This window comes from Syngnathus scovelli, chromosome 11, assembly GCF_024217435.2.
Source record: "Syngnathus scovelli strain Florida chromosome 11, RoL_Ssco_1.2, whole genome shotgun sequence".
Classification (NCBI taxonomy): Eukaryota; Metazoa; Chordata; class Actinopteri; order Syngnathiformes; family Syngnathidae; genus Syngnathus; species Syngnathus scovelli.
The window spans coordinates 6,020,270-6,248,466 of NC_090857.1; the positions used below are offsets into that span (position 1 = coordinate 6,020,270).

General features: G+C 42.2%; 22 protein-coding genes, 1 long non-coding RNA gene and 1 other non-coding gene across 62 annotated transcripts; 9 read left to right on the forward strand and 15 right to left on the reverse strand.

The window, feature by feature from the left end:
* Nucleotides 1-37,950: 37,950 nt before the first annotated feature.
* celf4 (CUGBP, Elav-like family member 4) lies at nt 37,951-95,537 on the forward strand. 5 transcript variants are annotated; one of them, XM_049734976.2, is made up of 14 exons: nt 37,951-38,750; nt 53,718-53,800; nt 80,090-80,138; nt 82,432-82,560; nt 83,316-83,395; nt 83,752-83,892; nt 84,223-84,361; nt 84,712-84,864; nt 85,868-85,978; nt 86,543-86,608; nt 86,950-87,030; nt 87,976-88,059; nt 88,935-89,129; nt 90,257-95,537. In XM_049734976.2, the coding sequence occupies exons 1-13, from the start codon at nt 38,468-38,470 to the stop codon at nt 89,060-89,062; spliced, it is 1,527 nt and encodes a 508-aa protein (XP_049590933.1). In that variant the 5' UTR covers nt 37,951-38,467; the 3' UTR covers nt 89,063-89,129; nt 90,257-95,537. The 5 variants fall into 5 exon arrangements, with proteins under 5 accessions (XP_049590933.1, XP_049590928.1, XP_049590931.1 ...); XM_049734971.2 differs by having other exon boundaries at nt 37,952-38,750; nt 87,976-88,119; XM_049734974.2 differs by having other exon boundaries at nt 37,952-38,750; nt 86,953-87,030; nt 87,976-88,119.
* Nucleotides 52,449-77,147, reverse strand: LOC125977924 (uncharacterized). Its single transcript, XR_007484778.2, has 3 exons — nt 77,063-77,147; nt 53,937-54,043; nt 52,449-53,791 (listed from the first exon to the last, which is right to left on the reverse strand). It is a non-coding gene; the product is annotated as an uncharacterized lncRNA (long non-coding RNA).
* Nucleotides 95,538-96,113: 576 nt separating the features above from the next.
* kiaa1328 (KIAA1328 ortholog) lies at nt 96,114-107,047 on the reverse strand. Of its 4 annotated transcripts, none has more exons than XM_049734969.1 (11): nt 106,933-107,047; nt 105,803-106,026; nt 105,634-105,734; nt 105,368-105,483; nt 101,975-102,099; nt 100,958-101,283; nt 100,641-100,796; nt 100,184-100,279; nt 99,984-100,063; nt 99,432-99,540; nt 96,114-96,470 (listed from the first exon to the last, which is right to left on the reverse strand). In XM_049734969.1, the coding sequence occupies exons 1-11, from the start codon at nt 106,985-106,987 to the stop codon at nt 96,251-96,253; spliced, it is 1,608 nt and encodes a 535-aa protein (XP_049590926.1). In that variant the 5' UTR covers nt 106,988-107,047; the 3' UTR covers nt 96,114-96,250. The 4 variants fall into 4 exon arrangements, with proteins under 4 accessions (XP_049590926.1, XP_049590925.1, XP_049590924.1 ...); XM_049734968.1 differs by having other exon boundaries at nt 100,641-100,859; XM_049734967.1 differs by having other exon boundaries at nt 100,641-100,871.
* Nucleotides 107,048-107,179: 132 nt separating this feature from the next.
* tpgs2 (tubulin polyglutamylase complex subunit 2) lies at nt 107,180-109,371 on the forward strand. 3 transcript variants are annotated; one of them, XM_049734982.2, is made up of 7 exons: nt 107,180-107,535; nt 107,638-107,717; nt 107,795-107,882; nt 108,127-108,267; nt 108,342-108,455; nt 108,531-108,694; nt 108,949-109,371. In XM_049734982.2, the coding sequence occupies exons 1-7, from the start codon at nt 107,460-107,462 to the stop codon at nt 109,162-109,164; spliced, it is 879 nt and encodes a 292-aa protein (XP_049590939.1). In that variant the 5' UTR covers nt 107,180-107,459; the 3' UTR covers nt 109,165-109,371. The 3 variants fall into 3 exon arrangements, with proteins under 3 accessions (XP_049590939.1, XP_049590936.1, XP_049590937.1); XM_049734979.2 differs by having other exon boundaries at nt 107,184-107,535; nt 108,946-109,371; XM_049734980.2 differs by having other exon boundaries at nt 107,185-107,535; nt 108,127-108,264; nt 108,946-109,371.
* aqp7 (aquaporin 7) lies at nt 108,762-112,316 on the reverse strand. Its single transcript, XM_049734978.2, has 6 exons — nt 111,890-112,316; nt 111,124-111,250; nt 110,909-111,046; nt 110,698-110,816; nt 110,405-110,622; nt 108,762-110,282 (listed from the first exon to the last, which is right to left on the reverse strand). The coding sequence occupies exons 1-6, from the start codon at nt 112,055-112,057 to the stop codon at nt 110,087-110,089; spliced, it is 966 nt and encodes a 321-aa protein (XP_049590935.1). The 5' UTR covers nt 112,058-112,316; the 3' UTR covers nt 108,762-110,086.
* A 755-nt stretch (nt 112,317-113,071) lies between these two features.
* zgc:64106 (uncharacterized protein LOC393348 homolog) lies at nt 113,072-116,589 on the forward strand. Its single transcript, XM_049734977.2, has 6 exons — nt 113,072-113,466; nt 114,022-114,261; nt 114,435-114,524; nt 114,657-114,845; nt 114,931-115,040; nt 115,127-116,589. The coding sequence occupies exons 1-6, from the start codon at nt 113,310-113,312 to the stop codon at nt 115,304-115,306; spliced, it is 966 nt and encodes a 321-aa protein (XP_049590934.1). The 5' UTR covers nt 113,072-113,309; the 3' UTR covers nt 115,307-116,589.
* mlnl (motilin-like) lies at nt 115,692-116,442 on the reverse strand. Its single transcript, XM_049734983.2, has 4 exons — nt 116,318-116,442; nt 116,117-116,218; nt 115,952-116,046; nt 115,692-115,820 (listed from the first exon to the last, which is right to left on the reverse strand). Exons 1-3 carry the CDS (start codon nt 116,429-116,431, stop codon nt 115,957-115,959), a joined length of 306 nt encoding a protein of 101 aa, XP_049590940.1. The 5' UTR covers nt 116,432-116,442; the 3' UTR covers nt 115,692-115,820; nt 115,952-115,956.
* A 1,326-nt stretch (nt 116,590-117,915) lies between the features above and the next one.
* On the forward strand, nt 117,916-123,052 carry nop56 (NOP56 ribonucleoprotein homolog). The gene is made up of 12 exons (XM_049734970.2): nt 117,916-118,036; nt 118,718-118,807; nt 118,881-118,995; nt 119,682-119,846; nt 120,060-120,258; nt 120,401-120,588; nt 120,840-120,991; nt 121,176-121,276; nt 121,619-121,767; nt 121,958-122,079; nt 122,251-122,355; nt 122,605-123,052. Exons 1-12 carry the CDS (start codon nt 118,034-118,036, stop codon nt 122,893-122,895), a joined length of 1,680 nt encoding a protein of 559 aa, XP_049590927.1. The 5' UTR covers nt 117,916-118,033; the 3' UTR covers nt 122,896-123,052.
* On the forward strand, nt 122,117-122,183 carry LOC125977937 (small nucleolar RNA SNORD57). Its single transcript, XR_007484783.1, has one exon. It is a non-coding gene; the product is annotated as a small nucleolar RNA SNORD57 (small nucleolar RNA).
* Nucleotides 123,053-124,925: 1,873 nt separating the features above from the next.
* On the reverse strand, nt 124,926-133,835 carry ubap2a (ubiquitin associated protein 2a). 4 transcript variants are annotated; one of them, XM_049734489.2, is made up of 27 exons: nt 133,707-133,835; nt 132,158-132,295; nt 131,878-131,955; nt 131,646-131,756; nt 131,358-131,520; nt 131,191-131,277; nt 131,057-131,120; nt 130,833-130,930; nt 130,658-130,710; nt 130,481-130,551; nt 130,105-130,291; nt 129,765-130,032; nt 129,385-129,686; nt 129,068-129,294; nt 128,706-128,985; nt 128,577-128,616; nt 128,315-128,492; nt 128,163-128,208; nt 127,764-128,058; nt 127,600-127,691; nt 127,318-127,365; nt 127,144-127,237; nt 126,635-127,042; nt 126,388-126,492; nt 126,229-126,296; nt 125,885-126,076; nt 124,926-125,728 (listed from the first exon to the last, which is right to left on the reverse strand). In XM_049734489.2, exons 2-27 carry the CDS (start codon nt 132,251-132,253, stop codon nt 125,633-125,635), a joined length of 3,747 nt encoding a protein of 1,248 aa, XP_049590446.1. In that variant the 5' UTR covers nt 132,254-132,295; nt 133,707-133,835; the 3' UTR covers nt 124,926-125,632. The 4 variants fall into 4 exon arrangements, with proteins under 4 accessions (XP_049590446.1, XP_049590445.1, XP_049590444.1 ...); XM_049734488.1 differs by having other exon boundaries at nt 127,318-127,368; nt 133,707-133,834; XM_049734487.1 differs by having other exon boundaries at nt 130,652-130,710; nt 133,707-133,834.
* An 89-nt stretch (nt 133,836-133,924) lies between these two features.
* Nucleotides 133,925-139,149, reverse strand: dcaf12 (DDB1 and CUL4 associated factor 12). The gene is made up of 9 exons (XM_049734493.1): nt 138,699-139,149; nt 137,505-137,792; nt 137,028-137,294; nt 136,847-136,907; nt 136,496-136,689; nt 136,329-136,394; nt 135,954-136,116; nt 135,705-135,883; nt 133,925-135,618 (listed from the first exon to the last, which is right to left on the reverse strand). Exons 1-9 carry the CDS (start codon nt 138,756-138,758, stop codon nt 135,460-135,462), a joined length of 1,437 nt encoding a protein of 478 aa, XP_049590450.1. The 5' UTR covers nt 138,759-139,149; the 3' UTR covers nt 133,925-135,459.
* Nucleotides 139,150-139,307: 158 nt separating this feature from the next.
* ubap1 (ubiquitin associated protein 1) lies at nt 139,308-146,523 on the reverse strand. Its single transcript, XM_049734495.2, has 7 exons — nt 146,335-146,523; nt 144,774-144,820; nt 144,576-144,700; nt 143,158-143,973; nt 142,915-143,073; nt 140,699-140,800; nt 139,308-140,584 (listed from the first exon to the last, which is right to left on the reverse strand). The coding sequence occupies exons 2-7, from the start codon at nt 144,811-144,813 to the stop codon at nt 140,444-140,446; spliced, it is 1,383 nt and encodes a 460-aa protein (XP_049590452.1). The 5' UTR covers nt 144,814-144,820; nt 146,335-146,523; the 3' UTR covers nt 139,308-140,443.
* Nucleotides 146,524-147,239: 716 nt separating this feature from the next.
* ube2r2 (ubiquitin-conjugating enzyme E2R 2) lies at nt 147,240-152,206 on the forward strand. 2 transcript variants are annotated; one of them, XM_068652445.1, is made up of 6 exons: nt 147,240-147,716; nt 148,230-148,419; nt 148,667-148,753; nt 148,821-148,918; nt 149,014-149,148; nt 149,237-152,206. In XM_068652445.1, exons 2-6 carry the CDS (start codon nt 148,243-148,245, stop codon nt 149,520-149,522), a joined length of 783 nt encoding a protein of 260 aa, XP_068508546.1. In that variant the 5' UTR covers nt 147,240-147,716; nt 148,230-148,242; the 3' UTR covers nt 149,523-152,206. The 2 variants fall into 2 exon arrangements, with proteins under 2 accessions (XP_068508546.1, XP_049590453.1); XM_049734496.2 differs by having other exon boundaries at nt 147,241-147,843.
* Nucleotides 152,207-152,535: 329 nt separating this feature from the next.
* On the reverse strand, nt 152,536-154,013 carry nudt2 (nudix (nucleoside diphosphate linked moiety X)-type motif 2). Of its 4 annotated transcripts, none has more exons than XM_049734500.1 (3): nt 153,907-154,013; nt 153,288-153,414; nt 152,536-153,105 (listed from the first exon to the last, which is right to left on the reverse strand). In XM_049734500.1, exons 2-3 carry the CDS (start codon nt 153,412-153,414, stop codon nt 152,798-152,800), a joined length of 435 nt encoding a protein of 144 aa, XP_049590457.1. In that variant the 5' UTR covers nt 153,907-154,013; the 3' UTR covers nt 152,536-152,797. The 4 variants fall into 4 exon arrangements, with proteins under 4 accessions (XP_049590457.1, XP_049590455.1, XP_049590458.1 ...); XM_049734498.1 differs by having other exon boundaries at nt 152,536-153,120; nt 153,907-154,012; XM_049734501.1 differs by having other exon boundaries at nt 153,897-153,988.
* A 218-nt stretch (nt 154,014-154,231) lies between these two features.
* Nucleotides 154,232-156,304, forward strand: rfesd (Rieske (Fe-S) domain containing). Its single transcript, XM_049734497.2, has 4 exons — nt 154,232-154,669; nt 155,403-155,560; nt 155,739-155,773; nt 155,877-156,304. The coding sequence occupies exons 2-4, from the start codon at nt 155,407-155,409 to the stop codon at nt 156,171-156,173; spliced, it is 486 nt and encodes a 161-aa protein (XP_049590454.1). The 5' UTR covers nt 154,232-154,669; nt 155,403-155,406; the 3' UTR covers nt 156,174-156,304.
* A 285-nt stretch (nt 156,305-156,589) lies between these two features.
* On the forward strand, nt 156,590-170,307 carry rhobtb3 (Rho related BTB domain containing 3). Of its 3 annotated transcripts, none has more exons than XR_007484710.2 (12): nt 156,591-157,000; nt 157,907-158,138; nt 158,725-158,917; nt 159,966-160,123; nt 160,285-160,393; nt 161,227-161,422; nt 161,513-161,709; nt 164,236-164,345; nt 165,112-165,217; nt 165,825-165,998; nt 167,542-167,704; nt 167,822-170,307. XR_007484710.2 is itself a non-coding variant. In XM_049734491.2 (12 exons), coding segments are annotated over exons 1-12 (1,746 nt in total). In that variant the 5' UTR covers nt 156,592-156,998; the 3' UTR covers nt 167,924-170,307. The 3 variants fall into 3 exon arrangements, 2 of the variants coding, with proteins under 2 accessions (XP_049590449.1, XP_049590448.1); XM_049734491.2 differs by having other exon boundaries at nt 156,592-157,000; nt 167,538-167,704; XM_049734492.2 differs by lacking the exon at nt 167,822-170,307 and having other exon boundaries at nt 156,590-157,000; nt 167,542-167,740.
* On the reverse strand, nt 168,302-171,557 carry glrx (glutaredoxin (thioltransferase)). 2 transcript variants are annotated; one of them, XM_049734504.2, is made up of 3 exons: nt 171,303-171,557; nt 170,125-170,244; nt 168,302-168,649 (listed from the first exon to the last, which is right to left on the reverse strand). In XM_049734504.2, the coding sequence occupies exons 1-2, from the start codon at nt 171,507-171,509 to the stop codon at nt 170,131-170,133; spliced, it is 321 nt and encodes a 106-aa protein (XP_049590461.1). In that variant the 5' UTR covers nt 171,510-171,557; the 3' UTR covers nt 168,302-168,649; nt 170,125-170,130. The 2 variants fall into 2 exon arrangements, with proteins under 2 accessions (XP_049590461.1, XP_049590459.1); XM_049734502.2 differs by having other exon boundaries at nt 170,113-170,244; nt 171,303-171,556.
* Nucleotides 171,558-171,720: 163 nt separating this feature from the next.
* ell2 (elongation factor for RNA polymerase II 2) lies at nt 171,721-181,171 on the reverse strand. Its single transcript, XM_049734490.1, has 12 exons — nt 180,983-181,171; nt 178,740-178,787; nt 178,299-178,420; nt 178,044-178,207; nt 176,243-176,502; nt 175,966-176,090; nt 175,779-175,851; nt 175,065-175,707; nt 174,413-174,476; nt 174,171-174,342; nt 174,021-174,065; nt 171,721-173,911 (listed from the first exon to the last, which is right to left on the reverse strand). The coding sequence occupies exons 1-12, from the start codon at nt 181,154-181,156 to the stop codon at nt 173,795-173,797; spliced, it is 2,007 nt and encodes a 668-aa protein (XP_049590447.1). The 5' UTR covers nt 181,157-181,171; the 3' UTR covers nt 171,721-173,794.
* Nucleotides 181,172-182,082: 911 nt separating this feature from the next.
* LOC125977842 (globoside alpha-1,3-N-acetylgalactosaminyltransferase 1) lies at nt 182,083-185,883 on the reverse strand. The gene is made up of 3 exons (XM_049734820.1): nt 185,402-185,883; nt 184,784-184,846; nt 182,083-184,559 (listed from the first exon to the last, which is right to left on the reverse strand). The coding sequence occupies exons 1-3, from the start codon at nt 185,433-185,435 to the stop codon at nt 183,613-183,615; spliced, it is 1,044 nt and encodes a 347-aa protein (XP_049590777.1). The 5' UTR covers nt 185,436-185,883; the 3' UTR covers nt 182,083-183,612.
* Nucleotides 185,884-186,016: 133 nt separating this feature from the next.
* pcsk1 (proprotein convertase subtilisin/kexin type 1) lies at nt 186,017-195,403 on the reverse strand. Of its 2 annotated transcripts, none has more exons than XM_049734816.2 (14): nt 194,965-195,403; nt 193,998-194,102; nt 193,802-193,924; nt 192,729-192,875; nt 192,126-192,202; nt 191,943-192,031; nt 191,630-191,802; nt 191,192-191,404; nt 190,950-191,050; nt 190,636-190,869; nt 189,911-190,071; nt 189,697-189,830; nt 189,444-189,605; nt 186,017-187,467 (listed from the first exon to the last, which is right to left on the reverse strand). In XM_049734816.2, the coding sequence occupies exons 1-14, from the start codon at nt 195,151-195,153 to the stop codon at nt 187,069-187,071; spliced, it is 2,307 nt and encodes a 768-aa protein (XP_049590773.1). In that variant the 5' UTR covers nt 195,154-195,403; the 3' UTR covers nt 186,017-187,068. The 2 variants fall into 2 exon arrangements, with proteins under 2 accessions (XP_049590773.1, XP_049590775.1); XM_049734818.2 differs by lacking the exon at nt 186,017-187,467 and adding an exon at nt 188,071-188,797 and having other exon boundaries at nt 194,965-195,396.
* Nucleotides 195,404-198,089: 2,686 nt separating this feature from the next.
* Nucleotides 198,090-218,246, forward strand: cast (calpastatin). 19 transcript variants are annotated; one of them, XM_049734802.1, is made up of 33 exons: nt 198,090-198,254; nt 208,483-208,551; nt 209,380-209,502; nt 209,774-209,875; nt 210,000-210,116; nt 210,268-210,315; nt 210,396-210,497; nt 210,580-210,660; nt 210,884-210,922; nt 211,708-211,794; nt 211,865-211,927; nt 212,014-212,127; nt 212,279-212,374; nt 212,452-212,553; nt 212,637-212,753; nt 212,909-212,983; nt 213,048-213,113; nt 213,193-213,297; nt 213,371-213,487; nt 213,614-213,688; nt 213,798-213,893; nt 213,978-214,031; nt 214,128-214,232; nt 214,357-214,473; nt 214,643-214,753; nt 215,199-215,306; nt 215,397-215,504; nt 215,608-215,700; nt 215,867-215,911; nt 215,998-216,117; nt 216,438-216,467; nt 216,670-216,783; nt 217,087-218,246. In XM_049734802.1, exons 1-32 carry the CDS (start codon nt 198,198-198,200, stop codon nt 216,766-216,768), a joined length of 2,841 nt encoding a protein of 946 aa, XP_049590759.1. In that variant the 5' UTR covers nt 198,090-198,197; the 3' UTR covers nt 216,769-216,783; nt 217,087-218,246. The 19 variants fall into 19 exon arrangements, with proteins under 19 accessions (XP_049590759.1, XP_049590758.1, XP_049590769.1 ...); XM_049734801.2 differs by having other exon boundaries at nt 198,091-198,254; nt 209,377-209,502; XM_049734807.1 differs by lacking the exon at nt 198,090-198,254 and adding an exon at nt 198,587-198,843.
* cd8a (CD8a molecule) lies at nt 217,498-221,322 on the reverse strand. Its single transcript, XM_049734822.2, has 6 exons — nt 220,470-221,322; nt 220,076-220,399; nt 219,890-219,985; nt 219,679-219,777; nt 219,490-219,529; nt 217,498-219,049 (listed from the first exon to the last, which is right to left on the reverse strand). The coding sequence occupies exons 1-6, from the start codon at nt 220,516-220,518 to the stop codon at nt 219,016-219,018; spliced, it is 642 nt and encodes a 213-aa protein (XP_049590779.1). The 5' UTR covers nt 220,519-221,322; the 3' UTR covers nt 217,498-219,015.
* A 149-nt stretch (nt 221,323-221,471) lies between these two features.
* Nucleotides 221,472-226,180, reverse strand: zmat1 (zinc finger matrin-type 1). The gene is made up of 7 exons (XM_049734819.1): nt 226,009-226,180; nt 224,281-224,387; nt 224,128-224,211; nt 223,915-224,050; nt 223,522-223,779; nt 223,305-223,395; nt 221,472-223,073 (listed from the first exon to the last, which is right to left on the reverse strand). The coding sequence occupies exons 1-7, from the start codon at nt 226,145-226,147 to the stop codon at nt 222,149-222,151; spliced, it is 1,740 nt and encodes a 579-aa protein (XP_049590776.1). The 5' UTR covers nt 226,148-226,180; the 3' UTR covers nt 221,472-222,148.
* A 364-nt stretch (nt 226,181-226,544) lies between these two features.
* Nucleotides 226,545-227,454, reverse strand: gnrh2 (gonadotropin-releasing hormone 2). Its single transcript, XM_049733977.2, has 4 exons — nt 227,309-227,454; nt 227,018-227,161; nt 226,853-226,936; nt 226,545-226,721 (listed from the first exon to the last, which is right to left on the reverse strand). The coding sequence occupies exons 2-4, from the start codon at nt 227,150-227,152 to the stop codon at nt 226,683-226,685; spliced, it is 258 nt and encodes an 85-aa protein (XP_049589934.1). The 5' UTR covers nt 227,153-227,161; nt 227,309-227,454; the 3' UTR covers nt 226,545-226,682.
* Between the last annotated feature and the right edge of the window lie 743 nt (nt 227,455-228,197).

A 228,197-nucleotide genomic window follows, 5' to 3' on the forward strand; every position in this document is an offset into this window, starting at 1 on the left:
TTATGAGAGGAAAAAACTTTTTGTATACTTCTGTTTGCTGCTTTTCATTTGAACCGGGTTTAAACTTGTCATTGTGTTGTATTCATGCTAAATAATAATTTGAGAGGCTTTTCGAACTTGCAAATTCAGCAGAAATCTGTAAAAGTGCATTGTTTGAAGAAGTGATTTCAATCAGGGAGACCTTATGATGTGTTCAACCGTGGGCTTCCCGCTGGGCCTTTTCTCCACATCAAATAAGCACCACCCTTTGTGACGGTTTTTAATCCGGCACCTATTGTGTCACTTCACATGTGTACTATGGGATAGCTACGGACCAAACAATGATGACTTTTCTCTCCATTTATCTTTAATCTGCAGTAAGACGGCTGTCTTTAAGGTTCAAACCCATGTCTGCTCTTTTCAAACTTCCCTTATTAGGTAATTCCTAGATCAATCACGGTTGTGTGAAAAGGGGAGGGGCTTAAAATGAAACACAAGCAGTAGCTCATCTGATGGCGCTCACCCAGGGGCATTGAGGATATAGCTCAGGTAAAATTCCCATACTATGAGGAGTCACGATCAATAATGCATCAGTGTGGATGTGAGGGACGCCGCTCAAAGGCATTTGCTTATCTCAGATGCCAGTTACCGCTTCCATCCTGGGGACATGCTGTGTGTGTGTGCGTGTGTGTGTGTGTGTGTGTGTGTGTGTGTGTGTGTGTGTGTGTGTGTGTGTTGCATGGAGATTCAGTATTTACACAGTTCTCATTGGGTTATTTGTTTCACACCTTGATGTTTTCATCAATCTAGTCCTGCTATGAGAATCAGCACTCATAAAACAAGAATAGACAAAAACGCTTAGAGGTCACATGTGCAACTGTCTGGATCCTGGAAACAAAGATATGAACAGGTTGTAGCGTGTTTCATAACCATTAAGTTAATATGGAGGTCAAATAAGGAAATAAAGTTATTTCATCTTTATTTTTGATCACTATAAAATATGAGTCTATAACAATATGTAACCTTCAACATAACCGTTTTGATGAGGACATTTTTCTCATAAATTGAATCACAGTGAGCAGCATCATTTAATCTGCCCTCATTTTATGACCATAATTGTTTCTTGATCAACTTTCATGGTACATTTAAATAAATACCAGCAACTACCCATATTTTTGAAACCAAATTGTAATTAATGCAAAAAACGTTCTGAAACAACAATTTTGCTCACATTTATTTCATTCTCAATTTTTATCATGTATTTGAAGACACTGATAATCATTCATGACCTCTCGACTAACACGGTATGGACCGAATGATTTCATCCATATAAAAAACAACTTTAGCAAATAGAAAAACAGAGACGAAGGTTTACGACAAAACATCCCCCAGTCATCATGAACCTTAACAATTCTCACCTTTTTCACATTCTCTTAGGCTGGACCTAAAGCGATGATTTTAAAGTCGGGGGATCTTAGTCTTTTAGAGGAGGAACCCTCAAGGAACCTAAACTTCCTCCATGAAACAGTTTTCTCCCAATAGCCCCCAGAGAATCATTTTGTGCTTGATTGCTCAATTATTTTTCCGGTTTCGCAACCATACCATATTGTGCAGTACGGCGCTCACAGGATGACCCCTATAGCGCAAAATTGCCTATTCATACAGAGTTATTTTGCGTCAACTCTAAATGATGGTGTCATCCATTCTGCTTGAATTATGTGCATAACCAAAGGTGTTAAAGTGCCAGTTGAGAGGACCGCCGTCGAATACGTTCTGCAGTCATCCCATCCTGGGCTGAATCTGATTTCCACTCCATATATTCAACTGGCTGCTTTCCTATTCAACTCAATTTCCCCAAGACAGTTTCCCATCCAATTTTCTCTCCCATCGACTGCTTTTTAGCCAGCCCATGCCACCAGCATCACGGCAGCCGTCCGCGTTCAATTTAGATTCGGGGATGGAAAGCTTCATAAACAATTTTCTCGACTTGCTGTTGAGCCACTTTTGCCCAGGCACTGTGCGAACGAACGCCGTGCCAATTTCCTGAATCCATACTTCACAGCTACCAATTCAAGCCCCCGCTCGCCTACCCTTCTTTCATGCCTCCTCACTCCCTCTGTCCATCGAAACAATGTCCATGTCAGGACAATTATATCCACTTTCTGCCGCACACACTAACTTGCTGTGTTTACTACCGAAGGGCTTGTGGCAGCAAAGCAATTTCCTCCCGATGTGACTGCTGTATCTCTCTCTCTCTCTCTCTCTTTCTTTCTCGCCGTCAGTCTCTCATGGCTCCTCCAGCCCTGCAGACATCTGATCTCATAAGCGATATATCTGCTGTTATAGCCACTGGCACCTCCTTGCATCCGGCCACCAACTCTGCCAGCGCTAGTTATTTTTGCTAGGAGGTGGCGGAAACATGACAGCCGTAGCCGCGCAAAGCGACGGCGGCCAGCTCTGCACTCTGGGCCCCGTTGCATGTTGAGATTATTACCCAGCCGCGGGCGTGACCTGTTCCACTCTTTCACCGCTCTCCATCTCTTTCAACATGTGGCCATCTTTGGTTTCGCCAGTCACATACATTTGCTTTGTCCCTCCACTCCAGGCCTGGCTACAAATAAAGAAGCCTCAGTCACAACTTTATGACGCTGTCCATCATGCCTGTGTACTGTGTACTATCCTCTCTGGGTACAAGCTGCTCTGTTGCTACCATGCACTCTTCCAATAGCTGGAATAAGACAAGATTTAGCCCAATAAAAATGGGGGAGTATTAAAAAGTAAATAGATTAGATGCGCCAATGTCCCTTTGATGCAGAGAGGCAGTTGGTGGTTTATAGCAGGGGTGTCAAACTCATTTTTGTCATGGGCAGCATCGTAGTCATAGTTTCCTTTGGAGGGCCGTTATGACTGTCAACCCAAATAAATATATGAGCGTCTCATATTATATACAGTATAGGCTACACAACAAACTGATGAATAACAACTTTTGAAATCAGAGACGAGTAAGAATTTTTAAAAAGAAGACTAGTAATTGCTAGAAACATCTGTATTTTTTTAAAAGTGAGAACAATTTGCAATTTTAGTATTGACATGAAGTCAATGCTCAATTTGTCTTTGCGGGCCAAATATAATTACGCTGTGGGTTAAATTTGGCCCACGGGCCACAGTTTGACACTCCCGCTCATAGATTGAGAGGCCCCATACACGAAATATAATTCTTACCGTGGAGTAGACTTACTTTTTTGTCCTTGAAAAATATGTGCCCGCACCTTGTTGTGTGTGTCTATATATACCCGACAATAGGTCATTGTTGTTACAGCTAATGGGGTAGAGAAGGTGTGGCTCTAATGAACGTGGAGTCCATCTTAACAAATGCCAAATAGTCTGAGGCTTCCCCCCCCCCCTCCCCTTGCATTATACTTTGAATGTTCTTAATGAGGGCACAGGGACAGTGTGGCTGTGATAGCATGCTCCTAGAAAACAATAGAAAGTGGATTTGCAGAACTTCATGGATGCTATTTAGCTGTCTTTGTAATTCATTTCCAAATTCTTGCCATGTTACAAAGCGTGGTGGTGTGGGTGTGGGGGGGCGGGGGGGTGGGGGGGCAATTCCTGGCAATTTCTACATCTCATTCTCATGCTTCCTGAACTCATGCCACTCTGCAAAACATTCCTCTGAACAAGAAACAAACACAATCCCTCCCTTGATGGATATTTGTTCACGTCCATTCTGTTCTTGATTTGATACGCAGAGTTGTTGTTGCCGACAAGGCTGAATCGCGGATCTACACTGAGCCGCGCCGATAAGAGGAAGAGAGGCGGCAGTAACAATCCAATCTCAGCCACTGTGTTCATGTCAGCCGAGTGTTTGCACGCCAAACTTGTGGTCTGCAAATGAATTTGATCTCAGCAGACAGCTCCCCAGACTTCTTCATGCTTGGGTCACATGCATTTTCTTCAGGGCGGCACCGAGATGTGCTTGTGATTCACACTCTAATCTCCCCCTTTACACATGTCAATTGAACACCGTACTCAAACACGTACTTTTTTTTAGTACTGCTTTTCTTTCAACATGTACAAAAAGCTCTTAGCATAAAAGCAAGAAGCTTCAAATTGCCATCAGTGCTGCAAATTGGCCCATTTTTTTTCTCTCTCCTTTTTTTAACAAAGCTGATCTAATTTATTGTTGCAGTTTTGGGACCAAATCAGTTCATGGCAGATGTTTTATATCAGCTTTTTAGCCAAACAAAAACAAGGGAGGGAGTGTATTTCTTTTTTCACACAGGGCCAAGTAGCTTTGAATACTTTTTCTCTAAAAAGCAAAATCACTAGAAACTGCTTTTAATGTTTACTTGGGTTATCCTTCTGTTTCTTTTCTTTTTGTTCTTCAAAATTGATTTGAGTATCCTGATAGATTCATTCAGTTAATCATTCATTTACTGTAATTAAGGAATCCTTCATCACTTTGACTCTGGGCTCGTGAAAAATGTCTCCTGCACATCTTCAACAAAACCAAAAGCATCATGACTCAATTTAGGAAATGGGTCTACTGTTGATTAATGATTGGCTGCTCGCCATAATTGCTTTTCAGCCACACAAAGGTTTATACAAATGGTCAAAGAAACATCAACCATAGATTTTGTGATGAGGCAATGTAGATATTTATTGTGTCACATGAAATCAACCACAAAAATGTTTTGTAAATATTTTCCAATCGGAAGTTCTTTTTAACAGCAATGACAGATTTTGTTGTCTTAAGCAACTATCCACTTTGAGTTGTCATCAACTTCCTGTTCAAGAAGGTTGGCAATTTAAGTGAAGGCTGGCAGAGCCAAGTGGCTCTTTGACTGTCATTTTCAACTCACTCACTGCGACAACATTCCCAAAATGATGGTGGAGAAACCATCTCATCACTTTGTCATCGTGGAGATGGAGAGGGGACAGGGCTGGTGCCGTCTCCCTCCCCGAGTCCCCTGTGGAGAGGCAGCTTCTGATACACTTTGCTACAGCCCTGCTTTAATTGTGCAGAAAATGTGATTTGTGCCCCAGCCTCACTTTCCGAGTAAAGTGGTGTTCACAGTCGGGGGTGTTCCAGTCGCATGAATAGGTCTGCTGCGGAGCCATTCAGGAAGTGTATTCACTTGCCTTCACTTTGCCTTTTCACACAGACGCTGCAAATGGTGACTTATGGCAAGGTTATAATTTAGATATACATAATTCAACTAAATCTGCATGTCACAGACATATATTTAAGATACTGCAAACATTTATCTGCTTACAAAGCCCCTTTCTCAAACAAAATTTCAATGTTTTTAGTGGAAAAATAGCCATCGTTTTGTTTTTATTTGACTGGCAATTAGAAATTGTACAATGCCACTTCAATATTGGATTTAAATGAAATATGATTTACAGTCATGTTATTTCCTAAGCGAAGATAATGTGCGATAACCTTGAAATTAGAACTTGGAGGTCAACCCGCACGGGATTGTGTCAGACTATAGAATTGTATTTAGTTGTGCTTATTAGTAATGAGAATTAGTAAGATCAGTCAAATGTAGAAATATAAAGTTTACAATATCTTTGTGGCTGAAAAAAAAATGAGTAGAAAAGTATTGAAAACTGGTTGGAAAAAAAACTAGTATAACAAATAGGTCAAACTTTACTCAACTTCAATTCAACAACCTTACATAAATTGATTTTGCAGCAAATGAACGGATATTAAATGTGCTGCATAGTCAAAAACAAAAATCTTCAGAGTGAGTGAAGGAGTAAAATGAAGGAGAGACAGTGGCCAAGGATGAGAGGAAGCGTAAAGCCGGGGCAGGGAGAGCAAGAGGGGCGTATGAGGGAGGAGTGAACGATACTGATAGGGAAAAGAAAGAAATCCTCAATGTACAACCCTCACCTGGATGTGGTGCTTGGGAGCGTCACTAAAAAAGTGCTGATGTGACTTGAAGAGGGTGAGAAAAAGTGCTTACTGCTTCTTCTTGTAAGGGAAAAAGGCTTGAGGTACATGCTTCACATATCCTCTTTGTTTGGAGACTTTGCAGTGGCTAGCACTTTCCATCCCCCCTATCTCGCCTCCATTTCTTTTTTTTTTCCTCCACATTTTCTTCTTCATTCCGTTTGTTCTTTTGGTAACGCCTGGCGAGCTACTTTTGGATCAATTTGTTACAGAATAATCTCTGCCACTATAGCTTTGACGAACATTTCTTGAACCGGTAGTTGGGGATCACCGCACTAGAGGAAAAAGTGATCATATTCAGAAGACGTTAGGCTGGCAACGCTTTTTACATTTATTTCCGATTCCTGCATATCAAAAATAATGCTATATATCAAAAACTTTGTATCTTTTAGTTGTATGCTGTAATCTTTCCAAACAATCTCCAATGTGACCTTTAGCTGTATGAAATACACATTACACAAAGTAGATAAAAGTTTACTTTTGAGAATGACACTTTTTTTTTCCCTCTGAAAAATAATACATTCTTACTCCTTCTAGTTTAAATAATCCATATTTTGGATGTTTTTTTTTTTTATATGGGTTGGGGATAATTATGTTAATAATTAAATTTTGTCAATTTGATTTGGGGAACTCAGTTTTACTATCATACATTAATGTGTATATATAAATAAATTCATAAGAATACATTTAATGACTCAGTTTGAAAATGTAAAGAGCGTTTAATCTTCAGTGTGCCTTGGCGAACAAGCGTTCCTTTTACGTAATAGGCATCACACAAGATAAAAGTACAATGGATTTATACAATCTCAAGGTTTGTCTTTCCATTTCCAACCCCCTCTGGTATTATAATCAGTCTTTCTAAAGCGTTTTAATCTCTTAATTCACTTGCATCGCTCAAATGACCGGCTCTTTCTTTCCACCAGCAGCACTTTGTATCTTCTAATCCTCTAAACTGCAGGAGATTTCCTGACCGGTAGCAACCCCATCAGAACATTAAGAGACATAACCAAAATGTATGTTCAAGAGGATATCAGCTCCAGTTGGAGGGAACATTCAAATGGCTTTGTTTCAGCGGGCAGCATATCTCCCACGGTGATTCAGAGGGTGTTTAATCTCATTCTTTGTGAGACGACCAGTAATGTCTCTGTGGCGATAACTGGGCAGATTTTTCTCTCAGCTTGATGTGGGCAAAAAGGGGAATTTATTTTAGTGCAAATTTTACATTGAATCTAAGAAGTGATTCTATTTGATGAGGTTGTTGGAGTTAGTTTTTTTTTAAACATTATAATCCAAACCATATCAGAGGGATGACAATATTTAGAACAGTATTTGTGTCAGATGTTGTTCTGGTTCTTAATTGTTCCTCTAGTGACTTTAGAAATAATACTTTATTTCCTAAGAATAGATGCTCATTCAAAAGATATTCACATTGCTTACTGTGCTATTTTGGCATTGATGACTTTGGTGAAAGGATTTCATTGATGCTCTTTGTTTCATGATGACAGCGTGATGGTGACAAGTTTTAAGTTAGAACCTGCAAAAAACAATGAAATATCTTAATTCCGCTTCTAAACTTTCGTAATAGCCATCGTTTCTAATCCACGCAAGATGAACTCTCCAGATATCTTTTTAAGCGCCCCCAATTTTGTCACAAACAAGCAAAGAGCCACAGACATCTCCCATCTTCCATCTCACTCCCAAATAGCATCCCCCTTTTTATCTCAGCAAGAAAGGAGGAAAAACCGAAAATGTTTCATTGCCTCTGTCTGACAGGCAAAATAAATTGCACTTACAAGATCCAAATTACATTGTTTAACCTCAAAATGATTGGCCCAGGCCCCTCTCCCTGGGCGTGATCTGCTGGGTGATGTATTGCTTTAGTTTACTCCAGCACTGCAAATCCCACAGTACTCTGCAGGTCCCCCCACCCCCACCCCCCCAGGAGCACGGCTGAGCAGTGGGATGCGTACACCGTGATGGAGCTAGAGGCTCTTTAATGTTTTATAAGCCCCTTTTTCTGCACTCCACTTTAATTTGGAAATATGAAGCTGGCCCAGTTGAAAGAGGAGATTATTAGATGGCGCTAATCTCCTTGTATACAGCAGCCTTCCTCACCAACCTTCATTTTCAATCCCAAATACAATGAGGGGCAGGGAGTGGGAGACAGCAAAGAGGCAGAAATAGAGAGAGAGAGAAAAAACAAAATTGGTCTTCTTGTTTGTTATGCTGTGTTGTGAGCATGTAATAAGGCTCAAAATGTCACTGGTTCAAACAGTCGCCCTCTGGCATTGGGCATTGTGGGATTTCTATACTGGTTGACTGATGATGAGATGCGCTCATAATTTTGGGAAAGCGGAAAGTCCCTGAGGATTTGTTTGGTAAATAGCCATTTTTTTCTAATGGAGTAAACAACTGGAAACAACTGTCACTGTCAAATGCGCTGATGGCATTGCTTTGTTTTGTTAAAATGATTGCAGTTGAAAAAGAAATATCTTTCACATAGCATTTCAAACATAGGAAGGTTTGTAAATAGTTGGTCATAGAATCAATTGTTTCAAAGAAAGCGATGAGATGAAAAACAAAAGCATGTTTTATCTAAATATAGATACCCCCCCCCCCCCCACCCACCCCCCCACCCCACACACACACACACACAAAACAAAAGCCTGAGAACAGTCCATGAGAAAAATAACATCATATAGAAGTGTGGATGAGAAGACCGTTCACAAATATGTTCATGTCGGACTTGTGGTTTGAATGGTGGATGATTGTTGCTCTAAATTTTGTCTGGAGTGCTATGTTGAGATGTATCGAGCAGTTTTTGTGACTTCTCTCAAGATTAAAAATAGTGAAGATGTGTTAAATCTTTGTGTACTGTACCAGGCTTTAGCGGTGATAACTTCTGATTGTCTGTGGGGCTTTCCAGGAACTTGAGCTATGACTAGCAATCCCAGCATCCCTGCTTGCCTAATCAAACACATTTCACTTCTGTGTAGCTCCATGAGGAGTGTTGAGAAGTGTGATTGTGTGTGTGTGGCGAGGGAAGATGACGGTTGGTCGGCAGCATGTGTGCAAAAGCACAATTGAAGCTTTGAGAAGCAACTGAATACAAATGAAGGATTTGTCAAACTGCAACATTTTGGTCCCGAAAGATTACAATGCACTGAGGTAATTATACACGCGGATGATTGAACGCAATCGAAACGAGGCAAGTGTGTAAACTTGCAGCTTTTTATAGAATGCGAATGTCTAAATACTGAAATATATGTCGCAATGACAATGGTGATTTCTCAGTTTCTTGTGAACATGAAAAAACCTTGCAAGGTTGGAAGAGCTGCTGGGGTTCACCGAAGGTCAAAAGCGATTGTAGACGGCGCCGTGATTTATTCGGTGAAGCCTCAGTTAGGGGCTCAATCTTTCCCTGTGGGGGCCCAATAGCCCATTCTGTAGCTGTCTTTATTGTGTTCACACATTTTGATTGTTTCCTTTTATCATTATTCCTGCAGAATTAAACACAGCATGAAATAAATGCCAGTGGCACTTCTATTATGTGTTATTGTCACAATGCAGCGCACACCCATGCACGACTTCTGCAATCATCATAAAGACTTGTATTTTTCTTTTTGTTCAATTCCATTATCATTGTTTTTCATTTTTCTATAAGACTTTTAAGGGTTTTCAATATCCAGCAATGTATATTGTTCAATATCAAGCAAGACTTGTTTGCAATAAAAATAAAAATACAGCTGTAAAAGGGAATGTCAATAGAATTTCTGCGGGGTCTGTTTAAATAATATAAATTGTCTGGAATGTAGTCAGGTTTTAATATTTGTTCTCAAAAATATACAGTATATGTGTTGGAGCCAATTTAGTTTCCTTAGTTTAAATTCTTATTTTTGTTTAAGATTCGCTGGCCTTGGGCCATGGATTTTTATTTGACAAAGCCTTTGGTCACCTGATCAGTCACCTGATCAGGGAAATAGGCTGCTCCCACTTGGTAGTCAATCTCAGTTAGACAAAGAAGGAAGTAGTGACATAGTTTTTTATTTGCTAAAAGGCCGCTTCAAGCTACTTCAAGTCTGCTCCAAGCTTGTAATGGAACTTGAAACTTGGACTTTAGAAAACAAACTTTAGACTACTTCATGGAACCCTTATGTTGAAACCTTAGTTGGATTACAAACATTTTGGATTTGCATCTGTGTGCCACCTGTTTGCCTGCCTGCCATTCCCCCTCTCCCCTTTCCTTGCTTGGCCTACCACCTTTGCCTGCCTGCCATTGCCTCTCTACCTCTGCTGCCTGCTTGCATGTTGGACATTCTTCCTCCATCCTCAACAAGGTATGAGCAACACCTACACACAGTGTTTTAAGAAAATCGTGTGACAAGAACTATACAACATCTAACCTTTAAAATTTAGACTGAACTGAAACTGACACTCACAATATGTAATGTCAAGCAAGTTTTGACTATGTGAAAGTAAGAACTGTGTGGGGAGTTTTTGGTTCACTTGAGTGCACGCCCTTTATTCCAAGTTGGAGCTAAATCAGAAGTTCCCTAATGTATTCAAGTCTTATTTGAATGTCAGATCACATGTGACATTTCCCTTCCTATTCCTTCCAAACAAATCCCCATTATGCATGTTTTATCAGACTTACTTGTCGAAAATTGACTTGGTGTTACCCTTTACACAAGACTGTGTTAGGAGACCAGTCTAGTTTGACTTATATGGCGTGCAAGAACTTGTCGATTGCTAAAGTAGGCTAGACCCGGTACCAGTCAATTGCAAGGCACATACATTGAAAAGAATTAAACATTAAATGAAGATAGAAAAAATAAAATAAATATAAAACAAACTAATATTGTTAAATAAAATAATAAAAAAGAGATGACAGCTGCTGTATATTTTCTTCAGTGAAGCCATTCAGAATAAAAACTCTTGAATCTTGAATTCTCACTGTTTACTGGAGTCTTTAACTCATTCACCGCCAACCCAGTTAATATGGATCTTTGACGTCTGTAGCTGTCACTGGTAGTGAATGAGTTAAATACCTTAACATGCAAAAGGAAAAGATTCTCAGAGAAAACACATGTAAGCAAGGGCAGAAGATGAAAACTCCAAGGGTTAAACCCCAAAACTGTGAGGCAGACATCTAACCAGTCAGTTAGTCGAGAATCGAAAGTTAAAGAGCACTCAATTGCGACTCTTATTGCTCTCCCGAGTTTTACATTCTACACACATCTTCTGCACTTTAGATAATTTAAGTGCCGCAATTCACAAGTAATGAGACTTTCACAGTAAAGACACTTAGTATTTGAGTAAAATGTTAATTTGTTTTTTTTTTTCCGATAAGAAATACAATCCCCAAAAGTCTGATCACATCATTTTCTTAAGAAATCAAATTCTTCTGAAAACTTCTCATTGCACATTGCCATTACCATAATGATATAATTAGATGGAATTATCACAATTATAAAGTATCACGAGTGCAGCTCTTGGAATTATTGTAACGACAGTTTGGGTTAAACCTTCCTCGACCGTCCTCAGCCATCCAGGAGGAGTTGATGTGGTCAGACAGTTTCTGTGTCCTTGCTCGGGGAAGGTTATCTTGTTGATTCAGATAGGATGGTGGGTGGCAGTAAAGAATCACTTTTCTGGTTAGTGCATCACCCATGTACGCTGTGCCACCTGCTCCCAGAGGAGTGTGAGCGCGCGCTTGTGCACGTGCGCGCACAATTGGAGCAGGTGCTAGCCCCTCTATAGGAAACGTCCACAACAATCAGCAGACACCTCCTCAACCTTGGGATCCAGGGTCCCGCCCAAGCCTCAGTCACATTGTTTACAAAGTGAAAGAGACACACAGACAGAAGCTGTTATCCAGTCTTATTTACTCTCCAACTTAGCAACACACTCGGTTTGCTCGCCTTTCTTTATTTCTCCTTGTTTTTACGAAAAGTGCAAGGGGATTTATGGCTTATGACACGTTGACCTTGATTGATCTGCACTTCATTACAATTCTTGCAAGTACAGTATTTTATGTAGCGGATTATAAATCACACTCTTCCTCATAGTTTGACTGATCCTTATATTCAGTTGGAACTTGTTTATATTAAAATTGGAGCTCAGACTGGCACCATGTTCCCTAATCAGGTTGACCTCCTTTTGACAGTTGGCAAATGTTTTGGGCGCATTACTGCCAACGAAAAGAAGGTGGTAGTAATGCAGCCACAATATTTGCCTACTGGCAAAAGAAAGTAGAAGAAGTCAATGAATGCATGAATTTGACACTTCCTTACGCTACAAAAATTTGCAGCTCCAATAAAGAAGCTATCGTTGTAATTTTATTTTCACTGACCGCACTGTTTACTAGTTTAGGTTTTGTTGCAAGCAGCCTTTGATAATTAATCTTTTTTTGCGTTGGAATACTTTATTTTCTAAATATAAAAGCTCCCGACAGCTTTTCTTGTGTCCTTCACAGTGTATATAATAACTCTCTCCAGTGAGTTCCACTCCAGCCATGAAAGGATTTCCTCTTTCATGTTCTTTTTAAGTTGTTTTATTTCAGTGTTGTTTTTTTGGAGGTGGTCTACAAACAACCCTGTGCTCCTTTTTGCATCTTCTTTTGTCTTGTGTGGTTAAGCTTACATCGCACTTCCCTTCGCTTATCTTTGTTGTCCCTATGTGAACTCTATTTAGCTTGCTCCTCTTCCAAACAGTTTTTTGAAAACTTGGATTTCCAATTCTCAATAAGTCAATAAACAAGGATTTCATTCAATTTTTTTATTTTTAAATATTCATTTTTTTAACACTTCTTTTTTTAATTAATTTATTTATTATGAGTCTGAATAGTTGTCTATTTGCCATGCGATCAGCTACCGACGACGTACTTGTAGTTGAAGCATTCACAGTCGAGAAAAATAAAAAACAAAATTGCCATCCGACTTTGTTCTGTGTTCCCCGCAGTTGGTTCTACATTTTTTATTGTAACTGAAATCCCTGCCTCGTGATCATCATTTAAAAAAGTTAACACCCAAAGAAGATTTGCTTTTTGTAAAAAGACCTCTGTGTGGGATTTCAATTATGCCCTTTTCCCCACTACACTCTTGTTTCCTTAAAAGCTCTCTCCGATTAATTTCGGAGCGGTTTTCTCTAATTTTCTCTCAACATTCTCATTTTCATTAAATGCCCCAGTAGGAGACCAGCAGACTGCGAATTGCATTAGCTGGTTAGTCAGGGGAGCCGAGACGTTGGTCAACGTTTTATTACAACCCATGTTCTTTGTAATGCAATGTAAATCAGCAGGTCAAGGGGTCACCCAACACATTAATTCAGCACTGAGGATAAAAAGATGAAGAATCTGTGTCTCATTACGCCGTCCCTCATCACACACAATCATGTTTAATGCTGGACAAGGACTTTTGAAAGAAAGTAAAGTAAAATGCTTTGTCTTCTGAGCATTCACAATCAGAATTCTGCTCACTCACACTTCTTTTTCATGTCTTTTGGTAAGTTTGGGATAGATAACTCTCCAAGAAACACTTTGTTTCAAAAGTCTCTTCCCATAATATCAATTCTAACACAAACACAAGTGACATCGCTCAAACAAAAGCAGCACACATCCTCATAATCTCAACGCAAATTTCCCAAAAGCAGTTGCCAGTTCTCATTACTGATGAAGCCTGTCTACGTTAGCGCTCTGCTTTCTCCCACTTAATTTCCCTCTTCAGTCATATCATCCAATCTTTCTTTCAATATATACTGCAACACAAATGCATATTAGGTGTGAATGTATAATAAGGATGTAAGTGTCTTTTAGAGTTGTGTGTGCTTGTGTCGCACAGCAACGGCGAGGAGAAAGGTAAATAAATGCAAATATGGACTGTGCACAAATTGATGCTTTAGTGTGTGTGTGTGCGGGCAGGAAATGCACTTAGGTGTGCAGCCTAATCACCTGCCTCCGCAGTGAGTCCAGAAACCTCTCAGCAGACGCCCCCTTTGGGCCGCCTCCATCAGCCTCGGTTGGTTTTCCTCCGGGCGCACACTTTAATTAATAATCACGTTAATTGGATCCAGGTCCCCACTGTGGAGTGTGTGCGTGGAATGTACACGGCTACACATTTGTCTGCGTTGGGCAGCATGTATGTTTTGGTGTCTGTGGGTGGAGAAGGCCAGCGTTTGGCTCAAGTCTCACTTTCCTTGTGCATTTTAAAGATCACAGTAAAACTTGATGGCCCTCAAGAGCCAGCTCTCATTTAATATAAACAGCTTCCTTATAGGCTGTAAAATATGTGACTTGCCCAACACCCCTCCCCCATTCTGTAAAAATACAAGGTGTAATTACATTGCTCTTTTATTGCAGAAACACCTGAGAAAAAAATGATTTTTCTTCTCAAAGGTGTGGTGCAACACTAGTGTAAAAAAAAAAAAAAAAAATGCTTGGATGTGGGAGGAAAAACATTCAGCATTGTCACACTGGAGAAAAGTAATGGTACACTGCTTAATTTATGAAAGTTGAGGCCAGTTCCTGTGTCTTAAAAAAAGCCACAGAAATCAAAAGTAAAAACTAATCATATTGTATACAGCTAACATCTTTTATCATTATTTATTTTATTGTTCTTATTTTTTCTTATTTTTTTTAGTAAGAAGATTGTTTGTATTATTATTTTTTCTTATTTTTCTAGAGCAAAAAAAGAATAAATCTTGCGCTACTTCCTTAACCTTCACGCCATTTGCCTCATGAGTTGGCGCCCCTTGGAGACCTGTCGCCCCCGCTCTTTCCTCTTAATCTCGTCGGGGGCATTTGGCAGGAAAGGTGCTGCCTGCTCCAGGCCAGTTCTCTTTATTAGATGCCAGGCCTCAGATAGAGACCTCAAGGCCTGTGGGTAAACATTTTGACAGCTTTTACAGGGGATATTTTGTCTGTGGAATGGAGGAGAAAAGGGAAGGAAGAGAATCACGTGGTTATTTCACATTACTGCCTTCCTTGTGCTTTTAGAAATGGCAATTTGATTATTTTTCTGTATGTTTTTGTCACAGTGATAAAGTAAGTTAATCAGTAAGTCAATTTTGAAAAAATAGTGTTGACTAATTTTATGTGACGATACAATCCTACTGTATCATGAATTAAAAACGCCAACAGCGTAGAGCGCCAAAGCTACCGGCAATTTATGCTCCCATGCTTTCATAATATTAAAAATAAAAGAGTGAGCGAGGGCTGAGAGGGGAAGAAAAGAGGTGCAGAGAGGAAGATTTCTTGGATGCATGCGCTTTGGTATGGCAAATTAAATTTGAATGCAAATGCAGCGGTATTCCTTGACAGTGGGTGATAAAAACCCTATTATGTTTAATGATATGCTTTGTGAGTGTGCATGAGTGCAGAGTGGCCAGCAACTCTGGGCATCTTCTAAAAGGCTGCCGAGACTCTCTCTGCTGGATTTGAACGGTAGAAGAGTGTGAGGAGTCTTTTTTTTTTTTTAAATATATATACATATGAGACGAAATGGTTTGAAACGCTCCAACTTCTCTCAAAAGGAAGAAAGAGAAAGCGGCTACAGAAATGTTCGCTTTTAGTGGGGCTAATCCTAACCTCCAAAAAATCCTTTTGAAAATATTTTAAGAAAGATCCAGGTGGGGCTTTGATGTTTATGTGTGATTTTTTTTTTTTTTTTTTTTTTTTAAATCATCATGGTAATCTACTTTGGTGCTTTTCTGTAGGATTCACAAATTCTATCCTTCCAGAAACATACCAATGAAACATTCTTCACAGGGTGAGACATCCCATTTGTCACAGCTGTCCATCTTCTGAGGAAAGGTGGAAACATTTGGTGGCAGCTTTTGTATGGATTGTATGTTTCTTGCATCTGCAGTGTGGCCGGCCGTCCGTCTGTGTGTGTCCGGAATCTGAGTTTGGTGACTTAATGAGGGAAAGAGTGTTTAATGACCTGTCTATTCGAAGCCTATTGATTCAGTTTGATGTCTCTTTGTGGACATGCATTCTTGGCAGGGTGATGGAAACAAACTCATTAGTCATTGCGCTCATAGTCTTTATTTCGGATGTTCATACAAAGTTACAATCCTCCAAAATTTTAGACAATCTAAGCTGAAATTGCTCACAATTTTCAAAATTCATTAAAAAAAATCCAAAGAACCCTCGCTTAGCAACAAGGCAAGATTTAAAAAAAAAAAAAAAAAGCTGCTTTTGGAAGATGGCTGAGGACAGCTTCCAATTGTAAACGGACATATGCTGTCAAAGAGAGCAGGTGACGTGATAATCACTTTAATGTTTGAGTTCCGTTATGATATTTGAATGGCAGGCGTGCTTGAGAGCTGACTTTAATTCCTGTTTACAATCTCACCCCCACAAACATTTAACAATCCCCTTACGTCTTGTAAAGAAAATATTAAAATCACTTTTCTTTGACGAGTTTACAATGTACAGTTGAAAGAAAACATCCCAAAGTTTTAAAACGACCAACCTGGTATTTCCGTACTTCTTTCATTAAATGAGTTTAATTAATGTACGCCTGGATTTATTTAGGTGTATGTGTCCTCAGCTGTGTCATGTAGTGGAGCGTGGCCCGGGGGATGTCTCCAGCCAGGTGGAATGAGAACAAACAAGCTGTCAAATGTAATCTCATCTCACAGACTGTGGACATAAGAATGCACCGACATATCTGTCCATCAGCCCCACAAGATCCATTGTCTTGCTCCATCCGGAGCCACAAACAACACATCCAGACAGAAATGTTGGCTCTCATTCCGACTCGGTTTGTTTTATTGACTCAACTGGCCAAATAGACAGAAAGATCTACTGTTCTCAGTACTCTCACAATACAAGATACGAGGAAAAACAAGAGGTGAATCAACTGAATAAATCTACTTTTTATAGAGAGTGGAGAGAAAAAAAGACGACGATAAATGTATCTTAAATCCGAGCTGAGTTTCTGTAATGTTTCATGATTTAAAAAAAATGTCGGATGGTTTCCCTTAGACACTTGGTAATGATTTTGCTTTCTGTTCATTATTCTATTCCCTCAAAGATATTTAGCTTTCTTTCATGCAAGCCAAAATATAAAAAGGAACTTCAGGGGAAATGAAATGAAGTGGAATAAATAGGCTTCTCAGATAAAACCAACAGGGAATGTTCCAATCTCATGTTTACCTGCAAAAACACAAGCACTCATTCTAATTTTAATCCTCTTCTTCTGAATACATATATATTTTTATTTGATTTTTTTTAAAAGCAAAAAAACATTTGCGATAAGTCACTATCTCTTTTTCCATCATTCCAACTGCAGGTTATTGAATATCCCAGCAGACGGGAAAAACTAATTACGAAATGTGTCTGGCTAAGAGAGTTATCTAGCAGATAGCCCGCAGTGCAGCCGTGTTTCAGCCCTTTTGTTTTTTGTTGTGCAAACTAATTACTTTCTCATTTTTGATGGGGATTTGCTCAGCTGCTCCCCAAACTAGTAATGACCTTTCATTGGAATTATGACACCAGCAGATGTAAAGCATTTGATTAAGCCCGTTTACACACAGCCCAAGCTAGTTCAGACGTTCAGCTCTGGCGAGCCGGATTATAAATTATTTTTCTCTTTGCTTGAGGTGGTTTTACAAATTAGTTGCATGAGGAATGAGCTGATAGCTTACTGATCATTATACTCACGTTTATTTTACTTCACAAAATAGTTTACAAATGTTTATAAGCTTGAGATTGAAAAACTAGGTCCAGAGGTACATAAAATTGGTACATAAAGCAAGTAGAGAGCTGAAAACATGGCAAGAGCTCACTTTTAATTTAAAGAATTCCATATAACAGCACAACCTCAATATGCACTTTGATGCGAGGATTCGGAGCGCAGTACTGCTGCGTGCGAGAGGGCAGAGGGCACGACGTTGCTTTGAACTACAAGGCCAAAAGAAATGATCTGCGCGAGTCTCGGTGGTAACATAAAAACTCAGCACACAAAGAGTGTTTGTTTGTGCTTTAGGCCACGGAGAGGCAAAAAAAAAAAAAATAGAGAAAGGGAGGGTCGTGAACAGAAAAGTGTGCCACAGGACCTGACCTCAGGGACTTATCTCCTCCACCGCCGTGTCGCTGATCCGTTAATGGCTGGCATCATAACTCTCAGCGCGGAGCAGAGGCGGTTGGCTGCCACTTGTCTCACAGGTTCATCATTATCTGATAGCTTATCACTCTGCAAGGAAACAAAGTAGACTCCCACTGGAAGAGGATATCCATAGGACTGTTACAGCCCACTCAGCAGATTCAGGAAGGTACATAAATTTGGTAAATAGTACCAATTAATTTAGACAACGTAAAGGATGGCACCCAAAGATCAAAATGAGCCGTTGTGGTTTGATCAGTAGTCCAAAACCGGTGCAAAACTCTCTTCTAGTTTCATTTTTGTTAACGCTAAGATTTTCCAAAACAGCACCGTTCTCACTGTTTTATACTTGACCAACACAATCCGAGTCAGAAAGAGCTGAGATTTAAGGTGGTGGAAGATGCATTCCAAGGAATTCTATGCGCTGAGATTTAGTCCCGCTAATGTCGGACAGGAGTGACACCTCCATTGGGTCTGTGTTTAATTGCAGACGATAACTAGGAGATAACGACTGTTCTCGTGTGCAAATCACTGGTTAGAGAGCCCAGAGAGCAACCATGCTGCCAATGAACTCACAAAAGGTAACAAAGGGAAAGATTTTGGAACAGCTCAACCTCACCTAACACCTGTCATCGTTTCGAAGAATAGCACTTTGAGAAGAAAAATTGTGCTGAATAACCCCTTGGGTCAAATATCGTTCCTTTTCTTTCTGAACTTCAGGCTCTTTGATAAATCAGGTGGCTCTGCAGATCAATAATATCCCCCCCTACCATTCTTTCATAAAATGCTTGAAAAAGAAACTTTGCTCACAAAACCTCTGAAAACTATGAAAGCCATTTTGATCCATGTTTTAATATTCCATATGCAGTATGATATCTTATTTCAACTGTGTTTTAGTATACCGAGTTGAGAAGTAGATCATTTTCCAATATTCCTCTATGTGTTGCCTGAATTGTTTCTCTGGCAGAAATGATTGGTCTGACAGACTGGTCGGCACGCTCCGAAACATAAAGTTGAAGGCTGTAAAATCAAACCATTGAGATGAATGGCAGTGAAGCACTCTGTAGGTTTGTGGGAAACCACAAGTCAGGTTAAGATTCCCTCTGCGTCCATCAATCCTCGAATCTGGGTCACATTTTCAACCTCTCAAATAGAAATCAAATTTCACTATGGGAAAAACGGACGTTAGAGTAGCTCTTGACCAAGTTGTGTTTTATGGAAACTCCACCATTAATAATATGACAATCGCGGTTATAGTTTGAAGAATATTATTTTTATTATGCTCTGTTGTCTATATTTTGGACTGGTCTAAAACAATATCCACACTACAGAAGCTGCCGCTTGACATGTTCTGATCAAATCTTCATCAAGAAACTTCAGAGAAGACAAAGAGAAAACCAAATTGGTTGCACAGTTAAGGGGAAGAAATTAGCAGGTTGAAATCACAATGGAAATATGTCTCAGGAAGAAACGCTATCAAGTGTATGTGCATGCAGCCAGCAATTATGTCCATTTCTGTTAACACTGTCGCATGAAGTCAAGAAAAAACACACACCTCCATCTTGTCATTTGCTTTTCCATAAGCTCAACAGTTCAACTTCTGGCATGCTAATGGTTGAGAGTCTTAATTAAAATGTCAAGGTGGCGTGATGTCCCATTTAAGTCTCCCCCTCCCGCCCCCATCCTCCCACCCTCCCTGTGCCTTTTCTGCTTCTGATCCTCCCCGGGGACCTATTAAGCCCCGGCCAAAATGATTGAAGTTCAAAGAGGTGAGCCCAAAGGTTGGACGCTCAGCGCTTCGCAATTCGCTGTCGTCCCAGCATCCACCAACCCTGACCTTTAGCAAGACAGCCGTCCCCGCTAATGTGCGCGCATATCTAATGAGAGAGGGCTTTAGACTCAGACCTTCCTGTCAGCCTTGAAGACGATAATGCCACAGACCGTTTCCAAATCTTCTCTTCCGGCCCTCTTCTACCCTGATGAAAATCTTCTGATTCTTTTCCACTATGAACAAACAGGACGGCATCTGCTTTTTATAACCTGGTACCGTCACAGAGTGGCAGGTCCATTAATGGCGCTTCGATCATATTAATTCGATGGTGAGGCAGCAACAATAATATAAGATAGTTTGAACTCCGAGGCAGGGACTTATGATCAAGTGGAAGGGACCAAGAACAGACCCTTGGGGAACACCGTGGGACATTACGGCCAATGGGGGATGTAAAGTTGTTGATATGGATGAATTGATATAAATGTAGGCCAACTCGTATGACTGTGACATATATTAAAAGATTAAATGGAGAAATGAGTGGGAATTGGTGCAAACGTAATCCTCACTTCGGTATACTCTTCAAGATTAGGATATTAAACCATGCTCTCAAAGTGAAACCTCACAATAATCTCCCAAATTCAATGCTTGCTGACAAAAATATAACTGAGCCATGTTTTTATCTGCCCACTCAATTTACGGTAAGAAGCTATTCTAATTTCTGTACAAAAATAAATAACAAAGCTACGTGTTTGTTAATTTGACCTTTTTGAACTTGAGTGGACAATAAATGTTATGTGATTCCTGCATACAGTATGGGACACACAACAAACAAGTACACACAGAACATGTACTTTTCTACACTATTCAGGTTGGTGGACTTATACACACACATACGGACACACACACACATTCGCATTCATTCGTGTGCAAAGGCGTCGAACAGCGTGGGCCCTCGCTCTGCTACGCTCCAGCAACCCTATCTTATTAAAGGCTGTCAGCATAGCTAGCACGATCATAAGCTTTTTATTATTGACTCGGAAAATATGATAATTTGGAAATCGCAGGCTGCCTCCCAAAGACTGCACCATCATTTTCAATTTTAGCTGCTCTCCCTTTTTTTTTTTTTTTAACAGGAATGATAAGAGCTTCATGAGCTTGACATTTTTCCAGTATAATAGGTTATTTACTCCTGTTTTTTTTTTATTATTAATACATTATAATTGAGTTCCATCACCTATCCTATCTTCAAAAGAAAGCTTCAACAAATTTAATTAAAAGCGATATTTCCTTTTATTGATAAAAGCAAATTACATGAGAACGAGGGCAGATACTCGAAATTGATTGATTGCATCTTTGCACCTTTTATTTTTTGGGAGGGGCCACTGAAACTAATCCCCTTGCAAAGTCATGTTTGACACCCTACCTCGAGCCAGTGCTTTTTGTAATGAAATTGTTTGCTAAATAAACTCGCCGCTATGTAAACCGAACCATCACTTATCTGATAGCGAACACATTGTGTCGTTAAAATACTTAAATGCGAGCAAGGTGTTCTCTTTACAGATCATTCAGTGATACTAAAAAGTACACCAAGCCAAGAGGCCAAACTCCTCATCCATCAACAGATTTTCCCTCCTTGTCCTATCAGCTTGCACCCCCCCCCCCCCCCCCCCCCCCATCTCCCCTCTCCCTCTCAGGGCTGTCAGCATTCTGGGATTACCTCGTTATCTTTTGTTGCATTCCCACAAGCTCACCGTGTGATCCATAATTCAACAGTGGCGCTATTTCGGGCTAAACTAGAATTTGAACTGGACCATAATCTCCATCTGGCACTTGGAGGCATAATCTCCGTAAACACTGTTGCTTCAATATTTTATTGACCCTCTATCTTGATAAGACATAATTGCCATTTCTAATCTGTCTGGAGGAATCAGCAACAGGACCACAGTGGAGATCAGTTGTGCATCGTGTAGGTGGTCAGCGGTGGAGGAGGACAGACGGGCCTTAACAGAAATATTGCGACAAGGTGTACTGTGAATTTTGCTCTCAGATGTAGACGAAAAAGCGCATAGCATTTGACTGTGGCCATTTTGCAGCAATGGGCAACTTAAATGTTGAAGGGAGCCACATTTTTTTTCATCCCTGCTCCTGTGGAACCACATGGGACTGCGCGTTTCCTAATGAGATAAAAATGCTGTTTTAAATATAATATATTTAAATAAAATATATTTGCTCTTAACAGGAAACCAACATTAAGTGGAGGAATTTATTTTGTAAATTTTTCACAAAAATAAACTAAGTCAACATTTTATTATTACTGCCGTACTGTGATATTCCAGCATATCGGTCCAAATCCACCCAAAAAATTATGAGGGCTTGTCAAATTGGAATAGCGGGAAGTATAAGACCATCTTGACCACCTGCCATCTTGTGGTGAATGGTGAAAATACAACTTAAAAACTACACACGAGCCCAGATTTGCAGCCAAAGTCCTCAGCAGATGATGCGGGTTGCCAGGTGCATCGCTCCAGCATTCCACACCACCTTTCAAGCTTTTTCCTTTCATCCTGCCTGACAGCCTCCAGGTTTATATTGGGCACCTTCTTGGCCTATCGCCCATGTCCAGTCACAAGCAGTGCTTAAAACTCCCGTAAAAGAAAAGACTCTCATCTTTTCTCTCCACAACTGCATGTAAGATCGGTTTGGGGGATGTCCAACAAGTATGTTTCCTTATGATAATAACAATGATAATAGATTCCATTAGGAGCAAAGGAATTTCTCCCTGGGGCGGATCCCGAGAATGATGGAAAATTGGCCAAGACGAGCAGCCGAGAGCTAATGGATCAAAATTACCCCTGTCACAAAGTTTGGATGAGGGCTGACTGAAATTGCTTTTTTCCCCCCACCCAGCCTTTTTCCCTCGCCCCTCCCGCCAACTTCTCTCTCACGCTACATCTCAATATGAGAAGCAGACAGAGAAATCCATCTGTAACGTAGACTTGCAATTTACACTCGTGCTTCTGTGCAGCTGTTCCTGTGCTTGATGGCGTGATAAATTAATCTTTTCCTGTGCCACTGCATCAATTCCTTTAAAAGAATACATTAAGAGTTTTTCTCCCCCCCCCCCCGAAGTAAACATTTTATTCCATCTCCTCTCTCAGTCACCATGACAAATCATATTCATCAGATGAACAGAGATGAGAAAAAGAAGAAAAAGCAGAATGATCAAATATAGTACGAAGCAAGTTTTCATACATATATGGTAATTTTCTTTAAGTGATTTTTTTTTTTTGGGCTTGCACATTTGGTGTGTAAAAAGAAAATTGTCCACAGCTTTGGTATGACAATGCACCAGCAGCCTTTTGTCTATGAGCTCAAGTAAATTATCGTTTAAATCAAATATGTCCTAGTCATAAAAACCAAAATCCCCTCAGCGGTTTCTAAAAAGTGCCAACCAGGATTTTCGTTCTGGACCACTATCTCACATTGATATTACTCGGTACGGACCATAAGAAGTGGAAAATGTGAAATATATTTTTATTGAATTTATGAATATGCTTTGGACTGTAATCTCGTGTCTGACAATAGAAACTCATACTATGCTAACTCCACAAAAAGAGCAACAGAGAACCACCTGTCCCCAGCAAAACTAGGGGGAAAAAAATTACAGATAGAGTTCTCATTTTCATCAAGCTTAAGAACGGCAAACAGAAACGGATTATGCCTTGGCGTGACAGTAATCGTATGGATATTTGCTTGTTCTAACGAGCTCCCAATGTATACACCACTGTCAGAAGCTACAATGACGGGATTAATTCTAATACGTTTTGATTGAGTTTGAGTTTGAGCTTGGATTCTTTAGCTTCTTATTGGGTCAATTTGAGGGAAAATGTTTGTGGTTATAAGACGAGTCAGTTTAGGTGGTTTTGACATGAATTATCGTATTTTCCAGACCATAAGCCGATACTTCATGCACAAGCTTTCAACCCTGTGACTTGTAGTCCATTGTGTCTTATCTATGAATGTTTTATGATTTTGTTGATATTGTATGATTTGTGCATATTCTTATATATGAAAATTAAACATTAAAACACCTGCGGTTTATAGTCCAGTGAGGCTTATTTATGAACAGAACAGGATTTTCCCTGGATTTTAGCTCGTGCGGCTCATAGTCCGGAAATTATAACGGTAGAGAAAGGCCTCTTGCAGAAAAACTAATCTTGTCTACTACTATTTTTAGACTCACCATTTGTATGAAAAGTCTTAAAGTGGAATTTTCACCTAACTTGTGTCAACACAATGCCAAACACATGCTTGGGTGTTGCACTAACCAGAAACCACTTTGCTTTCCACACAGTCGGGTAGATGCTTTGAATGAGCAAACCCATTGGCACGAGTGGAGATAGATGAGAGGGGATCAAGATCCTCCACAGACATTGAGACCTCCAACTCCCTGCTGAGTTTGGGCTCCTGCTGGGCAAGTGCTGTTTGCTCACATCATCTTGCCCCATTATCATTGTTAAAACATCCCAAAAGTCGGGTCATTTCAATTTCAGAAAAATGTGTATTCTTTTTACAATGTCACTAAACGGTGATTGAAAGATTAATTTCTCGCACTGGCATAATTCTGAAAATAATTGGTATTGAATAGCCCTGTTTGAGAGCAAAAGAAAATGACGCCGGTGTCTCCTGAAAAACTGGTGAAGGTTGCTGTGCAATGCCAAATGAGGTCACGCAACTTATTTGGGACGTTTAGAAGGAAATCACTTTTCTTAGCCGAATTTCTGAGATGCTGAGCATAGTGGAAGGCCCCTGTTGCGACCAAATTAAAGGATCTTCTTTTGTTTGACAAACTCGGCAGGGGAGATCAAGCATAAGCAGAAATCCTTTTTGCCACTGTCTCTAAGATTTCTCTCTTTCTTCCACGAAAGAAAGGGTGCGAGGCGGCGGCGCGGTTAAGACGACGCCCCCCCGCAAAGAAGCAATTAAATGCTCGGCCTTGTGAAGGTCTCTCAGCGGTGCAACCAGAAAAACAGCCATGTGGTCGGGCACCATAGTAAAAAAAAAAAAAAAAGCTTCCGACGATGGTTTGATGTTTCTCACAAGTTAACCAGCATAGCAATCGACTTCGGTAAAAAGCTCTCATGCATGAATATTTATAAAACAAATGCAAATCTTGGACATCACAAATGCTTTGCAAAATTGACTTCAGCTAGTAACACTTCATGCAACATGAAGAATAACTGTGCAATCCCATCACGTGAAATCCTTGTGCACCTTCTCGCAATCATTTTGGCGAGGGGAATCTTTTAAAAGTGGACGTGCCGCCGCCGCCCTGCTAGAATGTCAACCGTGCTTTGCCAGGTTTGCTTTTAGAGGACCTCTGCAGTTAAAGCTGCTGCTGATGCAATCCAGTGCAATGTTGGTGCGCAGTGCAATTGAGCTTGTCACCTCCTTCCTTCATGTAAACGTGCTCACCATAGGTGCCGCAGCTCTTGTTTGTTTACCATGTTAACACGTCATTAAGTGTCCCAGAAGAAAAAAAATACATGAATGAATGAATGAATGAGAAAAATTACAAAAAAATTGCAAAAAGAAATGAACAAAAATTAAGAAAGAATTTAAAAAAAATTAGAAACTTTCCGACAGATTGCTTAAAGGCTTGGGGATTACTGCAGTGTGGCGTATTTACTAGCTATTGTCTTGTCAGTTTTTAAATGCTTTTTATACATAATTAATGGCAATATTATTCATTGTTTTTATTTGTGTTAACCTCAGATCTTTATCAAAGTGCATGATGAAACTAAAGAAGCTCACTACACGCTTGCTTGTGCAAATGTTTCCAGACATGTTCCGGATTACTTGAGCCCAGTATTTTGACATTTAATACATTCAATATCATCTTTATAGCTTTCCTACACATAAACTCCAAATTGAAGTAGGCTAAACTTCAATCACATCATCTTCATTTTATCTCCAAATACACAATCATTCCATTCATCATAAGTTTCATCACTTTTATATGAACATTTTATAGAGTTGTATATAGTTGTAAATTCCATCACAATGGCTTATGGGCCATTGCAGGCTTTTTTTTTTCGTTTTCCTCTGCAGCTCTCATTCTATTCTCATCTGTCCTACACCATAATTTCCTATCGAATTCCCGCCTCAGTTACAACATACTGTATCATATGCCTCAAAGCAAATGCTACCGTGCAGGGAGCAACATCCATATTACTTTTTGCGTTGTGTGTGTCAAGTCGTTAATGGACGGTGAGTGGAAGTGAAAAGCGGGAGCATTTTCATCTCCCCTTCCTCTGTCTCTTTTACACTCGGCAAGGAAGCAAATGTAAATTGGCTATGAAAGGAGAGGTGGAAAACAATTATGGGAGCGACGCGCCTGAGAGAAATGAGTCTATTGCTTGACCTGTAATGAAGTGGAAAGTTGACAAGACGGCTTTGTGCGACTCGCAGATTTGAATGCAAGGAAATGACTCGTCTGTACTGTCAAGCAACAGGGAAAGATTGCCAATTATAAGTGCTGGCCTTCTAATGCAGCCGACCAGGCATACTGATGGCCAAGGATGGACATGAATATTCAGCATGTATGAATATTGATGCTAACATTTTATCAGAGTGGCACCAATGAGACCATAACAAACTATTGGTGATTGATTAAACATGAGAAATAAGCATTCATTATACAAAATATATCCCGTGAATTATTAATCATAATATATTGTGTGCATCGGTGAAATTCATTTACGTAACATTTAAGATTTTTTTTTTTCACATTGCACGGCATGTGGACTATAATATTTCTGTTTTCGTTTTAGCTGAGTGACACATATCTAAAAACCTGAAGTTATTGTTGACACCGTATTTTCCAGAGTAGGATGGAACTTATGAAGTATTAGTCGCTTGTTAACAGAGCAACTGAATATCCGTCAGCCATGCACAGATGCTGCCACTGCTGCTCATGGGATGAGGTGCCTGCCAAATTCAACATGAGGTCCCGTTTATATGCCAAATTCCCTTTCCGTGGAGCTCAAACTGAAGTTTAATGAATGAAATTAAGTTTCAGTTCCTAAGGATGTGAAGCTGAAAAGAGATGTCCATGACAGCTTTACATTCTTCATCAAACAGTGACCACTTTGTACCATGATGTTGATTTCGCATGCAGTGAGAGCTTTTCACGCTTGACAGAACGGCTTTTTCAGCATGATCGGAATGGCCTGACGCTGTGAGGGACACGAGAGTCCTCGCTGTTTGTACACCTCATCGCGTGTCCTCGGAAAAGTTGCCCTACAAGATGAAAGCCTTGTTGTTTTCCCGCCATAATGTGCTTACCTCTGCACAAGCGTTTGTTCAGCTGGAAGTCGTGTGCCTACTGCACACCCCTGAGTATATCCTGCCTCCGTCCGTCTGTGTGAGTGAGTGAGTGACTGACAAAAGGCCCCCGGCCGATGAAAGCATGACAACTGCTCACCCTTCCAGTGTCATTCAGCATAGCAGAGGAGCCATTAACTTTTAAAGCCAGGCCTGGCGAACAGCAAGCCCCATGCTGTTTAGCCTCCCTTCAAATGGCTGTGACGGGCAGGAGTCGAGGCACCCCTCCCATTTTTTGGGGGGTGGATGACTCACCGCGGCGCCGTCCCACACCGTTGGCACGCCGCTGTGTGTGCGTCCGTGTTGGAAAGTGAGGTCGACAGAATGCACCTTGATTGACAAGTCTCATCAGGGACAACTTAATGGCGCCACCATCAACCAATTAGAAGTCATCAAGGTCCCCAATTGAAAGGGGTTTATAAATAATGTATCGCCGGAGTAATACCACATAATCTGGATATCAGAAAGTCAAAGGTGGATGCATTATTAATGGGGCCAAATTGGACTTTAATAACTGTTCCAGCGAGTCCCACACCGCAGCAGAATTAACTTATGTTAATATGCCTTTATTATTAATGGCCAGCCTTTTTCTAAAATGTTAACTGACTGGGTTGCTCCAGAGGCAGTTGCCAAGATTGACGAGCCTCGGGTGGAAGAGGCCGGGAGGGGCGGCGGCGAGGGGTGAAGGGGGGTTGCTTATTTATTTATTCACCTACCTGTAGCATGTCAGCCCACATCATTGTGTCAATAATTCCCTGGTAAAGCCATTAGGCGTGATCACAGAGGCCCAATTAGCTCTCCAATGTGCAAGATGACAATCGTATATCATTAGCTCCGTAATGGCATGCGGGAGCAAAGCCTCTTTTAAAAACAAACAACAAGGCTATTACTGGGAATATATGCTGTCGTCAACATTGTTACCTCAACCATTCTGACTTGTGCTCCGATGCGCTTTTTATGCGCGTCAAGTGTAATGGGACATTAGAGCCAATGTTCCAATGAACTGCTTTGGGTTATTCACAATGAATGCGTCTTCATTTCGACATATTTGTGACGCTCGAGTGTCTCCTGGCCGTCACCAAATTTACGCAGATGATGTTATGGGTTACACAAATGTTGCTGTTTAGACTGAGACTTGGATGTGTTTGGAAAGTGGGGAAGGAGCAGTTAATGTCAAGAAGACTGCTATGTCACCCTGATTTATATTCACTCATCCCACAGCTCAGTGGCGGCTCACGCTGAGCCTCTGAGACAATTTGGTGGGCGCATCTCTGAGGGTAGCCGATAGACTAGCTAATATGTTCTCTTATGGTATTTGCATAATGTCCATGGTGCATCGCCAGAGAGCTGTTCTGCTCCAGTTCTCCTTGTAATATATCTGGCAGCGGTTCTAAAATGCAGATGTCGCTGGCACTGGCTCACAAATCTGACGGTGAGGATCCATCTGGAATATCAAAGGAAAAATACTTTGCAAGTAGTTTCTTTTGTTTACCAACTTGCCTTTCAACTTTGGTTGCTATTTCATGTGGAGTGCAAGTATGCTTGGAGAAACTTTTGGAAATTTTTCTTCCAAGATCTTGCCTTTGTTTTCAATTGGGAGGGAAGCTGTGTTTTTTTTTATTTTATAAATTTCCTTGGAGTCATTTGAGAATATTATTGGTTGATGATATACCAAAAGAGAAATACAACAAATCTTGTATTCTGTTTCGCTACGTGAAATCTGGCTGGATAATGTTTTTCAGGGTGCTAAACTTCATCTACGAAATAATTGAAGTAGCTCTCCGTCTCCTCCTCTGTCACTCCCTCTTCATTAGTCATCTTGCCTCGATGCTCAGTTGACTTTGTGCGTGCTGTCAGTTGAAGCGTCTAATCGTCTGAAGTGGATGTTTTCTGCCTCAGTAACAGAAATTTGCAGGCCTGTGAGGAAACAGCCGTGGAATTAAAGGCGCTGTCGAGATTATGGGTGACAAGGCTCGTGTAAGATAATGTGTTTTCCCACTTTTTGACATCCAGTCAATATATTGACAGTGTTTGTCACTACAGCGCTGCTTTGGTGCCATCCAAGCCAGGTGACCTGTCACGCTTCGATTGACTGTCACAGTGGATTTGGACGGGGTGAAAATCCCTAAGCCTGAAAGAAGAATACCAACGGTCGTCCTCTTAGCTGTTGCAAGCACTTTAAAATGTTCCTTTAAACCTGTCGGATGCTCTCAGATAAAATAGGCGCCTGGAAACTTGAATTACAGCTATAGCTGGGCCTAAAAAAAAAGATATATGAAAATATGCATTCTAAGAAGGAGGTTGTCAAATGAGTTTAAATTCTTCATTTACCGCAGTTTTTTTTTTTTTTTTTTTTTTTTTTACCAGCACATCCTCAATCTTGAGATACAGGAGCAGTGCCAGCAATGTCACTGCAGAAGAAAGGTTATCCTAGGCACGAGGATCTGTGTATAGAGTCAATCAGAGCTGTACAAACCCTTGATGCCATTGACATTTACTGGGGGCCCATTTCCAATTAATCTTCAAGGGCCTCCACCTCTTGACGCCTGATTACGACCCCCACCCTCCCCCCTCGACAAACTGGCTAATTTGTTTTGGGGCATGTGTCTAGCTGAGGAAGCGCTCCTTCAGTGCTGTGACATTAAGACATTGTGGGAAAGGATTTAAATAAAAAGGCAGCCATTCTGTAGCCTTCAACAATTAGAATACAATTAGCGTCATTATTATTATTATTATTATTATTATTATTATTAAGAGATGCAAAACCAGCCTCCAGAGTTTTTTTCACAAATCACAATGCATGCACTAAATTACTATATTTCTATGTTCTCCTCCCAAAAAATGCAAAATCAGCCACAGCAATTTTGCCAGTTGGGTGGATGCAATTTTGGTCAAACCTGGAGTGCATTGCCTCCCCCCTCCGATTTCTATTCAAGTTTTTTTACCCCCTCCTGTCTCGCTACCTCAGTCTCGCAATTGAAGCGAAATCACAAGAGTGGGACATGTTATTCCCAAACTGTCCCCTGGACCAGTTTGATAACGCCATTGCCACGCCGTCCCACCCTTCCATCTTTTCTCCAGCCACCTCCCTTTACTCCGCCCCTCTGCCCCAGGCCGGTGTGCGCTTGCAGACCATAGCCCACAGTGAAGCCACCCTGGAATCTTATCTTCTATGCAGGCTCTGTGCTGCTGTCTGCCTGTCCACTACCGCTGTATAAACCTTTCTGTGTTTATGTCTGTGTGTAAGATGTGTTTACAATTGTACTTATCAATCTTCTAACCAGTTACAGCACATTGAATTTTCCAACTTTTTGTTTCTGACATTTCAAAATATTGAAGACAGTAACCGTCGATTCTAATGTTACTTGCATTCCGTCATCATTATTGTCTTTCAAATGTGATACTTAAACACGTAAAAACTGCCATCGCAATTAGTCGCAAGTTTCATAAATCACATGACGTGCTCAATTGGTTTATTTGCATACAGTCCTTGCAGAACACGCAAAATGAACTGTGCGGCAGCTTTGCATATTTTGCAAACACAACTCTGGCTACGCCCACTAAGTCAATCAGCTTCCACTATTTGCATGTTCAATCATTCTCATGAGCAATTCAAGTATATTTTTATCAATTTCAAAAACATATATGGCAAATACTGACAAATACTCTCATTTTGCATGACACCGCTACATCATTCATTATTCAGACATCAACTACAACAAAAGACGTTGATCACCTTGAGACAAACAAAACGCCTAAAAGCATCTCAACACTTGACGTGCGTAATAATCACCATCTCCTCCGACACGCCATTTAAATCTCCCACCATTGACACCTTTGATGTTGCTTCCGGCGTTGTTGATTTTCGAGGACACACGTCCCTGCACACCGAGATGCGTACACTTTGCATGTCTCTCCAAGGGGCTGAAATGACTATTGACGTTTGGGTTTGGATTAGAAAAATGATGTCAGGGAGGTGGACATAAAACAGGCCAGTTACCCGGGCGGCCAGCCGGCGATGCCGCAACGGGATGATGTTTGTTCCCGTTTGTTGTGATTGTATTAATGTGGAGCACCTACAGTAAATCATCAGTTTGGCAAGAGAGCAGTTCTTCTGTAGTGATTTAGAAGCTTTTGTTTTCCGTCTCTGAGTGTTAAATTTGAAGATGCATTCATCATCATCTATTTCCTGTGTGTGTGCGGGATCACATAGGATGAGGACAGACAGGATTACCTTGTCCTTGTCTCATTTTGTCTGTTTACCTCCGCGATGAAGGTCAGTCACTTCATTTCTAAATAAAAGACGGAGATCCCTAATATCTCCGCTCGCCTAGTTTCACTTCATTTAGCAACGATGATTGAGATTAATATAAATACATCCACGCATTCCATGTGACAGCTTTTCACTTAGCTAATGATGTTTTGTTGACGACTGCATTAGCTTGCCTAATTTTACTTTCATTTGAAATATTCAAGCAAATGCAATGTTAATTTTCAACAGCTAATGAGCTCGGTCGGGGCATGTTCGTTAAATGATTCTTGTGACATGAGAAGGTGACATTAAGAGCCTCATTCTACAGTCGTTTCAGGTAAAAAAATTAAGAAAGTCCATCACCAAGTCAGTTCCACAGTTAAGATATTTTTATAATAGATATGAATTGTGGTCATGATGGCATGGTAAATTTACCATCAGCATATTTCCATCTTCACAAAACAAGATTTATGAGTTGAATTTCCACATGTATCTGCAAGAAATGGACCTTTTTTTTTCAGACGTGATATAAATGAATGGAAACAGAAGCATCAATTCCAGCACACGCTTCCGAGACATCTGTTCCCTGCAGGCTTTGTGTCAGAGCCCCACTTGCAGGCAGGTGTATTGTCTTTGTATTTGAGATGGGGGAGCCAAGTAGTGCAGTGTCGAGGAGATCGATGCACCCTGGGAAGTGTTGTCTCTGCTTCTGCATGACATGAGGTTCTACCATAAAGGGAGAGGTCGCCTGGCGAGAGTGGCCTGACACCTGTGTCCATTTGTGTGCAGCCGTGCGCAGACATGCACATGCATGCCTAGTAGTGGTCCTCATCTTCACAATCTGGACATATATATATATATATATATATATATATATATATATATATATAGGTGTCACAAATATCCAGATTTTATATATACAGGGTCCGGCAAAATGATCTGACACATTTGTAGGTTTCATAAAATACAAATAAATTGACGAAACAAAAAAGGTTTTATTTTCGAAAAGTACATATAATGGCATTTTGTTTCATTTCGTTTTATTTCATTTTCGTTTCATTTTCGAATGATGTTATTTTGGTCTTACCCCTGCTACTTTTTCTGGAGTTCTGGCGGTGCGAGGTCGGCCAATCGATTTTCGTTTCAATTCTGATCCACTGGTTCTGAAGTGAGTGACCCATAACAAGATCGTGTTTCGAGCAGGGATCATGTCGACCAAGTCTGAAGCGCAAACTGAACGCTCGTTGTTTTGCAGTTACAGATTCATTCTTGATAAACGTTTCCACAATGAAAGCGCGTTGCTCATGTTAGCAACTGAAACGAAACCATTTTTATTTCTACTACAGAATAATTTGCATCCATTTCGACTTTATTGAAAAGTCCACTTTAATATGAGAATCACAGATTCACATTCGTCTTGTAAATGAATGAGTTAGAAAGGAGGAGCGAGAAGGCAATAGTGAAGTCAGCTCCTTATGTGTCTTTCCCTTTGGGCTTACTATATCCAGATTAAAGGAGAGTTCACAGATAGGCGACAGGATCCAGCACCCTATCCAATCAAGTGGTTCCCTGAAGGCAACCATGTGGTGCACACATATGTGGTCACAACCACACAGCATAACACCCCTCCCCCAATGTCCTCCAGGAGTCCTCCAGAAGAATCTTGAGAAGTTATGAGCAAGCGTGCAGCATCTTGAAGGAACGATAATGTATTGGGAGACAAACTATAGCAAAAAAATATATATTTTATGAGTGCTACATGAGCACAAGTAGGAAAACAAAGGAAGGAGAGAAAGCAGTCGAATGGCTTTTGAACGCTCCCGCTTGTCAGTGATTCCCCTTCCTTCTGCTCAAATGCTTTTATGAAATGCTGTTTGTAACACTGCTTACTCCTTTTTATGTGACAATGCATTGGTGCTTTATTAGCAGAAAATATGTGGATGTATGTTTGTGAAATGTTCTGGGTGGCTTAAGAAATGTTGCATAGTCTCTGTAAGGCAACAGGCACATCTATCAATTTCAGAACAATTTTTTTCTCAACTCCATCAAAGAAAAGTGCACATTGAAGCACTGCGTCCGTTTGTTACATTTCATGACACCCTCACAGAGTGACACTGGGTCCCGGACAAGCAAATAACATAGTGGCACTTCCCATCAGCCATCACATTTGATCGGCGTGAGAATGAATCACACCGGGCGGCCATTTCCCTCTCGTCTACCTTCTTGCCGGCGACGGATGCCGAACCAAGCCGCGGCCCACAAAGGGGTGACAGTGAAGGGAAAGTGAAAAGGCTATAATAAATGCTACGAGGGGACGTACAAGAAAGAGGGTGCGGTGTTTGAAAACACTAACCTTTTTCAGATGCTGATTTGGTATTCATTATTAATGACCTTTCCGTACCTGAGCTAAGCTGTAGCCGGGAAGCCCCATTGTGTTCCAGCCTGCCAGAAGCTGGGGGGACAGGCGCTGCAGCCTTGTTCAGACTTGTTGCCTGATGGATTTCTTCACTCTGGATGTGTCTTTTTCAAACACGCAGTTTAATTTGTCCTGCTGAGTCCACATGCTGAGTAAAGAATAGTTGGAACATATGTGGCCACGGAGTTAAAGTTCAGAGAAGCACGCTGGGGTCAGACTGGAAAGATTGGTGTTGTGGTATTTACATTGTCTGTCGCTACCTGGCAGGGAGGAAGACTGGCAGACTGGCACATGTAGAACTCTCCCCTTCCTCATCCTCTTCCTCTCACTCATCTTGCATTCAACTCTGTCCCAATTTCATCAGGAAGGCATTCTCATGCTAATCGAACTCGAAGAGCAACCATGCATACGTTGCATTTTCACGCGTGTGTTTGTGAGTCGGAACAATCTCGCTAAAATGTGCTCATCCATGCTCACCGTTCTATTCACGCCGCTTACACATTGACATCGCCTGAACACAGTGAAAGACATCCTACCAAGAACATTGAAATTTCACTGCCAGTGAACAGATTGTATAATGGGCGGGGCTAACAATTTGTAACTTCTCGTCACTTTGTCTTGTGATCCCTTTTACTCTCTTTGATACTCTTTGATTTTGGATTGTTGTTTGGTCACATTAATGAGTTGTACATTTTTTTTCCTTCAGATGAGATGATGAATCATATGAGAACATGGTGGCGGTTGGAGCTGAGACTTCTGGCAAGCCAATGCCATCAGCATCACAGCAAATGAGGAAAACACAGTGGCACCGCAGAGAATCACAGGCAGCGGAATAGTACACGAGTCATTTCTTGCAGCGTGCCAGCAAAGATTGACTGCCGGAAGGGTTACCAGCAAAAGCAAAAGGTAGGGGACATTTTTTTTTTTTTTTAAACTCTACGTTCACAACTGCAATATGGCAATGAAACAAAGGCAAATACGTTTGTGAAACAATGTTTGCTGCCCATTCAGATGAAAGTTGTCCAGGGTGGTCTTTCAACATTTCAGACCTCTAAAAGCAGATAGCAGGTGTCATTCACAAAATGACTTTAAATGATATAAAAGTACAAAAAATGTACATCTTGAAAACGATTACTATGTATAACTATAGACCACACAAACTGTCACGTACGGCACGCTTCTTCCATACTCAAGACTTTTACTTTGCCCAAGGCATTATCTAGCCGAGAACCAGGTGTTCTCACGTTCCCTTGTGAGGCCCCCTTTCCACCCTGGAGCAATTAATGGCTCCTTGGAGTGAGACACTCTGGCCTCAAAATGGCTACCTATCTACAATGGAGGTGTCACATCACCTTGACAACCAGGTCAAGGCCTCAGAGTATCATCAGTGTGTGCCAACAAAGCCCAGAGTCAGAGGTCAACTCACCTTGTGATCTCTCTGTAGAATTGATCTGTTGTAGTGGAAATGGGTTTTTTGAGCTGCATGATTTAGACAACAGCCGGACACTTTTTTTTTCTCTCCCCTTGTCAGACCAGTGTGAGAGGCCGCATGGCTCATGACATAAAAGGCACAAGGAACAAAGTGCAGCCTAATTAAGGCAATTAGCTGTCTTCCTTCCTATTTGTGTACATGTGTCTCTTTCAGACACATGTTTGTTTATAAGACTTGCTGTCTGGGCAACGTTGTACAGAAGCTTGTGTTTGTCAAGAGGCCCGTGTTTTGGGGCCAGAGAGTCGATGAAGGAGAGGAGCTGTCAGCACAGCTGATCTGTACAGCCGGTGCTCGGCACAAGCGCAGACGCCCACCCATGTCAAATGTCAGCGCACTAATCGCTTTCCAATGCAGCCCTGCTGTAACCGCAGGGGCCAGAGACAGACACAGCTCACTGCTTCCTTCCGTACGTTTCCCAGGAAAGTCTGCCAACTAAAACCTACAAGCTCACCTTAAATAAGCTCCTTAACATTCATTCATCTTCCGAATCGCTTTGAAACATAGTTTTACTGCTATCATTTCCTGGGATTGTGTACCTAAAAAGTGTGTCGAGATGTTGCTCACAATTTTATGTTGGATAGTTGTCCTGCTGGGCTATTGAAAGTGTCAAATTGGCTGTATGTATTCAGCTAGACCTTGTTTACACAATGTCATTATCGCCAGAAAAACATTGCCAGGCTAAATTCAGAACCCCGGACAGAGGAAAAAACACACAATTTAGTTTCAGCACCATGGACAGTGTATTTTTTGTCGGGGACTGCGCACAGAGGAATTCATATGCGCCTTATTTCATTACCATGGACAGAGGAGCAGACTCTCTTTATTCTCGCACCACAGACAGAATACTCGAGTACCATGGACAGAGATATCCACTAGCCAGTTCTAGCCAAGGCCGAATTCTTTACCTCATCCCGCATATTCACAGTTCCTTAGGTATCAAAATTAACACTGTTATGTGATAGGCTAATTATGTCATGTGAAATTAAGATTTTCAAATTAGTTCTGTGACCAAATACTCCTGATATGATTTTTTAAAAAAAAGACGTTAAAAGACACGTTCCCCTATTACGCCGCATTGTGGGTAAAATATTGCCAATGGTACGTCAGGCTTGAGTGCAAGCCAGTCGGCGGTGCATGGTGGATGGCTCGAGGCCCTGAGGGAAAGCTTGGAGAGCAGAGCACGGTGTCATGCCAAAGAAAGCAAAGTTCCCCCCGCCCCACTGGGGCCCGGTCATGCCGTGAAAACGAGATGACATTACCGGGCCATTTAGCTGGCGGAAGAGCAGAAAGAAATAGGTGAGAGAGGCACCTAGTGTGTCGCTTTTGTTATATAATGCTTGGCTAATGTGTCAGTAGAGAGGTGCAAGGGGGGGGGGGGGGGGGTTCTCCTGATATAAAGAACGCTACAAAAGTATAGCACGTACTCACTTTACTCATAATTGGACAATGGATCAATGTGTCTGGACTATTTACACTGCACTGTGTACCTTTGCATAAATATATAGGAGACGTATTGCATCTTCATATTGAAATGTGGGCATGCGTGTGTGTGACGTGCACATTTTTCTCAAACATAAAACCGCGCAATGTTCCATTTAGGTATGTACAGTTTTTCCAAATATGACAAATGTAAACTGCCATACATTTGTTTAGATTAAAGGCGTTTTATGTTTTTGTTTTTATATATTGCGTTTTATTTGAGCAGAGATAATCATTAACACAACTTACAGGTGATAAACAATAATCATATGAGGTATATTTACGTTCCTAGGTTTGACACGGTGATTAAATCCTCACTCTTTTTTTATTTGTTGCTCGAAAAGCATTAGTACCAATACAAAGAAAGAATTTTACAACTCGATGAGTAGCTATTGGTCATTTAATGGAGTGTTTTACCGTTTTAGCACCACAATGATTGCCTTAAAAACATGAAAAACAAATCTCATAATTGAAAATGAATATGCCAGACATTATATTCCGACCCACCCTTATGTGTCCCCTCCTAACGCCACTCGGCGGTGCTCACAGACTTTCCCTTTCTGAGAGCTCACGCATTCAGTGCACACCGCTTGAGGAAAAACACATTAAACGTACCCATCGACCCGTCCACGTTCATCTTTTATGAACAATGGCACACAAAGAGTGAAGTAATAGCGATGATGAACATAAAACGCCTTCTCTCGAGTGTAACGGGTTCGTTTCAGCACCAGGGAGCTGTCCGGTATCCCGACGCAGGCAACTAAAAAGGCTCTGAAATGAGATTTAAAAAGCAGCATCCACATTGTCTATTTAATTGAACGTAGTATTATTAATGCAACGTCAGTGAGCACGACATATTCTGGTGATTGTGTAGTTTTTCACTTACTGAGCAGGAGCACAAAGGACCGTTTTCCTCTATATTTCTCTATTTATAGACCCTCTCCCCTCAGTGGAATGTACCATTCGATCCTCTCATAAGAAAAAAGGGGGCGCGGAGAAGCTGCGTTTGACACGAGCCAACTTTATAGCGAGTTTTGCTTACTGAAATCTCCCCACCACCGCGGCAGAAGTTGAGTCGGCCGTGCTCGTTTAAACCGAGAAGACACCCATAGCGACTCGAATGCAAAAAATAAAAAATAAAAAAGGTGCCAAGAAGCTGGGATGAGGGAACGTGGGTGTAAATAGGCAGTGAACACGCTTAGTCTCTCTCTCTCGCTCTCCCTCTGTCTTTCAGCCTCCCCTTCCTCTCTCTCTCGCTCTCTCTTTCGCTCTCTCACTCACTCACTCTCTCTCTCACTCACTCTCTGTTTCCTCTCTTTTATTATATCAATGAACGACTTTCTGAGTAGGACTTAAACACAAGGAATCAAAAGACTCCATCGGGACCAAAACGGCATCACGCGTTTCTGCTATGCGACTTGGCCGCGCGCTACATGTGTTTTCACATCAATGTAAATATTGGCTTTGATAGGACGAGAGCCCAATCAGCTCTGGTGCGGCTTGCTTTCGGACGCGAATTTTGACCAAGACTTGCGCCTTGCCTTTTCATTCGCCACCGCTCATATTGCCATCTGCTGCTGTTGCAAGCCACCCTCAACTCGCTGGCCGGTCCGAACGACGATGGCAACTTTAACCAACGGGCAGGTGGACGCCACGGTGCACGGGGTCGGTGTCGGGGTGGTCTCCGCCAGCACCAACGGGCTAGTGAACGGATTAAGCCACAACCACAGCCCGGCGGGCTGCCCGGCCACCATCCCCATGAAAGACCACGATGCCATCAAACTCTTCATCGGTCAGATCCCCCGCAACCTGGACGAGAAGGACCTGCGGCCCCTCTTCGAGGAGTTTGGCAAGATCTACGAGCTGACGGTGCTCAAGGACCGCTTCACTGGCATGCACAAAGGTGGGTGCGTGACGCTCCTCTGGACGGTCCACAGTGGACCCGTTTGTTCGGCATCGGAGGGCGTCAGGAGCGCCACTCTGAAAGCGTGACATGTAAAAAAAAAAAAAAAAAAAGACAAAATGACACGACTTGTCAGGACAACATGCATGCGTGCCGACTGCCTTTTTTTTTTTTTTTTTTTTTGTATGCACGCGGTTGTAAATGTGCTTTCATTCACTCCACTAAATCCAGTCCATTAAACTCACGTTTTCATGTTGCAATAGCTGGAGGCTGTGTTTGATTGCCTGCAGCATTGTGTATAGTTTGCGTGCGTGCGTGTTTGTGTGCGTGAGTGCGCGCGCGCGTCTCCCGTTCGCTCGCGTGTGCAACTAAAGTAGTATGTCCATAATTTAATTACAAATTTAAATTGACACTTTTTGGAAAATTACTTTCTAACTTTTTTTTTTTAATTGCACGGATCCACTTACAATGGCTATTAATTAGGCTGGTTTAACTTAATGGCTCATTAAATGATGTCAAATGTCTCCAAGTGGTTAGACGTGTCCTTTAAGGTGTAATATTAATGACTAGTCTTTGTTTAGGTGCAACAGGAATGATGGCACTTCCCACTTGTATTTTATTTTCTTCTCTCAAGAGAAGGCAAATCACCATTTAATGAGAGGTCAGTAATTGATCCACTGTACCTGCAGGACATCTCCCAGGGGAGCAAAGTACATTAGGGAAAAAAAAAATATCACTTTCTCAAAGCTGCTTTCAAACTGTCCTGTAAACATTTGTGTTTCATGCCGAATAACTTAAAAGGTAATTGTAAATATGTAAAAATTATTTCTGAGGGTATGTAAGCATGAGAGGACAAAAGAGACCAAGGGGGTATTTTATTAATAGCACAGCTGTAGTAGACCCCCTGTTGGACAGTTAATCAGCACTGGCTCCTGAACTATAGGCATGGCTCACCAGCTGATTCTAAGAACTGTCTCCTCACTGCGATATACGGCCCTGCTTCCCGCTTTCATTAGCGGGTCCCCGCTGTGCTCATATTTTAACTAGCTGGAGGCACGAGCTACACTGCCTGACTCGCTCGCATTCCCTACACACACCTTAAACACCTTCCAGCCACTTTCTATATAAGAAGTGTTCAAATTTAGCCATAGCGCAAATGTCACAAATACGTGATCATGTTTAGATGTGCTCCAAAGCCTCTTTTTTTTCTATTTCTTAGTCACATCTGACATTTATTTTTAACCAAATCACTGCTGTGAAATCTGTAGATTGCATGCAATTGCAGTTTTTCATTTGGCTTTATATTTCAGTATTTTCATACAGTCTTAACAAAAGTTTATGGAACAGCTGTTAAAACACTCAACTATTTTCACGCTTTTTATAGCGTCGTCCTCACTCGCTCACTTCATCTTGTCCCCTCAAAGTCGCGCTGGTCCAGAGTGTACATGTACGATTCGTTATGAGGCAGAAAGTGTATTTGCGTGTCGAGTGTTTCCACTACACTCCACCTCTTTTCTTTTTTCCCCCCAAAAAAAGAAAAAACTGCTTAGTAACATGTCATGCCTCACATTGGGATACAGTTGGCCCCATTTAGATTAACAAGGTGGCACTTTTACAAAGAAATAAGCTCGGTTTCAGTTCACTGATCCACAGCTTTTTGCCACTGCAGGTAATAAATGTTGCTTATCCTGTTCTACAGTATCAACAAGCCTAAAGAAGCAGCCTTCCCTATGGAAATGCTGCCTCTGAAGAAAGAGACCCCTATTATAGCCATTGTCAGCCGCGCCTGTGATACTATTGCCATAACCCTCCCCATAATGACTCCATGTATCACTAGTAATCTAGTCTTTAGGATTCTGTCCCCTTGGAACAGAGGGGCTGGGAGGGAGGGAGGGGGGGGCAGAGGTCTGCAGAGTCTGGGAGTGGGCACTGGGACAGCGGTGCAGGCCTACATTCTCTCAATGATTTTATTTCTCTCCCCTCTGCGACCGAGCCATGCTAATAGAGGCCATTTATAATGGTCACCGGCTGCTGCTGCTGCTGCCGCCGCTGCTGCAGCTACCGAGCACAGCGGGCTGAGACACACAGTTAGCACACAGAGGCAGCAGCTTTCAAGCCTCTTGTGTTCAATGTGTGGATGTAACTGCAGACACCTTTAATGAGGATTGTATGTCAAAATCTGCAGCTGATTAGCGGTGATGACGTGAGGCAAGCGTCGCACGACTTGAATGAAGTCTCACCATGGATGAACGACTGTTGCTGTTTCATGGGCTCACTCAAAGTCTGAGTCGAGCGTAATACTCACTTTTGAGTGATGTCAACAAAATGTTAGTTAGAACCGAAAACAATTTCATTTTATTCACACGGAACTACTAAAAGACAATGCCCGTATTTTGTAACGCCGAGTGGGCGCATGGTGTAATTGACAGTCGTCTTTTCCAAACTGCAGTTGATACAGCTCATAAAGCTTCTCATTGCATCTCTCTCGGTTTGCCTATTTTTTAAAATATATTTTGATCTTCTTTTGCATGAAAATGCCAGAAAAGAAGACTCACAACAGATTATGGGGCGTCTCATATTTGGTAAAACCAGGAAGTCATGATGCCAAAAACATGAAAGACTCATGCTGTGTTTTATTGCAGGCAATTAGATGTTACAGGCTACCATTAGAGAAGTGCCATCTGCAGAAAGGAGGATAAAAGCAAATTTGCCTTCGAACAAAAACTGTGTGTGTGTGCGTGTGTGTGTGTTCTGCAGGTCTACGTTAATGCAGCATGCGTTCCGGACGAAAAATTTCACTCCAGTTGCATCATCCTCTCTGTGGGATCTTTCTCTATCTCCTCTTGCAGTTGCTTTGGGAGCATTGTGTGTGTGCGTGTGGACTCCTCCCAGCATACTACACTCGGCTTCTCTTACAATGCACGCTCAGACTCCACTTTGTGTCCTGTTTCTAGATGCATCACTATCGATTTGGGCTGTTTTTGTAGGGAGGACGGCAACATGTGTCACAGAGGACGTGGCTACTTACCAAAGTACACGTAACCGGCAGCGCCACCCTGCTCTCACCAGGCACACCGTGGAACAACTCAAAATTGTCAGGATAAAAAAAAAAAAAAAAAAAAAAAAAAAGGGCGGAGCAATTAGGAAATACAACAATACTAAATTATAAAGAGAGGTGGCTCAGTTGTTCGTTGTGGTCAATTGTGAGACGGCCAAGCTTGTGTCACATGAGCAGTTGAAGAGAAAGACAAAAAATGGCGCTCCTGCACATATTAGCATGCTAACAGCATGAGTGGAGACATGACGCCTGTCACAGAGACGAGGCCCTTGCCTTTATTTTTGACCTTACTGCTCCTCTCTTTAAAAGCAATGACCTTTGCACACTGTGCACACTGAGAGGGAGGAACGACTAAGCTCAGAAAAGGAAAGTTGGTGGCCGCATGCAAAACTATCTTAACACTCAGGAGAGCGCTGGCGTCCCAGTTTGATTAAAATATGATCATGTGGATAGCCAAGTTGTTGCACTCCGGAGCGGTTTTAACTACTTGAGGTGTGATTGGTCACTCGGCCCCAGTGCAAGTAGACGGTAATGGAATCAAAATGCACACTGAGAATCACTGTTTCATTCTAAACTACATTTGCCAGCATTCGGCATTTGTTGGTGAGCCAGAATGAAGACTGACTAGTTGCACATATTGATGATGTTGGTGAACGCAATTTGAAAATTATATTATCCAGGGAAGCCATTTAATTCACTCACGGAAAACATTTAATGTTACTAGTTCAAAGATCACACGGCGTCCGGGTGTGTACTTGTGCATTAGCGTCTACTTAATGTTGCTACTTGGCAAGCTCTGACCCGTGGAGACGAGCAGATGTAGATAGATAGACCCCCCCCCCCCCCCTTTTTTTTTTTTTTTTTTTTTTTTTACTGGTTTGTTAGTTTTTATGCAGCCTACTCTGCAAATTGTTTTTTCTCTCCTCACCTAAACTGCTCAACCAATAGCCCAAAGCATTTTTAGAATGAAGTCAGTGTTTCATCAACATTTGGCCTTTAGTATTCCATATGCTTCCCACTCTTGCTTTCCTATTGTTGCTTCGGTTGAATGTTTTAGTAGATGGAATAAAAAGTTGTTTTTCTGGGGGGTTTTTCCCCTCCCACAGCATTTTTAATAAATGTTCCTTCGGCATAGTTTCTATTTCCCAGGTTTTTGCATCGCATCTTTGCATTGTGTTGAGTTGTCACAATTTGACACTTTGGGTGTACGTATGTTTGTTTTGTTTTGTTTTCTTCATCTTTTGTAATCTGCTTGCAGTACCGATTGTTGAAGCGGTGTGTGCAATACTTGCGAAAGTCTTACAAGTTGTTTTGGAGCCGTACCTTTTGTTCTGTGTGATTGCATTTATTTATGTCTAAATTGGAAAAAGCAAATGGAGACATGACAGTTTAAACAAGCACTGTATTGAAAGTGCTGCTCTTTTGATGACATAAATTGCTAAATAGGATTCTCCAAAACTCCTTCAGAGCAACCAGAACATGATTCTTGACTTTGCATTCCTGTCATCTGGCTTGTTATCTCACTTTCCCGATGGACAACTTTCTTCACAGTCTTCGTGCAGCCTTGAAAACTGAAAACTTTTTTTTTTTTTAAATCATGCATATTACGGAACGTGTCACCATTGTGTGTTTATCGCATTACAGATTTTCCCCGGAACATTTTTCATCTGTCATCTGTCTTTTTCTATATGCTTGGAGTGTATGTGTGATTATACAGCAGACAATAGAACTGTGCAGGCTTCCAGTTTAAAGAGGAACGCTCAGTTGTAACTGTCTATGTTTAATAGTAATATGAATATTTAACGTGCAAGCGCAGATGGAGCCCTCACTATGCACATGAATTTGGCTCTTGCTGCAGCCCTGCACTGCAGAAGCTTTGCATGAGGAACTAGCAGCATGACACAGCAGTAATATGAAAAATAGACCTTCATTTTGTCACCGCTAACAGTGTCACTGGCACATTAATTCACGTCCAGCGAGCAATAATTCTACTTTCTACCCTCCGTGTCATGCACAGTGTTTGTTTGGAACTTTATCCAAGGCATTTTGACTCTTAAAATTCATTTGCACAGATTTTATGGTCAAATATTTCAGATAGTTTTTTTCCAGCTTTCATGCAGAGGTAAGCAAGTGGACTGATCATTTCCAGAAAAGCCGAGTTGATGTTTATTGGCCACAAAATGGCTATTTGTGACTTAGAGTGACATTTCTAGCCCTGTCGGCTGAATGAGAACAGAACAGAATGCATGTTGGTGATCAGACCACACTTATTTGCTGTCTGTGGATTAACAATTAGCATCTTCGATCCTCAATGGATTTGTAACGCAAAAGCCGATTTGCGGCGTTCACTGATTTGCTCTTTTTTTATTTTACCATGTCTCTTCATACTTATTTCATGTCTCCAATTAAAAATGCACCACGTTGACTTGTAAGAAGGAAGGTGGGGATGAGGGTTAGGACTTTCCAAAGATCCCACTCAATTATTCAAAACCAAAGGCAATTCGGAAGATGGGTATTGTAAGGCAGGCAGAAGTTTTCAAAGGCTTCTGGTCTCAAATGACATAAAAGAGCTTCTGATGTTTGACCCTGTTCTCTAAATTAAAACAAAAGTAAACATACAATGTAAAACTCAACCTGCTGCGAAAATGTGTTGACTTCTGAGCAAAATAATGTTCTTTTTTTTATGGGCTCCCCTATTCACTGCAAGTGAGAACACGTTGCATATTTGGACTCCCAGAGTCAGCAAGCTTCGTTTAAAATATGACTTCTTTTTTAGCAGATGCGAGAAGAACATCTGACGTTAGCAACTCACAACAGCTTTAGAATTTGACTGTAAATTTCTTCACAAGAAATATGTGATCTTTGGAGTCTATCTATGCCATCAAAAAATAAGAGAAGAGCTTTGAATGCTGATTTTAAACGTTGGCTTTCGGAATCATATTATTCTCCTCCAAAATTAGGCATTTTGCAGATCCGATATTATCATCCCAACTATATCGGCATCCCGATTAGGGAAGCTACATCAAGGCCTCGTTCTATTATCCTGGTTGGAGAGCAGATGGAGCAAAACACATCGTTGCAGAGGGAGATGGTGCAAGAGGGCGTAAAACGACGGAGGGAGACGTTGAAACTGGGTGATGTAAGAGAATACGTCAAATAGGTGAGGGAGATCCACGGGAGAGAGTCAGCGAGAGGAGGGGTGCACACAAAAGACACGATATCAAAAGGCAGACAGTCGAATAGAAAGTCGGGAAATGGGATTGGACAATGTGAGTGCAAGGCGGGATGGGAGTGGGAGGGGGTGAGGAGGAGGAGGAGGAGGAGGAGGCAGAAAAGATTGAGGGAGTCCCAGAGACAGATGTGGCCCTCGCTGGCCCCAGCTGATTGATGGCTTCTGGCCTACTTCCATGCCAGGCTCTGACCTCTCTGCCCTCTGCTGTAATTTATAGGCTGAGTTTTGCCAGATTTAAGTGCTACACTCGCCGGCCATCATGGCCCAAGAAAGGAGAATGACCTTCTTTGGAAGAGAGCTGAATTAGACCCCCACTGCTCTCGGACACCCCGGGAGCAAAGTGTGCCCTCCATATTAGCAGGATCTTACGTAACTTATTAAGCGACACACTTTTTTTTTTTAGGTCATGAAGTTTTGTTTTAGGATTTAACATCAGCAAGAATAGATTAATAAGTGGATTAGTGTTTTAGGGGATGTTTTTTGAGGAGGAGTTAACCGCAGTTGGATTTTGAAATCTTTGATGCTGGTCCAACAAAGTCATCGATGTCATCTCCAGTTAAATCCAGTGACTTCATTTTTTTTTTCTTGGCACTTGTTTACATGGCAACCCCAATACTGCCAATATTCGGGTTTTAAAAGGCTTATTGACTGAAGCGCTTGAGTTCTTCTCGGATGTTTTCAGTCCGAGATTGGGTCCCAGCTGAACGAGAGCAATATGAAATTTCACTGTATGAAAATAAACAAGGTCTTGCATCTCTGCATTCTCTCGCTGGTGGGCTCGCTTGGTTAGCTGCTTGGTGGGCTCAGCTGGGTTCGTGTTTGACCATTTAAAGCGCTTCGGCAATGCACGACTCAGTCGGGGAAAGATCTGGAAGCAAAGCCATTGGCAAATTATTGGACATTTGCAATTTAATGGTTTTTGAAATCTCTGCCTTTTTTCTGCACCGGTTCGCAACGAGACAGTCTATTAGTTTGGTTCTTTAATCACAGAACTGGAGATGGGAATCCTGGTCATACACTTCCAGTCCTTCACTTGGTGTTGAATGATTTCATGGAGGGTATAGAGAGAAATGGGAAGGGGGGGGGGGGGGGTATATGTGCATGTGTGTGTGCGTGTGTGTTTGCATCCACATCATTCTGTGAACATTCATTATTTGATAAATATGGCTTCCCCCCGGCGCACAATTTGTGTGCGTGTGTGAGGGAGAGAGCTCGGGAAAGAGAGATTCCTTTACATCTTATTCATCAATAATATGGAGACACACACACTCTCTCGCTCTCTCATCGAGCACAGCAAGAAAAACGATAAAGATGGCTTCCAGCGTCATGTTTCAAAATATTACTACCACAACTGCTCAAATTGAAAACGAGATAGTTTACGTCGTCGACTAACGGATCAAATGCACCACAAGATAAAGAGCATGATGAAGCAAGTTGTACAATATAATTAAGTGATGTCATACTTTTTTTTTTTTGCGGCTCAATAAGAATATATTCAATATTTTGGGCAGTTTTTACTTTTGTTACAACTCATAAAGGTTCGCCATTGAAAGGAATCATCGGTAGCTCTAAGATGACCGACCCGATCCGGAAATAGAAGCTACCTAATTGGCTGTGTAATCTCAATAAACGAACTTGTTAATGCTGTGTTGGTAAATGATGACGTGATTTAAGACACGGCTGGCTGAGATGCTTTGTTGGTTTTTATTCGTTGCCACATGGTAGAGGACGGACGCCGGCTAAGCGTGTTTACTGGAGGTATGGAAATGCTCGAATGCCTTTCATGTGTCCTTCCACTATGGCGAGCGACTACTGTTCCATGTTAGCGTTGCAAACATCCTAATTGTGTTAAATGGGGAAAAGAGGGGAGGGGGAAGATTAAAATCCATTAAAGTGTTCTGTGAGGGGATGCTATTCCCGGGATGGTGCTTTTGTTCACTTTGGCAAGGCCGAGTTTCTCCTTCAAACACGGCAAACGTTGTCATTGTGTCTACCTAAAACGTTGTCGCCGGCTCTTGCTCTTTTATTCACTGTCACACTCGCTTTGCTCCTCTTTGCATTTTCTTTTTGTGATTGCCTCTCTCCATCCTTCTTACTGTCTTTGTGTGTCACTCCCATTTTCTCTCTGTCTATCGCTCGCCTGCATTCCCTTTGTAGCCTTGTTTCTTTCCATCACTCTCTCTCTCCTTCTCCCTCTGTCTGTCTCAGCGTCAGATAAGCTCACTGGGGGAGACTTTAGAGGACTCTCCATCTGTGTATAAATAGCTCTGGATGAATTATTGAGGGACCTGGGGTTGCTAATAATCCCGCAGGACCCATCTGACAATGACACAGAAGATGGAGGGAAAACAATTACGCAGGATTTCTCCTTCAGAAGAGAGAGCATGGGGGAGGGGAGGGGAGGAGGGAAGCCGGTGGCCTCTGGGAGCCTCCTCGCGGGGCCCAACATCTTGGCTAATAAACCCAATTAAATCTCCGGAATCAATCGGGCCCCCGTGGGCATCGTCTCTCTTCCTCCCCCGGACGGCGTGTACCAACAGGAAGTGTAATGATTCATGTTCCCCCCGCTCTTGGTTCAGATCGTCCTCTCATCTCAATCTCGCGCGCCGGCAAGGAGGACGAGACAGGACGGGACAGGACGGCACGTCCGGCGAGGCGGGATAATAGGACGAGGGGGGGAAAGAAAGGGAAGGAGAAGACGGGCCGGCCGAGCGGCACAGAAGAATATTAATGGGAGTGTTTATCCTGTAAGTGTTTTACCCAGGGGACAAGACATGCGAGCGCTCCCCGTGCCCCAGACTTTGTGTTCTCCCTGACACGTCTGATTCCTCCGTCGACAGATTTTTGAGTAATGGGCCCGACCCACCGCATGTGTTCCTGACATATACCGTTCATCCATCTGTTCATCTGCCTCTAATTGGGTCAGAGACGGACAGGCATTTACATTTGACTGCTCTATTATGAAGGAAGCTAGAAAGGAAAACTTTTATCGCTCGAGTTTGTAGCGCTGAGGAGACCCGAGTCTGGGATGTGATGAAAAGTGGCAAGATTTTATGGGGATGAAATTTTGCTTCAAACTGATTTTGTCATAACTATTATATGTTGTTATTGACCTAGTATCATTTTTTTTTTGCAGATTCAGGCCATAGGGGGGGAAGCAAAAAATATGACACGATAGAAGGTGTCAAAGTCCAGGTGGCAGCTGAGTCATCTCTTTAGTGAAGCAGTTTCTTGAATGAGACAATTGGGGCCATTCAAAAAAAAAAAAAAAAAGTTTGCAAGGCACAATGACAAAAGCAGCTTCATGCAGACTCAAACATCTTTTTGTGACTTACAACCACATTTGTCACATCATCCCGCATCAAGCATTTGCTCCTTGCGATACAAACGATAGTTGTGCGCCAGTGAGAGATTCAAAAGTAATGGAACGGTTTGACAGTCATTTTACTCAAGTGAGTTTAACTAAAACTACAATGCTCGAATTGCCGTAAGTGTCCATTTTCTTTTGTACGCGCCCCATTGTTGGACACACAAACAGCTATTGGAGATCGAAATCATTCGTGAGTCAACATTCCAGCAATGCCATTCATTGTGCTCCGTTTCTATTTTGGTCTTTTTCAATCCCAGCAGGCCTATTGGAGAAATCATCTCCAACTAGAAAGATGATTTATTTCGGAGAAGGCAACGACCAATGTGATCAGTGAAATGTTCCTGTGGAAAACAGCTTGAATGAGTTTGGCAAGAAAATTATGAAATCCCACCGCTCTAAAGCGTGTGCGTATGGGTGTGGGTCTGAGTGTGTGTGTGTGTGTGTGTGTGTACTCTTTGTCTTGAAGAGCGCAGCTTTGTGCCTACTGTTGGACAACATGAGGATTCAAACCACACATACACTCAAGTCCATTTTGTTTGTTTTCCTTTTTTCGACCCTCACTGGACGAACATGAGAAGAGAAAGGGGGGAGAATATGTTGGTTCGGTGTGCATGTGGGTGTGTGTGTGTGTGTGTGTGTGTTTGACACTGTCCTAATGATGCATTTTCTAGTCCATTGATTCCGAGGCTCTGCTCTCCAGTAAATCCTTCACATGCAACACATTAAAGCTCGCCCTTTTTCCTCCTTCGCCAATCGATTAGCACAGCTTAGAGACAGCCTCGCTGGGAAGCAGGGCGAGAGATGCCACTTGTTATCTTCAGGGACACACACACACGCACGCATACACACACCGTTTCGAGGGTCTTCTTCTGTCACTTTGTGTTTGGTTGGGTTATTTACGTAACTTCCTGTCTATAGTTTTTGATAGAGCAACCTGAATTTTATGGTAAATTCTCAAGAATGAGTGAGCCCATATTTTTTGGGGGGGAAAATACACACCGATGTTATGTGTATCATCTGGATTCTGTGCCCAAAAGCTGACATGCATTGAAAGTGAACATGTCATCGCAAAATCTAATGAGAAATTATTTTGATCTTTAACAATTAGGCTGGATTGAAGCCATTGACTGAATCGCATCTTATTGTAATGCTCCTATATTGTTATCGTAATGGTAATTGCTAGTGGGCTGGTGGCCATATCTGATGCTGGGATCTGTTCTCACACAGCCTCGTGATTGCCTGGCAACCAGTCCAGGCTGTAGCGTTCCCACTAAGTCAGCTGGGATATTTTCCGATATTGTACACCGAGACCCTGAATGACCAGAATTTGGCTGGATTGTGAATATTTGGTTCGAAGCAACCTGTTGCAGAATTCAATGCACGGAATGGGGCAGCAGATCCATGGACAAACTTTGTATTAATTTGCCGCTAAATACCTTTTGAGCTAATTAAATAGCCATTTCACGGAGATATTTACAAGGAGAGTCCCAACCTTTGATGGTAGAATTAATCTGCATGATGATCGATTTTCTACTGATTTGGATTGTTTGAGCTCAGAATTATTATTATTATTATTATTATTATTTGGAGAGATGCAAGCACTCTGCATTGGAGTTTTCACCTGCACAATAAGTCTTTTTCCCTGGGTGACTTTCATGGAGCAACGTCCGAGCAATTTGCATATTGCCACCTGCGACCGCTGTTACACTTTACTATAAATGAATTCACCTCATCGTTCATTATACTGCCCCTTAGTTCTGCCTGCCCCAGCTGAAATCATATAGCTCGGACCAGCGTTCATTAGTCACGGCAACGGCTCCTGGATATCAAGCCAAGTTTTACACAATAAAAAAAGGATGTAGTGCGCTCTGAGCTGTAATTGAAGTTTTCTTTATTTGGGCTCCCTATTCACACATATCGTAGTGCACTGCTCATCCCCAAGTTCATATCGTGGTCTTTAAAGTTATTGAATCAGCCTTTACAGCTGGCAATTTAAGATTTTCAGGTGATACGGGCAGAAAGTAGGAAGGTTTTTGTCCCCTGGAATAGCCTCCATCCTTTATATCTATTCACCATTGTGAGTAATGATCGGAGGGGTCAGCATAGGTGAAGGGGATATGAGGAACTGCTGCTCACTTTATTGAATTACTATCCCTCACGGGAGCACTTGTTTTGTTTTTTAGCCTGATATCAGATCCCAGCAACTCAAATATGGATATGCACTTTTAATTAAAATTGGAACCTTAGTTTGTGTTAGTTGTTTGTTTTGTGTGTGACCTACTTATACAGATTCAATGAAATTACTTACTGTGTAGGTTCTAATTAAATAATTCAATATCTCCTTGGCATGCAGTTTACCCGTATTACGAACATGTTTATCACCTCTTTAAAGAATTTTTTTTATTGACAGCCTAAAATTGGTCAATGTTTTTTAAGGAAGTGCTCCACGGTCACGCAACGAGGAAGTTCAGCTGCGCAGCAGATAAAAAGTTTAACGCTATTGACTCTTTTGAGGCTTTTACCAAGATGTTCTAAAATATTTAAATGAGCACTGGGAGTTTCTCCCCATCTGTAGCTGGGAATAAAAGGATAGAGTGTGAGGAGGGAACTTTTTATGTCAGCCTCTTTACAATCCTTGAATTAATGGGCGCAAGATAATTAGAGAATTCTCAGCAATAACTTGTCCCTTAGCTTCCGCTCTTGGGTGGCGCAGAGGCGGATCCTGCCGACGAAAAGTAATTCACGTGTCCAGTAATAGTGTGAAGCACTAATTCAGGGAGCCATGCACTGGGATTCATATGGCTTATAAGGCAATTGTCATTCCAGGGCTGAAATCTGCACTGTAAAACTGATTTTATCAGTGTTCCATCATTTGCATGGACATACATTGAAAGAAAAGTATGGAGCAAACTTTCATATCACCTCATTTCATCTCAACGCTGTCATCAAAGTGTGACACATTCTCTCTGCTGGAAGGTGTTACTTTTCAGTGCGATAGTCTCTCTGGTGATATAAGGTGGAAAAGGCCTATAATAGAAGCCGCTTTCTTTCAGTCCAATATGATTTTGTAGAGTCTATTCCTTATCCAGTACATGTCCCTTCTTTGACAACTAAGTGCCTACGAATGGCGCAAGACATTCCGAGCTACTAAAATCAAGCCTGATGATTTCCGATAAGTGGTTGAATAGCTCGGAAAAATAACTACATTTTCGGTGACTCACGGAAAAAAATATATATATAAAGTAGAAATTACTACAGCCGATTCAGAGTTTATTAGCAACGCAAATCCTTTGAAAATGCAACTCTGACCTCGTCGTAGTCTTCCATAATTTGCTAGCTCCCGCCACAGAAGTTCAGCCCAGGACCCCGACTTCTCCGATCATCACATCCAATATTCCCTTGCTCCTCTCTTTCATCCTATCTTTTCCCGTCCCCCTTATTCTCACCCCCTCAGTGGGTATGTGTCCCTTTGGGGTGTCTGCGCCAGTTGAGATAAGCAGCAAGTGTAGGACACAGGGGGATGGTGTTCACAGAAGCTCCATGATCTTATCTCCACTTTCCCTTCTCTTGCTCTCCCATACCGAGTTCGCCTTCTCTGTCCCGCTCTTTTTTCCCCCTTTTTCGTTTTGCTTCCTTGTCCTTCTTTCCCCTTATCCCATCTTTACTCTCTGCTTTCTGCATACCCACACACATTAGACATCCTCTCAGATCCCCTCTGCACTGCAGTTGATTTGAATTTGAAGTGAAGGGAAACCAAATTGGCAACATTGACATCAGAAACAAACAGCTTATCGCTCTCTCCTGGGCCAATATTGGGGTCTTAGTTAGATACTGAAGCTCCTGCCAGCATCGGACTTGTGACAATGATGATAAATTGAATGTGTGTTGACTGTCACGCATTGTATACGTGAGACTCGATGAGCAGCTTTGCATTTGAGCGCGTCAATGTGCATGGCAACACAGTGAAAGGTGGAAAGCTTTTCAGTTCATAGTATTTCTACATGAATATTTGTTTTTGCGTTCAAGTCTTTTTTATCCATATCTTGTTTTATTTGTATATATTTCTATTCCATTCCATGTCTACCTAATGTAATAAAAAGTACATGTGGGAGTTAAGTGTCTGTGTGAAAAGGATGCTCACGTTTCCTTGGGGATGGCACATGCACGTTAGTTCTAACACGACAGGCCCGGAGAGGACGAGTAGGTTGCCGAGCTGTCGGCGGCCAACTCCCATTTCGCCTAATGAGTGAGAGGCCTGTTAATTAAAAACACAGACAAGAGCAGCTGCCTTGTGCATTACCATAGGCAAGACCTGAGGTTAAAGACGAAGCCTCCGCAGGGGTAGCCGCAATGTCCACAGTTGCCTAAGCCAACAGGTTCAGCTGGAAAGGGGCGTTTGCAATGTTGTGGGAGTGAACACAGCCAACTTGACTTGCCCAGGCATGAAAATGAAGTTGCATAAGTATTAACACAAAGCAGATATTTGTCTGTCTACAACAATAGAAACCGTAGTGGGGAACCAGAATGAGCAATAAGAGGTGTCTGCTCAGTTCTTGATGGCTCAGAACAAATGTTTCTTCTTTTGTGTCTAATTGAATCATGTCACCATTGTCCATGGTGATGTTGGACATGTTTTATTTATTTGTCATCCCCATAAATCATTTCCCTAGATGTGGAGATTGACAGGCTGTCAGCCTTGAGGATAGTAGCGTGCTCCTCGCTGTCACAGCGAGGGAGAGGCTTCCACATTACCCACGGCTTCTTCTTCTGCTTCGCCTCCTGCGTCTCCATCTTCTTTCCACCCCCACATGTCAGCCCAGGTGGTAACAAACCCACGGACTCTGGGTTATCTTGGAACAACATATGGAGCCAAGAGTTGGACAAATGAAGAGTGGAAGCGAAAAGTGGGGCGGGGGTTGTCAGAGAAAATGTCTATCTGTGTCACAGCAGCCTGAAGAGCGCGATGGGCGAACGGATAACTGGCAGCCGGGAAGCTCCGTCACATCTGACGTGTTTCTCAGGCAGAGGAGCTCTCGCGCAGCATATTGCACAAATCTGCAAGCCAGCAGATATCGGTCTTCTTAATTTCTCAGTGCAGACTTGACTGCGCTCACGCCAATATGAATGTTCCGTTTGTTCCGTTGCTGTTGTGCTCGGAAAATTCCACATTGCTGATTGAAATAATGGGGACAAGCGTTTCTGTTGTTTTTGGCCATTTGCTGAAGGTTGCTGGAGCACACTCCTTCATCTCACTCTGTTTCTCTTTGTCGCCAGCTCTAATGATGTCTTCCTTTTGCTGTGTTTCAGGCTGTGCCTTCCTCACCTACTGTGCCAGGGAGTCCGCCCTGAAAGCCCAGAATGCATTGCACGAGCAGAAGACCCTTCCGGGGGTGAGTTACATGCGGGCCCCGGAAGCAAAGACAAAAACAACACATAGTCAAGAAATGCCGGATTCATGGTGGCACTTGTGTATTCATTTTTCACATACAAATGCCTGACATTTATTTCAAATCAAAGGGGACTCACCATCTTTGCCGCGCCTGTCACTTTGTGTTTATCACTGGCTGTGCACCAGACAAGAGCAGAGCCTTCCTCTCGCTTACCGTCCTCCTGCTTCTCCCTCTCTCGTCACTCTGACAGTCACACACACGTACACACACACACGTACAACCCCACAGGGAGAAACCACACACAGCATCACATCATAGGCAAACTATTTATAGTCCTTCCTCCCGTTTGTGTAAATGAGTGCGCGCCCGCGTGTGTTGCTTCCAAGCAGCTGTGTGTGGGCGAGTGTGTGAGAGAAAGACAGGGGGGGTAGAACCCAGCGGCTGCGTGGATGACGGCTATTTGTACATTTAAGTGTATGCTCCGCGTCATGGATGTAGCGTGTCTCCTCGACAGATGTTCACGTGCAGCAGTCATGTACGACACACATGAACGACATCTCTTATGAATGTTGAGCAGTCATCGATGCGTGACAGTAGATGGGATTTTTGATGCTGTCAAGGGAGGAGCTAGATGTTCAATTCAGTGGGGAGGATTAGATACAGTATATAGTATTATGCATTTTATGTATGCATTTATTTCTTTGTGTCAGTATGTACAGTATATGCATGGGTGGGACTCATGCACATGCATCTTCTGTGGAAAGATGCAAGCCAAGTTTATACACAAGCGTGCACACTTGCACACGTGTGTGTCAGGAAGTTTTGATGCGTCTGTGTCAGGCCTGGCTTGCTTTGCTGTGTTCGTTTTTTAATGACGCCTCTAGGGAAGCTGACAGTCGCCGTGTTGAGCGCATAGCCTTTGATGTGAGTGATTATGACATCACAGACGTGCAGCGAGAAGAGCGGAGGAGTGGGGATCCGTGCTTTCAGCTTTTTTTTTCACTTCCCAATGGCATATTATTCAGAAAGAAACGGTAGGGGAGACCACCGACACAGAGAGAGAGATTCAATATTTGGTCAAAACCAAGATGCAATTTTGCGTTCACACATCTGTTGTGACTGATGTTTTGGCCTTTTTTATCATTGTTTGAGGGAAAATGTGTTTGTAGTTTATACCAACAGTCGATGTACAAATGATTTACAAATGTGCCGGCGTGTTACACAGCATATAAATGTACGCGATGATCAACCTGTACAGTCATTTGCAATCAACTTGGCTGCAGAGGCAAATGCTAATTAGCAACACTTTTGCCAGGAAAAGCACACTCTCAATTTTGTAATTGATCGAGGGTGAACTTAAAGTAAACAAGTAGAAAGCACTACTGTAGAAAACACAAGGGAAGGAAGCACTGAAGACTTCTGTGCCTTTGGTTAAAGGGTACTGCTGATAATAATGATTTAAAAAAAAAAAAGAGAAGTCCAGTACGCTATTAATACTGGTCAACTCCAGTCCGATAGGGGGCAGTAACTATTGTAAAATGTGTCTTTGTGCATAATCTTAGAGGCAAACAAGCATAAAAATACAACCAAAAACCTGGGTGAAAGTAGCAAAGTTAGTACATAATTAGGATTTTGCCAAATAAAGGCAGTAGGAAATCCTAATGGCACTCACTCTTACCCGATTTTGTTTTTTTCCACCTTGTTTGTTTTCTCTGTCCCTCCAGCCTCCATCAATCCCCTCTCTCAGGCCAACATAACCAGAATCCTGCAAATGAAATCCCTTTCCTCCCCTTAAAGCTTCTTTCCCCTTCACTTCGCATCCTGATGCGCTTTTTATTATCAAAGTTGCTTTCCCAACCTTTATATTCAAAAAGTTTTCTGGAGTCTTCTTTCTGTGGCTGCCAGGTGAGCCGAGAGTAGGGGGGATTAGACTACCTAGTGGAAATGGCCTCTAAGCACGGCTGTAGGCTGCCCGTGTAGCGCAGCACATAATACTGAGGACTCTGCGTTTGTGTGCGTGTGTGTGTGTATGTGTGTGCATGCGCGTGTGTGTGTGTGTGTGTGTGTGCCAGGTGATACTGAGGGTAAACAAGCAACAACAAAAAAAAACAGCCACTGAACTTATAACGGCACACTCGAGTTTGAAATCCCTTCAGGATGGATGGATGGATGGATGGATGGATGGATGGATGGATGGATGGATGGATGGATGGATGGATGGATGGATGGATGGATGGATGGATGGATGGATGGATGGATGGATGGATGGATGGATGGATGGATGGATGGATGGATGGATGGATGGATGGATGGATGGATGGATGGATGGATGGATGGATGGATGGATGGATGGATGGATGGATGGATGGATGGATGGATGGATGGATGGATGGATGGATGCTAACCACAATCCCACACGTGGTACACAAGAGGTGCACGCTTGTGATACAATAAATACTTTGTACTATGACACAATGCAAACCACCGATGCCAATAACATGCACTCGCTCACTCACACACACACCGCAAAGACTTCTCTTATAACAGTAATACAAATCTCTTCACAAACACTTTCATGGAACAACCTGATACTCATGGAAAGAGAGTGCAGAGAGAGAGAGAGTAATACAGTCGATTGACTCATACTGTAATCGTGAGCCCGACGAAAAAAAAATGGAACATTGTGAATCAATGTGTCATTTCATACAGTGCACCCACATGCAATCAACACGCATGCAGTAGAGCACATACACTTTCTTGTTTTCAGCCCGGAGGCAAACATACTAGAAAAAAAGATGGGAAAGCAAAAAGCTTGATGAAGCCAAGCTTGATGTTGGTGAGGTGCCTCTGGAACCACTGATTGGTTCCTTCTTCGTCCAACACGACTCCTCCACCAGCACCACCAGAAGCAGCCTTTCTCCCAGTTGATATAATGCCAGCGAAAGAAATCTATGACATTGATTGGTTCTTGTGACCCAGTTTTATGGCAACATTGTCTCACCGCCATCATTTTGGTCGATATTTGCCAGTCGGGTGAATGGGAGTTTTGGTGGCACCAGATTGTGGGTTTTGTCCCAACCTTGTGTGTACAAGTTACACACTCCCAATTGTCAGAGTGGATTTGTGGCGCAGTGCGCAAGGGTCATAGCGGGGCGTCCACATGAAAAATGCCACAGGCCTCCGAGCTAAATCATCCATTCGCTCTCTCCCATCAACTATTCTAATCACCCTTCTCCAAAAGAAAACCGTTTGCCACACGGAACGCTCCAATTAATGAATCCAGCCCTTGACAGAACGTGGTAGTGGAGTGATCGAAGAAACGTAGGCGGCCAAAAATACAACGAAGCCATTTTGGCATCCACAAGTATGTGCGCATTATTAAGAACACACATCATTTTACAGCCAAAGACCCGATGGGTAATTTATTACCAGTCAACAGTTACGAGCGCTGCCAAGAGGGAATAAATAAACAATATCCAGTGTCCAAATAAAATCTGCGTTTTAAGAGGAACACTATGCGGTGATGTGTTTCGATGCATCCATAAAATACAATTGAAAAAAAAAAAAAAAAGATAATGATTTTTAGTTGCTGCTTCCTCGGAGTATAGTCGGCGCTGCTGTCAATTCCTTCCTCCCTTTCCAACTTCTGAAAGCAGTCTTTGATTTTCTTCTTGTATCCACTGGTGGAATCTCCCTTTATTCTTTCATGTCTTCTTATCATCTGGTAGAGCAGTCGGCTTTGCCTTGTAGTGGTGTTGGGGATGATAATCCCTTGTCAATTGGTAAATTTGTGATGCCGTCCGTCTTTTGGAGCGTCAACACCTTCCTTTCTCGGCTCGTAAGATTGGAGGGAGGTGAATTGATACTGGTGACCACTGCTAACAACTGCCTTTGCTTTTATTGATGAGATATTCCTTTAATGTAGATCAGGCTTCAAACTTGCAAAAGAAAAATTACAAAATAATGTTTTAAATGTGCCATATATTTTTTATGACTCAATCATCAGTTATAAGGAGTTTCAGATTGTATTTTTTAATTTCTTGTGGATTATTTGTCATTATATGGATTATTTTTTTCAGTTTCTTACTATAGTAGCCAATCTTGTTTTCACAGCAGCTCTATAATGTCTCAGTGGTGTGTACATGGAATAGCTATGACCTCTACTTTGTACAACACCTCTGGGATGAATTGAAGCGCAGATGTGGCGGGCCCCAAAAAACACAAACACAGTTAGAACTGTCTCTTATGATCCGAAGGGGGGCGGGGGGGGATACATCCCTAAAGCCAAAATTATTCCTGATGTAAATCTGTAAGGAATGTGGCTTCATTTGCTTTATTGGGTTTATTTCTTGCTGTACTACTTGAACATTACTTCTTGCATTTGTGAGGCTTTTGATAGCTTCTGCAGTTTTTCAACACTTTCTTTTTGGTCAAACCAACCAACGCAGGAGGAAACGATGGAAGTGCTTCAATCGTAGCGCCGAAGATTTGTACAGTATAGACGCCATCTTCTGTCATCTGAATGGCCTCTTTGTGGTTGAGCTTTAGGCCTGATGTTACAACCTCCCATTACCAAGTGGAGTTTGAGCAGATTGTAATGAGAAAAATGAAGAAAAAGTCATACGTCTAGAGGCAAGGGTTCTCTTTACAGTAGTCCGGCGGTACGACTCATTTCAAAAGTGGCGCATTGTACCCTTTAGGCCTACGGATTGATGAGCCAAATGCGACATTATACACCTTTACACTACCGGGCTAGATTACTCTATGTGTAATGATATCATCGAGACAGTTTGTTTAATCTCATTAGGAGAGCAAAATGTGCAGTGTGGGCATGGACTCCCCAGTGTCGATTTTAAATGAGCAATTTATTCACGCTTTCTTATGTGGGGAGACTTCAACTGCAGTTGCATGTGGGGTGTTTTTTTTTTTTTTCCAATTCCGGCACTAAGAATCATTTTAATTTTTAATTGTTGTACATATAGCAAACACATGGAGTAGTTTCTCGTTTGAAAAAATTATGTCACTTTTACTCTTTGGAGTTAATGAACAAAATTCCCATGACACAAGAACTCCAAAATCTTTGCATTTGACAGCAGTGAAGAGTCGTGTTTATTGTTGTGTCTAGTTCATTTATTGTCCATGATAATGTCAAAGCAGAAATAATAGCCAAAAAAATAAAAAAACCGTAACATTTCACACTCAAAATCTATTTTTTTCTCTTCAAACTGTGCTCTGTGGACCATGTTGAGTCCACCATCAATAAGTTTCTTTTCACGGGCTGTGATTCACATCTTGCCTCCTCTCCTGTCATCGATGCAGAGATGGGAAAGTTCTTTTATGCAATTTCAAGTAAGCTACACAGCTTGTTGTCCTTTGCATCCCCCATCAGTTTCTATCAGCCTTATTAGCCTCGAGCGAGTTTTTTTCTCGAGTTAACAAATGAGGGATTGAAGGAGATGGTGCTATTATTAGTGTGAAATTAAAGTTCACTGTGAGTTGTCGACTATCGGCCTTTTTTTCCTCACCCATAGCATAAATAATTAAAATGCAATTTGCTTTAATGTACCTTATTGAGACAATTAACATTAGGTATCTCTTGTTTACCAAAATTGCTTTATAGACTTTTAGAATAAAGCAGATCAAGTGTTTTTAATCTGATGATAATGTGGCTTTGGTTAGACATTCAAAGTCTATTGCAGTGCTTTTTAAGTGCTGTGCTAGACGGCGACTATAAAAAAAAAATACTGTTCCAGTTTGAGCAAAGACTTCAATAACGAGAGCAGCGGAAAGAAAAATGATTGTGTCAGCTTAAAGAAAAATGGCAATTATCTATTGTACTGGGTTTTTTTTTCTTTTCTTTTACTGTGACAGTCATGGCAAACAGTTTCCCAGTTACGAACAACTAAACTTGTCATGCTTTGCGAAAACAGCAAGAGTAGTGAGAAGTTCACTCAGCATTCAAGCCATATTGTGCATTCTTCCTTCCCCATCACAGTTTTACCGGTGCTGCTGTAAAGCCATAACTTTATTTATATCATTTTATTCTCGTGATTTGGCCATATCGAGTAATTAGCTGGATAGAGAAGAAAATGTTGCCCGGAAATCTCATTGCAAACGGCATTGTAGCAGCTGGTGAGCTTGTGGCCAGCAGATGTGATAATGACACAAAGCCAGCGTAGCAGGCCACAACTCGGGCAGCTTTTAATAATTGATGGCAAGCGAGGCCCCGCATTGGCTAGTAATTGCATTACAGGTCACTTCTCAATAGCAATTTGGGAAAGTTGTGCTGATGTGGGCTGGGTGGCGATCAATAGAAACTGTCCAGAGATGGTGTCTTTGCCTCCAGTATCCTTTCACCACTCTTCTGTTAAATGTCATTTTTATTTTAAAACAGGGAAATAATTTTGACTTAAATGACAAATTTGTGATGTTACAGATATCATTTTTTATTTTGTTTTTACAAGGGTGAAAATAAAGTTATAACCATTAGGGGGGGGGGGGGACTCTCATAAGAACTGATGTCATGTGTATGGAATCCAGAGGCGTGTCTAGCCCATTTTTGGGGGCGATGAAGCACCCTTCAAGCAAATCCAAGCACCCCCAAAATTTTAGAAGTTCATTTTTTTTCATGTTTGTCTGGTTATTTACAAGCTAGAGAAGTAGTCAAGCCATCCAGTATTTGATAGAAGCATCATATTTTGATCAACAAAATTACAGTGGTATGGGTTAGCTAGCTAATTTTAGAACATTTAAAGACTGTCAATTTTGAATTGCAATGAGAGAAACACACTTTTGACGTGCTAATGCGATAATATCAATGCCAAGATGTTAGTGACTGGGTCCTCCGGTAGATGAAGGAGATAGAATATAAAAAAACATGATTAATTGACTCCCCAAAAGGTTAATAATTGCATGTAGTTGATGGCAAAATCGTACTTCCCTATTGAATAGGGCAATAACCAGTCTAATGAAGATCCTCACCTCACCTCGACCTAGTGAACCAAGAGTTAATCCTCTAATGCTCTTCGAAGTGCGGTCTTGTGATGACCCGCAGCGTCACGAATGATGGCGTCTTTTTCTCCTTGACTTCTGAATTGTACGACTGGAGTGTCTTTTCCGCTGGTGAATGTTCCGCTACATTTGATATCTCACCTGCTTTGGCATCTAAACTCTCACCTGCTAAATCTGCTCTCTTTCTCACCTCTCATCTCTTTCTCCCCCTCCCTCCGGTGTGATATGGTCGAGGAGAAGAGCAAAGCAGAGGAGACAGTAGATTTTACATGCTCCAAATACAGCCTGAACGTGTGTGGGCTGCTGTCATCCAAAGAGAAAAGGGACAGGGAAGTGTTCTCTTCTTTTGCGCCAGAGCATGAATACGCACGCATGCGCTGCCCGTGACCCGGCGTGTATTCATTGAGGCAAACATCGAAAAACACTCCTTCATCAAACGCTCTGCTCTCTCTCCTTTTCGCTCTCACTTTCTGCCACTCGCAAATACCCCTTTGTCTGCGATGCCGTTTTTCCGTTCTCGCCTTTGTGTGCCCGTCTCTATTGCTGTATGCGTGGCTTCTTTGGCATGTGCTTGGTGGGGTGTGACAGCATTGAGAAGTCACCAAAGTGGTAAATGATGATAGGCCATCCATCATGCTTTATGGACTCTGTATGGTGCTGCTGTGGCGAGTGGCTGCACTGTGCAGGCTGTAACTCAGAACACTCCATCCCTCCATATAACCTGGCAGCAGCTCTGCTGGGAGACTGTTTATGTGTGTGTGTGAGACACGTTGCTCTGACTCACCCTCCAGGGTGTGCGTGTCCTCCGTGTGTGAATCTTCGCTGGCCTCATGATTCGGACCTCCATTCTATTATTATTCACCTGTCAAAGAGCTGAATGCATAACAACTGTCAGTGTGTCACATCTTCAATGTTCTTCTGCCTGCTTTTTTGAAAACAAGCAGCCATATTCACAGCATCTGTTGTTTTATACGGGAGGTGATTTGAGAAGGTCAAAGTTTGACGTTCTGTTATGTAATAGACTGCAACCATGATCAGTGTTACCTTCATCAGGAGACAGACATGAGTGAAACACACCAGTGGTACATTGGAGTAGTATTTGGTTAGAAGGCACAGGACAGTGTACCATGGTTTTTAAAGGTCAAGGTTTTCATAACCGCTAAAATCGTTGGTCGCTAGGGTGGTAATGAGCCCTTGGAGGGGAGGGGTGAGGAGTTACAGGGAGACAACAGGATGACAGAAGAGCGCAACTCCTCAACTTGTCGATTTATGTGCATTGTCCTAAAAAAAAATATGACGCCAGAAGGTACTAGTTAGCCCCAAAGACAATGTGAGTTAAAATAGCACATGATGGGACACTGGGAAATGTTTTTATTTACTCAAATATTTCAAACGATGATATTTTAGAGGTATAATTTTAATACTGTGATACGGCAATGTTTTTGCTCACGGATATCCTCCCAAATCTAATATTGGCTCATGCCTTTTGGTCAGTATGAGAAAGTTGATTTTAGGTTGCGTAATGCAGAAGAGTTGGATCCGTTTCTTTCTCTGATCAGCTTCCAATACGTTTGCTTCTACTCTTTATTTTGATGTCCACATACAAGTCGGGCAAGTAAACAAGCAACCGGACCTCAATAACAATCTTTTAACAACAGTCCTTGAGCAAAGCATAAAATGATCATGACCACACTGCGCTAATTTTAGTTTTAGGACTCTAACATTGGATTTACAAGTCTAGTGAATCAGCAACACGCAGCCGATTCTTTTGCTCTCTTGCTACCATTTTCCCTTTCACTTCACATCATCTCACTCTTGCATAATGTCCTCCTGTCATGCACCTTTCCACTCTTTTCTTTTGTCACCCTCACACATGAAAGAACAATCGCTCTGACTGGGTTCACTTCATCTCCCCGTCTCTCTCCCTGCACTGCCTCTCCTTGCCGGCACTCGCCCAGATCCAAAGGGAATCACACTGTCTGAACCAAATCTGCCACAAAAACAGTCAAATAATGTTTGTTTTATGTTCTGTTTTTTGTTTTTCCCACCCCGCCTTACTCTGGTTTTCAGCACGTGTGTGTTCCAACTTTTTCTTAATATCTGACAAGGGCTAGTGACGCACGGCGAATGAAAATGTGCAGATTCATTATGAAAATAGTGTCGAGAGAGGACATGGAGCGGCAGGCAAAGTTTGTCAGGGGAGGGTGCCGATAACATTTGTATGTTCCGACAGCTTGTTAGCATACTTGTGAAGACAGCGAGTCAACAGTATTTCCACCGAGGCTCCCTTGAAACTTTGAAAAAGGGATTCTTTACTGCCAGCCGGTGTTCAAATGAGTGAACAGCTGTGGCCAAAAACAAACAATACTCTCAAGAACCATTCCACTGGCAACATTCCAAACAATTAGCTCGCAGGTTTCATAGTAGGACCAATGCCAGTTGTATTTGAATATAAAGAAATATCCCAACCATTCACCTCATTTCTCATATTTAATTGTTCTATCAATCCACGAATAAATCAATTTAAAAATAGAATTAATGTCAACCAATCGATTCAATGGTGCAGGCAGTTGAGGAACATCTTTGCTCACGAGTCTATCTGTTTTGTTTTCAACTTGGGTAGCACATCCCGCACAAGCATCTTTATGAATGTCACACTTGGGAGGGGAAAATGATTACAGCTGCAAAGCAGACAAGGGGGCAGAACAGAAGAGGGGGGGAGGGACCTTTGATGGATTATACCTATTTTGAAACAACCTTTAATAATGTTTTTGGACAGGATTCTAACAAGATCCTCTATTACAGGCAAGACTAAATGTTTTGTATCCAGTTTTTAATTGAATTTGCCAATGATTGATGGTTAGAGTTGCATGAACCTAAACCTTTTATTTAAGGTTCCTACCAATTTAGGATGTTAAATTTTTTGTAACTGCATCAGCTAACCCAATTATATGGACTACAGTGTGGCTAGCTGAAAAATAATATCAAGTATAAATCTTTACAATTTGGTGCAGCCTATTTAATCCAGTTGAGAAATTCAGTTGTCAGCCAATCACATGTAAACAAACAACCATTCGCACTCACATTCACACCTATTTTAAGTCTTTATTCACTAATGAGAAAACACATCCAAGAAAAGCACACGGCATTTATAATCCAAAATTGCCAACGTTTGTTTTGTTAAAACTAAGTGATGGCATTTGGCTTTCATCTTCGTTCATGTCATTTGTGTTGTGTTGGCACTCGAATGGGAAAGAATGGTGGCGGTGTCGCCTAATGTGTTTGTTATAAACAAAGTGAGATATAAATTTTGACAACGTGGAGTGGAACTATGTTAACAAAAAAAAAAATCTGTATTAATACTGCATTTCTGAGTTAAAGTCTTGACCTGAGTCTTTTGAGTGCATGAGGGAGATCCTATAAAGCTACTCAGGTAAGCAACGACAAGGATGTGGTAGCGGTGTATTCTCAGTAGGATGATGGAGATGTGATGCGTGCATTGTTGTGTTAGCCCTGAAGCACATTCAGTCCCAATTAGCAAGCACGCTCCACCGCAAGGTTGTCTTTGGCGAGGATCCATGCCGACCAATAATTCATTTACGGTTGCACATCTACCGGAGCGCTAAAGGACTTAAAGGTTGGGCACGGCTCTTGCAGGGCCACTTAGTGGGAACGTAAGTTGCATATATTTTCGCTTTAAATGGCTGCTGTGCAGAGCGATCCCTTTGCGCGCTAATAATTAAAATGTCTGCCTGCTCACCTTGCTACATTCTTAAATTCTAATCTCTACTATTCCTGTTTATCTTTCTATTGATTCAAGGGACACCTTTAATAGGCTGGAAGTCAATGCTTTTGTTTTTTTGGAGTGGGTTTCCTATCGATCCTTCACAATTTTTCCTCTGTGCTCAAGATTGATGAAAAAAGACCTTAATCCCAAATAAGATATCAAAGTGGCAACCAGCGGCACAAATATTTGCACGAGTAAACCCGGGGGGTTGGCGTAGTAGTTGTGGTCTCCCTTCTAAATCTGTCTTAAAGAGAGTTTGTCACATAAAGTGCTTCGCGATGCTCCCGGATGCAAATAAAACCAGGCCCTATGTGGACACGCAGACCAAGTGTGAAACATCTGCATGGCGTAGTTGGAAAAGGCTTGTTAAAGCTTCTCTAATCTCAAAGACATCTGCTTTTCCAACAAGTATAATTGTCTCCCTATGGATAATGTCTTTCTATACTTTAAGTAAGCTTTTCCCGCAGATGGCCCCTCTGTTTTTTTATGCGTTCTGTCTCGGTGACTGTCGCAACTCACGCAATCGACACAGTTGGTCTTTTATTTGTTGCCATCATCAAGTGTGCACCAGAACATTATTTTCTAAGAAGTAACAACCCATTCAAATAATCGTCAGGTAATTTGCGACGCGTACGTCGCAGTCTATTAAAACAACAATAGATAACCTTCCATGTGGGCGATGGAGGACGGTGGGAGACTTACAAAAACAGATGTTCAGAAAACAAATATGTTTATAAATAAATGCTCGCATGCTAATTATAACTAGTCACAGGTTGACACACCTGGAGGGGAGACAAGTCAACATTTGGCCGGTTTGCGGCGACCTTGGATGTTTTCTGAACAAACATTTCAGAAGGTATGCTTTCAATTTGCTGTGTGGAAGTGCGCCATCTTAAATACACTGAATAATAATTTAAAAAATAAATAAATATAATAAAATATATTAAGTAAAATATTATATGAATAAGAAACATTAATTTTAAAAAAGGCAGGCAAAATACTTTGAATTCCACAGTTGTAATAATACTTATGTACTTGTGGTTATAAGTATTGTGACACATATAATATATTTACTCAGTTTATGCATAGTCAGCAATAATGACAACATATTTATATATCTTCAAATATGCACTATATTGGTTTTCTTCTCTGGATCTCCCTCCATGAAGAATTACACGGTAGTGCTTATTCAAGTTTCAAAGTCAACTGCAGTAAACAAAGATATTTTTTTTAGGTCCCTGGGCCACTTGCTCCTGTCATCTCTGTATCTTTGTTGTCTCCCGTTTCCATGCATGGCATGCTGGAGACCAGCAAATGTGTTTCTTCCTTTTCTCACGAGATAGTCCACAGAGAAAATCTGCCAGTGCTCCAAGCACGAAAATGTTATATTTGGACACAGCCCAGATGTTGAGACTTGTGCTTGACTCTTGATAAATAGCCTCTTGTTATTTAATTAAACCTTTGAAAAGTTGTTTTGTTTTTCTCTCTGTCGCTCTCAGTTGTATGAGAAACAATTTCCCCCTCGGAAGTATCATGTAGACAGAAATGGACTCATCTACTGGAGGGTCTTGTTTGTTTTTGTTTGTTTAAAAAAAAAATATATATATATGATAACCAGTTATAAGTCCCCCCCCACATCATCTTTAGGCTACACAAATAAGTGTGGTGATGAATTATGGATATGATCCTGGAGATAACATTGGCCCCCTAATTGCATGCCATCATTACTACGTTGAAACTAGTCCCCGTGTTCCCTTAATGTAATTACACATCCCTAATTGTCCCGTTATTAGCCTGCTTAATTATTCACAACAGCGAGCCTCTAATTGGCACAGGACCACAGCCTGTTGTCATTTAATCTTTGTCTTAAAGGTATATATTTTGGCTTTACATTAGTTTCAAAATCAGGAGCATTCTGTTGGATTATGTCAACATTTCACTGAACTAATGACGATGACGGTGAACAGTTTGCGGCAGACACTTTTTTTTTGTCAGAGGATGGTTGTGCCCCAGAAATGTCAATGACAAGCATGCTTGGATGCATTTGGTGTAGAAGAACTTGCGAACGCTGACATCAAGCCCATCAAACACCTTAAGATGAACTATAACAGAGATGGTGAACCAACATCAGTAAGCTGCCTTTGACCTCACAAATTGGATACTCACCATTTTCTTTAGAGCTGCTACTCCATCACGCTTCTGCTATAATTTTCATACATTTTAGTAATCCCATCTCATCCAGTCTTCCACAGTCTTTCATTCCTTCTTATTTCCGTCAGACCTGACCCCCCCCCCCACCCCAAAAAAAATGTCTTCCCTTTTCTTGTTGCACTTCCTCTATCTCTCAGCTTCACTAAGCATTCACCTGTCCACCCCACACAGCATATCTCCCCACCTTTCCCCTTCATCCCTCCGCCGGTACCCCACCACACTGCATCCCATCAAGAGCTTCTTATCGTTCTTCCTTTCTGCATTTGCAACATTCTCACTTTTCACTCTCTCAAACGCTTTACTGACATAAAATTTGCTTTCTTTCTCATCGCTCTCTTTTTCTCTCTCTATTTTTCTTTCTCTTTCTCTTTCCCTCTGTCTTTCTTTCTCTCTCTCTCCCTCCGAGGCTTTAATTAGGCGTAGGGCTATGTGTCACAGAGAGCGAGGGATGGAGAGAAAGCGAAAGAGTTGCTATCTAGAGCAAGCAGAGCAGCCAGTATAGACTCTTGTCCTCTTCTCCTGTTTTTTTTGTTTTTTCCCTCCCCTCCCTTTGGCCTGGGCCAGCCATAATTACCATGCTCATTAGCAGAGGGAAGACGTGGGGGGTGGGTGGCGGGGGGGGCAATCGGGGGAGTTGGGGGAGGACAGGTGAGAAGGTTGGGGGATCATCTAACAGTGAATGTTCACGTACGAGCTGAGTGGTTGACTCGGGAGTTGTCAATTAACTTACTGATATGCAAATTATTGGTAATTTTTGAGCGAGTGAGTTTTCTTTTCATTTTGTCTCCGTAGACAATCCAAAATATGGTCCGGGGGCCATTTCTGGCCCACCACTCATTTTCTCCTAGCCCTCAGCATATACTAGAAAAACTAACATTTGACACCACTTGTTGACACCTACCCACATCCCCTACAAGTATGACACATCTGACAATTACTATTAAAAAATTAGACAGAATACATGTTTTCTAGAGATGCAAAATAACTTTGTAATGCCTAAAAAATGCCGTTTTTCACTTTCAAAAACAGCTTCCCTTAACTTTCTGCTGTCTGTGTCAAGGTCTAAAAATTGTCATCTTATGACCAATGACTCTTGCTTTAATTCTGAATGTCGACGTTTACTCAGGGCAGCAGCGGATCTATTCTCGTGTGATACGGCGCTGTGAAAAACGCCAACCAGTTTGTTTCATTATTTTTAATGGGTGTTCAAAAGCCCCCCAAAAATGCAAAAATAGCTCTAATCTATAATTGCCTAACCCAAAAAGTCCATTCATCTTCATCATCACATCATGAGAGTGTTCATTAAAGGCCACAAACGCAGAAACAGTAAGTAAAAGTAGTTTTACATCCTGACATGCTGCGAGCTACACGACACAAGGTTATCTTCTGAGAATGGATTATTAGTTTTTTTGCCTAATGAGTTTGTCTTGCTTATGGAACACACAAGCGCAATTTCAGCTCTCTAATTTCTCAGGGAAAATGTTGTGGTGGCAGGTGGGGATGATTCAGTGCTGATCTGCTCCCCATGCGAATAGACTGTCTAATCCTTCAGGTACTTGCCTGTTTGTTGACACTTAAGCGTTGTTAATGAGTGCTTGTAGAGAAAGAGGCGAGCGAGAGAAGCGCCACAAAGTAGGACAGCCTCGATATCGTGCGATGTTACGTTTGCACGCGGCTTGCCAAATGCACATGTAGTTCTGGCTGGTGTCAAGTGTGCTGATGCACACACCTTACAAGCTTGCTCAGGCAAGGGGCCAAGAGAGCAGCTTCATGCGGCGAGAGCTCTTTGGCCGCTTAGACCCCCCTTTGCATGGCTCACATTCCCCTTTTTCATTGTTTGGTATTTTTTTAAAACATTTGGACTTCTCATTTTGACTGTTAACTTTGTTTTGGTCACGGATAAGGAGAAACTTCATACGGCTCTTCTATTTTTTTCCACATGTACTCATTATAATCCTTCTATTGGAAATTCATCTGACACTCTCTTATATAGACTGTTGCAAGAATCACTATGAAGGGTGAGGGGGGAAAAAAAAACGATCTGAGCCCTTAGGCTAATGACTTCTCAGAAGTCAGTCAATTAAGAGTGCAATCAGTGTGACATGATTGGAGGTGTTGGTTCAAGCTGCCCTGCCCCATGACTGATCATGAACCACGACCCACGCAAAAAAGAACTCCTACGATTAAGAATTGTTGACTTGCAGCAGAAAGACTCACTCAATTATCTCCAAAAGTCTCAATGGCCATCAGTTCATGGTAAAAGAAAATATCTTTAAGTTCAGCACCGTTGCTCGTCTCCTCAGGAGCCGCCTTCCTGTAAGGATGACTCGAAGAGCAGGGCACGGAATGCTCAATGAGTAGCGAAAAATATCTGCAGTGGGAGTTGAACAACCTAAGCCTTATTTCAGCACCCATCCCTCCTTTCTGATATAAAACTTGAGGTAAATAACTCATTAATTACCACTTAACACCACGTAATGATTTATTTCCATCATCATGAATTATCATCCTGGCCACTGACATTAATGGGCACTGACTAGCGCAGTTTGGATGAGAAATTGCACAAAATGTGTCTTACTACAGGAAGGAGTATTCCCAGCTCTTTGGTTTTTATCGAGCGTTGGGAAGAACATAAATCTCCTGCAGCATTTACTTAAAGCGGATCAACTGAGATAGACAGTTTTCCGAGCATCACAGGAAAAAGGCTAGCGTAAAAGTATATGGCAGAGTTGTAATTTTATCACATATGTAATATATACAGCGTATAAATCTCAGTCCACAGTTGTGGTATGCGCTCCACTTAATAGGATTACACCTGTCCTGGTGTCACACAGCTATTAACCCCACATCTCTGTTTCCTTCAATATCAGCAAAGACACGGCATTGATGCGTCACTTCCAATTATTGTGATTTTAATTACTATTTGAAAAAATATTGGCTTCTGCGTACACAGTTAATTCCTCCCTATGTGTGAGTTGGCCAGCGCTCGATCAGACGACATAACCTCTCGATCTGGTTTGATTTACCTTACCATGTCAGGGAAAAAAATAAAATCAGCCTATGACTTCAAGGGAAAGGACAAATATATCTCAGATTTGCCGGGAATCACAGGGCTTGTCCGCGAAAGTGAAAGTTGTCGCAATTATATTTTGTTATGGTGCTCAGTCAATCACTCACACAACTGTTTCACTACCATCAACTGTAAATGTGATACAGCACATGGCCTGATCTGCAACGATATAGCCAGTGGGGGTCAGTCGGTGCCACAGGGGGCGCCGCAGTGCTTTTTGTGCCCAGACTTGGCTCCCTCAGGGGAATAGCAGGCTTTCACCACATGGGCCACCTCAACTTTATTAGATTAGACTGTGTGCCGCCTCTAGTTTGTAACTGCATTTTCCCATTGCTGCACATTTAAGAATAGATCAAGCTTGGTCCCAGGCCCACCCGTCACTGCCTAATTTCCCAGCAGCCTCAACTCCAGGATAAAAAGTTGACTTGACAGCAAGGAGGTAACTGTTAAGGAGAAAATGGAAATGGACCTTGCTCTTTCTTACCTGGTGGATTTTTGCATTTAAGTTAATTTCTTTGATATATTTTTTTTATTTCTGCTACCTTAGGTCTTACTGGAGCTCTGTTATGACTTAGCAGATCTTCAGATTGGAACATGACCTCCTCTCATCCACTTTAGTGAGACAGCAAGCTTAATGCGGCCCGGGACGGTGACATTCTTTTGAACCGAGAGTTCAAGCAGCCGGAGGTTGTATATCATTCAGCGCAACCTGTCGGCTAATCACAAATTACAGCCACCCTCTCCTAGGCCCTGATCCACTTCTCTCCGCAGGGAAGCGGGGGCCAAGGAGAAGAATACTAGCCCCTGCCAAGTGCCCCCCCCTCCCACACCCACGACGGGGTGCTTATAAATCGGCATCCTCGCAGATAGGTCAAGGTTTTGATTTGGTCGTGACCTTTGTCCATAAATCTGAATGATGTAGGGTCCTTGGTTAAAAGGCTGTTGGATCAACTCGAAGATAGGACACATTTCCCTCGCTTTCCGTCTCCTTTGCTGACTCTCTCTCGCTCTCTCCTCCGCATGGCTTTTTAAGTTCCCGCCGCAGCCCCCCGGTCCTACGAGGCTTTATAACAGGCTGGGAGCGAGCGAGCAAGAGAGAGAAAGAGAGCCAGAGATGGCGAGAGGGTGAAACAGGCAATCAATAAATCAATATGTTTTGCGCCACTAAGCTAGGGTAAGCTCACTCTCTCAAAGCTGCCGGTGCATGTACACACACACACACACACACGCATACACTCACTTACCATTCCAGCAAATTTCTTTCAACACACACACAAACAAACAAATGAAAGCCCAGGACAGAATGTCCCTTGCCAAAAGACATTTTGTTGTTTTAGGGACTTGCTTTTTCTCTCTCGCTCTCGTTCTATTTCCTGTTTTGGATCATTAAGCCATTGATTTTTGTTTCAAGTGGTAAGTGGTGGTGCAAACCACCCCTGGGAGCCGGCTGAAAACCTCAACAGAGGAGTTTCTCGAGTTGTGACAGGCCGGTCCCAAGGGCTACCGGGTCCTCTTAACTCTGCAGTGGGGGGGAGATATTGCCAGAAATCAGTCATTTGGCCTCACTACTGTATTCCTCAGTCACTTGGATAGTCTCTCAACTTGGATGGTTATGGATTTTTTTTTCCCCCTACTCCCTTGTCTTGGCAGATGGGGAGAATTTTAAATGATGGCAAGAGTATAAATGTTCTGTACTTATAGCCACTATGTGGATGATTTTTAGGTATGTAGGGGTTGTGAGGGTCATGGAAGGGAGAAGCGAAGATATGGTGCCATGCAGTAGCAACTCTCGCTGGCCAACAGCCAGTAAGATATTACGGCCAGATATATCGTAACACAGATGGATGCACTCAGCCTAAAGAGGCTGACATATTGGCTAGCGCTGTCATAAGAATGACATAATACCGAGCCTGACAGGTAATGAAAATAAAGGCAGCGCCACTGCTGAGTTGCATAAGCGGCGTAACGTTGCCGTACAGACTAAAATATTGGCCCTGACGTGCGGGATGTCCTGCCTGTGCGGAAATTTCTCAGGGTGGTGGGATGTTTGAGGGGGTTGACATTTGGAAGTGGAAGTGAAACTGCATGCAACTCCCTAATGGCCTGAGCTGGAGTTAACATTATTTCAGTATATACGGTCCCTTCCAAAAGTATTGGAACGGTTGTTTTGGATGACTATTGGCTATTTAATTTTTGATCTGAAACCCAAATATCTGCTCCAGTAAAAGCTGCTCCAAAAATTTTGGAAGGGTCCGAACATTGTGCATTACATCTTGTCCGTGAAAACATTTTATATATTTTTATTATATATATATTTTATGTATTTCATCTTGTCCGTGAAAACATTTTATACGATTTTATTACATATATTTTTATGTATTTTATATTCTTTACATATTCTTGTAGTTTTTTAAATATTTATATTTTATATATTATTCTGGTGATATATAAGCGCCATTAAATGATTAGTTGGCTGAAATGTCAGTCACTGTCAACATTCAGCATAGGGAAGCATTTCTGTTTTTCAACGCCACTTGAATTTTTTTTTAACTGTGCAGTTTATTGATATTTCTCCTGAGGGGGAAGTATTCCATGATTAATACCCCAGTTTTCATTAAACAAATTGAACTTTTGCATTATGTGGCAACTTCATATAGATATGTTACTCTGCATTTCATTTGAATGCATCTCAGCGATCCGCGCTGAATCGATATGCTCTCCCCTGTCGGAGAAAACGGGAATACAAATCCAGCCTGACAAGTTCTCCCTTGAGAAAGCACGCAATCATTCAAACGTGGAAAGTTGTAATTGTGCTTGCTGCTTTTATTTATTCTTGAACAGAATTAAATCCAGAATCACAAAGAAGCTACTGTTACGTTTCATTCATATCAACAAATGAAGGATTTTTTGGGGGGGGGCTTTCTTATATGGCTTGAAATTGGCTTCGGTTAAGAGTTGTAATAGCCAGTGAGATCGTATGCAAGACTTTTTCCTGCCCTTGCAAAGATCATCTCCGATCATAAATGTTTTGTTAAAGATCCCTTTCACAATGTGAACTGAGCAATTATTATATATATCTTTTTTTTTTAATTCAGCTCCCAGCATCTTTCGCATTATATTTTAGCCCCCTTCATCATTTCTATTCATTCCCAGGCCCTCCTTTGAAATGAAATTCAGCAGGTGATCCCATACAGTTTCAATTTGAAGCAAGATTTCTTTCATTATTAATGAAATCGCATTTCCCCCTCCTCCTCTTTCCCCTGGAATGAACCTCGTAGAGCGGCGACATCAAAACTCTTCCTCCACTCTTCTTGCTGTTCCTCTCATCCTCAACCAAACCTTCCACTTGCAGCAGGGCTGGAAATTAAAATCACGCAAAAGATGAAAGCCAGAACGATGGAATACAATAAATGAGAGCGATGCATGTTTTCATGTCAATCCTCCTCATCTCGTTCACAACAGATTTAGCTTTGTGTTGACTCAGCGGGGTGCCTGTTGTAAAGACTGCCAAAGCACGAGATGGAAATCTTGTCATATCCGCCACTGTTTACTTCGTAATCATGGCAACAAACTGCCAAATATTGTGATGAAGTCGCTTAAACTGCATAGATTTGTAGTTAAGATGCTTCTGTTGTTTTCACTTTAACTTCCAATGTGCTGAGTAAAAATTGACAGCATGCAAAGACGTCACATGGTGCCGTGAGTCAGATTGATGGCTATCATATAAACTGCTTAACCCATTTATTTTTAGAACCAAATCAGCTGTTAAAAAGGTCGTTCTGCACCCCCCTCAGCTGCAGATTTATGCCGCTATGTGATCTTGTCATGCTACTCTCCGCCTCCTTCAATCAATGCGCAATCTGATCTTCCGAAGGCCGGGGCCATCTTTGCCTTTTTTGGCGGTTCTGTTCTGTTTTCACGCTACGCTGGCTTTGCCTCGGCTTTCTTGAGCCTTCAGAACGATGATGTACATGCACGTCTCAAAGTGAAAAGTGGAGCCTACCAAGTTCTAATGTTGCAATAGCAAGTTTGTGTTTATGGATGCAATTATTCACATTCTTTTTCTTCCGCTATTTTTGCACGTGCATGCGTTTTGAAGAATCTTTCCTAATGCACATTCCTTTCAAGTCGGCTTTTATCGTTTTGTAACTGTTCCGCATGTACAGTTGAGCATCTCATGAATACTCTTGCGGCAATTGTGGGAAAAGCCTCTCATCATCTGTGATGGCTTCAGAGGAGAACAAAAGTTGTGCGAAGCTCAAAGCGGAAGCAGAGTTCACAATGTGACAGTGTTGAACTTGTTTTTCTTTTTTTTTTTTAATTCATTAGATAAGTGAAAAGCAAAAAGCCAGTGATGGAACGCCAGTAAGAGCTGTGATTTATGTTCTGTGCTGGAAAGAGAAAAGTAGAATTTATGGCTTTCTCATCTGGTCTAATCTTCACTATATTCTGCAAAGCCCAGGCGATGCGGTGAGCTTAGAGGCTGAAAATTGTCCTCTGCTCTCGTTCTCCAGTTAGCTTTTCCTTTTTTCTTCTTCTTTCTCTTCCTCTCAATTACTAGCCAACTCTATCACATTTCGTCCTTGTAGTTTGTTCCCTTGCAAGTGTAGCCTACATACGCTCCAGCACCTAGACGTACACACGCTGAGGTGCACACACACACCCTGAAGCTTACGACTCCTGTAATCACACACGCGCAGGTGCGCTTTGCTCACGCACACACACACAGAAAGTGCGAGCTTGCTGAGGCCCCTCAGCGACACCTTCATTCTCGCACCAATTTTCTCACACTTTTTCATTCTCTGCGTCTTTGCCTTTTTCTTTCTCTCGCCGCCTCGCTCGGCACCTCCGCCCTCATCCGCCTCCGCACATAGATCTTTTCTTTTTATAGTTGACGCTATAGGCCGGCAGAGTTGTTGATTGCGAGGTGCCGCACATCTAATTATGTAACCATTGGCAATAGGCTGTGTTGTTTGTGAGAGCGAGTGTGTTTTGCTCCACAGCCTATTTGTTTCTTAACCCACCACTGTCCTCCATTAGCTGTGTCTCTTTGAGTGCAACAGGGATCAAGTGATAGTCAGAGAGACACCTTTGCTCTAGCCGAGTCTGATGTCAATCATTTCCATGCATTTGAATTGAAACCATTCAATTCATCACTTTGTGTATTTAAAACAATATTCTCATGAATGCTCAATCAGGTTTTAGAATTGATTTTTGAATCAATCATCTCATCGGCTGTGTTGTTGAGCTACTTCCAGAAACCATCTTGATGAAGGAATAAGTAATGATCAGAGAAGTCGGACAGACAGACTTGCCTCCTTTTGTGATCTGGCGGTGTTTCCTTTTTATCCGCCTTTATGGAGACACGCTGATGTGGGAGCAGCAGCATGGAGCGAGCAGCAGCATATGCAAGCAGGCCTACAATATAGCCATGGCTGCATTTTTCATTCACTGTTGCGCTGAGACAATGACACCTGAAGTACATTATTTGTGTCGAGTCGACTGTATAATTTTGTTTTGAGCACAGTCAGTGTAGAAAATTCTGCTTCACGGAGATAAGATGTTGGAAGTGGCAACAAGGTATTCATAAAAGTCTTTATTGTCTCCTAAGCTAGCCTGAGGCCAGCTGTTGCCTTGAAAAAGTAACTTAGTTACTGTACTCATTACTTGACTAAGTTTGTCATTTTATTAGCTACATTCAACAGCTGCCGACAAATATTCACAAATCTTAAGTGAACTCTATTGAAAACACTAGTTGGTCACATGTGTGACATCATTTGATGCTTTGACATTAATAATGGCTTCTTTGGAGAAATGTGTGTCACATTCAGTTCATCGCCACGTCAAGTCTATCTGCTGTGAGATGAGGCGATGCCATTCCATTCGACACTTCTTGTGCATGGATAATAAAAAATAAATAGTCTTGCCGTCTTGCACTAGTTGATTCCAGTTCCATTAGTCACATTAAGGCTCGTTTCTCTCTGCGCACTGCAGAGGTGCTCCAAATACTTCTGGGACGTGATTGGTTGCAGCACAGTGTTGCATTTTTATGAAAAGTGTTTACAATATCATTTTTTGTGTCAATCCTGCCTCAGACTGGATAAGCTTTATCCCTCCATACATGGCAAACAGTGTTGCGCAATAATTATTTATCACAAGAAAAAAAAATGGATACTTCCTCACATAGTAGACCTAAAACATATTTAAAAACATTTACAAGAGACTTAAAATACAAAAGCCAAGTAAGGATAACAATAAATTAATAGACAGTAGCTACTGTTTAAGAAGGGAGAGCAGCAGCAGCAGTCAACTGCAGCATGTAAAACAGACAGAGCAAGTTGTGACAATAGCAGAGGAGGAATATTATGAAGGCAGCCCTCCTCGCTTCCCCAGAGACTTCCATGGAGTGCTTTCTCACTGTGATAATGAAATGACCTGGCCTGCACTGCTTCTCTCTCTCTCTCTCTGTCTCTCTCTCTCCCTCTCTTTCGCTCTCCCTCTCTCTCTTCCTCTCTTTCTTTCTCAAAAGCACACATCTTCTAGACAGTGGTGAAAATGAGACAATCCCACCCCCTGTCCAAAGCTTTGTAAAGCTTACTTTCATATTCTGTGAGTGTAACTGTGCAGTGTCCTGGTGCAGTGATTCCTAACCACTGCTAGTGTGCCGGGAGACATCATCAGGAGTGCCATGGGGAATATTTGAAAGTATTTACTACAAAGGATGTATCTTTGTTCATCCATCCTTTAAATGTTCTTCTATGAGATAACAGAAGGTACCATTAACTTGTTGACATTTATCCAACAGAATGTGTCATGGCTTCTTGTGAGTATGCCAGCTTTGTGTTTAATTCAAGTGGTCCATATTGGGTAATACATGTTACTCTATATAAAATACGGGATATGATCATCAACCAAAAAAAAAAAAAAAAAAATCAATTCTGAGAATAACACAACAAGTTCTTCTACAGAAATTCAACAAAGTTGTCGCTTGTTGCCGTGTTTTTAGATAATTGCGGTGGTTTGAACAGACTGAAGTCAATACAGCAGCAACACATAGATCAAGGACTTGGAATAATTGCTCCCCATTTCAGGGCACAACGCATCGTCTATAATCCCGCATTGTTTGGAGTTAATCATCTAGGCCTCGCTGGCCCTACAAGGCTGATTCAGAAGAATGACTCACCAGTTTGATACAGTGCAGCAGACTGCATGCACACCATGTATTCCCTCAGCTTCTAGTTAGCAGAGAATCTGTGGCAGCGCCGAGGCAGAGCACTGTCATTGAGTTACGTAATCAACAGAGGAGCGAGACCAGCCCGTGTGACTGTGTGCGTGCGTGCGTACGTGCGTTTGTGGAGACGCAGTTCTTTTTGAGCTGTCCATCAAGCGCCGCTCCAAGGCCGCTGGAACACAAGGCTGCTGAGTTGGACTTTCAGCAACAATGGAGCTCTGCCTGCCAGCCTGCCTGGCTGCCTTCCTTGCGTGCGTGTTGCCGGCACACCAGGCACATGCATGAATGAATAGGTCATACGATAAGTACTGCATATAAGTCGAGACGGCAGGAGAATGCGTGTGAGGTATGAGGCCGGCTGCCTGAGAGATGAGCCAATTTTCTTCCACATATAGGAATATTTACATATTGAATGTTTACATGGATGCTTGGAGACATGAGCCCGTTGTGATTTTCCACTCTCGTCATGCGTGTCACGTAAGCTTCTTTTGCATGTGCACATATGTTTGTGCATGTACGTGTGCATTTCTATTCTCACGCCAGCTTTGCATGCTTCCAGTTGGTTCTGCTGCTCAATAGTGCCATCTGCCTTTGGCAAGCGCCACTGCAGTCGTCATCAAGGAACGATCAGTGCAAGTCAGCGTCCACTTTTAACAACTGTTTTGGGATCTGTTGTCCAGTGGGCTGGTGCTAATTCACCCTGCATTATGGGCTGGATGATAAAAGTGACCTTGAAGCAGTTTATGTTGCTGAGATAATGGCGGCGAGGCCGTGAAACACCACTCAGCTCTCGGTGGCAAAAGAAAATAATAGTTTAACCACTTGACATTGTTTTGAACTGTTTGTAAAACTTAATGAGCGCAGCACTGTAAGTGTTGATGCTCAAGTAAGTAGTGAGGATAAATTAAATGGGATTCATTGATCAGACTATGAGTTACTAGATTCTGGGTTAAAATGAGTTTCGGGAATTATTATGTTGTGGTTAGACCAGCGCTAGTATTTCAAACCAGTGGAACACAATTAGGTCGGATTGAGGCCACGATAAATCCACTCGTATATATGCAAGATTATGCCCATGAGCGCCATGCTGACCTTGACCCACACTCTGATCTATGTCCTCATAGCTCCCTTTTTTTGTCCTTGCTCCCTCCCTCCTTTGTTTAAAATAAGTTTGTTTTCTGCCCCCTATCACCCCTCTTATTATCACCTTTACTCTTCCACATTTTTAACGTGCTCTCTGCATTCCCACTTCTCTCTATCTCCTCCCGCTTTTTTTTTTTTTCTCCCATATCAACAGCCAGTCTGTTAAATAATGCATGGTGGCGCATTAAAAACATTAATAGGGCTCTCTTGGCTGTCAAACAGAGGGAGGAGATGAGGGTGAAGAAGCTCCGTTTTAAATAAATGTGATGATGAATGATGTAATTTAATAGGAGTCAGAGAATAACGAAAGGAAAGGGGTGGAGGTCCGAGCATTAATTGCGTTGCATGGTGACACCGCGTCCTCCTTGCCCCCGAGGCTTGGGCTTTGTCGAATCATCTGAACCATTCATTACAATGATGAGTGTATCAGCAAACTCAAAAGAAAGGATTTAATGACATTTAACAAAACACTGATACTGCATCACACAGAACCTTGACCTTTTGCTTGCTAACGCTTCTCCCACCCCGCTTCTCCCTTTCCGCATCCTCTGCTCTCGTCTCCACCATTCCTCCTGGCAGCACAGCGATTGGCATTATTAAAAATTGATTGGAGGCGAGCGTTTAGCTGGGTGTTGAGGCGGAGGGAATGTCTGACAGGCAGGAGGAAAATGACAGGAGGACCGACATTGTGGAAAGGTCTTGCTGGGGGACGCGTGTGTGCGTGCGTGTGCACGTGTGTCCGTATGATTTGTAAACAGGCAAAAGGCGTGCTGTGGTGCCTCTCACCATGCGTGCAGTATGTGCTTATTTATGCAGTCATAACCTTTTACCTGAATGTCCAGTTAAACCCAAATGATTCCGTAAAGTGATTTTTTTATTGGTTGAATGGGTATCTTCCGGTTGTATATTGGACAATAAAATGGAAATGAAAATAATGGGAGGAAAGATATTCATGTAAAACCATTCACTTTTTTTTGGTGGGCCAAAACAATGTAAAGTTGAATTCTCATTTACCACATAAAAATCTTCTTTAACTCCAAGTGGTGATTTATTTTTATTTTTTTGCTGTCATTGATATTGTTGCTGCTGCATCTTACTACAAAATAGTCGAAATGTCAGAGATCTTCTCCCCCCCTGCGTATGCCTCAATTTTGTCGTTAAGACTGATACATTATTCAGAGAGAACTTTGAAACAATCTCATGAAAATTCCATAACTGTACTAGGATCTACATCACAGTCGACGAGGTTATTTCCGGACCTACTTCCTGCAAAGAAATGGCTTTGGAAGTTTTTGTGCAAGTCTGCGGAAGACAAACTGACAGTAAAAAAAAAAAAAACTTTGTGGTAACCTCCATGCAAGAGGCGAGTAATGGAATCAAAACCGAGCGTTATTCCAATAGCGGAACTTTTGATGCCGGTATGGCATCGGATCTGATTTTGTGCAGGTGCTGTATGTCAAACGTGGTCGGTGAGTGTACAAAGTCCATATTGGCAGAAGTCCTCTCAATGATGACAGTCAGCGCAGATCTGCTGAGCAAGAATTACCTCTCTGCTATCCTTCTCGCCTCCCTGTCTCACTCCCTTCATCCCTCTCCTCATTTCTCTTTCCAGCCCTCCCTTGCCTTTCATCTCAGATCAAATAATATTTGCAGCCCATATTCCCAACCAGCTATTCCCCCAATGGCTATAAGTGCTTCAGCTTTGGAGATTTTTAATACACTTTACCACCAATTTGGCTGAGCGACTTATTTTTAGGCGGGATGGGGGGAAAAAAAAAAAAAGTTCACACTACTAACTGGTTCACATTTTTCTCTGTTTGTCTGTTTCTCATATAGATGAACAGACCAATCCAGGTGAAGCCAGCAGACAGCGAGAGTCGAGGAGGTAAACGCATTTGGCTTCCTTTCTTTCTGACTTTCTGCCTTTAGTCCGACCCTGCAAACATGCTGCCTGCACATATCAGCCTCACCATTATTTGTCCCATTACACAATGGCCCGTACCTCAACGCGGCCTGACAGTGCAGCCTGGCCAGACCCTCTAGAACTCAGAACGCATTATGTAAACAGAGCTTGTCCTCGCCAATGTTGGCCAACGTGGCCTTCAGCTCCTCGCTCGGAGTTTCATCATATGCGAGGATTGCACACACGCGGTATGTGGGCCTACACGTACACACGCATGTTATGCTTTGGAGGAGAGGGGGGCACTTGTTTTTGTCCCTTGAATGGCGCTGTTTGCAAATCCCATCAAAAACACACACAAAAATGTTTCCTTGAATCAAGCCGATGAACTTTTGAGTTGGTATTTGGTGACATTTTCTACATTTGTGAAATGCAGTGACCTGCGCTTGATATCAAACAAGAGTAGACAGCTTTCAAACTTTACAGTTGTCGCCGATAAATTATTTAATAGAGAACAAAGAGACAAAAGTGAAGAATTAGAGCATGAGATGGATTGGAAAAACAATGTCGGACACGGCTCGCCGTTTCATTTGTCGCTTCTTTAAGTGGAGGACCGGTCCGGTGGAGCAGAAGAGACGCTTCTGCACCTTTGTTTTGAATCCTCCCCAAGTGCTCATCCTCAAACCCCCTGAATCCTCTTAATCGATTTCCCTTATTTATTTGTCTTGTTTAGTACTTAAGTATCCCAGAGTTTTTCTTCTCAGGGAAACATTGCAGTCTTTCACATTCTCAATCAGGATTCATCAAGTAGCAACAAGCAAAGAGGTGTCTAATAAAGGTGTTGATATTGACGGAAGGCACCATTTCCCCATCTAAAATATAGACGCGTGGACAAATAAAGTAAGGAATGGAAGGACGGAAATTGAAGACGTCAAATTGTAGCTTGTGTTATGTAGATTAAACTCTTTTATGGCTGTTTGGTGATATTGCTAATGCTCCTGCTGGGTGTAACAAAGAAGGAAATAAATGAGAGTTTTTGTCATGCTCTACTGAATGGGTGTGAGAGAGAGAGAGAAAGCGAGAGAGGGTGGGAGAGAGAGCTTTGCATCGAGACTCTTAAGTCTTCCTGGTGTATATTGATTTGCTCTCCGGCCGAATATGTGTGCGTAAATGTGTGTGAGCGTGTGTTAACAGCCCTTTTCCAAAGAAAGATGTCATGTTTATTGGTGCCTTCCCTGGGGAGCCGACGTGTGTGCGTGGGGGGGGGGGGGCAGAATTTCAGGATACGTGCGCATAGGACGTGCATCTTGCACACCCCGCTCTTGTAAACACCCCCCCCCCCCTCCCCTCCTCCGGTGCAAGGCCAGAGCTCAGATTAGTCTTGTTGACTCGGCAAGGACACCCTGTCAGGCACAGGCTGTGGGGAACGGACCGTGAGCACGCTGGCACGCACAGACAAACACGCGCGCACCTACACGCACGTTAATTTGCAGGGCGCATTCGCAAGGCGATTGCACCAAGGCTCATTAATTTCCCAACGTATACATCAATTTCCACAAAGCTGGGATCCGAGAACGTAACATTAGAACAGACTGGCTGACACACAAGCCATCTGCTGCCGTTGTGTACAAACACACGTTCATCGCCCGCCTCGTGACTTGTGTGTGAACATCCCGAGACAAAAAAGACAAAACACACAACATTCGCATTCTATTTGTCTAGCTACAAATCAATAAAAGTATTACATATGAGCTGTCTTGTCGACTGACGCTTTCTGCTAAATGACCCCAATTACAGAAGAAGAATGCAGTTGGCGTGTGTAACGACGGCTTGGGTAGCAGATTAACAAACAAGTAACTTTTCCTGCAAAGACCTCAAATGATGTCTTTGCGCCAAGTTGCCCTTTCATTTACAGCAAACGGGTGTTGGCACATTTGGCAACCATAATGTATTGCTCAATATAAATTATTCCCCTGGAAAGGCTAATTTGGAATGTAACTTGAATTTCAATTAAATGTTAATCACATCCTAACCTGAGGACAAACACATCCTGAGGTCATCCTCATGCCTACACATCGAGCATTTACCCTCTTGGAGCTGTTTGTTTTGCATTCAAACAAAAGAAATGCTGTTAGACTGAAACGAACAGACTGAGAATATTTTCAACCAAATTGAACGCAAAGTCGGCTACTCAATTCTTGACATTATTTTCACTACAGTGACATCATCAGTGAATTACAAGACTGACCTTAAGAGTAAACGTCCTTGTACCTTTTAGAAGACAGAAAGCTCTTTGTGGGCATGCTCAACAAGCAGCAGTCGGAAGATGACGTGCGACGCCTTTTCGAGTCCTTCGGCGGCATCGAGGAGTGCACCATCCTGCGAGGTCCTGATGGCAACAGCAAAGGTGAGTTTGGAGCTATTTATGACTTTAGGTCAGTAGAGTTTGGTCACAGGCTAGTGCGCAGAAATGATTTGGCCTTTCGGACTTGGTGACTTTGCAAAGTTCTCTTCAAGCAGCCCATGTTGCGTCTCATCAAAGCCAAGTTATTTGTCAATGAGAGGTTGTAGATGGATTCCGACGTAAACGTCATCGGAATGCTTTGTTCGCGGGGTGTAAAATCAGTCAAGTCATTTCAGATGAACCCAATTAACCTTTTAAGTCAACCTGCATGGAGAAAAAGACAAACTAAGTCAAGCTCATTCCAAGCTGTCGGGCTTCGTATCACGCCAGTGAAATGGCCTTTTGCCGTGTTGTCACAGTGCTTGAAGTTATCACGGGGCTTAGCCGCCAATGCTGTGGCCTGTTGATAACTAAGCCTGATGATTACAGTGGGCTTGATCATTCGGACGCCTCCGTGAAGCTCCATTAACGAGACTCCGTCAGCTAGCGTAGTCCACTAAATGGGCTTTAGCTCAATAATTACTGGCAACTTGATCATTCAAATCCATCAACAGGCCTTGTCAATATTAAGCCACATCCCATTGCGGTGGCATTTGAAGTCCCGTCAGAGGATGTCCCAGTTGTTAATGATGTCAAAGTGCCACGTTTAGCTTGCCTATTGAGCGAAATCCAACGGTGAGCCTCCTCTGCATGATGTTTGTCCTCAGCTCTTTGTGTTTCACACGCTCACTGTCTTCTCTCTCTCCCTCTCTCTTTAGGCTGTGCATTTGTAAAATACTCGTCTCACGCCGAAGCTCAGGCGGCCATCAGTTCACTACACGGCAGCCAGACGATGCCTGTGAGTAGCTATGCGTGACAGCTTGTAGATTTATGTGAGTGGCAAGAGGTGAATCTGCAGAGGTGAATCGCAACGAGCTTAATTACCTCCTAAAAGTTATAAAGTTATACTTTATTCATCCCTCTGTGGAAAAGTGTCCCCTGCCTTTGACCCATGCCAGCTACATCGGGGGCGAAGGAGAGCTTTGAAGCTGGTTGGCTTAGAGAGAGAGACTCACCATTCTCCAATCACTACTTTTCACCTCTTGGGAGGAGTAAAATAGACGCTTTGTGTACAACAGGGGACACAAGGTGATGTCATTCTCCCATCTGTACTTACTAACCTACTGCCTGGTATGTGTGTGTGTGAATGCGCAGGGTGCCTCATCCAGTCTGGTGGTAAAGTTCGCAGACACGGATAAGGAGCGCACCATTCGCCGCATGCAGCAGATGGCCGGTCAGATGGGCATTTTCAACCCTATGGCCCTGCAGTTTGGAGCCTACGGAGCCTACGCTCAGGCAAGGCCCTCACTTAGCATATTTCTGCAACACATTCACATGGCACCATTTGGACTGAAAAAAATATTAGATATAAAGATGTTTTTTTTTTTTTTTAAACCAACGCTGTTTCAAATGCATTTTTAACTGAAACTGGTTACCAAAAGTCCTTGTTTATATATCATGTGATGCAATACCATGCCATGTGATACCATACAATACCAGACTATCCGATCCGATCCGTTTTCATTCGAGGTCTCTGAAAACTTGTCAGCCCGCCCTTCAACTTCCTCACGTTTTCTTTTAATGGATTCGAGAATCATTTCAATAGTAGTCTCTTCCTGCTCGTAGGTGCAGCAGCAGGCCGCATTGATGGCATCTGTAGGCCAGGGGGGTTACCTCAGTCCGATGGCTGCCTTTGCTGCTGCCCAGATGCAGCACATGGCCACCATCAATGGCCTCCCCGGAGCACCGCTCACGCCCACGTCGGGTAACAGCAGTCAAAGATATATTTTAATTCATACCAGCTAAATGTATTTCGTGAGATGACTACAATCTGAAACCTATATGAAAAATTTGAAATTTTACAGTACAGTGTTAACATCAACTGTTTACTTTTATCTGCATCAAAGATCTGCATCCACTTGTATCACACAAAGGGCGATAAGAAATCAGCCTTGACATTTAATGTCTTTACTGGACCACTGGACCGCCCCCTCTGACATTTGCAAGAGTTACTTGGGGGCTGGTCAAAGTAAAAATTTCTTTAATGTCTTTGGGGGGAAATATAGACAATTACTCACTGTTACCCTCTCTGATTTTACTCTTTGCCGGTTGCAGGTGGCAGCACTCCTCCAGGCATCAGTGCCCCCACAGTGACCAGCATCCCTTCCCCTATTAGTGTCAATGGTTTTACTGGAATGCCGCCTCCTCAAGCAAATGGACAGCCTCCTGCAGAGGCCGTCTTCACCAATGGGATACACCATTACCCAGGTAAATTTGGAATAAAACAGCCCATAGTTTGTAAATGTATAAATGGAATAAGAACTCAGGGACTTGTGATCATCATGACTTAAAGCTTAACAATACAAGAAAGAAAAATATGTCAAGTCATTTTATTTTGACCAGTCAGCATTCAACAACACATTCAATTATGTGTTCGCAACTTTATGTTGAGCTACAATGTGTGCTTAACTAAGCACAATTTTAGGAAGAAAATTCAATGTATACACAGCAGACAATTATTTTGACACTTTCTAAGTGGATGATAGAATTTGGCCCACTATTAAAAAAACAATTAATTTAAAAAAAAAAAACTTTCTAAAATAGTTGTACTAAATAGGCTATTTCATTTCGGGAGAATAGCATCCACTCTCAGAGGTATAGGAAGTTTATACACTGTTATGATGAATTATGATGCAAATTTACTCAGGAGGGAACGCCATTTATTGTAGAGAGCGCCAACGTACACACAACGGCTGCTATTTCGCCATTATTTCAGTGAAGTTATTTTCATTACGTTCATCAATAATTACCCAAGATTTTTTTAAATAATTTAATTAAATAGAGTACATTAACACAAATAGCCTACCCAATTCTTTAGCAGAAACTATGTGGAGCCGAACTCAAACTCTAACTCCAGATTATTCCAGTTAATATAATAAAAATTTATTCACTCTATGCATTATATACATTGTGTTTAACTATAAAGCATGAATTGCAAAAACGTATTGTAAATGGCCAATATTTTTTGCACAGTTTGAAATCGATGAGCATGAGGTCATATTATTTAATAACTCTAAAAACAAAGCAAACAAAAAAAGGCTTTGCAAAAAGATTCTAAAAGTCGCACTTATTCTACAAGATAACTTGTATTACTTTCCAGGTAAAATCCTTCTAAATTCTTGTGTGAGCAGGATTGGCTACCACCTTCGTTGTTGTTTATGAGGAGGAAGAAAACTATTAAATTGCCATGTCTTTTGTTTTGTTTCCCCAGTATTGCAAGAAGTGGTTTTTAGGGAGGACTCTGAGAAAAATGGCTTGGGTGTTGCTCCAAGGAGTTGTTTCGGAGTACAGGGTGGCTGCTTTCTCTCTTCTCTATCTGAAGGTAGTGCTCTTGCTCATTCTTATCTCCATCTTATCCTCTCCTCGCCTTATATCACATATATAACCGCTTCATTAGATATTGCTACATTTGCTTTTATCTTTATCTGACTGAATGATAGCTTGAGGACATGTTCTCCCCAAACATCGGGCAACTTTTCCCGTCTTTTGAGGAAACAATTAAGCTCGTGCACATTGGGAGAGATCAGCACCTCACACTGAGAACTAACTTCTTTGCCTCTTTTGTCTCTTCCCTCCGTTTCATCATGTTGTGACCCTACTTCCCTCCCATTGTTTTTATATATTACTCTCGCCTTCCTCTGAACCACCTCTCCTTCATTTCTGCTTCGTCTCCCTGCTGCTTTGTATCATTTTCTTTCTTTACCCTGGTCCACACCCATCCATCCATCCATCCATCCATCCATCCATCCATCCATCCATCCATCCATCCATCCATCCATCCTTCCATCCTTCCATCCATCCTTCCATCCTTCCATCCTTCCATCCATCCTTCCATCCATCCATCCATCCATCCACCTTCTTCATCATTTCGTGTTGTCTTCTGGAGCAGCTCAAAGTCCCACTACAGCTGATCCTCTCCAGCAGGCTTACACGGGAGTCCAGCAGTATGCAGGTGTGTGTATGTATGAGTGTGTGTGTATGTGTGTACAAGACGGAGAAAGACGTGAAGGAGATAAAGATTTTTCTTTGTTTGCATTTGCAATTTTGAATTTTCACCATGTAACCAAGTGTCACGCCTGTACAACATCAATTTATTCTCCGCTTTTTATAGCACGTGTGCGTGAGTGTGAAACATGTACACTCCATTGTCTGTTATCTGATCGATTGCCTGCTGTGCCCTAGTGTATATCATGTTGTTTGTGTGCGTGCGTGTGTGTGTGTCTGTGGGGCAATGTGTTCTCGTCACGACCGTTATCTGATCGGTGTTTGTGCGTTTGTGTGTGTGTGCCTCAGCAGCCTACCCTGCCGCATATGGCCAGATCAGCCAGGCTTTCCCCCACCCACCAACCATCATCCCACAGCAGCAACGAGAAGGTAAAACAGGCAATATTTGAGTAGTACTACTCAAATATTTAATATTAAAATCTGATATATTTGTTTGACACACTTGACTCACAAATATTTGCATGTGTTTACTTGTATTCTGATCCCAACAAAAAAAATAGCACACATTTTTGAGAAGAGTTTTAAATTTATCACAGAATTTCAGTTGTGGTGTTTATAAATGTGGACTGTCACTGAAAAGCCGCAGGTTTGATTCCCCACGACATATGTCGACATTCATGAGCAGTGACATCAAGGCTGTGTGTATGCTGCCAGCTTCACAGTGAGGGTTGAAATGCAGAGGTCAGATTGTATGACGCATGAAACCTGTTGACATTTTAAAATTAAAACTAGTGATGATTATTGGCTAGTTAAATGTTTTGTTAGGTGCAATTTAGGAGCAAGATTACACACGACTGTGGCCTTGCTGCCCTCTTGTGGAATACAAAACAAAGATGGGATTTTTGTTTGATATATTAAAAAATCAAATTTTCCATTGCACACGTTCTACATTTGAAATATTTCTCGGCACACCACCTGAAAATGTCACAAAAAGTATATCAAGACAAATACTAATTATCTCAATTTACTCAGTACTGTGTGCCTTGTGCCTTACATTTCGTGTTCTCATTGTTCGTGATATGCCACGTTGTTTGTATATTACAGATTTAAATAATAAAAAATCGAACTTCACATGAAAAATAATGACTTAAACAAATTAATTATAGAACAACTATTTTGGTTTCAGTATCTCTTTATGTATGTTTGGCAATAGAATAACTAACCCGGATGATCCCACACATATATGGGATGTCATTAACTGTACCTAATGAAATGTCCAAACTATATTTTTCCTCCTTTGCCGCTTTTGGCCTCTCTCACGATTTGTCTCTCCCTACGTTTCTCCGTCTCTGTCTCTGTGTCTCCCACGCGCAGGGCCAGAAGGTTGCAACCTGTTCATCTACCACCTCCCTCAGGAGTTTGGGGATGGCGAACTGATGCAGATGTTCCTGCCATTCGGTAATGTCATCTCCTCCAAAGTGTTTGTGGATCGAGCGACAAACCAAAGTAAATGCTTTGGTGGGTAAAAATTAACAGAACCAGAAGATTATTTATTCTGATTATTCTTTTTTACTAATCACTTTCTTTACCGCAGCCCCTTGCTAACCTCCCAGCACCTCCCTGTTTCAACCCAAATGGGGGAAAAAAAGGAGATTTATGTAGAGTTGTGCAAATGAGAGATCCTGCATGTGAAATGATTCAATTCTGGCTTACTTTGTGATGGACGGCAAATGCAGCTTGACTGCTGTGCAAGCACAAGTCCAAATTTAAAATAAGATCTTGTGATTATAAATTAATATTGGACAATAATTGAATATTTAAAAGACATTTGTGAAGAAAACCCTTGAAGGAACACATCAGTGCCTAGAACGCACCGTCATTGGGTACACGTGTACACTCTAATGACATCCTCTCATTAAGAGTATACGTGTGTACCTAATGAGGTGTCCAGTCTGTACTTCAAATATGAACACGCAACTTGATTTTGAGATCTTACAGCCAGCAATTAGATTGAAATCCAGCACAACTGTGTCGATTATTTTGGTTTTACTTTAAACCCCATCATTTCATATTGTGATTTTGCTTGCATGCTACTCTCTTAATATTGTGATCCTGTTGTTGTTGTTGTTTTTTTGTTGTTGCTGTTGTTCTAATACTATTGTCATATATTTTATTCCTGGTAGCATTATAGGAAACGTGTTGATTTGTAACATGCAGCGATGACTCCCTACAGCTACGATTCAATTCAAATGCTTCATCAATGAATGTCATACATTTATAGCATTTTTGAAACTAACCTGTGCTGCTCTCTTTTTTTTTCCTCCTTTCCCTAGGCTTTGTAAGCTTCGATAACCCGGGCAGCGCCCAAGCTGCCATCCAGTCAATGAACGGCTTCCAGATCGGCATGAAAAGACTCAAGGTGCAGCTGAAGAGGCCGAAGGACGCAAACCGCCCTTACTAGCCCCGGCCCCAGCAAGCCGCTGCCATCCACGGTGGCCGGGGTAGCTGTCGCACACAGTGGAAGACAGGTCAGACCTGGAGCTCACCATTTGCGGTCCCGCTAGTCCTGATGGGTGATTAACCGAACCGCTTACGTACTCAAGCGAACGTGCATTGCAAGCCCGTTTATGAAAGTGCCTGATGTGGTTTCACTAACCTTTTAGAAATGTCATAAAACATTTGCAGAGGCCTAATAAAAAGCGGATCATCCGCAAATTGCTTGTAAAGAACAACCACGTAGCCTCACCGAGAGTTCAAGCAGCCGTTTTTTAAATGTTAATTTCTCTATTGTCATTTGGACTGATGACTACGGAAGTGACAGTAGTCCCCCGGTAAGCTCCATCTGCCGGAGAAAAATGGACAAAAGTATTGAGACACATTGCCTTCACTATGGTGTCTTGGCGAGATGACCCAATACTTTTGTCCACATGCATTAAAATGCTGAATCATCATACAGCTGCTGTGTCTCTATGACATTGTCATTCTTGTGAAAGCAAACTGTACTCGATGACATTTGGTGCAGCAACTTTTCAAAGAGTGCCCCGGTAACAGCTTCGGCATGTTGTAGAGAGAAGGAATTGCCTCCAAAGGAAAAGGCATTTATTACTTGGAAGGCGGGTAATTGTGCCGTTCCTCTTTGTCTCCTCCCTTCATCTGCATGATGGAGAGTTCAGACTGTGTCGTTCATTCACCGCTGATGACTTAATTCAAGGGCAACTTATCACGCACTCACAAACTAACTGATCCATATAAAGACCGTGTCCCCAAGGCAAAGCACTGCGGGAAAAATAGGGCAAACTCATGAATGTGTCACCATTCTTTCCCTTACAAAAAAATATTCCTCATAAAGTGGCAGCTCACACATGTTGACATTTCAACACATCAAGTGTTTGTCATTGTGAGTTTCACTTTGTCCAAGAAGTTTTTGTTTGAGACCTCAAAACAGACGTAAATAGAAAATCTGAATCATGAATCGGGACATGATGAAATGCTTGTTAGTGTGTTACTTTTATTTTGAAAATGATCACTACTCTGCCATAATATTAAGAAAATATTACAAGGACATCTTTTAGCTCAAATTTACTCACAGTCAGCAGCAAATTACTGTGACGCAAATTGCATTGATGTAAAATCTTCTGTCTGTTGTGTTTTCCAGGTTTTGTAGAGCTGAATTATATGTTGATTATTTGCTACCCGCTGTAGAATGCAAACTCAACATCTGGAACACTGAGGCTGCTTCAGAAGGAAAGGACATCGAGAAAGCAAGAAGGCCTTGTCAGAGTCATGGAAAATTCCTTTTGGATGTACGAAAAACTTGAAAACTCAGTGAGAATTTGTACCACCTCGGTTTGCCCCTGGACCTTTTCTTCTTCACATACAGTATATACACACAAACACAAACACACACACGCACACAGACACACACATCCTTCCACTCGGAACCCTGCTTGAATGACAGCTACCTTTTTTTGGACCACACAAACTTTTACTTGAACAATGACGGGGGAAAAAAAGTCACAAACACTTTGAATGACCAACCCCGATGAACTCTTAAAGGGAACAACGGCTGTCAAAAAGTCCAACAAGAACAATGTAAACTTTTTAAAAACTGAATTGCTGAAGGAGATATTTTTCTTTGGTCTGGTTTGCGTTTTGGGCCGGTTGACTTGACACACAGAGGAACAAATTCCAGAAGAGAGAATATGATATTATCAGGACAAAGAATTGGCTCGGGTTTGGGATGACTGTCTTTAGCTTCGGAGTGCCTGTCCGTTTCCAGGGGATACCATTGCCAAGGAGAACCATAGCAACGGTCTCCAGGGAGTCTTACCTGTCATTCCTTAGTTGTTTTAGGGACCAAATGACCAAACATTTTTATTGCTGAGGACTTGTAGTTCTAATATACTTGGACCACTGCAACTCTTTCAGCCAATCTCAACTGGCTCAAGAGTTGTACTAAAAAGAAGTGTACATTTCCAATATATATACATACAACACGTGTGTGTGTGTATATATACACATATATTGCCAATATGCTTTTGGAATACAGGCAAAACTATTTCAGATGACCAAATGGGGTCTCTCACTTTGTTAGTTTACAATCACCCCAATTTTTTTGTTATTTGTTTGTTCTCCTCATTTTGTCTTGGGAGGGACAGAGAGTGCATGGGAGGGGCTGCTCCGCATCACAGCCTTATCTTTTTTAACTTAACATCCTAACCTCATAGATAGAATAACATCAGAAACCTTTGATCTATATGAACTTGTTTATATTTGCGGTACATATATACATACGTATAGCGAGCGTTAAAAAAAATAATGTATTCATATATACAGCATATATGGATAAACAAGATATTAATCACAAGCAAATACATATGTACTTATATGCACATATTTGATATATGTGTGTGTGTATATAGAACAGCTACTGACTATGTTGAGCTGTTGTTTTTATTTATTTTGGGGTAGGGGGGAGTATTTTTGCTGGAGTTTGACACATTGCTCTGCTTGGGATGAATCGCAAATCTGGCAGCTCCCCAAAACTGCAGGCATTCCTTTTTCTGATTACCTACTGTATATGCTGACACACAGTATATGGCACTGCTAAAGGGATACATACGTGTGTGTGGGAATGCACATGATACTGTAAATATTGTCTGAAAATGCAAAAAGCCACATCTCGGTAGCAGGCTTCAAGAAAAAAAAAAAAAAAATCAGGCTCAAGTATTTTAGAGGAAAAGGACAATTATCTTCGAGTCTATTCCAAACATATCTGTTCTGCTTTGCACGTGCAAGCGCACACATACACACACACAAACGACTCTTTGAAACTTGAACCAAAATGAAAACGTCTCGCAACTCTAGCTCTCTTGCATTCAGTAAAAAAGTGCATGTAGCGTACGGGCTGTCACTATGTCTGGGTGTGCCTTGCCACCTGCAGAATCTGCCATCAAACACTGTGCTCTCGCCAAAATTAAAGAACAGAAACCACACATACTTTTGCAAGCAGCCAGCGCACTATTATGATGTCAAAACGCCGCCATATCTCTCAGCTGTGTAGTGAGGTTCAATGCATGTCCACTATCGCTCCATCCATGTCTTTGAGCTTTTCAATTATGTCTATATTCTACTCGCATGACGCTTTAGATCAAAGTGGGCATTATTCAAACATGCGAGCACAGCTACTAACTAGCAAAGCTGCAAGCCAGGCACCTGTGACGAAGTCAAAATTAGGCTTAATGTGAGTTTGTAGGCTTAGGCAATAAATGGCTTGATCAGCGACAATTCTTGGCATGAAGCATATCCTTTAGAGCAGGGGTCTCCAATATTCCCGAGCTACTGCTAGAGCTGGCAAAAAGGTCAAAGAATATTTGAATATATCTACTCTGCCATGGTTTAGGATAAACTATCGCCTGTCGTTGAAATCATTGGGTGGAGAATAGTAATGACAATTCTGAGGGCCCATGATCATTTTCAATTTGCATCATTGGGGCTCAAAATGTATTGGTTGCTGTAAAAGAAATTTTAAAATAAATGGGGATACTCAAGGCATCGGTATCAGTGCAGTTTTCAGCCTCATTTCAAGCTATCGATACTTGTTGTGGCTGTTTTACGGTTAGGAATTGGAAATTAGAAGAATAGAATATTGTCAATCATTTCATGCAATTTGAAGGAAGAATGCTATATTGGGATATGTAGGTCTTTAAAATTATCCATCATTGTTTTTAGAGGGGAATTGTAAGTATTGTGGTATCAGTACTTGGTATCGGTGTTGAATATCGGACCGCTATCAGTCTAAAAAAAGTGGTAAAAACAAATTATAAAGTCTTTGAGACAACTTCTGCATATTCCTTCTTCAAACCATTTCAGACAAAATTATTTATTTATTTTTTTCTTTCTAAAAAGCCCTTAGTTTTATTTGAAGCTATCATATTAAACCAAAGTGGTTTCTGGCTGTTTTTATTTTACTTGGGACGCTGCTCACATAGACATGAGAGAGGACGGAGACCCCTGCTCTGAGAAAATGCTACCTTATCGAAATCTAAACCTTGTCTAAATCCTTAATACAATAACATATCAAATGGAAAGCGTAGCAATAAGTGTGGCGGGGATAAAAAGTTTATCCATCATAGTGACTGTACCATTAAGGTCGGCTTCGTATTACTTTGGAATACAATTGAAGGTAACAGTAAAATATAGAATACGTACAAAAGGTCACCAGAGTTATTGGCCATGCAGCTGCTGGAGATTACGCACTGAATATTTATATATATGAATTTTTATAAGGCTATGAGGCACTGGGAGGCAATGCTTCCTGTTAGCTGGTGTTACTAGTTTGCCCATAAATGGATCATTATTCCACATTACAACAAGCTCAATTGACTTTTTACCTGCCAAAACCAATGAGGCTAAATTATTTCGTTCGACTTCCGAGGACGCCCGGACGCGGCTTGGTTGCGCTGATAATACTGTCCATCGTGACCAAGCAAAACTGACATCTTAAACTCAATCGACTGAATGTGTGGTGAGCCCGCTTTGACTGCAATGCAAAAACAAAAAGCGTGTTGACGTGGAGTTCTCTGAGCCACATGTGGTAGAATGCCAAGCACATCATCTTTATTTGCCCACAACTGTAAGCTACACGTTTACAAAAGGAAAAATGTCTAACGGTTTAAAACAACACCGGACAGAGCAGAAGTCTGAATATAAATATATATATATACATAGATATGTAAACATAAACCAATGAATATACTGTAAATTGTTTCTTTTTTTGCTCTGTTCTCCTCTGTACATAGGTTTGCATATTTTATAGGACTTTTACTTCTATCTACAAGGACTGGATAAAATACTTTAAATACTCCAAAAAAATATATATGAATGAAAACATGGTAATGCTCATTAAAACCAGGTACAAAAAAAAAAAAAAAAGGTTGCTAGGATACAGTGCGAAATGTAGGACCTGACCAAGGCATTTATCCAGAAAACAGTCAGGGACAGCATTGACCTCAGTTAGAGCTTAGACACACGTTGACCTATTTTATAACAGAAATACTTTCATAGGTTCTATTCATTTCTGTATTTATTTACAAGTCATGTCTGAGATGATATGCATGCTTTCATGGCATTATTTTTCTATGAGTTGGTACGTGACCAAATAGTTTTTTTATATGACATGCATGGGCCACACTACTCTTGTGGTCCACAAATGATCATTGTTCCTGTCGTCAGGACCGCGCCTTCAGCACTTCTTAGGAAGATGGAGAAAACAGCTCCTATTGACCAAGTGATGTCAAAGACAGATTTGAATATTTGTGTTGTATTTATTTATTTATTTATTTATTTATTTATTTATTTATTTATTTATTTATTTATTTGTGCCGTTTGACTCAAGATCTGAGCTCTATTTTTGCCACCGAGGGGTCTTGCTTAAAAGTGCCACTTTGTATTACCATCACATTACCTCTTCATATGTTGCAAGTCTAAAAAAAAAAAAATCATTGATTATTCAATTCCCTGTTTCCCATAAACATCGGAAAGCAGTCAGCTACCGTGTTTCGAAGCCTTATGTACATTTCTGTTTATAACTTACGGGAAGATAGCTTCGTTGGTTTAAAGGGGAACTATGACGATTTCGCCGACTTATACTTATGCAGTATATTGTAAATAATAGTAATGTGCATATCAAACCTGGTTTCGATCTTATCAGAGTAAAAAATATAGAATCGGAAATGAGTATAATAGGTTTTGAAAAATGCAAATTAAATGAGAAGTCTTCTACTGGGTTTGTTTTTTTATTTCTTTTTTATGTACTGGTAATCTCTAGTTTAGTGCTCCCTCGTTAACTAACTGTACAATCAGACGTTTGCCTTGAGATCAAATTGAGCTTCTGCAATGTAAAAAGCAAAATTCTTTATAAACAAAGAAAAATCTGTGATATAAAATACCACTTTGGTCATTAAAAAAAAATAATAACTTCACTTCCTTCCTGCCATTTTCTGCATCTTGTGTCGCATTGTTTGGCAGAGCTCTGATCTTGTTCAACTGTGTTTTACCAAGAGCAAAAGTCAATGAAATCTGCACTATCCCATCCCAACAAAATTGATTTACTGTCATTTTTATGTGCTGTGATAATTTTTTCCCTAAACTCTACAGTGACTGGAGAGGCATCATGTGGTTTAAAAGCTACTATGGAGATGTATTTCCCAATTTCAGCACATATGGAGAGGGAGGGGGGGGGAGGGTGAATGTTGCATAATTCAGCTTTGCAAGGTTCCTGAAGCTTCTGATAGGCCAATGCGCTTTAGGCTCTTGCCCCTGACTCTCAAGAAAGACTGCACCAATTTCTTGTTACCTTGACTCCTTTTTTTGTAATTTTAAAATGAATGATGCGTCTCAGCTTAGGCCAATAATAAAGCACAGTCTAGAATAAAGTGTCCTGTGTGGCGTAATTATTGGGCAAAACTATACCATGCTGGAAAACAGTTGTCTGAAAGACCCGCTGAGTGTAATTTACAAGTATTCCACAGTTTGCTTAAGGAGACCATTTAAGAGCCTTAGACAACAGTGATGCCTTGAGATACGAGTATCAGTTGTTCCATGACTCTTAACTCAAAATACTGGCAAGTTTAAATCATCTTCCTTGTGGAGATGAGGAAATTTGAAAAAATGTAATCCATTTCAGCTTCTGCCCAAACAAAATTTAAAAACGAAAACCCAAGCTTAACGCTGTTGCATGTGACTTGGCCACTGGGTGCAGTATTATGCACTCGTGAAGAAATCCCCAAAGAAGACAACTAAACTGTAATAGTAGTTGTTTTTAGCAGAGGATAAAGTGAATATGTTTTAAATAAATCAAAGTATATATTCTGTTGCCTAAGGTATTCAAATAGAAGTGCTATTTGTTTGGCCACCTATAATACTTTGCAATGTGTGTTAGCATTAAGCGAGCATGAGACAAAGGGGTGTGCTTGTTTTAAGTTGGGCAAAGAAATTACATTACTAATATACCCACGAATGATTATTTATTTGTACTTAAAATATGACATGACATGAGTTCACTCAAAAACATACTGAATGAATAGAAAATAAAACTGAAATTAAAAGAACTAGGTCAAACTTTAAAAAAAAAAATCGCTTCCTCTTGTCAGCAAATGAAAAAAATATCCTCCAATATTTGGCTTTCTTCCAAGTCCTGCAGGCAATTCAGACGATGAGGCACCGCAGGGGTACGCAGACCTCTGCAGATTGGTTTGGGCGCAGTAAGAGCTGGTCCACGTTGGAATGACCAAGATGATGCTTTGCATTGCTCATGTGCCGCAATGGAACTAAAGTTATCTATTAACTCAACCACAGAGAAGTCAAACCTGGGGGTGGAAAAAAAAATGTTGCTGTTATTCGATTCAACATACAGTACATTTTTGTCTGCAGGGGCATTTCCTGGCTGCGGCGTCCTTGTCCTAACAACAGGAAACGCACACACAATGCCAGACTGCTAAACAATACAAACTCAAATTTAAAAAGGTGAGCAAGCTGAGGTACCAGCACCAGAAATGCCAAATCGCCAGTTTGGATGTAGAAATTGTGTGCTAAAATATTGCCAACTACCTTCTGCTTGTTAACACCATTAATATAAAAGCAAATGACTACATTGCTGAATTATGAACTGATTCCTGACAAGCGGCTTTAACAAGCCAAAACCACTGGTGCGCTCCAACAGAAGTACACCGTTTCTTGTCGGCGTGAGAGGGACGGAAAATCGGAGAACCTGGCGCCTAGATGCCTGGAATAGAAATGAGGGAATGTGCAGTGAAATAAATAAAGCAAAACAAAGAAGATTAGGCTAATAGAGATTCAATCCCTCAGTCTGTCTGGCTTGATAAATTATTCAACGTATACACAGTGGAAGGACAACCATTCCAAATACAAAACATGAATTCTTTAAAGCATGCTCCAGTGAAGTTGCTAACATAATTCTCTGCTCGTTTAAAGCCGCATCCATTTGCATCACATGCAGTGCTGCGCGCAGCTCCCTGAGGTGAGCACCGCGTTTGGCATGCACTTGTTGGGGCCGTCCCCAAACGCCGCGCTGTGGATCATTCAGTTCAGGGCCACAGAGAAAGGAGGAAAAACTATTGTTAAATTGTCATTTCATTTGCATTTATCCGTAGACAAAATTACCATGTCGTTCCCTCACTTCACTTTTCTGTTGTTTTATTTCATGCACCAGTAGCATAGAAAGTAACAGAAGATAAAATGAATACTGTGTGTGCGAGCCGCTATATGATTGTCACTTACGGTCAAAAGGTCATTATAGCCTTTTATATTTCTGCTCCGACTCACTTGTGACGGCTACTTTCTGACTTTGTGAGGAAGTACGCAAAAAAACCTTAAAAGTTTTTCTTGGAAAATGAACTCGAGTGTGAACATGTTTGAGTGACAGTAGAGAAAGCTTATCAGGGTCAAGTTAGCTGAGGGAAGATAAGTGTAAAAACAGATTTTTTTTTTTTTCTTAAAACTGAGTGACATAACCTGAAGTAAGTTAATGTATTTTCCTCATTTGGGTTCCTGCCTGTCAACAGGCAGAGGAAAGAATGAGCAAAAGTGAGCGTGACTGGCCAAGAGAGAGAAATTGAGAGATGGAAAGCAAATGCAGCTTTGTGGATACTGAGCGGGAACATGGGGGAGGGACTTTGGCTAGATTCCGTCTCGCGAAATGTGAGAATTTGCATTTTTATTTGTTGATTTATTTAACGGACAGAGCTCTCAAACAGCCATCCATCAACAAACGACATGCTGGTAATGAATAATGCATTGCTTAACAGCGGGCACAATCTATAACAAGGCGTGGGGGGTGGGAGGGGGGTACAGTTTGGTCAGAGTGTTACGGGAGCGAGGGTGGGGCAGAGCGGGTGGCATAAGGCAGAAAAGAATGCCAGTAGAGATTCAGAAGGCTTTAACTTTGTGACTTTATACTCTGAGGTGCAGTCAGATATTAATAGATTCGTAGCTCAAGGGACTTTCATGAAATCTGTCACTGTTGCCTGGATTTTTTTTTCAGCATGAGCAAGAGCAGATGTTCTTTCAGTCAAAGTAGTTTTAGTATTTGGAATACCGCGTCATCATTTTTTATAATTATTATCGTTACTTTTAGACTAATGTGCTAGCAACTCGTGTCTATGGCATGCCACAGATTTGAAGTTTAATAAAACTGTTTTCTTCTTTGCGGCCTTCTATACAGTGCTCCTCCCATTTAGTTTGAAATATGTCCACGATCCTTTGCATGCCTCCTCGCTTCTAACGCTCACTGCACTCTTTCATTAAAGATGGTCGTCTCACCCCGGTGCCCTTATTCATTTGCAGTCCAAACAGTAAGAGAGAAGAAAAAAGAAAAAAAAAATCGTGGCCAAAGCATAGATTCTGCATGTCAATTTCCCAACCAATCAATAGCGTGCGTGTAATGGCAGGCGAGATGGAGATGAGATGGAACTGTCTCATTACTAACTGGCACAGAATTCAAAAAAGGATTAATAAGGTCGCTTCATGTTAACCCGAGCTTTGTTTGGTAATTTGCACATTAAGATGGAACGGTTTTAGATCAGATGGCCCAAAGGGGCACGTCATTGTTGCTAGGTAAAGTAGAAATGAATTGTTTGAAATCACGCAAGCTGCATCATTCCATCCACATAATAACTTGCTCCTTTCACAGAGCGCTGTCACAATAACCGAGGCCATGCTGCAACTTTCAATATTGGCCAGAGGAGCACATGCCATGGCCGCTGAGCTTCGAGTATCAATGAATGTCATCAGCCGGCTGCATGAGTAGGACGGGAAAGTATCGAAAAGGCCGAGATGTCCTTGGAACTGTGTGAAGAATTTCGGTGAGTAGTATTCACTATAGTACCCTTGTTTATCTTGAAGAACATCTTATACAGCAGCTAGGGTACCTTATTTTCTTTTTGTGCAATGCTCAAGCGCTCACCCCCACCCTTTCAAACTTGCTTTTAACATTGCTGCCTCTTGCTTTCTCTGTCTCATTACTGTTGCAGAGAAAGGAGGGAGGGCAGTGTGTGCATCCAGAAGTCTGTTCAATTACACCTGCTGCAAGGTCCCTGCCAGGTGGACTAATGGAACGCAGCACGTCTCCTGACAGACTGGCCGCGGCGCTAGCTAGCCCACTAAAAGCTTCATTTAGCATCTCGCAGCCGAAAAGTTAGCTGAACTAAGTGTCATAATTTACCCCGGATAATAGAAACTCTGCAGAACCCCGTTTAGAATGTGGTAACGAGGCTTTTCTGGATAACATTATCGCCCGGTAAAAAGGTTACCGATTTTCAGATGTCTTTTGAATCTGGGGTTCCACGATGAGCTCGGCGGGACTTGCGAGGAACCCAACAGGGGATGTGGCAGTGTCCTTTGTTGACTGCGCTGTAGGATCTGTCAAGAAATGTACATGCTTACATTCAAATATGTCCTAAACTTTGTGTTCCAGTAGCTTTTTTTTAAAAAAATCAGAATTGGCAAACATGTTTTCATTAACAGAAGAGCAAATAAGAGTGCTGAAAGCTCTTTGCGATGACATGGAGGTACTCACTCAGGCTTTGACACAAAATGGCTGGCTGCTTGTCAAACTAGCACTATATGAATGACTATTTGGCAGCGGTGCCTCCTATTTGTTGATCTGATTGGCCCTTAAAAATGTAACAGCCAGAACATTTGTTCAGTCGCCTTCCAAGTTTTACTTGTGCTAATACTCTCCCGAAGCATGTTTATTAGCTCTACCTCAAATGAATTGGTGAAAGAAACTAATGTGGCATGTCAGGTTTGTGACAAGTATCAATACAGCATTTTGATTAACTGGAGGGGGGGAAACAACTTACCACAAAAATGATTTTTTTTTTCCCGGGAAGCAGTTTGTGAAGAGTTGTGATGCAAGCTTTGTTGCGCTGGATGATTCTCACTGTCACAGACAGGCAACAGACACAGTATCAGCAGCAATTTTCATAAGCAGGCCTCAACAATTTCATTCTGTGAATGACTTTGATGGTCATATGGAGCTTTTTTCAATAACTTGCTTTACCTGGAGGGCAAATCTTGGCCACGAGGGGTGTCTGGCTGTGATGTTCCATTGTTAGTGACAGAGCTGCTGAGTTTGGATTGACATGCTTCTTGAAGTCTAATATGAACACAAGAAGGAATTGAAATCAGGAACTGATGTTCTGCCACAGAGCATTATACTGTTGTTCAATATTATATTATACAATATACTTTTCTCAGATTGATACCAATATGTCCAGTATCGGACTGATACTGATACCTAGTATGGGTATCCTTTAAGTATATTGTGATTAAAAATCCATTCTTCAATTTCTTTAATCTTACTTATCCTCATTTTGATTGCAGGAATGTTCACCAATTTACCCAAGAAGCAGTTTTGGAATGTGTGAGTATTAAATGAAAATATTATATGGACATTTTGTAACTTACTGCTAGACTATGAGAAGGAACTTTTTTCTTTTGAGGTTTTTGGACCCTACCTTTTGCAGTCGAGACGTGACTGGCACAGCTGCTGGTTCTGTCTGCTGAGCCGCTCCTCCTGATCAGCCAGACGTGCCTGCAGCTTCTCTCGCTCCAACTCCAGCTGCATCTTCTGCAGCAGCAGCTGGTGCCTCTTCTCCTCCCAGTCCCCACGACTATGTAAAGGGTTGGTCAAAGCTTCCTTATTCTCTGTAGCTGAGTCATTCTCTGCATGTGGCCTGTATGGAAAACTACTAATTTGATAACAGATATTTTATACTTTAAACGACATCTAAATTTTAGAACGAGTGAACAAACAGTTCCAGAACAACCGTACCTTTGGCCTAAGGTGCTCTCACAGCTTTTCTCAAGGGAATGGCCGTTTCTATGTTGCTGGATGCCATAGCCACTGTCTTGATAGTGCTGCAAACCAAATTCTCCTCTCTGAATCTGATGCTCACTGATTTGTGCACCAGCATCAGCTGGATAGAAAGCGGGTGTAGAAATAGTGACAGCTTGCAAGGCTCCTCTCCTTCCGCCACTTCTCTTGTGGACTTGAGCTTGATGTGGTTGACTAGCAGCAAGACTGAGGTATGAGCCATCAAACATTAAGCCATTAGCCTGACTAGTAGTTTCGTTAATGGCTTCTTCGCTGCTCGGCACCTGGACACACAAGAAAACCAATGAATGTCTTTTGATCAACAAAAGAGGCTTCCAAAAAATGAATACTTTTTTATAACCCATGAGCATAATTTAGAGCTGGCCGAAAGTGAAATTTGTCGGTGTTGAATTATGAACCATTCACACAATTTGTGCAGATGTGCGGGTAAAAATATTCCCCACATGCGTAATTGGAGTGCGTTTTCTTCCAGTGCGTATAATTACAATGGCGTGCAGTGTCCTATTACGCTTACCGTATCCTGTTCAGACCTGACAGAGGCGGCAAGATTAAGAGGCCAATTTTCAACTGAGCATTACTGGCAGGTAAACCAAGGTCAGGCACATTATGAGATAAACATAAGGAGGAAAAGCCCGTCTTATAGTTGACTAGGGAAGGGAGAGAGTGACTCATTTGCTAAGGGTCAGGGAGCAGGCAAACAGCCATTATTCAGAGCCACAGTGGGACAATGAGGTTTGGCCGTGTCATCTATTCCATCTCCAGATGCTTAGGCTGAAGAGTGTCTTCCCTTCTCAAGTGTGACCTTGAGAGAGTTTTATTGTGGTGTAATCATATCGAAGCAAGTGACTTCGGAGGGGGTGCTACAGTCAATTGATGGACATTATTTTGGCGCTTAAATATAAATGAGCTGTTGCATGACGTCTCGATGAACCCTTTATACGAACAGGATCGTACCTTATAGTGAGCTTGTGCCTGGCTAAGCTCAGCGATGGACTGGTTGAGCTTTACTTGTTGCTGAGTCAGGTATTGTTGGTAGAGCCCAAGCAGCTCCTGACACTCCCTGTACTGCTGCTGAAGGTCTGGCGCGCCGGTGGTTAAGGGATAGACATCACTGAGGGATGAGACTTGTGGGTCAAAAACTAACATGGGTTTTTAAATTCCTGAAGGAAAAATAAGAACGCTCTCATGAAAGGTCTGTTCAACGTTGCTTTTAAAAATGCCTCGTTTAAAAGGTCACTGTATGCAGATCAGTCGTTTTAGTAGGGAAACGATTCTCTTTGGGGGATTAAGACAGACAGCGGCTAGATTTACTAGACAACCCATATGAAACCATTATTTGAGCAAACAGTTACATGCTTGACCAGGAAAGTACAGAGGAAAGGAAAAAAAAAGGGCTAGAAAAATCTGACTTTGTGTCAGAGCACAGAATTTTCACCATCTGGTTCGATCCATGCTGCGCTGAGCTGAGCTGGGCAGGGGCTCTCTGCCAGACAGAGAGTTGGCAGATACAAGGAAACTAATCTGGAGCGGAACTACTGCTGCGCCCCAGGAGCCCACTAATGACAGTAGCACCATCGCACCACAGCAGCACATACAAAGATAATGACTAGGAGATACACAGACAAACTCATACATATTCAATAATCAACCTGCGTCTTACTCTGACTTTCTAGGACACACACACTGAGGCACAAGAGCACAATTTCCCCCCACACAAACGCTACAATAAAAGCAAGTCGTGCACACACACACACACACACACACACACACTCCCACCCAAGCTGACCATAAAGTGTGTTTCCTCCAGGCCATATATTTTTATGATGGTGGCCCTGCTACCCCAGCTGATGAGTTTCTCAGCATCCGTTTAAAAAAAAAAAAAAGCCCAGATATTAAGAGGAAATCAAAGTTCAAAGTGGAGTCGTATTGAAAAAATAGTTGGCAGAGTACTCCATAAGGAAACACTTTGGTTGTTAGAGGGCTTCAATCAGGTTGGGGAAATGAAATGGGAGGGGAAGGAAAGAGAAGGGGAAACAACTTTGAATTGAGGAGCAGGCACAAGACAAATGCAATGAAGCAGCTTCCATAAACTGGGAGAAAAGTGAGGAAAGGAAACACATTGATTGAACGCTCCATCTAACTATGGAGCCCCCCCTCCCCTCTAGCACTGATAATGTCTATGGAAGTCTTGCACGATGAAAGGACATCACAAGGACATCACATCATGTAAACCGTTGCTAGGAGGTCTATTTATGCAGCATGAATAAGGAAGTGTCTGGGGGGGGGGGGGATACTGAATATGCGTACACAGCCACCATACGCGCGCCGAGATTGCAAAATGCATGGGTGTTTGTATGCCAAAACATTTGAATGAAATCTAATTATATTACAAAAAGCACAATGAAGAATGTCTCGCTGTGCACCAGGATCCTGTCGGTAAAGCATGCTAATATGCTGACGGGGACAAGCGGTCGGTCCCTGGACAACAAGCACTATGGGCAATCTGATCCAAGGAGAGCAATACTAACAAGATTCCACTTCTGTGCCAGATGCTACAAAAACAGACTTTCTCCACATCCTTGGACAACAGCCAAGGGCCAAGTACAGTACTCGGCAAGCCCGGTTGTTTACATCATAGTTGCAAATTGCCAACAATGACTTACTCCTCCCCCCCTTTGCTCCCAAAATACTCCAAATCAAGGGCTTGGGTTGAAGAGGCCTGTCAAAATGATTCACTTCCCTGTCAGGCTGAGGCTTGAATGAAATTATGAAATCCACCTCAAGGAGGAACAAATTTGCACACTGGGGGGTGGGGGTGTTCTAAAGCCTACTTTAGCACACCGAATCAAACAGATTGAGCCTGAAGAGGACAGAAAGGGGCGGAGATTGATAGCTGGAAATGTGTAGGAAAGGAAGCAATGATGGTGAATTAATTGAAGCTGACAACTTGCGTAACCTTGTAAATACAACTGAACCTAAAGAACATGGGCGCAGCAAAGTCACACAGACAAAAAAAATAAAAATAAGCAAAACGATTCATAAGGAAAACATTCCGACTATCGAGGTCCATACCCAAGATGAAAGCCAATAAAAGCAATCTAGAAAAGATCTGGAAGTATGTCAAATTCAGTCATAAAATATTTTGCAGTCACATCCGGTAGTCGATTAGAAGAGAGGTAAAAGGCTTCCCAACCCTCCACGGCCTCTGGCTTTTCTCTAGTTGTGTCTCCTGCTGTGTTTTGTCGAGCGCTATCGCCACGGTGACCTCGGCACATAACAGCATACTTACTTTTAATGTACGCAAGCGTCGCTTCTTTCCGAGACGAATTCATTTCAATTCGAAATGTCAGCTGAACACCCAAATATCAAGGTTACTTTTTCCTCTCTCATCCTTGGTGGCTTAGAGCTAAACTATAGCCCAACATTTCTTACACCCCGTCAACCCTGAACCTTGGTTAGATAAGATAAGCTAAGGCGTAATGGAATTAGATTTGACAAGACTCTCATTCGGTGTGTTTGCCTTTGGTGTCTCCTTAACCTTTCTGTGAAGTGGCAGAACCTTATCCCCGAGAAGTGCGTTCATGACTCTTGCTCACACTTTAAAAGACTACGTTATCCCCCCCCGAGGTGCCTAACATTTTTCTCTCGCAAATACCTTTTAATGGAGTTTAGAACTTTGGTGTAAATGCCAAGTCTGCAAGCCCGAGCATGCTTAATTGAGCCGTGCTGCCCTAATTTAGCACACTTCCATTTCCAATCATACAATTTAGCAGCAGGGTCAATTACTCTTCATATTTTGCAGCAATTTAACATCAACTGATTATTGTGCGTTAACCTGTGTGGAATTTTAAGGAAGACGGCGGGGAGCATAAAATAGAATAACATTGTTAGTCTCAAATTAGTGAATAAATAATATTCTGGCTTTCACTGTGTGGAGAGGAACTGACATCCAATGCGCAAAGTAAAGGTTACAAAAACATATTGAAAAGAGACACAATAGTCTTCTTAGTAAATACCAAACTTAATAGATGCTTTCGAGTTTGGGCCATTGTTTCAACCGTGAAATTGATTTTGTGCACAAAGGCAAATAAGCTGCAAGCACTTACAAAAGACAACTGTGGCAGACGTCAAAAAATTGAAATGAATCTCCCCATTTGTCTGCCTCTAGTAGAAATTCAAGAGTTGCAATGGCTGCACAATGGCTTTGCTAGGACAACAGTGCCCCCTGTTGACGTCGTTCTGTATAGTCAGGCGCAGCACAGAAAAATACTTGCACACAAAATGTAGATAATGTTGCAGCCACAGACTATGGCACTGGTATTTTGTCAATAATATCTAAAAGGATACTTTCTCTTTCATGTGCTATAACCAAATTCCGTTCCTCGAGTTGTTGGATCTTGCTTTCGAAATTATCATGTTCATCTTTCAGGCGCTTCACAGATTCTTCCTTCTCCTCACTCACTCTAGGGGGGGGGGGGGGGGGGGGGGAAAGACAATACATTATATATTAAAATAAAATGGGAGGCAAAAGTGAGCCAGCGAAGCAAGAAAGCAAAAGCCATGAGGGATTTTATTTCAATTGCTTCTTCGGAGGGATTTAATCAGCAAACTACCTGGCTAGTTCTTCAATCAGGTTTGCAATGCGACGTTTGTCTTCGGGACAGAGGTCTTTCAGACCGACTTGGCTCTGTGCACTGATGCTTTCAAATATTACCTAGGGAACATGGTTGTAGTTTTACATCCAGTTAATTTGCAAATATGACAAAATGATGAAAACCTTACTGGTGATGTGCTGTCAGTGGTTGGAGAAGCACTGGCAAAGGTTGAGACATTTTCCTTGACGTCAGAACTGTATTGATCATTTTGTACATAGCTCTGTTTTTTGCCACCCCTCTTTAATGGTATGTCAATCTTGCAGTCAGAGGAGCGCCTGGATTGCATCTTGGTATTTTTTTTACTTGAGGTGCTTGTGCCACCTGGCTGACAAGAGATCACTTCATCTTCTCCTGCGATTGGAGAAAGAAAACATGGTGAGTTTGACAATGTCTGTGAAAGTGTATATTATTTTGGCTCACCAGAAACAAATACCAGAGATTGTACCTCATCTGCCACTATGTCAACAAAGACAGTGGAATTACTTTTTACAAGAACAGTAGTTTCACACAATGGAATAATAAAAAAAACTTAACGTTCAAAAGCTATTTCTTTCTCTGGATTATAAAATCCCTTAAGTAACAAAGTAAGGTTCTAATTTAATCTATTAGGGTTAGAGTTTGGCCTGTGACTACTACAACTAAATGAAGCTGATCATCTGTGCTATTTAAAGTGCCTAAATAATTGAGCGCTCCTAGGTGGATTTTTGAGAGCGAGTTGTGTCAAGCGGATCAACAACCGTTTATCTGGGCTTGTTAGTGACGTTAACATAAATGGCATCTTCATTCAGTTAGCCACTTGTAAAATTTACATTTATTGGGCAAATGTGTTCATTTATTTTATGTTAAAATAACAATGCATTTATTCAGGTTTTATTTTGTATTTAAGTTTATATTGCAAAGTAGTGCAATAAAAATACAAATATTTATCCTAACATGATGAGTAATTGTATTTAACAATCGTGAATACAATATTGATCAAGGAAATCCTGATTAGAATTTTGACCATAATCGTGCAGCCCTACACGTGACCAAAATGTGACCGCGCGACTGCTAAGTTTCTCTTGAGCAAGGCACTTGAACCAAGCAAAAACCTTACTCCAATACTGTAACTCGAGTTGTTTACTTGTTTTTTTGTTTTGATACTTGACTACTTGTTGTTTTGTAAACGATCGTGCATATAATCTTGGAAGAATTAAAAGTAATAAAACCACACGGACTGGAAAGTAAATAAACAAATGAATACATGAATAAGCATACCACTCTTGACCCAAAATATTCCGGATTTTGAATTCCTTTTGTCAACTGCCGCCATGTTGAAACAACCGCCGCAAGTGACAAGGAACCAAACCTTGCTAAGAAAATGTAACTCCGCCTCTTCGTCAAATATGAAGATCTGATTGGCAGATCTTCAAGCAGGCGTTTTTCTATTGGCTTACACACGGACCCCGCCCCCCACAGGCTCCCCCCCCTCACACGCCCCCACGCGACAAGACGTCCTGACGTAAACGCTTCTTGCAGACCGCATGGTCACGTGACGTGATGATATTATATTATAACAATTAAAATATGAGATGGTTGAACACAATCAATTATCATCTTTTTTTTTTTATAACAGCGCATCTGTAAGTGTTAAGTGACGCCGGAAGATGGCAGCGATGTATAACATAAACTCTCAGCGAAGAAGAAAAAGCGTTGCCAGCTGCTGATGTACCTTGGTGACGGTGACAAACCCGAAGGGGTTGCTCTTCTAGAAATTAATAAAAAATATATTTATTGGTAGAAAAATGGACGAGACAAAAGCAAGCGTGTCGGTCAAATGTGTGCCTGAAAGACTGACACTGGGCATCACGCGAATCCTTGGTGAGTATTTTGATGCGGCGTCGGAACTAGCAACATCCGCAACAGATATTATAACGCTTCTTCCATACAATAAATTCTAAATCGTATTTCTCTTTGCACCAGAGAACATGCCTGGTGTTGCCGATGTGCGCCTCGCAGAGAGGGAGCCTGGAGAAAAAAGGAGTCTGCTCTCATGGGAACAGGTGAAGGAACCCATAAGATGCAATTGTCAACAATCAAACGTCAGATTATTAAAAAAACATCTGTTTCCTCTCCGCAGAAAAACAATTGCATTCTACCAGAGGACCTACGAGATTTTTTTCTGACAACAGATGGCTTTACACTTACTTGGAGCGTCAAACTAGACGGCAAGTGAATCTGTTTTTATTATTCTAACAGTGATTCCCAAATTTGCTATGTGAGTTTCTCAAGTGCGCTGTAGGTAACGATTCTATGCCGGCGATGTATTGTGGAAGAACAATTAAAAGCCAGAAATGTTAGATGACAAATCCCCTATTATGTGATACCCGGATAAACGGGATTTTACATGCACTGAATTACAATTAAAATACCCCTAGTGATATTTTGTAATGTTTTTTGTGTCTCCTTCAGATGAATGTGTTCCCTTAGGATGCATGACAATCAACAGTGTGGGAAGGTTGCAGCCTCTTCTCCAGCCAACACAATTTTTCTCCCTGCCAAATGCACCATCACTGGCTGACCTAGACTGGGAGGAGGGCAGTGCAGAATGTGGTGAAACTCGTATATCAAATTCTATAATCGTCTTCACCCGGAAATAATGCAAATTTATTTTTGTAATTTAACAGGGTCAGAAAATACTCCCCCTCCTCCACATTTTGATTCTCGGAGCCGCATCTTTGAGTTGGATTCATGTGGCGGGAATGGTCAAGTGTGCTTGGTATACAAAAACACCACCCCAGGTGCTCTTGGAGGTCTTTTGTCCAAAAATATATCTGACCCCTGACAATTTATTTAACATTCTTTTCTTTTTCCAGGTGTGGTCGCCCAGCAGAGTGAAATTTGGTTTCTGGACCGCTCGCTTAGCTGGCATTTCTTAACCGCAACCTTCTCCTCTTACTACCGCCTCATGATCACACACCTGGGCCTGCCCGAGTGGCAGTATTTTTTTACACCTTATGGCCCCAGTCCGCAAGCCAAGGTAGCGAAGAGAGTTCTTTTGAAAATACTCTATATCAGCGATACATCTTAATAAAGTAGTTAATCGATCAGGTAAATTGAGATACTTTATTTTTTGCCATTTTGATAAGTACAGTGTTTCATTCAAAGTAATGAACAGACACATGATTTGTGTTGGAAAATCAAAATCTTGCTCGTTTTCATTCCTCAATTATTTTTAATTTATTTATTTTTTGTGTGTTAACTCTCTAACACCCGTCGTTCCCTCCGCAGCAGTGGTCATCGCTATACCAGCCGCTGACCTTCAGAAGTGAGCTCAGCCTGACTCCTTCTGCCGGAGATGTTCACATCAACAAGATTGATCCCACAAAGGCTTTTAAAGCCAAAGCCAAGGTACCCACGCCTAAGAAGAAGCCATCCGCACCGTGCAGCCAAGCGAGCAATAGCAAAAGTCTCGGCAGCAGTGGAAGACCTGGCACAGCGAAGCGATAAAACCGGATTCGTTTGATGATATTTCAAGCAGCTCTCGGACAGTACTTGACAACTGAGGCTCTGTCACGAGTGTCCATCAAACTTCATTTAAGAAAGTCACAAGCAATGACCACCTTTAAAATCAGTGAATTTCATTTTGCATATTTATACAAAGCTTGATCTTATGATCTACCATGCCAGATATAGAATAAATTAACTATGCATAAATTACAAGTCTGTTTTGACTGTAAACTTTAATAATAAAATGCAGCTGCTATTCCTTGATCACATTGTTAACACTTGACGCCATAAACCTCAGTCAAATTTTCAATATTACAGGTGCTATTTATAAATCCATAACTTCACAGGGAAGATACAGTAGATGATTATTCACTTTGTAATGCCCGCGGAGTGTGGCCGCATAAGCAATAAGACTTCTTGGCTCAACTTTGGGCTCAACTATTTTTCAAGTGATGCCAACATGAAGGTTATCTTTTCACTTTTTGCCCATAGACTGCTGTCTGCCTGAATGAATAATAGATAAGCGCCTATTACTCTGCATAATATTAAAGGCTCTTAAAGGAGGTAGGATTTTAAATCAGTGTAACACTCAGTTACTCCAAAGTTAGACCAGCTACTTTTGCATCATTAATGAAAGTCGGCAGACTCTTCAAGAAATATATTTTAGGTTTCAACTTGTCTTACTCCTGGATGTTGAACATTTGCATAATAAGCCTTAGCTGAGTGCCATTTCTCTTTCAGCTGCAAGAAGCAGCTTAGCAAGTGATGCAAATTGTAACCGAGTAACTAAGATACAGACACGCGAGTCCCACATTTGCGTCATTATTAGCGGATCGTCCAATCAAAGCAATCTTGGAATGTGTCAGCTACTCATGTGCACCTAGCTTGACATGCTCCACTCATCGTATTAGTTGGGAACCTCTCACACGCAAAAATCAGTGTCAGCGTTTTGTTTTTCCAGTGATGCAGTCTCCTTCTCTACTCTTTCTATCGGTCCAGTGCAATTTTCTGAGCGTGGAGGATGATGAAGTTCAACCAAGACCTTGTAGACTCCCGCACCCAATACGCCTCCAATCATCGGGGCGACAATGGGCACCCACCACCAACCATTTCCGGCCCTGCACAGATCAACAAGCAAATTATTACACGTCTCCTCACTCTTAAAACTCTTCAGACGGTTATTAAGAAAGACAGATGATTATTGGCGTACAGCCTGAGTACCTATAGCGCCCCCCCATACCTGAACACGTCAACCCCCCAACCCGCAATGGCCGTGAAGATCCTCGGCCCGATGTCTCTGGTGGGATTGATCGCGTAGCCACTGTTACTGCCCATAGAAATGCCGATTAATAGCACCAAGAGACCCACGACGGTTGGCTCGGTGCCTGCTGCAGCTGGTTTGTTTTTCTGGTCGGACAATGCCAACAGGCACAGCAGTAGCAAAGCTGTCCCAAATACCTGGCAATAACACAATCAAAGTCAAACGAGACCTCGTTTTTTATTTGTCTCCAGTGTGAATCCAGTATTTTGTACCTGGTCAATGAATCCTCCCAACAAGGAGAGGTAATGGGCAGGATAGGTGGCAAAGATACTAGCAGTGGCCTTGTCGCCAGTTACAGTCAGATTCCCTCCACAATAGTCGTGTATTGCCTCTGCAAACACATCAAATTGGCAATCGGTGTCGTGTGAAAGGAGAAACCGCTCAGTACCAATCGCTCTTGTTCATTCAGCGTGTCCTCCTCACCGTAATACACAGCATAAACCGACCCTGCGGCAAAAAAGGACCCCAGAAACTGTGAGAAAATATAGAGGGGGAACATCCTCCACGCCAGGCGGCCATAGACACACATGGCGAAGGACACCGCCGCGTTCATATGAGCGCCTGGTGGAATAAGAAAGCACATGATGGCACAGATAGTGTTGATCTTTTTATGCTTGAAGATGAGACAACCTTTATACCTGAAACTGTCCCTCCTATATGACTCCCAATTGCAACACCCAGCCCAAAGCCCAGATTGATGCTTATGTAATGTCCAAATTCTCCTTTTCCGGTCGTGACCTGCGCCACAGAACCAAGGCCAAACACCTGGAAACAGAAACCAGACTGCTCAGAGTGATGATTAAGGATAGACAAAATGACTGACGACTCACTTTTGAACTAGTGCTAAAAAAAAAAAGCTGAACTTAAAACCCTGACGCCAACTTTTAGATTAAAACGAGTGGAAAGGCTTACACTGAGCTATTCATTCAGGGAACAGGAAATGTGCAGATCCGCCAGCACAAATCATGCACCCTAAAGTTAAAACGTAAGCAGAGTGTCAAAGTACAAGATGGGGGTGCACACCAAAGCTCAGGACATGTCTTGTTGCTGGTGTGTTAACTTTTATTACATGTGTCGCATGCTTCCCTGTGGGCTTCACATTGTAACTCTCTGTTCTAAATTTGGCATCGATTGAAACAGCAAACAAAACATGTGACTCTGGCGACCCCCTCCACGTGGCCCACTGCTTGACCTATCTGCAGATTGAATCTTCTCTCACTTCCCCAAAACACAAAAAACGTGTTTGGCGGCACGAGGCTTTTAATCAAGAACACAAGCGTGCTAATCATTATCATCATTATTGCTTTGATGTGCCGAAATAAAAGCAATGTCCAAACCTTTTTCAATATCTTGTTGCCAAAATATATCAATTTTATCACAAAGAATGAAGAAACAACTTCTTACCATCATTACATAAGTGCAAAGAGTTTCAGCAAGTCCCACGCGAACAATTTCATTCCTTAATCGAAAAGCTCGGGTTACAAGAGGTGCTTTTCGCAGAGGGATTCCTTGATCTGCTGACTTTGCAAAGTCCTTCATTTCTACTTCTTGTAGTTTGACCATTTCTCTCATTTGGCTTCTTTTGTCTTGCAAGACTACTTTTGGAAAAAATAAAGCTAACTGGAGAGAAATCCTGAGTTCAGACTTGTAGGACTAACATGCTGCCCACGTGCGTCCACTAATACAAATGGTGGCCTTCCCGACAGGCACTGCTGTTCTCCGATCTAATTTCACGCGAGCTGTGTGCGCCTCTCTCGCTCTCTTGCTGTCTTCATCACACAGTGCAATTGGGTCTACACTTTATAGCAGTGACACAATCTTCCTCTCTCCCTCCCACCCCCCGGATATGCTCACGCTGACATACAGACAGCTGCAGCCTCCAATAGCTTTGTGTCAGCACTTGGCCAGTGAGGAAACTGTTATTTGAAATATCTGCTTAACATCACTGGACAAGGACTACCGTATTTTCCGGACTATAAGGCGCACCTGACTATAAGGCGCACCTTCAATATATGGCCCATTTTAAAACTTTGTCCTTATATAAGGCGCACCGGACTATAAGGCGCACCATTAATGCATCATGTCAGATTTTTAATCCAAATCAAATCACTCTTCATTTGATCATTTTTTTATTTCAACTTCAGACGCAACAAATTACTTTATAATCACAAAATAATGATCCATGGTCTTTTTGATTCATGATTCATAGTCTTCAGCAGGCCACTTATGATTGATTTCATGACACAATGCTTCAGGCCAGTTTAAATTTAGGAATTTGGTCCATATATAAGGCGCACCGGACTATAAGGCGCACTGTCGGCTTTTGAGAAAATTTTAGGTTTTTAGGTGTGCCTTATAGTCCGGAAAATACGGTACATATGTAGCATTACACTGAAACATTGAAATGACTCTAAATCTTTGATGATAGTTCAAACTTTTTACTTTGTGTTGAGTTGATAAAAGTGCAATCTTGCACGCATGTGAGGTAGGCAGGGCGGCATGCGGGCCACCAATGACCAAAAACTTTGCCCAACAGGTTCCACTGGTGGCATCTAATGCAAGTGACCTGCTGAAAGATAGTGACGGACATGAAAATGACCTAAAAAAAAATTGCAAACTTCCCACTTTGGGTGTCAATATCTTAGGCAACTAATTACAACAGCCTGGATGAATCAGTAACTATATACGGTTGCTTTGTCATGAGAACTCTGTGGTCACGCCTACTTGCTGTGGACTGGCCCACATTGTCATACATCAAACTCACAAGCTGCCAGAGGACCAGAACTTGTCCGTTTGCGCTTCTGCAACCACGCTGGCTGATACAATGAGCTGGTTGGATGTGATCGCTCACCCGCTGTGGATGGTAATTACGCTGCTGCTGTGGATGGTGGTGCGCTCACAGCGGAGAGGACCTTGGGACCCACGTGCTTGTCCCACGCAGCTCAAAGGGAAGACGGCGATCGTGACAGGGGCCAATTCAGGTCTGCTTGGCTCTCATGATTCTACCAATATGGCTACTATAGAGTTAGCAATCCTGTAAAAAAATGTTTATGTCAAATTCAATATTTGTTATACAAGTTCAAGATATGTTGACTAGCTCAAATATGATTATTTTGGGATTAATACAAACCCTTATATGAGACATTCAAAAAAGTCATGATCAAGAACGTGATTTATTTTTCAGCTATAATAACACAAATGTAAAGTTAGGCAAGGCAAGTTTATTTGTATTGCACATTTTTTTGCTGCGTCTCCTGTTGGGTAAATACATGCATCAACAACTTGCTCAGTTTTGTTGATAATACTTTAAACTCTAGTCTACTTTTTTATCTTGACCAGTTTTACATTGCTGTCTCCAGCTAGTCTAAACAAATGATGTGACTCAACTGGTTGCAGAAATATTTATCAGGTGAAAGAATTTCTGAGTGTTGTTTGATAGGATCAGCATGCAAGAACTTTTGCATTTTTGTCAACACCGTCATTAAAACCAAATGATTACACTGCTACTGTTTTTTTTTTTTTTCTTCTGCTCTTAGGGATTGGAAAGTTCATCGCCATGGACTTTGCTCGCAGGGGCGCCCGTGTCATTCTGGCTTGTCGAAGTGTGTCCCGTGGAGCCGCAGCTGTGAAAGAAATTCAAGCAAAAACAGGAAACCCTGACGTCCACGTGCGTCAGGTGGACCTTTCTTCTCTGGACTCTGTCAGAGATTTTACTAAAAAAATTCTGGAGGAAGAAAGCGCCCTTCACATCCTCGTCAACAATGCTGGAGTATCAGGTGATACGCTGACGCAGAAATATAAATCGCACGTCATATTTGTGATTCATTCTAAAAATTTCCAACTCATGTGAGTACAGTTCCCCAAAAAGTTTAAGAATGTGGAAGTGTCAGTTTATGGGTCCTTTATTTCTGTTTACATTATGAATTGTATATTCAATTCCCTCCAACAGGTTTACCCCGGCAGATTACCAAAGATGGACTTGATGTTTCTTTCGCAACCAATCATTTGGGGCCATTTCTTCTCACCAACCAGCTCGTAGGTACGATTAGAGAATGTCTATTACTGCTTGTGTCAATTGAGGTTTGAATGTTCCCTAACTAACCGAAAAAAAAGGTTTATTTGTGATAAGCAGGCCACTCACTCCCCTCCCTCCCCCTTCTGATTCTTTCAGACCTGATGAAACGCTCAGCTCCAGCACGTATTGTCACCGTCAGCTCTGTCAACCACAAAAAGGGTGAAGTGGACTTCTCTCATTTTCACGGGGAGAATGTAACTTACGAGCTTGATCGGGTTTACAATCACACCAAGCTGCACAATATCATCTGCACGAATGAGTTTGCACGGAGGCTTCAAGGATCAGGTTGGGCTCTCGTGACTTTGAATTCTATTTATTAGCTTTGATCATTTTGTTTACATGCATGTGTGCGTGGGTCATGTTCATGGAGACGTCACCGCCAATTCAGTCCACCCTGGTGTCGTCCTGACGGGAATGATGAGGCACTATCCCTTCAGAATTCGTTTTATCTTCAACCTCATTGGACAGTTCTTTTTCAAGGTGAGTGCTTTGGATGTCAGTTTTCAGCATTCAAAGTGATTTTTTTTGGTTTGTTTTTATTTGACCATTCTTTCCCATCTCCGCAGTCAGCAGAGGAGGGGGCAGTCAGCGTTATTTACTGCGCCGTGTCAGAAGAAGCAGAAGGCATAAGTGGAAAGTATTTTGACAGCGATTGCGCCCTTGTCCTCCCCGCCCCTTTAGCCAGAGACACAGCCCTGGCAGTCAAGGACTTTGAGATCTGCGAAAGACTGACATCTAAGCTGTGAAACAATGCTTCTCCTGATAACAGAAAGGAGCTCCACTTTCATGTGTTGTTGTTCAAGTGACTGCACAGGCTTTCAAGCACTCAGGTTCATTCAGTTATATTTAATGCAACTTTGTAAAGTCAATATATGCTATATACTGTTTTAAAATTTTTAAAGTTGTAAAGGGTATATTTAACATTTGAATTTCAATATCTGATTGATAACAGCAGGGTTTTTGAAACTTGGACCATAAGACATTTATCAATATAAATACAAATGAAAGTGAGCTACATAAAAATGATCCTTGTAGCGATTGTTACAAAAAAAAGAATTAATTGCAATTTTCTATTACTATTGCGCAATATTTCAGAACAGGTCTGAGGTTGGTGTGGAAAATACAACATAGGCTCTATTTAGTTAAACATTTTTTTTTCCCTTTATTGACTAATATATTAAAAGAAAATATAAGAGCATTCATTCTTTGACGAATTCATACAGCATTTTTATCTTCTGTTCCCCAGCACACTACTCAACTCTAAAGACAAAAAATGGGAGACAACACAATTATTATTATTATTACGTTTCAGCATGAGAGTCATCTTTGGTTCATGAAGTCACTTAAAGGTCAAGAAAGATTTTAGTTCTGGAAAAAGTGAAGTACCTTACCGTCGCTACATTTCATGGATGAGCTCCTCGAGCACAGGAGCGACATGGTCCAGCTGTTTGGGTGAAAGACGCACGGTGATGTCCACTGTTTTGTCCTGTACGCATGCAAAGAGAATTAACATTTAATATTACACAACACAATGGCGGCGTCTGACGTTCACGCACTGGATTTCCACCATGCTCTACTTGGGGAAGCTGTTGGACGGCAACTTCTTCAAACTGGCCATCCTCTGACCGAGGCTCCATGTCCTTTCTACCCTCGCGCTCCTGGAGAGCAGACACCCAAACACAAAATATTTTGATTGATGAACTGGTTTTCCAAACTTGTTTCAGATGACTTATTCAAATACAATCCAATCATCTTACTTTCATCAGCATCATCTCCTTGGGGCTGAAGAAGGTGATGTGTCCTTGTGTCCTCTCAACCAGCAACGCCACAAGGCACGCCAGTACCACACAGATAGCAACAGCTCCACGCATGCTCAATCCGTTCTGTACTGGGAAAATGTAAAGATGAACAAGCTCATTGGATCTCATCAACTTGAACACTTGTGTGGGAGAGTCACGCTAGAAGAAATACGTTCCTGTGGCAATCATGACAAGACAAAAGAAGTAAACGACAAAATGTTGCATGCTTACGTGTTGTTTGAACTTTGATCAGTTGGTCCCCGAAGCGTGTTAAAAGATGAGAAGAGCGTCTCCTGCCTGAATGAGAACTTGTCCCCGTCAGCCTTTATATCAAGGCGCTCCTGATGGCCCAGCATTTTACCATCCTCCCTGACATCCGCTCCTCAACAGGCTCCTTCGCAAACATTCTCATCCAGACTCATGGAAACAAAGATATTACGCATTAATTGGGCAATTTTTGTGGAAGGGGAGCTGGGTAGACTCAATGTATAAGAATGTTGTCCTTTGGGGAGACAGATTTGCTTTTGGATCAACTCATTGCAGAAAAACATGATTTAATTTTGCATACCACATCTCGTCTGTGTGAAGGTCTGTTGTACCTATGTGTCCTCAGAAGTCGGTCATAAATTGTCTGCTTCTAAGAATAAGCCAACATGCTGTGACATTTATGACATGCCAGTAATATAATGTGGCGCACATAAAGGCTGACATGCATGTGCTCCTAAGAAACCCTGCAACGCTACAGAAGTTAATGATGCTTTTCCTCAAATCCACCACTTGACCGTGTTCCTGCAAGGTGGTGAGGTATTAGAAAACACTCTGCAGAAACGGTCTAAAAACGTCACACCGTCATTGTATCCCAATGATTCAAGTACATAAGTAGTGTGCATTGGCAAAATGAAATGTAGGCCTGACGTCAGAGCTCTTATATGAAATTTACCCTTCCTGAATGTTAGGTCTAGATAGTGTTTAACCATCATTTATTTATTTATTTATTTATTTATTTATTTATTTATTTATTTATTTATTTATTTATTTATTTATGCTGCGGTCCAAAGTGGTCCCGACATCGTCCAGGCGCATCTAAGGCGGTCCCGGCGTCGTCCAGGCACAACTAAGGTGGTCCCGGCGTCGTCCAGGCGCACCCAAGGTGGTCCCGGCGTCATCCAAGGTGCATCCAAGGTGCATCCAAGGCGCATCCAAGGCGCATCCAAGGCAGTCCTGGCATCATCAAGGCGCACCCAAGGTGGCCCCGCCGTCGTCAAGGCACATCCAAGGGGCATCCAAGGCGCATCCAAATAGACAAGATAAACACATTTTTCATGAGAGATACCTTTAAAATTTACCATATGTAGGAGCAAGCCTATAAACAGTTCTAACAGTTAAATTGTCAAATAAATAAAATACTAGATGAAAAAATGTCAAAATAACTTTTTGCCCTCTTTAGTAATGCCTTTCATTACTAGAGTAACGTGTAACGCCTTGATGTTGTTTTCATACAACCACTAGGTGGCACGAGAAGCAAACCAGCTTCTTTACTCTATCTCGCGATGTTTCTGGTCTCGCGATATTCTGGCTCATAGACGTCGAGCACCAGAGTGACTGTGCTGTCTTTTCACAAGAGGACGAGCATCGCAACGCACACGCGACGTGTGCAGCTGAGATTCATCGATCATGGTAAAAAAAAACAAGTTAGATACATGAATGACTTGGCTTCAAACTTAGTTTTCTTCAGTATTGTTGACGTGCAGTTATTGCTATGCATGTTGTTTACCAAAAAGTCGTCGTTTTCATCTGGGCATTTCAAGGCCTTTTCCGTCTGAGCTAAGTTATTAAGCTAAGCTAGCTGCTTGCAGACTGGCTTTTCGCGAAAGTGCGTCACGTCGCTTTCAACCAAAGAATCGCTTTCGCTGACAGTAAATGAACAGCTTCTTATGTTGTAGAAATATAAACTTGAGATTTTAAGTTCAGATGACTGCGGAAAATGTAGATTATAAACTTGTAGCATGCATTAGCTGTTTGCTGCTCCACCCGAAAGTGTTTGCACACGTGGTGCCATGGTTAACACGTGGTGCACCGACGTGGTCCGAAAGATATTATACTTTACCTTGCATATTTTTATCTGTAATGGGTTTCCATTTGAACATGCAGTTTTATAATGCATTTTACCAGATTTATCTTATATTAACCAGTTTTCGTAGATCGTATTTATAATGCAATGTAAATCCTTAGTGCTTCAGAGAGTACAAAATTGCTTAGCTCAAAAGCAAATCAAACAACAAGAAACTGTTTTAGCCAGAACAACACCCATCCTGGATTATTGATGAAATAGTTAATGATTCAATATTTGCATTTAAGGTACTGTTACACGTGTTGTTCGAGCATGCGTCCGGCTACGCGTTGTTTGCAGTCAAAGAAGTTGAGGAGATCAGCATGCTGCTGCCTCAGGTAGGTCAAATTACCTTGCTACTTTATTGTTTGACGCGTTCATGCAAGACTCAATGCCAAGTGTGTGTTTCAGGTGGAGCAGAGTGTGCTGAGTCTGGCCAAATTCAACAACATGGTGAGCCTGGCTGCCTTTTTCCCTTTTAAGTCGGCTCAAGCTGCCCTGGAGAACATAAATGCTGTTTCTGAAGGTAAGTTAACTTGCATTGAGTTTAAACTCATGCAAGAATATTTATCCCATCAGTAATTGCCTTATTATACTCAGATGTGGTGATGTTTTCATATCTGTCAATCCCCTGAATGACTGTGCTGACAGCCTTATAAACCTGAACATCTGAGTTTACTTACTTGTAGGGGGTGAAAAGGAAAATACTTTTTGTCAAACCAGAGGTTTGATGTAATATTTAAACGTACCGGTGAGAGGCAGTGTGGCGCCACATGGCACCAAGACTGCCAGAAAAAAACGCATGAAATTGAATGCACTCCGCCAGTGATTGCCAACTGGTGATCTGCTGCCCTCTAGTGGTCCGTAGAGGAATTGCAGGTAGACCGTGGAATTGGAAATAGAAAATAGTTGACTTATTTTTTCAATTAAATTAGACTTGGTTCATTTTCCAGCTAATTTAGTGAATCATAAACACATCCAACTTATGTCAAATGTAGCTGAAATTCCCAAAATAGACATACAGATGCAAATAAATAACCTGTGTAGGCTTATCCTTTAGTGCAAAATTAGATAATACTCCACCAAAGCAGCAGTCCCCGAGTTGCCTCTTGGTTATAATGGTGGTCCCTTGGACAAAATCAGTTAAGCCATTGCGATGGGCTAATTTTCCAGTCAATTTGTCAAGCTTAATATTGTCCTTCCTTTTTGCAGGGGTGGTTCATGCTGACCTCAAGTTGTTCCTTGAGACAAATATTCCTAAATCTGGAAAGAAGAAAGCAACACTGGGAGTCGGAGATGTCAAAATTGGTGCTGCCTTACAAGAAGAATTTGGTTTTTCCATCCAGACCAGTGGTGTTGTGGCAGAATTAATAAGAGGTTTGTATTAATTGTGACGACATGTTGAATTTGTGCTTCCGCTGCGCATTTTTAATAAAATAATACACGGTTAGTTTATGATGCAACTGTATCACCCTGACTACCTGTGAAGGTTCATACTGAAAATCTGAACAGCCGTTTCCTCACGTGACGGCTGACTGCTCAAATTGATGCAATCCAACCTTTGCTTTGCTTTCCTGTGTGTTCTGTCAGGGATTCGCCTTCACTTCCACAAGCTGGTAAAGGGGCTGACAGCTGTGGCGGCCTCCAAGGCCCAGCTGGGTCTAGGCCACAGTTACTCTCGAGCCAAGGTTAAATTTAATGTCAACCGGGCGGACAACATGATCATCCAGTCCATTGCGCTGTTGGATCAGCTCGACAAGGACATTAACACGTTCTCCATGCGTGTCCGGTAAGTGAATCGCCCAATATTGTAGTTGTTATGCTGGAAACCTCGGTACAAATTTCTTGGGGGAAACGCTGGGCTGGCTGAAGAAATAAATGAAACACTGATGGGTAACAAAGAACCAAAACAACATTTGTCTCTTTTTCAGCGAATGGTACGGTTACCACTTCCCCGAGCTGGTGAGGATTGTGCCAGAAAACTCGCTGTACTGCCGCTTGGCTCAGCTCATCGGTAACCGGAAAGAGTTGACGGATGAGAGCGTGGCGAGCCTGGAGGAGGTGGTCATGGACAACGCTAAGGCGCAGGCCATCCTCGACGCGTCCCGCTCCTCAATGGGTTAGTCCTGATGTGATGCGTTTGCCAACCACGCCCCTTTAGCACACACCTTGGACCAACAAATGTCTCTGGTGATACACACAAGGGGGTAGAGAAAGTCTCTCAAAAAACCTGTAGTGGCGGCAGTCCACCTCACTGCGGTTCCTGTCGGGAGAAACAGTTCGTGTTGCGAGCATTCAGTGTGTGACTAACAAATAGGGAATCAGGTTTGTGGGTGAATGGACCCTGAACGTTTTTATTTTTTTGTGCAGGAATGGACATTTCGCCTATTGACCTGATCAACATTGAGAGGTTCTCCAATCGTGTGGTGTCTCTGGCGGCGTATCGTCTGGAGCTGCAAGAGTACTTGCGCTCCAAGATGAGCCAAGTGGCCCCCAACTTGGCTGCATTGATTGGAGATGTGGTGAGCTTCTTGGATTTCCTTGCTTTCATACAACAAATGAGACCAATGATGTTTTACCAATAATCTGTCAATCCTCTGACTGGTTGTGCGGATAAACTTCCGGTGCTGATGGTCCAACTTGTCTTGCCGGGCTTAATTCTTCTGAAGAAAAATGCTCCCAGTATTCAATATTTCTGTTTTCCAGGTGGGCGCTCGTCTAATCTCCCACGCCGGCAGTCTGACCAACCTGGCAAAGTACCCCGCCTCCACCGTCCAGATCCTGGGAGCGGAGAAGGCCCTGTTCAGGTACCTGGGGCGTCCCTCCCTGCAGGGCAGAGCTGTGGTTGCAGTGATGGCAGGGCTGGGCCGGAGCAGAGCGGGGTGACCCGAGAAGACCGCTTGGTCTTGTCGGGGGTGATCCCCGCCCCCCCATTGCATCCCAAAGTCTGAGCAACCACAGGCAGCACTGAGATAGATGAGAGCAAAATGGTTAGAGGAGCAGCTTGCCACAGAATACATTTTTAAAACCTTGTCAGGATCTGCATTGCGCTTAGTAAATTGCCAAAGTCAACATTGGCCTTTGGTTCATCAGTCTTTATTTCACGTTAATCGCTCCCGCCGTGTGAAAGCAGCTGTAATTTTGCACAGAGCCCTCAAGACTCGCGGCAACACCCCCAAGTACGGCCTGATCTTCCACTCGACCTTCATCGGCCGCGCCGCCGCCAAGAACAAGGGCCGCATCTCCAGATATCTGGCTAACAAGTGCAGCATTGCCTCGCGCATCGACTGCTTCTCCGGTGAGAGACCTCAAATGCCCACTTATACTTCTAGTGTTGACTCTGCTATGATTACTATTTTTCGTCAACAGCATTCATCCTTTGGGTTGATGTTGAAAAAGTTTTTTCTGAGCTTGATCGCAATTATACAAATTTATTGAAACTTGTGTTGCTTCGGTAACATTCATTTTGGGTTTTGGCCTCCTTTCAGAAATGCCCACCTGCGTGTTTGGTGACAAACTGCGTGAACAGGTGGAGGAGCGCCTGGCTTTCTTTGAAACTGGCGACCTACCGCGTAAGAATGTCGACGTGATGAAAGAGGCCATGGATGAGGTGAGTTACTTCTTATTGTCACTTGTGCAGTTAACGCTGTGGATGATGATCAAGTTGTTCCTGATAAAAACTGAGGGTTAAAACTGATTTAATGAGCCTGACACGTCATTGATTATGAAGCTTTCAAAAGTAATGACCCACAAAGTGTTGATCATTTTTGGTCTCTAACAGGCGACCACGGCTGCTGAAGTGATGCGTAAACAGGAAAAGAAGCGCAAGAAGCGTGAAAAGAAGCAAGCGCTCCTTGAAAATGGAGAAGAGAATGGCGACAGCAAGGTACTTGCGTCTCCTACTAAAACTGATACGCTGGTTTGATAGGAGGTCTGACCTGTTGCCTGTGGTTCGGTCTCAGAAAACACCATGCAAGAGAAATTTGACTCCGAACCATTGGCAGGCCCAAATCAGTGGGCTTGATCACTGAAGCGAGTCATACAATTTGATATAACTTGCTGTAAATACATGCCTCATCATTTTGATAGCTTACTTGAGTACGAAAATGGTAAAGTGGCTGTGTCTTAATTCTAGGTTAATGGTGACTCTGAAACACCCGGGAAAAAGAAAAAGAAACGTGCGGCTGAGGAAGAGGTGGAAGTCCAGGCTGCAGAGAACGGAGCAGGTGATGCTTCCACCAAGAAAAAGAAACGAAAGTCTGAGCCTCAGGAGGCTGCTGTGGTAGAGGCTGAGGAGGACACTGACACGCCGGCCAAGAAGAAAAATAAACGAAAGTCGGGCGTCATTAAAGCTGAGCCAGTGGAAGTCATCCCAGAAACTCCAGTGTCTGAGAAGAAAAAGAAAAAGAAAAAAAATGTGGAGTGAAGAATGGGATGGATTGACTCCAGACTGAATTATATTTGTGTATAGATCACTTTATTCATGTCCTTTTTTTTGGACTGTACAGATGCTTTACCCGTGCCTTGCATTATCAAAAATTGACTTGTACTTATGTAAATAAATCTTCAGTTCTTTACAAAAACTTTTTTTTTGTTCCAATGTGCCAAGTTTTCTATACAAACAAGTTCAAAGTTCAGTACACAAAATTTAAAATGAACTGGCTCAGATCATAATTCATATTTGAACTTTTTAGAACAGTTTATTGTTAAAATAATTTTAAAGGTCATAGTTCTTTGTAAATAAAAATGACCATGTATTGGAAGACTTGTTTTTTAAAAAAGAAATGACAAGCATGCACACTTTGCTTTTGGAACAGAATGAGAATGTACAGTACAGCTTTTTGTTCAAAGAAACTGACCATGTATAGTAAGGCTTTCTTTGTAAAGAAGCAAAAAGATGACTTATGGTAAGGCGAGTTGCACAGGAACACCTGAAAATGGTGGTGTACCTAATAGTGTGTCTGAGTGACGTCACAGATCAAACAGCCAGTCAGAAAGTGGAGGTAGACCTTTGTTTTTTTTAATAAATCATATAATCAAAAATCATGGTCAAAGGCCACTTTATTAGGGAAATATGGTCAAAGGTCATAAGTGTCAAGCTCTAGTCCTCAGGGCCGCGTTCCAACATGTTTTCCAAGTGACCCTCGTTAAGCGCACCTGCGTGAAAAGTTTTAGCCACTTTCACGTTCAAAAGGAGCTAAAAGTTTTCACGCAGGTGCACTTAACGAGGGAATCAAACGGACACTCCATTAGGTACACCACCATTTTCAAGTGTACCTAATAACAGGCCACTTTATTAGGGAAATATCATGGTCAAAGGTCACAGGAGTCAAGCTCGAGTCCTCGGGCCGCGTTCCAACATGTTTTCCAAGTGACCCTCGTTAAGCGCACCTGCGTGAAAAGTTTTAGCCACTTTCACGTTCAAAAGGAGCTAAAAGTTTTCACGCACCTGCACTTAACGAGGGACTCACTCGGACACTACATTAGGTACGCCGCCATTTTCAAGTGTACCTAATAACAGGCCACTTTATTAGGGAAATATCATGGTCAAAGGTCACTCAAGCCCTAGTCTCAAATGGCGGTGTACCTAATGGAGTGTCCGAGTGAGTCGCTCGTTAAGTGCAGGTGCGTGAAAAGTTTTAGCCACTTTTGAACGTGAAAGTGGCTAAAACTTTTCACGCACCTGCACTTAACGAGGGACTCACTCGGACACTCCATTAGGTACGCCGCCATTTTCAAGTATACCTAATAACAGGCCACTTTATTAGGGAAATATCATGGTCCAAGGTCACTCAAGCCCTAGTCTCAAATGGCGGTGTACCTAATGGAGTGTCCGAGTGAGTCGCTCGTTAAGTGCAGGTGCGTGAAAAGTTTTAGCCACTTTTGAACGTGAAAGTGGCTAAAACTTTTCACGCACCTGCACTTAACGAGGGACTCACTCGGACACTCCATTAGGTACGCCGCCATTTTCAAGTGTACCTAATAACAGGCCACTTTATTAGGGAAATATCATGGTCAAAGGTCACAGGAGTCAAGCTCTAGTCCTCGGGGCCGCGTTCCAACATGTTTTCCAAGTAACCCTCGTTAAGCGCACCTGCGTGAAAAGTTTTAGCCACTTTCACGTTCAAAAGGAGCTAAAACTTTTCACGCACCTGCACTTAACGAGGGACTCACTCGGACACAACATTAGGTATGCCACCATTTTTAAGTGTGCCTAATAATAGGCCACTTTATTTGGGAAATATCATGGTCAAAGGTCACAGGAGTCAAGCTCTAGTCCTCGGGGCCACGTTCCAACATGTTTTCCAAGATTGTTTTTTGTGTTGTTTACTTGTATGTATATTGTGTACTATGTCTTGTCACCGTGGGATAGTGGGAACGTAATTTCGATTTCTTTGTGTGTCTCTTTACAGTAATAGTGCAAGGCAAACAAATCACAGAGACCAGAATCACTCAAACAGTTTAACATTTTAATTTGGACAAGGTTTAAACCAATGTTAAAATGACATCAAGGCCTGGCTGGTGAGCAGCCAACTATTAGAAGTTGAAGAATGACAGACAGATGGAGGGAAAACTGCAGAAAAAAAAAAAAAAAAAATCAAGCTATCAACTCAAGTCACACTTCAAATAAGGATTCACAGATGCAGGAGACCAAAATTACAAAAACATTTCTTCTAAAAAATAAAAAATGGCCTCAGCCATGAAAATGATGCTTAGATTCTATGTACATCGTTCTCAGTTCATGTATGCATACAAAAAGGAATCTACATCACATGATGCTTTGTGTTCAAGTATATTCACCAACTTCATGATTGAGCATTCTCATTCCACTTTTTTTTTTTTTAAATAAAATGCCCTTCAAAATAAAAAAAAAACAAAATGCAGAAAACCACATTTCATGTTCTACTAATACATATATACTGTATAAATACATACATAAATATATTTTACATACAACAGACATAAATTTGAAAAGGGGATATACAGAGCAAAGGAGAGGCCGTGGTAGTGTGTTTTAGCTTCTGTTGTAAAATGGTTTGTCCCTCCATTGTTTTATCGGTCAGACGCATGAGTGTGCCGCATGCACTCTCGCGCACAACACACACACAAATGTATCATCCTGTCACGCACACACACATGCATATACACACAGCGTAGCGACTTCAGTTGGCCCAGTAGGGGGAGCTGCCGTAGCTCGACTTATTGACTTGGCTCTTCTGCTGCAGGCCGCTGGACTGCCCACGCTGACCTGGACCACCCTGAACATGGAAGCAAGGGACAATGCACATATTAGAGAAAACATGCAGGCCCTCGAGGAGCAGAATTGCCCACCCCTGCCCTAGCCCTAACCCACAAGAACAATTAATGTTTGCAAGTGGGTCTGTGATCCATCACCAGCTCAGTGCAAGTGTTACCTGTCCATCCTGAGCAAGATGGTGGTGCAGCAGCTGCGAGTGTGGTTGCTGGTGAGGCAGGATGTGAAGGAAGGGTGCCGGTGCATAACCTCCGGGGGCTGCTCCAGGATTCAGGGGTCCTGGACCCCCCAGCGCAGATGGCAGGCTGAAGGGAGGGGGGGTCCCTGCGTGGAAACCCTGCTTATCAAAAGACTATAGGGCGAGAAGAAAGAAAATACAGAAACTTTGTGACCAAAACCTCCCAACATTTTGTGGACAAAATGCTTGGCCTTGGTACAAACCCAACGGACCTTCACTTACTCAGTACAGTTGGATTGGAAAGTAAAATTGAGGACAAGGCTCACCTGGGTCTTATTGTAAACACTTCCGCTGATGTCTGGCACACCGGAGTTACTGGATGTCACCGAAACCCCTGCAAGTGACACCGCAAACGAGATCAACACCCCAAAACATTAATGATCGAATTGGGGGAGTTATGGTAAGCTGTTGAATGTGTCGCCTACCTTTACCGGGTCCGCTAGCAGCAGATTTGGCTTGTGCCTGAGAGGAGGAATTGTAGCCTTTACTATAGTCCACTCCGGCTGGTCCTGCTGTCAGCTCCTCATACCCTAAAAAGGAAAGAACCAACCAAATTGTGACTTTTTGCCCTGAACATTGAGACTTAATACTATTTTTTTAATGTCCTGCCCTCATATATTTGCTGACCAAAAATGGACAATATGTTAAAAACTACGATACGCAGTCACCGACCTGAGCTGAAGGTGTGCTGGCCGTAGCCACTGGGCTGCTGTTGCGTCTGCTGCTGGAACGGACTGGCAGACGGGTTCCCCAGGCTGAGACCCATGCTGTGCTGCTTGGCCGAGGCGGGTCCCGGGCCCCCCGGGGGAACGAACATGGTAGGGCCATACTGGAAGGCGGCGGCGCTGGGTACGGCGCCGGGCATGCCGGCGTAGTAAGGCAGCCCCGTGTAGCTGTAGCCTGGAGGCAGGAAGGCCTGCTGACTGCTGTGGTGCTGGCCCTGCGGCTGGGCCTGAGGAGGCTGAGGCTGGCTCTGGCTCGGGCCTTGGTTCTGGCCCTGTGGGGGCTGCTGCTGGGCTGCCAGGCTTGTGGGTGGTGCAGGAGAGGTGGAGTCGTTCCTTCCAAACTTTGTGACTTCACCTGAACACAGAGGCAGACTTATCATGCAGCCCCGCTGTCAGAAGTATGGATGAAATTGATGAAGACAGATGTGGCCAATGACCATCAAAGTACTCCTCTACCTGAGTAGGGGTTGTTGGCAAGGCTCCCGTCTCTGCTAGACAGAGTGGCGGTGGGGCCAGGGAATGTGATTCCATAGTAATCCTGCAGGGAGGGCTGAGGGCACAAAACAAGATTGGGACCCGGTCCAAAGCAACTACTCAAGTCAATTGGAGCGATGAAGATTTAAGACTCACCATTGGTAGTCTGGACTGGAGCATGTGGAGATCCTCATAGCCGTAAATCTGCTGTGAAAGATACATATATTTCATATCTGATGTGTCAACCGCTTTTTTATTTTATTTAAGAGTGTACATGAGAAGTAAGTGGACATCTTTTGAATAGCTCAGAATACCACTACAAACCACTCTAAGTGAAAATCTGCGATACGAGACCATCGGCCACACAAAATGAAAACACTCTCAAGGAGCATAGAGAAGTTTTTGCTGTTATCAAAAACACTGCACAGTGACCCTTACTGGGTATGCTGGGAGCAGTCCCCCTGGGCCCATGATATACTGGTTAGGCAGCAGAGGAGGAACGCCTTGGGACAAGTTTGGTGGGGCTTTACCTGTTAACAAAATAACATACATTACCCGACCCGATGACTATTACCAGCACACATTTTTCTTTTCTTGCTTACCAGTGGAGGAGGACAGCAAGGGTGCGGTCCTTGGTCCAGAGAGGTTGGATGTGCCGGTAGCTCCATTGGAGCCGAATCCCAGCGCCGCGCTGGTGGCAGCGGAATGAAGTCCGCCGACGCCGCTCATGTTGCTGCTCATGCCGGACATGTTCGCCAGGTGACCGATGCCGCCGCCGCTGCTACTGTTGCTGCTATTGTGGACCGAGTGAAGTGCCGAAGGCGGTGGTTGCGACGACGTGTAGGACGTAGAGGCGGGAGTGAGAGCGCTCACGCTGCTGCTGTCGACACTTGTGTACTGAGGAGGACACAAAGTCGGTTTGCCCACGTACGGTATGCTTGTTGGTATCTTTATACAGTGGCATCATCACCCCCACCCCAGAAGCTACTAAATGCACTTACAGTGAGAGAACTGGAGCCGAGAGCTGAGGAATGACTGTTGACATGGCTGCAGACACAAAGCACAAAAACAATTGTCCAAAGGATTCAAGTTGTTCACTCATTTTGTGATCGCGATGAAATCAAGCTTGCTGGTCATTGTGCGAGCGTGTCACCTGTTGAGAGCGTTGAGCTGGCCAGCTGAGGGAAGCTCCTGTGCCAAGCTGGAGAGCGTGCTGGAGCTTTGCACAGGCAATGTGGAGGGGGTTAAGTGGGAGGAGGGTGGCGGAGCGCAGTTGGTGTTGGCGTTGAGAGACGGAGAGTCGGGCTTTGGTGTGGAGGTTGCTGAGGAAACTGAGCACAGTATGGCAACGCTTGTAGAAAACAACTAATTGTATGGACTGGGAACTATTAATAGATTTGTGCGAGGTAACATACTGTCTAAAGCTGCAGATGTCCTTACTCCATTCAGACCATTCTAGGATAAGGGGAAAAATGTTGTTTTTATTTTTAAATTTAAACCAATTAGAGGTCAATGATAAACTTCTGTATCTGATTTCTCCTCACCATAACCGGTCCAGGCGTTTCTTTACTCTGGGAGAAGGCCAGTCGTGCTTGAGGTGGCAAGGAGCCATCGTAGCTTCCTCCCACAGAGGAGAAGGGAGGTACGGAACAGGACGAGATGGTCGATGTGGTCAGAGATGACGAGGGGGGAGTGCCGGAGCTGACGGGACCGAGCGACGAGGGCGTAAGACTGGGGAGTGCCGTCGAGGACGTGTGATACACCGGCTCAGACGACGACAGGGGCAGAGGGAGGTCGACAGAGAGAGAGCTTCCCAGTGACTCACTACGAGACAAGAATGAGTTGTTTGTTTGACGCATTGCGTGAGATAACAGTGCGATTTTAAAACAATGATATCCAACAGTACCCGAGAGGTTTGGAGTACATGCTTGTCTGACTCTGAGTCCCTGGTCCTGACGCGGGCACTACCAGGCCAGGGGCCGGCGTGGATTCCCTGGATGCGGCACTGACAGCGTTGTCCACAACTCCAAACTCTGGCAAAGCAGACTCGGAGCCAAAGTCAAGTGCTCCAAACTGAAGGTTTAGACCGGGGACATCAGTGGAGCCTGGCATTTCCACGGCTGTCGAGGGGATCTGTCACGAGAAAGACGTTTACACACTCCAACATTATGATTTAACTGAACCGTCTGTCGCGCACCATTTGATTGTCAGCAACAACTTTACCTTTGACGTTGGAGGTATCCTTCGTTTTTGACCTTTCAGCTGTGCCCGCTGCTGCTGCGACGTCCCGCAGCCGTGAGCATCCAGTCCGGCGCCGGGGGCCGAATGTTTGGGACCAGCAGCCGCCGCGACTGGGCCCGCCTGCGCCGACGTGCCGCTGTGCTGGGGAGCAGAGGAGGCGGATGCGGGGGCCACTTGTTGAGATGGTGGACTGGGCTGGCGCGCCAGTGGCAAGGAGGGGCCGCTGTGCCTCTGGATGAGCTGACTCAGCACAAGCGAAGGCTCTGGCTGGAGGCCAAACTCACCTACAGATGCACCCAAACATACAGTGAGGCACGCTTGTACGTCAGTCCCCAGCTGAAGGCTTTGCCAAGAAAACTTACGGCTGAACTGCGAGGACAGCGTGGTGGCGTTTGATTCTGGCGCCTTCATGTCCCAGCTGGACGAAGAGTGTGGAGGTACTGGCGCTCCCAGGCTCGGCAGGCGACCGATTGAAGGGCTGCCTTGGGTGTTGACAGGATGTGCCACCTGGGATGACGGCAGAGGACCCAAGCCCGGACCCTTAAGTTGTTCCAGTATCTGCGCTCCTGCACTGGGTGGAGGCCTCTTGGCTTGCCCGAGGTCTCCAAAACCAGCACCAAGAACTGATGACTGGCACAGAGAAAAGGGAAAAGGCATGAGTTATATGTTATCTATTTTTTCAAAATATTTTTGTGGGTTTACCAGAGCAGCATGAGCATAGCTGGTGCCACCGGCAGTGCTGCGGCTCGGGGGAGGCTGATGTTGCTGCTGTGGCGGTGGCGGATGGTGGTGAGAGTTGGTGAAGACCAGACTCTGCGAGGTGGAGGAGGAGGCGGGTGCTTCTCTTCCACCCACTACAGGCTTCTGCAGCAGAGAGGCTAGGTCCAGACTACAGAACGACAATTAGGTCAAAGCGGTTAAAAAAGTTGGATTCATCCATTTTAATTGCTGCTTAAGCTCTTGGGGGTCACGTGTGAACTCGACAATCCCGAGCTGACTTTTGTGTGCAAGGAAGCTGATTCAAACTTAATGCATTCAAAATCCACACTGTAATTTATTTAACATGTCAGTTATTCACCTTTGGCCAGAAGTGATATGATTCTCGGAAGGTGGCGCGCATGAGGAAGTGAAGACCTTTGTCTCCGAGAGCTGTCATAAAACAAATATAGGCCCAAAAAAAAAAACAAAAAAAAACAATATGACGTCATACATTAGTCATTTTGCTGACAGACTTTTCGTGAAGACTCACACTAACATCCTCACTCCAGTCTTCGGGTCCGTAGTCTTCAACCGGGTTCCTCCAGTTAGCTAAACAAAAGTAAACAACATGTCAGGGACGGATAAGGTGAAAGACACAGAGGGTGTCAATAAAAGGTTGAGCAGATGCCACCTTCATCAACGAAGACTGTATCCTTGCACGCAACACAAACCCATTTCATCTGTATTGTTGTTAGCCGCAGTGTCCCAAGCCTCACTCTGTGTGGTCCCTGTCCCCGCCTCTGAGGTATAGTCCGCGGGGTTGAAAGTTCTGGGAAATAATAAATGCGGGACTCATGTTACAGATTTCCAATGAAAGCCTCATCTGAAGCTGTCTCATAAATTATTTGGTGTGATCAAATAATAAATTGCCAATATGGGGTGAGTTTTGACATACCCCATGCCTTGGGCTGAGAACCTGCTGGTAGCTGGTCCTTTGCCTCTACCGCGACCGCCCGAGCCTGCGTAAAACATCAGCCACTCAAGTGATGAGTATAATGCTATTTTGGAATGAAAAATTTCCCATCTCACCTCGACCACCTTTTGCCCTCCTTCCTCGATCAGAGCCTTTGTCCACTGGTGTCACCTCCACGCCATTTTCTGCAGGACGAGCAGCACCTGATACAAATGCGCATGCCAAAATTGAGGTGACAACAGCGACAGTTGTGGGGGACAGGAGATGTATCGAGACGTTATACCCTGCCGGCTCCGATTGGCGCCTTTGCCCTTGCGGTTGGATGACGCACGGCCCTTGCTCGCCTCCCTGTCGCCTTTCTTCTCCCGGTTTTCCTTGTTCTCCTTGCTTTCCGAAGGAGCCTCCTTCACCAGCGGCTTCTTCTTCCCTACGGTCTCCCATGAGGTCTAAACATAAAGCGGCAGCAAAAAAGTTGAAAGCTGCCATGTCGCAATTCAGTGCTGGTTAATAACAGATAGGTTTTTCAATTCATTAACAAAACGGTAGGAAAATGTGTATGGCACAAGCCTACCATATCCGAGGTGCTTTCCAGAAGGAAGTTGATGGCTCTGCTCACATCCTCGTTGCAGTCATGAAGCGCGACCATACATTCATCCTGGTTCTTGCCAGTAACCTCCATCAGCTTAGGGAAATACCAAGCAGATAAAAAAAGTCGTAAACATTTGGTGAAGACGAGTCAGTGGTTTCTAACATCAGTTTGTTAAACATTCACACAAATTACTGTCAGACAAACGATTCTGTACCTGATTAACTTTGTCTTCAAAGTCAGCATCATTCTTGTCATAGATCATCTGGGCGAGCCGGATTTGCTCAGCAGTAGCCTGGAACACAAGAAAAAAAAAACATTACAGTTGACGAAACAGTGCTTCACCCTATTTTATTTTATTTTTTAAAGAAGGAAGCCTTCATGAATTACTTTAAATGTTGTACATATTGTTCACAATTTCAGTAATAATGATTTCATGTTCCCCGGCAAGGAAAAAAGTGTGTTCCTTCGACGTTTGCGTGGCTGCAGACTCTCACCTGTATCTGTTTCTGTGGTTGAGATGTGTGGGTGGCAGCAGGCGGCACTTTTTCACGAGGGCCCCGGGCCTTTTCGCTGCCCAGCGAGCTCATCATATACAGTATATACAAAACTCTGTATGTACAAAATAGAAAAACCTGCCGAGGAAACAGGAAACAAAAGAAAACTCACAACTGTGTTCACACTGCTCCAGCAGAACATAGCAACATATTTGTGTTACACAGTGGGACACAGTTGGTCTGGTGATGTAACAGCATTGCTCAATATCTAGGTCAAGGAGGGAGAGTGACCTAGTGTCTACTTGCATAAAAAAAAAAAAAAAGTCCGTGTGTGCCTGCATTCTGCAGCAGGAAATAATGTAGGGGCATGATGCACACAATACTACATACTTATAGTTATTTTGGATGCATAATGCAAATTCTTAATGAAATGTTGATACCCGCCAGCAGATAGTTCTTGCACAATACTAATAGAATACAAATTCTGCAAATATGCACGACGTAAATGCGAAGTTAACTTTTATCCCTCTGCTCACTGACAGTTGCGAGAACAATAGCAGCGCAGTTTACATCGACCGAGTGACGTCATTAAAAACACAGTGACACCATTGGCTGCTGAACTGAACAAAGCTAACGCCAAGGAGCTGGCTTGATTTAAGTCAAAAACATTTCAAATCGTATGCTTGACAAAATCATTTCAGCAGCAATCATTTATAAATCAAATCGACATTAGGGATTTTATTATTGTCGTGATCCTGACAATTAATCCCATTCATTAAAAATGGTTTGTTTTTGCTGACCTAAGCCCAAGTAAATGAGTTTCATTTAGGGGTGACATTCAAGCAAATATACACACAAAATTACAACATTCCTCAGAATGTCCTTTATTTGGGAATAGCCAAGGGGACGAATGTTTAGAGTAACGCTAACATTACCCAAATAGAATGACTTATTTGAAGCCCCTGCGTGACAAAATGAATTTACATTAGACTTTGCGATGAAAAATCATGTCGTAGGAGCGTCACGGTTAAATAAAAACAAAAAACTTGATGATTATGATACCGGGGGCCTCTTTGTCCTCGCTAGCGAGGCAGGCTCGCTAACATGCTAACACCAGGCGAGCGAGTCTCGGAGGCAGCTGGGGTGAAGCTAACGTTAGCAATTATGCTATCTAAATCTGGTCAGAGTTGCTAACAATCGATCGTCTAATCAGCTCGTTTAAGAGTTGCCCTATCTTCAGATCACGTCATTCTTACAAACACCGATTACACAAGCATCCAAAATAAGACAACAAGGAACGAGGCAAAGTGTATCGAAAGAAACGAAGAAGGCCTTAGAGCGGAATACAATCCCATCACGACATTGCTCACTGGGAAACCAAGACAACAGAAAAATTGCGAAAGACACCTCTCACAGCCTCGAAGAAGGAAAATCGCCCAGGCAGGCGACCGACTACGTGCGCTAAGTACACTCAATAAAAACAGTTGAACGCGTTGATAAATTGGGCGCAAAATAAGCGAAAACGTGTTTTAGAAAATCCCGTTATTACCTGCTAACACGCTTCACTCAGCCAGCAGCAGACAAGGTGGTCACGTGATTAAGGCGACCGAGTTGGATGCTCGTCCGATGTCCTCTGGCCACAACTTGTTTTGCTTCTGCTTGTGTTACATCAACTACATTTTTTATGGTTCGTGCGTACGTGATAGTCCTGCTCATTAAAAATGACAACCATAGTCCTGCTCATTAAAAATGACAACCATTCTAATATACATTGTGTATTTGACCTTTTTTAATTATCCAATAACTTGTTTTTCTGATGTTTTTGCTTAGATACACATTGCGTCTGAGTAAAAACATTCATGAGTTTTGTATATATATATAAAAAAAAACAGGGAATCACTTATTAGATACATCAATCCACACAATTCCTCAAAAATGTACATAAAAAATGCATACAATTGTCCTATGTATTTCACACATACATGTACATTTATATAAAATACACATTAAATTGTGGGGTTATTTGTTGAAACTGAGGATGTAATTGTTTTTTTTCTTTCTTTTTCACTCATGAAATATTCCATGTAAAAAAAAAAAGAAAAACTAATCGCCTATGGCAGTCTTTCACAGAAAGACTTGACTCAGCAAGGCCAAAAATGAACTCAAGCCTACCCTGCGTCTACCAAACGAGGACATGAAAATGAAATTTTACAACTGTGACACGTGCATGTAGTACCGAGCAATGCACCTTAATAATGTTTCTATTTGAATGAAAGGTTTTCAGAGCTATCAGTTCTTCTTCCCAAGACACTGAGCCTCCTCAGCATCACAGGCAAGTCAACCAAATCAATAAAAAGCGCTCTATTTGGCTGACACCAGACTTTGACATAAGTATATGAACACAAAAAAGTGTGCAAAACTGCAGGAAGCGGTCTAATCTGATCGAACAAGAAAGGTTTATAGGGGAAAAACAAAACTAATTCAAAAATTAGTTCACCCCAAGCCATTCAAATGAAGGTGTAATAAGGGCGAAATAAATACATATGAAACAAATTATATCAGCAGTTGTATGTCACTCAAATCGAAATCGAAAAGAAAGGGCATATATAACAGAACATTGTATTTAGCAATCATGGCATTTCTCTCCTATATGATTTCTCCCCAAAATGTCTAATGTTGATTGGAATAGGCCATCATCGTCAGTTTTGGTTTTGATCGTTTATGTGTTTTGGGACTGAACTGAACATGTTCCAGCAATCAAAAGTCAAACTGCACACAGGTTAGGTCCTTGAAAATTCTTCAGTCCTCTTTCCTCTCCCCCTTTTGAGTTTTGCCACTCGTTCCAGTTGAAAAGCAAACCGAATGTTACGTCTTCACAAAAAGATTCTAATATCTTACAAAGGATGCTGTGCGGTACAAACAATCTTACATGCTATAAACCCAACTTCATATGAAACCAATTGCAAATGGTATGAGTCACTATTACAGTTGGTTATGGGTTTTAAAAAGCCCCTCTTCGTTCCTCATTGGTAGCTTTTGAAAATGCCTAGCTCATGTTATTTAAATTAAAAAAATAGGCTTGGTTTGGTGGAACGACGAAAAGAAAGGAACAAGGGATGACAGAATGTTACAATGCGTTCACAAAGATGTACAAGCAGAGCTGGGATGTGGTTGGCGGCAAGGTCGTGCTCCTGAGTCCAACAGAGACGATGATGTTGCACAAGGAGAGGAACGGAGGGACTGTTTGGATAAAAAAAAGCGGATGAGGATGTCATCATACAGTGACGCAGAGGATAACGAGGCTAGCTCCACAATCCTGCGTAGTTGCCATGGAGGCCGGAACAGAGCGGTCCGCCAGCTACAAACAGCTTGGTGCCCGAGTGGTCGTAGCAGTGCGTGTAGACGGCGTTTGGAAAAGAATTAAGGTCTGAAAAATAATTCCTCCATGTATCATCATGATTCTGCAAAACAAAAAAAAGAGGGTGAAATTGCATGGATCACATGGAATCAAGTTTTTGCAAATCCAAATAGTCCAAATATTGTATACCAGCCAGCCTTTCCCTGTGGTGAGCTTGAGGATGCCATCTCCCGAGCACTTCCAGTACCCTCCTGCTGGGATCAAAGGGTTCTCGAGGAATCTCTGAGCGCGGATGTCGTAGAAGAGAAGCGAACCCTGACCGGTGCCGACCGTCACGATGTGCTCATAAAAACTCACCGAACGAATTCCTGCACACACACAATTGATTTTCTAAGGGATTCAGGCAGCAGGTTTCTTTAGAAAGGAGGAATCACTCACCACTTCCCCTCTCTCGGGAATTGACTGATTTGAAGCTATGTGTCGGCTGACGAGGATCCAAAAAAGACACGTGGGCCTGAGATCCGGCAGCGTATACGGACCAGTCCTGCCCGTACGCCAGACACACATTCTCTTTGCAGTGCGGCAGTTTGGTAGACAGAAGCTGCAGGCAAGCGATGAGGGATAACAAATGAGACCAGAATCTGATCCTCTTCACTTTGTACTGCCATGCAGACTTTGACGGGCTCAGATATTCACAAGTTAATGACTTCATTAAAAACATGTAGTATTGTGGCCCTCAAAGACTGGATTAAGTGATCTTTGATGCAGACATTAGTTTTTTCCTGAACATGAAAACAAGTGCAGTGAACTTGCCTTGCACAAGCTGTGCTCAGCTTTCCAAAGGTGGAAGTAGCCGTCTAAAGAGACAGCACCCAATTCCTGAAAGAAAATCAGCCACACCAGGAAAAATAAGACCTCGAGCTCACAGTGTGAATTCAGGCCGAGAAGCCATCAAGAGACTGTTTGAAGAGAAGACTCACTTTGTGGTTGTTGTTGAAGGCCAGAGCACGGACTTTACAGTTGTACGGAAGGGTGTACTCCTTTGGGATGTCTTTGAGGGCTCGGTGGGAGATGTGGGCATAGGAGGGCATGGCCGTATCACTCTGGCTGTGCTGTGCCTGGTTCATTACTTCCTCTGTAACTTCCCACAGACCCATGGAGCCATCTCGTGAACCTAGAAATGGGAATATAGTGTTAACAAGTCCCCTACGGCAAGTACTTTTTTTTTTTTTTTTTACTTTTCCACAGGCCTTTGTAGCAGGAACAAAAGCGACATTATGATGCAGCTTGTGTAAAAGCTCTAGCACCAGTCATTCATGGAGAGAACTCACCAGACACTGCCATCCTGTCACTGATCCATGCTATGGAGAAGATCCAGTCATTGTGGCCATCCTAACACACAAGTGAGCATCATGAAAAACAAAACAAAGATTTGTGTGCATTTATTGCGTAGAACTGAAGTCTAGTGATTCCCCCGATTGAAGTGTTGTTGAGAAAGATCGGGCAACTCACATCACCAACACAAACAGGGTCTAGCGTTGGCAGCTTGTAGATGGCCAGGCTGTTGGGGTTGTCTCCCCCAGTAGCCAGGAGGGTTCTTGAGGGGTTGATCTCAATAGCATGGATTCCACAGCCCTGCTGGTCCAGCCGGGAATGAGAGCTGGCAGTGTTGTGGTAATTCTGCACCACGCCTACCACAGAGCCTCCACTGTGACATTCCCTGTCCTTGAGCATGGGAATCCGAGTGATCTGCCCGGTCATGACATCGGTTACAAAAAGCTGTGAAGGACAAAAAAAAAAAATATTTGATTACACAGGTATTATGGTTTACATACGAAGAACCATCATCAGTGATTATACATTACATTACTTGGGCCCCTGGTTGCGAAAAAATTATACCTCAATCATAATGATGAAAAAAAAAAAAGCATAAATAATTATTTATTCCAAATCTTTAAAAATGATTTGGGTCTTGGACCAACATCTCACCGTGTTGCATTTGGTCCCGCACACAACCTGCTGTTGGTTGAGCCATTGTGAGGCAAATACTTTGTTAAGGCACCCAAGAGAGAACTCCCTCTCCTTCAGGATGCTAGGGAGCCTGCCGGCCGCAAAGCCACGCAGGCTCCGCTGGAGCTGCAATTCGTACTGCTGCTGAGGTCGGAACTCTCGGCCCCGGAGAGCGCTGACCACCGAGTGGCGACTGCGCCACCACTGCACATGACGTGAAGAACATGAGACACGACTCCGCTTGTATGGCGCCTGACACCAGCCCAGCTGATAGAGGAAAAGTAAGCAAATTAGAACAATGTCAGTGAAGATGGTTAACATTAAAGTAAGTGTAACACCCCATCCTCCCCTCCAAAAAAAATGACATTTCATCCATGTTTCCATCATTACTTTGATTTAATTTAAATTGACTGAAGAATCTTTAGAGCATTGTCAAGCAGCCATCAGTTGTAACAATAATCACCTCTTCTCACGCACTTAAAGACATGCTGGTTGATCTGTCCCACATTTAAGTAGAAAAGTCATTGCTTTTCTTTGTCTTAAAAATTATCATTTGTGACGCCAGTCCTGTAACTTTTCAGACACAGATCAGATCTGGTAGTGCAGTAATATACATACAGATATACTGAAAGTAAAGCTTTTATGATATATCTATCGGAGTGTTCTAATTTAGGTTGGTCACTCTATTTGATCACGTTATTCAATGCAGTCCTTCGATTTGGGAGACATATTTCGATCACAACAAAATCTGATCTACACTTGGGGTAACATGACCATTCGCTAACTGGCTGCTAAGACAATTCGAAATGATCTTCAAGCGCAACAATCGGCACCAAAGGCAACACCCATCATTGTTTCCTAAACAGGGCAAGTCTAAAATCCTAACAAGCCCCTCATAACTGATCAGCCTGCAACATATTCGGCTACCGTTAGCAGTCATTTTGATGTGGCTAACGTTTGCCAACATAAACGCATGCACATGTACAAAATGCAAACATGGTCTAATGCATTTGACGTTAGCTATCGAGTGGTTTGGCAACACAGATTGTCCCAGTGTCATTGCGATTCGGCCCCTTGGCACAGATTATCCGATCACATATAGCACAAAGCTAGTTAGCATGCTAACATCAGTTTTGATAGCTTAGCGGGTGAGATCTATCGGTTTCCGCCTACCTGTTGTTGGTCCTTGGGCTCCCCTGCCTTTCTTTTCCTGCTAACTGTTTTTCTCGCCATAGTCTGACACACACAATTCCCTCACCCACATGGAGGGTAAACCTGACTCTGGACGTTGGATCATAAAATGTCGATAAACAATTTTGTTCTGTGGCCTTTGCTGGCGGCATCCGGTGACAAGCAAGGACGATTACATACGGGATACGTTGCCTCGCTGTCTAGGCTTGTTGGCAATTGACTTGCGTTAACTTACAGTGTATTTTCAAATCAACACTAAAGTATTGCGCCGCTAGCCTCGGTGCGTTCTTTTTCCCAGGGAGAGTCGCGTCAGCAACGACAAGAAGCGCGCAGCCGACACATTAAACATCAACAAAAACAAGGTCACACGTGAACGCGCCCGTCATACGTGCTCGTTCACGACGATCGCGCGCGGCCATTCATAATCTTCCGTTGGTTATTTTAGTGTTTTGAAATTTACTAATTTTAAGCAGTCTGCTCTACATCTCATCTTGATACCTCACAATAGCCTTCTTCTCCGGTACATGATTACTAAAATCAACATGCCGCTATCCCCTCCTTACATCCAATTACAAAAGTGTTGGCAACAAATCTGAATGAGCTTTTTAATCAAAACATATGAACAAGTCAACCAACATAAGTCATGTTTGATTAGATGGATGAAATGATAAAATTTACTAACTTGCCAAGTTCCATCCAATTTTTCAGCAAGACTTTTAAGACCGGACAACATTTACCGGTTCCTTTACATGTCTCTATTGCACTAAGGTGTGGTTACAAAACAGAAATCTCAACGCACATCCCCCTACAACCATCCACGCTTTCCCAGTATGCAAACAAATTAAAGTTAAAAGTGTCCGTTTTGTTAACATAGCTTACATTATATCCAACTCTATATGTTCAAATTAAAGTGTACTATCTTAAATAAGTTGGTAATTACAAAATAAGTGTCAATGCCAGTGGGGCATGGATTTTGTTTTAATCAAGAGTAGACCCTCTATCTCATGCAGCAGGTCGGTTCCTATGCAGGTAAAGAGCAACCTGGGGCAGTCGTATCACTTTTTTGGGTTGTGATGATGAATGTTTGATGATGCAAATCTGAAATCAAATTGAGCGAAACATTGAATCTGACATGAAAAGCGGCCAAATTAACAGAGGAAACACATGAAAGAAGGTACCGTGAGCGCCTTTGATTTTCATCCTGTTTTTTTGTATTTAGAATGTTTCTTGATTGAATTTCAAGAAAGCCCCGTATATCCTTTCCTTACGGGATATGCACTGAACAGTGGAAGATGGCAGCTTGGCTGTTTTAAGCAGTTTCAAGAGTTTAAACCTCCTCCAAATCCTGACCTAAAGTCAGTTCAACACTTCCAAGTGGAAGCAAATATAAATGGCATCAAAGCCAATAGCCCAATTCTTCTAGGTCCGCCTCGCCCGTCTTCAAAACCAAAGCGGTACCAGCTCCTGGAACCTAACCTCAGCGTTTATTAGGAAGAAACACCGCTGTGAAGTATTGTTACTCTCACACAGTCTTAAAGTGCTTGAGAAACAATACAGTTTTAGCATGGAGAGCAACTTTTCTCCCAGTTGTCCCATCCACATCCAAGGCAAGCACATGTTGCAGGGCATGGTGTGATTTAAGGGGGGGTGGCAGAAAAAGGGGGGGGGGGGCTGTGTGAGATGTTAACAGGAAGCGGACTCTGCAGCGGTTGCTTCACTGGCTTGGCTCAGCTGGCAGTAGCCCGAGCCATTAGGTCCTCTAGCGCCTTGTCTTGATCGTTGTTGTGAACCAGTAGCACCTCTTTAATGGCCTCCCGCTCAAAGCCCATCTCACCAAATCTTGACATGAGCTCAAGGAACTGCAATGACTGAGGAGAAGGGAGATGGAAATATTAAGAGCATTTATCAATATCACACAAATTATCTTGAAATAGTTTTGTTATCAGACCACTGTTACAAAAAAAAAAAAAAAAAATACTGACCTTTTCTTCAGAGCATTGGTACATCTCTAAACATTCCTCCACTGCACTTGCATCGAAGCCCCGGTCGCAAAGACGTCCGTGGATGAAGAGATAATCCAGAACCTTGGACAACAACAACATGCTCATTATGACAAATATATTGTACGGGACAATATTTTAGCTGGTTCTGTGAGATTTTCTGATCACATGACTATCAGGCAGATTACAATGGAACCCCTTGAGTCAAACAATTTAAAAAGCTCACAAAAAATCCCATCCGACAAACCCTGTTCTAAACCACTTGTCCTCATTAGGATAGCGGGTGAACTGGAGCCAATCCCAGCTGGCTTTGGGTGAGAGGCAGGGTACAACCCTGGATTGGTCGCAAGTCAATCGCAAAGCACATTTATAAATAGTCACACTCACTCCTGTGTAGGCTTGCAAAGGGGGGGGGGGGGGGGGGGGAGGGGGGGGGGGTCCCATAAATGTTGATGGAAATTCAATACACCAACTTGAAATCTTTACATGGGAATTGCGCATAATACAAGTTTCTATCAGACATTCATGCCAGATAATTCTCCTTGGCAAATGTGTGGGTATGACAGTACCTGAATGGGCTCTCTGCACGTAGCGCCCTGACGTCATATCCGTTGCGGAAAATACTGTCTACCCTCTTCTGATTTGGCGAACTACAACAGCAGTGTATTCATAGTCTCGAGTAAACAGCAGAGTAGGAAAGCTTCTGAATTATTATTATTTTTTAATTCCAAAAGCAATGCAAACAATACCATGAACATTGTTTATTTCAATGTGCATGGTGTCATCCAAATTCAATTCTACAGGTTGGGCCATAATTTTCCATCCATAGATATTTTCTTTGTTCCTATGGAAACTTAGGGCCCATCTCGAATAGAAGAATGTAAATCAGCCCTACATTTAAACTGTGAGCTTTTTTTCTGTTCCTTCATGGATCCAAAGAAGAAAGCCCAGTAACTTCAACTGCCTGTCCGTCTGTCTTCACCTAACACTAATAATGTCAATACAACTTGAATACACAAAGAATACAATGTCAGACAATTTCTTATTAAAGCAACAAACCACTGTAGGTTAATTGTCCTTCTTTCCATTAGGCAGTGGATAAATATTAATCGATCAAATATAAATAGCATCAGGTTATCAGATGCCATTGATATTTGCACTAGTTATGTTTTATAAACGCTGACTAATCAAACAAAGGACAATTAATTTTCAGTGGCGTATTGCCTCAAATAACTGGAAATGTTCAGAGGAACACAATAAATTCCCACACCCATTTTACAACACTAATATTAATGATAGTAAATCTAATAAAACCACAAATTAAAGCCTTTCTCGATTTTCTTACCGGTGTTTTGGAGGACCTACATCTCTGTGGTTTGGGGCAAGTCCTAAAAATACCACATAGCGACTATGATAGGGGTGAGTCGAGTAATTTGAGTACCTCAATTCCCAAAAAATGCTTCTTTTTTTTTTCCTCCCTCGGGTGCATGTTTAATTGGTATTAGGGCAAGTTAAGCTACACGCAGCAACTAATGTTTATGCTTTCATGTGTTTGCACAACAGTAACATGCGGTGAGAAGGCCAATTTCAAAAATAAACTCTGATACACATTAGTTGTTGCCGGCAATGTATGATAGCTGACATGTCTTGTCTTGCCCATTGGAAGTTGGATAGTTCAGTTTACGTTTGCAGCAGCTAGCCACTAAATTACATGCAAAGAGTCCATTCTGCGCAAATTACGCTAAACATTTGGTTTGGCCCTTGGTAGATTATGTGGCACAAATCAAATGAACAAAACTTTGCTGGCATCCCAATGCAGAATTGATTTGACTAATTTCACTAAAATGTCATCAGCCTCTTAAAATAAAGGCTTCAGTCATTTATGCAGCCATTATCTAAATCACTTCTCCTCACGAGGATCACGGGTACGTCCTTAAACAGATGATCCAATTGAACTGAAATTAATACATAAATTAGAAGGTGGTTCTGTTTTTTGAAAAACAAAACGACTCGGACAATTATTTTAGTAGGCTGACGATATATTAATCCATATAAAATTAGAGGTCAGCCATTGTAACCAAACATATCGTGTGACTTCTGCTTTATTAGCACATTTCACTAAAGACAATCTATTTTGTCCACATAAATGTGAAGGGAGACACAATTGTGTGAGTGATGATTGGGCGGTTGGGTCAGACCTGCTCCACATTCTGTCCTTGTCGCTGCATGGCCCGAAGAACACCCTCATAAGAATAACCCATGCCGACAAGGGTCTCCACACATTGGCGCTCGGCAGGGGTCATGCTAAGCAAGGCTCCCCCACATGGCAACCCGGCCGAACTTGACAGCGAGTTTACCTGGGAATCAATACGATAAGAATATCAACAACGTCTGTGATGGTACAATTCAGCCACATCCAGTTTAAATTAGCGGGCGCTCACCTGTTTTGGTCCACCAGCCTTACAGAAGTCGAGCTTCTCAGGGGCAACAATAACTTGGGACTTGGGTTTGATCGGGGGGCTGCCATTTGGTAGGTTCCGTTGCGGAGAAGGCACGAGCGCATTGCGTGAGCTGTACCTAACTGGTTCGGGATCCCCAGAATCTGAAAGTTTGGGAAAACTCAGAGAGCGGATGTTGCAGGGCCTATCCTCCACTTCCAAACCCGATCTGCCATGCTGCCCAACTCTGTCCATATCCATCAAGGCGACCAAGCCGTTGGCTTTATGGCCAGAGACTGCTTTCACGGGAGGGCTGGCATTGGTGGGAGGAGACGGGGTGTTTCCACGTGAAGCTGGTCCTTGCTGGGACCCAACTGGAGGGGATACCGAAGAAGCGGGTTGAGGCTGGCTCTGGAGAATGTTTCGAAGCTCCTCTTTATCATCTAACGTTTTAAGCTCCAGCTTGTCAAAGGGGTCCTCTTCCCGCTCAAATTCAGCAAGGTTGAGGCCATGTGCCTGAGGAGTGCTGGGCTGGATTTTCCTCGGGCCAACACTCGGGGCAGGCAGAGGAGTGAGTATAGCATCATGACTCAATCCTGCCAAAACAGGGTTCATTGCTGGTGGAGGAGGATCGTGGTCGCCAGCAGCAGATGAGGCTTTCTTCCCTCCACCACCATTCGTGTCCTCAGCCTGAGCAGAGCTTTCTTGATTTTCTGCGTCCTGTTGGGCTACGCCCTCTTCGGCTCGTGCCTCCGCTTCTCTTGCCTCGGCCAGTTCCTCCCCCCAGCGAATACTTAGATTCTCCAGAGAGAAGTCATACTGTTGTCATCACAGAAAGAGGACATGGGTGAGATGAAGGAACACGTTTAGAGTCGTTTTCGACTTCATTTAATATTCAAAAATTTTAAATCACTACATGTTTTTGAACAGTTCTGGTAGAGGTATCTCTGTGATTACGCATTGAGCATCTGGACCAATCGGAGGCCTGTATTTGGTGGTCATTCACTCGAGCGTAGCAACTGTTTTTATGCTAGAGTTCATAGCAATTGTTTATAGAAACTTCTGACAACTCCCGGCCTAATCTTAGCTCATAATGACGTAGCGTTCTTACAATGAGTATGAAAAGGGAATCATCAGCTGATGATTGTTTCGTTACATTTTGAGATAATTATGGACTCATTTTGTGTATGTAAAATACTAATACAGAATGAGTGTATGTTTGTGTTGTCAAGTTTCGTTTTGCTAGCGAGCTTCTGAGATAGCATCTCTGATAGCACACTGCCAATATGTCAGGAGTGTGCAATTTAACACCAGAGACACACTTCCCATTCACATTCCTGTTGACAACAATTGTCACAGATTTGTCTGAAAGGACAAGGTAAATAGAATGTAGTTTGAAAGAGACTTAAAAGATACATTACCTGCGTGTCCACCAAAACAGAGGTACAGTCTGGCAGACAAAATCCAACAGGTAGCCCCACCTTGGCAGGACAGCGAAATTTTTCATTGACCTTGAAGGGAACGTCATCAAGGTAGCAAATAGGTCCTATGTGGGGAAAAAAAACAATGTACATGAGCTAATTGACAAAGAATTAAACATGAAAGACTTCAATCCTTACCATTGTTTTGTGCATCCGATACAGATTTCCTTGTAGCCATTTAGATACTGTACGGGGGAAAAGACACACACTGTAAGGTTCCCTGAAAAAAGCTGTGGAAGAGTGAATTACACTATTTTAAACTGAAGAATAGCAAAAACACATCAAGTGCCAAGAGAGTTACAAAGGGTGGAAGATTTCCATAATAAGTATGGTAAATTACCATGGAAGGTTAGCCAGGGGGATTTGGAAAATACTCCAAATTAGAAACTTGCCAGGGGTAATATCTAACATTTCATGTGAATTAATTCAAAGTTATGTTCACATTCAAGCATAAAAACAGATTTCATGATTGTTCTGTTATAAGTAGACATCCATGCAAAAAGCACACTTAAAAATTCGCTTATATTCAATGCTTTCATTAAAGAACAAAAACACAATTGTAGAGTTAAATATTACATCTACCACCGATTCAACTAATGAACAAAAATGTAGCCGATCTCCCCCCTCCGGATCCTAATAATACCAACAAAGTGCCAGACATGGGTGTAATGACCATATAAACAATTGTACATTCATAAAATCTGGTTCCTCAACCACAATGACCCTACCATAAATTTAGTAAATTCCAAATATATGCACTTTAATTCCCATGGCAAGTTTCCGTCTTCAAATTCGCAGAATTTCTCAACCCTATGGGGCACTACAAATAACCCATTCTTACTCACCCTCTTAACTAGCTTTGCATATTTTTCCACTGCTTTGAAAATTAGCACACATAATCCTTTGTTTGATCATGCAACACAACAATGCCTTAATTAACAGAGACACCATTGTTTATACACGTGCATATATATTTGATACAGTTGATACAGTATACAAAAATAAAAGGCATAACATTAATAGGGGGGTAGGGTCAAAACATTTGACACTGCGCAGCAGTAATTTCGTTCTGCTTTCGAGCTGCTTTCAACGTGACTGCAACGGTCACAGAAGATCCTCCCATCACATGAGTTAAAGGGTCTTAGAAATGTCTTTATATAACCATTATAACATCACAATCATGTTCTCGTTTGAAACACTAACAACAGTGATGCTTTACACCGAGTCAAGTTGGACATGTTAGTGACAAAAGCGCTTTTACCGACGTATCACCTTAGAAGCCGTGGAATTTTACTTTTAATTGAATAAAGTGTACCACATAACTCTTCTTGCAATTCGTGTAATGTTTCGGAAAATGACACTGTTCTCCAACCTAATAGCACAAAGTGTGACTCACAGAGATAAACGATAACATTAGCCGAAACACCCAAGTTATTGATTAGCAACCGGCTAAGCTATCATACATTTCGTCACTCCAGTCTGAAATCACAAACATCAGCAGTCAGTATAAAGTGACAACTGCTGAATTAAATCCTCGTGGGGACGAGGATATCAAATAAATTGCGAAGAATTAAACGTCTGATGGCTTACGCTTTGGGGGCAAGTCTAAAACCCAAAGCCATTGCTTTCGCAAGTGGCCCGACCCGACTCACACTGTTGCCACCGCCCCGAAACGAAAGATATCAAAGATTGCTCTCACCTTTATCTGCTCCGTCTTGCCGTTACAAATATGACTTTGTTCTAATAAATGTGCTGTCTTAATTAGAATTATAGTCCAGTGTTTTTTATTTGTTTTGAAATATCTTTCCTTCTCTGCCGAGGGACGCCATCTTGATTTGTCAGGCTCCCTTCCACTGGTTCCTGTCTGACGTCACTCAGCCGTCTGACGGCAGGTATTTTTTTTCAGCTTCCGTGTCTTCTTCGGCTTTTCTAATGGCGGTTGCGAAACATTGGAGAAGAGCGCAGTTCTGCCATCATTTGGTCGCCAGTATGAACTGCGTCTACGGTCTTTTCAGTGTATATTCATATTCAAAGTTGCGCACTAAATATTTTCTTTTTTAACAATCTACATTGACATGTTTTTTGAAATTTGATTTGATGCAAAAAATAGCCACCCATCCATGCCTGTATTGCTCAATTAATTTTAAATGGTGGTTTGGTGGCAAAGATATGCTTGCAATATCTCAGTGAGGAAGCTATTTGAGAAAATATTTTTAACACGGAAGTAGATGTACAAGAGGCCTAGTAAAAATGCGATGTGTACGTGGGCCATGGGTTTTAACACCTGTGATTTAGAGCGTTCAGTGTCAAAGTCATGTATGTAGCCATGCATGTTGGATATGTGGGATAACATACAAACTCCATACATGTGACAACTGAGTTTCATTCATTGAACATCAGCAAACGCGTAACTCTTTTCCATGGCGCTGCCTTTAAGAAACACGTGAAATTAAAACTTCATTCAAAATGTGAAGTCAGTAAATAATTTACAAAATATAAATAACAAATTTACAAAACGATATCGTCACAGCGACTTTAGAATACTATTTAAACCGCTTGTTCAAACAATCCGTGTTCAGCATCGAGTGCGCGCACGCAAGTCACGTTGTGGACGTCGATGACGCACCGCAGACACGCGCAATGGTAACCGGAAGCATAGTTGAGGAAAATAAAAAATCGATCAAAACCCCCAGTTGGTCTTGAGGGTGATTCTCACCTTCTGTCATTTCCACGGCATAGCTTCGCATTCGATAGCCCCTAACACCCCCGCCGTCAGAGAGGACGGTAGCGAGAAGAAATAACTGCCCCGTTTGACCGAAGTTGCTCGCTAACTGGTTTAGCTGACGTGGGGAGAAGTTGAGACAGCCAGAGAGCAGAGACAAACACAAACAAGCTGGGATCAGCGGAGCGCCTGTCCGAACCGAACCAGCTGCACGGGCACATGTCACGGAGTGCGACTTTGCTTTTCCCGAGCCCAAGAATGATCCACGGGAGACGGTGACTTCCACTGAAACGAGCTCCATGTAGACTGTCAACAGTGGCAACACAAAGAATTTCGGCAGCACAACACGAGGATCATCCGTAAGCAGGAGAATAACATCCACGGCTCATGTCACCACCGCCCTGTGTCACTTTGGCCGGCAAGCACTACCAATGACTTTGTTCTCCGGTTCTCTGCTGTAACCAAATTTACATTGCAACAACACAGGTAAACACTTGTCTTCCTAATGTGGCTTTTTTTTTTACATCAGAGAACCAATCAAAGACCTTCGATAGCTTTACAGACTACATGATAGTGTAACGTGTGAAATTGTTGCTTATTTTGCCATCAAGTATTTCTTTCTCACTAGCGTGCCATAGCTCGGCGTTTCCCAAGGCAACATGTCACAGCACCCCAAACAATAATGGAACAAAAAGTACTAAATGATTTAATGTGATGGTTGAGAAAGGGTTGATCATTCTGCCTGTCACAATAGGGCTGGTGCCATGGTTGAAAATCACTGCTTCATAATAATGCAAAAAATTCAGAAACATAAAATGGCCCCAACATAAGCCTGTCTTGGTCTTGTTCACACGGTCCTCTTATTCTTTCAGAAGTGGGATAAGCATGGCCCATCAGGCAACCCCGAGCTCTCAGAAGGCCCTGATGATGGAGTTGAAGTCACTACAGGAGCAGCCTGTGGAAGGCTTCCGCATCACTCTGGTTCAGGAGTCGGATCTCTACAACTGGGAGGTAGCCATCTTTGGGCCTCCGAACACCCTGTATGAGGGAGGCTACTTTAAGGTAAGGGAACATTTGCGTCTACTGGTATGGGCTAGCTGCTAACATGTCTGCCTCACAGGCTTGAGTGCTTGTTCTTGTCTCAACAAGTTTGCACCAGCACTTGAGGAGCGCAGTGCTCGTATCTTAGCTACTGCAAAAAGGAATGCTTTGGTTCTAACGCAGCTCTCATGGAGTTGCAATGGGCACAGCTGCATGTCATGTCATTTGCGGCATTCAGCAACACTTGTAATAACAATTGCTCTTCCAGGCTCACATCAAATTCCCAGTGGACTACCCGTATTTACCACCAACCTTCCGTTTCATCACCAAAATGTGGCACCCAAACATTTATGAGGTATTCTTCTTACATGTGTTCTGGCCTTCTTGGTATACTTCATGTGGGCCCTCTTGTTCTGCCTCAGAATGGCGACGTGTGCATCTCCATCCTGCATCCTCCAGTTGACGATCCACAGAGCGGAGAGCTGCCGTCAGAAAGATGGAATCCAACCCAGAATGTCAGGTAAAAGATATTTCCTTGAACAGTGTAATATTAAAGTTATTATTTTTGTTTGTATTATTGACTTACGTTTGTTTGCATGTTTTTCTTTTGAATAGGACCATCCTTCTTAGCGTCATCTCTCTACTCAATGAGCCAAATACTTTTTCCCCTGCAAACGTGGACGCTTCAGTCATGTTTCGAAGGTGGAGAGACAGCAAAGGCAAGGACAAAGAGTACGCGGAGATTATCAGGCAAGGTTGCATGTACACGATTCAACCATATACTGACCTGCTGCCATATTGAAGACCTGAGAATAACTTGCTTGTCATGCAATCGCAGAAAACAGGTGATGTCCACAGCGGCCGACGCCGAGCGAGACGGCGTTAAAGTTCCGACCACGCTGGCGGAATACTGCGTCCAGACCAGGGTACCCTCCCAGGACAGTAGCTCGGACCTTCTCTATGATGACCTTTACGACGACGACATGGAGGAGGACGAGGAGGACGACGACGAGAGCGAGATGGAGTCTATAGGCGAAGCCGGAGCGGTCGGTTCCGTGGAGGACGGCGGGACGTCTAACAGGTGTTACGACGACCAGGATGACTCTGGCAACGAAGAGTCATGATCTGGATCTGCACGACTGTCCGTATCCCCTGCCTCATTTTGTGTGTGTGAGTGTGAGTGCGTACACAGTGGGGCCAAAAGTCTACTGCCAAAACATTTTCATCAACTATTAAACAGTCAAATAACGTCCCCCCCAATAGTTTTCACTAAAAAGTTTGTCGTCGAGTCACCGTTTGCCTTAATTACAGCTTGCACTTGGTCTGGTACAAATGTATTGCAGAAACAATTTGGCGTTGCTTCTATCCACCTCCTGGTAATGTTTATGATTTTTAGATTATACAAAGATGAAAACATCATGGCATCTAATCAGTCTTACAATTGAGACTACATCTTCTAAAGATGTTAAATGACTATTTTGAAGAACTCTTATCGTGGAAAAGCAGCTTCCAATTTGCGCGCTTACTGACCACTTCATTAGGCAAATGCTCTGTCCTCAAAATAAGACAATAAGGCTCAGTTTTGACTCACTGTCGAGAGGTATTTTACTAAATAATTATTGTGGTGTAGAACTGCATTGTATTTCCAATACAGGGTGTCCCAAAATTCATCATACACGAAATGTTTTTCTATTTCATTTCAGGTATCATTCGAACTAAGCTGACAAAAATGGCTTCGCATGTCCGAATGATGCCGGGGGGGGGGGGGGGCAAAACAGACATATGGTGAATTTTGCGACACCTTGCCTATTGTACCGCTCATGTAGCTAAATGAGGTAGCCAAAACTGTGTCAAATGAGCACTATTGTCTTTTCAAATGAATATTTTTTGATACAGCGCCTCATCATATTTTTGTATTTACCGTGCAGGCATATGAGGTCAGTTGCATCGTTGTCAAAGTTCTGACTGACATTGCTGCCAATTTAGTCACTCTTCGCATTTGATAAATGAAAATAATGGCCCGCTCGCATTCTCTCGGGCCCCACTGTTTGCTGTCTGCCTGCCATAGTGTTGACCACCCTCCATCTTACCCGTCACTTTTTGTAATGTCCTCCTAAACGTGTGTGGATTTTTCAAGGAGTGAGGATAGACAGTGAAACTGCAAACGACTTGCTGGCATCTGCCTTTTCCATGCTAGAGTGTGTTAACACAAGGCTACGCTGTGCCCCGTCCATCACCACTGATCCCTCAAAAGGGGGTGAGCGAGCTGAAGACTTTTCTCAGCAAGCCTCTCTGCCTCTCAAACCTCAGGGCCTCTAAAGACTTTCTCTGAGAGTGGAAAAAGCAACAAGGGACGACTGTCACCCGGTTTTCTTTTATCGTAATGTTTTCCGAGGGCAAACGGTCGCCTTCAATCCCACAGCAGGATTGTTTACAAGTGTTGATGTTGGTCCCCACTCAAGCTTCATTTTGCCCTCAAATCACCAAAATCCACTCAAGCTAAGGATATTTTTTTCTCCAGAGGTTGCTCACGATGTTACTGACGTAAAAATGTTACACTTTCACGCCCTGACGCTTTTATGCTTAGTACCGTGCCACACCGCAGTCGAGTTTGTCGCCTGTCGATCGAGACAGAAGTCAAAATGCAGTTTGGTTTGTATTTGAATAACAACGTCAACGTGTGATGTGTGCACTTGGGTTCACGGCCGGCGGGGTTTTTGATTAGGTTTGCTCACGAGACTTTTTCTGTGTTTGCGGTGCAGGAGAATTTTAAAATGTGTTCACAGGTATTTAGAATATCTGTGTGGATTTTATGCCAAGGAATTGAAGTACAGCTGAATATATATATATTTTTTAATTAAAGCGGAGTAGCAGACTTCCACGCGATTTAAAGAAACGCAGGTTGATTTGAATGTGAAACCAAAGGAGTGAATCGTTTGCTCCTGTGCTATGGAAACTCTCCGCGACAAAAAGCTCAAACGTGGGTCACGAATAGAACAGATTTTGCGACGTTGCCTGACCTTTTCTTGTGTATTCTCCCTCATTTGGTGTTTTATTTTTCCTTTCGTGATGAGAACATTTGATGTATCTCGTGTGTCTATCGAATGTGAAGCTATCCTACCATCACTTGCACATCCTGATTCGGTCTTGAAATGACTCAAGCAACTATGAGGATAATGTCATGAAAGTGAAGTGGCCAATTGGGATTCTAGGATCCATTATGTTAGTGGTTTCTGGAAAACCGCACCATTTTTCCTAATTTCATCAAAATTAATCAATCTGAGTCTGCAATGCTGATCAATCATAAGTCTATGACCACATCAATCAATCAATCAGTCCATCGCTGCTGTACTTCATTATCCACATTGGTTTTCTATTGATGGATAATTGAATGAATCCCAAACTCCTCTTTCACAGACAAAATGGGTTAATCACGTACTTCATTAATGTATGATAAACCCACCCCAACTGACACACAATCTGAGATCCTGATGAGGCTGTCATCTGGTTTCTCAGCACCTATCGAACTGCATCTTTGAGTGTGTCCAAATCTATCAATGTTAAATGCTGTATGCATTGGGTTTTTTCTTTTTTGTCCACTAGTGTGTTATTGTTATTGAGGATGCAAGTGTCACTGATAAAAGATTTCATTGTAAACAAAATGCCACTGGTTTTGTTTGAGCCCACAAGTCATATAAATACACTAGACGAGTTGTTGGTTTCCGAGGGGTTGAAATAAGGGTTGACTTGAGGCACAGTTGCCATGGTAACATTTGGAATTCATCAATAAACCAGTATGCTATCACAAGGCGGTAAATGTTTTTTAACTTTGAGGATGTTGAAAATAATAAATATATGTATTATATTATTACCCGCAACCCCCGTGGGGACAAAGTGGAACAGAAAATGGATGGATATAATAAAGCTAATTTGTGCAAAAAAGGAAATATAATGATTGGACAGACCCTTGCACGCAGCTGAGTAAGCGCTGCCAGTAGAACTAGCACAAAAACAGCAGTGAAATCCTAATGGTGCAATTTTTATACTAATTAATTAAAGTATAAAATGACATGATGACATTAAAAAACATGCTACAGCAATTTAGAATACCAGAACACAAGAAGGTCTGCTCAGGTATGATCTTAGCAATTGTTTATTTGATTTTCTACGGCTTATAAATGTGTTTTTTTTTTTTTTTTTAAATCACTTTCATTGACTTAAACTCTTAGTTAGAGAGGCTATTGACAGCCTATGTTACATTTCGACTCATATACAAATTTGCCATGGGAAGGGGACTCGACTCCATTGTAAAGTGAGAGCACATTGTATTTGCCAATCCCACTGGACTAAGGACTGTTAAGTACAGTTACTTGACATTGTGACTGTAGAACTGCTAGTGTCACTGCTTGTCCTGCTGAGCTTCTAAGTATCTGTGAGCTGCTCTCAGAGTGTCCTGCATTTCTTTGTGCTGGGCTAGAGTACAGGCGTCCTCCAACTGGACCCAGCGGTAGCTCTGGTGCTCATTGGATAAAGTGACCTCCGTCCCCGGGTCCCGTAGCTCGGCAAGCCAGTAAAGCACCTCCTTGGGTCGGCCTCTTACCTCGTAGTGCAGCTCCTTCAGGAACCCCTCCATGATTTGAAGGTCCTCTGCGCCAAGGCCCGCCTCTTCCTTGGTTTCTCTAAGAGCGGTGGTGAGGTCATCCTCACCTGGGTCCACATGGCCTGGTGGTAAACTAATTAGTTGCATTTGAACTGAGGAATTCAAGAACATTTCAAAACATGTTTGGGTTGTCATTAGATTGCCCCAACATTTCACCGAGAAGTCAGTTTTTAAGAGTGCAATATGGTTGACGACCACATAACGAGGGTAAAGCATGTTCTAATTTTACCTTTTGGTGGGGTCCAGTGGTGCTGTCCATATGAGGTCTGCAAGAGGAGGTACTGAATGTTGTCTGTTGGAGGAGCACAACTAGCAAGACGTCGAAACACAATGAAGCCACAGGCTCGCAGCGCCATCTTGTGGTAGAGAGGAAACAAATCTATTAAATATTTACACAAAATAATAATAACCAAAAACGTCAACAACTGATACTACTAAAACTTATTTGGACTACACAGTAAATTTGCACGAATACATTTAACGAGGGAAGATCCTGCATTTTGGCAGGAAATATGGCCTTCGAGTGGCAATAGCATAAACATGCTAATCTAAAATAGAGAAAAGCTTTAAGAGATTAAATATAATCACAGAATGTTCAGGAATTCAAAAGCTAATTTAATTACTCGTGGCAAACGGCAATAATTGATTTTGTATTCGTAAAAGGTAGATTTGTAATCATGTTTCTCGTTATGTGTCTGATAAATGAGCTTGTTGATCTGGAAGTGTTGGAGCTTCTTTGGTGTTATGTACATTGCATTATTGTAATGGATATGCAGCAAATTATATTAGAAAAGAAAAAAAAACAAGAATAGAATAATGGAACATACGGTTCATCTACCTGAGCTTACCTTGTCGTAGCTTGTTTCTTACGAACTTGAAAACACGGCGCACGAGTACGCCCCGAAAACAGTCCGGACAGGTATTAAAACATGTAAATGGTTCTGCTTTTAAAAAAGCGTTTAAAACCAAACACGTTTGATGTGTTTCTTTCCTAATTCATAACCGAGTAAACAAAAATAATAAATATTATATTAAGATAAAATTCAGTCAGTTCTATGCACACCAATGTTTTTTTCGGGTAAATTTGAGTGAGTCGGTTTAAAATTACTAATTTGAAAACAAAGCTGTTTAAATTCCTACAGGCCAAAGTTTGCTCAAGAAAGATTAGACTGAAATATTGTTTTGCAAAGTTAATTTACTAAGTTGTCCACATTGAATCGGGCAAAATTACTGGCATAAAATGCCTATAAAATATCTAAATCATTACGGGTAATAAGTAATAAGTGTTATCATCATTATTGTTACGGTTATCATAAAGTGCAGATCACCTTAAATCTGCTTATATTTGAGCTTAACAAAAAATTAGGATAATCATCATCATCATCCTATAATACAATATGTTCTTGACTTTTCGTCTACAAATTCAACCGCTAAAGCTGTTGCGCATGGAGGAAACAGGAGAGTGATACAGAGTGTTGATAAGAGCCACTGAAAGCAGCGTGTGTCTGAAGATAACAAATATGGGGCCTCCTTCCCACGCAGTGTGGAGTTGTCAGCCATATATTTCCTCGGCTTGGCACACAGGACACGGAGGAGCTGCTGAAGTTGAAGGTAAAAGGATGTATTTTTATTCTCAAGCCAAAAAAATCTGGTTAGACAGATGAACTGGTACTCTGTATGTTGGCATAACGTGTTTGAATGTGGAGTGACTGACGTTGTAGTGGTTCATTGGACTAACTCTCATGTGTGGGTTTGGCTCCCACTCGTTTCGATCAATTGTAACTTACTGAGATGCAGTCTGAGCCTTATGCTCCCATGACCCTGAACAGAATAAGCTGTAAAGAAAATAGTCACTTGAACATAAGGTTTTCTGAAAAACACCATTTTCTGCAGGATGATCTACTGAAGAGGTAATCCTTTTGTAGACCAAATCACATTGTAAGTTCTTGCTCTTTCCCTCATCTAATGTAATTCATCTGACAATTTGGCTGGAGGCTTCCTTACATGTGACTTTCTCTCCTACTACTGTGTTTAAACAGCCTGCACTGAAGCGCTCATTATTCCACTACATGAATTGTTCTTGGGGTCAGATTCCACTGCATGAAGATATTTATAGAATAATGTCACAAAGACTGCACATGAAGATGAGTCTGATAGTAGTTTGGGATGGAAGGATGACAGAATGTGGTTTACTTGTCTCTATAATGTAGGTCAATATTTGTGATGTCTCCATAGTGGAGTTATTTTCTATTTTGAGTTTGGGGGTGCTCACATTTTCCAAAGGGGCAATTTGAGCACTGTTCTAAATACTGTTCTAAAATATGACATCTGCCAAATTTCACAGTGCCATGGAGCAGACGGAGCCACTAGAGGGGCGTTATTTTGTGGGGAAGAAAGACGATTTGATTCAAGCAAAGCGCACATTCAAAACACTAGATGATCGGGATGTACTGATCATCTACCATCAAGGATGCTTCTATGCTCTGGACTATTACTGCTATCGTGAGTACACTTTTTGCAGGGCTGAAGTCTACCAAGTTGCTTTAGAGATGTCATTGCAAAGTCTGATACAGTAATAAATATCATTTATAGTCAAAATTGCAAATAATATATAACGATTATACTATAACAAGTATTGTGTTATTACTGCAATGGATTGATTATTAACCCTGCTCAACAGATGCTGGTGGAAAGCTGGAAACTGGAGATATTGAGGTGAGACTTGGAGCTGAATTGTTTCAAATAAAAACAGAATGTAATGTGTATTTCATTTGCCTCATCTGTAAAAACGCAATTCATGTTTTTTTTCACCGCATAGGAATTAGGTGGCACGCTGTGCATAATTTGTCCCAAACACAAGTACAAGATTTCCCTCACCAACGGGGAAGGTTTATCCAAGACCATAGACAAGACCAAAAACCCACCAATGCCCAAATGGTTCTCAAAAGGAGTAAAGCAGCGGGTCCACACAGTGACAGAAACCAATGGGGACGTCTATGTGGAGCTCTCTACGATGCCTGGATGGGTTGAGTCAGACTACTACCAAGGAGAGGAGGGCAAAGAGAAAAGGGCCAAAGCTGAGGCTGATTCTTATGAGGGGACGGACTCTTCCTAATGGATGAGCAAACATTACATCACATCACCTCTGTATGAGGCCGGTTAACCAATAAGTAGTCTGATAATTAACAAAAAAATGGACCAAAAACACAATTACGTAAATTGTAATAAAAGAGTCAGTCTTTCTCATTGGCTTGTTATTACACAGCTTGCTTGATGCAACTTCATTTTTTCTTCTATACACAATGCATACTGATTACTGAATGGATGTGGTCCAATTAAGGGTCAAAAATTGCGCTTCTTTTGCGTAAGTGAGGTAAATGGTGAACAACACAAGCCTTTCCCCATTAACCCGAAGCTACACAAACCATCAGTAAATTAGAGAATTAGAGCCAAGTACTCGCGTGCGTGTTGCTGACTCAGGCGAGCGCTTCGACCCCCCCCCCCCCCCCCCCTCTCTCTCTCTGTCTCTCTCTCTCTCGATTCTTTTGCCAATAAGACTTTGTTGTAGCGTCAGACGTCATTAATGTGGTCTGGAGATCGGAGCGCAGAGCTCTTCTTCTCTCGGCCACAGGGGTTAATTGCGTCCCTTCGCCACTGTCAACTTGTGTTTTCCTATTCCAACGCAGTCAGCCGTCTGCTTGCGATCAGGGCCAGCCAGGTCGAGACTCGCGCTTTTATGAATGACTAGCGAGACGGGGGGATGCCAGTTAGCGAGACCGGGCTCCACTGGGACCAGCCGCCGATGAGAGCGATTAACGGCGGAGCGGAGCCGTGGCTCACTGCGGAAAACGGCAAGCCTGACTGCCGCAGACTGGCGTGTAAGCGCACCGTGAGTGGGACACGCTCCACAGCGTAGAGCAACAACGGCACCGTGACCACAATGTAAGTTGCTTGCTGCTGACTACAACTCGTAACAAAGGCGTCACATAAGGACGATTTAGTGCTCGGTTCCCCTTAATTGCAGAACCCCCACCAAATTATCTGTCTGTCTGCCCGCCCGTCTGTTCGTCCGTCCGTCTGTCTGTCGATCCATCAAGTAATTCAAATGTGGTAGGTTATCAGACTATATTAAGTGCATACAAATTACCTTCAAGTTCAGTCTCCAGGGTGTCAAACTTCTTTTGTTGAGATGGTTGCCGAGGGGCCAATCAAAACACTGAAATCACATGAATTAAAAATAATTTTAAAAAATCAACAGCTTAAATCTTGTGCAACATTTGTGTTCTTTCAATTGACAAATGCAGCAAGGAAAGTCTGAATTATTACACAATAAAAAATGGAATTTGTGCATGCTTTGGCTCCATCTGGAATGCCCTAGGAGGCATATTGTTTCATTATTTTTTGGTATATGGAGTTTTTTTGAAAAATTGTGCAGTGCACAAAAAAAAATGACACAGACAGGGCTGAATCTGGTCCACAAGCCTTATACGTGTGCTAACCCTACCGATGTTTCACATTTACACGTTCCTTCCATTTATACATTCAAGGACACTTCTTTATTGGTATCAATTTCTTGGCATGCTTCTGAATTTACACTTGAGCACCAGTGTGCAGTTTGCAAAGCGGAATTCTTGCCAGTGAAGTCCGTGGTGGCTAATAAATGATTAAAGAAGATAAATGATGACGTACTCGAGATAACTGTTTACCTCCGTTTGCACTCCCGTGAGAATCCACCGCCAAGCTGCCCTGTCCGTCGTCCCACCGACATGAAGGATGAGGATCGGGAAACGGAACGAGCGCCTCTTCTTTCTGAAGTACTCGGTCATGGCTCATTTGTCTCCCTCACAGGTCCATTCACATTGTGGCTCTGGGGAGCGAGTGCCCCGGTGGCGTTGGGCCAGGGGAGGAGATTATGGGCCAGGGTCAGCTGCAGGGAGGGCTGCTGTGGAGCTACTTGGGCCATGGGGCGCTGGTGGGCCCCAGTGAACTGGAGAGCACCTTGCATAACCCAGCCTTCATGGAATACACCTCACGCGTTTTTGGTGATGTCACCATTGTGGTCCAAGATTGTCCCAGCTGGGTGAGCCATGTCTCTTTTTGGAGTGTAACCCTTGATGGATGGTGATTTGTTCACGTGCACAACACACAGTGTGATAAAAAGAACTTTGAGGAACTAATGTCAGTCATAAAATGTATCACCAAACTGATATGGTTACGCTGCTCGCTCGTCGTAAGACGTTCAATCATTTTCTATTTTCAAGGTCACTTTCTTTCCAAGCGCTGATTGCAGGTTTCAGTGAGGAATTTTAGCATGCTGTCCTCAAACTTTAGCCCAAAAGAATGGGATTTTTATTTTAAAATTTTAAGCACATGAATTGGAGAATTGCTTTGAATTGAATTTGCAGCAGTAGAAGTGCTCTATTGTGGAGCTGTCTTAGCCTGGCAATAGTCTGTCACTCATCTTTTGTTATTCTTCAAATGACAGAGCACTATGTAGGTTTTGCCAGCTTTTTTAATTCAACCAGATTTTCTCTCATTTGTGATTTTTTATGAGATGTTAAAGTCGTGTTCTGAGGGGAATGGCTCTCGGGTTATCTGAGGTTACATCCATAATAGTCATCACAGCCAACTGTTCATTAAAATGATTTATCCTTCTTTGTCTCCAGGATTTGTTGGACAGTGACTGGGCCAGCGTCCGTAAAGTTCTTGAGCAAGCGGACATTCTGGTCATCAAGTATTCAGTGACCGACAAGCTGGCTTTCCAGCAAGTCAGGAATGGATATGCCCCCAGACTCCGCCCACTTCTGAGGCACTGGGGCGTGCCTGTCATCTTGGTGGCAGTTGGAGCGAGGCTAAACGGTGAGAACATATGACATTTCAAAATATTTACTTGGTCATTGTTTTGGCCTATAATTAGTCCTTCACCTGTTTTTGATAGCAAATTAATTCCTAATTATTTTTGATAATCAATTACAGATTAATTTTTAACTGATGACTTTGCCCTTCTCTTGTTTGTGTGCACAAGTTAAGAGCAGTGATTTGGCAGCTGTGCTGTGTTTCGGGGCCACGTATTAAATTTCATTGAGAACCACAGAATGTGATTAGTGTAAAAAAAAAAATAAAGCCAATCAAATGCACAGAGTTGTATTTTTAGCTTCTCTGCTCAACATCGTTTGAGATTCTGTCAGTGCAGCGCGGACGAAAGATCACAGACGAGTTGTGCTAGTGGGACGTGCGCACTCGTGTTTGTTGATGTTGCGTGGAGGCAGGGGGGGGGGGGGGTTGTCTTTTAGGTTGTTGCTGAGAGTAGGCTGAGAGAATGATGGCTGCGTTGAAGCGGTGGCGAGCAAAGGGGCACAACCATTCCGCCAAGGGCACACGCGTGCCATAAATGCGACACTGATGTGCCAAGTCACCGCCTGACAGACGCTCAAACCCCCATTTTCACTCAGTCTCACGCACACACACACACACACACACAGACAAACACACACACACACACACACACTTTTGGCTGAGTGCCTGTAGGTTATTAGCATTATGATTTATCAAATGCCTCAGCACTTAGCAATGTCCTACTCATTCTCTCTGGCTCTGTTCTTTGTTCTGCCTCTCTCTGGTCCCTTTTCCCTCCTGCAAGATAATCCCACTAATTTTCTGTCAGATTTCCCCCCCCCCCCCCCCCCCCCCCACACACACACACACACACACACACACATATAGCAGATTCCTGCCAGCATAGCACTGCAGATATTACATGCTTGGAAATTGCCCAACACAGCAGGGTACCATTGTCTTCATTCAATTATTAGATCATCTACTAATTCATTCATTTTTTTTAAACCAGACACGCTGAGAGAATAAAACGATTGTTAGCCGAGTACTGAACCGTCATCTCTTTATACAGACGAGGGCCCTCCGTGTACGTGTCCGCTTTGCGCATCTGACTGGAGCAGCTGCGTGCCTCACAGTGAAGGTCTGCAGCTGTCCCGGGACCTCGGGGCCACCTACCTGGAGTTGCCCTCACTTAACCATGTGTTCGTGGGTCGCTACTTTGGCAGCGTGGTACACACAAGCACACACACACGCACACACCTATTGCTCCTTACCTCAGGCTTTTTCATTTTTGAGATAGTACATCTTATGATGGGGGCAATTTGTTCCCGAAGAGGAGAACAGATGATGTAACAACTTATTTTTGTACCTTGTATTTCTGTATTGTTCAGCTGGAGTACTTCATGATTCAGTGTCTGAAACACAAAGCCAAAGAGAAGCCAGAAAAGAGACGAGGAAATAAAGTCAATGAGCTTCGTCCGCCTCACTTGGAACAACCAGGTCAGAACAATAATGTGGTAAAATTATTTGAGTGACGGTTTTGATTCATTTTTTATATCATTTCCCTTTCTATTCACTAATCATCTCTCATTCTTACAGAAAATGATGTGCTCAATTTTGGTCTGGATCCAAATGTATTTTTCTGAATTGCAAATTAGAAACAAGATGAAGTGTGAGGTAGATTACACCCAAAATCGAAATCAATTTTAGTCTGGACTGTTTTCAACAGTCGACTGAGAAAAACAACAACTGAGTGTTTTATTTTTGATGCAGCTTGGATTCGATCAAATTAGTCATTAATCTCTCTTCCAGGACCAAAACGCAGAATTTGACATTATTAGACCGCAAATATGTTATTGTATTTTCAGTTATTAAACTAATTATTTATTTGGGTGACATTTTGATCAGCTACCTGCGTTGCAAAAAAAAAAAAAAAAAAATCAACTACTCCATCCGCTATCTTCTTGGCTTCTGTGTTTATAATCTGACAAAAAGACTGACAGTTTGCGATCCCTCAGGGTTGCGGTATTTATTGCCGCTTGTCGCTTAACTCGATATCTTACGGTGTCACCTGCTCTCATTCGAAAGACTACTCAGCTAAAGCCGAGAAGACGGGGGAAAGGCAGTTTTCATCAACGCGTAAATGGAGACATACCATCATGCTCTCTCTTTCGCCGCTCTGCCATTTTGTCCCCTTTATGTTGCTTAATCAAGAAAACAAATCTGACTCTGTAAAAAGTCTATAAAAAAAATAAAAAAGACAAACTCATTTTGCTTCCCTCCTCTGCACGGCTCTTACCTGTGGCACGTTTCCACATCCTCGCCTTGGCCAGCTCGTCTTCCTCCAATTCGCGTGGAGGAGTCGAGCTTCTCCCAAGACATGCAGTGGTTGTTGGAACGCGGCGTGCAGTTTGCCGACGTGGCCTTCTATGCCGGGGACTCCGGGAAAGAACTGGGATGGGCTCACGCGTCCGTGCTTTGTGCTGTCAGCCCGTATTTCCGACAGCTTCTCCTGGGGCCCAAGACCAGGTAGGAGATCCACGTAAAACACCATCAAGCCATCTGTAGCCAGCAGGTGCTTACCTCCTCCTTTGCGCCATATGTTGTCTTGTTTGCCAGGGAGCGGCCGCAGTCACGGTGTGTCTGCAGGGAGAGGGACGGAGCCCCTCACTCGTTAGTCTCTACCTGGGATGGAGGAATAATTGACGACATGCCTCGATCTGAGGGACACCTGGCTGGTCGCCTCTCTCGTCTGGTGGTGAAGGATCCTCTCCTGTGTATGTGCTTATGGGAGACTCTCATGTTCATCTACAGAGGTAAAGCACCAAGCAGAACACAAATCTTTTAACACACACGTGCTCCTGAAATGAGGTTGAAGCTCAGAAAGCGAAAGCGCAGAGTGAAAGTGAAGGCTTCATTCACTCTTTTGCCTTTTTCAATTATGCTCACCCTGATTCTGTTATTTCCTGCCAACTGCTACAAAACTATTTGTTGCCACGCTCTGTCTGCTTCAATTGGAAATGTAGACGGAATCATCAGACTGACATTAAAACGAGCAGCCATGTTCCAAGTTAGATGAATAAATATTGAATGTGCTTTGGCAGCAGATGGTGGTTTTTCTGTTGTTGGGTTTGGTCCAATGTTATGTCAGGGGAAGCTTGAGCTGGAATTAGTCAAATTAGAGGTGTTTAATAGTCGGTTTAGTCTTTATTCAGAGAGTTCAACATTAATCAAATGACTTTTTTTTTAACCACTCTGTTGAACTAGGAGATAAATCTTTTTTTCCCCAAGAGGAACTAACCTAGCGACAGACCCACAGTTCTGCATCGAATTTGTTTCCAAATATAATTTATAATAAAATTTAGTCAGAATAATGTAACTTTTTTCGTGACTTATTGTGGATATAAAAAGTCTTCACACCCCTGTTCAAATGTCAAGTGTTTGTAGACCCATTAATGTAGACTCATTAATGTGACATAACCTGGAGAACTCAATTGGATTTTTAACCATATTCAAACCAGAGAAATAAGATAACTTAAAATAGTGTGGTTGCATAAGTGTGCACACCTTCATATAATTGGTAGGTGGCGGCATTCAGAATGAACTGATGACACCTAAAATGTTACATCAGAATCAGCACACACCTGCCCCAAGTACATTTTAGCTCTTCTAGTAAGCTTTTCCCTACTTTGTTGCGCTTTTTAGCAGATGTCTGGCGGTTTGCACGTGTTGACTTTATTTAACATGGGTTTGAATGTGATTGGTTAATTCTCAACAGCTTGGAACTCGAAGTTCTCCACTGGCGCATTTCTCCCTGCTCATGACGCCTCCCTTAACAAGTGTGTAATGTACTCGGCGCATCATGGAAATCTTCTCAGAGTGCGGCGGCGGCTTAAAGTCTGCAGTGCTGCGCTCGCTGTATGTCAGATTTTGGCGCACTTCAAAGACTGCATGTCGTGCAAGAATCAAGCATCTGATTTGCAGCCTTTTTGTGTGTTTAGGAGCAAAACATTGATGAAAACCCTATATTGCTCACATTTGCTATCACGCTCGCAGGAGAAACGCAAACGCATAAGCTCTGCGAGGAGCTGAGCAGATTATAGGGTTAGCCCGAGTCTGTTTGAAGGACTGCATGAAGAAGAAGCAAGCGCTCGCTCCTTGAAGACAGCCGCTGCAGTGTGCATTGTGAATATTTCTCATGCGGGAGACGACGAAGGTGGCGGAGGAACGAGGCGAAAGTTGCGAAGAAATAAAAGAGAGTGAGGATGAGGAAGGAAGGTGCAGCATGGAGGATAGATAATACAATGAGTGTGTTGTGCTTTGAGCTTGGGGGCTGGCGTGCCAAGTGCAGAATATGAATGTCTTGTGTCCTCAGAACACTGCAACGAGACAATGTAGTGTGTAAAAAAAAATAATAATTGTCACACTTAACCTCTCAGTCGTGCACAGCAAACGATAAATGAATTGGTACATTTGAGAGTTTCGTTGAAAAGGGCTAATCTCATATGCCACACAGGTAGTATGTGTTTATTTTGCATCAGCTAAGGAAACAAAGAAGCGCCTCAAGAACTATTGTTTGATGTTCATTTGTTTGAAGACTTTGCTATTTGGATAGTCACTTTAGCAGATTTATCCCCACAGAATGATATCTTGTGTCTGTGAGGAAAAAAAAAATCCCCTCCCCATGAAATAATTTCACGCTCTGGTTTGTCGCTGTGTGTGTGTGTGTGTGTGTAAATGTGTGTCATAGAGGCCATGATTTTTACTAGGTTGATGCTAACCCTGTAAGACTGAGCCTCCTTTTGAAGCGTGCTGCTGAGTCATTTGATTTGTCAATGGCTCAGTCTACTTTGTACGTAGATCTGCAAATGTATCACACATTGCACACTAAAGGATTATCAGATGTTGACCGAGGGGGGGTTATTTTTCTTTCTTCATTTTTATCTCATTTCAAATGTCGCCTCTGTCTTAAAGCAGACCTTTCAGTTGCTGCGTCTTTAAGGCCCCATCCATAAAAGCTGCGGATCATCGAGCAGATGATCTACGAAGACATCCATGACAGGATGAAGGCAAACATAGAAAATGTTGTAAAGAAGAGAGAAGCAGTGGATATTTTTGGCTCAGACTGATGATCACTTTTACAGAAGTGTTCCGCTGTACACAAGATTAAATAAAAAAATAAAAAGCAAAAATGAATAATTTACTGTAATTCTAAAAACTGAATTTTAATGCTGCATTTGCATTGGATTTTATAAGATCATGCACGTACCAATGAGGGTGTTCTTCAAACTGAAGTGATGATCATGACCATTTCAGATGATGCATTTGTTGGTGTTTTGTAGGAGCGTGGGAGTGGGAGCACCTTCAGGAGGCCTTGGAAGAGAAGCTGAAGAACTCGCTCGCCGTGGCTCAGCTCATGGAGCGCATACGATCGCTGATTGGCCGAGAAAGGGTGAGTTTGAATTTTGTCCTCTCGCCTTTCCTCTGCTACTTCTCCTTCAAAGAACCAAAAAAAGAAAAGTTGGTCATTTAGATGAAGCATTTTACGAGTGTCCATTACAAGCTCTATAATAAGTCTTTCTTTACCAAATAAGAGATTCAGTACAGTAACTCTAATTTGTGACATGTCTTTAAATTGTCCTTAATCAGCGAGATCTTGTTTTGCCACGGCACTGTTATAATTAGCATATTTACATAATTAGTCAGCATAATCACCTCTTTGATACTGCGGGAATCAACGGTAAATAAACAAGACCTGCTCTCGAGGGAGCACAAGTAGATTATTTGTTGGGTCTTAATACAGGACATCAGGCGTGAAATTCATCAGCAGGATTTCTCGCTCTATATTTAGAGTGAGATTAAGAAAGACGGCAGGTGGCCTGTGCGCCGCAGCCCATCGAAAAGAACTGCATCTAAAAATTGGACCGCACCCAGGAAGTTAAATCACCCCCAATGGGCAGGATTTAAAAATAAACATCTGGTTTCTAGTTTTCGCCTGTTTTGATGCGCTTGGCATTGCAATTCGATTGTGTCCAGCCAGCGCTATGCGAGACTATCCGAGGTGCCATATGTATTCCGCTGGGGGGAGTGAGGTAAATGTTCAGAATAGCAAATACCTTGCAACATTTTGTCATCCAGCTCAGGTCTTTAACAGCTCTCTCTCTCTTTCTCTCTCTCTCTCTCTCTCTCCTCTTTCGGGTTCTTGTGTGCACGTGCAGGGGACCCGAGACACTCCAAGCGCACGCGCAGCCCAGTTGGGCCCCCAGACTCTCGTCAACCTCTTCAATTCCCCTCTATATTCGGATGTCATCTTCATGGTGCAGGGTGGGTTGACGCACTAATTAACATTCCCAAATGAATGCGCAGTCACACAATAGAGAGGAAGGTCACATTTTATCAGACTTGATTGAATTATGAGCTTGGTCATCCATAAGAAGAGAAAATAAGATAAAACCAGACAAGCTGTGTTGAATCTCTTTTGTGTTTCATCCCACGTATCCTTTTTAAAGGACTCCTCGATAACAAGATAACAAGGACAGCGAGACGCTCTTCCCTTTGTGTGCTTGAGTTCGTTTTTACGGGAATAATTGCAGTTTGAGTGCTGGCAGAGCTGTCAGTGGCTATGAATGGCGCTCAGCAAAAATGTCACAGCTTGTGCACAGGCTACTTGTGTCACTATTTCCTGTTGATTTCAAGAGCCCGTTCGAAAAGATCATGAGTCATAACTCAGGCTGAATCGCAACACACTTTACCCTGCCTGCCACGTGAAGCTCAAGAAAGCTTGACTTAATGAGTCTGAGATTACTCCTTTTTGAAAACTAGTCATGAGCCAATATTACTTTGTAGATTTTCACTCATGCTCGTCACAAAATCAAAAGACGCCTTCACAGCGCTTGCATTGTAGATTTACTGCGTGTGTCTTTTCTTTAAGGGAGTGTATTGCCGGCACACCGAGCAGTGCTGGTAGCACGCTGTGATGTCATGGCAGCCATGTTTAGCGGGAAATACGCAGAGGCCCGGAGTCGGGTGGTACCCATCCATGGGGTCTCGTCGGACACCTTCCTGTCCTTCCTGGAGTACCTCTACACTGACTCTTGTTGTCCCGGTACGTTCAGTGCATGTTAACCACGCTCCATAAGAAACGTCTTCTTTGTCTGCCCTAATTAAATCCTCCAATTGAGTATGTATGCTGAAACTTTCACTTAATGTTTTATTCATTCAAGCTCTCTTGGGCTCTGCGTTTGAATTTAAATAAGTCAGGGAGAATAACGCATTTAGAAGTCCCCACCGAGTCGAGCGCACGCCATTTATTTACGTTATTTGTTCGCCCACGTATTGTGTTCAACTTCAGAGATTCCACCGTACACTATATGATGATGAATATGAAATATTTTGGTTACAATTTTAGCCAACTAGTGGACTTCTTATTTAAAGCCTCCTATTAATAAGCAGCCAAGCCAGATGAAAAATGACTCAAGTGTGCTGCTGCGGTGTTTTCCTGGAGGCCTCGCTCACTGAACGCAAGCACAGATGACACGTCGCATCAACCATCTGTGCGATCGCAACATGCTGCGGGTGTTGTTGCCCGAGGGGGGGAAGCAAAAAAAAAAGAACAGCAATTAGCTTAATATGAAATTAAATTTAGCCACGACAACATCCACGTGTAGCTTCACAACTTCATCTGCTTAGCACAGGATCAGGCATAGTGCCTGTTGTTGTCCCTCTGTCACACTTCATTTTGCTTTTCAAAATAATTACAAATGATTATTCTCTCCGGTGATGATATAAAGACCGCGATGATGACGTTAAAAGGTCAACGTTTTTCGGGGGGGCAAATTTCGTCTTATAACTGCAAAAGAAAGCAACAAAGATGTCGTTTTGTTCAAGGAGGCTAAGCAGGTTTGTTTCCAAATAGGCAGTTTCATTTTGAGTTGTGAGAATGAGGAATTGAGCCTATAAAAATAACCTCCAGAGGCTGCAGCCGCTGACTGTTGTGCGAGAGCCCAGAATTCAAGGGCAAGGCAAGGTTACTTCACCAAGGAAGGGAGGGAGGGAGAGAGGAAGGGAGGATACCATTTGCATGATCCCTCCACATTACATGCAGTATACATAACAAACGGTATGCATGTTGATTGGAAAACATACAGTATGTTAATTTCATAATTTACCATCTTATGCAACCAGATTTTTTTTAAAGATGCCTCCTGCCCACTGAAGCCTAAAATTTATTAGGGGATGTTGAGTGACAGCAGTTAGGAGACATACTGTTCACCTTGTGACATTACGTAATGCCTGAGACATCATGTGTTCCAAAATCAACGGCATATTTGACCTCAAGCAGGAGTTGATTCACAAGTGTGCAGCTATATGTGAAATATTACCCATGAAAATTAGAGTTTTACTGTACACAAAATGGATACATCTTTTAAGTCATCCAGCAAACAACTCCCACAATAAATAGTGCTTCACTAGGAATAAAAGCTTAAAATTTTAGCCACGTCTTTATTTATGCGCTTTAATATGTAGCCACTTGAGGGCACTGTAAATTGTAAAGTCGTAAAAATGTTTTTAGTTCCTAATTTTTCCGCAGCATGCGGCAGACAGACTGCACTGACACTTGATTGCGTTTTGTTTTTGTTGGTAGCCAGCGTGCTGCAGGCCATGGCCGTGCTGGTGTGTGCGGAGATGTATCAGGTGAAACGGCTGCAGCATCTGTGCGAGGTGTGCGTATGTGCTTACCTGCAGAGCATGCCCAGCAGGGAGCTGGCGTCAACTGGCATCAGCGTGATTCGGCTCCTCCGACGGGCAAAGGTCAGTGCTTTGAAGATCTATCATCTTAAGGGGGGAAAATGGTTTGCTGAAGAGTTTAAAACGCTTACAGAATGTGTTCAAACACCATTTGAGGATTTTTTTCCCCGTGTTTGCTAGTGTCACAATGCCGAGCAGCTCTACGTGTGGCTCCTCCACTTCATTGCCAACAACTATCTGATCTTCAGTCACAAACCTGATTTCTTGGAGCTCTCAGGTTAGTGTGCATTGTCATTTCATTTTTAAAATGATGAGTAAACCTACAGAATTTCTTAGTCCCTATTATCTCTGGCCAGGCAAATACAATGGGAACAATGCACATTTCCTTTAAAATATTAAAACAAGCAGACCTACCTAGCAATCTTGAAAAGTGTGCCTTGAAAATGAATTTTGAATAATGGTTGACACTCTGTCACCCATTGCGCAATTTGCACGACTATTTTGCCGTGATTAACCTGAGAATAGAAGAATACAGACATTACTCGAAGCCTTCATTAGGTTTTGTGAATCTCAGAAAATCCCGCGAGTGTGTACAATGTGTCGTGGGCCACGCAATCACGTCGAAGTGGAAAACATGGACGCTCAAGATAGAGGCTGATGAAAAGGCCGATTGATGGTGTTAGTTTATTTTCATCCCTTATACACACAAGGCTCATTATAATCTTTGGACGGACACTGTAGGGCACGAGGGAAAGTCAAAGGTCAAGAGAGAGTGTGAAGACGCAAAAACAATTCCCTGCCTTCGTAGATGCGATACAACAAAATTGACGTTGGGTTGTACAGCATACATAAGTGTGTTTGTGTGTGCATTGGTGAGTTACAGAGGAGGAACGCGAGCAGGTAGAGAGGCTGCGCTGGCCGTCCAGAGGATATCTGCAGGAGCTCAGCGAGTACCAGCAGCGGCGACGCAAATTACGCAAGACTCGCTGCGTCGTCATGTGATGTCGCCTGGATGCACACAAAGACCAAGCGACACGAAGAAAGAAAATTAACACATTTTGAGTCCCTTTACCTGGTGTCCAGAAGTGACATGAATTCACCGCTAGGGTTGCAAAAGGGTGTAAAATTTCCATGGGAAGTTAAGATGGCGGATTTTGGAAATTGGACACTTTTAAGGTGAATTATCTTGAAATTGATGGTAATTTAATAGAAAAGGAACATTTTGTTCAGGCATAAGTAAACAAAATTGATAGCTCACCTTACCCACATACATCATACCTAAATTAAATCTTGCTTCAATCTGGATTATTCTCGCATTTCCCCCAACTATTTTTAATTTCCAAATAAAATAAAAATCCCAACTTGGAAAATTCCCACCATTTTGCAACCCTAATAACCACCATGACATGACACTTTGTCTTCATTCCATTAAGGCCAATACAAACACAACCGATTCTAAATCGGAAGCAGCGCTGTGACTCTCAAAACTGTGACAATGAATGGCTCCATCCCGTGGACAAACAACCATCAGGATCTCGTGCTTGCCATTTCTTACGCTTGCGGGTAACGACCTGGCTGGACAAGTGGAAGGAAGCTTGTGTGGTTTCTTTTTTTTTTTTTTTTTACTTGACATCTGTCCTGTCAGGATGTGTAGCTCCCATGTAGTGGACACAAAAAAATTTGCATATTGCCTCAGCGGTGCACTGAACATTGGGGAAGGCGAGGTGAGTAAAGCTGCCAATAAGACAGCTCTCACTCGCATAACCTAACAGGAGGCACAACCATTTTTTATGACTATTTATTGTGCTCATATTCATTGATTTCTTTCTCAATCTACACTAGGAACAGATGTGATTATTACATGACATTGCATTCATTCAGCTTGTAGTCTGTGTCAGACGTGGACATTTCAAATCGGCAGAGAATTAAATCATCAATGTACTAAAGACTGGAGTGCTGCATACACCAAATCCAGGATAGTAATCGACGGGCAATAAGTTTTGTCACACTTGCATGATCAGGGGTATCAAACCTTTGGGGAAACATTTACATCCATCAATGTGTTGGTATACTGAAAACCACAATGCCTCTGGTTAGATACATAATTTATTGTATCAGTTTCTATTTTAAATTATGATGATTTGGTGCTGCAATTATTTTTGTAATTTATACTTTTTTTTATTCCAACAGTATTTTTGTTGATTTAACCTGTACTGTATCACTGATGATTTTCATAAAAGCTTTAATTAACATTCTTGATTAAACATTCATATTTACCACGCATTTAAAAAAACATGTGAAATTAGAATTATTGTTGAAAACGAACCCTACCGTATCAACAGAAAGTAAATGAAGAGACTGAGTGATGAGCATAGCATGTTTGCTAAAATTGCTGTGTAATGCAGGTATCACACTGCAGGTTGTTGTTTTCTTTCACTCGTTTAAAAAAATCTATTTAACTCTTTTGCTACCTGATAGTTTACCGTGGGTCACTGAAGAGCCCCGATGGACTTCAGCATTCCTTCCAGTTGGCCGCTCTTATGCAGCTCTGCCACATCACTGCCGCCTCCAACACACTCCTCTCCAATGAACACCCTTGGAACCTAAATTCCAATGAACAAGCACATATTACACCGTTTGAAAAGTTTTTTTTTTTTTTTTTTAAAGAGAAAGAATGAAAGATGAACATTGATAAACAAAGCAAAATTGTTTTGTTTTTTAAAGCAATGACACCTATACTTTGCTTAATATCAGCCTCCTTTTGTCTCTCCCAAAATCTCTTTGATGTTTTTTTATTTTTACTAAACCTTTTATTTTTAATCTAGAACTTCTATGTCCATGTATTGTATGCTCTTTGTCCTTATTAATTACAGTCTTGTCATACTAGTTGGACCACTCCATGTTACTAGTCAGGCAATACTGCACACTCACTGACATCTATCAACAAATAGTATCAGTGAAGCCTGAAGATGTTAACTATGTTGAGGGCAAAGTGTGTAAAAGCACGTTCTTGTGGAAGCATCTCGCACTCGTTGACATAATAAAATAGACTAAAGTGAGCTAGAAAACCACTGATGCTGCACTGTAAGCAATGATCGCAAGGATGTTAGTGACTCATGGTTGCGCAATACATTTAAATGGACGTCACTACTCTGCACACTAAATGCAAATTGAATATCTGGTTTGAAAATGGAGGTGCAGTACGTAATGCAATCTAATCGTCATGTAAACACTATTAACAACACCATACAAAAATGTTTTGAAAATGTACATATTTTACGACAGTAGATCGCAATTACGACATTCTTTACGGCATTTAATATATAATAGTAGAGTTCATTTCTGCAGCAATTTGTATTTTGTTGAATATCAGCCAGTAAATTCAAAACCGTAAAACGATCCAGAACGCACATAAATCCTGTTTAGACAACATTGTCGTGTTGTACTCCAAAAAGTATTACTTTTGTTGTTTAATTGTAAACGGATAGTAAACGCTGTGTCACGCCGATCGTGGGCGGTACTGCACGGAAACGGCGCGACTCAGATATATAATTTCAGTCATGTTCCAAGTAAACATCCGGTATTTAAAGCATAGTTCTCTTAACCTTAAAATAAACTTTGATTTCACCCCAGTAATTGTCAGGTTGTGCAGACGACTCACAGTGCGGGCGCCGGTGAGTTCCAGGAAGTAGTCCTGCATGCTGCTCATGTCTTGCCGTGCGCTGATGTCAACACATTCCAGATGTCCCGGCTTGAATTTGTACTTCGACATAACTTCCTTGGCCGTGATACAGTACGGGCATGAAGGCTTAATGAACAAGACTACTTTATCTCCTTTGATTTTGGCCTGGACGAACTGCTGCGCCATCTTGGGTTTGAGGTGAAAGTCTGCAAGACTGGGGGAGGAGTTATTCGGCGTCTTCGTCGTGGTGACCCTGATGAACCCCAATATAACGATAAAAATGTGAAACTGTAATGCTAGCTCTGGTGAGATTTAAAAAAATAGGACAAAGTGCAAACACTACGAATCGAGCCTTGTTGCAAGAAAAACCGCGAGTAAATAACACGACAGAAAACAATTAATGTTTGTAAAAACCAAGTGGATTTTATTGAAATGTTTTGTACATTTTCAGCTGAGCAGGATTGCATTTAATTCAAAATACACTTGTTTTTGTTTTGTTTTCTTCAAACCATGGCTGAATACTGCCAGGGCATTGCTTAATCTTCTGTTATTTCGTTTAAGACTTGATGACTCCCTCCTCAAACAATAAGTCATAAAATGAGAACATTCCAAGCTTTTTTTTTATTTTTTATGAAAGTATCTCTTTGGTTTCAGGGGCGACATAAGTGTTCAGAATGTAAAGGCCTATGCTTACGCATTGTTTCAAGTGGACCCGGTAGAATGAAATCAAATCTTCAAATGTCTTCTGTCTGCACAAAATTCTTATTCTCACAAACAAGGAAGAGGAAGATTTGGACTGCCAATTTTTCTTTTATGATTACTTTCAAAACAGGAGATGAATTGACCCGTCCCATGATTGGTTAATGACCGCAATTACGGGTGGTGCCAGTTCTAAGAGAGTGACTTGAATTCCTCTCATTACTTGTGTTTAGGTGGAGAAAAGTATTGACCCATTAATGACAGGTAGTCTAGAAAATACAGTTTTAAGTTTTAAGCATTGAAGTGCTTCGGACTAATGCAACTTTTTTTTGTAATGGGGGCCCACGTTCATTTACTTTTTATCCATCATAAAATCCTACTTCACGTAAGTGTACTTGAAACGTGTTTAATGATGAAGAATCGAACAGTTTTTGTAAACGTTTCCCTTGTTAACAAAGTCTCAAAATATATATTTTCACTTTTCATAGAATGCACGAATTGAATACCACTAATAAGCATCAATGCTCGGCAGAACTCAAAATGATCAAAATACATTTGACCTGAAAATACATATTTGTCCCTCGGGTGGATGACAGCACTAAAGGCAACTCAGAACCGACAAACGTCTCATTTGTTACTCAAGCCAGGTTGATCCCGAGTGCTCTGGCTGGTCAAACAAAGTAGCAGCTTTTTTTTTCCTTCTCATTTTCAGTTTTCCAAGTTTCTTTTTTTTTTTTTTTAAATTTTACTCATTTTTTTACACATTTTTTGTTGCCATCACACACTCTCACGCACGCGCACAGTCTGTAACACACCTTCCATGCTTCACATCCCTTCTTTTTCAGCTTCCGACACACAAACACACACGCACACACACACACAAACACGCGCCTTTTGCCAGGCAGTTGTGTTCCTTCGTATAGACTACGCACCAAAAGGGTGAACCTACACCAACATTCAGCGTAAACACCTTAAGGCACCCAAAATGCACCATTGACATCAACACTATTGGTGCAGGGGGGGACACTGTCCCCTAGAGGTCTTTACCTTTAGTTACCTCTCTACACCCCATATGGCCAGAACAATTTACAATCCATATAGACAACAGCTCACTTAATTTCCTCTTCTCGCATCCTTACTGTTGGTTCTCGCACCACGTGGCCTCCAGCAGCATGAGAACACAGCAGTGAGGCAGGAGAGGAGACATTTTTGCCAAGAGATGATATCTGGATCTTATGTGCAAAATGGCTTCACAATGTCAAAACATAAGGCCCATAACTTTTTTTTTTTTTTTGCTTACCAAAAGTTAAACAATCTGCGGACTCTTGCACCACAAGTCCCAAAATAAATAGATCTTATTTTCCTTAAATACAACTTAATAGTTTCTCTTAAACTCAAAAATACTTCTAATTGCTTCACGATAAAGTCCTTCGAAAGAAAAGAGATGAAAAGTCCTCCCAAACCCACTCGCTTTTCATGATGCCCCGCCTCTGAAAGCGAAAAGGGAACCAAAAAATAAAAATGCGGGCCAAAACAGAAGGACTAAAATTGGGACTCTCTCAGAACATTTCAGGCTCTAATGCAGCCTGTGAAATCAAAGCTTACAAGAGGAAGGAATGAACGAAGCAAAGCGGGATAAGAGTGAATAAGGAAGGGCGGAACACGCACCAACCGTGGGGGTGTTAATAAATAAGACCCAGTTGGACCCCTCCCCCCGATCCCAGTTGGACATTCCATTCACAATACTGATCAATGATGTGGCGAGAGGACTCTCAGCACCAAGTTTGGACTCGGCGCTGGTCAAAATCCGCTATGAGCCGCTTGATGTGCGCCAGCTTGTTGTGCAGGTACGCACAGCGTTGTTTGTCCCCGTGGTAGTTTGGGCTGTGCTGGAATCACAACGGGCAAATCATGTGAGACCACAAATCGATCAACGGGGACAACAGAAATATTATTGCGGAGGAAAACCGGACATCAGAGATGTGCTCGCTCACTTACTTGTTTCATCTTTTTGTATTCTTTCACAACTTCATCTTGCACCTTCTACGAAACATCACAGAAACACGCATGAGAACTCATATGAGCTTGCTGCTTATATCAACCAGTAGCATTTGACAAAAGTGAAAATAAAACAGAAGCAAAGATGACCTGATAATCTTTGGTGCCCGGTGCCAGTTTGCGGCACTTGGAATCCAGCAGCGTGAAGCGGCGGGTGATCTTCTCCACGCGGGCGTGCAACAGACGGTACTCGTCGTACTCGGCGTTGAAGTCGTTCTTGTAGTGCTGTCGCTGCTCCGTGGACTCCAGTGCTGTGTACTTTCTACAAAGCCAAAAAATGATGAGCCGCTTGTCATAGTTTGTGAATTCTGAAAGGTGATGGAGCAACTTACATTTCATAGTCAGGCACTTCGAAAACAGTAGATTGGCCCGGATTCTTGTCTTTGTCTGGGTAGTCTGGAAGGAAAGTACAAAGGGTTCATCTTGAGGCGACGTTACCAGAATGGTTGGCGCTGAAAAGATTTTTAAACATTTAAATTTATCATCCTAAATGTGACCAATAATTATACTGAATCATCACACAACCTAATGACGCACAACAAAATAAGATTAAAGCAATTGGTGCTTTGCTGTTCTTGCCAAGTATGTTTTTTTTTTTTTAATCAGTGCAATTAAACGATTAGAGTTGGGTGTTGGCTATCAGTTGGAATGCTTCTAGTTTAAAAGCGCGGGTGTTACTGTTCTTTTGCACACTGGCACAGTCACTCCCAGATCGGAGGCTGATACTCATACCTGGGTTTAACTCAAGTTGTTGTTGTGAGGATCTCCATGTTTATCTGGGAGAAGGGTCGTTTTAGGTCTGATGTCAAGAGAGTTTTCTTTTAAAGCGTAAAATACTCTGAGACTGAATTTTCAACTTTCTGCCATTAATTATGAAACGCATAAAAGGAGGTTCAAATAAATGTGAGGCCGTTTGAAAAGCTAATAGTTTAACATCAGAAATATAGAGACAGAACTTCTAGAAGGTCATCACTAGAAATGTACCTCGATGTGTGTGAACATCTCTTCTTTCATCCTCAACATTCTGCCTCTTTTTTGATTTGGGGCTCTCCGTAGCCTGCTCGACTACGCTTAGAGAACTGTTGCTGCCCTTTTCTGTCCATTTCCCTTGTCGGTCCTTGTCTTTGTGCTTTTTGGACTTCTTCTTAAACTTTTTGCCATCACTGGCCGACAAAGGAGGGCTGCTGATCACAGTGGAGGTTACAGTGAGCGAGGTGCGAGGCGGAGGGCTCGGCGAGGCCGCCGGGATCGGCGGCTGATAACGCTGCAACGGGACTCGATCGGATGGCAAGGAAGTTGGCGAAGGGTCCCGGCAGGAGGAGCTCTGGTCCACAGGCAGGTCCTGAGTGCCGCAGCCCTCCGGGGTGCTGGGGGAGTTGGAGCTGGAGGCTGGGCTGGGCTGCTGGTGAGAGGGCGCTGGAGGGTGAGAGGGAATCGGGAGATGGCTGGGCGGGCCCAAGATGACGTTGGAGGGCAGAGAAGAGCATTTGGCGCTGGGGCTTCCCTCGTCCTCACGGCGCTCTGAGGATGAGGGAAGAGATGCGGCCGGCCCACGGTTGCTGAGGTGGGAGATACGGGCTTTCTTTGGCGCCAAAGGATCTATAAAGTCAAAATCCGGCTGGCGCTTCTGCACAGGAGAAACATATTTTGTGAAAGGTCTAACATGCATGTGAGAGAGTTTTTCGAGACAAAATATACCCGAGGGGACGACGATAAACTGTCTTTGGGAGAGCTGTTTGAGGAGGGTGCCTCAGTAGGAAGACCTAGTTTGCTGTGGAAGAAGGGAAATGTGACAGAGAAGCCGCGTTGTCAGTTTCAAAAATTCGCTAGTTCACAGTTTCAACTGTGCCTTATCCTCAAAGTCGATGTTGGTGCAAGAAATTACCGAGTCAAGATACGCTCCACCTGGGTCTTCTCATCTTCAGAGTAGCCAGGCCAGTCTCTCTGGACGTCACGATAAATAAAGTCCTTCAGTGAATATGTGTTGTCTTTGGGGTTAAGGGTTGCCACCTGTTTAGTAAAGACCGAGAACGTTTCGAGTTCAGCTTTGAGTGCATGAAAACGGTCAAATCAAGATCTTGTGGTGGGCGCACATCTGTGCATGCAAATTATGTCGAGCAGCATAACTGAGTCAAAAGTCACAAGAGACCTTCTTACTACACCTGTTGCAGGGCGGTCCCCAAGGAGTTGCGGTCCTTCGGGTTGATGCCGTCCCGCTGCAAACGGGCAAGCACTTCCAGTTTCTTGTAGGACCTGAGCGCCAAAAGGTGAACCACACGGTCGCGGAATGGTCGCTGGGAGACAGCGTTGTTGGAAAGGCACTTGCGGATGGTATTGGCTGGGTTGATGGGCGTCGACCGCTTGCGCTCCGGGACCACCTCAGGTGTCGACAGTGCTGGTTTACGGACATGTACTTGCTTACCTAGAAATGGAGAGATGCGATTGTGATTGACATTAGCGGGCCGCTCTAGATGCTACGCGTGATCTTGCTCGGCGGTTGCTATCAACTTGTCTCCATTAGTGAAATTGAAAAGTGGCCAAGCCAGGGAGGCTGTTTGCACATTTTCACCGACTGGTGCTTAGGCATTATGAAATTCTAAAGCTCTTTATGAGATTAAGGTTAGCGAGAAAGAAACACTCCCCTTCTTCTTCCACTGAGTCCAAAGGCAGAGACTAAACGTAAAGACTTGAAAAATAATTCAAAAATAATAATCAAATGAAAGAGTATGTATATTTTACTGTAGATCGTCTATTAGCTTATTCTGTAGCCAACATTTAACTGCCCCAATTCTACCAACAAGCAGCGCCTCTAACAAGCTTTTTTTATCACCCCATTTCAAAAGTCAGCAGTTCCTCACATTCCCCAATTTCTATCTTGCCTTGTTAATGCAAATCTATCCCCAGAGTCCCTACAAACGAGCCAAAGGATTTTTTTTTTTTTTTTTTTTTTAAAGCTTGTTTAGCAGATTGTAAAGGCTGGTCTTAAATTGTGGCGCTGGTTTCCTCAAGTGTTTAAGTCACTCCTTAAGATTCAGTCCTTGTTGATTGTTAGTCATAATATATCGTGCGTGCAGTCACCCCAATTAACAACCTACTTTGCATATCAACGTGCATCTTAAAACACACGAAGGAGGGCATTTTTTTTAATTGCTGAAAACCAGCTTGGCTGTGTGGCTAAAGCGCCCAAGAGTGTCATGTCAGGAATGTGATGAGAAAGACGGATGGCATTCTAACACCTGCACAGCCAGCCTGCCAAAGGCTCGAAAAGCTCACAAAGACCTTGGTCCTTGTATTTACTGGCAAGTCCGTTTTGATTTTTGCTCAGGATTGTCCAAAACTATAAATTATTAACTGCCATGAAAATCTGCGGACCGTTCCAATTGTACGATTCAACATCTTGTCTGTGTCTTCTTTGGCCTTGAGCGGTGACATTACTCTAGATAAATGCCAGCACTTGCATTTTTTAAATCGGTGAAGTTATAAAAACAATGACTGGCTATTGAAATCCAACTTGATGCTTGATTTAAACAAAACTGCAAAAGTTGATTTGAGTTAATTGATTATAAAACCCCTTTAAAAAATGGACAGATGATTCCATGCAAAGCTGATTAGTGGGCACAACAAAATAAATGTTCAAATTTGGTGTGTGGATTATAAACAAGTGGCATTTGGCAGGCGGTGAGTCAGTGAACCACAAACAGCTTCATCATCTACCTTTGGCCCTTATCAGCCCAACTGTTAATCTAGAAAAGACCGAGATGGCAGAATGGCTTAGTCAGTAGCCGTAAGGGCTTTGAATGGAGTCAGGCGGGTCAGCTTTAACCTATTCAGTCCCTGAAAAAAAAAAAAAAAAGGGGAGGGGGGGTTTAACAGAGCGGGGAGAGTCAATCGGACATCTAACTACTAGATGAACACCAGGAGGGTTTTGGGGGAAGTGTGATGAAGAGAGTTGAAGGGTCTTGCCTCTGTACTGGCCCCCAGGTTTGATGACTTTGGTCCCACGTTCACGCGTGTCCTCCACAGCCTGGGTCATACGCTCCCGGGTCACCTGGTAGGAGTCATTGGTCGCGCATACTGTGACCTTGTCCTGTACTGTCGCCAATAATGCCAGGTGAGAGGCCCCTGAGCTGGAAACAATGAGGCAAGCGGTGTGTGTGAAGGAGAACAACCTGCCGGCAACAAGTGTGGTCGGACAAGAGGAGCTGACAGGGCCATTACCTTGAAGCATATTGATGGATGCAATCGAAACTTCCCTGAGGGTTGTCTTTGCCGACGTTAGACAGGTAGAAATCAAAATTGTGGGAGGCAGAGGAAGAATCTGTCTTGGGGATTTTAATGCGCTGAAAGAATCCACCCAAAAAATATTTCAGAACATCCAACATGATGAAGATGTATAATTTGTATCTTACATTTCAGAATCAACGGCGTTGGAGCATTAGACTGTCGATATCTAAAATGTGGTAACAAAATATTCTGGTAACATGTTGTATAAATACTCCAACAAGGGCAACCACCTTTAGTTACTGACTACTAATAGCATAGATTAGCGCTAAAACAGAAACAGTTAAGCAGCTGATTAACTTGACTAAGCAAGAAAATAAAGGAATGAATGAGTGCTCCTACCAAACAAAAATCATTTTATTTTAAATACATTCTTACCCCTTGGAGTCCCTTGAATTGTATTGTTGGCCGCAAAGAGGATACATTCTGCAGAGATTAAGGGTGGGAAAAAAGCACAATAGTTAAATATTGTTGGCAGGGACTTTTCAGTCAGGTGAGTCCGGAACTATTAACACAAACCCAAATTTATGGAAAGAACCGGCAATAAATTTGACTGACACGAAGGAACTTCAAACATCTTGATTCGGCAGCAGAGCCCTCGGGGCCCGTGGCACCAAGAAGACCGTGCAAACTGCCCAAACAGCAATGAAACCTTTTTTTCCGAAATATTCAGCATTTTAGAAAACAAATAAAACCCAAAATAAGGTATTATGCTACTTTGCTGCTGATGGCCACATATTGTCAGAGCAAACATATTTGACAGAGGCTATTTCTGAAATGCTTGTTTTTTTATGTGTAATTGGGCCGGTGTCGACTACCACAAATATGCAGAGGCTTTGCTGCTGCATTGCAGAGTCGGTTAGGACGGAGAGTTGCTGGGACTCCTGGCTAGCTCACAGCTGGAGCAAAGACTTCAAAAACTGTTACGTCAACCATTTTTTATGCAATCTGCATTTCATTATACAACAGCGTCTCTATATGACTTGCCATCTCCTACGCGGAGATAAGCAAAGATATACCTTACCTCCATATTTTAAATGGGACAGAGCGATCCATCTCCCGGTTGTTAAACTTCTACTCCCCAAGCCACTGACTAACTCCCCCCTCCCCCACCCACACCAACCAGTTCTGATCGCATTTCAGATCTGCAGTAAAAAAGAAAGCCCCTGTAGCACTGGTCCAGCTACAACACACGTTGCCCACAGGGCAAAAAAACAAAAAGCAGACGGGTTTGGCTGCTCAGTCAGCAAGAGATGGCAAGCCGCCCCAACACAGCGTGCGCACCATCATCACCGCATCCAATTAGGCCTGGAGCAGTATCCACTACCCACAAAGAATTTCTTCAACCTTGCAATGACCCCGTTTGTCACAACTGCAATGTTGGATTCGTTTCCTCTACAGAGTTTGACCATGGGGGCAAAATCCACATGATGTCTCATGTGTGACATACAAGTGCCATAAAAGTGGCTATGAGAGATCCCTGAACACTACACTCAGCTTTGGGTCCATTGGCCCTGACGGGGGGGGCACTATCGGTGTTATGTAACAGCATTGTTGTTGCCAAAGTTGAGTTCAGCTAGACTTTGGGCATGCACAACTCACTTTCCAGCTTGGATCACCTGTGTCGTACCTAGGTGAAGTAGCGCCGTGCGCGTGTGTGTGTTCAAGATTAGAAAGTTAAATATAGCTACAGTTCAGCAGTGTTTTAAGTTTAACCCAAATAGCACACCAAGTTAACAGATTCTTACTTCAATCAAGAATACAAAATCTAATATTGTGTTAAGATCTAAATACATATTTATTGTGGACTAAATATTCAATAAAACAGAGGTAGATCTACAAAAAAAACGCAATTTATAGGCTTCTATTCTCATGACATGTAAAAGAATTGAAATGACTCAGCAAACTTGAATTTTTTTTCATCATCTCGCCTCCAAAGTGGCAGCATGTCAGTGAATGAGCAGCCTGGCTCTCCAGCTTATCCTGCAACGTACTGCTTTAGAAAAAAAAATCAAATATATCATGGACCATATGGGAAAATGGCTGGACAATCTTAAAACTGAACGAACGTAATAGGTTAAATTGTGGATTATTTACTTCATCGGTTTATTTAACTTCACAATTTACCTCTTTATACTAATTATGTAGAGTACATTAACACAAGTAAACAGTTTTTAAAATCAAGCTACGTTTGTATTAACACCGGTTACGCCCTTATATTAACTACCTTCTAACAAGTTAGTAAAAGCACAATTTTGTCCAATATAAATACTTGAAAAAAAAATGGATTAGACACTTTGCACAGTTAGTCCAACACAGCAGTCAAGCTTCTCACTAACAGATTGCTAACGAAAGCTTTTCGAAGTGTCACAGTTTAAACAAGATATTCTTAATTAAACAACATTTGTCAGTTCCTAAAACTCAATTGGCTCAAACGTACAAAGCCAGATTAATTGTTCCCCGTTGATTAATTGAGTGATACTAGACTAAAAATGTCGACATTTGATCGTTTCTTTTCGCTGCCAACAACTGAGCTAACGAATTGCATTTAGCTATGCGTGGCACTTGGGCTTCCCAGCAAAGTGTCAGGCAAACCGGTGATCCGATGGCATTTCACTCACCGTGCAATTTTGGTAACTTTCGATCGCTCTCAATGCTGTCTCGGTCAATTTGACATGCAGAACGGTAACTCGGTCTGCGCTGTGTTGGCCACAATTTAATCCGTAGCTCCCATCCTCGGAGAGCGCCGCCATGTTTATCAAGCCTCCACCATCGTCCCTCTGAGGCAGGAGCATATAGCACACCGACTCCCCTCTCAGCCCTTAGCGGCCCGGGGAGGGACTACAAGCGCTCTCGCTGGTTACCTCCTCTCCATTGGTTGCTGCTATTTTCACTTATCCTGCCACACAAGTTGTCACTGTCGCTGCATTGGCATCTTTTTCTGATTCTATAATAAACTTGAGTACTAGATTAACAATACTACTGTCTATTGAGCTATTTCAAATAGATTAGAATGTAAAACAAATACTTCCATAGACAGTGCCAGCATGGCTGAACTGGCCATGTCATAAAGGGCAAATGCCCGGTGGGCCAGCATCTTCGGGGTCAAGGTGGTGCTATTATTTACCACCGAGAGATCAACCCACAATTTGTCCATTAATCAATTTACAATATACATAGATAGCAAAACCATCAATCCCTGACCCCTTAACCCCTACCCCTAGACATTGGCGAATTTGATCTGATATTTGACGCAAACTACACGTAAAAGACAATACGATAATGATGATGTGCTTTCCCAGTTATAATATGAAGTATGGACAATGGGCACCGACCCCCTACCAGGCAGGGGGCTACACCTCCATTATCTGCTACGAGCAGCCCCCCAATGCAAGAGATTAGGTCAGCATGTTTTGGTGTGTCGTAGCCTCAGGCTGGGTGTGGAAAGACCTGTGTGAATCCAACAGATTAACATGGATCTTCACCCCACCCAACCCGTGACAAGTGACACACGCAGTGTTTTCATCATTCCAGTGAATTGACGTACGACTGAAGACTTCTAGAACTTAATCACCCTTCTTGTGATATTTAGGAACTTACACTGCTCTCAAAGGCAGCGTGAGCAATACGTGTGTCATAAACGATTAGATGTGTTTCATGTGGAACCTCCTTTAAAACAACAACACACTCGTGAGTTAGTAAAGCCAATTCAAATCGTGGGTAATGTGCACAAAATTCAAATCCACATTTTTTTAATTTATAATTTCACAGGTCTTAGCATATCACAGTTTACTGTGCAAACAATGAAATTGTTTTCCATTGATTTGAGAATGTTCTTGTTTACAGAAGTCCAAACGCTGTCGGATAATAGCTTAATAGCACAGCACAAGTTAAAATGACTCACTCTTTGCTCAAGGTTAAGCATTAAACACAGAAAGGCTATTGAGAATTTAACTGTGAAGTTTAGTGAGTTTATTTGGAGAGTCATTTGTTTTCAAATGTCATTTGCAGTATTGGCTAGAAAGCCACAAAACGTAGCATGTCTCAGGGTTGAATTTTTCATAAAGCAAAGTTGCTTAACAGTACCAACATTTTTAATTTTGCTATTCAAATAGAACTAAGAAGCCAATTTCTGCAATACTTCTTCTTTTGAGAAACACAATTGTGCAAATTCTTAGCTGTCTTGTAGCATGAGTAATTGTATACAGGAATGCAAATGAAAAAGCCTCTCTAAAGATCACTGGAGGCTGTTGCAACAGGTTTACCATCATTTGTCATGCTTGCTAGTGAAGGAAAGTTTCAAAAAATACATATTAACAAAATACAAAGCACTAGATGAATATTTTTTTACATCACATTCATCGTTTTCAATAACAGTAGAGAATATTGTGTCAGCTTTCCTAAAGTTATTTTTGCATATAGCTATAGTTCTACACCCCCCCTAACTGAAATTTTGCAATATGCCAGGAAAGGGTGTCCTCAGTATGAATCAGGTGTGTGTGCGTGGGTGTGCATGTGTGTGCGATAAACGGGAATCAGATTCTTGGAGTGATCTGAAGTTCAACTTCACTCCACGTGGCGATCGGGCCCCGTGGACACATTCTCTTGGCAGTGAGAAGGAAGCATCTGCTGTGTTGAAAGCTTCCCATTATGACTGTAGCACACATGGACGCAAATGCAGACTGAACTGATGTGAATTGGTGAAAAACGTAGCGGTTTTATTCCTTGTCATTAAAAAGCCATATACCTCATCGGCTTTCAATGAGGCCCAAATGTTTTATGGAAAAATTGCTCACCAGGACAAGATTTGTTTATTGTTTTTGCTGCAGTCAAGACACAGCAGCTGATAAACACGTGTAAGCTGGAGGTTGAGCATCGCCGTGTGTCGACAGTTTTTTCCCCCTCTCCGCCTCCCACTTGATATTTAAAGACCTTGAAAGAGCACAGCTTCCAGTTAATGATTGCCCATTGAGGGGGGAAAGTGTGCACTGACACTGTTGACTCTTATCGCTGCTGACCACAAAGCCGCTAGAAGACTGGCTGACATTAATAGGGAGCTCAATTTTTCATTTAAAGGGTTATTTCTCACACTAGTAAAACGACTGCCTTTACAAACCAAAGTTTTTTTCTTGTCGTCAGCCATGTTTATAGTTTAGATTTGAGATAAGAGCTTCAAATTTGGATCTCATGCACTCCAAGTCAGACCTACTCGAGTTTTATCCAAAAGTGAACGGAGCACTCAAACAAATCATCAACATCGGTACTTCTCCCTTTTCGCAGCATCGAATGCCTCGCATTGCCTTCCCAACGAGACCAGCCTCTTCTCAGGCACGTCCGCGGCCAAGCCCGAATCCCACCAGTTGTACTCTGGCGAAAGCACGCAGGTTGGCCGATGAGTGATCAGGTATCGGTTTAAGTAGCTCTCTTCGCGGCCGCTGGCCAGCATGCCGTTTGACTGATCCTTCAGAATGAGCAAGGAGCAACCCTGAGCCATTCTGTACACATTGCGAATAAGCCCACCGTAGAGCTCGGACGTGTAATAGTAGTCACCCTCATCCTCCTTCACATAAGCTGATGAGTCTTCATCCTTTTCATAAGGAAGTGCCGTCTGTGGCTTGCCGTAGTGTTCGGGGTGCAAGGTGGCCACCAGGTCACCAAGTATTTCCTCTTCCACAGGAGCCATAAACTCCTGGTCGATGTCAGCGCAGAAAATGTACTCAACCTCCTTGCCAATTCGGTTTTTGATGGCGTCAGCTAAAATGGGCATACGGCGATAGACCAACTTGTCCCAGCCGGGGAACTCGGCGACGGGTAGTATCTTCAGCTGTCGTCCGGGCCCCAACTTGATGGGAGGATCCAACATGCGAGGATTATCGATGAGGATATAGTACGTGACTATCTGACTAGGCAGGAAGTAGATCTCTGCCGAGGAGATGAAACGTCTCACGTGTTGGGCGTATGGTCCCACCACAAGGGTCAGCAGACCTACCCGGACTTCTAGCTGTGCAAATTCAGTCCTTCGGCTGACTGAGTCGCGGTTGTCACCCCAAACCAAAGGAGCACCCCAAGGAGTCTGAGCAGGGCGTTGTAGTTCTGCGTTGCTGTTCTTCGTTTCTTCTCCCACGGTTAGTTCCATGGGGCGAAAGTAAGGATGAGGGGACTTCTCATTGCCACCAGCCTTACGCCCATGGAGGAAGTCTGAAGAAATCAAACACATACTTGAACGTGTGGAAGCTGGAAGAAACCAGCTTCAAACTGAACAAATTATGGGGCCCATTTGAAATACTAATACAAACAATACAATACAAACCCACAACGATTTGCTAAGCATCAAACCATGGTGCTGGCCAAGATGAATTTCCCCTTGAAGGATAGGTATGAGATGCATCTAATTCAGCATCAGAGTAGAGCAACACACTTACATATGATAAGTGACAGGAGAACACAGTACAGGAGCAGCTGTATCCTAGACACTCTGACGGCTCCTATTTGGAGGATAAACACAAAAATTTGCACAATTATTTTTTTTACACAATAGTCTGCAGACAATAAAGAACAATGAAAGCAACCATAGTTGCTGGGTTCTTCACTCTGGTCTTCAGTGGAATGCAAAGAATGTACTGCTCAAGATGCGCCTCCCCATGGAAATGTGGCATGCTGCATTAAATGATATCGCACACACACTGCTTATAAATATCTACAGTTTGCACTCGTCGTATAAAGTAACTTTATTTGTAAGAAAACGGCGTCTCTAAAATTCATGAAATAATCCCAAATCGAGTCTACATGTAGTTGTTGCAAGCTTGTGCCTGAGAACAAAACAAAGATCAGTGAAGGAAATGCAAACGTGTCAAATGATTTAATGCGGAAAAGGTCTTGAATTCATCAAATGTGGAAAAAAACACCTCATTAGTTTTCTCGACACGTTTCCAGCAGATTGTGCCGTTCGTGCTGCCTTGTGAATCGCGTGCAGGTCAAGCAGATGTGACTAAAGCAGAGGAGGTGGAGCAGAGCGCTGACGAATACTAACTTGTACTAACCTGTGGCTGTCTTGCAGAATGGGAACAGCGCCATGCTGTGACCCGCTGCTGGATAAACACAAATGCCAAAAATCTTGCTCTATCTATCTATCTGTTTCTCCAAAGCTCTTCTTTCTGGTTATTTTGCTTAACTCTTAGAAACTCGAGTTTCGTTGCCTCACTTTTTTTCCTCTTTCCCAAAATGTTCTCCTCCCCCGTTTCCCAGAGACTCCTGCTTGTTTCCATTTCTGAGGCGAACCCAAAGAAACCAGATGCATGTGGAATCTGTGGCAAAGAAAACGAATGGAGTAGCTGCCTTGAATCATTTCAGGCAAGGTGCCCAAACTACGGATTCGGGGCAATTTGCAGCCCGCTGTCCATTATTAGTGGCCTGCAGCATCTACTAAAAATAACTTGACATGCACTTTGAATAATTTAGCTTTTTAGTTGGATCAGGGCAAGTAACACGGAAGAGCCCACACAAGAACAGAAAGAATATGCACACCGAAAGGCCCAAAGTTGAATTCAAATTCCAAATATTTATGCTATTTGAATGGATTTTTGTTTAACTTGAACCTCTCAGTGTTTTTGCTGCAGAAATCAAATGTAAGAAAATCCACACACTCAGGAGGTCGATTTGCAGTTTACAATAAGTCTCTTATTTTTGTACATCCATTACAGAAATTGCAACATAATAATGGTTTGTGCAAACAATTCCGAACGGTAGCATCAGCCAAAACAAACATAAAAGAGCAAAATTTAGGCTACGCTAAAGATAATTTACAGTGCAGCATTTTGTCCAAACATTATCCTTGTCCTTCCATCTGGTTGGCAGAGAAGCGGGGCTGGCAGTTTCACATGGAAGTATAGGGACAACCAAATAAATAAATAAATAATAATAAATAGATTAAAGCTCACTCGGGACAAACTAAATTGAAAAAGCTGACTTAAAATTTGCGACTGAGTGAAGATGACTATTTTGTCTTGTAATAATAATCATAATATAATATGAATGCAATGTAGACAAATGTGCTTGCACAGATGATTACTTTATCGGATAGGTACAATAGTACCAGAGTAGTGCCAACACTTAATCAATACTGTTCTACTTTAAAGATATATTTGATAACTTATGGACACAATCAATATTGCACTACTTTAAAGATATATTTGTTAACTTATGGACACAAAATAAACATCACTGAAATACATAAAATCTTAAAAACCATTCGGCAGTGCTCCTATTCGATCCATGCTGAAGTTGCAAAAAATCAAGTGAAAGAATAAACTGTGTCGGGGTTTGATAGTATATTATTTTCATAAAATATGAGGATCCTTAGAAAAATATTTCATTTAATGCAGCATTGTACTTTTAAAAAAATAAATTAAAAATGCAAAAGAAAGTTAAGATATTTTTGTATATATTTTCACTGCAGACCAAAGAGATCTGCAGTTTCATGCTTGGATTACGATGAATGGACCAACTGAAATCAGTGCCCAAAACTAATGAAATGAAAGTAAGGACATTCGATATGCAGCATTTGGGGGACAACGCAGAACGGAATAAAAGACCTTTGAGGTCTTTTTCGTTGTATTCACAATTTTTTTTTCCTCCTTTCCTATTTTGCCACGTTCCTCTGCTTCCCAACCAACACAAATCTCTCTCCCTCTCTTTCTCTCTCTCATTTCTAGTCCTCATCTAACATCTGAAACAGGGCCTGCAGCAGGCGGTCATCTCGATGCCTGTACGGCTTGCTGCTGTAGAAGCCATCACTATAGTCACTGAAGACATTGTGGCCTGGGCCCCTGAACTTATTGATCATGTCCAAAGCTTGGTACAACTTTTGTGGGGGGGTTCTTGTTGCCAGGAGGGAGGACATCCTTCCAGGCTGCTTCCTCCCCCAGGTTGTTTGGGGCTGCTGGACGCTGAGGCTTTGCCTGTTGAAGGCTGTCTGCAGGAGACGCAGCAAGGCCTGTGTGGGGGAGTAGGGAGTTGTTGCTGGCTTTTGGGATTTCTTTTCGGCAGCAGAAGGAGCTAAGGGTTGCGTTTTAGTCTTCGTAGGCGGACGGGCCTGAGTGGGTTCTTCCTGCATCGCCGGACAGATCAAAAAGATAGAATCACATGTCATTGATGACATCAAGCGGTGCAAAAGAACTTGGTGATGACAGAGGAAAAGCATACGATTCCCGTTACGCTCTCTCGATTGTTTAGAAATTAATGATTGCCATCTTGAGGTTATGGATACAGTATTAGATTATACATTTTGGTTGTTATAAGGGCAAACAGATATGTCAAATATTTTTTTCGTAATGTTATAATGCACTTGTCTTTTAGTCTTTTAGCTCTACTGTATTATTAAACTGTTGAATTATACTGAGAATTTTTTATTTTACGAAATATTGTAATCGAAGCTACGTTAACTTTTAGATTATTTTTTTGCACTGATTCTGAATCTCCCCTCGTTTTTTTTTTCTAGCAGCCCAGGTTCTCATATAAATACAGTACATGTAGTTCTTATAATAATACAAAATATGTAATATTTATGAATTCATAAAGAGTTATGTTCAGCAACAAGGGGATTTTTTTTCTGAAACATCAGAGCACATTACATGGTAACCATGACATTAAAAAGTCCAGAGGGAAACTTCACTAATACTTTTATCTTTGCCAAGAGAACAAGACTGCATAATCTCTGTTGAACTATTTAATGGATGCCAGAAAAATCAAGACAAAGCCATGGAGCCTAATCTGCAAGATTGTGGAAGAAAGTCTAATCCCATCCCCTGGGATTCCCTGAGTACTCTTCTACTCTTGGTCCCCCACCCACATGGGGGGTGACTCAACCTAGCCCGTGTGACAATGTGTGAGCCCACGGCCTTAACTGAAATCAACTAATATGTGTGCCAAGGGTGCCATAGATAAGAAAATGCCAAGCAAGGAGGAAAGGTCACCGCGATATAACACCCTAAAACCCATGTTTGTGTATGCAAAAATCCTATATGTGCTTGTGATCCCCTACAAGGCAATATTCGGGGTCCGCCCCCCTCGGACTAGGCCCCTCAAATGCCGTTAACTTCAGGGATCACGAGTGTGGTGCAGCGCATTATGGACAAGTCTAAAGAAATCCAACAAAATATGTGACCCATATTGGACTGAGTTTGCACCCTATGATGAGCAATGAAACCTGTGGAGCACATAAGCAAGCCAAATCAACAACCTATATATTAATCAGTCAACGTGGACCCTAAACTTGATGATCTCATTAATATCATTCCCTGCGTTGAAGTCATCCAGCCTATAGGAACCTTCGGGACCGGCATGGCGAGACGCTTCTCCCACTGGGTGGTCTGGTATGGCGGGTGCCGCAACCCCCCAGATTGTCCGTCGCATGATCACTATGCCTTACTTTCAAGGTCCTAATGTAAGAACACAACAGCATCCACAATGTACAAACATGCCTTGCACAACTCAAGTGAAAAAAAATTCCAACAATAATAACTTAGGTGACAATTACTCCTTTCCTATGCCCACTTGTTAGATTTAATATACATGACCATGTCCTCCAACAAAGCTCATGTTCAAACCAAAAAACACAGTTCCACTGATCCACCCAATTCCATATTAACACAATTCCACTGTTAAATCCAAAACAAATCCATTCTGCTTCCTCTTCATGTAGCAAAATTTTGTTTTCACAAAACCAATCATTCAATCCATTCCCTACGGTTTAGATTAAGTTAATTACGTCATGTTCAGCCTCCCCAAAATATTTAAACCATTACATCATTTGCTTCAGAATTCCTGATTCTCTCTTTCTCTCACACACACAATATTACGCACGCTTTAATAGGTCAAACTTAAAAACCAAATATTAAAAATGTCTCCAAAACCTGATGTGCTTGAAAATAAATTAAGTGTCACAGCACACTCATTCATCAAATTCAGTTGTAATTGAAGAATTAATTATGGTATAGTAATTGTACAGAAAAAAATTCGGATGAAAACCAATCACCTCGAATGTCAATTGGTTATCCCGTCCGTCTCAAACGTGCTCTAACTTACCTCCATCAGGTCATCCATATGTTCCACACCACGCCGGTCGTTCTGCACAGCATTGTAGGCAATGTACACTCGAGGCTTTTTCATGTGCTCCGGCTTCTCGGATGTTCCGTGGAGAATCAACTTCCAGCTCAAAATACGACCCTGGTTCTCTATACGGCCCGACTGTTACAACAAAACAACATCACGCTCAGGAGGAATAAGAATCTGATTTCAGGTTATTAATCGTCATCTGTCCGTCAAGTTTAAAACTCACATTGTCAGTTATCTTGAGGGTCCAAGTACCGGAGGGGTCTTCACCCCATGTGTGGACAGACATGAAATACCAGTTTCTAAAACCATTGGAGGACGTGTCACGCTCGCGCTCAGCTAGCAGCACCGTGGTGGTGCCTGGGAAAAAATAAAACGCACATGGTTATTTCCCGAGAGTTCGGTGTGTGTATGTGTGTGTGTCTGAGCGTTTGTCTCACCAGCTGGCGAAGTCAGCGTGATGTGAAGATCGCCTCTCCTGGTGTATTCGATGCTGACCTCCACCTGCACATGTTCTAGTGAGGTGATGGTGTACTCCTGCTGTCCTGCACAGGCTTTAGTTGGAATCTCTATGGTTGTCTCTCCTGCTGATTTCAAATCCCTGTGGAGTGATAGAATAGAAGGGAATATTTAAAAAATAATAATAATAAATAGTCCATGGTGATGGAACACTGTCACATCTGCTTGGTAGTTTCTAAGGGGCAACGTGTGCTGCCACTAAATAATCCAAACAAATGTTGAAAAATAAAACAAAACAGAATGCTTCCTGGTTTTGTTGGCAGCTTTGCATTCTCTGCCAGTAATCAAATCATATTTGACAATTATCAATTAACATGACCTACATTTTAAATGACCCAGATGTTGTTTTTTATTTTTATGAGGAAAAAAACCAAAAGCTTTCCAATTCATGTTCATGGCACCAAGAATGTTCTCGGATTAAGCCTCATTGTTACTGTCACGAGTAACAATGATCTTTTCAACCATCTGTATCTTTAATAACGCAGATGGTTGAAAAGATCTTTGTTTACCCCCAAACTGTTTTGATTTTGTTCTGGATGTGTGTTTAAGACATGTTGCAGGTTTTTTGAGTTCAGATGCAATGGGTCACACAGTTCATCAGCGACTTATCTCAAATAAGGCCGCTTCATTCAAAACGTTGCCATACCTGGGCTGGAAAGAGTCGTCCCTCACAATGCATTGCTTTTTTTCCGGCACGTGCTTCCATGTTGCAGGGTCAGCGAGGTCAACCAAGGCTTTAGCATTGAGAAGCCCAAAACCAAAGCGACTGTTGACCATCAGTTCCGCTCCATTTTTCTTCCAACCTGGATTATTAGCCAAGGGATCAAACTCTGACGTCCAGACTACAATGTGCTGTAGGTCTCTCCAAGTCAGATCTGGACTGGAGAAGAGACGTGGAAAAGGAAGCGGGGTTAGTGATCACTTATTCAAACGAATCTCAATCATCTTTCATTTGCGTACTTTTGCTCCAGTGCAAGGGCAAATATTCCAGCAGCTAGCGGGGCGGAGGCTGACGTTCCCGTGTGAGTCTGAGTGCACTCATTGTGTAGATCAGCGCTAGTCTGGAGAAACGTAGAAAAACAATTCAAACTTTTTCATGATTTTTTTTTTTTTTTGAGTTACTAGTTTTATAGGGAGCATATGATGCATTTTCATAGGGTGTGAAGTTTGGGAATTGCTGATGGAGTCCATAAACTACTCACAATCCTCTGGTCGGTGTAGTCTCCACTGCTATACGCTGTTGCCAAAGTGGAGGAACACTTTTCAGCGTACCATGGGGACAAGCCCTGCTGGGAGGCGCTGCTGATTGACACAGTGTAGATGCTGTCTGTGTAGCCATCACAGTCACAGTTATCCCCCTGGCGGCCTCCGTTACCTGATGCCCAAACAAAGATTGAGCCCTTGCCGCCTCGGCCCTGAAGAAAGGGGTAATGGGAGAGCAGTGAAGCAAGAAGTCATATATTTGTTTTCACTCGGGTCTACCGTGCATTGCTTCTAATGTGGAAAAAACATTTCATCCAAAATAGGATACAGTAAAGGCAGCTGAGCATGTCATTAACTACCAGGGGGCAGATAACAGGCCCTCGAGGGAATCTCAGCGTCACATCTTCCCAGATCAGTAAAAGCTGTTAATGATTTACCTTCTGGATGCCGTATTCAAAGGCTTTTTGAGCCAGGCGACCTGGGCCTTCAACGGTTTGGCCATCATCATTGGGCCCCCAGCTAGCACTGTAGATGTCCACGTGATCCGGTCTGAAACCGATAGAGCTGGCCTCAATGGCGTCCGTTACAATCCCATCCAGCATACGAATACCTGAGTGGAAAGAACCGAGAACATGATCAAAAGATGCTTATTGTCAGACGTTCCTTGTTGGCCGGCCAACCTATCAGCATTTATCGTCTTATATACATGTGCACCGATTTCTCAATTACCTAAAGAGGAAAGCCTCTTACCTCCAACTTTGGAATTGAAAGCCACCCCAACACCACATTTATTGTTGTCCGCTTGCATGGCGATCTCACCGGCACACCTGGTCCCATGCCTGATTGAAAAGTTTCTCATTATATAGGGCTATCAAACTTGGTTGGATATGTAAAAAGACAACAACAAAAAAACACTGAACATTCTCAACATACTTGTTTTCATTGGTGGTGTCATATCTGGGGAACGGGTCAGGATCATTGTCATTGAAGTCAAAGCTGGCTGCTGCATCCTTGAATAAAAATGACAGATGATGAGCGGGCAAAAAAAAAAAAAAAAAAGATATCAGATTATCCCATGCACATTTGTCAAGAGCTGCCACATACAACTTAATAATAGAAGATCTCCAGGAACATGTGAGACGGCTGAATGGAAAAAAGTAAAAATGTTGGAGGCTCTTTATACATTGAGTGTGAGCACCTTGGGTGACTCAATCTCTCGGACTAATGTGTCTTAATGGCTCGATAAACAGGTTGCTTTTCGCCATTAGTGTCTCTATTCATTGCTGCGGTGAGACGATGACGACTGGCTTTGAAAAGCGGCAACATTGGAAGGAACTCAAAAGAAGCAAGGTAGAAGTAAAACATCATTTCCCCTCACACAAAACATTTACTAGGCCACCATCAGAGCAGCTATTGAAAATTAGAAGCTAAATAAAGGCAAAAGATGTGTTTGCCTTGCAAGGTGTTACCAGCAGCGTTGCTGTGGAAACAGCAGACTGAGACGACGGGGCGGTCACCATGGAAACAGTATCTTACGTAGTTAGCGGAGATGTCTGTGTGGTTCCACTCCAGTCCGTCATCCAGAACGGTGATGACTACCCCTTTGCCCGTGATGCCCTTCTGCCACACCGGGATGACATGCAGGTCCAGCTTGGGCAGGGACGACGACGTGCGTGTGTCTTGCTGCATGGAAGACGACGAAGTGGACAAAAAGTCAATGGTTGCTCAGGCACAACACAAAAAGGCTCTTTGAATGTTATCAAGTGTTGTAAAAGGTGAAAGCTTTTCAGCTCCATTTTTGGCATTTCAAGACTATATTTTTTAATTATGGCTCGTCCACTCCTGCGGCCACTTGCTGAGGCTTTTGTGTGGTCCAGTGCCTGATTAATTTAACACTCAAGACAAACAAGTGCATCGTGTTGCAACCGGCATATCCTTTGATTTGCCCCAAAACAAAAAATCACAGCCATGTTGTCAAGCAATGAGTCACACCCTGATTACATTTTCAGGGGCATAATGGCATCTCGCTCAATTCTCTCCTGCTCTCTGAGTCCATCACATAACGATCTCTGTCCCCTCTAATGTAAGCAAACGTCACATCTGCCAGCGTGCGTCACCGTCCTCTGCTCCTTCATTTGCTCTCTTCACTTAGGCACTATGGGGCATTACACTTTTACAATAAATGTTCCCCAGCTAATGAGCTCAGTCTGATCTGATATGCTGTGTATGTGTTGATCATGGATTAACATGAGTAAAGACCTGATTCTGTAGCAACACCATCCAAAGGGGTCAAACCACGGTCGGGACGTTACATGAACATGTTAGTAATGTGTGAAGTGTGTGATAACCGACTGTCGTGTGCTTCATCTCAGCTTGAATGGGCCAAAAATCCCATTCAGGGGAAATTAGAATTTAATACATCTGCTCTGTTCTGTTCCATCCTGTTGGATTATTTTCTCTCCGCCACACTCATCCCCACTCGGACAGCATAACCAATTAGGCAAATGGCGCTTTTGGCTGGACTGCTTGTTGTATTGTCTTGCGTGCCTGTTTGTTATTTGAGCTGTTCTATCGAGCGGTTACGTTTTTTGGCTTTGGAGCAGACTCACCAGGTACCACTGCTGGTTCCACATGGGATCATCAAACAGCTTGTCCGCCGGGCAGTCCCTGCACTGGCCGATGGATGCTCGCTTGCTGCGACGTTTCTCGTACTGCTGCTCGGCCCACAACACCTGCGGGCGGGAATGGATGAGGTTACTTTGTGTTCAAGAAAACAAATTGCGTTTATGTTGAGGCACCGCTCACCCGATCATCCTCCGATAGCTGCCTGGTGATGTGCGTGGCACTTCGCTTCATTCTAGAGGGATGTTTGCGATGCCTGAACAAGAAATGGTCATTCAGGGCCCCAATCTGCAGAGAAAATAAATAGCTGAAGCATGAAAATCATGTTGATTTTTTTCTTGGATCGTTAATATTTTCCTGCCAGTGTGATCATCAGCTTCTTCATAAAAATACACGCCTGTTACCGGGAAGTTGTCTGAGAATTTTGTCTCATTTGGTAATGCTGCACAACCCGTTTTTCTAGTGTGCTCAAATTATCCTGGAAATGCCCAGGGCTACCTGTTGAAATACCTGAAGAGTATAACTATCCCTTTTATTTTTTTGGTTTTTGTTTAGTAGTACTTTTTAATTGTTTATTTGCACCTGATGATGAGTCAGCATACATAAAAATAAACAGTCTACAAATCAGGAGAAACTACGACTATCATGGCATACAATAAACAAATTCAGCAAAATAGAAATGTCAGGCTAAGATCTGACTAATTTAATGCAAAAAAATTCGTTTTCACTGCTGCAAATGTTTCATTCACGCACTGACCACACATCACCCAGCGACAGCCACTTCTAATGTGTGTAAGCGAAGAGATTCTAAAGAACACAAGGAAACCAACCGCCATTAATGAGCAAAGTGCAAATTGTGAGTCAAACATTGATTCAATCCATTAATTTATCAGATGGCTGAATATCATAAATACTAAATGTACTTTTGGCATATCATAAAAGCTATTATTTTTCCACTCGAATGAGCTAATCAAAGAAAGCAAAATAAATATAATGTTCCTCTTTTACGACATAAGCTTATGACGTAGCCTACTGAAAACTTAATTCGGATTTCTGTGAGGATCCTAATAAAAATCTACCGTTTAGAATTCATGAACAATAATCAAAATTAGTGATTTGGTTTCAGGAAGTCTGACTCCGTGGTGCCTACCTGTCGGACCAGTTGGTAGTCGAGCTCCCGGGCGATCTCCTCGGCGGCATCCAGGCCACCCGGGATCTCCACGGCCCACTCGTTCAGATACTGTCTGTCCATGAAAGACGACCCCACGGAGCGTGAAATCACGGACGAGAGGATGGCGAGAAAACAACACATCATCGCGGGACGACATCTCAATTCCATTTCAGAGGAAATTCAACCAGATGAGAAAAATAAATCACAGAACGCAGGTTGGAAATGATTCAGGAAAAACAAGCACCGAACTGTTTTGATCTATTCTGATTAGTAGTGATGTCCAATTATTTTTTCCTCTGTTGCAGGTGGATGGATGGGAATGCGCGTTTCGGTTCCGTCAAGGAAACACTTGGGGATGGTTGAGCGTTTGCGTGCGTCTGCATGCGCGCGGATGTGGTCACGACGACGAGGGAGGGTGTTCACGTCAAATTACACTTGCTATGACGTCAATTGGGCGTCTTCCTTCAATGGAGTGAGAAGAAAGTGGCAAGGGAAGACGAGAGGTGAATCCAAAAATATCCCAGAATGAGGAGCCATGATTAAATTAAGCAAGTAAAATAAAAAAATTAAAAATCCCTTATGAATTGATTAGACATATCCTAATTAAAGCATATATATCGCATCATTATTACAATTCCTATGCGTTATGCAATAGGTGTACAAGATGCGTTCACGTGCAATCGAAATCTGTATTTTTTTTTGGGGGGGGGGGCTTAAAATGACATGTAGTGTTATCAGAAGAGAAATAATGGATCAGCACTACGGACAGTTCCTCGTCCAGTGTACCCTCAGCAAGTCACGATCGGAAGTCAAGCAAGACAAAGGAGGAAAAGTCATCAACTGATCTACCAGTACATGCTGATCCACAGTTTATAAAATAAAAGTCATAAAAACTGTGCTTATTTTCTAAATAGTATACCGCTTCACTTTTCTTCATTTGATGTGGCACAAATCCTGTAAATGGGAATGAATTCAAATGTTCTCCAACACATACAACAGGATGTCAATTCTTGCTTAACCTGACAACGTCTTTGGATCAGTTGATGTTTTTCAGGCGGGAGAGGAAGTGAGATCTACTGATGATGAGCTGGAGCTGGTGAGCTGTGAATGAGCACACAAAGGAAAGAGGGAGTCCATATCAAGCAAGCTGTGTAGTGAACGCAAACAAACATGGCTCACAAGGACTCTTGCTGTAATTGACATGTACAAAAGAAGACAAAGGTGGAAGATGTGCTCAATCACTGTGAATTGGACATGTGAACACTCATACTGACTGATTAGCTATGCTCATCTGGTTGTGAGCAAACAGCTCGGGTCCAGGTCAGCTGTATAATCTACCTTTACCTAGCAACAGCTGTTTACTCTGAGGGGAAGCTGTGCACACACACAAAAAGCATGCACGCACATGCACGCGCGGTCGAAACGTCACAAAAAACAACGGCAAAATGAACATTGGCATTTACGGCATTGGAGCAGTCTCCCCACAGAGTCGTGTCCTCATCGATTGTGTGTGAATGTGTGTGTTTCTTTCACAATAATGGACTCAGATCACTTATGTGTCTTCCCCTTAACCACCCACAGAAAGGTAAAAACATCAGATGAGGTCAGAGGTATGACTGCATTTCATCCACTAAGTATTTTTTTCCAGTTCTGAGGCAGCATATGGCCTGTGGATGACGCACATGAATCGGCAGGGACTGAGGAGGAGCAAACCCAGTGAACTAGAATGTACTCAAAATCAATACAATACGGTAAAAACGAGGGAAAACGTCAGACATGCTTCCTGCATCTTGTGTGGTTTTATTATCTTCACAGGGGTATGAAAGACAAAATTGTCCATAAGTAGAAAAGGATATCTGTGATTGGCTGGCAGGCAAAGTCAATTGAGGATGTCTGGGCTCCACCTCACCTGTAACCTTAAGCAATATAGAGCGTTAATAGATGGAAGTATTTTGGTAAATCTGATAATAAAGGGGCATTTGATATTAGGTGGAAAAGTTACATTAAATACATTTGAAGATTAAACTTTGGTTTCAATCTGTTTGTCACCAAAGCTACACAATGTTGCACAAATGTCATGTGTCATCAATTGATGCTGCGAAAATGTCAACCAGATGTCATCTGGACTGGCATGTAGAATGAGGAAATGAGACATTGATATGACACAATGCATATGGTTATCAACATGTGTGAATGTCAGGAAGGTGATGCTTTCACTCAGATGTCGTGTACATTTGGAAGGCCAGAGTGTGTGTGTGTGTGTGTGTGGGGGGGGGGGGGGGGGCAACAGGATGTGTGGCCTCTCTTTTATAACACTGTATATTTTTCGGATTTAAATACATCAAAATACCATAAAACTGTTTGAAGTTTCCTGGTACTAAAATGTGGATTTACTACAAATACTAAAATCAATCACAAATTTAGATTTAAGATGTTTTTCTTTAATTCCACTAGAGGGCAGCATTGCATGACTAATGTGCAGCGTCACCGGTGGAAACACGATGACGTAAACGATGACTCACCCCGTCTTCTGGTTTGGGGTGTGTTATGTAAATACTTTGCTGGGGAAAGGTTTAAGAAGATATTAAATCCCCATTTAGCATTCACCTTTTGTTAAACGCACACAAAGACAGTTGATACCTTTATCAAGTAACGCATTGTTGTGGCTTTATAGATAATGAAGCAGGAATGTAAAAAAGACGCAGGGATTGTTTTGATAACATTCAAATCGTTGTTGTATGCTTTGTAATTTAATCATCACATAAAACGTTATCTCCAAACATGTTTTCTTCCACGAGCATAGCCTTAAAATAATGTGTCTAGCTCCACGTGTGCGCTCTACAAACTATATAATAAGAGTCATCAACAGAAAAAACAAAATGGCTTGTGGGTGTGTCCAATAACATTAGTCTTTTTTTCCCCCTTTAGAGCAATATGATTACAAACGGGTTGAAATGTGACATCTAATAATAAGAATTTACGTTTGTGTATAAGATTAACCATGCCTGCTGTATTTGTCGCACAGGCGCTCACATAGAAACACAGAAACATTCTACTTCTGCGCCAAACATCTTTAAATCATCAAGTCTGACAAAAGTGGTGCCAGCAGGAGGGGCAACTTTTTTTTTTCTCGGTTTCAACAGATTCTCCTGCATTCCCATTTTGTGAGCGAGAAGTCCATCGGTTGATCAACTCACTCAATTGTTACCAAGATGCCACACAAGAGGAGAAACCACGGCCATCACAAGCACTCAGCGGCTACGGAGGAGGTGAGGAAAGCTTCGACTGGCATTTAATCACACAAAGGAAGGGAGATGCAAACGCCATCTCTTCTTCAAGTGATGTTACATGGTTGTTTTGAGAGATGACGCATTTTATTTGACGCATTTGAAATAGTCTTGAATACTACTCGCGAGCGCAGTCAGTAAAGTGTCATTTCTGCAGAAAAGCGTATTGCACCACTGTATTATCGTATTATTCACGCACGCAACTCACTTCTCTGAAACCACTGTATACTACCGGTACCGGTAAAGTGAGGGGTGGTGCATAAAGCGCACACTCTCACACACACACAGAAGTTGACTATTGTTCCCTGGGACGGGAAGTGTGAAGAGGCTGCTGGAAAATAATTAATTCGAGGTGACTTGGGCAGCGAGTCAAAAAGCAACAGCACAGACAGCTCCGTCAATGTGCGGGGAGTGGCACGAGACACGTTTTGGTGTGGCATGATAAAGCTTAGAGTGCAAGAAAAAGAATCCACCAAGGAGTGCGTTCCAGTTCTGGGTGACTCTTTTAATTCCTCTTGTGTGTTTCGCCTCCTCTGCCCTCATGGCGTATGCAGCCTTCTACAACTATGTTGTAAGTAGCTTTGAAGCCACTCTCTTGAGATTAACGCACTTTGTTCACGCATTGATATTATTGCTGGGTTTGTGACTGCTGACATCAAAATGCTTTTTTTTTTTAAACTTGTTTTAATAATTAGATGAACATGTTTTGTATTTTTAAGTGTTATCTTCTTGCTCAGCCAATTGAATTTCAAACATGCGCCTAACTGTGTGTTTGGTAAGTGAGTGAAATTTTGAATTTACTTATTCTGGTGTTAAATTCATTAAGCGGGGGAAAACAATGGGTCGACAACACAGCATCCTGTAGATTTCCCCTTGAATTCTTTCCTTGACAGTCTGTTGCCAAACAATAACTCTTCAGTATATTTCTGGACTGATGGAATTTTAGGGTGTTCCCTAAATTGACCGAGTTTCAATTTTATTGATACATACATTTTTAGCGATAAAAGTGAAAGTGTGGATTTTTTGCAAGAAAATGTTATACCAAAAATCCATTATTGATAGCGTTATTCAACTTTTTGTGTCATTGTCACCAAAAGGTAGTAATGGAATTCTCATTCCTACTCTTTTTATATCGACCAGACTGTACATGCTTCTTCGTCTCTTATTTTTTTGTGTAGCTTGTGCCCTTTAGTGTTCAGACTGAATAGCACACAACTGAATTACCTTGTGCAGTTAATCATCTACTATTTACATTTTCCCTCTTCATACTTCCGCCCACCCATCCATCCATCCATCTTTCTGTTTCAGGTCAGATATGAGGACACAATGTATCCTTAAGAGTGCATGATGTTCGATCTGTTTGTCTCCCTCTGCTGCAGAAAAAAATCACGCGTAAGCTCATGCTGATAAATGCTACTTTCTGAAATAACAGGCGGGTCTGTGTGTCTAGTCTTTAGTTGAGTGACTATTTCCCCTGTACACTTTCGCACCTTTATACACTGCTCCGGCACGCAAGTATATAAAAAAAAAATCACATTTCAGCTTTTGAGACAAGAGCCAGCATGGGTTTGTGAGTATTAGTGTTGTCAGATGTTGCAAAATGCACATTTCTGCAACGTTTGAGTCATTAATTGTAACACCCAGAATTACATCACAAAATCAATGAAACACCCGCCAAAGAGGACAAAAGGAAGATGAAGTCGTCGTTGTTATTAGTTTACCTGGGGTGTGTTGAGAAAAATGTTTGCCTGAATTACTTTTGCATAAGTGAGTCATGTTCTTTGGGTGATTGGAATTTCTTGATTTCGAGGTGTAGAAAAATCTTATAGGTTCACAACTGAGTATGACATACTTCTGTCTTTGAATATGTACACCGCTGTTATCTTGTAGAAAATATTCATGATAAATATTCTTGTACGTCCACAATGCATCTCTTGTTTCTTCCAATGCAAGTCCGATCGCATTAAATCCCAACTCAAGCCTGGCTAATTACTGTGTTTGTATTGTTTCCCATGGTGCATCAGCTTGTTTGACAGGCTGGGCGGCTTGACACTTTGGATCGTGTCTGCATGACAGGGAGTGTGTCATGCACAGTTTGTCTCGTAGCGAAGACAAATGGGTTGTAAAGTGACTTGTAATGTCATGTTCGTGACATGCCTTGTTTTTAAAGTTAACATGCTCTCTGTGGACACACACTGATTCAATACACTGCATTATTCAAGATTTAAATTCAATATGCTATATACAATTCTATGGGAGGTTTTATTTGATGACTTTGTGCCTAAATAGCCACTGGCAAGGTGTATATCAAAGTACTCCGGAGTTGTAGCCCTGTGGTTCATGTTCCAGCTACAAATATGTCACAGGGTGCACTAACACTCGTTTATATTTAGGAGCCATAAAGCATTATGCTATATATGCTAAGGGGTCCCTGGACTCCCAAGGTTTCAGTGACCAGTCGATGTCAGCTGCACAAACAGGAGTAGCAAGTCTGAAAGGTTTTAATGGGCAGACAGCATAGCGATTCTATCGCAGTGACTCATGCCAAAGCTGTATTGTGCACATACTCCACCCAAGTACGGCTTGAAGATGCACACGATGTGCATAACACAAATATCAATGCTGATTTTGCACTCGGCGTAGGTGTTCAAATCATAGCTTTAGCAGCCCTTTTTGTTTGCTTTAGTAATAATCGTTTGTGTTAGTTTATTCGCTCAGTATATGACTTCATGGCTGTTGAAAAAAATATAATTTGCTTATTGAATACATTTCATAGCATTTTTTAATGTCTATTGTAAACACTGACAATTTTGTGTAAAACTTGTGATTCCTTAAAGGGGAAGTCAAGTCAAAAAAATGTATTAACAATAATATATTGTATGCAGCCCTACTAGACTAAACTTGATGTTCTGCATGATATTGTTTTTGGAATATGTATTAAACAGCCAAATACAACTGTTTTTATCCATGTCAGGCGGGAAGCCATTTTGTCGCATGCTGTCGACTAAAAATGGCATCAGACGAAAACAGGTCAGCAATGATTGGACGTTACCTGAGAAACTGTGATGTCACTTTCAGTCGACAGCAAGTGGCAAAATGGCCGCCCCTTGAGGTGGATAAAATTGGGCTGGACTTTGCTACTTAATTCGTATTCTAGTCAGATTGTCATGTTTAGACTACTGGGGCTACATCGAAAATATTATTGTAAAAACAAAAATATTAGTCTAGTGAGTCTACGTAAGAAAAGTCATCAACGTGGTGTAATTACACTCTACCGCCTCCCTTTATTGTTGTTAGTGGGAAGTTACATAAGCTCCCTTTATAACAGTTGATTGACCTGCGTGTGTTCACGTGTAACCGCCTAAGGCAGGAATATGAAAACAAAAATGGGTGTGTGCATGCATCTTGGGTATACGCCTAGCTTCCACAACGTTTGAGACCTTGTTTAAAGAATTATGACATATAGTGCACATATGCATCTAATGTACATATGGCGGCTCAGCTCCCTTCTCTTTTAATCTCGGGAAATTCAAGCTCTGGCTCTTGTGACTCATGCACATGCGAGCCTCCCCCTCCTAGTCGATCTCCTGCCCCATCACGCCCTGGTCCCACCACGCCCCCTTCCTCTCTGCTCCCTCCCTCTTTTCCCCTCCCTGCGTGTTGGAAACATGCTGCGAGCCGACAGACACGCCAGGGGTTGACAGACAAACACAATACACACACAGAGGCACCATCAGCCAACATGGGCCAAATACTGAGCTGGATCCGAGGTACCCAAGAGACCCCGACCCTGCAGGATGTTGCCGTGGATGAGCAGGTGTGTGTCGCTGTGAGCGAATGCGTTTGCGAGTGCTCATGCCATGAAAGTATCCACGTGTGTATTGTTGTGTTGCCTTGAATCAGCTGCGAAGAGAAAGACACAACGCTTGCCTGGTAGTTCGTCTTTTACTGCTCCACTTGGAGAAAAGGTCTCGCAGAGGAAAACTGTACTGGCAACAGTCCAAGACAGACCTCGCTCCCTATTTGTGGAATGTAAGAGCTCTTGGTCAGGCCTTGCAAGCGGAATGTTTTTTTTTCCTAGCAGTCATATATTAAGCCAAAGCTGGGACAAGGCCTTCAGTGTTTGCGTTTGTTTGTTCAAGGCACACAACGCGTGTGTTTTTGTTTTGTTCCATTTTGCACTGATTGTTGATGCTCAGGAAAACGCTTTGAGTCCTTGGAGAGTTTCTGCGTCTCGCCCAAATAGCATTCTCATGTGATAATGTGCTGAACAATCTAAATGGGTGTGTAGCTGGTTTTAAGATATTTTCTTCTTCTTTGTGCAGCCTGAAATCGGGACATATAATGGTTGACGTTTCTATTTTAGAGTGTAAAAGGGATTATATAACAGCTGTACTTTGGTTATTCCGCTGTCACTCTTCATTATCAAGTCTGTTTGTTTATGTGCGACTGCCAGGCAGGAGTGTTCATCGTCTTCATCGGAATTTTGTTGTGCTCAGGTTCGCTTCACGATTCCCACTGGTCTGGGAGTATTTTCATTACAAGGAAAGGAAATGGCCTCTGGGAAAAAATGTCTAGTTTTTTTGTGCTCATCCACAAGAGCAAAGTCCACAGATAAGAGAAGCGTAGAGCCATTACAGGTTGATTAAACCTTTGTTTTTTATTACTGTATATTTTAAGGGTGGGAATCAGCAAGTAATTTATTATACTGACGTTGCCCCAAATTACTGATTGCATTTTTCATGATCGTTTTTTTCTTTTCTTTTGACTTAGTTAGTTTTCTTTTCTTTTTATTATTTATTTTTTAATGCTCCATTTTAATTTTATTTCAAAAACATTTTGTTTGTAATGCATTTAGTTAATGTTTTGGCTTCTTTTTGCTATTTTGTCAGTTTTCATTTACTAAAATAACATTCATGACAACACAGTGAAAATTCGAATTGATAAGTAACCCCTATCAATATTGCCACTATGGATACCGCTTCAGAAATCACAAATGGAATCTGTCCATAAACGTTTACATTTAATTCAGGTTCGCTTTTGATTGACAAGTTGTGTCCTTCATCATTCTGTCAGCACGAATCAGCCGGGCCGGTTAGCCTGTGTCACGTGTAGGTCGCCGCAAATTTGTCACACCGTGTCTGCTCACTGAACATCAATCATCAATAAATAGCCTCCTATTTGAAGTTGCTTATGTCAAGTATCTATATGCAGCAAAGCTTAAAATAGACAAAGAGGAGTCTGCTGAATGGATAAGATTAACATTCATGTATATGTACGGCAGTATTATATCATGCAAAAGAGAAATGCAACACACTTTTTCATATGGAGTAAATTATAATGATTTGCATTGAATGTGGTTGTACATAATTGCACAGGACTCAAGCCGACTTCAAGGTCAATTTGCCTTTGGATCTAAATTTTGCTTCCAGGCTTTTGGTCTGTCTGTCATGTAAAATCAAGTTCCCAGGCTTTAAAGTGCTTACCTGTTGAAGTGTTTTATGGAGCGTGATCTTTTTGTTCCTCTTGTCTGTTTGCATCTGCAAGCAGCTGTTTGTCCTGAGAGGAAATAAAAATAGGCCAGTCACTTTTTAGAAAATGCAACAAAGTAATTCTTGGTTTGAGACTCCACATAAACACATGAATGTTGTTGTCAGTGGTGCGATTATGATTCACTACTTTTCACAATTGCTGACAAGTTCTAACCTAATATCTTGAGCTCATTAAAAGCTTGGTGCGGTTTACGGAAAGTGATAGCCTGACTGTGAGAGTCTAAGTTGAAGTCAAGGACAGTAAACTAGAGGAGGGGGAGATAAATTTAGAGAAGGCAGTGCAAAGGGCACATAAAGCAGGAGGACATAGATGCGCATGGAAACTGGAGAAATTTCCATGCTTTCATGATTATGTGGGCCTTAGATTTGGCAACATGAATGAAAAACTGACGCTAAAAAAGAAAAATATTTCTACTTTTGCTTTGGAAGACTAGAAACAAGTCACGCATAAATGTGATGATATTGCTATGCCAGCTGTTTGTGCAATGTTTGGCTTTGCATGTCAAGGCATGCACACTCAAATAAAATTTTCACTTCCTGGTCACATATACTTTGGTCTACCTGTAGGAAATTGCAAGGCTTTACAAGATAGTTATTGACATGAAATTATCTTTTTGAGTCATTGAAACTGCATTTGTCACTTTTTTAATGTTTCTTCTCATTAACACAATTCCAGGTTCTTCTGCAGAAGTGACTTTTTTGCACTCTTCACTCAAACTATTTATTATAATTCTATTATACTATCTTAGGTATTCCACCTCTAGAATGCAAGGCTCCCAGGGTCTGGCTCTAATAAACTTTAAGATAACAAGCGCTGTACGGGCGGGGCCAAGGTCTGCTTCGGTTCATTATTTGACAATAGAGATAAGTGTTGTTAGGGGTTACCAAGTAAGGCATTTGGATCCAGTACAAGCATGCAATGTTGGCTTTCTGAGACACACATGCTCTTTGTCTGGGTCAAAAGCACAACAAGACGTTTTGTTGCCTCATTCGGCAGAGTGGAGCTGTTAAAGCAGATTTGCTCTTCTCAGATAAACAAACACAAACATTCTTACCAGAAGAAGCCTGTTGTAGGAAAAGGAATTTCCATCAATTTCCTGTGCAACCTAGGCAATAATTTAAACTACTAGATACTTTTGAGGCAAGTATATTCATGTGATAATACTTTTGGGATGTCAATACGAGTTGACGAGTTCAAATCCCAAAATTTTATGTACAATGACAGATGTGGACAATATTGACGTTGTCTGCAGCAACCCACCTTTTAGCACCCAAGTGTGAGATGATGGACAGGAGCGAGCGCCGCTTCATTATTGCCACTTGAGTGTTGCGAGTATTATTAGACACAAGAAGGCGCTGCTCTCCACAGCAATCCCTTCTCGAGTCACTCGACTAGTTAAAAGGATTAACTAACTGTCAAGAGCAGGCAGCATGCGGAGCAGGGGAAGCCTACGTTCCATTTTTTTTCTGCTCCTTCTTACATAACATCCGACTACTGACCAGAAGTTTCCCGTGCGTTATTTGCACATACTTTGAAGTTCTGCACAGGCTAGCGGAAATATATCTGATCTCCACATGTCTTTTTATTTCCTGCGTCAATTTTTTTTTTTTAAAGAATCTTTTTGTTCCCTTGCCATGTTGTGTTTGGGTTGGGTCATGACAACATGTGATTGGATCCGCCCCCTTCTTTTCTCTTTCTTCCAAATGCACACACAGAGTCTCTGTTGGAGTGGCTGTGCAGTTGAGATTCCAGAGCAATGAGTGTATCAGTCACACCCAGATGGTGCCGGACTGCATGGGCCTTTCTTTGCAGGGCTTCTTTTCATGTAGTCCATCGTGTTGATTATAGAACTGCGCGTCCCATATTTCTAGAGCCCTGCACGTGCCCACCCAAAAGCTTAGTTGATTTTTTTTTTTTTTTTCCACGCAGGCAGTGGCAAGTAGGCGGTTCTGTATTGGTTCGACTGTCCAATCTGACGGAGTTGGGCTTCAGGGTGAAGGGGCGGGCTCTGACTGACATTCATGCCAGCTTGTTGTGCACTTCCTAGAGGGCGGAGCAACAAGTTGCGCTCGGTTGGGCGTGTGTGTAGTGTGTGTGTCTGTGCGTGTGAGTCTCTGCATGGGCATGAATGTGGATTCCAATTGTTTACTCCAAAGAGAGGATCTAAGGTGATTCAGCCTGAAGATAAAATCTTGGACGGGAATACAAGTTAAATTCAGGATATTATTCCAAAAGAAAATTATGGTATGTCAGGGGAGTGCATTTGTCTTTGGTAAATGTGTGCAGAAGGACTTCCTGACTGGTACCTGTCAACGCTTCTTCAGTTCTCGTATGGATATTCTGTCAACAGTCTTCTTTCAGATGAGCTTTTACTATGTGTGTTGTGCTATCAAGGTTGGAAAGTAGCTTTCTCAGACTTGTCCAAGTAAACAACGTGACAGTCATGTTCTAATAATATCTTGTGTGTCATGACAGTAGTTGAAAATTATCGTATCACAAAACCTTTTCTATTGTGCGTCCTTAGAATGTGTTTTCATTCTATTATTAATGATCAAAGTATGACTAATAATACACTTTGGCAGACTGCAAATCACTGCGTGTCGTTAAAATATCTGCTTCCACAAGGAAATTGTCGCTTTTCAAACTTGGGCAAAAGTGCTTTTGGCTGAGACTATCAACGATTGTCACTGCGCTGAAATGACTCAGACGCAAGAGGCATTTTGTTCGGTGGTGTGCTGGCAGAATGTAAAACACGCAGAGAAGGTTGGAAAATGCTGCATTGTTGGACAGTAGACATTTGAGCCTTTTGAGTTCTGACACATATAGCAGTATTCCATTGGGAATGAAATCTAGCGCATGCCATGTATACTCCTGGTAGTGATACTGCATCATTAACTTCACTCGTCTCCTCTCTTTCCGCTGTTCTCCTCACCTTTAATACTGTGATGATGCACACCGCAGTTCCCCTCTCCTTGGGTTGTCTGTTCTATTTTAAAATTGAGGCAGAACCTCTAGAAGCAGCTGCTGGCGTGCAAATTTGAATATGTCGTCGGTCTGTGGTTTGGAGGGGCGGAGCTCGAGATTAGTCATCACTTTTCAAAACATGCTTGAGCTACAGTGGGGTAAGGCCTGCCTGGGCCTACTGCATTGTTTGTGCACTGACCCCATTTTCCTGCTGTTGTGTTTTTCTGTAGCTGACGTGTGATCAGTCCATCACACCCATCGAAACCGGGGCCTCCCTATTTTTTCTCTTCCCTTGTTGGCATGAGAATATTGTCACCTTTGTCACTGTCATCATCACTCATTATTATCTGAATGAAAAGTGTCCATCAACATCTTGTTAAGGAAGTGTAATTGAACTTTGACCCCACCCCTACGGACTTGATTGAGTGGATGTTTTGACCGAATTTCTACATATATTGCAAATCTTTCAATGACTCAGTTGCAAAGGATTTTCCCAATAGTTAACATTTGCATGGACAACTCAAGGTAGCATGTATTAGCTGACTTTGACTTTGACTTTAGGAAACCTCTTTATTTAAACAAAAGGCAAATGAGTCACCGAATCCTGTTAGGCAACTTCCCTTTGAATTAAATGGCACAAAAACTAGAAAGTTCCATAGTGTCAAAACATCTTGAGAAATAATATCTAAGTATAATACTTTATCCACTTTTCAACATGAACCCATCATAATGAAAATACTGCAGCCTGTTATCTCTTGTTCTCACTGTAGTTCAGTCAGCATTATTTTTGGTAACTTAGCAACACTATTATTTACTGCAATAGCCACAACCACATGACTAACCATGTGGCAGGGTGACACTCTGGTTGTTGGGTGCGCTCACTTCATTAGCTTCTCTGTAATCGGCGCGATTTGTCTCTCATCATATCTAGCGCAAATTAGAAAAGGGACAAACAATACACGGATATGTTTTGTTGTCGTCGAGGCGAAGCGAGTGTGAGCGACACGTGATTTGCGTGCTGTGACCAATCTTGTGATCCACTTTGTGTTACATGCAACACCGGTCTGTGAGGAAATCACTGATGGTAGTCGCACACCCCCTCCAGATGTCTGCAATATTGCGACAGAAACATTTCGCTCAAAAGAATAGCTCGAAATATAACGTCAAGTTACTACCATAGACCAAAATAGTGGAGTCACACTTCGCAGAGATAGGGACTGGACTAGCTGCGAACTTTCTATGTGGAAGTTTGCTATTGTTTCTCAAGCTAGATCCATTTAGGATCTAATCACAAAACAAACAAACTAGCTAGCTTGACAGGTTCACTCACTAAAAGACTGCTTGGAAATGTAATAATGATATTTTAGAAGTTGGTTGTTTTGACTCAGGTTGCAAAAATTCCAAATCCACTATTTTCATTTTTAAGTGTTGAGTTCAGCACACAGCTGTTTTGTTTTGCAGGACACAAAACAAGTTCTGCAAAGAGTTGAGTCATCACATAATGTGATCATATTCTCTAAATTGGACGGGTTAGGTCTTCTCACAGTACACTGGGTTGGACTGAAGTTATCTGGTGTCGTGTGGCAGCTTTCTGCTTTTTAATGGCACCCTATGATCCTTTTGAAGCGTTGTGTGTTTTTTTTCTTCTTCCTGCATGCTAAACTGGCTTGCGTGCGTGTGTGTCTCTTTGCAGTCGCAGCACAGACAGGACACGCCCAAACCAGCAGCTCAGGTCTCCACGACGACGCCGTCTCAACTTGAGGTATCAAAACTTGCTTTTTAATCACAACGGAGATCTTATCTCAAAAGTCACTTTCTCCATGTGCTAATCCACCATTGACAGTGAGAGGATTATTGTCTAGGTGACCTTTGACCCCGCTGGTATGCAGACTGTGTGGTATTGTCGTTGCTTTTCCTGTTTCAGTACCAAATGTTTTGATACCGATGTCTTAAATTGAAAAAGGGAAGCGATTTATCTTGGAAAATAAAATATCCCTTTTGTGACAGTTGAGCGTGTGAAAGTAACGCCCAGTTTTGCAGTCAACTGGAAGAGTTTTAACCCTTTGATAGAATTTTTACTAAATTTATTCATTTTTAAATGCTGGCGTCAAATCCAGGGCTTAGATAAAATAATCTGTCGTAGTCAGTCTAGTTCTGCATATTTACTTGGATATACAAGTATATGCTGTGTTGCTATAGATTAGTTTGCTCAGTGATTGGCTCAAAGTATTTAGTAAGTAGCTAAATACGAACTGAAAGAGCTGCTGGTCAGATTTTTATTGTACTATCATATTGTAAGAATTGGGAGATACCGACATTACACGAATCATTACACAAAACTTTACACGAATCCTTTAGCTAATAGGTTGTCTTGAGTATGAACCTCAGATAACCTGCTTTACGGGTATGTAGTAATCCAGAAACACAAAGATTTAGATCTGTCTGTCGCAGACAAATCATCTGCTAACGCTCGCTGATGAGCATCCTAAATCCTCTCCATTACTGCCATGGGAGCCCAAAGGTACTTTGTGCTACGTGCAATCCCTAAGATATAAAAATGGACATCTTCACTCCCGGTGCTTTTCAGAAGGCATCATCAGGATCCGCCATGGCTTCAAAGTCTGGCGGCGTTACCACAGCCAAAGGTGGTAGCAGATCAGCAAGTACTTCCATCAGGACAGCGGGGCAGGGGCTTCCTACAGCTAAACCCCAGGTAGACGGGCAACGGGTGAAGCAAAAGGGCTCGGCTGCAGTATGACTGGAACTACCGGCTTCCTTTTTATGGTGTCGCTCGCTTGTCTGGATGCCATTCACTGGCTTCTCTTTGTGTGTCCACATCGTGACCTTTGTCACAGTCTTTGCTCCAGCACACCACTTCTTTGCTGTCTTCGCTTTTGGGATGGAAGGCTTTCCTCCAAGCTTTTTGAGCTGCCTACAAAAATAACCCCACGGTGTCCATTAAGCACTTGCTCCTTGGTTTATAGACTAACACCAAGCCCACTGTTATTGACATGTCGTCTGCCGGCTCAACTGTTGTCAACATGACATTTTCTGGGACGAGGGGCAGTCCCGAAATGATGTCCAAGGTAACTGTTTCATCTTTGGAGCTCCCTGGGTGATGGCGATATGTTGCTTTATGCATCCAACGTTATTCTGAGAGTTAATTTTTTGGAGCTTTTGACTGAATTCATGGGATGGTTTGTTTTGTAGACGTCACCTGTCTCCACTAGAACGTCTTTCACTGTTGCCACTGGAACAGCGGCGACTACAGCAGCAGCTAACGCTGCCTTGTCAACATCTAAAGGCTCGCCGCAAGACAGGGCCAAGGTATACTTGCTCGTTTTATTTAGCAAGAAACATAAAGCAGTCTACGTAAAATGTTGGCGTTTGTTTCCGTTCTTGGGTTTTTGCTGTTCCTCTCTGACAACAATCTGCGTGTCGTAAAGGTCTATGCATTGATTAACATTCTTGGTTTCAGGTGCATGTGGAAGTACGTCCCAAAACAGAAACAATCGGCGCCAAAGAGGTAAAGAGGCATTTATCTGCTCTGGCAAGCATGTTGCTGTGTCACTTGCTCCAGTACGCTCAATTGTGTGGCATGCGCAGACACCCGCCATAGATCCGTTTGACGCCTTGGCTAGTATACTCCCACCTGCTGATCCGGTCACTCCTAAGCAACCCATATTCACCGGCCCCGAGGTCAAAGAGGTACATTTTGTAAAGAGGTGATGATTGCACTGACGCACAGCATGGCTCTGGTGTGCATAACTGCGTGTCGCATGTGTCACAGCCTGATGCCACATCCGAGAAGGCTCCCAAATGTGGAGAAAGAGAGGAGACGCTGCCCCCGGGTTACAGATTTGAAAATATGGTCAGTTGCAGCAGGTCAAGAGTAACGCTTGTAGCGGAATCTGTCTGCATCACTGCTCTGTTCTTTGAGTTTAACTTTTTGTATTTAATTCTTTTGTTTGGTATTAAATTATTAAAAAAAATACAAATTTCAAGTGAGATATTTTAACTTATTTCATGAACTGATCATTGGATTTTCTTTATCCTTTTTTTTTTTTTTAACTGCATACAATTTTAATTTTCAGGCTCCACTTCCTGCAGACACCAGACCTAAAGATGTCCCCGTAAGTGGCCACCTTTTTCATTTTTAAGTGCAAACAAAATCAGGAGAGACACTGAAACACACTAGCCTGAGGAATGTTGCATTGCGGTGTTGGCTGGGTGTTGTCTTTGTAAGCTATACAGAACCTTCTCTGCCGCCTTCCCTACCGGATCTTGTTGGCTCTTGTCCGACATTTACAAATGGACAAAAGTGTTAAAACACACACCTAAATACATTAATTCATCTGTTCAGGGATGACCTTGACCCCTTAGTTCCATCTGCATAACAATTCCTCAACAATCCTCACATTTTCTTACATTTAGTTTTGAATGTCCAAACAGTTACTCAATAAAATTCAGGTCAATGTCCACGTTCGCCCTTCACTTCACCCGTCTGTTTCCTTTCTAGTGGTCACCAGAGCCTCATTTCCAATTTAGCACACTCCCACTTTGCCGTCTTACATTGCAAAGGCACTCCCTTTTTTTTCGTCTCATGATCTTACCCACTTTTCTCCCATGTGAGTTCTGTGATTTTAAGCTTTAGTGTTTTGAATGCACTTTTAGTTTTGTGTTACACGTGTAATTCCAGGTAGTCTATGTCAGACTGCTTTGCCTCTTGAAGGAATTTTAAGGGTGTGTCAGTACTTTTCCTTGATCTGTTTGTGTTCTTTTGTTTACTTGTGGTCAAAAACGCCCTCTAGTGGAGAATTAAAAGAATCTTATGGCTCTTTCTCCTAAACCAACTGCTTTTTCTTGTTGTAAGAAAATGTGTGCTCAGCTAATGGTGACACTTTACGTTTCTCCTCAGAAACCACTCAGCACAGACGAGGCCCTGGAGTCCCTCTCGTTTGGTTTCATGACGTCAACTGTTCCAACTGTACCCAAAATGCAGGAGGTCAGAAAGAGTTTTTGGTTTAAGCTCTTTTGGATGTTAACTTATTATTATTAATTTTTCCCCTACTCAGAAAAAAGATAAAGCCGCTGCCTCATCTGCTGCCGCGTGTTACGCTGCGCCATCACTCGCGAAGGTAGAGACATTCCGATTTATTATTTCTATCGCTTCTTTTGCATCTTGCCTAGCAACTTCATTCCCTGCTGTGGTTGGTGTTTTCAGAAAGTCGACGTCCCTGCGCCTAAAGTAGCAACTCAACCTCCAGCTGATAAAAAAGCCAAGATGGAAGTTGATAACTTCTCGTTGGAATCTTTGATTCCCCCTGACCAATTTGAGGTATAAAATCACAACTGTAACTAACACTACTGTTCAACTAAATTCCTGTAGGTGGCACATTACAAACAGGTTTCCTTTTTTTTTTTTTTCAATCATCAGTGTCATGCTTGCAACTATCATCAACATAATAGCATTTGTTTCCTGGTCTTAGAAAACTGTGTGTATGGGTCCTCCAAAACTAATGCAGGCGGAAAAAGCCTCTTCAGACTTTTCGCTGAAGGCTGGACTGGACACAAAGCCCAATGAGGTCAGTGGCCATTCATTTGATTCCTTGCACTAATCATCCCACTTTGGCACTTCCTTAAAAGCCAATTATCTCCTCAGGGTGGCTCCATGTCTCAGTCTGCTCTCGGGGCTCTTAGTGACATGTTGCCAACATCGGAACGCAAACCGGAGCCTACACTTAGACCTGAGGACATTGTCTCGGTAGGTAAACATCTCAAAGTTGTATCTTCACAAACATCCAGGCGGTATGCTAACCACACATAGTGACCATGTCCACCTTGTAGGAGAAAAAACACAAAGAGGAAGACGCTGTTCGTGTCGGAGAGAGGGATGATTCCATTGCACCAGAGTACAGGTTCAATGAGGAAGAACTTAAAAAACTTCCTGCTCCGAAACCTGAGGTGAGACCACATAACGTTTAGATTGCAAGGCCAAAGTGCTGGCTTATGTGACCTTCACATAAATTCTCAGTTTTTTTTCTCCACAAAAATCCAATTTATAGTTTCATCAAATGCACATCATGCCCAAGTTAATGTAATCACATTTTTCTTCGCAGCCCACCTTGAACACTAATGAGGCCCTGGACCTCCTGTCTGGAGACCTTATGACCTCCTCCACAGTTCCTACACAGGTACACTCCACACCTTAGACAAATATCAGCAGTGACAATCAGTGCTTAACATCCACTCTTGCAGAAAGCTGAAGTCCCTACATTTGCTCCAACCGTCTGTGTGTGTCCTGGTGCACCCGAGCCTCCTATGGTAACAATTCTGAACCTATCTATAATGATAAACATATCATAATAGACAGAGGTCCATTCTTTTAAAATTCTCTCCTCAGGCCAGTCCCTTGGCGCTAGATGCACTCAGCGCTCTTAGTGACACTCTACCAGCAGATGCACCAAGACCTGAACCCCCCAAGCTCAGACCTGAAGATATTGTCTCTGTAGGATGACAACAATCGGCACTTTTTCAGTGGTCAGGCATGAACACTTCATTTACTTCTTTCTTTATAATAGGAGAAAAAACACAAGGAGGAAGACGCCGTTCTCGTAGGAGAGAGAGAAGACTCGATTGCACCAGAGTACAGGTTCAATGAAGAGGAACTTAAAAAACGTCCTGCTCCGAAACCTGAGGTGAGTCTCGACCAGCAGCAGTTTGAAGAGTTCAAAGGGGATATCTAATTTGATATTTATACCAGCAACAAAAATTGGGCACAACAGTTGGTAGTTCTCAAATGTCGCCCTTTGTGTCTCTTGTAGCCTTCTTTGAATACCAATGACGCCTTAAGCTTTTTGTCTGGAGACTTCACAAGCTCCTCAGCTGCCCCAGCACAGGTAACCAACTACAGATAATTATTTTGTGTTTGTATTTTTAATAACTTTTTTTGTTTGAAACTGACAAACTGCAATTCCAAAGAGGCTTACACAATGTGTGTGTTTCCAGACCAAAAAAACGTTAACCGCTCAAGATCTTTTGACTTCAACTAAATCGTCCGGTGTCCACGCACCGGTTCCTCCTACGAGCAGAAAGGCACCCCAGGTAAAACTTTTTCAAATTGTGACTCACTGTCCCCTCAAGCCTTCTGTCTTCAGTGTTCCTAGACTCTCTCTTGTATTTCCTCAGCTGTCAAACTGTCCTCCAATGTTACCACCGCAAGGAAAGCCCAAAACTGATGAGGTAATGTTGAAGACCAAACACGGAACATCAGAATCTGCTCTTGGTTTAAATCTTGATCATGAAAAGTATCCTAAATTTCCAGCCTTGTCTCCTCAGGGTGACTACATGCCTCTGGATGCTCTCGGTGCTCTTAGTGACACATTGCCAGCATCAGAACCAACACCGGAACCCCCCAAACTTAGACCCGAGGACATTGTTTCCGTAAGAAACACACATTACGATATTTTTGTTCAGTTTGCTAACGAATTGCATCAAATGCATTGTATACGGTTACGATGTTTGCTTCTATGTAAACAATGCGTGACTATTAGTATTCTATTAATAGGAGGCTAAGCACAAAGAGGAAGAGGCCGTGCGTGTAGGAGAAAGGGAAGACTCCATTGCACCAAAATACAGGTTCAATGAGGAGGAACTCAAAAATCTGCCTGCCCCCAAGCCTCAGGTATGACATAATCAGAGTCACTTGGAGAGTTTGATGCTGGTGATTGTTTTGATTTGTACTCAAAATCTGAACAACTGTCCGTTTGTGGTCACAGATATCGAAATATTAATTCAATGATGCATTTGAGAGTTTTCATTCAATCTAATGCTGTGATCATTTATACCTGCAGCCCAAGATGAATACCAGCGAAGCTCTTGACCTTCTATCTTGCGACTTGACCGCCTCTTCTGCTCCTGCTGTCCAGGCTCCTGTGCTCGCCTCATCTGCTGCTCCTGTGCATGTATGTTGGGTTCTGTTTTGTCTCGGTGGTAACTTGGCTGCTACATTTGTGAAGCGCTGTATGTGAATTGACTTAATCCTCGTCAATTCCTGAGGCTGAAAAAACAGAGACAGCGTTATGTTGGTTAAGTCAAAAATTAAGATGTGCAGGTTTATTTAACAACACGGCAAATAACTCATATCATAAAGGTAACCAAAATATACACATATAAATCTTACCTTAAACACTGGTAGTTAGTTTCAAGGCATTTGACGCAATCAAAAACTGATGGCTTCCTGTCCACCCCTGCTGTGTTCAAGTTCTTGACAATGCATGAGAGTCCCTCTAGTGGCATGGAGTTAAATTACAACAATGCAAAAATAATTCAAAAGGAAAAAAATAGCCCACACACAAATCCAACTGGACTATTTTGAAAACATTCTTACTTGAATTATTTCTCCCTTAGTCCTCTGCAGACTTTGCTCTGAATGCCTTAGCCGAAGACTTTGTTCCATCCTCTGCTGCCCCCAAACTGAAATCTGCTGCTTGTGCCCCCACAGAAACTGCCTCACAGGTAACAACAAAAAGACGCAAAGAAAAGTGATCAAGATTATTGATATTATTGTTTTCTGCAATTTGTCATTGTGCGTGTTTCTGCATGCAGTTTTCAGCAGGAGACGACGGCGCCCTGGATGCTCTATCCAAAACTCTGATAACGGAAATCACTCCTGCCCCTCAGCCAGCCCCTGTTCCTGCCAAAGACCTTGTCAAGGTGGGCGCTGAGAAAAGACCACTCGCAGAATTTGGATCGTAACTGCTAAAAGCAAAACAAGACGTGATGAAGTAGCCACATGATGTTTTTGTTTGGTGTGCAGGAGAAGAAGGCTGTTGAAGAGAGGCTCATTAAAATGGGAGAGAGAGACGACAGTCTTCCACCAGAGTACAGACCCACCGAGGAGGATCTTAAGGTACCACACGCCATCAAATAAAGCTGCATTAGCCCAGTTGACAGTTGAATGACCTTTGCTACTAACTAAGGAAGTACACAATTGTTTAACTCAACTCTTCAGTGTGTGTAAATCAGTGTGACTTTAATCAACTTCCTTTTTTCTTTTCTTTTTTTTTTTTTTAAAGAAAATGGCCGAAGCTAAGGCCATCGCGGACGCTAAACCAAAAATGGTGAGAGTCTTGCACAATCCAACAAGATGATGCATGTTGTGTGGATATGGAAATTCACCTTGTATTCTTTGGTGCCCCGTTAAAAGTCTATGGACGATAAGACGGCCTTGGACCTGCTGGCCAGCGATTTCAACACGTCGGCCTCATCGTCTGTTGCCGCCGCCACAGAGCTGACACCTCCTGTCCTTGACTCGAAGCCTCTGAAGGTAAAACACTAATAATTGCTATTGTAAAATGGGATATTCTTAACATAAATAAAACACCATTACAATAGGAGTGCCCACCACTCATTTGTCCCTCTGTGTCTTGTTATAAAAGTACCTGGTATTTTTATCAGGCCCTAAGTTATAATGTGTTTATGGACTGTCAACATTTCAAATATGTGTTTATTTTTTAAAAGTGAGCTAGCACCATCTTGTGGTCTCATGTTCAACACCCCGTCTCGAGGACCCAGCGTTTCATTGAACCTCCCCCGACCGAGGTTGCCTAGCTTGACTTAAATGTTAATTAATTGTGTTACCGACAGAGCAAGAACAAGTCAAAGTCAAAGTTTAAAGTAAGCGACGATCGTGCTGCATGCTCAGAATTTATTTTTAGCGCACCAAATGACTATTTGCAAGCCTGTCTGTGCTTGATGCCACACAGTCGCATGTATGCTTCAACTAATAGAAATGCATCGAGCCTGTTTGATGATTGTACGCAGAAGGTTCCCCACCAGTGTTACTTTTTTTTTAACTGACTTTTTTTTTTTTTTCCAGAAACAACATGCATCAGAGCCTCCTGCGGACAACCAGCTCTCTGGTCAACTAAGCTCTGACGTCGTAGTGACATCTACAAAGCAAGGAAAGAAGAGCTAGACAACTCGCTGTCAGGTTGGTGTCATCAAATGTGCTTGATGAAGAGGAAATGTAGCCTGTTAACAGAGCAGTGTCAAAGGGTCTCATCATAAAACAGAAACTCACTCACGAACCGCATCAAATGAAAAACAAATCACTTTTGGTTCACACGGAAGACGGACGGATGGATGGATGTATGCATGCATTCATGTGCACATGAACAGTTACAGTTCAGGTTTTCCCAAATATTTTTTTTTATCATCTAATGTATCTTTAAGCTGTAGCGAATGCACTTTTTTTAATTAGTAAGGGAAATAAACCGACATGTTTGTGCTGCAGGTTGCTGGTGCACTTTGACCTCCAGAGGCCTTTAAGGACGCACCAGTGGGGACCCTACTCTCTGCATTGAGATTGTACTTTTAATAAATAATCAAGGATCTACACGAGTTGAATGACAACACACACATGCACACACTTACATAAAACTATGCCTGGTTTCACTTGTAGTCAAGGATGAGGAGCTTTCGGTTTCTGTCTGTGCAGCGAGGCATGCTGGAGAATAAAAAAATCTGATGAGTTTGCTGGTCAATGTGGATAAAAAAGGTGATGCTCATACCTTGTTTTTGCTCTCCTACGTCACACAACGGGCGCACGAGTTTGGTCACTATCATCTTTCACAAGCAGCGAGGAATGAGTGTAGTAGGAGTATTAAGATGTTGTGCAATGCTTTATGCAAGTGCTCAAGTGCCATTAAGATGCTTTGTTCGCTTTTATTTTGGATAATACATACAAATATGCAAAGCTCAACCTGGAGGCTTCTTCCTTGCAAGTAACTTTTTTTTTTAAGAGAAATAGCTGTAGGGTCTATGGTATATATTTTGTAAAAAGTACTGGTGTCCACAATTGCACTTTGTAAACAAAGGTGGTGTTTACAACAAACTGTAAAAAAAAAAAAAAAAAATTATAAAAATATATTTTTCTCTATATAAGAAAACACTGTATGATTTACAAAGGGCTCCCTCTGTTTTTGTTTGGGTTTGAGAGGTGAGATATTTTAGATATGGGAATACTAATTAAATATAATAAATACTAATAATCACTCAATGTGTATTTTATACACCATTTGTGCCTAAAAGGAATTTGATAAACATATGAACTACTTCATGTGGGAAAGGCTAAATACTGCTTTGAACATCTTTCATGACTTTTTGTTTTTCTAGGTGCAAGGGATCCGTTTGTGTGGGTGCGTGTGTTACACCTTAACAGGAACAAAAACTCCTGACTTGGTGGTTTTTCACGTTGCAAAATGTTATAGCAGCCCACTTCCTGTTCACTTCGGTGGGCTTAAACTCAACATTTATTTTGCTAAAATCATTGAATGTTTATATATTTTAGCCAGGATCCTGAATGACTGATGGTGATGCAAATGAGCGGGTTTGTTGAAATTATAGTGCCAAAACAATGAACATAAATAAAGAAATGATTCATTAAAATTCAAATGAGTGCTCTCTTTTCTTTTTTTATGCTAATATCAGAATTTTTGGAATTCTAAAATAATATGCAGATAATGTGCAAATAAGTTTTTTGCAGACCCTTAATGACAAAACAATGAAAACGCATCAATGCAAATGATTCATTTTTTAAATTCAAATACGTAAATGTTCTTCGATTTCACCTACTGTCTCAAACATACGAATTCTAAAATACCATATATTTAGATGTTTTGGCAAATAATATAATCGAATAATAGAAAAAAACACATTTCAAAAATAAATTCTAATTCAGTATTGGTTAAAAAAAAAAAGGTTGTTATAAAAAATCTGAAATGAACATTAAATTATTCTCAAAGTAAACCGTTTTACTTTTTTTACAATCCTTAAAATTGAGAGAAATGTACATACTAAAATGAGAATGCAAAACAATACAAACATTTTGATAAATATTCACCCAAATGAAGAAATATTCTTGGCGTCCACAGTACATGTCTAACATTCATTCATCACTTACCGCGACACCCCAACAAACTGACTCTTCAACAAAAAAATAACGTTATTTGGTTTAGTTATTAAGAAATAAAAGAAAAAAAATTGTAAATCCTCATTGCCGCTAAATCCGAACCACATTGAACGGAGTTGAAAATAGGAGCTGCTAAGCATGTAATTTTGTTGAAAAGCTTTTTTTACGCATCCAGTGACACTTTGTTAAAATATATCATCACAATAGAATGTTTCTAGAGTTATATAAAGATCAATACTGCTGCTGCTGTTGTTATTGTTTTCCAGGAGTCGTTTTCTTCTGCAGCCTGAAAAAGACGGAAAAGCTCATTTGGATGAACAGGTTTTAGAGCTAGTTTTGAGTATTAATAGCTGTTTAGTTTTTTTCTATTTTTATTTTACTATATCAGTATTTTTGTCATTACAAATTTTAGTCTTTCAAATGTTATCTTGCTGACAAGGAATATTAAAGATGTATACATGTCTTTTAATTCCGAAATATTACTTTATGGAGCCATTCAAATGAATGACATTTAGAAATGTTTCCATTAATTATACCCGAGTACGGTTTAAAATTGATTTACTATGTATTCTCTCATATCATGAATTCACATTCCTGATATGAACAGTGTACATTTTCAGCTGATGTCATTGTGATGTTTGGTGGTCATAAACTTCAATCTTGTCTAAAATGTGGGCCACGGTTGAAATTAGAATTTGACATCATGGAATTATAAAAACAACATACCTCTTTTTATAATGATGTGGGCATCTGCGTGTCCTAATACCTGGGGTGGAAAAAAACATTTTACTACTATACAACAATAAAGTGAGTATATTTCTCAACATGTAAAGGATGAAGCCAAAATTAAAATGGAACGTGATAGCCTCCTTGAGGACTGCCACTTCCATTTTGGACATATTCAAAGGAACTTACGATTGCAGTACACTATGATAATGATGATGACTAGGAGCAGAAGGGCACAACTGCCCAACAGTGGAATCAGTATGATGGAATCACAAAACATGGAGTCACCTAATCAAGAAATACATTTTAGTTTAGATATTGATTATCGATTGTTACTTCCTTGTATTCACCCACAGAGGATTGTAAGCTTAGTGACACAAGAGTGACATTAGTAACGTACCTTGCATAGTAGTAGTAGCAGGGACAGAAGCATAGGGCGAGACGCTCATGGATGGATTGGGTTTGAGTGTGGGGGCCGCAGGAGCTTCAACAATTTCTCAAGAAAACAAGTTTTATATTATCAAATGCTGTCCCATTATTATCGCGCTTGAAATCATTGTAATTTAAAAAAAAAAAAAGATCTTACCTCCTGTCAGTCGGGTGACATCGCCAAATACTAATTCGCTGTTTTTTAGGGAAGCACAAATGTAAAGGCCGCTGTCACGGTCTTTGTTGAAGGAGTTTAGACTAATGACGTCCTCGTTGGGTTTCCGTTTGAAGATGGATGAGAAGGAGCTCTTTTCAAATTTTAATACGCCGTTGTTGGAGAAAGATGCCAGGAAATCTATGTTGTATTTGTCCGATACTCGAAACCACATAACCATGGAACCAGACTCAGAGGGCCTGCATTGAATTTCAACCTTCTGCCCTTCTTTGCTTTTCTGCTGTATTGCAGCTTCAACAGTTAACCCTGGAAGACAATTGCAAAGTTACAACTGTTTCTCATCACAGTAAAAATATTTCAGGTCACATTTACTTACTGTTGTGAAACAACAGCGTTGCCAGGATGCAAATCCACTGTCGACTCATTTCGAAGTACAGAACTGCTGTGTCAGGAAGGAGTCTGCTCGAGTGAGATGACACACAGGCCAAATGCCTTCCAAGGTGTCAAAGAGCCTCATTGCAGCACATCGCATCAAGATTGCGTTTGATGCAATGTTTGAGGAGGAGCTTGCTGATCTGCATGTCACCCCTCCTGAACTTAACTGGCTGGCCTGAAGGCCGCCAGGCGCTTTTATAAATATATATTAAATGTCACAGTTGATAGGAAGTGGAAAAATGACCGCACTTACAAATGAATATACTGTGTCTCAGTTGACAGGAAGTGGAAAAATGGGCGCTTTGTGAGATGGTATAAAGCGGTGGATTTTGCGGAACTGTGTGTGGTCAAGTGGCTCTGCGTAGAAAATATTGTCAAAAACATTTTGGTTTTCCATTGCAATAATAAACACGGCATATTGACGAGTGAGAGCCAAAGACAAGGTGACACTCTGTAGAACCGCCTGACCCAAAACGTGTTTGAACGTAGAAGCAGTTTGCACTCCTGTGGTCTCAGGTGCGTAACCTCCAGCTGAGCCGAGTCCTATAAACCCAGCTTCAATTATGACCTAAAATATCACAACACACTTAACAGCTTTTTAAGTTATTTCCTAAAGGAGTTGGATCACTATTTGTATTTTTTACATTTGGTTTTGAATTTTGATGGAGTCAGGCCAGTTTAAATGTGCAGCAGTCTAATTTCTGTGAAATAAAGTTTTACAAAGGTGCATGGGGGTTCTCTTAGGTGAGAGGATGTGGGTCCCCCTGAAGAACTGAGTGAGTCGAGTGAGACGGGAACGAGACCACAGGATTCTATGAAAACAGGAGATCTTGATGAGCTTCAGAGTTGGTTGGTTATGCGGCACTCCACAATGAAGCGCTTGTTTGGATTTTGTCGTCGCAGTCTAAAACGAAATTAGGTGTTAAAACAACATCTACAGAGATTCTGCTTTTACCTCATTAGGTTTATTAAAGCTCAGTTAAACATGTTCTGTTGTTTATAATTTTATCAGTTATTTTAACTGTACATTTTAGTTTACTGAGGCAGTTAGTTAAAAAAGGTTTGTGGAAAATGAGCCCTACCCGCACACGTCGATATAGCGTTGCTGTCTTGACCTTTTGTTCAAAGGAAACAATAGGGTACTATACAAGCATAAGCTAATATAATTTATTTTAGTCATTAAAATATTATCAAGGGGAAATCCAATTCTGCTGTATCTGGTGTGTTGCAGGCCTCACATAAATCCACATCAGACACATGCTGGCATGCGAGCAAAGATTCAGAGTGAGTGATGCACCGCAACACTTGAGCAGGGAGGGTGGGGACGATCTCTTGCTCAAGGGCAAGCAACTAGCTACCACTTATATTGATTTTAAAGATAGCTATTCGATTGTGAGCCATATTTGAGCTCGTTCACAATGTTCCCCGAGCCGCATCTCTGAAAGCTAGCCCACAAGGCTTCATGAGATGAAATGACTAAACGTTCCACAAGGGCCCTCAATGACCCAAAAGCGCCCACCACAGGCTGTTGAAGGGATTAAAAGCCTTGCTACACAAAGTGGCTTGGACAAGTCTTTTCAATTGTCTTGAAAATGACTAGAAATAAATAAATGTCGGTATTTAACAGCCAAGAATGGAATCATCCCACAACTTTTCTTCCTCAGTCCTATTGTCCGGGATGCTTTTTGTTCTCTTCTTGTCTTTTCTAGATTTCACATTGGCGTGGTCTTCCTGTCTGTCACTCTGCTGTCCAACATTGTCTTCTGTCTCTTCTCTAGTTTCAGTCACGACCGTTGGCGCTATGCCGTCCTTGATCCCATCCGCGTCCGCCACTTGTTGCTTTTCTTGCCGTCTCTGCTTGCTGTGGCATTTGTGCTTCTTTCTTCTCTCTTCCCCCGATTCTCCATGATCATCCCTCATCCTCTCTTCCGAGGGATCATCATGTGCTCGCTTTTGATGCCTATGCCTCGTCTTGTCTGAGCTCGCAGCTGTTGATCGTCTTCCTCTTTCCCTTCTAGATCTTTTGGTCCTGCGCCTCTCTCTTTGCCTGCGATCATCTTCATCACTATCACTCGCTCCACTGCTAGTGAAAGACGAATACGACGAGGAGGAAGATGATGAGGTAGAATACGAGGAGGAGCTCGAGCACTTCTTTCGTCTCTTCAGAGGTCGAGCATCGGAGTCCAACAAAGGCCTTGAATGTGGGAAAGACGGAGCACGATTGCAGTCCCAACCACTGGATGGCCAGGGAAGGCCCATAAACGGAGGTTGGAAAACTTCAACACTGAAGTGAGGGGCACGATAGTGTGAATGGGGGTCATACATAGGAGAAGTCTGTTTTTTCTGGATCATGTGCCCCATTTCTAAATCTGCTACTGCTTCTACTTGATCGCCTTCATTCTGCTCTTCATCCTGAGGTGGAATGGTGCCAATCTTGGGTGCGAGTCCGCGGGCTTTCTGCACTTCGATGTAGTGTGCAAGTTCGTCGGTAAACGTGCTGTAGGATTTCTGTCGGCTTTTGCATAGTTTGGATACCTTCCTCTTCCTGGCAAACAAACAAACTGAATTTGTGGTTTTCTAAATCTGTTTGTCATAAATGACGTGATGTATATAGACATTTAATTTAGAGTTATACAAATGGGGGAGTAGTGGTGTAGCCGGTGGAATATCCAGAGATGATGTTTATTTATTATTACTATGAAATATGCAAAGCTATGCATTATGAATTGAACAAAGCAATAAGTAGCGAGTATGATGAATTGTGTAGCGAGCTTACCTAGCATGGTGTTTGTTCCCCTGCATATGGGCTTGGTACATCTCAACTGAGTTCAATTGCAAATTACAGATGGCGCACGTGAGTGGGTTTTCTGCAAACAAATGAAGGAGGAAGGATGGATAAAACTAAGACGTGCCGCTTGCAACCTTCTTGAATTTGATAGCATTGAAAGAATTGCTGTTCATGTTGCTTTGCTGTTAGCCGGCCCCCATGTTACCTTCTTGAGCATCTTCAAGGTCTTTGAACATCTCCAGTCTGGCCTTCTTCCTTTGGTGCTTGCGGCCGTTGTAGTGTTGCAGCGCCGTTTGGGGATTGTTGAAGGAGGCCGCACACAAGACACAGTGCTTGTTTGAGTCTGAACTGGCAGCATTTGGATTAGATGTCGGGTCTGTACCGGCCCCTGATCCTGACGTGCCGTCTTGTATAGCACGGTCCAAAACAGGGCTGGATAAAGTACTGACGTCTATGTTGTTCACTGTAAAATCCAAGAGAAATCAATTCCATATAAATGGCATTTACACTTTTCACATAAAATAATAACTTGTGCTTCACTACTGTATTAGTGTAAATAACCTCACATCACAAATGCCTTTCTTCTTATGCGACTAACCTGTCTTTTGAAGATTTTGTTTCCTGAGATTCTTCATGTGGACTTTGCCTTTGTAATGTGACTTTGCTACCACGGGAGAAGTAAATACCATGTTGCACAGCTCACAGAAACGATCTTTATCGTTCAGCATGGGGCACTACAAAATGAGGGACAAAGTTGGACTGTGATTGTTAAACCCCTCTGAAAAAACAACAACAACAAAAAAAAAATTACCAGTAGTCCTGCAGACTCTGTTTGTCTCATTTCATTCCGCTTGTTGTGCAAGTACTGTTTCAACTTCATGGCATGTTTTTTCCCCTGCAAATAAGAAGAGATGATATAATGAGGTCGCCATTCAATGCATGTTGGATTTAAAAGGTCCCAAACCTCATAATGTGACAGCCGCTGAGCCTCAAACAACAGCACAGCTTCACATACATGGCAGTGTTGATCAGTGAGGAGACCTTTGAGGAGTTCTTCATCACTCACATTAACTGATTGGCACAAAAAAAAAGGTTCAAGGACATGGTGAGAAGACCACATGGTTATTCATGCAAAAAAAGATGGAGTGATGACTAAAGCAAACCATAGTTCATACTGTAGTGCTCTCTTTGATTGCGACTGTAAAATCGTAAACTACTATAGATCCTCGAGTTCAGTGATGTTCAAAGTGGTTATCAGAGGTACAGGGGATCCCTCTAGTGGTAAATGCAAGAATCACTAAATGAAACATTCAAACTAAACCAAACGTCCTAAACATGTTTTTAATACAATATATTATATATATTACTATATATTATTGTATATTTTATATACATATTATGGTTGTTGAATTTAGTTTAGTTGCATTTAACTGTGTAGTGTAGAGTATTTAGGCCTACTACACTACTGTATTTTAATGTTGGTCATGATGGTGGTTCAGTATTTTTGGTGGTTGATACCTCGTGTCAAGAGTTTTAAGAACGACAAATCTAACACGCTTATTGAACTCCGTCAAGGAACTTTTTTTACCCTAATTTAACCCCGAAACACGTGTTCGAAAGCACAAGCAATCGTGGCAGAGCTCTTGCTGCCTCAAGTGCAAGTTCTTCAGATTTTAGAAAAATCTTGCAGGGATAAATTGTAACTTAATTAATTCATGGCTCAAGACGGGCATTTAAAGGTGTTAGGGCTTTTGGCTTGTCCTACCAGGGGTTAACATAGTGCAAATATAAAGAGGTTCACCACTATAATCATGAAAATAAAATAAAAACCACACACCGTTTGTTGACAGCTAACAGACACGTAATAGAGGAAAAAACAGGAAGGTGTTTGAACGGCAATATTGCATGTCGGTGACAAGTGCCACATTTAGGTTCCACTGGTTTATGAAAGGTATGATTGGTCAATAATAACTTTGCACTAGTACAGACATACAATATTGCACATCAAAACGACTTGGTTAGTTAGTTGAACAGAAAATTATAAAGATTTCCCATGACTTTTGAGGAGAGAGTAACTTACAATTTGAAATGCATGAACATACTATTTTATTTAATTTTATGATCAAACTTTTATTTATCCAGGTAAGGCAAATAAGAGATTCTTGTAATGTAATGCTGACCTGACTGCAGACAGCACGGTAACCCAATGCAAACTAAAACAAATACATAAAAAGGCACAATGTAATGTGCAAAATGCAGAACATAAAACATAAACAAAATTGTATTATGTTGAACGAAGGCAATTTTTAAATTTCATTAAAAGCTTGTCGTTTTTTTTTCCAGACCAACAAGACAGAAACTTGGTCTAAACTTAAAATCACTTTGACTTTAAAGGGCCTTTTTTTTTTTTTTTTTTTTACACCACGAGCCAACGGTAAAGACGACATAATGTTCTTTATTTATTATTATTATTTTTTTAAAACGACACTCTCGACAGTGCCCTAACGTTTAGTTGTTCTGACAGGGAGTTAAGCTTTTATTGTTTTGGCTAATTCAACACAGTGACGTTAGCACTTGTAGCTAAGGAGCTATGAAACTGAAGTCGATGCGGCTAACCAGTTAGCAAAAAAGCTAACGTCGTTCGTCCGGTCATGACACACGACTGAATTGCCCCGTTTTAGGCAACACTCACCTCCGATCTGGGTACTATCAGTTTTAATGTTTATTACTTTATCAGGTTCTGTGGTAGGAGTCGCTAAAGGGGCATTACTAATGTTATTTTGAGCGCCAGACTCCACAGACCGCGGAGCACTGACGTTCAGCAGGTCCATTTTAGCCCCGCCTGATGCGCAGGCGTGCTGAGTTTAAAGAGCTGCTTGTTGAGAACAAAAAATAAATAAAAATAAAAATAATCGATACATGCAGTCAATGGAATAAAATAGCTGTCAAAAAGATGTTTGCATGATGACTAACCTTTGTATTCGTTACAGTAAAAACATAATAAAATTATTATGATATAATAATCACCATAATAATAATAATAATAATAATAATAATAATAATAATAATAATAATAATAATAATAATAATAATAATAATAATAAATAATAATAACTCTTAATGCGGGCAGACCGCATTTTATGGCCAACTAATGTAGAAATCTAGTTCCACACTACGTTTTCTTGCAGCCTTCTGTGACATAGCGGACACAAATTGAAGACAAAAAAATAATAATATCAAAATAAACTCTTTATTTCAATCATATTTTGAACACCCATTAACTAACCACTGAATGCCACAAATCTTTCTGTTTAAGTCAACAGCTCACATAAATGAAATCAAAATGAATAAGGAGAGACAGGCCTGTTACTTTCTCTTCTGGAGCTCTCTGGTTAAGATATCCAACTGTAAAGAGAGCCATTCGGTAAGTTAATTACAGCACACTATAATTAAAAGCATTGACACCCTGATTTATTTTCCATTTTTAAAATTAAATTTTATGCATGTAATCCAGGGAAATGGCACTTTCCACTTACAAGGACGGCCTTGAGAATACTCCCCCGTTGTGTTCTCAAGTAACTGCATTCCCCTCCCTCACATAATTTGATCTCCTCCGAAATCTGAGAATGAGATGATAGAATAAATCAATCAAACACACACCCAAACTTAAAGTGGGTATACACATTAATACTGCGACTGACCTCTGATGTGCCAAAGGAGTCCAGGTCCCTCTTGCCTCCAGGATACCAACCATGAGACCAGTGCTGGGCATTGGACAGCTGAACTTCAATACATAGAAGCAGTCCAAGAAGTAAAGCCAGGCGAGATACACTCATAATTATGACCTAAAAGCAAAGATGGATACAAGTCACGTCAGCTCAACTCTTTACATTTTTTTTCCCCCAAAACATTTGAAAAAGACATGGACAATGATGCTATGTTTAAATTCTCACAATAAAATGTATAAAATATTTTAAAAATATAAACCTTACCTTGTAAGTCTTACAGTCTTGACTCTGACTTGATCTTGTTTGATGGTACGTACCTCCAGAAGTGTCAGACACAGATTTTTGGTCAGTAATTTCACGGAGCTTTACTGAACAGATGCTTTTCAAGTGCAATATATGTAGCCTATATTCAACTGCCCCCCCCCCCCACCACATCCTTGCTTCTCCATTAGTGTTCTCTGTTGGTCCCGCCTTATTGACCCCGTTGCTCCTTCCCCTACCATGTGGAGAAATTAACATCTCTGGGGGAAAAGGACCTGGCTCATTCCAATTATCATCTGCAAACAACAGTGACACCCACGGAGCCAACATGTGTACGCATGACTCACTCCTATATTCTACGAGGAGAAAAAACAAAACAATTTATTTAAACATTAGGTCTTTTAAGACACTTTGAGTAGAGCTCCTCCTTAAATCCTTAAATATTTGGAATGGCCTTTTTTTCCTGGCTATATTTGAAACATTCCACCCACATATGTCAGCATTCATTTTCTAAATGATTTTTGTGCATATTCATCATCAATTCTTTATTTTTTGGAGCAGACCTTGATGACTCATCCTTGAACCTAACTTAAGCCAGATCAACATAGGAAGGCTGATTGCAGAGGAACAAACATGGCAGACTCCTAGCCAGGTCACAGACAATTTCCCTTTTCAATTATTTTTCCTGTACAAATTTGTAAACGGTGTCAGGTGTCACAGTCATAGGTACGGGCTGAACTAGTTTTTTTTTTTCCTCGGGATGGGGGTTAGGGCAGGGATTATCTGGCCTGGAATCTGGTTGGGAGGGGGGGGGGGGGGTCCAAGCCTATTTCAAGCGGTGCCAGTGGCCCCACAAGTCCCCCCCCCCCAATCCGCTAGCTCCGCCAGTGGT

Coding starts and splice junctions, on each gene's coding strand:
- pcsk1 (XM_049734816.2), bottom strand. CDS start 195,153: ATGGAATTGAGATGTCGTCCCGCGATGATGTGTTGTTTTCTCGCCATC. Junction 193,925..193,997: donor AGCTATCGGAGGATGATCGG/GTGAGCGGTGCC, acceptor TCCCGCCCGCAG/GTGTTGTGGGCCGAGCAGCA. Junction 191,803..191,942: donor TTTCAATTCCAAAGTTGGAG/GTAAGAGGCTTT, acceptor CTTTCCACTCAG/GTATTCGTATGCTGGATGGG.
- cd8a (XM_049734822.2), bottom strand. CDS start 220,518: ATGAGTCGACAGTGGATTTGCATCCTGGCAACGCTGTTGTTTCACAAC. Junction 220,400..220,469: donor AACGCTGTTGTTTCACAACA/GTAAGTAAATGT, acceptor ATTGTCTTCCAG/GGTTAACTGTTGAAGCTGCA. Junction 219,530..219,678: donor TATCATAGTGTACTGCAATC/GTAAGTTCCTTT, acceptor TTTCCACCCCAG/GTATTAGGACACGCAGATGC.
- aqp7 (XM_049734978.2), bottom strand. CDS start 112,057: ATGAGAGAAATGGTCAAACTACAAGAAGTAGAAATGAAGGACTTTGCA. Junction 111,047..111,123: donor TATAGGAGGGACAGTTTCAG/GTATAAAGGTTG, acceptor TTATTCCACCAG/GCGCTCATATGAACGCGGCG. Junction 110,817..110,908: donor GGTTTATGCTGTGTATTACG/GTGAGGAGGACA, acceptor ATGTGTTTGCAG/AGGCAATACACGACTATTGT.
- nudt2 (XM_049734498.1), bottom strand. CDS start 153,414: ATGGCGCTGCGAGCCTGTGGCTTCATTGTGTTTCGACGTCTTGCTAGT. Junction 153,121..153,287: donor CCACTGGACCCCACCAAAAG/GTAAAATTAGAA, acceptor GTTTACCACCAG/GCCATGTGGACCCAGGTGAG.
- rhobtb3 (XM_049734491.2), top strand. Junction 158,139..158,724: donor TCCAAGATTGTCCCAGCTGG/GTGAGCCATGTC, acceptor CTTTGTCTCCAG/GATTTGTTGGACAGTGACTG. Junction 164,346..165,111: donor CGCTGATTGGCCGAGAAAGG/GTGAGTTTGAAT, acceptor GTGCACGTGCAG/GGGACCCGAGACACTCCAAG.
- tpgs2 (XM_049734979.2), top strand. CDS start 107,460: ATGGACGAGACAAAAGCAAGCGTGTCGGTCAAATGTGTGCCTGAAAGA. Junction 107,536..107,637: donor GGGCATCACGCGAATCCTTG/GTGAGTATTTTG, acceptor TCTTTGCACCAG/AGAACATGCCTGGTGTTGCC. Junction 107,718..107,794: donor GTCTGCTCTCATGGGAACAG/GTGAAGGAACCC, acceptor TCCTCTCCGCAG/AAAAACAATTGCATTCTACC.
- ubap2a (XM_049734486.2), bottom strand. CDS start 132,253: ATGATGAGCTCGCTGGGCAGCGAAAAGGCCCGGGGCCCTCGTGAAAAA. Junction 128,986..129,067: donor ATGTACTCCAAACCTCTCGG/GTACTGTTGGAT, acceptor CTTGTCTCGTAG/TGAGTCACTGGGAAGCTCTC. Junction 126,077..126,228: donor GTGTTTACAATAAGACCCAG/GTGAGCCTTGTC, acceptor CTCGCCCTATAG/TCTTTTGATAAGCAGGGTTT.
- rfesd (XM_049734497.2), top strand. CDS start 155,407: ATGGAGCAGACGGAGCCACTAGAGGGGCGTTATTTTGTGGGGAAGAAA. Junction 155,561..155,738: donor TCTGGACTATTACTGCTATC/GTGAGTACACTT, acceptor CCTGCTCAACAG/ATGCTGGTGGAAAGCTGGAA. Junction 155,774..155,876: donor TGGAAACTGGAGATATTGAG/GTGAGACTTGGA, acceptor TTCACCGCATAG/GAATTAGGTGGCACGCTGTG.
- ell2 (XM_049734490.1), bottom strand. CDS start 181,156: ATGCTCCTGCCTCAGAGGGACGATGGTGGAGGCTTGATAAACATGGCG. Junction 178,788..180,982: donor AAAGTTACCAAAATTGCACG/GTGAGTGAAATG, acceptor TAATCTCTGCAG/AATGTATCCTCTTTGCGGCC. Junction 178,421..178,739: donor AATTCAAGGGACTCCAAGGG/GTAAGAATGTAT, acceptor GGATTCTTTCAG/CGCATTAAAATCCCCAAGAC.
- cast (XM_049734794.1), top strand. CDS start 202,015: ATGGGCCAAATACTGAGCTGGATCCGAGGTACCCAAGAGACCCCGACC. Junction 210,316..210,395: donor AAACAATCGGCGCCAAAGAG/GTAAAGAGGCAT, acceptor TGGCATGCGCAG/ACACCCGCCATAGATCCGTT. Junction 212,375..212,451: donor TGGACACAAAGCCCAATGAG/GTCAGTGGCCAT, acceptor TTATCTCCTCAG/GGTGGCTCCATGTCTCAGTC.
- zgc:64106 (XM_049734977.2), top strand. CDS start 113,310: ATGAGCTGGTTGGATGTGATCGCTCACCCGCTGTGGATGGTAATTACG. Junction 114,262..114,434: donor CAACAATGCTGGAGTATCAG/GTGATACGCTGA, acceptor TCCCTCCAACAG/GTTTACCCCGGCAGATTACC. Junction 114,846..114,930: donor ACGGAGGCTTCAAGGATCAG/GTTGGGCTCTCG, acceptor ATGTTCATGGAG/ACGTCACCGCCAATTCAGTC.
- kiaa1328 (XM_049734966.1), bottom strand. CDS start 106,987: ATGGCGGCAGTTGACAAAAGGAATTCAAAATCCGGAATATTTTGGGTC. Junction 105,484..105,633: donor CTGATTGAAGAACTAGCCAG/GTAGTTTGCTGA, acceptor CCCCCCCCCTAG/AGTGAGTGAGGAGAAGGAAG. Junction 101,284..101,974: donor AGGCACAAGCTCACTATAAG/GTACGATCCTGT, acceptor TTGTGTGTCCAG/GTGCCGAGCAGCGAAGAAGC.
- LOC125977842 (XM_049734820.1), bottom strand. CDS start 185,435: ATGGCGCTGTTCCCATTCTGCAAGACAGCCACAG. Junction 184,847..185,401: donor ATTCTGCAAGACAGCCACAG/GTTAGTACAAGT, acceptor TCCTCCAAATAG/GAGCCGTCAGAGTGTCTAGG. Junction 184,560..184,783: donor TCTCCTGTCACTTATCATAT/GTAAGTGTGTTG, acceptor TGATTTCTTCAG/ACTTCCTCCATGGGCGTAAG.
- mlnl (XM_049734983.2), bottom strand. CDS start 116,431: ATGCGTGGAGCTGTTGCTATCTGTGTGGTACTGGCGTGCCTTGTGGCG. Junction 116,219..116,317: donor AGGAGATGATGCTGATGAAA/GTAAGATGATTG, acceptor TCTGCTCTCCAG/GAGCGCGAGGGTAGAAAGGA. Junction 116,047..116,116: donor TAGAGCATGGTGGAAATCCA/GTGCGTGAACGT, acceptor GCATGCGTACAG/GACAAAACAGTGGACATCAC.
- dcaf12 (XM_049734493.1), bottom strand. CDS start 138,758: ATGGCGAGAAAAACAGTTAGCAGGAAAAGAAAGGCAGGGGAGCCCAAG. Junction 137,295..137,504: donor GCGGGACCAAATGCAACACG/GTGAGATGTTGG, acceptor TGTCCTTCACAG/CTTTTTGTAACCGATGTCAT. Junction 136,117..136,328: donor CTGAGCACAGCTTGTGCAAG/GCAAGTTCACTG, acceptor GCTTGCCTGCAG/CTTCTGTCTACCAAACTGCC.
- glrx (XM_049734504.2), bottom strand. CDS start 171,509: ATGGCGCAGCAGTTCGTCCAGGCCAAAATCAAAGGAGATAAAGTAGTC. Junction 170,245..171,302: donor AACTCACCGGCGCCCGCACT/GTGAGTCGTCTG, acceptor ATTGGAATTTAG/GTTCCAAGGGTGTTCATTGG.
- ubap1 (XM_049734495.2), bottom strand. CDS start 144,813: ATGGCTACAAGGAAATCTGTATCGGATGCACAAAACAATG. Junction 144,701..144,773: donor ATCGGATGCACAAAACAATG/GTAAGGATTGAA, acceptor TTCCCCACATAG/GACCTATTTGCTACCTTGAT. Junction 140,801..142,914: donor AAGGACAGAATGTGGAGCAG/GTCTGACCCAAC, acceptor TTGTTGTCCAAG/GTTCTGGATTATCTCTTCAT.
- nop56 (XM_049734970.2), top strand. Junction 120,259..120,400: donor ACGTTCTCCATGCGTGTCCG/GTAAGTGAATCG, acceptor TCTCTTTTTCAG/CGAATGGTACGGTTACCACT. Junction 122,356..122,604: donor AAGAGAATGGCGACAGCAAG/GTACTTGCGTCT, acceptor TCTTAATTCTAG/GTTAATGGTGACTCTGAAAC.
- gnrh2 (XM_049733977.2), bottom strand. CDS start 227,152: ATGAGTGTATCTCGCCTGGCTTTACTTCTTGGACTGCTTCTATGTATT. Junction 226,937..227,017: donor ACTCCTTTGGCACATCAGAG/GTCAGTCGCAGT, acceptor TCTCATTCTCAG/ATTTCGGAGGAGATCAAATT. Junction 226,722..226,852: donor GTATTCTCAAGGCCGTCCTT/GTAAGTGGAAAG, acceptor CTCTCTTTACAG/TTGGATATCTTAACCAGAGA.
- celf4 (XM_049734971.2), top strand. CDS start 38,468: ATGGCAACTTTAACCAACGGGCAGGTGGACGCCACGGTGCACGGGGTC. Junction 84,865..85,867: donor TGGGATACACCATTACCCAG/GTAAATTTGGAA, acceptor TTGTTTCCCCAG/TATTGCAAGAAGTGGTTTTT. Junction 88,120..88,934: donor AAACCAAAGTAAATGCTTTG/GTGGGTAAAAAT, acceptor TCCTTTCCCTAG/GCTTTGTAAGCTTCGATAAC.
- ube2r2 (XM_068652445.1), top strand. CDS start 148,243: ATGGCCCATCAGGCAACCCCGAGCTCTCAGAAGGCCCTGATGATGGAG. Junction 148,420..148,666: donor ATGAGGGAGGCTACTTTAAG/GTAAGGGAACAT, acceptor TTGCTCTTCCAG/GCTCACATCAAATTCCCAGT. Junction 148,919..149,013: donor AATCCAACCCAGAATGTCAG/GTAAAAGATATT, acceptor TCTTTTGAATAG/GACCATCCTTCTTAGCGTCA.
- zmat1 (XM_049734819.1), bottom strand. CDS start 226,147: ATGGACCTGCTGAACGTCAGTGCTCCGCGGTCTGTGGAGTCTGGCGCT. Junction 224,051..224,127: donor CAGAGTCTGCAGGACTACTG/GTAATTTTTTTT, acceptor CTCATTTTGTAG/TGCCCCATGCTGAACGATAA. Junction 223,396..223,521: donor CCTTGAAGATGCTCAAGAAG/GTAACATGGGGG, acceptor ATTTGTTTGCAG/AAAACCCACTCACGTGCGCC.